This window comes from Bufo bufo, chromosome 1 (genome assembly GCF_905171765.1).
Source record: "Bufo bufo chromosome 1, aBufBuf1.1, whole genome shotgun sequence".
NCBI lineage: Eukaryota > Metazoa > Chordata > Amphibia > Anura > Bufonidae > Bufo > Bufo bufo.
The window spans coordinates 325,592,801-325,881,158 of record NC_053389.1 but is presented as its reverse complement, the minus strand read 5'-3'; the positions used below and the strand labels follow the sequence as shown (position 1 = coordinate 325,881,158).

General features: G+C 41.6%; 1 protein-coding gene across 1 annotated transcript; it reads right to left on the bottom strand.

Moving 5' to 3' along the window:
• Nucleotides 1-97,130: 97,130 nt before the first annotated feature.
• Nucleotides 97,131-287,287, bottom strand: GABRA1 (gamma-aminobutyric acid type A receptor subunit alpha1). Its single transcript, XM_040404912.1, has 9 exons — nt 287,238-287,287; nt 287,043-287,152; nt 250,307-250,374; nt 249,181-249,401; nt 232,257-232,339; nt 228,167-228,310; nt 114,336-114,488; nt 104,322-104,524; nt 97,131-97,436 (listed from the first exon to the last, which is right to left on the bottom strand). The coding sequence occupies exons 1-9, from the start codon at nt 287,285-287,287 to the stop codon at nt 97,131-97,133; spliced, it is 1,338 nt and encodes a 445-aa protein (XP_040260846.1).
• Between the last annotated feature and the right edge of the window lie 1,071 nt (nt 287,288-288,358).

Sequence of the window (288,358 nt, the reverse complement as noted above, 5' to 3'; positions counted from 1 at the left end):
CAGAACCCACAAACCCACAATCCTGGCACTCCACGTCCTGCCTCTTCTACTCCTCTCTACTCCCATTTGTCCTCCACTCCACCTTTAACCGTGCCGTTGTCGCGTTCATCTGGCAGAAGGCAGTCTTCCGTGGCCCAAATGCTCGAGCGTAAAAAGTTGATGACGCCGGATAACCCTCTTGCCCAACGGTTGACTGCTTGCTTGTCGGTACTGCTAGCCCACCAACTACTGCCATATAAACTGGTGGACTCAAAGTCCTTTAGAAAATTTGTGGCCATTTGCACACCGCAATGGAAGGTCCCCAGAAGGAAATATTTCTCACCAGAAGGGCATCCCAGAGCTATATGGCCACGTTCAGCGGCAAGTAAATATATCTCTGGCACACATTGTCGATGCCAAGATACATCTGACCACAGACACGTGGTCTAGCAAACAAGGGCAGGGAAGGTACATAACTTTTACTGCCCACTGGGTAAACCTTCTGACGGCCATCAAGCATGTAACCCGTGGCATCCGTGTGGATTTGGTGTTACCGCCACGGATTGCATGCAGGCCGGCCTCTTATTCTCCTCCTCCTACTCCATCCTCCGTCTCCTCCTCGGCTGACTCCTCCTTTTCCACTGCTACCACTTCTTCCGCTGCACCCCCCAAGCTCCCCAGAACCTAATTTACGTGCCAGGTGAGACCTTGCCATGTTCTGCTGCAGCTGTTGTGCCTGGAAGCCAAGAGCCACACCCGTCCTGCACTGCTTTTAGCTCTGCGGTTACAGGCCGGTTAGTGGCTAACCCCGCTCAATTTGACAGTTGGTAAAGTGGTGGGCGACAACGGTGCCAATCTGCTGAGGTCGCTGAAACAGGGAAAAATGACACACGTGCCGAGGATGGCACACATCCTGAACTTAGTCGTGCAGCGATTCGTTGCCAAATACCCCGGGGTCCAGGACGTCTTGCGGCAGGCCAGGAAAATCTCTGACCATTTCAGATCTTACACGGCCATGGTTTGCCTTGCTGACGTTCACCAGCCACACCACCTGCCCGTCAGATGTCTGATTTGTGACAGCCCAACGTGCTGGAACTCCACCTTCTATATCAGGCATCCTCAAACTGCGGCCCTCCAGGTGTTGCAAAACTACAACTCCCAGCATGCCCGAATAGCCTACAGCTATCAGCTTACAGCTGGGCATTGTGGGAGTTGTAGTTTTACAACAGCTGGAGGGCCGTAGTTTGAGGATGCCTGTTCTATATGCTTGATAGGCTGCTCCAGCAGCAATGTGTCAATAACAACTACCTGTACGAACTCTGCAGCAGAACAGGTTCTGGGGAGTTTGGTTTCTTTTTTTTACCGCGCCAGTGGCTGCTCGATGCATGCAGACTTATGTGGCCATTTGATGAGATCACCAAACTGGTTAGTCGCAGCCAGGGCACCATCAGTGACATCGTACCCGACGCCTTTTTTCTGTAGCGTGCATTGCGTCGTGTCATTAATCAAGCCGTCAAGAAGCAGCAGCTGGAAGATGACGAAGTCGCAATGCTGAATGAATTCCATGGGGGGGATGCTCCTTCTGAGACAAGTTAGCAGGAGTCTGAAGAGGAGTCAGAGGAGGATGGTGGCTGGGGGGAGGAGGAGGAGGAGCAGCAAGAAAAGCAGGCTTTGAGGGGGACTTTAAACTTTTTGGGGATCCCTGGTGTTGTCCCTGGCTGGGGAGAGGAGACCGAGGATGACATTCTCGTGGGCGATGAGAAGGAGCCAGGGTGCTCCACCGCTTCCAATTTAGTGCAAATGGGGGCCTTCAGGCTCCAGTGTTTGAAGAGGGACCCCCTTATAAAAAGCATAAAAGGTAAGGACCAGTACTGGGTGGAAACGTACTTAGACCCCCTGTACAAACACAAAATAGCGCACATGTTACCAGCATCACTGGCAGGGCTGGCAGAATGCATCATTTCCAGGCCTTGCTGTGAGAGATGATGCATTCTGCTGTTCCGGGCGCTGGCAGATGAATTTCCACCCACAGCGAAACAGGTGCGGGTACCAATCCTACGGCGCCTGCAAGAAGAGGGTAATTTAAAGATGTATTGGTCACTTCTGATATGAGATCATTCTTGAACCCAACCCATCGACAGCCAACCTCCGGATCCAGCCTCAGGGAACACCTAGACTAACAAGTGTCTGACTACATCGGGTTAACTGCTGATGTGGACACTCTGTGAAGTGAGGAACCCCTGGACTACTGGGTGTGCAGGCTTGACCTGTGGGAAGAGCTGGCACAATTTTCCATGGAACACTTGACTTGCCCCTCGTCGAGTGTCCTGTTTAGCGCAGCAGGGGGGATCGCGACCGATAAGCGCACTCGCCAAGCTCATGACAGTGTGGGCTACCTCACATTTCTAAAAATAAATGAGGCATGGATCTCGGAGGAATTCAACACCTTTGACAAACACTTGTAATTGAATTTCCTCATGTCAGCCATAAATATCTGCCACCAGCCAGAACAAAGTATGGTCCTTGTCTCATGTATATAAAGCGGCATAAAAGGCCTTTTCTGTCAGATGAATGCCTAATTTTTGGGGCCAAAAATTAGGCATTCACCTGACAGAAAAGAACTAGTGATTATGTGTCTGGAGGTACAGCCAGGTCCATAAATATTGGGACATTAACACAATTCTAACATTTTTGGCTCTGTACACCACAGCATGGGATTTGAAATGAAACAAGCAAAATGTGCTTTAACTACAGACTGTAAGCTTTAAATCAGGTGAACGGTGTAGGAATTACAACAGTTTGCATATATGCCTCCCACTTGTTAAGGGACCAAAAGTAATGGGACATTTGGCTTCTCAGCTGTTCCATGGCCAGGTGTGTGTTATTCACTCATTATCCCAATTACAATGAGCACATACAAGGTCCAGAGTTCATTTGAAGTGTGCTATTTGCATTTGGAATCTGTTGCTGTCAACTCTCAAGTTGAGATCCAAAGAGCTGTCACTATCAGTGAAGCAAGCCATTATTATAAACAAAACAAACCCATCAGAGTGATAGCAAAAACATTAGGCGTGGCCAAAACAACTGTTTTGAACATTCTTAAAAAGAAGGAACACACCCGTGAGCTCAGCAACACCAAAAGACCCGGAAGACCATGGAAAACAACTGTGGTGGATGACCAAAGAATTCTTTCCCCCGTGAAGAAAACACCCTTCACAACAGTTGGCCAGATCAAGAACACTCTCCAGGAGGTATGTGTATGTGTGTCAATATCAACAATAAAGAGAAGACTTCACCAGAATGAATACAGAGGGTTCACCACAAGATGTAAACCATTGGTGAGCCTCAAAAACAGGAAGGCCAGATTAGAGTTTGCCAAACGACATCTAAAAAAGCCTTCACAGTTCTGGAACAACATCCTATGGACAGATGACTGATGGGAAGAGAAGAGTATGGAGAAGGAAAGGAATTGCTCATGATCCTAAGCATACCACCTCATTAGTGAAGCATGGTGGTGTAGTGTCATGGCAGGGGCATGTATGGCTGCCAATGGAACTGGTGACTGCTGACAAAAGCAGCAGGATGGGGGGCGGAGCTTTACCGCGGACTGGATGGCAGCGTGAGAAAGAGCTCTCCTGCCAAGTACTCTCACAGAGCATTGAAATACACCCAAAATTGCCTAAAATATGGGCAAAATAGGCCGTTATAAACCCAGAGACTTGAGGGTCCGACTAGGACAAAGATTAATTTATTTTCCAAGAGACATACGCACTCTCCTGCTTCTCAGGCCAAGATGGCGCCGGAGCTTACCCCTCACCGGGAATCAGAAGATGAACACCGCTCCAGCAGCGACGAGGAACAAGCTCCAGACGAAACGCTTACGGCGGCTGTGTTGAAGAAAGGTCTCACACAAGCCCTGAAACAGGTAAGAACCGACTTAGCTGATATAAAAACGGACTTACATGCTCTCGGGTTCTGGACGGAGGCCTTGGAGACGACATGTACAGAACTAACCTCCCATGCCTCAGCATTAGCAGCCAGAACAGAGCAGCTAAAGGCGCACGTGAATACAGCATTCACATTAATAGAAGACCAGGAAAATAGAAGCAGACCTAAAAACATTAATTTCAAGGGGATCCCTGAATCCTGGGCGGGAGACTCTCTTCCTAAGGTGGCACAGGAGATATTTACCGATCTATTGGGCTCGGAACGTGCCATGGCAGTTGTGATTGAGCGCATACATAGGGCTCTGCGCCCGAAACCCAAGCCGAATGAGCCACCCCGAGATGTTATATGCGGACTGCTCTCATACGTGGACACAGCAGCGATCCTCCGCTCAGCCAGGGAAAAGAGCCCCGTTTGCTATGCAGAAGAAATATCCTTATATCAGAACATTGCGCCTTCCATGATCCAGAAACAGTGCCTGTTGCGTCCATTACTGGACAAGTTGAGAGAAAAAAAAAAGGTCTTCAATATGCTTGGCTCTTTCCTTTTGGAATCTCTGTGCTGAAGAATGGCAAGCAAATTGTCATAAAAACCCCAGCAGACCTTGAAACTGCATGGTCTACCCTGGAAATAGAACCTGTAGAAATACCATCCTGGTCTCCAGCCGCGGATTTGGTACACCTAGCACCCCTGCCGCAATCAGAGGACTGGCACACCATTACTCGCCCGAAACCTCAGAGAACCAAAAGACCCACAGCTTTGGCCAACTCGCCACACCGCTGACTTTCAGGCCTTATACCTCACAACTAGGGATGAGCGAACCCGAACTGTATAGTTCGGGTTCGTACCGAATTTTGGGGTGTCCGTGACACGGACCCGAACCCGAACATTTTCGTAAAAGTCCGGGTTCGGTGTTCGGCGCTTTCTTGGCGCTTTTTGAAAGGCTGCAAAGCAGCCAATCAACAAGCGTCATACTACTTGGCCCAAGAGGCCATCACAGCCATGCCTACTATTGGCATGGCTGTGATTGGCCAGTGCACCATGTGACCCAGCCTCTATTTAAGCTGGAGTCACGTAGCGCCGCACGTCACTCTGCTATGATCAGTATAGGGAGAGGTTGCAGCTGCGACGTTAGGGCGAGATTAGGCAGATTAACTCCTCCAAAAGACTTCATTCTGTGATCGATCTGCAGCTGTGGATCATTGAAGTGCTATTATTGACTTGCTCACTTTTTTGAGGCTGCCCAGAGCGTTTTTAGATCACTTTTTTTCTGGGGTGATCGGCGGCCATTTTGTGACTTGTGGTGCGCCAGCACGAGCTATCACCAAGTGTATTTAACCATCGATAGTGTGGTTATTTTGTGCTATATCCTACATCAGCTGCAGGCTGAGCCTGTGTCACCGAAGTGCATTTAACCATCAACAGTCTGGTTATTTTTTGGCCATATACTACATCAGCTGCAGGCTGAGCCTGTTTCACCCAAGTGCATTTAACCATCAACAGTCTGATTATTTTTTGGCCATATACTACATCAGCTGCAGGCTGAGCCTGTGTCACCCAAGTGCATTTAACCATCAACAGTGTGGTTATTTTTTGGCCATATATTACATCAGGGGCAAGTTGAGCCTGTCACCCAGCACCTAAAAAATAGACCTGACATTTCTATTCAACCAAATCTGCACAGTTTTAGCTGGTCAAGTTATTTGTAGTGACCGTCAAAGCAGACTTTTTGTTCTGGGTTGAAAAAGCATTCCCAAATTTGCCATTCTGAAAATAACTAGTTTGTGGTATTTCAGGCCTACTTGAAATCTATTATACAAAAGTATATCTCTATGCACCAGGTGTATATATGCAGAGATAGGTCACACCTCCAATAATTGTATTTACCACATGTGGACTGAGTATATCTAAAATATAACTTTTACTTCTAATATCACTAAAAACATTGGTAATTGTAGTGGGACATAGACGTATTACATACACATAAATATACACATATTACCACCATCCCGAATTGTCTGTAAGATGCAAAGTAATGGGTGGATCTTACCCCGTCTTGTAGACATATGACTCACTCGGTGGTGGATGGCATAGTACTCCTGTGTGGTATGGGCACTGGTGGCCAAGGTGCTTCAGATGATATAGCAGTCTGGCCGAATTGCTAAATAAGAACCAGATGGGACTGCGCTTCACGTCGGAGTGTGATTTGAAACAGCTACCTTTTTTAGACATCCTCATCATTAAAAATCAAGACGGCTGTCTTGAGACTACAATATTCCGAAAGCCGACCTCGACGAATTCCCTCCTGAGGTGGGATAGTTGTCATCCTTTTCCCCTCAGGAGGGGAATTCCTCGGGGCCAGTACTTACGAGTAAGGAGAAATTGCTCCAAGGAGGCGGAATTTCAAAAACAGGCAGCAGATCTAAAAAAAACGCTTCATGGACCGGGGTTACTCCAGTGGCACACTAACACCGGCCTATAAGGCCGCAAAAGCCCGTACTCGCAGTTCCCTTCTCATCCCAAAGGAAAAAAGTACCGACAATGTGTCTGTAACAGAGACACATGAGACACGTTTAATCAGCACCTTTAATGAAGCCTCTGCAGGTGTAAGAGAAATCATCACCAAACACTGGCACGTACTCAGAATGGACCCTGACCTTTGTACCACTATAAAAGAATACCCCAATATCACATACAGAAGGGGGAAGAGTGTACGTGATTGGACGGTGAATAGTCATTTCTCTCCCGAATTAGCACAAAAAACGTGGCTGGACAGGGGGGTTCAGGGTAATTACCGATGTGGAGGGTGCATAGCCTGTAAATTTATGCAGTGTGGAAAAACCTTTAGGAGTAGTAATACAGGGAAAACCTATGTTGTCAGGGATCTGATAAACTGTAAAACCATAGGGGTTGTTTATAAAATCACGTGCACATGCATGAAGGAATATGTCGGCAAAACAAAAAGGGAGTTGAGAAGGAGAATTGGCGAGCATATAAATGACATTCACAACTGTCGAGACACTACAGTCTCGCGTCATGTACGGTCTGAGCATGATGGGGATCCAAGGTGCCTTTCGTTTATGGGCATTGAAAAAGTGAAGCGACCCTTAAGGGGTGGCGATTGGGATAAATGAATCCTTCAATGTGAGGCAAGATGGATATTCTACCTCAGGACGGTACATCCCAATGGCTTGAATGAGCAACAGAGCTACACATGTTTTATTTGATGATGAGGGTACTATGGCACCCAGAGTGTAACTGGGATGCCAATAGATTCACAACTCCTTTTTGTGTCCATTAATCTATGGCGGCTGTTCTATTGCACTCCGACGTGGAGCGTGGTCGCATTAGTGCCTGTACTATCATGGCTGAGCTGTGGGGTGTACTCCGATGTGGAGGTTGCGGGGGCACCAGTACCTATCATGTGTTGTGGGTGCGGTGTACCTTACATACTGTAAGATATAATAATGAGGGACAGATGTTATATCAGTGGCACAAGATTGTAGGTGCTTTTACTGTCCCATATATCTTTTCCACTTGGCATTACCTGCATAACTAACTAAGTGTTAATATCGGTGCGGTGGAGAATCTGCCAAAAAATCCATATTCAAATTATTATATTTTGTGAAGCTATCGTCCGGCATCCGAGACGTATCTCAGTGTGAAGTGCCTGCGCGTCGTCCGGTTACCTGGTGACGGAGGACGCTCTGACACAACTTCCGGCAGCCTGTGTGACTGTGTGACGCAGCTTCCGGTGGAGTGGAGCGCATGCTGACGGCGTGCGTTCCACATGCGTTCCACCGGGAGAGGGCGGAACTATAGGGCGGAAATAGCTGGAGGCGCTGAGTTTAAAAGGAGACACAGCAGTGTATGCTGTGTCCCCACACTACTGGCATCTTGTGGTGAGGCGAGGCGAGGGTACCATTGGGGACACTTCCCTATACCTCGGAGGACGTGTACCACTGACCGTCCATACCGCTTTGTATCTACAAAGGAAGAAACTCTCTGCTGAAGCAGTAAGTTATAAACATATACCTAAGAATGCTATATGGATACATAGGAAATTGAAGCATTTTTAGTGACTGCGATTTTTTGTACATATATTTTATTTTCTAGAAACCCTCTGACTTCAGCAAGCCCCTGATGAGTTTCATTGTTCATTGTTATTGGAACGAAACATGGCATGTAGGGCAATATACTGAGGGAAATTACAGGGAATAGGCCCCATTCAGGGACAGGTTCCGTATGGGGTCGCCCCTGTCGGGGCGGGTACTCCGTGTCGCTGAGGCAGGTCTATGAGAATAGCCCCTAACCATCCATATAGGGAGGGCTCTAGACCAGGGCATTATAGGAGAACATAGATTGCCATATCACCTGAAGCAATTCGGCCAGACTGCTATATCATCTGAAGCACCTTGGCCACCAGTGCCCATACCACACAGGAGTACTATGCCATCCACCACCGAGTGAGTCATATGTCTACAAGACGGGGTAAGATCCACCCATTACTTTGCATCTTACAGACAATTCGGGATGGTGGTAATATGTGTATATTTATGTGTATGTAATACGTCTATGTCCCACTACAATTACCAATGTTTTTAGTGATATTAGAAGTAAAAGTTATATTTTAGATATACTCAGTCCACATGTGGTAAATACAACTACTTGAAATCTATCCCAAAAAGAAAATCTTACATTGAAGTTATTGATAGTGTCATTCAGAAAAACCTAAGACACACGCTAGCGTGCTGATAGAAGTGTCATTCTGTGATTAAACCTATAACTGTCACACAGCGCAAAAAAAAACAGGTCTCACATCTCTATTCAACCAAATATGCACAGTTTTAGCTGGTCAAGTTATTTGTAGTGACCGTCAAAGCAGACTTTTTGTTCTGGGTTGAAAAAGCATTCCCAAATTTGCCATTCTGAAAATAACTAGTTTGTGGTATTTCAGGCCTACTTGAAATCTATCCCAAAAAGAAAATCTTACATTGAAGTTATTGATAGTATCATTCAGAAAAACCTAAGACACACGCTAGCGTGCTGATAGAAGTGTCATTCTGTGATTAAACCTATAACTGTCACACAGCGCAAAAAAAAACAGGTCTCACATCTCAATTCAACCAAATCTGCACAGTTTTAGCTGGTCAAGTTATTTGTAGTGACCGTCAAAGCAGACTTTTTGTTCTGGGTTGAAAAAGCATTCCCAAATTTGCCATTCTGAAAATAACTAGTTTGTGGTATTTCAGGCCTACTTGAAATCTATCCCAAAAAGAAAATCTTACATTGAAGTTATTGATAGTATCATTCAGAAAAACCTAAGACACACGCTAGCGTGCTGATAGAAGTGTCATTCTGTGATTAAACCTATAACTGTCACACAGCGCAAAAAAAAACAGGTCTCACATCTTTATTCAACCAAATCTGCACAGTTTTAGCTGGTCAAGTTATTTGTAGTGACCGTAAAAGCAGACTTTTTGTTCTGGGTTGAAAAAGCATTCCCAAATTTGCCATTCTCAAAATAACTAGTTTCTGGTATTTGAGGCCTACTTGAAATCTATCCCAAAAAGAAAATCTTACATTGAAGGTATTGATAGTGTCATTCAGAAAAACCTAAGACACACGCTAGCGTGCTGATAGAAGTGTCATTCTGTGATTAAACCTATAACTGTCACACAGCGCAAAAAAAAACAGGTCTCACATCTTTATTCAACCAAATCTGCACAGTTTTAGCTGGTCAAGTTATTTGTAGTGACCGTAAAAGCAGACTTTTTGTTCTGGGTTAAAAAAGCATTCCCAAATTTGCCATTCTCAAAATTGTGGTGAAAGGGAACAATGAGGAAAACATCTAATAAGGGACGCGGACGTGGACATGGTCGTGGTGGTGTTAGTGGACCCTCTGGTGCTGGGAGAGGACGTAACCGTTCTGCCACAGCCACACGTCCTAGTGAACCAACTACCTCAGGTCCCAGTAGCCAGCAGAATTTACAGCGATATTTGGTGGGGCCCAATGCCGTTCTAAGGATGGTAAGGCCTGAGCAGGTACAGGCATTAGTCAATTGGGTGGCCGACAGTGGATCCAGCACGTTCACATTATCTCCCACCCAGTCTTCTGCAGAAAGCGCACAGATGGCGCATGAAAACCAAGCCCATCGGTCTGTCACATCACCCCCATGCATATCATTGAAACTGTCTGAGCCTCAAGTTATGCAGCAGTCTCTTATGCTGTTTGAAGACTCTGCTGCCAGGGTTTCCCAAGGGCATCCACCTAGCCCTTTCCCAGGGGTGGAAGAGATAGAATGCACTAACGCACAACCACTTATTTTTCCTGATGATGAGGACATGGGAATACCACCTCAGCACGTCTCTGATGATGACGAAACACAGGTGCCAACTGCTGCGTCTTTCTGCAGTGTGCAGACTGAACAGGAGGTCAGGGATCAAGACTCGGTGGAAGACGATGCAGGGGACGATGAGGTCCTAGACCCCACATGGAATGAAGGTCGTGCCACTGACTTTCACAGTTCGGAGGAAGAGGCAGTGGTGAGACCGAGCCAACAGCGTAGCAAAAGAGGGAGCAGTGGGCAAAATCAGAACACCCGCAGCCAAGAGACTCCGCCTGCTACTGACCGCCGCCATCTGGGACCGAGCACCCCAAAGGCAGCTTCAAGGAGTTCCCTGGCATGGCACTTCTTCAAACAATGTGCTGACGACAAGACCCGAGTGGTTTGCACGCTGTGCCATCAGAGCCTGAAGCGAGGCATTAACGTTCTGAACCTTAGCACAACCTGCATGACCAGGCACCTGCATGCAAAGCATGAACTGCAGTGGAGTAAACACCTTAAAAACAAGGAAGTCACTCAGGCTCCCCCTGCTACATCTTCTGCTGCTGCCGCCTCGGCCTCTTCTGCTGCTGCTGCCGCCGCCTCGGCCTCTTCCTCCGCCTCTGGAGGAACGTTGGCACCTGCCGCCCAGCAAACATGGGATGTACCACCAACACCACCACCTGCGTCACCAAGCATCTCAACCATGTCACAAGGCAGCGTTCAGCTCTCCATCTCACAAACATTTGAGAGAAAGCGTAAATTCTCACCTAGCCACCCTCGATCCCTGGCCCTGAATGCCAGCATTTCTAAACTACTGGCCTATGAAATGCTGTCATTTAGGCTGGTGGACACACACAGCTTCAAACAGCTCAGGTCACTTGCTGTCCCACAGTATGTTGTTCCCAGCCGCCACTACTTCTCCAAGAGAGCCGTGCCTTCCCTGCACAAACAAGTGTCCGATAAAATCAAGTGTGCACTGCGCAACGCCATCTGTGGCAAGGTCCACCTAACCACAGATACGTGGACCAGTAAGCACGGCCAGGGACGCTATATCTCCCTAACTGCACACTGGGTAAATGTAGTGGCGGCTGGGCCCCAGGCGGAGAGCTATTTGGCGCACGTCCTTCCGCCGCCAAGGATCGCAGGGCAACATTCTTTGCCTCCTGTCTCCTCCTCCTCCTACTCAGCTTCCTCCTCCTCTTCTTCCACCTGCTCATCCAGTCAGCCACACACCTTCACCACCAACTTCAGCACAGCACGGGGTAAACGTCAGCAGGCCATTCTGAAACTCATATGTTTGGGGGACAGGCCCCACACCGCACAGGAGTTGTGGCGGGGTATAGAACAACAGACCGACGAGTGGTTGCTGCCGGTGAGCCTCAAGCCCGGCCTGGTGGTGTGCGATAATGGGCGAAATCTCGTTGCAGCTCTGGGACTAGCCGATTTGACGCACATCCCTTGCCTGGCGCATGTGCTGAATTTGGTGGTGCAGAAGTTCATTCGCAACTACCCCGACATGTCAGAGCTGCTGCATAAAGTGCGGGCCGTCTGTTCGCGCTTCCGGCGTTCACACCCTGCCGCTGCTCGCCTATCTGCGCTACAGCGTAACTTCTGCCTTGCCGCTCACCGCCTCATATGCGACGTGCCCACCAGGTGGAACTCCACCTTGCATATGCTGGACAGACTGTGCGAGCAGCAGCAGGCCATAGTGGAGTTTCAGCTGCAGCACGCACGGGTCAGTCGCACTGCGGATCAGACCCACTTCACCACCAATGACTGGGCCTCCATGCGAGACCTGTGTGCCCTGTTGCGCTGTTTCGAGTACTCCACCAACATGGCCAGTGGCGATGACGCCGTTATCAGCGTTACAATACCACTTCTATGTCTCCTTGAGAAAACACTTAGGGCGATGATGGAAGAGGAAGTGGCCCAGGAGGAAGAGGAGGAAGAGGGGTCATTTTTAGCACTTTCAGGCCAGTCTCTTCAAAGTGACTCAGAGGGAGGTTTTTTGCAACACCAGAGGCCAGGTACAAATGTGGCCAGACAGGGCCCACTACTGGAGGACGAGGAGGACGAGGATGAGGAGGAGGTGGAGGAGGATGAGGATGAAGCATGTTCACAGCGGGGTGGCACCCAAAGCAGCTCGGGCCCATCACTGGTGCGTGGCTGGGGGGAAACACAGGACGATGACGATACGCCTCCCACAGAGGACAGCTTGTCCTTACCTCTGGGCAGCCTGGCACACATGAGCGACTACATGCTGCAGTGCCTGCGCAACGACAGCAGAGTTGCCCACATTTTAACGTGTGCGGACTACTAGGTTGCCACCCTGCTGGATCCCCGGTACAAAGACAATGTGCCCACCTTACTTCCTACACTGGAGCGTGATAGGAAGATGCGCGAGTACAAGCGCACGTTGGTAGACGCGCTACTGAGAGCATTCCCAAATGTCACAGGGGAACCAGTGGAAGCCCAAGGCGAAGGCAGAGGAGGAGCAAGAGGTCGCCAACGCAGCTGTGTCACGCCCAGCTCCTCTGAGGGCAGGGTTAGCATGGCAGAGATGTGGAAAAGTTTTGTCAACACGCCACAGCTAAGTGCACCACCACCTGATACGGAACGTGTTAGCAGGAGGCAACATTTCACTAACATGGTGGAACAGTACCTGTGCACACCCATCCACGTACTGACTGATGGTTCGGCCCCATTCAACTTCTGGGTCTCCAAATTCTCCACGTGGCCAGAGCTAGCCTTTTATGCCTTGGAGGTGCTGGCCTGCCCGGCGGCCAGCGTTTTGTCTGAACGTGTATTCGGCAGGGGGCGTCATTACAGACAAACGCAGCCGCCTGTCTACAGCCAATGTGGACAAGCTGACGTTCATAAAAATGAACCAGGCATGGATCCCACAGGACCTGTCCATCCCTTGTGCAGATTAGATATTAACTACCTCCCCTTAACAATATATTATTCTACTCCAGGGCACTTCCTCATTCAATACTATTTTTAATTTCATTTTACCATTATATTGCGGGGCAACCCAAAGTTGAATGAACCTCTCCTCTGTCTGGGTGCCGGGGCCTAAATGTGTGACAGTGGCCTGTTCCAGTGGTGGGTGACGTGAAGCCTGATTCTCTGCTATGACATGAATACAGATTCTGCGCTGACATAAGGCCAGATTCTCTGTTACGGGACCTCTCTCCTCTGCCTGGGTGCCTGGGCCTAAATGTGTGACAGTGGCCTGTTCCAGTGGTGGCTGACGTGAAGCCTGATTCTCTGCTATGACATGAAGACAGATTCTGCGCTGACATAAGGCCAGATTCTCTGTTACGGGACCGCTCTCCTCTGTCTGGGTGCCGGGGCCTAAATGTGTGACAGTGGCCTGTTCCAGTGGTGGGTGACGTGAAGCCTGATTCTCTGCTATGACATGAATACAGATTCTGCGCTGACATAAGGCCAGATTCTCTGTTACGGGACCTCTCTCCTCTGCCTGGGTGCCTGGGCCTAAATGTGTGACAGTGGCCTGTTCCAGTGGTGGGTGACGTGAAGCCTGATTCTCTGCTATGACATGAATACAGATTCTGCGCTGACATAAGGCCAGATTCTCTGTTACGGGACCTCTCTCCTCTGCCTGGGTGCCTGGGCCTAAATGTGTGACAGTGGCGTGTTCCAGTGGTGGCTGACGTGAAGCCTGATTCTCTGCTATGACATGAAGACAGATTCTGCGCTGACATAAGGCCAGTGTAACGGTCGCGTACACACACACACAGGGGGAAGGGAAGTGACCACTGCGCTCCACCCTTACCCCTGGCCCTGCCTACTTGCCTCGCGAGTCCTAATGACAGGGGACAACTGGACGGCAATCCCTAACTTGGAGTAAGTGCAGGGATGACAGACAAACAACAGGACGTGAACGGACCGAGTCAATACCAGGAAAGCTGCAAAGTACAAATGGAGCAAGCAGAGAATTGTCAGGAGAAGCCGGGGTCATAAATACCAGGAGAGCAGAGAAGTACAAGAGGAGTCCTAAGAGAGTAGTCAGGTGGGAGCCGAGGTCACAATACCAGGACGGATGCGCAGTACAGGAGGATCAGGCAAAAGGATGGTCAAGGAACAGGATCAGGTAAGTATTCAGCAGTCCAACAAATACCAGGAACCTAGAAATTAACAGGCAACCTGTAGCCAGCAGGCTGCCTGTATTTATAGTGGGGAGTGAGGGTCATGTGACGTGGCCAGTGTCACATGACCGACAGACCAACCAGTCGAGCACCGAGTGATCAGCTCGGCGCTCAAGGCAGACTTAGGAGCAAGGAGACACCCAGCTAGTAAAGCCGCCCTGGGAATGAGGTCAAACACAGTACCTCATTCCAAAAGCTAAGCAACAGTTCTGTGGGCAATGGGGGACTGAATGCACCTTCGGAACCCCGTGACAGTACCCCCCCTTTTACGAGGGGCCACCGGACCCAAGACTTCAGGCGATGGCTTTTCAGGGTGTTCTAAATGAAATTTACGAACAAGTCTAGGAGCATGAACCTCCCTGGCAGGTACCCAAGATCTCTCTTCAGGTCCATACCCCTTCCAGTGAATCAGGTACTGCAAGGAATTACGCACCTTCCTGACATCCACTATTTTAGACACCACATACTCGACAGCATCATTAACAAGAACTGGCGGAGGCGAGGCTTTTGATGGTACTACTACTACCGGTTCAAAATATTTTTTAAGCAGAGATTTATGGAACACATTATGAATGTGGAATGACTCAGGCAGCTCCAACCTAAAAGATACCGGGTTAATCACTTCCGTGATCTTATATGGTCCAATAAAACGAGGAGCAAATTTTTTAGAAGTTACCTTGAGAGATAGATTCTTGGAGGACAACCATACTTTATCCCCAACCTGAAAGTTTACCCCCCTTGAACGTCTCCTATCGGCCTTGAGTTTTTGAGAACATTGAGCCTTTTCTAGGTTCGATTGAACCCGGGCCCAAACTGTGCACATTACGGAGGAGAGTTTATCAGCTTCAGGGTTAGAGGAGGAGACGGACGACCCAGAATGAAAACGGGGATGAAAACCATGGTTACAAAAGAAAGGGGAGACCCCAGCAGAAGAATTGACACGGTTATTCAGAGCAAATTCAGCCAATGGAAGGAATTTGACCCATAATTGCTGGTCATCAGCAACATACAACCTCAGGAATTGTTCCACAGACTGATTAAGGCGTTCAGTCTGCCCATTACTCTCAGGATGGTAGGCGGAAGAAAAAGACAACGAAATTTTACATGTTTGACAGAAGGCTCTCCAGAATTTGGACACAAACTGCACACCCCTGTCCGAAACAATATTTTCCGGGATACCATGCAATCGAACAATCTCTTTCACAAAAATAGACGCCAGGGTTTTGGCATTCGGGAGTTTAGACAGGGGAATGAAATGGACCATCTTGCTAAACCTATCCACCACTACCCACACTACAGTCTTACCCTCCGCCAGCGGTAGGTCAGTTATAAAGTCCATCGAGATATGGGACCAGGGTCTACTGGGAATGGGTAGGGGTCGTAGGTTACCAGCAGGGCGAGTCCTAGGTGTCTTGGACCTGGCACAAACCTCACAGGCTGACATATAGGACTTGACATCCCTAGTTAGAGTGGGCCACCAATAAGATCTAGAAACCAGATCCTTAGTGCCCTCAACACCAGGATGTCCACAAAAGGCAGAATCATGACACTCACCCAACAGCTGGAGACGAAATTGTACGGGAACAAACAACTTATCTGTTGGGGTGGATACCGGTGCCAGATGTTGTTCCGACCTAATGCAAGCCGAGATATCCTGGGTAAGAGCTGCTAAGAAGATTTTTGCTGGTAGGATGGATTCAGGTGGTACCTCAGTAGGTTGAAAAGCCTGGAAGCTCCGGGATAATGCGTCCGCCTTCACATTTTTACTTCCCGGCCTGAACGTGATGGAAAAATCAAAACGAGTAAAAAACAGAGCCCATCTGGCTTAACGGGGATTCAACCTCTTAGCAGACTCGAGAAACATAAGGTTTTTATGGTCAGTGACAACAGTTACACAATGCCTTGCCCCCTCCAGAAAATGCCTCCACTCCTCAAATGCCCATTTAATGGCCAGCAGCTCCCTATTCCCTATGTCGTAGTTTCTCTCCGTGGGAGAGAATTTCCTGGAGAAGAAGGCACATGGTCTCAGATTAGTGAGGCTGGCAGGACCTTGTGAAAGGACTGCTCCTGCGCCGTCCTCGGACGCATCCACCTCCACAATAAAAGGTTTCTCCTGATCAGGCTGGATCAGAATGGGAGCGCTACTGAATGCCTTTTTTAATTTTTCAAATGAAGAAATGGCCTCAGTAGACCAATTTTCCAAATCCGCCCCTTTCTTAGTAAGGTCGGTCAACGGTTTAGCAATTACGGAAAAATTCATAATAAATTTACGATAGTAATTGGCGAAACCTAAGAACCGTTGTAAGGCCTTTAAGGATGAAGATCTTACCCATTCCTTAATTGCTAGTACCTTACCAGGATCCATCTTGAAGGCGTGGGGAGTCAGAACATGCCCTAGAAACAGAATCTCCTGCACACCAAAGACACATTTCTCTTGTTTAGCGGATAGCTGATTCTCCCTCAACACCTCTAATACTTGTCTAACATGAGACACATGGGATTCGAAGTCAGGAGAGAATATCAAAATGTCGTCAAGATAGACAATAACAAATTTACCTAAGAATTCCCTAAGAATGTCATTCATGAAGTTTTGGAACACAGCTGGGGCATTGCTGAGTCCAAAAGGCATCACCTGATATTCAAAGTGTCCTACCGGAGTATTGAACGCCGTCTTCCATTCGTCTCCCTCCTTGATTCGGATTAGATTGTATGCCCCTTTCAGGTCAATTTTGGAAAACCAGGTTGCCCCCAGGACCTGGTTAAATAAATCCGGAATCAATGGGAGGGAGTATCTATTCTGGACAGTGATTTTATTTAATCTCCGGTAATCGATACATGGCCTAAGACCACCATCTTTTTTCTTAACGAAGAAAAACCCCGCCCCCCATAGGAGAGACAGAAGGTCTAATATGCCCTTTACCAAGGCTCTCCTTAATATAATCTTCCATGGCCTTGCGTTCGGGCATAGAAAGATTATAAATTCGTCCTTTAGGAAACTTGGCCCCCTCTACTAGCTCTATGGTACAATCATAAGGTCTATGGGGGGGTAGAACCTCTGGGGTTGGTGATGAGAATACATCAGAATATTCTCTAACAACAGAGGGTAAAGTATCAGACTTTACTGAGACCCCAGCCTGTACCACGGACAGGCACGAGTCACACTTAGGCCCCCATCTCACCAACTCCCCATTGGACCAATCTATAGTGGGGTTATGTAGTCGGAGCCAAGGCAACCCTAGTACCACCTCAGCAGGTAGGTTCTCCAGGACTAGAAGCGAACATCTCTCTGAGTGGCACACACCCACGGTTAGAGAAATCTCCGAGGTACATAAGCTCACCGTACCACCAATAAGAGGAGTAGCATCAATAGCCATGACATGGATAGGAGTTGGTAAGGCAAACATAGGAATACCCAATCTAACAGCATACTCAGAGTCAATAAAGCTAGCCGCTGAGCCAGAATCAATAAAGGCCTTACCCCGGGTAATTTTTTTGCGCATTTAATGTTAGCGAATTTTCGCATGTAATATAAGAAAGTTAAAATTATATGAGTAACTGAACGCTTTTGACATGATTGTCAAGTGAATTCTCAGCACGGTTGCTAGTCATGGAACATAACCTAGCCTTTGCGAGAAAAAAAAAACGTCTTTAGAACATGCGATCCGCACACAAGCTTTAAGCATTAGCATGCAATAAGTATAGTAATACTTGACTGATGAATTGACTCAAAATTTTTCGAAAATAGTGCTATATAAAAAAATCTAGAATATAGCACTATATTCGAAAAATACTGAATTCCGCATTTTTCAAATATAGTGGCATATTCTTGATTTTCGTAAATAGCACTATTTTCGAAAATTTACGAGTTATTTCATGAGTCAAGTATATGCTTATTGCTATGCTAATGCATTGATTGCATATATATTATATGCGAAAATATTATTTTCGTAAAAAAATTCTGTTCGTGTAATGGTTAGATGGCTTTTTCCAAGTTGTGAAGAGCCATCTAACCATTACACGAACAGAATTTTTTTACGAAAATAATATTTTCGCATATAATATATTTGCATTAGCATAGCAATAAGCAGCATATACTTGACTCATGAAATAACTCGAAATTATTCGAAAATAGTGCTATATACGATAATCAAGAATATACCACTATATTCGAAAAAAAGGGAATGCCATATTTTTCGAATATAGTGCTATATTCTTGATTTTATTATATAGCACTATTTTAGAAAAATTTCTAGTCATTTCATAAGTAAAGTGTTACTATACTTATTGCTAATGCTTAAAGCTTGTGTGCGGATCGCATGTTGTAAAGACGTTTTTTTTTTCGCAAAGGCTAGCAACCGTGCCGAGAATTCACTTGACATGTCAGAAGCGTTCAGTTACTCATATAGTTTTAACTTTCTTATATTTTATGCGAAAATTCGCTAACATTAAATGCGCAAAAAAAATTCTGTTCGTGTAATCGTTAGCTGGCTCATCCAAACTACTGTTAGCTGCTTTTGCTTACAGCTTGTGTGTGATTTATAAATATGTGAGTTGTTCTAAATGCAGTGGGACTAATAAATTATATTTCTATTGTTTTATTAGCTTAAAAGGAAACGAAATTTCGTTTTAACGAATATAGAGGCAAATATTCTTATTGTTCGCGAATTCTCGAAGTTAAGATATTCGCGATAAAAATTCGCAAAACGGATATTCGCGCTCAACACTACTTACCCGCCCATTTATCTACTCCCAGAGAAATCGTAATGGGTACCGAAAGCTTACATATAGAAAATTCAGGGTGTACCTGGTCTTTAGGTTGCCTTGCCTTAGGAGACTTGACAGAGAGGACCTTCTTAGGACACTGGTTGATCCAATGGTCAGAATCTCCACAGTAAAAGCATTCTCCACGTCTGCGGCGAAGATTCCCTCGGGTCATGCCAACCTGCATGGGTTCCTCGGTGGAGACCTCATCATTGTCTCTGGGATAGGCCTCTGGCTGGACCACCATCTGGGAAGAGAACTGTTGTTCCTGTCGTCTCTCTCTAACCCGTCGGTCAAGTCGGACAACAAGGGTCATCATCTCCTCTAAGGTCTCTGGAAGTTGATAACTGACCAGAAGATCCTTTAATTTATCAGACAGACCTGACCTGAACTGACTCTTCAGGGCTGGTTCGTTCCATCCTGAGGGGACACACCACCTTCTGAATTGGGTGCAATAATCCTCCGCTGGTAAATTGCCCTGAACCAGTGCCTTTAGAGCCGTCTCGGCTACTAGAGCCCTGTCTGGTTCATCATAGAGGGTACCTAGGGCCTGAAAGAACCCCTCCACAGAATATAAACAACTGACGCCAGCAGGTAAAGAGAACGCCCAGTCCTGGGGATCACCCTGTAATCGGGAAATGATAATGCCCACGCGTTGACTCTCGGGGCCAGAGTACACGGGGCACAAACGGAAGTAAAGTTTACAACTCTCCTTAAAAGAGAGAAACTTCTTCCGGTCTCCAGAAAAGGTTTCTGGGAGCTTAATCTGGGGCTCAAAATGCGGACTGGAGGCCTGAGGAGTGGAAGAGCCTTGCCCTAACTCAAAAGAGCTGAGTTTTTCCCCTAACTCCTGCACCATCTGCGTCAGATTAGAGACATAGTCAGTCAGGGTCACCAGAGGATTCATAATACAGTGGTTATTGGGCCTGTTAATCTGTAACGGTCGCGTACACACACACACAGGGGGAAGGGAAGTGACCACTGCGCTCCACCCTTACCCCTGGCCCTGCCTACTTGCCTCGCGAGTCCTAATGACAGGGGACAACTGGACGGCAATCCCTAACTTGGAGTAAGTGCAGGGATGACAGACAGACAAACAACAGGACGTGAACGGACCGAGTCAATACCAGGAAAGCTGCAAAGTACAAATGGAGCAAGCAGAGAATTGTCAGGAGAAGCCGGGGTCATAAATACCAGGAGAGCAGAGAAGTACAAGAGGAGTCCTAAGAGAGTAGTCAGGTGGGAGCCGAGGTCACAATACCAGGACGGATGCGCAGTACAGGAGGATCAGGCAAAAGGATGGTCAAGGAACAGGATCAGGTAAGTATTCAGCAGTCCAACAAATACCAGGAACCTAGAAATTAACAGGCAACCTGTAGCCAGCAGGCTGCCTGTATTTATAGTGGGGAGTGAGGGTCATGTGACGTGGCCAGCGTCACATGACCGACAGACCAACCAGTCGAGCACCGAGTGATCAGCTCGGCGCTCAAGGCAGACTTAGGAGCAAGGAGACACCCAGCTAGTAAAGCCGCCCTGGGAATGAGGTCAAACACAGAACCTCATTCCAAAAGCTAAGCAACAGTTCTGCGGGCAATGGGGGACCGAGTGCACCTTCGGAACCCCGTGACAGCCAGATTCTCTGTTACGGGACCGCTCTCCTCTGTCTGGGTGCCGGGGCCTAAATGTGTGACAGTGGCCTGTTCCAGTGGTGGGTGACGTGAAGCCTGATTCTCTGCTATGACATGAAGACTGATTCTGCGCTGACATGAAGCCAGATTCTCTGCTATGGCATGAAGAGACTGATTCTCTGCTGACATGAAGCCAGATTCTTTGCTATGGCATGAAGAGACTGATTCTCTGCTGACGTGAAGCCAGATTCCCTGCTATGGGACCTCTGTCCAATTGATATTGGTTCATTTTTATTTTTTTAATTTTAATTTTAATTCATTTCCCTATCCACATTTGTTTGCAGGGGATTTACCTACATGTTGCTGCCTTTTGCAGCCCTCTAGCTCTTTCCTGGGCTGTTTTACAGCCTTTTTAGTTCCCAAAAGTTCGGGTCCCCATTGACTTCAATGGGGTTCGGGTTCGGGACGAAGTTCGGTTCGGGTTCGGATCCCGAACCCGAACATTTACGGGAAGTTCGGCCGAACTTCTCGAACCCGAACATCCAGGTGTTCGCTCAACTCTACTCGACACCCATCACCAGAGCCTTCCTCAAGGAGTCCCTGGCCCTTGCTTTTGAGCCAGTTCTGAAAGAATTATCGGCTATCAAAACCGAGTTTAAGCAGACGGGGCAAAGAGTAGGAGCCCTAGAAGAATCCCAGCACGCCATAACTAAGCATAGCCGTGCTTTGCAAACGAAAGTGGAGGAAATGCACAAACATATGAACACAAACTACCTGTACCTAGAAGATCAGGAGAACAGGAGCCGAAGGAAGAATGTTCGTATCAGAGGAGTTCCTGAATACGTGCAAAGAGAAGACATCTTAGACACGGTCAGTCAAATCTTCGCCTCCTTACTGGGCCAAGAAAGGGCAGAAAAAATAGTTATTGAGAGAGCTCATAGAGCCCTTAGGCCTAAGCCTCCACCAGATGCACCGCCACGTGATATCATATGTGGCTTGCTAAGCTTTGTCGACACGGCGGCCATTTTAACTGCCGCTAGACACAAGGGCGAACTGTCTCATGAAAACGCCAAAATACAGCTATATCAAGATCTCGCTGCAAGCACCTTAGCGAAGAGGAAACAACTCAAGCCGCTTACCGAAATCCTTAGGGAGAGAAGACACCCACTACGCTGGCTTTTTCCATTCGGCCTCTGCGCCACCATTAACGGTAAACAGATCACCGTCCGTCATCCAGATGACCTAGTCAAAATGTGGGACGCTCTGCAGATAGACCCTTTAGATATCCCCTCCTGGTTACCTATGACAGGTGTCTTGAGGATGCCACCGCTACCTGCAATAGAAAAATGGAAGGTAGCTAAGAAATTCAAGTCGCCGGAAGCGAAGAAACGCCAGGCAGAACTGCAGGACACTTGAATACCTTCTAATATTTGTTACTAATGCCTTTCTTCCCTAGGGAGACGTCCCGAGGTTAACCTGATAACCACCTCAACCCCAAGAGTAATATATTGGGCTTAAAAAGGTTGTCTCTGTTCGCAAGCTACTGTATTGTGACCCTTCTCTTTCTATACCACTGCCTTCTTACCCATTACCTACCTCTTATGATAAGATGTTGCTTGAGATGCCAATACTATCAGAACCTTGAGAATAAATATACTCCAAGGGACATCTCTACATAAGTAAGAAGGCAGTGGTACACCACATACTTCTGATTAACTAATGGCCCTAGCATATTATACTAATATTCCACCATGCAATAGTATTTCATTTGATGAGATAGATTTGACACCAGGTTCGCACCCCATTGCATGGAGATGTCTGGGAGATCCATGCTTAGCATGGGTCGCACCAGACACTATCAACATGGGATCTCATTGTCTGATAATATGCTTGTGCTGTGAGTGGCCCACACAGGCTTTGTGTTTCTCACAGTCTCTCCCCCCCCTCTACCTACCTAATTATTCTCTTTTTTACCTGTTTCTTTATACCTTTTATTAACTTCCTCCTCTTCCCTGTTCACCTCCTCCTTTGAATAGCCTCCCTTGAAGGAGGTCACCAACTGATGGCTTCGAATATTAACCGCCTCACGTCCGCCCATAGACTATAAACGTCCTATGGGTGGACGTCTATTTCTGACAGCACGTTTTAGAACGTCCTGTCAGAAATAGCAGCTGCACGCTAATCGTGCAGCTGCTGATCGGGTTGCCCGCTGTCAGTGACAGCAGGGCAACCCTAAGACAAGGCAGGGACAGTTCCCAGGTGTCCCTGCCTTCACGATCGCTGCAGACACAGCGCTCACCGCTGTGCGCTTCCTGTTCCGGCCCGGCGGTCATGTGACCGCCGTGACCGGAGAGTGCAGGGGCTGTGTGAGGTCTCTCAGAGACCTCGATCAGCCCTGCTGTGAGGCTGTACAGCGCAGGATTGCTGCTGTACAGCCTCTATAGGGGTGCATTTGTTCTGTAACTGGGGCTACTATGTCAGCCCCAGTTACAGGAGAAATCAACAGTGAAAAAAAAAAAGAAAAAGTGAAGTAAATGTCCCCCAGAGGTCTTGTATGACCTTATGGGGGACGAAAAGTGTAAAAAAAAATAAAAAAAATAAAGGGTTGAAAAAATAAAATAAAATAAAGTTTCACATGTAAAAAAAAAAAAGTTCCCAAGTAAGGAATAAAAAAAAAAAATTAAAAATAGAAAAAATAAAATATAATAGACATATTAGGTATCGCCGCGTCCGTAAAAACCAGCTCTATAAAAGTATCACATGACCTAACCCCTCGGGTGAACACCGTAAAAAAAAAAAAAAAAACTGTCAAAACAAGCAATTTTTGTCACCTTGCATCACAAAAGGTGCAACACCAAGTGATCAAAAACGCGTATGTCCCACAAAATAGTACCAATAAAACCGTCACCTCATCCCGCAAAAAATGAGCCCCTACATAAGAAAATCTCTTAAAAAATAAAAAAACTATAGCTCTTAGAACATGGAGACACTAAAACATCATTTTTTTGGTTTCAAAAATGCTATTATTGTGTTAAAGTGAAACAAATAAAAAAAGTATACATATTAGGTATTGCCGCGTCCGTAAAAACCAGCTCTATAAAAATATCACATGACCTAACCCCTCGGGTGAACACCGTAAAAAAAAAAAAAAAAAACTGTGTCAAAACAAGCAATTTTTGTCACCTTGCATCACAAAAGGTGCAACACCAAGTGATCAAAAATGCGTATGTCCCACAAAATAGTACCAATAAAACCGTCACCTCATCCCGCAAAAAATGAGCCCCTACATAAGAAAATCTCTCAAAAAATAAAAAAACTATAGCTCTCAGAACATGGACACATTAAAATATAATTTTTTTGTTTCAAAAATGCTATTATTGTGTAAAACTTTAATAAATGAGAAAAAGTATACATATTAGGTATCGCCACGTCCGTAACAATCTGCTCTATAACAATGTCACTTGACTGAACCCCTCAGGTGAACACCGTAAAAATAAATAAATAGAAACTGTGCTAAAACAACCAATTTTTTGGTCACCTTGCCCCATAAAGTGTTATAATGAATGATCAAAAAATCATATGTACCCAAAAATAGTACTAATGAAACTGGCACCTTATCCCCTAGTTTCCAAAATGGGGTCACTTCTTGGGAGTTTCTACTGTAAGGGTGCATCAGGGGGCTTCAAATGGGACATGGCATCTAAAAACCATGTGGAGTTCCTTTTCTTCTGCGCCCTGCCGTGTGCCCATACAGCAGTTTATGACCACATGTGGGGTGTTTCTGTAAACCGCAGAATCTGGGTAATAAATATTGAGTTTTGTTTGGCTGTTAACCATCGATGTGTTAAAGAAAAAAATCTATTAAAATGGAAAATCTGCCAAAAAAGTGAAATTTTAAAATTTGATCTCCATTTTCCTTTAATTCTTGTGGAACGCCTAAAGGGTTAACAAAGTTTGTAAAATCGGTTTTGAATACCTTGAGGGGTGTAGTTTCTACAATGGGGTCATTTATGGGGGTATCCACTATGTAGGCCCCACAAAGTGACTTCAGACCTGAACTGGTCCTTATAAAGTGGATTTTGTCAATTTTCTTAAAAATTTGAAGAATTCCTTCTAAACTTCTAAGCCTTCTAACGTCCTAAAAAAATAAAATGACATTTCCAAAATGATGCCAACATAAAGTAGACATATGGGGAATGTTAAATAATAAATATTTTATGAGGTATCACTTTCTGTTTTAAAAGCAGAGAAATTGAAATTTAGAAAATTGCGAATTTTTCAAATTTTTGGGTAAATTTGGGATTTTTTCATAAATAAAGGTGAAATATTTTGACTCAAATTTATGACTATCATGAAGTACAATGTGTCACGAGAAAACAATCTCTGAATGACTTGGATAAATAAAGGCGTTCCAAAGTTATTACCACATAAAGTGAGATATGTCAGTTTTGCAAAATTTGGCCTGGTCAGGAAGGGGGCAAAGGGCCCAGATGGGAAGTGGTTAACAAACTTAATTTTGTTTTTATGTGTTCTGTATATAGTTTCTCAAGATGGGTACTGATTTCAGGAATTTTTGATCCTCTGGGATGCAACTCCTCATGCGGTAACACAAACTTCTCCAACTCATGGATTCCTTGAAGGTAACTTCACTAAACGTAAATGGGCTTAATGTTCCTCAGAAGAGAAGCCAGGTCTTCCAGATGCTAAGGAGAGAGAGGGCAGACCTTCTGTTCCTGCAGGAGACGCATTTCAGGCACAATCATATTCCAACCCTTTTCTCTAAACAATATACAAAATGGATTCATAGCTCCCATTCTTCAGCTTCTAGAGGGGTGTCCATTGGCGTTGGAGCTAACATCCCTTTTCAGATCCAGGCGCAATATGTAGACCCAGAGAGCAGATTCTTATTCTTAAAGGGCACACTTTTTGGTAATAAACTGACTCTGGTAAACATTTATGCTCCCAACACTAAACAAATTCCCTGGCTGAATAGAGTATTATAAGGCGTTCATGAGAGGTGAATTGATTTCCTTGGGGTCATGGGTGCGCAAGCAGAGAACGCTTCAGGTCGACTCTATCTTGACCCAAATCTCTGTCCTAGAAAATATCACAAAAAAAGACCCCTCAGATTCCCATTATAAAGAACTTGATAAACTAAGAAATCAACTGAGGGATTTATTAAACATTAAGTCAGCCAAAGCCCTTAGGGCTGCTAAATACAAAATCTATATGCACGGTGATAGGGGCTCCAAGCTACTATCACAAATGATTAAAGGACAAAGAGTGAAAACTTTTATACAGGAAATTAAGTCGGAAAAGGGACATAAGATCACCAATACCCCTGCGATAGCGGAAGAATTTGCTAAATTTTACTCCTCTCTCTACAATTTAGAATCAAATAACCCAGAACACACATTGGCCAAAATTAAGACCTTTGTAGAGACAATTAAAGTCCCGACTTTAGATTCACTTGAAAGAGATAGGTTGCTATCCCCGATTACAGCAGAGGAGGTACTAGAAATTTTGGCAAATACCCCGTCAGGGAAATCCCCGCGTCCAGACGGACTACCTATAATATATTACAAAAAGTTTAAAAATATCCTGGTCCCACATATAGCAGACCTGTGCAATTCATTATTAAATGGCACTTCCCTCCCACCACAATCTCTAATCGCTCACATAACAGTTATCCCCAAAGAAAGGAAAGACCCTGCTAAATGTAGTAGCTACAGACCGATCTCTCTACTTAACGTAGATGTTAAATTATGGGCCAAACTTCTAAGCCATAGAATAGCGAAACTCCTTCCCAAGCTGATTGGTGAGGAACAAGTAGGTTTTGTGAAAGGACGAGAGGGGAAACATAATGTTAGCAGAGTTTTACACGCCATATACTACACAAAGAAACACAAGATCCCATTGACCCTGTTAGGAACCGATGCTGAAAAAGCGTTTGACAGGGTCAATTGGATTTTCATTGATAGTGCCTTACGTCATTTTGGTTTTCCACCCTTATTTATTTCTGCTATATTTTCGCTTTACTCAAAACCTTCAGCTAGGGTTCTCATCAATGGCACCTTATCCCCGTCCTTCAATATTTCCAACGGAACGAGACAGGGCTGTCCTCTCTCTCCAGCTCTGTTTATATTGACCCTAGAGCTACTCCTCTGCAAATTAAGAACATCCAAGGTCATTAAGGGACTCCAAGTGAAGGGGAAAACTCATTCTTTGGCAGCTTTCGCAGATGACCTGCTTCTTTTTATTACAAATCCAGCAGTTGCAATCCCAGAGGTGACTAAAATTTTCACGAATTTTGGAGAAATCTCCAATTTTAAGGTCAACTATGACAAATCTGAAATACTCAATATCTCAGCACCGAATAAACATATGATAGATGTTAAAAAACACACCACCTTTCAATGGCCGAAAGAGGCTATTAAACACTTGGGAATCATGATTCCGGCTAACCCCTTACACCTGTTCAAGCTTAACTATGTTCCTTTATTTGATAAAATCAAAAACTTTCTGGCCTCTATCAAACTACCTTTTCTTTCATGGTTGGGTAGGAAAAATCTGCTTGCGACCTACGTTCTCCCGCAGATTCTCTATATTCTAAGATGCTTACCTATACCACTGGCAAATAGGTTTTTGTCTAATTTCCGGACTCTCTTTAGTAACTTTCTCTGGTCTAACAAAAAACCACGACTAGCATACCCCCTACTTATCAGGAAAACAAATAGAGGAGGATTATCCTTACCTGATCTTAAAACATATCTCCATGCCATTCAATTGGAGAGATGGGTTGAATTGGCTAGACCCCTTAATGATTCAATACATGTGACACTGGAAAAAGCTCTACTGGGAGAGGACGCCACTCGCATGCTCTGGGTTCCATCTCCAACCAGAAATAAAAAGAAACCTCTTAGTGCTTTAACGAATAGCTTGCTTCAAATTTGTAACAGCTCAGAGGCTTTATCAATATCTACTAATAAATTATCCCCCTTAGCTCCTTTATCTGTCCTCCCGCATTACATTAATAAAGGTGGATGTGACTTTTATAAAGCCTGGTCATACCTCTCAGATCTTAAAATTTCAGACCTGGTTAAAACTAAAAACCTTCAGGAGTTCCTGGAAAAGATTTATACTAAAATACCTGAGTCTCAGCGTTCCAGACTAGTGGAATTAGATCTAGAACTTAGCTGCAAAAAATATAGAAAGATACATGCGAAACCTCATAATGACCCCACTTGGCTAGAAAACTATGTTCTGCTGCCTTCCCCCCCCCACAAAAACTCTCTCCAAGTTGTACTCTCAACTTATATTAGACTCCTCAAAGGAGAAACCCACATACTTAAGAGCTTGGGAACAAGAGCTGCAGATATCTCTGACAGATGACAAAGCCAATGTAATTTTAAAGCACTCTCATGGATTTTCGAGATGTATCCGTTTCCAGGAGAACTCCTTTAAAATTATAGCTAGATGGTACAGAACACCAGACTTCTTGTATAGAATCCACTTGATACCATCAGATAGATGTTGGCGCTGTCAAGAAGAAGGTGGAACCATATCGCACATCTGGTGGTCCTGTAAAGCCATCACCAACTTCTGGACAGAAGTCGAACAAATCATTAACAAAGTATGTAAATCCCATATCTCTTTAACACCAGCCCTTATACTTCTGTGGATGCCACAGGATGATTTTAAACCATCCCCCAATAACCTGATCACACACATGATAGGGGCAACAAAATTTGTTATTCCCACTAAGTGGAGAAATACAGACCCACCCACCATTAAAGAATGGTTAAATAAAATACATCAGATCTGTCTTATGGAGGAGATGGTGGGGTGGGAGAGAGGAAGCAGAATTTTTTTTCTAAAAACATGGCAACCTTGGCTAGATTTCCACAAAAACTATTATTAACTATACCATCCCCATTTATTAATGGAGAACATCAACTTTTAACCCCTAGCTGATTTGGCAATTAGACCTACAAGATTTCGTAGGTGATGGAACCCTCCCCCACCCTTTTTTGTAGCTTTAAATATTACATTTAGTGACACACTCTCATATATATAAGCTTTAACAAGTGCACTTTGTAGTGACCTAGGTTGCTAGTATCTGTAATCTAATTTATAGTAATAGTGTAGGATTGCTCCCATGACTCTTTTCTTTGATCTGAAACAACCCACAGGTTATGTTTTTTATGTTTTATGTGTTATTACTTTTATGTGTTATGTTCTGGAATTGACTAGTCTGCTATTTACTGAAACCAGGCTGTAAGACTTGCTCATTATAGGAAGGTCATAGACAGATATATGTATTAACACCTCTACCCAATAGATGTAGGGGTCTGAGAAAATGGTCCAATAGCACTATTTCATGTATCATGATGTCTTGTATCGTTAATACCTGTTTTAATTACATTTTGCACTCTTCATTTAGAAATATGCATATGTTATCAGAGGTGATTGCGAACACACCTCAGAGATCTTAAATTTTCATATGTTTCATATGTCTTTATGCCATATTCTACTGTAACAGTCTTTCCATGTTTGATACCTATTGAAAAAATTTTCAAAAATAAAGAATTTACAAAATGTTAGATGCAGATAAAGTGGTTCGGAGACAAAAGTCAGTTAAGTTCAGAGTTTTGGCCAGGTACAGCCATAAGTTCTCCTTTGTCTTCCACAGATTGTCTTCCCCTCTGCATTCTGGGACAGTTAGTAGGAGACACAAAATAGCAATTATTAAGGCACTGCATCTCAGCCATCTCGAGGAATTCCCCGACTGCGTCATCTCGTTGGGGGTCAAGTCTGTCTGCCTCCGTTAGTACCCCTTCTGTATCTTCTTCGAGGTCAAGGCTGTCTGCCTCCGTTAGTACCTCTCTTTTCTTCACCAACTTAATCCTTGTGGCGTGGATCCACGTGGGCGACTGTTCAGTGAGGACTGCTGTTCTGGTGATCGCAACTACCTCGGTGGGTGGTCCGAGGGTGACAGGTGAGTTGTTTGTGAGTCGGCCTTATGCTCCTGTAATTTGCCCACTGGCTCCTGGTATCGCCCAATACGGCTCAGGTAGGAGAGTGTAGGGTCCTGGGCTACTTGAGAAACCTTGTCGTGGTGTCCGGGCTTAGACATGTTCTACACTGTAGGACATGTTGACTAATCTCTCAATTTTAAAATCAGTTTGAGGATTTAGTGATACTGCAGAGTGCACCTGTGTTTGTTATTGTTTTGTTATATTGTTATATTAATTATTACATCCGCACTTGTTACCTTGTGTAGGATGTCTATTGTGGTACTTGTGGTTCGCCGCGGGCATCCTCCATTGTATGCATTTTGCTGGGGATTGCCATTAGCAACGGGCCACAAGTGCAGGATTTGCTCCCCTATATATATGCACAACTGCATGTGGGTTTGAGCACCTCCTGCTTATGCCAACCTGTCTTCTTAGTTTGTATATATAGATTCCTGGAGGTGTATAAACTCCTATTTAAATGTGCCTGTTTTCCATCTACAGGCCACATTTAGGTGCACCTGTGAGGCCTGGGACATATCAGCAAGTCTTGAGTGGGACTCACAGACTCCTCCCTCCTCCCATTGCAAGCATGGCCACATGCTGGAGGTAACTGGTGAGTTGTTTGTGAGTCGGCCTTATGCTCCTGTAATTTGCCCACTGGCTCCTGGTATCGCCCATACGGCTCAGGTAGGAGAGTGTAGGGTCCTGGGCTACTTGAGAAACCTTGTCGTGGTGTCCGGGCTTAGACATGTTCTACACTGTAGGACATGTTGACTAATCTCTCAATTTTAAAATCAGTTTGAGGATTTAGTGATACTGCAGAGCGCACCTGTGTTTGTTATTGTTTTGTTATATTGTTATATTAATTATTACATCCGCACTTGTTACCTTGTGTAGGATGTCCATTGTGGTACTTGTGGTTCGCCGCGGGCATCCTCCATTGTATGCATTTTGCTGGGGATTGCCCTTAGCAACGGGCCACAAGTGCAGGATTTGCTCCCCTATATATATGCACAACTGCATGTGGGTTTGAGCACCTCCTGCTATGCCAACCTGTCTTCTTAGTTTGAATGCATAACTTCCCCTCTTCGCAGACTAATCCTATCTCAGGATTTTTCTGCAATACTGGATAACACCAGTCTTGCTGTTCCTGTTCAGTGGCATACCACTGAAGATCAGTAAGCATTTGCAACATCTCAGGGTTTGGAGATTCCAAACATGGCATCTCCCAATGGTTATACAAACCTGTGAGGTTGCATTTGGCCACTCATTTTGCCACCTTAACTGCCAGTGCATTGCCCTGTGAGACATGATCCTTACCATCTGCTGCCGTGAATCCTCTCCTCTGCCAGATCATACCATGGTCCCACACTATCCCATGTGTGTACCTACTCTCAGTATAAATAGTGACAGGTCTATCAGTATGTAGAATACATGTCCTAGTGAGTGCAATGAGCTCAGCTGCCTACTGTGTTTGAGTGTGGATGCCCTTGTGTAGGCCTACAACATCATGAGTGGTGTGCAAAATGGTGTAATGTCACATTGTGAAAGAAGTTGCCGACTCTACCACCATAGCACAGGCTGCAAGAGAACACAGACATGCCGGCATCCCTTGAACAGGGGTGGGCATCACCTTTGAGAAAAACACACAAGGACGCAACTTGCCTCCGTTTTCTTGTGTCAGTACACCCGCCATGGTTTTACAATTTTGGCGTGCAAACATGTGGAAGGGCATATTATAGTCAGGGAGGCCCAGCCCTGGACTCGACATGAGTGAACATTTCAGATAATCAAATGCATTGTACATTTTCAGAAGACCATTTAATCAAATCTGGATTTTCTTCCAGCGTGGCTTGCCTCAAAACATTGCCATAATAGGAGCAATCAGGAATCCATTGTCTACAGTAGTTTATCATACCAAGGAAAGATAACATTTCTTTCTTGGTGTGCCGGGTGACCAAACCCGCAATAGACTGGACTCTTTCTGCGCTGATTCTCCGTTCACCTTTTGTGAGGACAAAGCCCAAGTATTCAACCTGCATTTTACACCATTGCATTTTCTTAAGTGTCACTTAGTGACCACATCCTGACAACCATTGTAAACCATCCTGAATGCTGGCCTCCGCTGACATGCTGCACAGTAACAAATCATCAACATATTGCAGCAGCACAGAACCTTGGGGGGGGGGGGGTACCATGGTTCTAACATCGCTTGGAGGACTATGCTGTACACTACAGGTGAATCAGCATATCCCTGGGGCATATCTGCACCAGGTCAGTTGACGTCTGTCAAAGGAAAAAGAAAAAAGTAGTCTGGTTATCTTATCAACTGGGATAGAAAAGAATGAATTTTTCAGATCTATCACACTGAACCAAACAGCGTCTGCTGGAATGGCAGATAATAATTAAGTGACATCAGGTACAACAGGGGCTATAGGCACAATGATGTTGTTGATGGCCCCTAAATCCTGTACAAAGCGGGTAGCACCATCTCCCTTTGTCACTGGATTCACGGGCGTGCTGTAGGGTGAAATCACCTCTTCCAGGATTCCCTTTTGTAGGAATTCTTTTATCATTGGCCTAAGTCCATCAAGTTTCTCTTTTGACAGCGGGTATTGTTTCTGGAACACTGAGATGACACCTGGTTTCGCAGTAGCTGTGTAAAGTGTGCAATCTATGAATCCTGTGTCATATTCATTTGAAGACCATAATGCAGGGTTAATGTTATTGAGTTCTGGGTGGTCCTGTATGTTTGCAAGAATCAGTGGCACTGGTGTAGAGACTGGAATGAGACCTGAGTGTACTCTTATGTCCTGATTCTTTGCTGATACCTGCAAGTCAAGCTTAATGAACAAATCTCTCCCTAATAGGCTGACTGGGCAATCTAGTATAATGCTAAATACATGATCTGTGATGTATTCCCTGTCCATGGTCTCGAGTAGTAGTGAGTCAGTTTTGAAAGTTTTTTTTGTTTTTTTTTTAAAAACCCATTAATTCACATAGAAGGCTCACACTTCCTTCCTCCCACTCTGAGTCATCTAAGTCCACCCCTTTTAGTCAGACGCTGTGGTCCTTCTTCTGTCTGCCATTAGTATCCCAGCTGTCCATAAGAACAGAGCTCTGATGTTAAGCACAACACTTAACATGTAACATGTAACTGCAAACATTGAAACAAACAGATTTGACAATACAGACATGAACACACAAAGGGCCCATAAAAACTTTTCATTGACTTCAATAAATAAAAATGTACAGCTTGATCAATGCTGTTGGTACCAATAAAAACAAAAAACTTCCAAGAAAAATAAAATAAAATTCTCAATGCGCATATTATTAACATTTTCATGTACCCATTATCACAAACAACTCATAACCACGCCCTTACACATAAAAACTGAATTGCACACACAGCTCTGCTACGTACATCTCAGTCTTCGTACATTTTCAATTCCACTTACAACTCAGAGCCACACCCATTTACATTCCACTGAATCATGTATCTTTCACCCAATCACACAATCTCTTTGTTACATTCCAAAATTTGCAGCACAGACAAACACAGCTTTCCTGGAAACAGATAGCCACACCACACCCAGAATTGCTGATGGTCTGTCACTGTAAAACTATATACATGTTATAATCATACAGTCATTTTGTTAAAATTCAAATCATCTTATATACCATGTGGTTTTTTGGTTTAGTGTTACACACATCGCCACTTATTCTATATAATTCCCCTTCCCCCATTTCCTTTGCCTTGCGTCTCTTATTTCAGGAATGTGTAAGCAGGGGAAATAAAGCAATCCATCACAGGACGTTCAACAGTCCCACATGTTCCTCAAATTTTTACTCATATCTGAATAAGGACTTAGAATGGGTGCAACCTTAGATTGATAGGATTGGACACTTCCAATTAGCATCATGGGAATAATCACTGCAGGCACATTTTAAACCATCGGAACATACAATTTGTAAAGGTTATTTTTGCAAACATTATTGGATCTAATCCAATACTGGAGTCCTGTCTGGAAGATCTTATAGATAACACAGGTTAGTATCTTCACAGTCTGCTGATGCATTACCAATTACCAGCCCCCCTCCCCCCCCAACCCCCATATGGAATTCCTGAGCACAGGAGCAGGGGGTGTGAGATGGGAGGGAGTTCTCTCTGAGAGCACGTTTCAGAGGGAACAGGAAAAGTTCCTGTGGAACTACAAGTCACATTTTGGAATTTACAGCAGATGTGGTGGGGGAAGGGATGCCACATGGCAAACTTCTTTGTTCTCTCTATAGGATTCAAAATCCTCCATCTTGTAATAAGAAATGCTACTCATTTCTCCAACTTCCAATGTCTCTGAATCACTTCCATGGACACTTTAAACCATAACTCAGTAAGCACCAGCCTATTATTATCCTTCAACAACTTCTCTTTTCAATTATCAATACACTTATGCATTAACTGACCATCTTTTAGTGCTGTAATCTCTAATTCTAGGGCTATGAATCGTCCCTATTTAAACACACACATATCATTAGGGCAACAAAACTTAACCAGTTCATTTCTGAACGTTTAACACAAGCCTTTTCTGATTGCAGACACTGGGGCACTTTTTCCTTGCCATCAAATAACTTCCTGACACTGCTGTGTTTTCTCACTCACCATAGTTCCCCCTCACCATCACAGGAGTTCTGATGTAACCAGTCTGTAAGCTTCTAACTTCACAGATTATTACAGCTTTTCATCCCTGTTGCCAGCCGGGCATAACATTCTGTTTCACATTTTCATTCTACTTGTACTGCGTGTAATATAACCAGCATGCGGTGTGCCAGTATTTAGACTGCGCTCTATTATGTTTTCAAATGTTGGCGTGGGGCGTCTGTATTTTTCTTCTAGTTTTAATGGTATAACCGCTGTTACAGCATCTTCCTCAATCTGAGTCAGAACTGGGTACAGAGGTGCCGTGGGAGTGGATTTATTATAAGGTGGAGGGATTTCTGACTTCTCTTCTTTGTGCCTACATCCTGTTCTATTTCATGTAGAGACCTATCATTTTTGGGACTTTTTAGATTCTTATTCTTCTTGCTATTACCTGCATCATACCAGTGGGGGGCTATTTCCAGCCACTGTTCTCCTCCCCTGGACATGTACTCCATGTCCCAGGAAGGATCCGCATCGAAATGCGGCCAGGCTGTTTTATCACCTAGACATAGTCCTTTGACCATATCCATATGATAAATGCTAGTATCACCGTCCCTGGGGAATGGATCTGCAGCATCCATTACCTCAGTCCAGCCTGCTAGATTATCTACCCACGGGTTGATCAGGTAATAGTTTGTTGGACTAACACGGGCTACATAGATTTTGCAAGTTTCTCCTGGTTCTGGTTTAGGGAATTTAGTTTTAGACCCTTGTCCTCCCATGTTAGTATTTATAGTTCAAAGAATAAGTGAGACAATCACTGTCAGGACTGGCTGTACTGCACTGAAATAGCGCCGACAAGACCTGTCAACTGATCAGCTGATTCATATCTTAATGTCTCTCTATACTCTTTGGACCCCTATTGACTATTGTTGTTTCGGACCGCCACTTGCGTACAAATTTTCCGGTTCAACAGATTACTCTTAGCCGAAAAAATGGGGCGTCTTGCGGTCCTCCACAACAAAAACAATTTTACACATTAACAGTAGTTAACCCAAAATACATCAATTTGACAATAACAGTGGGATGTGACCGTACACTTACCACCCGGTCAGTATCTCACACAAACAGATAATCTTATTACTTCTAAAATACTTATACTATATATATATAAGAGTTAATCCAAGCTTGTAACCTTCTGTTCCCTGAACAGATATATTTATATAGTGCACTATATCCAATGATACAGACTCCCTGAGCCTCTTATAATCAACTTTTTAAGCTCCCAGAGCTTTTGAGTATGTCCCGGACACCGCAATCCACCGAAATCATAAATAGATGGTTCGACTTACTTGATTCGAGATTTTGGTCAGTGCCTCCGGGTCCGAAGAAGACAAAAATTGATGTCTCTTTCAACAGACCCAAAGATGACCCCCTCGATCACGGACCGAGTTCCCAAAACTGTTGGGCAATATCGACTCTTCTGCCTAACGTGTCCCTGACACATGATTTCGATGATCAGCTTGAATTAAACCTTATCCGGTACCGGGAGAATGAATCAGATGAACACTGAACACATGTCTAGTTCCAATCCATTCTGGTTTATTTCACAGTTGGCAAACAGTTATAATAGAGGGGGTTGAGCTTCCTTGACATCCAATCATATGTTAGCATTTGTTTGACCTATGGTATGATCACACATGAGCTCTGCATTAACATAATAGATGACTCATAGTAACAGCATTTGACCAATCAGGTATATACACATAGGCCAGCAGACACTTGAGCCAAGATGACCCTATATGGTAACTAAGGAATGTATGGGTATCTTGAAACCGCACAGGAAGTTTCTCACATTCCAAAAGGGGGAAGGGGGTAGGGAGATTTTGTAAGTGCACTGGCCAAATGTAATACACGTTGCTGAAAGGACAAAATGGAGTTACTTATAGCCCATCACTCACCTTATAGGCGAGGAACAACCTGGGTTTGTCCCTGGTAGGGAGGGAAGGACCTACACAATCAAATTGTTAACTGCAATCCACAAAGCCCAAGCCGAAAGTAGACCACTAGCCCTTCTCGGAGTAGGTGCCGAGAAGGCCTTTGATAGAGTCAGTTGGCTTTTTATGCACTCTATACTACTGAAGTTCGGATTCCCAGTTGCTTTTATAAAAGCTATTTTCTCGCTCTCTTCCCAACCATCAGCCTCCCTCCTAAAAAATGACTACTTGTCGCCCCCTTTTGGGATAATTAACAGGACCAGGCAGGGATGCCCACTCTCCCCCACTCTGTTCGTACTTGTTATGGAGGCCTTGCTACAGCAAGTAAGACAGCATCCAGATATAAACGGCTTTCCCACACCAGGTGGCGAGCTGAAAGCGCTAGCTTTTGCTGACAACCTCCTTTTCTTGTTGCCTGATCCAGAGATTGGGCATCCCTGCCTGGCTAACTTGTTTGAACAATTTGGGGAAATCTCAAACTTCAAAGTAAATGTCACTAAATCAGACATCCTGAATACAGGGAGTGCAGAATTATTAGGCAAGTTGTATTTTTGAGGATTAATTTTATTATTGAACAACAACCATGTTCTTAATGAACCCAAAAAACTCATTAATATCAAAGCTGAATATTTTTGGAAGTAGTTTTTAGTTTGTTTTTAGTTTTAGCTATTTTAGGGGGATATCTGTGTGTGCAGGTGACTATTACTGTGCATAATTATTAGGCAACTTAACAAAAAACAAATATATACCCATTTCAATTATTTATTTTTACCAGTGAAACCAATATAACATCTCAACATTCACAAATATACATTTCTGACATTCAAAAACAAAACAAAAACAAATCAGTGACCAATATAGCCACCTTTCTTTGCAAGGACACTCAAAAGCCTGCCATCCATGGATTCTGTCAGTGTTTTGATCTGTTCACCATCAACATTGCGTGCAGCAGCAACCAGAGCCTCCCAGACACTGTTCAGAGAGGTGTACTGTTTTCCCTCCTTGTAAATCTCACATTTGATGATGGACCACAGGTTCTCAATGGGGTTCAGATCAGGTAAACAAGGAGGCCATGTCATTAGATTTTCTTCTTTTATACCCTTTCTTGCCAGCCACGCTGTGGAGTACTTGGACGCGTGTGATGGAGCATTGTCCTGCATGAAAATCATGTTTTTCTTGAAGGATGCAGACTTCTTCCTGTACCACTGCTTGAAGAAGATGTCTTCCAGAAACTGGCAGTAGGACTGGGAGTTGAGCTTGACTCCATCCTCAACTCGAAAAGGCCCCACAAGCTCATCTTTGATGATACCAGCCCAAACCAGTACTCCACCTCCACCTTGCTGGCGTCTGAGTCGGACTGGAGCTCTCTGCCCTTTACCAATCCAGCCACGGGCCCATCCATCTGGCCCATCAAGACTCACTCTCATTTCATCAGTCCATAAAAGTCTTGAGATATTTCTTGGCCCAGTCTTGACGTTTCAGCTTGTGTGTCTTGTTCAGTGGTGGTCGTCTTTCAGCCTTTCTTACCTTGGCCATGTCTCTGAGTATTGCACACCTTGTGCTTTTGGGCACTTTAGTGATGTTGCAGCTCTGAAATATGGCCAAACAGGTGGCAAGTGGCATCTTGGCAGCTGCACGCTTGACTTTTCTCAGTTCATGGGCAGTTATTTTGCGCCTTGGTTTTTCCACACGCTTCTTGCGACCCTGTTGACTATTTTGAATGAAACGCTTGATTGTTCGATGATCACGCTTCAGAAGCTTTGCAATTTTAAGAGTGCTGCATCCCTCTGCAAGATATCTCACTATTTTTGACTTTTCTGAGCCTGTCAAGTCCTTCTTTTGACCCATTTTGCCAAAGGAAAGGAAGTTGCCTAATAATTATGCACACCTAATATAGGGTGTTGATGTCATTAGACCACACCCCTTCTCATTACAGAGATGCACATCACCTAATATGCTTAATTGGTAGTAGGCTTTCGAGCCTATACAGCTTGGAGTAAGACAACATGCATAAAGAGGATGATGTGGTCAAAATACTCATTTGCCTAATAATTCTGCACGCAGTGTATATTCCTCACCAAACAGTGCTACTTGAGACTCAAAGAAACCTCTCCTTTTGCATGGGCCTCCTCCTCCCTCAAATATTTAGTTCATATCCCTACCTCCATATCTAAAGTATATGACATAAACTTTTGCCCCCCTCCATAATGAGATTCAAAAATCTCTGGCGGACTATGAAATCCCTTTGATATCTTGGATTGGTAGGAAAAATGTCATACAAACATATTCTTCCTAAAGTTCTATACAAACTACAGATGCTACCGATAGCTCTACTGCAAACCTTCTTCTCTACACTGCGCTCTCTTTTCTCACGCTAACTATGGAAGCAGAAACGCCCACGTATGGCGCACAAACTCCTGACAGACCAGCCAAGAGGTGGGGTATTGGCCTGACAGATGTCCAAACAATATATAGGGCGATCCAGCTGGATAAACCTTACTACTTTTTCTGACTCAAAAATCGCCAATCACTGGGCTGCAAAGGCCTACAAGGGTGACTTAATGCAAGACATGTGGCTACCCCCCAAAACACACAACATATATAAGCAACTTACTCTTAAAGGGAGCTTCTAGCAGTTGGGCTCTGCTTTCATCTTCTCTATCTCCTACTCTTTTTCTATTACTTCCTTCTAGCTTAATACCTGCAGTCGTGGGCAGAGACTCCCTGACCTTCAAACCTATGTGGGATCAACTCGCGCACATCTCATTCTTGAATATGTTTCCGAGCGGGGGGGATTTCCAGTCAGGATAATCTAAAATTGTTGCTTCCAAACTTTTGACTCACATTTCTACACATATCCCACTTTACTAGTTGCTGTAAAGATTTCCTCCAGGCTCACTATCCCTTCAGAGACTTAACAGACTTTGAGTCTGACTTGTCATCTCCAGTTTTCAAATTCAAAAAGCTATCTAAGGTACTAAATGTATGCAGAAGCGAAGGCCACCTGAATAACCGAGGGTACATTACCTCTTGGGAGAAAGAGTTGGGTCTCTCTCTCAATGAGACTGAGATAACCCATATTCTTCAAAACTCCCATGGATATTCAAGATGCGTTCGCCTATAAAAGTCTCATTACAAAGTAGTCTCAAGGTGGTACAAAACCCCTGAATTCCTCCATACACATGGACTATCCTCCACCAATCTATGTTGGAGATTTAACTCACAAGTTGGCACCCACACTCACATTTGGTGGGAATGTCCAGATTACGTCCCTTTTGGTCTGAAGTAGAACGCATAACAGAAGAAATTACAGGTTCAAAGTTAACACTAACTCCCTCATTAGTACTATTGGGCTGCCCTACACCGGAATACCGGCCATCCGCATCATCCTTAGTCACTCATTTTTTAGCCGCAGCTAAATCTTTGATCCCTTTAAAGTGGTTAAATACCACACCTCCCACTATAGCAGAATGGATTGGAAAACTGCATCAAATATGCAGATTTGAGTAGATGTCTAGCAGATCTAATCGCACATACCACAGGTTTCTCACAATCCTCACCAATTAATTGTGCACGACAAACATGGTAGTATGAAAATAAGTAACTCCTTTATTAATACAAATATTGATAAGACTGCTATCCTCCTACAAACATGTTCAAGCAATAATTATACCACCCCATAAGCGAAAGCTTCACAGTGATAGGGTATGACAAACATCAGTAGCATGCTATATAAAGTGCCAAGTGCATATCCTACATGTGGAGGCAAGAGGATAAAAGCAGGTTTTGGTATACTAACCAGAGAAGGTCCCAGACACCCCGACACACGTTTTGCGTTAACTTCCTCAAGGGGATATGACATTTTTGTCCTGTGTATTTAATATTGGGTTCCTATTTTTGTCCTGTGTATTTTATCGTCTATGTCTATGTTATTATATGTATTAATAAAGGAGTTACTTATTTTCATACTACCATGTTTGTCGTGCACAATTAATTGGTGAGGCTTATAGTACAGCATTGTGCATGGCACTTTAGCTTTATAAACTATATCTTATAGGTGTAGGTTTCTCACAATGTGGGATAAGTGGTTGAACCCATCATACTGTACATCAACGTTGACCATTTCCAACTGATAGAACGACATCCGTATCATACCAGTTTTCGAGGGCACACACCTGACTCTCCACCCCCCCTTCTCTTTTTTTTCTTCTTTTCTTCTTCATCTTTTTCCCCTCTTTCCCCTTACATCCTGCTTTTGCTGAACTTTGGTAGCCATATCTTATGGGTGTCAATTTACCATAAACATCCATATCTGAAAAGTGTTATGTTCTCTTTTGAAAATGTGTAATTGTCCCGGTCTGAAGGAATGCCGGTTGTTCTTTGACTATAGTCATGTAATTTGTCAACCAATGTCTCATCATTTATCCCATGTTGGGATAACTGTGAAATTCTTGTTTCCTACTTCTGGATATTTATCTTAAGTATCCCATGCGTCAATTTAAAGTGACCTATTGCTTATGTAAGCAGTGTTTCACACAACGGTAGTGTGATGGTTTTGGTCCCATTCATTTGTATGTACCAATGGCTCTCCGATTTTCTTAACTGTGGTTGGCCCTGGAGTTATATATAATGAGTTATATATAATGATTCTTGGTCCTATAATCATATAATTCCACGGCCACACTTATTTGAATGTTCCAATGGTTTCCTCTACTATGGTTGGCCCTGGAGTTATACAGTATATTGCTGATACACATTATAATGTTTTACTTGGTGGGATAGTGCGACTCCAAGACAGACGCTTCACTGACTGTACTCGTATTCTCATCCCCACTCATCAGTGGTTCCGCCCATCTGATTTGAATAGGCCGGACGGCGCGGTCACGTGACGGGTTAGTCACATGACGCGTACGTCATTTCCTTTCGGCTCTGATCCCGTGATGTACGGGTCACATGACGCGCACGTCATATCCCCTTTGTGCCAGCCACCCTGCATTCCAAGCCTCGTTTGGGTATAGTACCGCCCACTGAGGTTGTCACATGCCGCTGAACCACCAATGAACATCCCCTAGTTGCTATTTAACATGGCGCTCCACATTATACGGTAGAGCCAGCCATATACTAGCTGTGGTTTCAATAGTGGTGAGTTTCTGAGCCTGCGGCTCCTACATCTTGGCATCATTGGTGACTGATCTATGTTCTATTTAACTAGAGTATTGCCTCCACTGTTTTCTTGTTTTCTTGTTCTCTACTTTGTTTTCTCCTATGCTTCTTAGCATATGCTCTATAAGCATGAGCTCTCACTCACAGGAGTTTCGTTCTCTGTTATCTATATATATATATTTTTTCAGCCTGCCTTCAGTGATGTGGCTTGGTGCTTAGAGCAGGTCTGCGGTAGTTTTTGCCGCACGCCTGGTCTGACCTCCTTGCCACCTCTTTCTATCCATTTGTTACATGGATCATTCCATTGCCTGATCCTATGGTCTGTTTATATACTTTACAGCATATCATTATGTTTAGGGCTCATTTACCCTCCCATTTTTTTGGACCTTGTCTCATCAATCATGTCCGAATTTTTGAACAGACGTCTGCAACCTTGTACAATCATGTCTTAAAGAATATACTATGAATTACCATTCTATTATCTGTTTATATACTCTATGGCATATCATTATGTTTAGGGCTCAGTCTCCCCCCCTTTTTTTGAACCTTGACTCATCAATCATGCCCTATCTTTGAACAGATTTTTTGTAACACTGTATAATCATGTCTCATAAATTTATTATGAACTACCATTCTATGAACTATTTTTTGTATATTATGTCTTGTCAGCCTGATGAAGGGCGTATGTTAGCCCGAAACTTTGCATACAACTGATATACCACTGTCTCCAGCTGAAATAATATGAAAAAAAATAACTATTTATCATCATCACGGAGTGCTGTCTAAATATTTGTGTGCACTATTTATTTTCTGTCAGATGAATGCCTAATTTTTGGGGCCTGTACTCCACTGGCCTACAGTGAAATTGTTATTCAGTAACCGCCTAATGTACCTCCTGCCACATAATCACTTGTTCTTTTCTGTCAGGTGAATGCCTAATTTTTGGGGCCTGTACTGTCCTACAGTAAAATTGTTATCCACTGACCGTCTAATATACCTACAGCCACATAATCACTTGTTCTTTTCTGTCAGGTGAATGCCTAATTTTTGGGGCATTAACTCCCGTGGCCTAAAATAAAAATTTTCTAGGCACCAGTAGGGCACATTTTTGAGAGTTTCCCTTTAAGGCGCATAAAAATGGCCCCTGATTAAAATACATATTTTTGTGGGAATTTTTGCTATTGATCCCCCTCTGGTATGCCACTGTCCATGTTGTGGGACTATTTGTGCACTTCTAGTAAGTATTTGGTGGCTGCAAATATGACTTGAAGGTTTTTCAGGTTTGCCTGCCACTAAAGTGATTAGGGCCCGCTGCGAACGCGCGGTTTGTGAACATTTGATTGCGAACGCTCGTTTGTGTTTGCAAAATGTCCCGGCCGATGTTCGTCCTTCACTAATGTTTACCATTTACCGATTTGACACCATGCGTTATAAATAAATAACTGGGTGAATGAATAACTGGATGGATGCAGTTTTTGAATGCAAAATTAGCAGTGAATCATTAAAGGAGAGAAACTATTAAGGACAGATACTACTTTTCTGGGCTGTGTGTCCGGCAGCCGAGGTGAGAGGACGGCCATCTGCATAGATCTGACAAAGTTCATCTAATCCACTGCCATCTACCCTCCTCAAGAGCTTTTATGGGCATTAACCTGCCCCAAAACAGTTGGTGACACCTTCGACTACAGTTGGAGCCGAATCCCAAGTGATTTTACCTGTCGGAACCGAAGTATCAGCTCCAGCCTACTGACTGTGGAAAGCCTCGGACTATAGTTGCGGCGATCATTTGTTCGGAGATCGCACATATTTCCTCCAGAACCTTTCTGCACAGTTTAATATCTTTTGGGCCACATCAGAGGGTCTCTGGAAAGTCTGATTCAAGGTAGAAGCAGCCCCTGGATACTCACTACCTCCAGGACGAGGCAGCCATCCTGACTGACACCGCGAGGTCCCCACCGACAGCGAGGCTTCAGCTAATTAAGGAACTCCTGGCCCCCAACATTGAGTCCCTCGACTAAGAGATATACCTAAAACATCCTTTGAGGCCCCTTAGGCCAGATTTTTGCCTGCGCCTCACGCCAACTTTCCCCTCCCCCCCATAGTTTATATCATCACCCTCCGGACTAATTAATAAGCCCTACCTACAAAATCATATAGGTTCTGCCTAAATTTTCTAGACCTCACTGCCCATAATCGGAGGACTGCTTTGTTCTTATATTTTAAAGGACCACTGACCCAATTTTTACAAGCTGCATGGTCGACCGTTTGTTTGCTCGCTTTGTTTTTTTTTCCTTTCATCTTAATTGATTTTACTAAGTTCCATCATAAACCAGATGAAGTGATAACTGCCCCCTCCTCAGTTTTCATCGTCTCTTCAGACAAAAACATGCTTTAAAACCCCCTATTTTCGGAAGGGGTGGATATAAGCTACAGCAGAGGTTCAGGTCCTTTAGTACTACAGCAGAGGTTCAGGTCCTTTAGCACTTATGGTAAAAGTTGGCAGATATAAGGGCTTAAGCCAAGAAACACAGAAGCCCCCAAGGAACTCTTCTTTATCGCTATCTGATCTAGACAAGTACGTGATGAAGAAGACACAAGTACAAATGCGGGCTCCGTCCTCAACCCCCAAAGGTTCTACACTATGTACAACATGAGAGAGATAATGATAAAGAGGACAATGCAGGCATCTCCTCTGACCTACCCATATCTAGGTCTTTTATCTCCCAGGCTCTGTCAAAAGCTCTTAATCCAGTTCTAGAGCAGCATATAATGTCAGAGGCTTCAAGGCCCCTGCAAAGAGGAGTCAAATCCTCCAGCATTTTCACAAAGTAAAAGTCCAAGTTATATTTATCCAGGAAACTCACTTCAAACATAATAAGATTACTAATTTCTCGCGCTCCTGCTATAATATTTGGTACCATAGTTCTTCAGCTCACTCAAACAGGTTGGGTGTGAGTGTTGGAATTCATAAACACACCAATTTCTCCCTGATCGATGTGAAATCAGATAGAGAAGGACGATTCATAATTGTGAAAGGGAAAATAAATACACAATTATACACCTTTGTCAATATATATGTCCCTAATGTTGCACATAGACAGTGGTTTGAAAAAATCTGGCAACAAATAAAAGAGTTTAGAGAAGGACTAGTTGTTTTAGCTGGGGATTTTAATGTATCCCTTAACCCCCGAGTAGATGCTTCAACTGGTAGGTCTGCTGTCCCTAAGAAGACACTGAATTGTATAAAAAAAAACTGATAATTGTACGAAAAAACTGAGTGCCCTTATTGATGTTTGACGAACACTTAAACCAAATATGAAAGATTACTCACGTTTTTCCTCCTCATACAACACAGGTTCAGATTGGCTCAATGATTCACTCAGACCACTCCCCAGTATACGTTACCTTTAAACCTCCGGATTCTTACCCCAAAACTTTCAATTGGTGTTTAAATGAGACAATACTAGATAGATAGACCTGGTATAAAAGAGAAGGTAGAGAGCAAATTGAAAAAATTCTTCTCCATCAATGCGTCAGGGGACATAACTCCCCACATGCTATGGGAAGCACACAAATCAGTTATATGAGGAGAGTTCATTACTATAGCCTCTTACCTAAACAATGAAAGACGTGCAACAATAGCATCGTTATATGATAAGATTTCCAAACTAGAGTATGCTCACAAATGCACACAGAATAGAAAGCTGCTGGAGGAATTATCTGAGACCAGAGATGAACTTAAAAAGATCTTAAATGTTTAGTCTGTTAAATTATATTTATCTGTAAAACAGAAGTATTTTGCACACAGGAACAAACCTACAAAGTTCATGTTAGGAATCTTGAGGCAGCGTAAACGTAAATCAAGAATTTCTGCTATTCAATTAAACGGTAATTCACTGCTAAAAGACGTTGCTCGCATTGGCAGCGGCCTTTCAAAGCTTCTACTCTGAACTGTATAATATAAATGCAGCAGACTCAGAGGACATTAAGACAAAAAACTAGAGCTCACAAAAGATTTTTTAGAGAAAGTCCACCTCCCCTCTATAACCAATGACCAGGCATTAAGTTTATGTGAACCCATCACAAGTTTGAAACAAATAGCCAAAGGGAAGTCCCCAGGCCCAGACGGTTTTCCAGTTCTATACTATACTACCTTTAAGGGCAGTCCACCTATAGGGCAGTCCACCTCAGCAGAGTGGTTGACTGGGTTAAAAGATCAATCCATGAGCACTGGATATTATTAGATGAGAGTTTTACCAAATTCCCGTTACAAGTTCTGGTTTTCTCTGATCCTTCAGACATCCCTCAGATTTCGAAAGACAATACCGTTCTTGTAGCAACATTATCGATCTGGAAACGTCCAGAGATAAGAGAGTTGTGCACTGGATTCCCCTCTCCTCTATTGACTATAGGAGATTGCATATGTATTATATCGTTTTTTTTTACACAATAAAAGCACACAGAGTTATGGGGACTGGGTATTGACAGATATGCTAGGGACCATCTAGCAACCCATGTCCTCAGCTCTATACACAAAATTCAGGTGACAGGTTCCCTTTAAATAGACCTATGGCCTGCACAAAAAAAACAATAAAATAGCTATAAAAAATCCATAGCAAGCGCGAACAGCTGTCCCCCTATATCGAGGTATAGATTAATTGGTGGTGCACAGAAAGTTTGCTCCTCTATAGATTGATACTCAAATTATCAGTATTGTATTCTTCCAAATCCGTATAGGTATTAGGATTATTCCGCTGCACTGTCCCACTTTATATGATGTAGACTGATTAAAATCCCAACTTCATTAACCAACCATTACCATCCTCATTTGGATCCTCCTCATTTGATCCCAAACTGTGGAAAAATGGCACGTAATCAATTTGGTACTGTATTAAGTGGTATACACTTATATCGGGCTATGCACCCGCTACAGGAATAAGAATACAGTCACCCAGCTGGATGGAACAATTATATAATTTTGCGTATTTGTACTTTACCCTTCCACTCATATACTGATTGTGGTCATTCATGATTATCCTGTGCCGTCTTAGAGTTGTTCCTCCTCTTTGAGCTGCTTGGACCTGCACAGCGTCCCACGTGGTCCAGCCGTCTCCTCGTGGCGTTCCACGTTACGGAGGCAGAGAGCATCTTCTGGGTCCTAGAATCCAGACGCTCTGCTGTAATGGCAATAACTGTTGGTATTCACCAATCTAGATCCTGCAGACTTCCGCAAGACGCAACTGTCATAGAGACTTGCGGAAGTCTGCAGGATCTAGATTGGTAAATACCAACAGTTATTGCCATCACAGCTGAGCGTCTGGATTCTAGGACCCAGAAGACGCTCTCTGCCTCCGCGCAAATGGGACGCCACGAGGAGACGGCTGGACCACGTGGGAAGCCGCTCAGGTCCTGGCAGCTCAAAGAGGAGGAACAACTCCAAGGCGGCACAGGATAATCATGAATGACCACAATCAGTATATGAGTGGAGTGGTAAAGTAAAAATAAGCAAAATTATATAATTGTTCCATCCAGCTGGGTGACTGTATTCTTATTCATGTGGCAGGCGCATAGCCCAATATAAGTGTATACCACTTAATACAGTACCAAATTGATTACGTGCCATTTTGCCACAGTTAGGGATCAAATGAGGAGGATCCAAATGAGGATGGTAATGGTTTATTAATGAAGTTGGAACTGTAATACTACCACTTTACAAAGCATTGGTGCGGCCTCATCTGGAATATGTAGTTCAGTTCTGGGCACCAGTCCATAGAAAGGACGCACTACAGCTGGAAAAAGTACAGAGGAGAGCGACTAAAATGATAAGGGGCATGGAGGGTCTTAGTTATGAAGAAAAATTAAAATAATTTTTTATTTAGTCTTGAGAAGAGACGTCTAAAGGGGGACCTATACAAATATATAAATGGGCCATACAAAAAATATGGTGAAAAACTGTTCCATGTAAAATGCGCTCAAAAGACAAGGGGACATTGCCTCCGATTGGAGAGGAAAAAGTTCAGTCTCTGGAAGTGTTAAAGCTTCTTTACTGTAAGAACTGTGTGAAGCTGTGGAATAGACTTCCTCAGGACGTGGTCACAGCAGGGACAGTGGACAGTTTTAAAAAGGGTTTAGATTAATTCTTAAAAGTAAACAAAATTAATGCTTATGAAAACGTGTAGAAATCGGAGTCTTAATTTCTTCTGGGATTCTCATCCCACCTATCCCTTGGTTGAACTTGATGGACTTATGTCTTTTTTCAACCATATTAACTATATGGGTGTTGCGATGTGCGAAAACGCCCATAGTATAAAAATATATACCGTATTTTTCGCCCTATAAGACTACACCGGCCCATAAGACGCACCTAGGTTTTTGGGGAGGAAAATAAGAAAAAATATATTTTTAACCAAAAGGTGTGCTTTCGGTGGGTTTGGAACTAGATGGTGGTCTGTGGATGGCACTATTACTGGGGATCTGTGGATGACGGACACTGTTATGGTGGGATCTGTGGATGACGGACACTGTTATGGGGGGATCTGTGGATGACGGACACTGTTATGGGGGGATCTGTGGATGACGGACACTGTTATGGGGGGATCTGTGGATGACGGACACTGTTATGGGGGGATCTGTGGATGACAAACACTGTTATGGGGGATCTGTGGATGACGGACACTGTTATTGGGGGATCTGTGGATGACGGACACTGTTATGGGGGGATCTGTGGATGACGGACACTGTTATGGGGGGGATCTGTAGATGACGGACACTGTTACAGGGCGGATCTGTGGATGGCACTGTTACAGGGGGGATCTGTGGCTGGCACTGATACAGGGGGGATCTGTGGATGGCACTGTTATATATTTGCCATCCACAGACCCCCCCAGCCCATAACAGTGCCATCCACAGACCCCCACCCCTTAACTGTGCCATCCACGGATGTTATCCACAGATTCCCCCCCCCGCCGCCCCAGTATACAAATATAAAATGTCTTATTCAATTAAAAGTGATTACACATGCCCCCCCCCACTCCTAATAGTACCGTACATCCTAACAGCTTCTGGACAACCCAGGCAGGCCGGGCGGCCAGCGCGTCACTCACTGACGTCACTTGCCTGCGCCGCCTGCTTCATTCATAAAGTAAGGGCTAAGATTGCATTGTGCCCGAAACATGTAGACTCTGCTTTCTGTACCTGGATTTTATACTGAATATTCAATAAAGAAGCCTTTGGATTACCACAACTACAAGCTGGACAAAACCTCTCTTTTTTCTCTACAAATATAAAATGTCTTATTCAATAAAAAATGATTACACATACCCCCTCACTCCTAACAGTACCGTACATCCTAATAGCTTCTGTACAATGCTGACAGGCAGGCTGGGTGGCCGGCGCGTCACTCACTGACGTCACTTGCCTTCGCCGCCTGCTTCATTCATAAAGTAGGCGGCGCAGGCACGTGACCTCAGGGAGTTACGCTGCCGCCCTCCCGGCCTGCCTGCCAGCATTGTACAGAAGCTATTAGGATGTACGGTACTATTAGGAGTTGGGGGGCATGTTTAATAACTTTTAATTGAATAAGACATTTTATATTTGTGCAGCACTGGAGCGGCGGGGCTATAGTACAGTGACTGCACCGCCCCGCAATTGCCGGCCCCCAGCTCCTCCTTCTTAGTCCCTCCCCGCTCTCACATACATCGCAAACTGCGATGTTAAACTGTCAGCATTTTCCCCATAAGACGCAGGGGCATTTTCCCCCCATTTTTGGGGGGGGGAAAGTGCGTCTTATGGGGCGAAAAATACGGTACCCCATATGGCAAACAATAAAATTTAATAAAAAGTGATCAAAAAGTCATACACACCCCAGAATGGTATCAATGAAAAGTTCAGACTGCCTCACAAAAAATTTGCCGCTATACAGCTCTGTACACATAATTACAAAAAAGTTATAGGGGTCAAAATATGGCGACAAAAAAATAAAACAGATTTTTTTTTCCCACTTATACATTTTTTTATCACTATCAAAACGCAAGAAAAACTATACACATAAGTTATTGCCAGGTTCGTACTGACCTGTAGAATAAAAGTAACCGGTTAGTTTTATCGAGCGTTGCAAATAAAAAACCTGTAAAACTGTGGTGGAATTGCTTTATTTTTGGATTTTTTTCCCCGCTTCCCACTACATCATATGGAATATTAAATGGTGGCATTGGAAAGTACAACTTGCCCTGCAAAAAAAAGCCCTCATATGGCCTTCATATGTGAAAAGACAAATAAAAAAGTTATGGCTCAGGGAAGGTAGGGAGCGCAAAACAAAAATGAAAAAAAAAAAGAATCTCCGGGCCTGAAAGGGTTAAGACGGGTATTTTAGAAGCCAGTTATAACAAACCCCCAAGCTGGCAGTGGATCTGCCAGAGTTATGAAGAGGCAAAGGCCTCTTCATAACTTCGGTAGATGCTCCGCCACTTCTAAATGTAAGACAGCTTCTAAATTTTAAACAGGCACAGAAAATTGTAAATGATACTGGCCTGCCGTCCTGTCCCCTTTCCCGCCCATGCCACGCCCACTTTATTAGACCTAGAGTGAGCGGGAAAAATTAGCAGATTGCGGCTAAACTAGATGTTGCTCCGCAATCTGCTCCAGAAATATGCCTAATATAGGTGTATTTCAGCTTAACCCCTTCCCGACCTTTGACGTACTGTTACGTCATGGGAACCACTGAGTTCCCGCAATTTGACGTAATAGTACGTCATAGTGATCGAGCGGGCACCGGAGCGGTACGCGCGCGATCACTGCAGGGGCCTGGCAGTCCGTGGTAGCCAGGCCCCTGCTGTATCCGCCGGCATCTCTGTAATAGCCGTGGCGGCGGATTAACCCCTTCTATGCCGCGGTAGCGCTGACCGCAACATAGAAGAGGATTGTGTCAGGTGAACGATCGTATCGAGTCCCCGTGCTGCTGTGGCGGGGACCCGATGCGACACAAGGCAGCCCGATGCCATGCAGAGGCTGCCCAATGCCTTGAACGGCATCGGGAACTGCCTTCTACGGGAGCCGAGTAGATCAGCCTCAGGCTGGGTCTCCTAGGCAACCTGTTAGTGTATGACTCAGTGTCATACACTAACAGTCAATGCATTACAATACAGATGTATTGTAATGCATTGCAGAGGGGATCAGACCCACAAAAGTGAATGTCATAAATAAAGTAAAGTAAAAAAAAGTTTAAAAAAGTGTTTTTAATAAAATTAATAAAGTAATAAAGTTAATAAAGTAAAAAAGAAAAAAAACGCCCCTTTCACCTTATTTTATAATAAAAAACTGAAAAAACCCCCACACATATTAGGTATCGCCGCGTCTGTAATGATCGGCTCTATAAATATATCACATGATCCACCCTGTCCGATAAACACCATAAAAAAAAATGTGTAAAAAAACCCAAATTTTGTCACCTTACATCACAAAAAGTGCAACACCAAGCGATCAAAAAGGCGTATACCCCCAAAATTGTATCAATAAAACCGTCACCTCATCCCTCAAAAAATAAGCCCCTACCTAAGACAATCACCCAAAAAATTAAAAATAAACTATAGCTCTCAGAAAATGGAGACACTAAAACATAATTTTTTTGTTTCAAAACTTTCTATTATTGTGCTAAAATGAAATACATAAAAAAATAATACATATTAGGTATCGCCACGTCTGTAACAACTAGCTCTATAAAAATATTACATGACCTAACCACTCAGGTGGATACCGTAAAAAAAAAAAAAAAACGGTGTAAAAAAAATGCAATTTTTATCACATTACATCACAAAAATTGCAACAGCAAGTGATCAAAAAGCAGTATGCCCGCCAAAATAGTACTAATCAGACCATCACCTCATCCTGCAAAAAATGAGACCCTACCTGAGAGAATCGGTCAAAAATTAAAAAAGCTATGGCTCTCAGACTATGAGACACTAAAATATCTTCAGTTTCAAAAATGCTATTATTGTGTAAAACTTAAATAAATAAGAAAAAGTAGACATATTAGGTATTGCCACGTGCGTAACGATCTGCTCTATAAAAAAGTCACATGACCTATTCCCTCAGGTAAACGCTATATAAATAAAAAATTAAAACTGTGCCTAAACATCAATTTTTTTGTTACCTTGCCTCACAAAAAACGTAATATAGAGCAATAAAAAATCATATATACCCCAAAATAGTACCAATTAAACTGGCACCTTATCCTGTAGTTTCCAAAATGTGCTAAATTTTTTGAGTTTCTACTGTAGGGGTGCATCAGGGGGTCTTCAAATGGGATATGAAAAACCAGTTCAGCTAAATTTGCCTTCCAAAAACCATATGGCGTTCCATTCCTTCTGCGTCCTGCCGTGTGCCCGTACAGCAGTTTACGATCACATGTGGGGTGTTTCTGTAAACCGCAGAATCAGGGTAGTAAATATTGAGTTTTATTTGGCTGTTAACCCTTGCTTTGCTACTGGAAAAAATTGATTAAAATGTAAAATCTGCCAAAAAAGTGAAATTCAGAAATTTCATCTCCATTTTCCATCAATTCTTGTGGAACACCTAAAGGGTTAACAAAGTTTGTAAAATCAGTTTTGAAAACCTTGAGGGATGTAGTTTCTAAAATAGGGTCATTTTTTGGTGGTTTCTATTATGTAAGCCTCACAAAGTGACTTCAGACCTGAACTGGTCCTTAAAAAGTGGGTTTTGGAAATTTTCCAAAAAATTTCAAGATTTGCTTCCATACTTCTAAAAATGTAATTTTCAAAATGATCCAAACATGAAGTAGACATATTGGGAATGTAAAGTAATTACTATTTTTGAAGGTATTACTATCTATTATAAAAGTAGAGAAATAGAAATTTGGAAATTTAGAAATTTTTCAAAATTTTTGGTAAATTTGGTATTTTTCTATGAATACAATTGATTTATTTTTACTTATTTTTACCACTGTCATGAAGTACAATATGTGACGAGAACAAATTCTCAGAATGGCCTGTATAAGTAAAAGCGTTTTAAAGTTATCACCACATAAAGTGACACATGTCAGATTTGCAAAACATGGCCTGGGCAGGGGAAATATACTTATATTGTGGTCACTATTACCAAGTGTTCCATGAACAGTAACATTTCCAACAATTTCTGCATCATTAGAAATTATGAGATCCAACAGAGCATCATCCTTTGTATGATCTTCTACAAACTGTCCCACAAAGTTGTCCTGTAGCAAGTTAAGGAATTATCTCACCTTTGCAGTTGAGGCAGAACCATGAACCCAGTCAATATCAAGGAAGTTAAAGTCACCTATTATGACTAGGGATGAGCGAACCCGAACTGTATAGTTCGGGTTCGTACCGAATTTTGGGGTGTCCGTGACACGGACCCGAACCCGAACATTTTCGTAAAAGTCTGGGTTCGGGTTCGGTGTTCGGCGCTTTCTTGGCGCTTTTTGAAAACTGCAAAGCAGCCAATCAACAAGCGTCATACTACTTGGCCCAAGAGGCCATCACAGCCATGCCTACTATTGGCATGGCTGTGATTGGCCAGTGCACCATGTGACCCAGCCTCTATTTAAGCTGGAGTCACGTAGCGCCGCACGTCACTCTGCTATGATCAGTATAGGGAGAGTTTGCAGCTGCGACGTTAGGGCGAGATTAGGCAGATTAACTCCTCCAAAAGACTTCATTCTGTGATCGATCTGCAGCTGTGGATCATTGAAGTGCTATTATTGACTTGCTCACTTTTTTGAGGCTGCCCAGAGCGTTTTTAGATCACTTTTTTTCTGGGGTGATCGGCGGCCATTTTGTGACTTGTGGTGCGCCAGCACGAGCTATCACCAAGTGTATTTAACCATCGATAGTGTGGTTATTTTGTGCTATATCCTACATCAGCTGCAGGCTGAGCCTGTGTCACCGAAGTGCATTTAACCATCAACAGTCTGGCTATTTTTTGGCCATATACTACATCAGCTGCAGGCTGAGCCTGTTTCACCCAAGTGCATTTAACCATCAACAGTCTGATTATTTTTTGGCCATATACTACATCAGCTGCAGGCTGAGCCTGTGTCACCCAAGTGCATTTAACCATCAACAGTGTGGTTATTTTTTGGCCATATATTACATCAGGGGCAAGTTGAGCCTGTCACCCAGCGCCTAAAAAATAGACCTGACATTTCTATTCAACCAAATCTGCACAGTTTTAGCTGGTCAAGTTATTTGTAGTGACCGTCAAAGCAGACTTTTTGTTCTGGGTTGAAAAAGCATTCCCAAATTTGCCATTCTGAAAATAACTAGTTTGTGGTATTTCAGGCCTACTTGAAATCTATCCCAAAAAGAAAATCTTACATTGAAGTTATTGATAGTATCATTCAGAAAAACCTAAGACACACGCTAGCGTGCTGATAGAAGTGTCATTCTGTGATTAAACCTATAACTGTCACACAGCGCAAAAAAAAACAGGTCTCACATCTCTATTCAACCAAATCTGCACAGTTTTAGCTGGTCAAGTTATTTGTAGTGACCGTCAAAGCAGACTTTTTGTTCTGGGTTGAAAAAGCATTCCCAAATTTGCCATTCTGAAAATAACTAGTTTGTGGTATTTCAGGCCTACTTGAAATCTATCCCAAAAAGAAAATCTTACATTGAAGTTATTGATAGTATCATTCAGAAAAACCTAAGACACACGCTAGCGTGCTGATAGAAGTGTCATTCTGTGATTAAACCTATAACTGTCACACAGCGCAAAAAAAAACAGGTCTCACATCTCTATTCAACCAAATCTGCACAGTTTTAGCTGGTCAAGTTATTTGTAGTGACCGTTAAAGCAGACTTTTTGTTCTGGGTTGAAAAAGCATTCCCAAATTTGCCATTCTGAAAATAACTAGTTTGTGGTATTTCAGGCCTACTTGAAATCTATCCCAAAAAGAAAATCTTACATTGAAGTTATTGATAGTATCATTCAGAAAAACCTAAGACACACGCTAGCGTGCTGATAGAAGTGTCATTCTGTGATTAAACCTATAACTGTCACACAGCGCAAAAAAAAACAGGTCTCACATCTCTATTCAACCAAATCTGCACAGTTTTAGCTGGTCAAGTTATTTGTAGTGACCGTCAAAGCAGACTTTTTGTTCTGGGTTGAAAAAGCATTCCCAAATTTGCCATTCTGAAAATAACTAGTTTGTGGTATTTCAGGCCTACTTGAAATCTATCCCAAAAAGAAAATCTTACATTGAAGTTATTGATAGTATCATTCAGAAAAACCTAAGACACACGCTAGCGTGCTGATAGAAGTGTCATTCTGTGATTAAAACTATAACTGTCACACAGCGCAAAAAAAAACAGGTCTCACATCTTTATATAACCGAATCTGCACAGTTTTAGCTGGTCAAGTTATTTGTAGTGACCGTCAAAGCAGACTTTTTGTTCTGGGTTGAAAAAGCATTCCCAAATTTGCCATTCTGAAAATAACTAGTTTGTGGTATTTCAGGCCTACTTGAAATCTATCCCAAAAAGAAAATCTTACATTGAAGTTATTGATAGTATCATTCAGAAAAACCTAAGACACACGCTAGCGTGCTGATAGAAGTGTCATTCTGTGATTAAACCTATAACTGTCACACAGCGCAAAAAAAAACAGTTCTCACATCTCTATTCAACCAAATCTGCACAGTTTTAGCTGGTCAAGTTATTTGTAGTGACCGTCAAAGCAGACTTTTTGTTCTGGGTTGAAAAAGCATTCCCAAATTTGCCATTCTGAAAATAACTAGTTTGTGGTATTTCAGGCCTACTTGAAATCTATCCCAAAAAGAAAATCTTACATTGAAGTTATTGATAGTATCATTCAGAAAAACCTATGACACACGCTAGCGTGCTGATAGAAGTGTCATTCTGTGATTAAACCTATAACTGTCACACAGCGCAAAAAAAAACAGGTCTCACATCTCTATTCAACCAAATCTGCACAGTTTTAGCTGGTCAAGTTATTTGTAGTGACCGTCAAAGCAGACTTTTTGTTCTGGGTTGAAAAAGCATTCCCAAATTTGCCATTCTGAAAATAACTAGTTTGTGGTATTTCAGGCCTACTTGAAATCTATCCCAAAAAGAAAATCTTACATTGAAGTTATTGATAGTATCATTCAGAAAAACCTAAGACACACGCTAGCGTGCTGATAGAAGTGTCATTCTGTGATTAAACCTATAACTGTCACACAGCTCAAAAAAAAACAGGTCTCACATCTCTATTCAACCAAATCTGCACAGTTTTAGCTGGTCAAGTTATTTGTAGTGACCGTCAAAGCAGACTTTTTGTTCTGGGTTGAAAAAGCATTCCCAAATTTGCCATTCTGAAAATAACTAGTTTGTGGTATTTCAGGCCTACTTGAAATCTATCCCAAAAAGAAAATCTTACATTGAAGTTATTGATAGTATCATTCAGAAAAACCTAAGACACACGCTAGCGTGCTGATAAAAGTGTCATTCTGTGATTAAACCTATAACTGTCACACAGCGCAAAAAAAAACAGGTCTCACATCTTTATTCAACCAAATCTGCACAGTTTTAGCTGGTCAAGTTATTTGTAGTGACCGTCAAAGCAGACTTTTTGTTCTGGGTTGAAAAAGCATTCCCAAATTTGCCATTCTGAAAATAACTAGTTTGTGGTATTTCAGGCCTACTTGAAATCTATCCCAAAAAGAAAATCTTACTTTGAAGTTATTGATAGTATCATTCAGAAAAACCTAAGACACACGCTAGCGTGCTGATAAAAGTGTCATTCTGTGATTAAACCTATAACTGTCACACAGCGCAAAAAAAAAACAGGTCTCACATCTCTATTCAACCAAATCTGCACAGTTTTAGCTGGTCAAGTTATTTGTAGTGACCGTAAAAGCAGACTTTTTGTTCTGGGTTGAAAAAGCATTCCCAAATTTGCCATTCTCAAAATTGTGGTGAACGGGAACAATGAGGAAAACATCAAATAAGGGACGCGGACGTGGACATGGTCGTGGTGGTGTTAGTGGACCCTCTGGTGCTGGGAGAGGACGTGGCCGTTCTGCCACAGCCACACGTCCTAGTGAACCAACTACCCCAGGTCCCAGTAGCCAGCAGAATTTACAACGATATTTGGTGGGGCCCAATGCCGTTCTAAGGATGGTAAGGCCTGAGCAGGTACAGGCATTAGTCAATTGGGTGGCCGACAGTGGATCCAGCACGTTCACATTATCTCCCACCCAGTCTTCTGCAGAAAGCGCACAGATGGCGCATGAAAACCAAGCCCATCGGTCTGTCACATCACCCCCATGCATATCAGGGAAACTGTCTGAGCCTCAAGTTATGCAGCAGTCTCTTATGCTGTTTGAAGACTCTGCTGCCAGGGTTTCCCAAGGGCATCCACCTAGCCCTTCCCCAGGGGTGGAAGAGATAGAATGCACTAACGCACAACCACTTATTTTTCCTGATGATGAGGACATGGGAATACCACCTCAGCACGTCTCTGATGATGACGAAACACAGGTGCCAACTGCTGCGTCTTTCTGCAGTGTGCAGACTGAACAGGAGGTCAGGGGTCAAGACTGGGTGGAAGACGATGCAGGGGACGATGAGGTCCTAGACCCCACATGGAATGAAGGTCGTGCCACTGACTTTCACAGTTCGGAGGAAGAGGCAGTGGTGAGACCGAGCCAACAGCGTAGCAAAAGAGGGAGCAGTGGGCAAAATCAGAACACCCGCCGCCAAGAGACTCCGCCTGCTACTGACCGCCGCCATCTGGGACCGAGCACCCCAAAGGCAGCTTCAAGGAGTTCCCTGGCATGGCACTTCTTCAAACAATGTGCTGACGACAAGACCCGAGTGGTTTGCACGCTGTGCCATCAGAGCCTGAAGCGAGGCATTAACGTTCTGAACCTTAGCACAACCTGCATGACCAGGCACCTGCATGCAAAGCATGAACTGCAGTGGAGTAAACACCTTAAAAACAAGGAAGTCACTCAGGCTCCCCCTGCTACATCTTCTGCTGCTGCCGCCTCGGCCTCTTCTGCTGCTGCTGCCGCCGCCTCGGCCTCTTCCTCCGCCTCTGGAGGAACGTTGGCACCTGCCGCCCAGCAAACATGGGATGTACGACCAACACCACCACCTGCGTCACCAAGCATCTCAACCATGTCACAAGGCAGCGTTCAGCTCTCCATCTCACAAACATTTGAGAGAAAGCGTAAATTCTCACCTAGCCACCCTCGATCCCTGGCCCTGAATGCCAGCATTTCTAAACTACTGGACTATGAAATGCTGTCATTTAGGCTGGTGGACACACACAGCTTCAAACAGCTCATGTCACTTGCTGTCCCACAGTATGTTGTTCCCAGCCGCCACTACTTCTCCAAGAGAGCCGTGCCTTCCCTGCACAAACAAGTGTCCGATAAAATCAAGTGTGCACTGCGCAACGCCATCTGTGGCAAGGTCCACCTAACCACAGATACGTGGACCAGTAAGCACGGCCAGGGACGCTATATCTCCCTAACTGCACACTGGGTAAATGTAGTGGCGGCTGGGCCCCAGGCGGAGAGCTATTTTGCACACGTCCTTCCGCCGCCAAGGATCGCAGGGCAACATTCTTTGCCTCCTGTCTCCTCCTCCTCCTACTCAGCTTCCTCCTCCTCTTCTTCCACCTGCTCATCCAGTCAGCCACACACCTTCACCACCAACTTCAGCACAGCACGGGGTAAACGTCAGCAGGCCATTCTGAAACTCATATGTTTGGGGGACAGGCCCCACACCGCACAGGAGTTGTGGCGGGGTATAGAACAACAGACCGACGAGTGGTTGCTGCCGGTGAGCCTCAAGCCCGGCCTGGTGGTGTGCGATAATGGGCGAAATCTCGTTGCAGCTCTGGGACTAGTCGGTTTGACGCACATCCCTTGCCTGGCGCATGTGCTGAATTTGGTGGTGCAGAAGTTCATTCGCAACTACACCGACATGTCAGAGCTGCTGCATAAAGTGCGGGCCGTCTGTTCGCGCTTCCGGCGTTCACACCCTGCCGCTGCTCGCCTGTCTGCGCTACAGCGTAACTTCGGCCTTCCCGCTCACCGCCTCATATGTGACGTGCCCACCAGGTGGAACTCCACCTTGCATATGCTGGACAGACTGTGCGAGCAGCAGCAGGCCATAGTGGAGTTTCAGCTGCAGCACGCACGGGTCAGTCGCACTGCGGATCAGACCCACTTCACCACCAATGACTGGGCCTCCATGCGAGACCTGTGTGCCCTGTTGCGCTGTTTCGAGTACTCCACCAACATGGCCAGTGGCGATGACGCCGTTATCAGCGTTACAATACCACTTCTATGTCTCCTTGAGAAAACACTTAGGGCGATGATGGAAGAGGAGGTGGCCCAGGAGGAAGAGGAGGAAGAGGGGTCATTTTTAGAACTTTCAGGCCAGTCTCTTCAAAGTGACTCAGAGGGAGGTTTTTTGCAACACCAGAGGCCAGGTACAAATGTGGCCAGACAGGGCCCACTACTGGAGGACGAGGAGGACGAGGATGAGGAGGAGGTGGAGGAGGATGAGGATGAAGCATGTTCACAGCGGGGTGGCACCCAAAGCAGCTCGGGCCCATCACTGGTGCGTGGCTGGGGGGAAACACAGGACGATGACGATACGCCTCCCACAGAGGACAGCTTGTCCTTACCTCTGGGCAGCCTGGCACACATGAGCGACTACATGCTGCAGTGCCTGCGCAACGACAGCAGAGTTGCCCACATTTTAACGTGTGCGGACTACTGGGTTGCCACCCTGCTGGATCCCCGGTACAAAGACAATGTGCCCACCTTACTTCCTACACTGGAGCATGATAGGAATATGCGCGAGTACAAGCGCACGTTGGTAGACGTTGGCGCTACTGAGAGCATTCCCAAATGTCACAGGGGAACCAGTGGAAGCCCAAGGCGAAGGCAGAGGAGGAGCAAGAGGTCGCCAACGCAGCTGTATCACGGCCAGCTCCTCTGAGGGCAGGGTTAGCATGGCAGAGATGTGGAAAAGTTTTGTCACCACGCCACAGCTAACTGCACCACCTCCTGATACGGAATGTGTTAGCAGGAGGCAACATTTCACAAATATGGTGGAACAGTACCTGTGCACACCCCTCCACGTACTGACTGGTGGTTCGGCCCCATTCAACTTCTGGGTCTCCAAATTGTCCACGTGGCCAGAGCTAGCCTTTTATGCCTTGGAGGTGCTGGCCTGCCCGGCGGCCAGCGTTTTGTCTGAACGTGTATTCAGCACGGCAGGGGGCGTCATTACAGACAAACGCAGCCGCCTGTCTACAGCCAATGTGGATAAGCTGACGTTCATAAAAATGAACCAGGCATGGATCCCACAGGACCTGTCCATCCCTTGTGCAGATTAGATATTAACTACCTCCCCTTAACAATATATTATTCTACTCCAGGGCACTTCCTCATTCAATACTATTTTTAATTTCATTTTACTATTATATTGTGGGGCAACCCAAAGTTGAATGAACCTCTCCTCTGTCTGGGTGCCGGGGCCTAAATGTGTGACAGTGGCCTGTTCCAGTGGTGGGTGACGTGAAGCCTGATTCTCTGCTATGACATGAAGACTGATTCTGCGTTGACATAAGGCCAGATTCTCTGTTACGGGACCTCTCTCCTCTGCCTGGGTGCCTGGGCCTAAATGTGTGACAGTGGCCTGTTCCAGTGGTGGGTGACGTGAAGCCTGATTCTCTGCTATGACATGAAGACAGATTCTGCGCTGACATAAGGCCAGATTCTCTGTTACGGGACCGCTCTTCTCTGTCTGGGTGCCGGGGCCTAAATGTGTAACAGTGGCCTGTTCCAGTGGTGGGTGACGTGAAGCCTGATTCTCTGCTATGACATGAAGACAGATTCTGCGCTGACATAAGGCCAGATTCTCTGTTACGGGACCGCTCTCCTCTGTCTGGGTGCCGGGGCCTAAATGTGTGACAGTGGCCTGTTCCAGTGGTGGGTGACGTGAAGCCTGATTCTCTGCTATGACATGAAGACAGATTCTGCGCTGACATAAGGCCAGATTCTCTGTTACGGGACCGCTCTCCTCTGTCTGGGTGCCGGGGCCTAAATGTGTGACAGTGGCCTGTTCCAGTGGTGGGTGACGTGAAGCCTGATTCTCTGCTATGACATGAATACAGATTCTGCGCTGACATAAGGCCAGATTCTCTGTTACGGGACCTCTCTCCTCTGCCTGGGTGCCTGGGCCTAAATGTGTGACAGTGGCCTGTTCCAGTGGTGGGTGACGTGAAGCCTGATTCTCTGCTATGACATGAAGACTGATTCTGCGTTGACATAAGGCCAGATTCTCTGTTACGGGACCTCTCTCCTCTGCCTGGGTGCCTGGGCCTAAATGTGTGACAGTGGCCTGTTCCAGTGGTGGCTGACGTGAAGCCTGATTCTCTGCTATGACATGAAGACTGATTCTGCGCTGACATAAGGCCAGATTCTCTGTTACGGGACCGCTCTCCTCTGTCTGGGTGCCGGGGCCTAAATGTGTGACAGTGGCCTGTTCCAGTGGTGGGTGACGTGAAGCCTGATTCTCTGCTATGACATGAATACAGATTCTGCGCTGACATAAGGCCAGATTCTCTGTTACGGGACCTCTCTCCTCTGCCTGGGTGCCTGGGCCTAAATGTGTGACAGTGGCCTGTTCCAGTGGTGGGTGACGTGAAGCCTGATTCTCTGCTATGACATGAAGACTGATTCTGCGTTGACATAAGGCCAGATTCTCTGTTACGGGACCTCTCTCCTCTGCCTGGGTGCCTGGGCCTAAATGTGTGACAGTGGCCTGTTCCAGTGGTGGGTGACGTGAAGCCTGATTCTCTGCTATGACATGAATACAGATTCTGCGCTGACATAAGGCCAGATTCTCTGTTACGGGACCGCTCTCCTCTGTCTGGGTGCCGGGGCCTAAATGTGTGACAGTGGCCTGTTCCAGTGGTGGGTGACGTGAAGCCTGATTCTCTGCTATGACATGAAGACTGATTCTGCGCTGACATGAAGCCAGATTCTCTGCTATGTCATGAAGAGACTGATTCTCTGCTGACATGAAGCCAGATTCTTTGCTATGGCATGAAGAGACTCATTCTCTGCTGACGTGAAGCCAGATTCTCTGCTATGGGACCTCTGTCCAATTGATATTTTTTCATTTTTATTTTTTTAATTTTAATTCATTTCCCTATCCACATTTGTTTGCAGGGGATTTACCTACATGTTGCTGCCTTTTGCAGCCCTCTAGCTCTTTCCTGGGCTGTTTTACAGCCTTTTTAGTGCCCAAAAGTTCGGGTCCCCATTGACTTCAATGGGGTTCGGGTTCGGGACGAAGTTCGGATCGGGTTCGGATCCCGAACCCGAACATTTACGGGAAGTTCGGCCGAACTTCTCGAACCCGAACATCCAGGTGTTCGCTCAACTCTAATTATGACCACTGTACTCACCTGCGCAGCCCGCTCTATTTGATTCTGCACATCCTCTGTGATGTTAGGGTGTCTATAGATTACAAGAAGTATTATTTTTGCTTTAGTTTTGTTTCCATTTGTAATTCCACACATAAGGTTTTAGCATCCTTACCGTTCTCACCCACAATTGCCTCTTTCACACTTGCTTTCATATCACTCGTAACATACAGGCACATCCTAACACTTTTCTATTAGCCCTTTCCTTTCTGGCCAATAGAAAGTCTTGAATATTATGTGAAGAGGAAAAGAAAAGAAATCTAAGCCTATAAGATGTAAGCAGATATGTTATGCTAATATGCATTTTTTTTTTCAGAAGCCCAGAGGGGCGTTGTCTGGCCTACAATACTCCTCACACATATTAGGCACTCTCCATAATGAAAAAAGTATCCACTGGACAATGTATGCAAAGTTGTGCTCATAAGTTTACATACCCTTGCAGAATTTATGATTTCTTAACCATTGTTCAGAGATTATAAATGATAACACAACAACTTTTCTTTCACTCATGGTTAGTGAGCCATTTATTGTCAAACAACTGTGTTTACTCTTTTTAAATCATAATCACAACACAAACTACCCAAATGACCCTGATGAAAAGTTTGTTCAATTTCCAATGTTGACTGGGTATATTATTGCATTAAAACCTTTTTATACACCCATTAATTACAAGAAAACAGATCAGATGTGAAGATGGTCACCTTTAATAGACATTTGCTTTAATTGAAAAACAGAGCTAGGCACTTTCTATCACAATCTTAGATCTAACATTGTTTTCATTATGTCTGCCGACTGTTCAAAATCTATTTATTCTGAAAAATAAAAAAAGAATGTATTACTTTGACTGTGAGCTTGTTGTTGGGTGAGGCTTATACACAGATACAGCTTCCAAGTTTAAATGCCAGTCACATTTTTTTTTAGCAAAAATGTTTTCCTACAATTCTTTTACTGATGGAAACGTGGGTAAAGTCCTTGTTGAAATTTCCAGCATAATTGTTTGCATTAACCCCTTAACACCCAGCACCATACATGTACTGCGCAAATGGACGTTACTTAACGCCCTGTGACGTACATGTACGGCGTGCTGATCGGACGGATGCAAGAGCTGCGCCTGTCTGATCTGTGGCAGGGTCCGGCAGTCACTAATAGCCGGACCCCTGCTGTATGCGCCGGCCGGCATTAACCCCTGCATGGCTGCGGTCAGCGCTGATCACGGCACGTGCGGGCTTCAGAAGTGTGCAGGGTGTCCATCGGGTCCCAGCGCTGCTGTGACGGGAACCCGATGGCAGAAAAAAGGAAACCCGATGCCTTCCTTAGGCATCGTGGCTGCCTTCAGGAAGAGCCTGTGAGATCCAGCCCCCTTTTTAAAAAAATAGGGAAAAAAAGATAAAAGTAGACATGTTGCCGCGTCTGTATTGACCAGCTCTATAAAAATATCACATGACCTAACCCGTCAGCTGAACAATGTCAAAAAAATTAAATAAAAACTTTTCTAAAAAACATTTTTTGTCACCTTACATCACTAATAGGGCAACACCAAGTGATCAAAAAGGCGTATGCACCCCAAAATAGTACCAATCTAACCGTCACCTCATCCAGAAAAAAATGAGCCCCTACCTAAGACTATCTCCCAAAAAATAAAAATAAACTATAGCTCTCAGACTATGGAGACACTAAAATATGATTTTTTTGGTTTCAAAAATGCTTTTATTGTGTCAAATGTAAAAAATTAATAAAACAAGGACATATTAGGTATTGCCACGTTCATAACAACCTGCTCTATAAAAATACCACATGACCTAACCCCTCGGATGAACACCATAAAAAAAAGAAAAGAAAAACTGTAACAAAATAGCCATTTTTTGTCACCTTACATCACAAAAAGTGTAATAGCAAGCAATCAAAAAGTCATACACATCCCAATATAATGCCAATCAAACCATCATCTCATCCTGCAAAAATTATACCCTACCTAAGACAATCACTTAAAAACTGAAAAAACTATGGCTCTCAGACTATGGAGACACTAAAACCTGATTTATTTTTTTTGATTAAAAAATGATATCATTGTGTAAAATTACATAAATATAAAAAGTATACATATTAGATATTTCCACGTCCGTAACGAACTGCTCTATAAAATTATCACATGATCTAAACCCTCAGGTCAACACCGTAAAAAAAAAAAAAAACTGTGTCAAAAAAGCTATTTTTTGTCACCTTACATCACAAAAAGTGCAATACCAAGCGATCAAAAAGTCATACGCACCCGAAAATACCAATACCATATCAAACCATCATCTGATCCCGCAAAAATTAGACCCTAACTAAGACAATAGCCCAAAAATTTTGAAAAACTAGGGCTCTCAGAATATGGAGACACTGAAACAGGATTTTTATTTATTTTAAAATGCTGTTATTGTTTAAAACATAAATAAATAAAAAAAAGTTAGCTATCGCCGCATCCGTAACAACCTGCTTTATAAAAATACCACATGATCTAACCTGTCAGAAGAACATTGTAAATAGCAAAAAATAAAAACGGTGCCAAAACAGCTATTTTTTATCTTGCCTCACAAAATGTGTAATATAGAGCAACCAAAAATCACATACTAAATCATGTACTAAAATAGTACCAACAAAACTGCCACCTTATCCCGTAGTTCGAAAAATGCAGTAATATTTTTTGAGTTTCTACTCTAGGGGTGCATCAGGGGGTCTTCAAATGTGACATGGCAGCTTAAAATTATCCCAGTGAAATCTGCTTTCCAAAAAACCTACTGGAGTTTCTTTCCTTCTGCACAATGCCGTGTGTCCGTACAGCAGTTTACGACCACATATGGGGTGTTTCCATAAACTACAGATTTAGGGCCATAAATATTGAGTTTTGTTTGGCTGTTAACCCTTGCTTTGTAACTGGAAAAAATTTATTAAAATGTAAAATCTGCCAAAAAAGTGAAATTCTAAAGTTTCATTTCCATATTCCATTAATTCTTGTGGAACACCTAAAGGATTAACAAAGTTTGTAAAATCAGTTTTGAATACCTTGAGGGGTGTAGTTTCTAAAATGGGGTCATTTTTTGGTGGTTTCTATTATGTAAGCATCACAAAGTGACTTCAGACCTCAACTGGTCCTTAAAAAGTGGGTTTTGGAAATTTTCTGAAAAATTTCAAGATTTGCTTTTAAACTTTTAAGCCTTGTAACATCCCCAAAAAATAAAATGGCATTCACAAATTATCCAAACCTTAGTATTTTTAGAGTTATCACTATCTATTATAAAAGTAGATAAATTGAAATGTGAAAATTTGCAAATTTTTCCATATTTTTGGTAAATTTGGTCTTTTTTATAAATAAAAATGTCATTTTTTGACTCCATTTTACCACTGTCATGAAGTGCAATATGCGATGAGAATTCAATCTCAGAATGGCCCAAACCCACTTCTCCACCATTACAGAAGAAAAACTCTCCACTCTACTCTCCGGATCACATCTCACCACCTGTGCACTTGACCCAATCCCATCCCACCTCATCCCTAACCTCACTACAGTGTTTATCCCAGCCCTAACTCATCTCTTCAACCTATCACTAACCTCTGGTGTCTTCCCCTCTGCTTTTAAACATGCTACCATTACACCCATCCTCAAAAAGCCTTCACTTGACCCATCTTCTTTGTCCAGTTATCGCCCAATATCACTTCTTCCATATGCCTTAAAGCTACTTGAACATGTCCATTCTGAACTGTCCTCTCAACTCTCCTCCTGCTCCCTCTTTGACAGGCTACAATCTGGCTTCTGACCCCACCAATGGATGAGACTGCCCTTACCAAAGTCACCAATGACCTACTAACAGCCAACTCAAAAAACATTAATCTGTCCTCCTTCTCCTTGACCTGTCCTCTGCCATTGATACTGTCAACCACTAACCTCTGTTGCAAACTCTCTCATCTCTTGGCATCACTGACCTGGCCCTCTCCTGGATCACATCATACCTCACAGACCGGACACTTAGCATCTCCCACCTCCTCATCTAATTTCCTTTCTGTTGGTGACCTGCAAGACTCGGTCCTAGGACCCCTGCTCTTCTCTATTTACACTTTTGGCCTGGGACATCTCATAGAGGCCCATGGCTTTCAGTATCACTCTTATGCTGATGACACACAAATATACCTGGTCCAGACATCATCACCTTATTATCCAGAATCCCACAATGTCTATCTTCTATATCATCCTTCTTCTCCTCTCGCTTTCTAAAAAGACCTATCTATCACGATCAATGGCTGCTCACTCTCCCCGGTCAACCAAGTCCACTGCCTTGGAGTGACCTTGGTTTCTGCCCTCTCCTTCTGACCGCACATCAAAGCCCTTTCACCACCTGCCGCCTCTAACTCAAAAACATCTTCCATATCCGCGCTTTACTTAACTTTGAATCTGTGAAAATTATTGTACATGCCCTCATCATCTCCCGCCTAGACTAATGCAAGATTCTCCTCTGTGGCCTTCCATCTAGCACACTCGCAGCCCTCCAATCTATCCTCATTTCTGCTGCCCGACTAATCCACCTCTCACCCTGTTACTCCGCTGCCTTTCCCCACTGCCAATCCCTTTACTGGCTCCCCATTGCCCAGCAAATTCAGTTCAAAATACTAACAAATACATACAAGGCTGTCCACAACCTGTCCCCTCCCTACATCTCTGAGCTACTTTCCCGATACATCCCCACACGCAATCTCCGATCCTCACAAGACCTCCTTATCACCTCTTCCCACAATTGCATCCAAGATTTCTCCCGTGCATCCCCCACACTCTGGAACTCGCTACCCCAACATATCATACTCTCACCTACAGTGGAATCCTTCAAAAGAAACCTAAAAACCCACCTCTTCAGACAAGCCTACAACCAGTGACCCTGCAGCCTCTATACCGCCATGACCAGCTTCACCCTCACCTACTGTGTCCTTCTCCCATACCATGTAGATTGTAAGCCCTCACGGGCAGTGCCCTCTCTCCTTCTGTACCAGTTTTTAACTCGTCTTGTTTATGCTTAGTGCAATTGTCTGTATTATGTATGTATACCCCTTTTCATATGTACAGCGCTATTGAATGAATGGCGCTTTAATAATAGATAATAATAATAATAATAAGTAAAAGTGTTTTAAAGTTATTACCACATAAAGTGACACATGTCAGATTTGCTAAAAATGGCCCAAGCAGAAAGGTGAAAAATGGCTTGGTCATGAAAGGGTTAATAGCCAAAAACAGCCATAATTTTATTTTTACCTTTACACAGCTGCATGAGGTTGAGTTTTTTGCAGGATGATTTTTTGCATTTTTTACTTCCATTTTATCATGCACCCAAGAAGCATTTAATTATTAACTTTTATTATGTGTTAAATGCCATTAAAAAAACACACAATCTCATAATTTACCAATCCCATATATATATATATATATATATATATATATATATATATATATATATATATATAATGGAAAGATAGAGCAGCACTACAAAGTTGCGGTAAAAAAGTGATATATTTATTCACCCATTGGTGACGTCACGTTTCGGCTCCAACATGAAGCCTTTCTCAAGGCTTGAGAAAGGTTTCATGTTGGAGCCGAAACATCGCATCACCAATGGGTGAATAAAAATATAACTTTTTTACCGCAACTTTGGAGTGCTGCTCTATCTTTCCATTATATATTTTGGGTAAGCTTTTCCCTTTTGAGCTAGCACCCACTTCTCCTTTTTTTTTGGTTGGTGCTGCCATATTTTTTTTATATATATATATATATTCACTGTATTGTATCCGTTGTTGTGGTTATGATAATATCATATATGTCATGTTATTTACTATTATTTAAGGTTTACAATTTGGTGACTTTAATTTTAAAAAGTGTAAGAAAATTTGCTTATTGTAAATGTATTTGCACTGTCATGTTACTGTGTTGCCAAAGCTTACTTTTTAATACTGAATGGATATCTACATAGTCGGGTCACATTATTTTGACCATCAGCTAATCTCCAGTGTAAAAGCTGTGTGCAGCATATACAGCAGATAGATGGGCTGGGAGTGACTCAATAATATCTTTGAAGTTTGTCACAGATATCTGGAGCCATGCTGACTGCAGTGCATCTTACAGCTGCTGGAGGGTGTGTGTGGGAGGATCCATAGAGAAAACTTGATTATCGAGGTGGTTTCAATTAGGTTAAAGTTGGGGGAATTAGGGGACCAGGGGATTACTTGGAAGTCTTGGTCATGTCCCTACAACCATTGTCTGACATTTCTAGCCGTGTGACTTGTCACATTATCTTGATGGAAAATCCCATCCTTCCCAGGGAAGACAATTAGCATGTATGAGTGTGCGTGATTTGCAAGATGGAGTCATAAGCAAATAGATTCGAGAGTGCTTTCCACATGGATGAATGGGCCCAGATAATGCCATGAAAACATTCCCCAGACCATAACACTGCCACCACCTGCTTGTGTTCTTCCATCAATAGTGACTTGGTGTTTGTTCTCTGTTGTTTCTCTCCAATGTCCATCTGCTCGATGAAGCAGAAAATATCACTCATTGGAGAAGGCAACCCTTTGCTAATCAGCGGAGGTCCAATTCTGACAAAGTTCACAAAACTAGGCAGTTTCAGAAATACTGCCACCCTTCTCCCAAAAGCCAATAATAATTCATTTTTGCAACTGTGATACATCGCCACTTTTACTCATGACATCAACAAGCAATATGTGTGCAGACAGGCTACAGCACACCTTGTAACAGATGACTTCCTTCAAGAGCTACACACTGCTGACATGGAAAGTCGGAAATGGTCACAATAATGCCTCATTCACACGTCAGTGTTTGCTCAGTGATTTGCATCAGTGATTTTGAGCCAAGGTGCGGCTTTATACACAGAACAGGTGCAGATCTTTACCTTATATCTTATGTCTGTGGAGGCTCCAATCCTGGTTTTGGCTCACAATCACTGATGGAAATCACTGACCAAACACTGACATGTGAATGAGGCTTAATGTGAATCATCTGTGTAAATGCAGGGTGATTCAAAAAGAATGGTACAAAATTATAGTCTCTGTACTCAAAACGGTGAAAACATAAATTTATTAACATAAAAAAGACACACTATTTTTATCTATACACTACAAAGGTGCAATGTAAGCTACTCATGCTGACATGGCAGATGTCTGGGTGGTAGTCCAGTTCGGTCTGCATGCTTGACAGCATATCCTTGGATATGGACTTTTCCAGTGCTGCAATGTCTCAGGTCATTCAGATCCTATGGCTTTGGGGGCAGATACTCAGAATTTTTATGTAGCCCTACAGAAAGAAGTTTCAGGGTGTTAGATCTGGTGATCATGGAGCCCAGCGCAACATTGATGCATTGTGTATTCTGATGTGGACCATCCAAAGTTTTGCACCGTTGCCTTCTTAAACAGTTGATCGGCAGGGGTCCCGGCTGTCAGACTCCACCAATCATATACTTATGACTTATCCAGAGGATAGGTCATCAGTAGAAAAATGTTAGAAAAGCCCTTTAAGTTTAAAATTCAGCACCATTTCCATGCTACCAGTCACCAAGGTTTCTTGCCAATTCCTGTTAAAGAAAGAAATGACTAAACATACATCAGAGTGCAGCTGTCTTTTTTGTAAGTATACACAATTTGTGTTTTAAATGTTAAAGAGAAACTGTCACCAGGAAATACAGGGCAATCTCCATGCATCATATTTTAAAGTAACAGGAGATGAGTAGGTTAATATATAGTAGGTTCATGAGGTAGGTATTATCAGTGATTGAAAAAGTGAATGATATAGACGGCTCTACTGTTCAAGCAAATAGTAGAGGTGCAGAACTGCTAGGTCTGACTCACCCGGTCAGGACAGTGAAGAATAGAAGGTACAGAGGTAAGCAGGCACACTCATATAAGGGTAGTATTATAGCTAATTTATTTATGGGAATAATATAGGTAGTATGTATAAGTAGAATTTCCTGGTGATGAAATTGATTCAATAAATAGTCCAAAATATGAGTCAATAAAAATATGCCTTGGAATAAAAAATAAAAATGAGGAATAAAAATGAAGTACAATATAATAAAATAGCCACATATGGTGAATGGATATATATTAGATGCAAATAATCCTCCGTGGAATAGTCCTTCACAAGTGAAGATGTGCAGTAATTAATACAGGAACGATCTTCCTTGACCTAGGTCTGTATGTATGGAATCAATACAATATAGTCAATTGCTGTGATGCAGCACGGTGCTGTGGGAAAAAGAGGTGCTCTGTGCCTGAGCGTGGTGTCCCACGCTGTCTACGGCTACAGAGATCACTTACCCACCGGCGCTGCTGGAACAGGTCCTCCGATGGCGGTCAGCTGTTCCTGGGAGAATTTGCGAGATCCGACGCGATCTGATGGTAAGGTCTTCAGCATTCCTCGTGGTGCCCGGGGCGTGGCAATCTTTACAATTGTTTCAGAGCGCTCCTTATGATGTAGAAAAAATTATGCACCTAGGTTAGTACTTGACAATCCTTTACAGGCTTCTACTTAGATGCGTTTCGGGAGTCTCTCCCTTCATCAGTAAGTAGAGGATTGTACTGACCCATGTATTATTTATAGGGTGATAGTCATTATCTGATTTGTGGTCCCATTAACCTATTCAATGAGGTTAATTATTCAAATGAGGTAGGACGTAGAAATCATATGTGGCATGAAAAAATCAGGAATACTTCCAGTCATTAAGTCCATATATGGCAAAAATCAAAATCATTCCAATGATTAATTCATATGTGGCTTAAAAAATTATGAAAAAATAAAAAATAGAAATAAAATAATAATAATAAAATATCATGTGTGACAAATGGAAATAATTGGCTTTTCCAATAAGGTCAATTTTTAAACTTGAGTAGGACTCGGCATACTGGGTTACTAGATATACACTCACCTAAAGAATTATTAGGAACACCATACTAATACGGTGTTGGACCCCCTTTTGCCTTCAGAACTGCCTTAATTCTACGTGGCATTGATTCAACAAGGTGCTGATAGCATTCTTTAGAAATGTTGGCCCATATTGATAGGATAGCATCTTGCAGTTGATGGAGATTTGAGGGATGCACATCCAGGGCACAAAGCTCCCGTTCCACCACATCCCAAAGATGCTCTATTGGGTTGAGATCTGGTGACTGTGGGGGCCATTTTAGTACAGTGAACTTATTGTCATGTTCAAGAAACCAATTTGAAATGATTCGAGCTTTGTGACAGGGTGCATTATCCTGCTGGAAGTAGCCATCAGAGGATGGATACATGTTCTCATTCTGTTTACGCCAAATTCGGACTCTACCATTTGAATGTCTCAACAGAAATCGAGACTCATCGGACCAGGCAACATTTTTCCAGTCTTCAACAATCCAATTTTGGTGAGCTCGTGCAAATTGTAGCCTCTTTTTCCTATTTGTAGTGGAGATGAGTGGTACCCGGTGGGGTCTTCTGCTGTTGTAGCCCATCCGCCTCAAGGTTGTGCGTGTTGTGGCTTCACAAATGCTTTGCTGCATACCTCGGTTGTAACGAGTGGTTATTTCAGTCAACGTTGCTCTTCTATCAGCTTGAATCAGTCGGCACATTCTCCTATGACCTCTAGCATCCACAAGGCATTTTTGCCCACAGGACTGCCGCATACTGGATGTTTTTCCCTTTTCACACCATTCTTTGTAAACCCTAGAAATGGTTGTGCGTGAAAATCCCAGTAACTGAGCAGATTGAGAAATACTCAGGCCGGCCCGTCTGGCATCAACAACCATGCCACGCTCAAAATTGCTTAAATCACCTTTCTTTCCCATTCTGACATTCAGTTTGGAGTTCAGGAGATTGTCTTGACCAGGACCACACCCCTAAATGCATTGAAGCAACTGCCATGTGATTGGTTGACTAGATAATTGCATTAATGAGAAATAGAACAGGTGGTCCTAATAATTCTTTAGGTGAGTGTATATGTAACATAGGGAAATGGTTGCAATTATATCTGCAGACTAGTTAATTGATCACCCTACTCTGAAAGATAGATAGTGAATAAGAGATAATAATGAATACATAAAATATGATTGAACACACATGGCTATGATGGTTTGTGTCTCCTATAATTGTATAGGTCTTCATGTATTTGCAATATTTTGCTACTGATAGGTTATATTATTTTGTAATCCCATAATGTATAATAAGAAGATATCCTCTTAGTATCACTGGCTTTGAATGTGTTATGGTTTTAGATCTTATTGTCACGGATGTAGTATGGGAGAACACCAAAAGACAACAATACGGAAGGGAAAAGACACTAGGCCTCACTGCTATGGAAGGAAAAGTGTCACCACCTATGAAACCCTGCTCCTGGCCCTAACTCCTATCCGTATGGGCACCTCTCGATGGTAGAGATGCCCATACACAGGAACCTAGAAAACCCTGGTGGCCCTCAGATGCCCTAGACTTATGACAGGGCAGAGACAACCCGCTCCTTCCCTGGTGAAGGAACCAGCGTCTCACTGAGGCCTAGTAAACAACAGATGGGGGGAAGAAATACAAAACACAACAAGCGGAACACTTAATTTCTAAGGATGATGGATGATGGATGATCAGGACTTCAACTAGAACCACACTCCAGCTCTTCCAACACCAAATGAAGCTATCCAGAGCAAGGAGTGATGGGTGGAGTCAAACTAAATAGGGGAAGGTAAAGGTCACATGATCCACACCTGAACAGGAGGTGTGGACATACAAGCAACACACAGACAAAGTGCAACCAAAAGATTCTGTCAGATCACTAATGAGCAGATAATCTTTCAGATCTTCTCAAACCTGTCACCGGTTTGACACTTATTCCTAGCAATAAGGGAATTGTAGAAATGTGATAAGGGAGTTATGAAATGACGCACTGGTCCGTAGAACAAAATACCCAGTAGGTATCATAACTCTTAGTTCACGTTCTGTACAGGTACCCTATTCTTAGATACTGTTTCTTGTATCTGTGGTCGATTGCAAATAGATGGAGCGGTTTAGGGGGCGACCACTCGCCAAGAAGAGACCAGGGCGAGTAGGAAAAACCGCACTGGTCTCCCGGCGGAGAGAGGCAGCCCCCCAGTCAAAGAAAACCGAAGATCTCCATTTCTGCATTTCTATAATTTCCTTATTGCTAGGAATAAGATCTAAAACCATAACACATTCAAAGCCAGTGATACTGAGAGGATATCTTCCCATTATACATTATGGGATTACACAATAATATAACCTATCAGTAGCAAAATATTGTAAATACATAAAGACCTATACAATTATAGGAGACACAAACCATCATAGCCATGTGTGTTCAATCATATTTTATATATGCATTAATATTTCTTATTCACTATCTATCTTTCAGAGTAGGGTGATCAATTAACTAGTCTGCAGATCTAATTGCAATCATTTCCCTATGTTACATATATATCTAGTAACTCAGTATGCCGAGTCCCACTCAAGTTTAAAAATTGACCTCATTGGAAAGGCCAATTATTTCCATTTGTCAGCCATGATTTTTTATTATTATTTTATTTTTTATTTTTTTACTTTTTCATAATTTTTTAAGCCACACAGTGTCGGACTGGGGTACCTAGGGCCCACCAGTAAATTTTATTTTAGAGGCCCACCATACGGATACAATCTAACAAGTTTATTTTTTTTATGAACATAGGCTGGTTGAGGTGCTGTACATTGAATATATGTATATAGTACACTAAATCTAATGTGTTATGTGCCACTTGTGCAGGGGGTGGGAGACTAGGGGCCCACCTTGCTCAGGGGCCCACCAGGGGATTCCCCTGTACCCCTGTGGGCCAGTCCGAGCCTGAAGCCACATATGAATTAATCATTGGAATGATTTAGATTTTTGCCATATATGGACTTATTGACTGGAACTATTCCTGATTTTTTCATGCCACATATGATTTCAATAAGAGGACCACTGCGTCCTACCTCATTTGAATAATTAACCTCATTGAATAGGTTAATGGGACCACAAATCAGATAATGACTATCACCCTATAAATAATACATGGGTCAGTACAATCCTCTACTTACTGATGAAGGGAGAGTCTCCTGAAACGCGTCTAAGTAGAAGCCTGTAGAGGATTGTCAAGTACTAACCTAGGTGCATCATTTTTTCTACATCATAAGGAGCACTCCGAAACAATTGTAAAGATTGTCATCACGTGACCATCCGCGTCATACTACAGACGCGCAAACCACGCTCCGGGCACCACGAGGAACGCCGAAGACCTTACCATCAGATCGCGTCAGACCTCGCAAATTCTCCCAGGAACAGCTGACCGCCATCGGAGGACCTGTTCCAGCAGTGCCGGTGGGTGGGTAAGTGATCTCTGTAGTCATAGACAGCGTGGGACGCCACGCTCAGGCAGAGAGCACCTCTTTTTCCCACAGCACTGTGCAGCATCACAGCAATTGACTATATTGTATTGATTCCATACATACAGACCTAGGTCAAGGAAGATCGTTCCTGTATTAATTACTGCTCATCTTCACTTGTGAAGGACTATTCCACAGAGGATTATTTTATCTAATATATATCCATTCACCATATGTGGCTATTTTATTATATTGTACTTCATTTTTATTCCTCATTTAGATTTTTTATTCCAAGGCATATTTTTATTGACTCATATTTTGGACTATTTATTGAATCAATTTCATCACCAGGAAATTCCACTTATACATACTACCTATATTATTACCATAAACAAATTAGCTATAATACTACCCTTATATGAGTGTGCCTGCTTACCTCCTTACCTTCTATTATCAGTGATTGATAACATTCCTTGTGTAAGTGAGTATACAGAAATAGCTGTCAGTCACAGATAGATCTTCACGGGGGTGGTCTTAGTTTCAGAATAAAAGCAGATCTATAAATGTATAAATGACAAGTTTTACTGTATCTTTTTCCACAAAACTATATATTAATCTGCCCACCCCTTCTGATCTATGACAGGTTTTCTGTAGTGACAGGTTTTCTTTAAGACTTGATAAACTTTTTGTAAGTATGTTTTGATATTGAGTGCTGTATATATTTTGTGGCTGATTGTTGCTCATCTAGATGGGGCCTTGTACCCTGCACTTGAAGACTATACTCTGGATGTTATAGGAATGTAACTTCTGACCACTTTCTCTTTCTTGTGAGTGTGTTTCTCTCCTGCTCAATGTTTAATTTGCTTTCATATATTTTTTGATATTTAACAAAGACTTTGTTTTAGGATTTTGTGTTGTTATATGTAATTTATTTTTAGGAGTTGTGTTTCTAATTAGTTTACACAACTAACATATATTTATTGTTTGTAGGCTTAAACTTCCTGTTAATATTGCAGTGTGATTTATTTTCTTTTTTCTGTATTTTGAGCTAATGGAAATTGATTGTTAAGGGTTAGAAACCTCCAAAGCAGATAAACTTGAGTTACTAATCATTGTAAAGCTAAAAAAACACACAACATACACTAAAGTAAGTATACATGTAAGCATTACCTATAGGCTGACTTACATAACCGTATATTCATTTAAAAATGAAAATTGCCTTGAATATTTGGTAAATAAAATAAGCATTAACATTAAATAAACATTAAATAAAACACTTGAACATATACCGGTACATAATTTAATTTTTTGAACTTTATTATTTTAAGAGAATTACAATCTGACATAAAATAAAGAGCTTTAGCTAAACTCTATAAAGCAATACATGCACCTGCCATAAACAACCTCTATTAGATTTGTTAGGACTTATTGCCACATCACTGCACTGAGGTGCAATAAACATTCAATGTCATCTTTAAAATTACCCAAGAGTAAACAGAAACTGTCCTCTATAAGAGTGGATCATTATTCCCAAGGAAGACTTTCTATTGTTACATGATTTAGCAAAGCACTGTATAAAAGCTACATAGAATACCATTCCTTTGATAAACTATGCATTTAGATTTATACAGTATTGTACTAGTCACACATACTAATAAACTAAGATAAGATGAAATGCTGTCATTGCATAGCAAAAGCAGACTGATTAAATAATATACACATCTAGTGTGCAAAATGCAAGCCCAGAAAGGTAGCTATGAGTTTTAACTAGGAAATAAAGATCAAAAAGTGAACATTAGCTAAACGCTCAAAGTAACAATATAAATAGTCACTAAATTTATAGAACTGAAGTTTATAGTTTTTATTCTATACAAATATCTACACAAGGTACTAAAAAGTAGAACACCCCCCTTAAGAGTCCAACTTAGTGTTACTTAGCTGGTTTACAGTACAGTTTGTGTCCTCTGTTATGTTTTCTTAATTTTTTTTTACATTCTTTCCTTTAGTTCTTTTCCTTAATCTTATCACTTTTTTTATTTTTTTTATTATTTGTTTCCTTGAATGCTATTAGCTTCAGCCATTTAACTGAATATTCTCATCCTAGTTCAAATAATACATCTTTTTTTTTTTTTTTCAATTGGGAATACATTCTAAATATTATCTCACATTCTCATTATACTCAAACCCTATAATAAGGGGTTTACTAGAACTAGAGTAGCCTATTACATTGCTGATTTTGATCTAAGAAGCAATATAGACTTTATTGTCCGAGGTAGTTATGGCCATCCTTTAGGGACAGCTTCTAGAATTACTTAAAAACATTTATAGCTTCTGTATATAATTTATTTTTAGTACTTTATCACCGCTTCATGTTATTGGCATGTGCTTTAGGCCTTTTATGAAGTAAAAATGACTACATTCTGTATTTTCTTCTAAACAAACATTATTATTGTATAAATGTATGTTCTTAAACTGTATTACTCAATGCAAGCATTACTGATAAGTTTTCAAAAAGTTAAGGAAATGCACTACTATATTTCAGTAATATCCAAAATATGCAAATATAGCAGAATACAAAACTAAACATTGTTCTTCAGAGAAAGGACAGATCACACATAAAACCTAACATGACAACATGGGTATATTAATTTTTTTGTGTGACATATTCCTATTGTTTATTGAGTGCATAATATGTGTCCACTTCATTTATTCAGTATAGGGCCTTGCAAATATTTTGAATATATAGTTGTATAGCAAAAAGTCACCCAGAAGCAGTTTCAAAGTATATATTAAAGGGAACCTGTCATGATAAAATCCCTTGTTAAACCAAAGCCTATATGGCTAGATCAACTGAATGTAATGATACCTGTCACTTAGTGATCCATTGCTTCATTATGGTGAGAAATTACTGTTATAATTAGGTGCAATGACTTATAGAGCTAGCTTAGCTAAATGCAATGATACCTTTCACTTAGCGATCGCTAACTACTCTGTGCATCTTTATGCTGCTTGCTTCCTTTGCCATCCCCTGCTCTTTATTCTTAACAGGCCAGCTTGCTACATAGTCATCTTTCCAGGCCCTATCAATTAAGAAGGTGAGGGAGGGTCTGACAGAGGAAGCCAATGGGAGCAAGGGTGCACAGAGTGGTCAGACCAACCCTCAGTGCATTTAACTTCTCATTGTCATATGGATTAATAGTACAAATCACTAAATGAAAGAGATCATTAGGTTCAACTGAGCTAGCCCTACAAGGTATTATGCGTGGTATAATAATGAATTTCCTGGTGACCGATTCCTTTTAATTATACTATATTATCCTAGAGAACTTGTCTTGTGTGGATTGGTGGAATTTATATTTTCTGTCAACTTTCTCAGGTTATACTTTATGCATAAGTAAAGACAGTAGAAATAGTGAAAATAAACATTTAGGTCGTAATTCTTGAGTAAAAAAAAAATACTGACTCTACAGAATCCAATACATTTTGTAAGGTTCTAGGGACTTTATAGGCTGAATTTCATAGACAGGAAAAAACCTTGGGTATGGCACAATCCCAATATCTAAAGCTACCTAAGAGGGTAGTCTGAGAGTTGGGAGTGTTAAAGACAGGCAAACAGATAGAAATCAGCCAATCTGTCAGATTTTCTCAGGATTGGCCAATAATCTAATGTGAATGACCACCTACAGCTGATGTTGGGGCAAAGAAAGATTGTACATGTTGTATTTCTTTTATTTCTGTGCAAAGTACATCATGTCAGAGACATCTAGTATTGGTTTATTCCCCTCTTACTATTGAAATAAACATGCACGCTCAGTTGAAAAATGCATGCATGTTTATGGTGGAAAGGCATACCAATAGGGATCTTAGATCCTGAGCAACATTGGAGGCAGCAAACAATGATAATAAAGCTTTTATTAATAATAATACATTTAGTTGTATGCAGAGATGTCTTACGTGTTGTTTAGCTGGTTGTATGCGAGACACACTAAAAAACAAACAAATCAAAATCTGAGAACTTAACAAATAATCATGACTCAAGTGAGCTTTTTGTATCCTTGGATAATCTCTGTATTCCCACCTGAAAATATTTTGGTTTGCATTGTATATTTTATAATCACTCCAGTTTTTGAATCACTCTAAAGCTAGGTTGACATCTGTGGTTAAATTCTGACATATGACAAATGCAGGATATGTGCCGGATCCCATTGATTATGATAGAGTCCATCGGTTTTCTGGCATGGGGTATAATGGTGCATACAGTGGTATTTTGTTCTTTTTTTAATTGGAAACTGAGACAAACATGGCCAAATCACAGTAATAAGCTATTGAATTGTTACAATTTCTGGTGGAATTTATGGCATGATCATATTAAAGATAGCACAGTTTTTTTTAACCCTTGACAATCTGAACAATCCTTGGGGCAACCCTATCTACCTACACTTCAGTGTCTGAAATTTTCTGATACAAATATAGAGATATAGCCAAGCTACAACTGATTATGATAACCCATCACAGTGTTATCTCATGACAAAAGCCATTGAAATCCATTGAAAAAGTAAATTAACATTTTCTTGCCATTGTTTACTTAACACGTTAACCGTCAAGTTTAGCTTAGCTACATCTGTACATTCAAGAAGTTGGTATTTCTACAACATCATACTAAGAACATTTTACACAAAAGACTTAAATTGGTAACCTGGATTCATCCTATAAAACTCATGATCATTCCCTAAATTCTTGTGATAGCTTTAACCCATGTACTGTAGTTGTTATATCATTTTTTTTTTTTATATAGGGTCACATCAAATATTATGAACTTGTTTTTTTCCAGGATCATTTTAAATTGTTTGCACTTAAATTACATTTTTCAACCCCATGTTCTCTATTCAGAGCTTGCCCTTTTGTAACTACCTCCCCTCCTATTGCCTATTTTTCATGGCCATAACACAACTGTATATTATATGTATACTGTAATGGAAACACTGGTAGGGTTTGATGATGATCTACAAGATATTTACTAACGTACAGTGCCTTGCAAAAGTATTCACCCCCTTGACTTTTTTTTTGTGTTTTGGTACCTCAGAACCTGGAATTAACATGGATTGTTTGAGGATTTGCATCATTTAATTTACAGAACATGCCCACAACTTTGAAGATCATTTGTCCTGCTGGAAGGTGAACCTCCCTCCTAGCCTCAAATCATGTACAGAGTGGTACAGGTTTTGCTGAAGAATATCCCTGTATTTAGCACCATCCATGTTTCCCTCAACTCTGACCAGTTTCCCAGTCCCGGATGGTGTTCTTTGGGTGATGTGATGGGTTGGGTTTGCGCCAGGCATAGTGTTTTCTTTGATAGACAAAAAGTTTAATTTTTGTCTCATCAGACCAGACCACTTTCCACCATAAATTTTGGGAGTCTCCCACATGCCTTTTCGCAAACTCACAACGAGACATTTTGTTTTTAACTTAAAGTAATGGCTTTCTTCTGGCCACTCTGCCATAAAGCCCAACACTATGGAGCGTACAGCTTATTGTCGTCCTATGTACAGATACTCCACTCTCTGCTGTGGAACTCAGCAGCTCCTCCAGGGTTACCTTAGGTCTTTGTGCTGCCTCTCTGATTAATGCCCTCCTTACCCAGTCCGTCAGTTTTGGTGGGCGGCCGTCTCTTGGCAGGTTTGCTTTTGTGCCATGTTCTTTCCATTTGATTATGATAGATTTGATAGTGCTCCTGGGGATCATCAAATATTTGGATTTTTTTTATAACCTAACCCTGACTTGTACTTCTTAACAACATTGTCCCTTGGTCTTCATGGCAGTGTTTGGTTAGTGATGCCTCTTGCTTAGGTGTTGCATCTTCTGGGGCCTTTCAAAAAAGGTGTGTATATGTAATGACAGATCATGTGACACTTAGATGAGGTGGACATCATTTTACTAAGGCCTCATGCACACGACCGTTCAGTTTTTTGCGGTCTGCAAACCACGGATCTGCAAAAAACGGAAGCTGCCCCTGTGCCTTCCGCAACTTGCGGAACGAAATGGGCGGCCCATTGTAGAAATGCCTATTCTTGTCCGCAAAACTGATTTTTGCGGGGCTACGGAACAGAGCAACGGATGTGGACAGCACACGGAGTGCTGTCCGCATCTTTTGCGGCCCCATTGAAGTGAATGGGTCCGTATCCGAGCCACAAAAACGGCTGCTCGGATGCGGACCAAAACAACAGTCGTGTGCATGAGGCCTAATTATGTGACTTCTGAAGGTAATTAGTTTCACCAGAGCTTTTTATGGGCTTCCTAACAAAGGGGGTGAATACCTACACACATGCCAATTTTCTGTTTTCTATTTCTAAAGTTTTATTTATATATTTTTCTCAATTCGCTTCACCAACTTAGACTATTGTGTTCTGATCGATCACATAAAATTCAGATTAACAAAACATTGAACTTAAGGCTGTAATGTAACAAAACATGAAAAAAGTCAAGGGGGTGAATACTTTTGCAAGGCATTGTATGCACTCATGAAATTGGAGAATAAAATTGTTTTGTGTATATCTCATCATTATGTCTAGTTCTATGTTCCTCATGTTGTTCAGAATATAGTATCCTCATGGTATGGAATAGTATTGTGAAATAAGTACATTTAAACCTATGAGACCAGTTTCACACTTCCATTCATAGCTTCTGCAAATTGTTCCGGCAAAGAACAATCTGCCAGAAGTCTCTGGATAAGGCATTGCTAAATGTTATTGAATTGCCCGCTGGCCCCAATAATTATAATGAGGTCTAGAGGAGATCCGTTCACTACCCAGCAAATATTCTGGGATTCGTCCTGACAAAATACGCTGCAATGGAAGTGTGAAAGAAGTTCAACACAAATATTTGACATGGAGCCCACGAACAAGAGCATATTATACAGATTCTAAATATGATGGCAATGCATTCCCATGGAGATATTTTTTTATAAGGGGTCTACATTTGTTGTGTTTATTATCTAGTTACATATAATTCATTGTATTGTAGTCCTTAATGCGCAATGGGACTATTGTAATGCACAATATGGAACCTTATAATTGTAAAGGTAATTTATATTTTTTTTAAAGTAAGTATTGCTCAATTAAAAGCAATCAATACTTGATCAAACAGTGATAGGACAGTATTTAAAACATTTTAGCTAGAGGGACCTATCATTCTTCAATATCCCATGACATTATATACAAAACAAAAATAAATGTGCATACAGACTACATAGACATTTACATATAGAGGACATACAGTGTTGCAAATTACGGTATTTGAACAAGATGAAATACAAATGGGATGAGTTACTTGTTAAACAACCTTTTAATGGGACCTTAGGGCTGAGGTTGATTGTAGATACTGGGGATCTCTGCCTTAGATCATTAAATTGTTTATAGTCTATAGCACTTTCAGAGTGATATTACCCTACTGAATTTATCATACTTTTAAAAGTAACCATATAGAATGAATATACATTGAATTAGAGAAAGACCAAAATAGGATCTACAGCCTTTTCAGAGCAATTGAAGTACTTTTCATTCAGATTAAATTTACAGTAATTTACTTATCTCTACTTTCAGTCTGTATTAGCTATAAACAGAATCTTACCCTGTTGAATGATAAATCTGTACTAAATCACATAAAGTAGCTTATGAAAATAACTTTTTTTCCAGCCCAGTGTGCTATACTAAACTGAAAAAGAACCTGAATGCTACAGTGGTGTTTATATTTTCTCAATTTCATTTTCTGAGAGTATTCATTTGAATCATTGGAATTTACGAATTAATGACATACCTACCATTGAGACAGGACACCACTCCTATGGGACTAAGCACTGCTTGCAATGATATGTTACTTACAGCTGCTAGTATGGTGAGCTCATTGCATAAAGGCAGACAGACTCTATTGATCTTATGAATTATGTACAAATCTATCCCCCCAGAGGTCGCTGCATACAGAACAAAAATTGATCAAGTCACTGTATCTAAACAGATATATCATGCAATTATTCAGCAAAAAATGTTTGACCTAAAGGGTTTGATTAGTGGTTAACTTTTTCATATATATGGATTATGGGGGGTTAAAATAAAAAAATAAGTCATACTGACCCTTATCAATCTCCTACCACTGCTTTTTCAAAGGTTCTTAGGTCCCCATTGCTCTGCACTTCCTGGATCCAGCAAACACACCAAAAATACCAATAATTGACCATAGTGCTGTCCGATCCCCTGTCAATTTCATGGCATTTTCAGTGTGTCAGTTAGGAAGTGGCAAACAACAGGGACCAGAGCAGTGATGGAAAGGTAGACATTTGGGATTGATGAGGGTGATTATAGCTTCTTTATTATTTTTAACCCACGATAGCTTGCATTATTTTGTAGTTCTTTTGGAAGAGCTTTGCTAGAAGGTCCTATGATGTCAGTGCGCACAACTGTACACTGATGATAACCTGCTGTTTATCAAGTAACTGACAAATTATAACAGACAATCTCCATGACAAGAACATATAATGAGTCAAAGTTAAATCCATTAATATAAGGTTAGGTAATATACTGTATAATCGATGGAAGAGGCTGTAGTTTAGGCCATAGTAATAACTTTTACTACTAATACTTTGTAATTAGTTTGCTATGTTTTAACAATAATACTTAACTATAGTTAACTGTCATCTAGCATATACTGACTTTGAATTATCATTTGTGCAGGTAGATCAAGAGGCACCCAAACTGTCTTTAATATCTTAAAGGGAATGTCCAACCTATCCAAAAGACATCCAGTATTGAAAGCCCTTACATAGTGTTCCTACAAATATATTGCTACTGTAAAAACATTACTTAATAAAATCTATTATATTTTGTACATTCTTTTGTTTATGAGAGTTCTGCATTTAATGCTACATTTTTACATTACTGAAATTGCAATAAAATTGTTTAAATAATGATAATGAACTTCTTCTGTCTTAAGGTGTATCAGGTTTGCTAGATTAATCAAGTATGGATCAAAAACACAATGCAGAAATAGTAGTGGTACAGTAATTTATCTATAAAGTCTACAAACCATTTACAATTAAACAAAAAAGTCTTAAACCTTAAGGCAAGCTAATCTATGCACAATTTCAATAATGGACAAGGATTGTTAATAGTTGTATGTACTACAATGATCAAACTGAATAAAATATTAACCCAACATTTTCAATTTTTCTGTTTTTGTTTTTTAGTCTCTGCGTCCCTGCCAGTCATAACATTTTAATTTCCCATACATGTAGACATATAAGGGCTTGTTTTTTGTAAGCCAAGTTTTACTTTCTAATGGCACCATTTAATATTGCATACAATGTAGTGGGAAGCTGGAAAAATTCTATGGAGTGAAATTGAAAAAAATGCAATTCTGCTATAATTTTATAGATTTTTTTATTGTTCTCTATGCGGTAAAACTGACCTGTTGTCTTCATTTTCCAGTTCAGTATGATTACATTGATACCACATTTGTATAGTTTTTATTCTCTTATATAAAAACATTTTGCATTGCCATATTCTGCCTCCCATAACTTGTTTATAGTTATGTCTATGGAGCTCTCTGAGAGTTATAGTATTTTACATTATGTATGATTTTTTGACCACTTTTTTTTTCTTTTTTTTAGGTGATGAAGCAACAAAAATGCTAATCTGATTTTTTTTTTCTATAACAGCATTCACTGTATGGGATAAATATGCTTATGTTTTAATAGTTCAAGTGTTTGGAGATATGGTGGTGCAAATTATCAATTTTTTATTGTTTATTTTCCCAGGAGCACAGCTCTTCCAAGGAAAGCCTCCTCAGATACCATGGTCATGGCATCTGGAGGGTTGAACATCTGAATATGGCATTATTGCTCTGTTTAGGACCTGGGCTATGTTTAAAGATCAGACCTCTCCTGTACATGTATGGCAGAGGTCAAGAAGGAGTTAAAGCAAAATGTTTAAATTTGGATTTATGTATTGTGATATATTATTGTCAACCAATATGATAATATGATGTCATGTCTAGCTTGATGTTCTTGAATTTTAATGCATGAGCCATATTGTGAAGACTGTAGTTTTTTTGATTGTAACTGTAATAAATAATATACAATATTCCCATATCAAAAACATTTGAAGTATCATTGAAGTTTTATCCAAATCTGTACAAATATCAGTCTAAGATTTTGTTCCATTTTAGTACATCACCCTAAAATTGCAGGAAACTATGTTTATAGTATCAGAACATTATTGGAAAAAAAATATTGTAAATGTAAAAACTGTTTTACTTACATGGGAAACAAAAACATTGCAATGCTAACCACATAAGCTGATAGAATAAATATTGTATAATTATATACAGAAAAAAAATCTGGTGTTACAAGGTGAAATATAAACAAAAGAGAGTGAAAATATTTGTATTGATAAATTTTCAGTCAAAAAAATCTAAGTAAGGACTCTTGCACACGATTGTATGCCCTCCTAGATTTACAGTCCGTGAGCTGGCCATATGTCCCGAAGCAGCACTGATTGTGCGCATGGGAGCACACAGCATCGTATATTACAATGATGCTGTGGACTTCGGGTCGCCTGCTGGGCTATTGTCCCACACTCATAAGATCATATGAGTGCGGGACAATAGTCCCAAGGGTGGCCTGACGTCCACAGCATCCTTGTAATCTATGATTCTGTGTGTTCCCGTGCACACGATCAATGCCGCTCCGGGACATATGGCACACTCACGGACCGTATATCTCGGAGGGAATATGGTTGTGTGCAGTAGGTCTAAAACAAACATTTCAGTGATTATTTATGGTTTAATATGCCTATAGTTTGTAACTTTGCATGCAAGTAAGCCAACAGTAAAAACAGGAAAAATGATACCACTATGAATTCTATAATATAATAAAAAATAACACATGCCTTCTGAATCAGTATATCATAAATAAAACATAATGATCAACATGCAGTCAGAACAGAAAGACTAGCTTTACCACTAATAATAGATTCTTAAATTTGTACTTAAAAAATAAAAGCATTGTAAATATCAATCAAAAAAGAAAAATTATATCCAACCTAAACAGTAAGCTAATAAAATAAATGGTCATGTGTTGTTTTTTGGTTATGCTCATGTTATCTTTCACTTGTGCAATGGAGTCTATAGCATTCCCACTAAAGTAATGGGCTTAATGTATGACAGTGCCATGACAGCTATACTTGAATCTGTTTTCATCCACATGGTCTATCAGCTTTCTGCTATTTTGAATAGCTGGGTTATAATTGGCCATAAAACATACCAGAATTCCTGACAGAACGGCAAAACCCAAAATGTCAACAAGGCTGAATAGATTCAACTAGCATAAAAGTCTAATGATTAAATTAACTTTAACATTGTTGGAAGAGTATTTATCTTCCATTTCTTATGGATATAACTAGAGAGTTAACAAGAATTGTTGGTATGTTGTCTATGCATTGAATAGCAGATACATTCCTTTCCAACTAAAATGTATGCTTAAAAAGCAAATTTAATACGTACCTACCAATACTATTGGTACAATATATCTTTTTGTCTATGTATCATATGATACAGTTTTTTCTGTATCCTTGGCACTCCTCTTTTTTATTTTATTACTTATTAAAAAAAATAATAACAGCAAATTTTAACTAAATAACAAATTAACTTTAATATTTTAATGTAACTATATACAAATATAACACAGATTTTTATAATACATTAGTTATAGATAAAAGTTGCAAATGTATTATTTATTTTAAGATAATAGATCTATGGCAAATAATGTTTACTTCTAAAGTAAAACCTATAAAATATTTACCATTAATTACCATAATTTAAGAACTTAACCTACATGAAGATTTTAAAATATTTTAAGGATAGGTTCACATTAGAGAATCACATTTAGAGTGAATTATTTCTAATCGAATTGAATTCCACTTGAACTTCCAAATATTCAGGTCACTTCTGAACCTGAATTTTTGTCGATTTGATTTGGGCAAATTTCTCAAAATGGCATCAATTATTTTTCACATGAAAAGAAGGATGAACATGAAAGATCATGAAAAAGGCAAACATTTTTCATATCACTTTTAAATAATAAATCTTGCAATATGTTTTATTTTTAGACAAACTGTTACCAACAGCAGCCATGCATTTACCCATAGCTATATATGTCTTTGTCCTTTTATTCAGTTTGTTTATTAATTTATTCAGAGTTGGACCCAAACAGAATCACCCAACCAATTTGGATAAATCATATACAAATCAAATTTTATGAAATTCATTCATCACTAGTTGAAATTAATGAGGATTAGATTACTTCATGTTTTGGTCATATAGTTAGGATCTGGTTCTTCTTTGCGGATCCACAGAAGTAACATACTCTTCATGTTTTTTTTATATTTTACTAAACCATAACAGGGTCTTTTAGTATTGTCATATAACATGTTGCATCATTAAGGGCTGCTTTTTATGCACTACTTTTGGTATATGAATTCCAATAGCAATTCTACTATTAAAAAAATAATAATAATACATTCCAGGAGTAATGAGTAACAACTATTATTTTGGAATTAAGCAAAATGGATTCAATGTATATCATGATTCATACTTTACTGTATATTATACACTGTTCTTCTGTTAACATTCATGTAAGGCTTTATGCACATGTTCATGTCAGTATTTTATTCTGCCAACAACTGGTCCACCAAATAGGCTCCTATCAATAGAAAGGATTATTCTTGTCTGCAATATGGACAAGATATGCTCTATAATCTAAGGAAAGTCCACATGGATCCACAAAAAATATGGATGTGTAGATGGTCCCTTAGAAATTTCTGTGTCACTGTGCTATAAAAAAAAAAAATGCAGGATAGCATATAGATTAAAAAAAAACATGGTCATGTGCATGAGACCTAAGCATATAAACAAACACACATCGGTCTATACAGTTCATAGTAGATGGACAGCATGTGCATTTTTTTTACTCAGTCCTTGTCCACACTGTGTAGAATTATAATTTTTTTTTTTTTACCCTCTAATAAGCATGGCATTTAAAGGCTCGATTGGTTCAATTGATGGAGGCCTGACAATTATGAACTTCACTAACTGCTAGAATGCAGTTGCAGAACTGTGTATCCTTCATGTTGGTTCCATGTTATGTCCTCTTGATGGTATGATGTTGGTTTCATGTTGAGTCCTCATGGACAACAGTTGGCCATAATTAGTGTTGAGCAAAGTTATGGAAATTCAATTTGGCCGCTTCACCAAATTTTACAAAAAAATCGCTTTGTGATAAATTACTTTGTCATGAAGCACATTTCTTTGTAAAAAGTGGGTGCAATGACAGGTAACGGCAATAGCGTGGTTCCCCGTCATAGTACCCCTTAGATGCCGCGTTCATCGCTGATCGCAGCATCTGACTTTAATATTTACGTAAATTTTTAAAAAAAAATCTTACTTACCTCATCCATTTGATCACGAAGAGCCCACCGCTGCAATCTTGATTGAAGATCCACAGTGAACTCTCACACAACCTCGCATGGGATTTTGTGCAAGATCTTCAATCAAGATGGCGGTGGCATGCTCTATCTGCTAAAATGGATGAGGTAAGATAATAGTTTTATTTCTTTTTTTGCCTCATTTCAATGAAAATTGATTTGGCTTTGTGGCAAATCAAATTTTTCCTGAAATTCGGATTTAAGTCCACTTCGTGAACTGTTGAGGTGGCAGGAATTTAAATGTCACAATGCTTCTTTACAGTAATTGCAGAAGTGACCTCTTGAAATGCATTCATTGTCTGTACTGAAACAGCCCTTTCAAGTATTCCTTCTTTCTTCAGATATTATTCCAGGTTTCGAAGTGGCTGTACTAATGATGATTTGTGTGCTCAAAGACACCTCATTTGTGGTGGCGGGATAAAAATATCAGGCATTTTTACTTCCTTTTTGATGCATTTCTTGTGGAACTGTATTATAAAATTTTATTTAGCTATTTCTGAATGTTATGATTTTAACATAAATATGAAATAGACACAGTACATAATATTATTAGCATTCATTTCTAGCTTTGTACTGAATTTTTTTTCTAAGAGTGAATATTATGTAATATAGCATTACAATTGAGCAGTCATTATAGGGTATCTTTTGTTTAGTTGCTATACATGAATATGAATAAATCTTAACATGTGAAAACACTGTGGGATTGTAAAAGCAAGTGGATTGAGATTATATAGCATAAGTAGAATATAACTGAGAGAATACAAAAAACTAATAATGAAAATTTGTGAAAAATATAATTGAAGTATACAAGCCATCCATGTTCCCATACATGCAGCCATGCACCTGTTATGGGGACTCTGTAAAAAGGAGGCCAAGTAAGGTTGGCTGCATCCATTATACTGTATGAATGCTGGTATTAACTAGAGATGAGCGAATCAAAGCTGACGAAGTGGAATTCGATCCAAATTTCAGGAAAAATTAGATTCACAACAAAACCGAATTTCTTCTTGCTTCATGGTAACGAATCACATTTATTCCTAAAATGGCTGCTGAACGTGTGAGGACATGGAGAAGGGAACTCTGGGAAGGCAGGAAGAACCAATAATGCCGTGCAGGCAGCCAATCAGCAGCCAGCCAGCCCCGTGATGTCACAGCCGTAAAAATAGTTGCAGACATCTTAGATTCTGCCATTTACCATTGTTCTTAGTGCAGGGAGAGATGTCTGCAGGCTCTAGGGACAGTGTTAGAAAAAACGCCATTGTCCTAAAAAAATGATTTACACGTGCAGGGAAAAATTATTCCAGGTGTAGGGAAAGGATAGGGAGGAATCATTCCGCAGCATTTATGTTGTATAGGGTTCAGTAGGGGAGGTTACAGCCTGGGTAATAGAAAAAATATGATTACACTTTGCTGCACTGACTGGGGATCCAAAATGCAATTATAATTCCAGCAAACCATTGTTCTTATTAGGGTGCAAGTGCTGTTTGATACAGGCATTAACAGTGTTTATTACAAGGAAATATTTCTATGTCTTATTTGCCCTTGTGCTGTGCAGTTATATATTCTAAAGCATTTTTTGGCTAGTATTAGTGGGAAAAAAGGGCTTATCAGCTGTTGTGTGGTGAAGTGCTAAAATTACAGCCCTTTTTGGTGTGTATTAGCAGCAAAAGTAAAATATATTTGCTGCTCAGTGGTGCAGTTATCTGTTCTAAAGCCGTTTGTGGCTTGTATTAGCGGAAAAAGAAAAATATATTTGCCGCTCAGCGGTGCAGTTATCTGTTCTAAAGCCTTTTGTGGCGTGTATTAGTGGAAAAAATATATATATATCTTCCGGTCAGCGGTACATTTATCTGTTTTAAAGCCTTTTGTGGCGTGTATTAGTGAAAAACAAAAAATATATTTGCAGGTCAGCGGTGCAGTTATATGTTTTAAAGGGTTTCTACCACTTCGTTTTCACATAATTAGCTTTCACACACTAGCGATCCACTAGTGTCTGCTCTGCCAAACAATCCTAATATAATAGCTTTTGGGGCAGCCGTTTCGCTAAAAAAAGAACTTATATTGATATGCTAATGAGCCTCTAGGTGCTATGGGGCGTCATTAGCACCTAGAGGCTCGGTCTACCTTCACAAAGTGCCACTGCTAGCGCGTCCCTCCAGCCCGCCCATCTCCTCCGGAATGCGATCCTCCCTGTGAGCCAGCGGACGAATTCTCGCGCATGCGCCGTGCGCGTATGTATTCGGCGCATGCGCAGTGAATGTCTGACCGCTTTCTGCACAGACATCTCCACTGCGCCTGTTCCTCGGAGCACTATGACGTCATCGGCGCAGGCGCAGTGGAGATGTCTGAGCAGGGAAGCGGTCAGACATTCACTGCGCATGCGCCAAATACAGACGCGCACGAGGAGGATCGCATTCCGGAGGTGATGGGCGGGCTGGAGGGACGCGCTGGGCGGCGGCAGTTTGTGAAGGTGGACCGAGCCTCTAGGTGCTAATGACGCCCCCATAGCACCTAGAGGCTCATTAGCATATCAATATAAGTTCTTTTTTTAGCAAAACGGCTGCCCCAAAAGCAATTATATTAGGATTGTTTGGCAGAGCAGACACTAGTGGATCGCTAGTGTCTGAAAGCTAATTATGTGAAAATGAAGTGGTAGAAACCCTTTAAACAACCTGCGATTTTGCAAGTTCTCCCACTTAGAAATCATGGAGGGGTCTGAAATTCATATTGTAGGTGTATTCCCACTGAGAGAGACAGAATAAAAATAAAAAAAAATCTGGAAATCACATTGTATAATTTTTGAACAATGTATTTGTTTTGCACTGCTGAACATAAGGATTTGAACACCTGAGAAAATCAGTGTTAATATTTGTTACTGAAGCCTTTGTTTGCAATTACAGAGGTCAAACATTTTCTGTAGTTCTTGACCAGGTTTGCACACACTGCAACAGTGATTTTGGCCCACTCCTCCACACAGATCTCCTCTAGATGTGTCAGGTTTCAGGGCTGTCGCTGAGCAACACAGAGTTTCAGCTCCCTTCCAAGATGTTCTATTGGATTTTGGTCTGGAGACTGGCTAGACCACTCCAGAACCTTGATATGCTTCTTACGGAACAACTCCTTTGTTATCCTGGCTGTGTGCTTTGGGTTGTTGTCATGTTGGAAGACTCAGCCATGACCCATCTTCAATGCTCTGACTGAGGGAATGAGGTTGTTGCTCAAAATCTCACAATAGATTGCCCCATTCATCCTCTCCTTAATACAGTGCAGTCGTCCTGTCCCCTTTGCAGAAAAGCACCACCAAAGCATGATGTTACCAACCCCATGCTTCACAGTAGGGATGGTGTTCTTGGGATGCAACTTATCCTTCTTTTTCCTCCAAACATGACGAGTGCAGTTTAGACCAAAAAGTTCAACTTTGGTCTTATGTGACCACTTGACTTTCTCCCGTGCCTCCTCTAAATCATCCAGATGGTCATTGGCATACTTTAGACGGGCCTGGACATGTGATGACTTGAGCAGGGGAACCTTCCGTGCAATGCATGATTTGAAACCATGACGGCGTAGTGTTCTACTTACAGTGACCTTTGAAACTGTGGTCCCAGCTCTCTTCATGTCATTGACCAACTCCTCCCTTGCAGTTCTGGGCTGATTCCTCACCTTTCTTATCAGTGATACCTCTCGAGGTGAGATCTTCCATGGAGCCCCAGTCCGAGGGAGACTGAAAGTCGTCTTTAGCCTCTTCCATTTTCAAATAATTGCTTTAACAGTTGCTTTAACAGTTGATCTGTTTTCACCAAGCTGCTTGGCAATTGCCCCATAGCCCTTTCAAGCCTTGTGGAGGTCCACAATTTTGTCTCTGGTGTCTTTTGACAGCTTTTTGGTCTTGCCCATGGTAGAAGTTGGCCTCTGACTGACTGTGGGGTGGACAGGTGTTTTTATAGAGATTAATGAGTGGAGTAGAGGTGGACTTTTTAAAGGCACAGTAACAGATCTTTGAGAGCCAGAATTCTTGCTGTTTCTCAGGTGTTCAAATACTTATGTTCAGCAGTGCAAAACAAATACATTAAATATAAAGGCCATGAACGATTCCTTGATGAGACGTGGTGCCTAGATCTCACGGCCACATGAGCCTAGTGGGGGTGAACTGGAAGAGGAGGAGTAGGGGGAGGAGGACATTGGAGCACAGGCCATGTGTAGTGAAACACAGCCAGAGGAGCTACAGGGCGATGCGGAAAATGAGACAGAGGACCCGGACACACCGTGGCAGTATGCAGTAGAGATGGAGACAGGGAGTCCCTCCGAGTCATTTGCACAAATGGCCCGCTGCATGCTCACTTGCTTGCGAAGTGACAGCCAAATTGTCACCATTCGGCAGAGGGATGACTTCTGGGTCTCCACCTTGTTGGACCCTCGCTACTGGTCCAGAATGGTGGCCTTTTGTACACCCACCAAGGGGGAGGACAAACTAAACTACTACAGAGACATCCTATGTAGTCAGTTGGCCGCTGCCTATCGACCCCATCATCCATTCTCTCGCAGGTCTGACGGGAGGCCCTCTGTGCTCATGTTCTACTGCCATGGCTGCTGGGGAGGGGTGGGTGGCAGGAGAAGTACCAGCTCCATCAGCAGCCTGAGTCTAGAGTCGCTGATGAGTAACTTTATTCACCCGCATAGTGAAGAAACTACTCACCAGCAGCAGCAGCAGCAGCAGCTAGACCTGGTGCAGGACCTGAACCAGCAGGTGGTGGCATACTTGGACAGCACCCTGCCAACCCACATTTAAGATCCACTTGGCTACTGGGCGGCTCAACTGGATTTGTGGCCGCAACTCGATTAGCTGTCCTGCCTGGCCAGTAGTGCGGCATCAGAGCAGGTGTTAAGTGCAGCGGGGGCTATAGTTACCTCAAGACAAACTCGCCTGACGACAGACTCGCCTGTCAAAATGTGGAGAGACTGACCTTTGTCAAGATGAATCAGGCATGGATCGGCCAGGATTTCCACCGACCAGTACCTCATGCATCAGACTAGATCATTCATGGTGCCACACCAACACTTTGACAAAAGAGACTGGTTTCTTCTGACTACCTGTCTCAGCTACTATTCTAATGCTGCCACCTCCACGCTAAGTCACCTTGCCACTCTGTGGTCTCCTCATGCTGCTGCCACCTCTACACTATGTCAACTTGCTACTCTGTGGTCTCATCATGTTGCTGCCACCTCCACACTATGTCACCTTGCCACTCTGTGGCCTCCTGATGCTGCTGCCACCTCCACACTATGTCACCCTGCTACTCTGTGGACTTCTCATGCTGTTCCCACCCTCCCCACAGTATGACTGGGCCACTATTTTGCCTTTTTGTCTGGCTTACTTCATCATTTTTTTACTCTTCTTCTGATCTGTCAGAAGGAAGGAAAAATGAGACGCAGAACGGATCCTGTCTGTGTAGCAGCTGTAAGGCCTGCATGGTCCCATCAGAATTGGCTTATGATTGGGTAGCCAAAAGCAGGAGTTGGTACAAAACACAGAAGACATGCAAATATTCCTTTCACATGTCATCTCTGTTTTGGATCCACTCCAGTTTTTTTTGGTATTAGCAATACTGATGGATTACTGACCAAATGCTGACCGAGTGAAGGCGGATGCTCCACAAACAGGATCCGTATTTTGGGGGTTATTGTACTGACAGATCAGAGGAAGGGCAAAATAATAATTGACGTAAACACAAACTTACTGCTGACACCCTCTCCACTCTGTCGGGGGACTCTACTTGTATAAGCATTTAATAGAACAGGTTCTGTAGACATCTATGTGGAATCAGTTGACGACTGTGTAAAAGGAATGCACTTATTCTTTGTGCTAACATTGACCTGTAAGGCTGAGTTCATACTTGAGTTATTTGGTCAGTTTTGGCCACGTGACTGCCCAAATAAGTGAAGTGTGCAGTGATTCTAAGTGCAATGCCTGTCATCTGCATGTCATATGGACTCACAATATTATTTCACTACTAAATCAGACTCTGCATGTTACTGCAAGGCACAGTGTTCTACACCACATTAAATGCTCTCTGCAGCCAGAAAATAGCCTTTTTTTTAAACAAAATTTGCCGCAATTGTATTCGGATCAAACCAAAATGTATTTATTTTTTTTTAAATTGGCGAACCGGTGAATCAAATTTTTGAAAAATTAGCTCATCTCTAGTTTTAACCTATGTAGGGATATCCCCTCAACAGACCTTAAAATAAAAGCATGCACATGTTTGAGAAATCAACTCAATGATAGAGAAGAAAGGGATAAAAGCCTTAAGTTATCCAGTTTAGGTGGGTTGGAGTGCAGGAGAACAGGGACCGATTTTTTTTATTTTCTAAGAGCCTTCTTTCCCCCGTGTACTCATAGCCACAAATATATCTTAGATTATATTGATTAAATTGAGCTACATATTACAATTTTTCCTTAAATGTGTTTTTCCAGAAGTACCGTACAATATTGATGACCTATCCTCAGGGCATCAATATCTGATCGCTGGGGGTCTAACTTCTGTGGTCACTTCCAATCAGCTGTTTGAAGAGATCAGGATGAGCATGCTGCACCCTCTTCCTAAGCCAGTGATCTCACATTCATTGATCACATAGCTATTTAAGTGACTGGACCTGGCCTGCAATACCAAGCACAGCCGCTATACAGTATAAAGCACTATGGTATTCTAGGAGGAGGCCACAGTGCTCATTGGAGTACTGCTGCTTCTCCAAACAGCTGAACAGTATTGGTGTCGGGTGTCAGGCTCCCACAATCAGATATTGATAACCTCTCCTCAGAAAAGGTTATCAATATTGTACCCCAGGAGTATTTTTTAAGACTACTTTCACACTTTCGCTTTCCTTTTCCACTATTGAGATCCGTCATAGGATCTCAATAGTGGGGGGGGGGGGGGACATTTCTGCTTTGTCCCCATTCATTGTCAAGGGGACAAAACTGAACTGAACTGAACGAAATGGAATGCACAAGAATGTATTCCGTTCTGTTTGGTAGCGTCCCCATTGCGGACAGAATAATGCTGCAAGCAATGTTTTTCTGTCCACGATGTGGTGCGGCGCAAGATAGATCCATAATACAACCAAATTCGTTCATAACGGATGCAGAGGGTTGTATTATCAGAACAGAAGCATTGATGCTGATCCATGATGGATCCAGAAAAAACTCTGGTGTGAAAGTAGCCTAATACAGAAAAATTAACAGGAATGTCACTATACAGGATTGAATGACATAACCATGTTATGGCACCTGTTGTACAGAGCTATAGGGTTGGCATAGAGATATTTTTTCTTCAAATGCCTCAAATTATACAGAAGCATTTAGATGTTTTCTTTTTGGAATATGTACGCATAGGAAAGAAAAAAATTATTATTAAGATGAACAAAACAAGCAATCATATTTACAAATCTTTTTCCACCACCTATGGAATTAATCATTTGCACATTTCTATCCTAATGTTAATCATTTTTCAACTGATCAAATGACATAGCTGTGAGATATAATTAAGTCAATATATAAATGCATTCACTTTTTTAAATATTGCTAACATTAAAAAATGGAAAGGTTAACACTAACACCCACTAAGCATTATTGGTGCTTTCTCATTTGAGAAAATGTGTGGGAGATGTACAGTATTACCTTCCTACATTTAGCTTAAATGTAAAGTTTGATAATATTTGTATTTTTAGTCATGGATTTATCAGTACCATCATAGAGGCAGACCATGCAACTAATATGGGGCCCATGGTAAAAGGAGGCTGAACTACGGTACTTCCAACCAATAGTCACAAACAAGGGTAATTCATTCCATATACATTTTATATCTTCATTCATGTTCAATACTAGCTATATAAATTCATATGTTAGCTTCCTCTCATAGTGACTACAAGCATCCAACATCTTCTATTTATAATATATGTTTTTTATTACTATGTTTTGTTTATCAATACAAAATTTTTTACTTTTAACAAAGTTTCTTTTTGGGGATTTCTTAGCAAGCCCCTGGCCAGAATATGTATTTTATGTAACATTTCATGGCACCACACATATAACTTTTGAGGTTTATATTCAAAGGTAATCAAGGCAAATAAAAATCTACAAAAGAGACTCTAGAAGAACTCTTCATTGGTAATGCTCTGCGCAAATATGAATCATTTATGGTGAAATAGCTTCCTACATAAAGTACTATTCACATACAACAGAAACCTAATATTTAAGGGTGCAAGTTTTAATAACTTAGACTACTTAAATCTAATAATCTAACATGTTAAAAATATTTATATTACCAGTCCTAAAATAATCTGATTTTGGGTGATTTATTTTGCAAAGGGAATGCTTGGACATCATTTTTTTAAAAATATTTTTGTTTTAATATGTCTGTGTATTTCATAATTTTCTGTATGGTTATCATCTGAGAAGCATTTCAAAGCATAAAAAAATTGTTTAATATCTATAGCAAGGGTTGAGTAAATTCCACACTATTGTATTGCAAATTCACAGTCATCCTATTTCTATAGTTTTTAAAAATTTTAGGTGAAAATCACTTACAATGCAATTCAGAAACCTTGCTAACCCTTAACTAGTCTATAGTAAAATTTGCTTTGCGTCTAAATCTATTTGTGGTCATACAATAATGGTTATCACATGATATACCATTATTTACAGTATCGCAATGTAATTAACCATCTAATTAATGCCTATCCCTGCAAACTATAAGTGGTATATATGAAGAACAGGATACATCTGTAAACTGCTATATATTTTACCACCAAGCAATCTGACAAACTTGAGGTCAAGTTTCATATTTTCAGTTTAAGAAACAAGATTAGTAGATACCTCTTATACTGTACAACCAAAACATTGGAACCGTGGCATCAAGCATAGGCCTCCTCTAGTTTTCGTATTTTAGCTATGTTTCATAAGCAAACCTTCAATTTCCTTAAGACAGAGGCAATATGGCAAATAGGAATTATCCCATGTTAGATACTGGAAGCAATTCCCAGTGCAAAAGACAGAACATGGATATATGAGTTGATGGGTTATTGAGGTGGTGCTGATGGTTTGATTGCAGGCTCCCGATTGAGATATGTTGCCCAGTAGACCAAGTTAAAGATCCCAAAAAGTAGTGGAAATGCTATTCTTGATAGTCGGTCAATTTTGCTCACACTGTTGAATGTTTTCTTGGGTTCTGCAGGCTTTGGCTTTGGTTCAATATCTTTTGGTTCCATGGTTGCACTTTTAGCAATGGTTGCCAGACCAGGGTCTCGAGCAATAGGTGGGTAGTTTGCTGTTGCAGAAGCATATGTGTTGTTTTTCTTTATTAGAGGATCCTTCACTTTTTTAGGCTAAATAAACAGAAGATGTGTCATCAGTAAACATTTTACATTTATTTTTTACGCCATGTGCTTCTAGCCATGGCATAGAGAGCATTACCTTCTGTTTTAATTAGCAAAATAATTTCAAGACTAAACATTATTATACTGATTGAAAGGGAAACAAACCTACTCATATTGATCAATTAGAGATTCTTTTTCATCTGTTAAATTTAACCTCTCATGTACATGCATTCAAATATGTGGTCATCATATTATATAGCATGAGAGGTTTTGTGTATAGTTTTGGTAGAAAAAAATAAGCATAATTCATGATTGATTTGAATCTTTGATAATTATGGACTTAGGTGTCCAGTGGATGGTCCTACTCAGTGACTGATATAGTGCCCTGGAGCAGAGGTACTTTGAAGTCTGGACATTTGCTTATTTCCCTTATGCAAAGTTGTAAACTTTTTCATTTTAATTGAAAGGGTTAACTTGAATTGACTTATACAGTTTAATACTGTGTAACTGCATTGTGATATATATCCTCTTTATTTGCACTGTATTCTGAGGCTCTGTGGAAAGGGTTATTAAATACTAAGAGACTTTTGGGACTTTGAATAAGAATCTGGTAACTTTCCATAGCTGCCATAGAGTTTAAAGAACATGCTTTGGAGGGAAAAAGCCTGACTTGTTTACCACCAAAATCAGACAGACTGACCTTTTGAATGTCTGGTTTTACTATGTTTTTATACCTGGAAACTTGTTTTTGTCTTTGAAAAACTGCTGTTTCATCGCCATTGAATATCATTGAAGCTCTAATGGAAGTCTATGATAGACAGAAGTGGTAGCTTTGTAATTGTTTATGCTAAGTTTCTCCACTCCACTTCTCCCACTAGAAGGTTTTAGTTTACCTAGAAATGGTATATAAGAAGCGCAGTCAGAGCCCCTAGTGTGCTACAATTAGGGGCCAGGGCTTGGAGGGGAATACTCTGCCAGTTTGCATGAGTGACTAGGAAAAGATGCTGAGATGATGATGCTGAGCCACAGACCAAGGGTCACGAGCCCTGTATCCAAGGAGCCACCTGGACTACTAAAGTATAGACCATGATTCTCCAGCCTTTGACCAGGGTACCATCCTTCTGAGAGAGAAAGAGGGACACATAGCTCAGGCCTTTCCTCAGCATCAAACCTTTCTTCTGCCAGGGAGGAGACTGGAGAAGCCAGCCCTTTGCCTCACCTATAATGTTTTGCACCTGAATTCCTCCAATAAAGAAGCACATTGGATTACTGCAGACCCTGTACTTATTTCTCATTGGGTTGCACCACGCCTTACCATTAGCAACCCTTCTGGGGTGACACCTTGACAGTGTCCGGGGGACCCAATGTACCATTGGGGCCACCCCAAACCTGGCTACTGTACTGACAGATACTTCTGTCTGCATACTCGCACAGGGCAGGTTGTGGATCACTGAGTCTAACCAACCACTGGACTCCTAAGCAAAGACAGAGCAAGGATTTAGACCATTAATATAATAATATATTTAATCTTTTCCAACAAAACTATATATTGATCTACTCTGCTCCTTCTGCTCTATAACTAGCTGCAAATGCATTTTCAATGCAATATATATGTAGGATATGTAACAATTGCAATGCATTCAAATATTTGCTTTCAATAATTTTTTTTTCACGTTTTTCAGCAATAAAATCTTTGCATCTTTGATTTTTTTGTAGACTTTCTTGGTCTGAACAATTGTTTTTACTGAACATTAATGCAAACTATAACATTAAATGATCATTATGTAACTAAGTAAAAATTTGGTATGACTGTAACTCAATATATCATTAAAATATTTTTATCAGAGATTTCTGTCTTGTATCAAATATTTTGGGGTAGAGATGAATGAATCGATTAAAAACTAATTGAGTTTGACCTGAGTTTTGTAAAAATTCGAGTTGCATCTGAATACAAATTTGTGGTGATTCGATTTGGGCATTTTGGAAGAGAGAGGGAGAATAAATTGAAAAAGTAAAAGATTAAAGAAAAACATATGACTCCTAAGAGGCTTGAGAGTGTCATCCACTACTTGCTAGGCCAATTAGAGCACTTTCAAATCTGGTAGAATCGATTCTGGCCCAAAATAAATCGGTCAACTGATTTAGCAAATTTGAACCAGAATCAAATTTTTTGCGATTTGCTCATCTATACATTGGAGCCTTGACAGGACACTTAGACAGGAGTAGTTCAGTTAAAACTATCTATTTAAATTTGATAGTAATATTAAAATTAAGTGGAAGAAGAAGGATCTGCGCCTGGAGTCTTATATTTACTGTGTGAAAGCTTAATGAAACCTTAAAGAGGGCATGTTCTATTTCACAGATTTGTTACATAAATTTCTATAACAGTCTCATTCTTCTGAATGGGGCTTGCCACCAAAACCCGCCAATTTGGGTAAATGGAACTTCAGTTACAAAATTTCATGAGTATATATCTGCCAAAAAGATTTCAAGATATAGAGAAAATGTTTTTTTATTTCTCAGAACTATGGGGGGAGATTTATTAAGCTCTTCATTTTCTGAACTGGCCTTGATACCCCTGTGCTGCTGAAGGATGAACCGAATGATGATGATGCGCACACTGGTCATATATTAGGCACATTCTCTGATAGTCTGTGTGTCTAGAAATCTACGGCAACTCCAAACTGCTGTACAAAACTGCTATGAATGAAGATAAATTTGTTGCGGCGGCTGGTCACATCCCCGGCCCTTACCATGCCTCCTTTTGAAAAAATGGCGATGGCAGTGTAAAAATTACTTTTGGGACAATTGAAAAAAAATGCATCTAAAAAGTCACAAACACACAGTTTATGACTTTCTAATGTCGCTTTTCTGAAGCAAACTAAATGATAAATCTTGCTCTATGGGTTTATAGTAGTGATGAGCAGCACAGGCAATATTCGTTTTCACAATATTTTGCACATTTTCACATAATATTCGCAATAAATTAGCAAATTCTAGAATTCGTGATCTCCAAACATTATTTATGCAATTGCGCTAATCGGTACTAATGATATACATATTTTTTGAGCAATACATGCAACTTCACATTTTATCAGGTCTGAGTAGATATTACTGATTGGGGCATTAAGTATTGTTGTGACATCACAGCACTATGTCTGTAGCACACTACCTAAAACTCTGCACTGGAACCTATCAGATACACTATATCACTATCTAACCTACACTGACTATCTTACACTAACTATCTGTATTATATATATGAGCTAACTAACTATCTAATGTAATTGAATAAGGAATAGGATCCAGATGAAAGCACAGAGCACAGCAATGTCACTGCTCTCTCTCTCTCTCTCTCTCTCACAGAACTGCAAAAAAACCTGCAGAAAATGGCTGTTGGGGAGTTTCCTATATAGTAGAGGGGTAGGCAACTTTCCTATTGGTTGCTAGTGATGTTGCTAAGCTCTGACAAAGATATTGCAGCCTTCTCATTGGCACACAAGCAAGAATGAAGGTTACTAATGAAAAAAAATCTAGAATATTCGCGATTCGAAAATTTGCGATCAACACTAGTTTATAGTTTAGTTTATAATTACTCCTTCTTCAGAAAAGTATTGAGTTTGAACCTACCATGTAATCTGATTCCAATTCAGTCAGAATTATTTAAAATTGATATTTTGCACACACGCAAAACTTATACTCTACTCCAAATCTCAGAAAGTGACTTTTAGTTAATAAACTATATATATTTAGTAGTGTATGTAAGTTTGTAGGAACATAAATCTGATGGGCCCGACTCTGTCTATAAGGTCCATCAGGATTTATGTTTGAAAAACTGATCTATTAACTGTAAAAACCCCAAGACACTAGTGTGGACAGAAACACAATCTTCAGAGTTTGTATACTTCAAATATTAATGGTCTATAAAAATAATTAATGGAATATTAATGGTATGTCAAATAGTATGTCTAAAGGAATACATAGACTGGATTGACTAGTATTTTATTAATACATCTCTTACACAATCACTCATTTATTAAATGGGTTTTACACTTCCCTTGACTATGATTTTTAGAATTCTCTATAGTTACTTCCTGCTAATCATAATGTACTTAAAACAAATGTTTTAAATTAACTAAACGGTGGTGTGTTGTAATGCACATTTATTTTCTGAGAAAACCACTAGGTGGCAATGTTCCATTAATGTTGATAGAAAATGCTGTGCTTCACCTCTACAGAGCTGGCATTTAGAATGGCAATCCTTTCCAAAATTGTCACTGCTTATAATCATCATCATCATCATTATCATCATTAGGATAAATTTATTTCATTACATAAGTTAAAACATCCTTGCTCGATAATAGAAAGCATTCTTACATTTTGCATACTACAGTAGGTAGCAAGCTGCATACTACAGTAGGTAGCAAGCTGCATACTACAGTAGGTAGCAAGCTGAATGATATTGTGTAAATGCTCTATATTTAGTTCTCTAATATATGATTTGTATTCACCAGGGCTCTCTCCTCTATCGCATATGCTCTTTTATGCGCCTGCAACGTTGTTGAATTTTTGTGCAATTGCTGATACATTATATGAAACAATGTACATATGAAATTGCACAAGTTCCCTCATACGTTTATAGGTTTATATGTATCGCGTAACAGTTTGTGATGTGTGCCTCATAGAAAAAACTATAGGTCATGAAGGTGCAACTGCAGATATTTCAAGTAAAAATACAATTAGACTAGGAAGTTCAAATAGCTTAAGAACGTCATGTAGAAAGGAGCCAGGGTTTAGATTGTTCATTCCAAAAATGCCTATGTAATATAGAGAAACCAATTCACTTATTGAGTGTCTATTTCCAATTTTCTCAAAATTAAATGATATTATCATGTATTAAATGATATAATTAGAACCAACTGCACAAAATCAGTGACATTTTTCTACAAGAGCAAAATCATGGGTCCAGCATGCACTTTAATAAATCTCAAAAATATTTAAATGAAATGTCTAATTTTATTAGTATGGTCACACTATCACAAAATTGCCCATGTAGTTTAGGCTTTATTATATGTCATTGGAATGTTATCTATATTTAATTCATTCTGTGTTTGAAATATATTTTACTGCATAGTTTGATGCATCAGCCATTCCATATTAAAATGCAATCCCAGAATTGAGCTTTTTCTCTATTTATCACAGGAATTTTTTTTAATTATTATTATTTTTATTTATTTTTGTGGCATTAACTAAAATGAACACTAGCAGTGGCCGTGCTTGCACACTATAGGAAAAGCTTCGGCTCTCTGGCAGACAAGGACCATGGGAGTCTGCATAGACTAGCGCTATAGTGTGCAAGCACGACCACTGTTGCTGGATTGCAGCGTGGTCGTAACTAGTGTTGAGCATTGACTTTGATCTGAATTTCAGGGAAAATTTGATTCACCTCAAAGCTGAATTTCCTCATGCTTCATGGTACCAAATCGATTTTCACTGAAATGGGTTATAAATAAATTTAAAAAAATAACATACTTTCCATCGCATTAGACACTGCTTATTTCTATAATTAAGACTAGTGATGAGCAAATTTTTGTAAAATCCCGTGCGTATGATGTCACCTTGCCAGCAGACATGGTGACATCACCATAGGCAACACAAGATTTTGCACTGGATCTTCAATCAAGATAATGACGGCAGGATCTTTACGATCAAATAAATTAAGTATGATTTAATGTAATTTTTTTTATTATACACTTTAATATTAAACTCAGATGCCATGGTAAGTGATGAATGTGGCATCTGAGGGGTATAATGACGGGGAACGGCGCAATCTAAGTAATTCATCATTTTGTAAAATTTGGCGAAGCAGCCAAATTGAATTTTACAAAAATTTGCTCATCACTAGTCGTCACCATAGAAACAAGCAATGTCTAATGTGATGGAAAAATGAATCAAGCCAGCAAAGGAAGCAATATAGACAATCACAGTACATTAGTAAGTGTCTTGTAGTAATTTTCTCTACATGATAAATGCGAGTTGCTGAAGTGACACAACCCCTTTAAAGTACAGTAAATACATTATTTTTACTTCAAGCTAAACAGCCACAATAAAAATGAAAAAATAAAATAAAATCCTGCTGAGGATAGGCCATCAATAAAAAAAACTCCCACAGCATCCTTTCAAAGGGTTAACAAACTTACATATCAATTTATTGCTTAACTTTTGACAGTTAGATCTGTTTCTCTAGTCATCCCTATGAGACTGACATTAAAGCTCCCATATAAAGAACTTGACTTTCTGTTCGCACATCAGATGATCTGGGATTCAACAAGTCTCATCGGATAGTACATGATGAAACTGGCAAAAGTAACAGAGGCTGAAAATGCATCCTTAAAACAATATGTAAGTGTGCTAAACAAACAATTATGTATACCAGAACATTTAAATACAGGGAGTGCCTCTTTAACATAGGTGAATAAAATCATTTGAATTCATTAGAGTTGGGAGTGCTGTGGGTTATTGAATTGTGTATATTTAATTAGGTATCTGAAAGTTATAATATCTAAAATGATAATTTTTATTATTTATAAATTACATTTTTAGTACTGTGTCATACTGTAGGCATGGCTGTGATGGCTTCTAAGGGCACACAGCTTAAAAGCTTGTTGATTGGCTGCCCTGCAGCCTTTCAGCAAGCTTTATTAAATGACTGAACACTGAACTTGAACCCGAACTTTTCTGGCAAAGTTTGGGTTCAGGTCCGGGTAATAAAAATCGCAAAGTTTGGCACGGACCCGAACTTTACAGTTCGGGTTCACTCAACACTATATATGATACATTATGAACATGCTATATACAGCAAAATATAATAAATTTATATAAAAATATAATTACCTTTTCTGGAACTACACTTTTTCCATCCCATGCATAACCTCGCTTTGTAAAATAGTTTACTGTTGCAAATTCAATCAAAGCAGAAAATACAAATGCATAACACACTGCTATAAACCAGTCCATGGCTGTGGCATATGCAACTTTTGGAAGAGAATTCCTGGCACTGATGCTCAGTGTAGTCATGGTAAGTACTGTTGTTACACCTGCAAACAAAACAGTTACAGTGGTCAAGTTATTATATTGTATTATGCATAAGTATTTGATAGTACTTAAAATATTCCAAAGCATATTAAAGCACTCTTGAAAACCAATATGTTATCAAAAGACGAATTAGCAACCTTAGCAAATTTACTATAGTGTGAGACTTATATGTTTGATATATGAAACTGTGTAAAATAGGAGTTTTATATAGAGTAGTAATTCAGTAATTTACAGTACTATTCTCTTATAGTAGAAAATATTACTGACCTAGAAACCTATAACATATTTGGTCGCAAAAGCTCTTAAAGCTAGTATATGCTCAACTTTTTATGATTTACAGTAGGTATATATTATTTGGTGCACAGATGGCCGTAGTTGGTGTTTACTGATTATATGGTAATATATAATAAACTATTCTAGCAATGGGGATTTTTTTTTACAGTGTTTAATCTACAGATTAAAGGGAACCTGTCACGTTAAAGATGGCATTTGAGCTGCAAGCAACATGTAATAGAGAAGGAGGAGCTGAGCAGATTGCTATATATATATATATATATATATATATATACAGTACAGACCAAAAGTTTGGACACACCTTCTCATTCAAAGAGTTTTCTTTATTTTCATGACTATGAAAATTGTAGATTCACACTGAAGGCATCAAAACTATGAATTAACACATGTGGAATTATATACATAGCAAACAAGTGTGAAACAACTGAAAATATGTCATATTCTAGGTTCTTCAAAGTAGCCACCTTTTGCTTTGATTACTGCTTTGCACACTCTTGGTTTTCTCTCGATGAGCTTCAAGAGGTAGTCCCCTGAAATGGTCTTCCAACAGTCTTGAAGGAGTTCCCAGAGATGCTTAGCACTTGTTGGCCCTTTTGCCTTCACTCTGCGGTCCAGCTCACCCCAAAACATCTCGATTGGGTTCAGGTCCGTTGACTGTGGAGGCCAGGTCATCTGGCGCAGCACCCCATCACTCTCCTTCATGGTCAAATAGCCCTTACTTTCAAAGTTTTCCCAATTTTTCGGCTGACTGACTGACCTTCATTTCTTAAAGTAATGATGGCCACTCGTTTTTCTTTACTTAGCTGCTTTTTTCTTGCCATAATACAAATTCTAACAGTCTATTCAGTAGGACTATCAGCTGTGTATCCACCTGACTTCTCCTCAACGCCACTGATGGTCCCAACCCCATTTATAAGGCAAGAAATCCCACTTATTAAACCTGACAGGGCACACCTGTGAAGTGAAAACCATTTCAGGGGACTACCTCTTGAAGCTCATCAAGAGAATGCCAAGAGTGTGCAAAGCAGTAATCAAAGCAAAAGGTGGTTACTTTGAAGAACCTAGAATATGACATATTTTCAGTTGTTTCACACTTGTTTGCTATGTATATAATTCCACATGTGTTAATTCATAGTTTTGATGCCTTCAGTGTGAATCTACAATTTTCATAGTCATGAAAATAAAGAAAACTCTTTGAATGAGAAGGTGTGTCCAAACTTTTGGTCTGTACTGTATATAGGGAAGGCTGAATACTCAGCCTGCAATTGTGGGAGGGGCAGAAGGTCTTTATATTCACCTGTGCATGTGCAGTTCCGGTGCATTGAGCTGAACCTGCGCGCTGCCTCAAACCTCCAGGAGCTCGCTTGGGTAAAATAAATTTATATAAGAATTAACTAAAAGTCATTATTTATTATATGTTTGAACCCTCCTCTACACTCACCTAAAGAATTATTAGGAACACCATACTAATATGGTGTTGGACCCCCTTTTGCCTTCAGAACTGCCTTAATTCTACGTGGCATTGATTCAACAAGGTGCTGATAGCATTCTTTAGAAATGTTTGCCCATATTGATAGGATAGCATCTTGCAGTTGATGGAGATTTGAGGGATGCACATCCAGGACACAAAGCTCCTGTTCCACCACATCCCAAAGATGCTCTATTGGGTTGAGATCTGGTGACTGTGGGGGCCATTTTAGTACAGTGAACTCATTGTCATGTTCAAGAAACCAATTTGAAATGATTCAAGCTTTGTGACATGGTGCATTATCCTGCTGGAAGTAGCCATCAGAGGATGGATACATGTTCTCATTCTGTTTACGCCAAATTCAGACTCTACCATTTGAATGTCTCAACAGAAATCGAGACTCATCAAACCAGGCAACATTTTTCCAGTCTTCTCACAGTCCAATTTTGGTGAGCTCATGCAAATTGTAGCCTCTTTTTCCTATTTGTAGTGGAGATGAGTGGTACCCGGTGGGGTCTTCTGCTGTTGTAGCCCATCCGCCTCAAGGTTGTGCGTGTTGTGGCTTCACAAATGCTTTGCTGCATACCTCGGTTGTAACAAGTGGTTATTTCAGTCAACATTGCTCTTCTATCAGCTTGAATCAGTCGGCCCATTCTCCTCTGACCTCTAGCATCCACTAGGCATTTTTCCCCACAGGACTGCCGCATACTTGATGTTTTTCCCTTTTCACACCATTCTTTGTAAACCCTAGAAATGGTTGTGCGTGAAAATCCCAGTAACTGAGCAGATTGTGAAATACTCAGACCGGCCCGTCTGGCACCAACAACCATGCCACGCTCAAAATTGCTTAAATCAACTTTTTTTCCCATACTGACATTCAGTTTGGAGTTCAGGAGATTGTCTTGACCAGGACCACCCCCCTAAATGCATTGAAGCAACTGCCATGTGATTGGTTGACTAGATAATTGCATTAATGAGAAATAGAACAGATGTTCCTAATAATTCTTTAGGTGAGTGTATATGTGCACAGTTTGTGGATCGACCGGGACCTGGGGATCATGTGTGCGCTCCTCTTGCGCTTCATTCAAAGAAGAAAGTGAGAGGTCATGTGTGCGTCTCACATGCGTTCCTTTTGGAACGGAAGTGAGGACGCGCATTGCGTGTGCGCAGTAAAGTGTATGCCATGCCGAGAACCTCTTGGCGCAATGGGATCCCAGCCAGTCCAAACAATCTGTGTGAGCACTTTTTTATCATGATTTTAATCACACCTGAACACTATTTTACACACTATGGTCACCTGATAATTTATTAAGCACTTGTATGAATTTAATATAGTTTTTTAACAAAAATTAAACATGATGAATTGTTTTGTTCACTGATAATACTGCATTATATACTGTATATTAATGAATTTTTATGTATGTACTTTATAATCATGTTGTTTGGGATTGATTTGCACATCATTGTATGGATCATTGTTGTAAATTGGCTACCCTATTTATATGCACCATGCACTTTAGTTATGTATCACTGCTTGAGAAAGGTTCCAGAAAGAGGACCAAAATGTTGCTGTTTGGTGAACAAACACAGAATTCCTTTTACTTGTTGGAGTGCTGTAGAATTTTTGTTATATATATATATATATATATATATTTATGGGAAAAGATTCAACATAACTTTATTTATTTATATGTTTAAAGGGAATCTGTCACCTGGTTTTATCATTTTAAGCTGTGACCATTGCCATGTTCAATAAACTACCTTATTTCCTGCAGTGGTCTTCTTTCTTTATTTCGTGCTGTCATTTTGAAAAAAAAAGCTCTTTTTCTGTTATGCAAATGAACCTCCAAGGTGCCCAAAGGGGCATTTTTTTTCATCTCTGGAGCCCAGTAACGCCCCCCTGCAGTGCCTAGCCCGCCTTAATTTGAAGCCCAAGCACACCTCCTAATCCAGAAATATCCTTCCACAGCCAAGGCAAACGGTGCCGTCCCCTCCGCTACGTCATCTTAAACCTTCCAGATTCTCCCCGTTATTCTTCATGTCTGCCGCCGGAAATCTGGCCGCCGACTGCCTGTTTCTGCGCGATCATAAAGCTCCTGAGGCAACAGCGCTCAGATTACGTTACTGGGCTCGGCGCATGCCCAGTGACACTTTTTAGGCTGTTGCCCTCAGGAGCTTTATGATGGCGCAGGTGTTGGCAGTCGGCGGCACTGCGCCTGCGCCAGATTTCCAGCGGCAGACATGAAGAATAAGGGGGCGTATCTGGAAGGCTGAAGATGACGTAGCTGAGGGGGCGGCACCGTTTGCCTCGGCTGTGGGAGGATATTTCTGGATCAGGAGTGCTTGGGCTTCAAATTAAGACAGGCTGGGCATTGCAGGGGGGTGTTACTGGGCTCCAGAGATGAAAATAAACGCCCTTGGAGCTTCATTTGCATAACAGAAAAAGAGCTTTTTTTAATCAAAATGACAACACGAAATGAAGAAAGAAGACCACTGCAGGAAATAAGGTAGTTATTGAACATGGCAATGGTGACAGCTTAAAATGATAAAACCAGGTGACAGATTCCCTTTAAATTTCTGCACACTCAGGGCTTTGAAGTCCAGGAGGTGGCCTTATAAGTGATTGACAGCTTTCCTCTATGACAATGTACACAGAGATAGCTGTCAATCACTGATATGACTTTTAATATTTAAATAGATTGGGTTGTGGTAGATGTGGCAACACCAATTATGGCTGCCATGCCAAGAACTTCATCCCAGTGTCTAACTTCTCAGATGCCACAGTCACTAATCACCACAGCATTTTAGTAGTTAAACTGCTGGAATTATCTCTGAACAATGAAAGCCAGGTGCTTACTATATAATACAGTCTGCACCTGCAAGCAATAAGGTGGGCCAAGCTCCTGAAACAATGCCATCACCATTTGTGTTATAGCATAAAGATTTAACTTATAGCGCTTTCTGATACAATAGCATGTCAGAGAGCTGTTGGATTTCCTTTCTCAGAAACAATAAAAATTTCCCCATAACTCTACTGATAATAACTCTGTATAACCCTACATGGAGTACCTCAATATATGTAGCATTACTTTTAAAATACCTCCATAAACCCCCCCCCAGAGTGATTAGTGTATGTAAGTTGTGGCAAAACCAACCTCGCCACTGGGCTTTGGAGAGGACTGACTGCTGGCCTCTTGCCCCAGGATTATGGGCCCTATCATCAGCCCATGCAAAACTTAAGCTCCATGGCAATTGAACTGTAGGTGTGTGGTCTGAGCGCCATTCAATAATATGCGCTCAGACCTAAGCTATCTGGGGAGATGTTGCATGTCTTTATTTTATGTAGTAAATGTAACCTTGTGTATTTTATTGTATTTTATGTCTTTTTGCAACCATGTGCTCAATGGAGTCTGCCTCTATCCCTGGATATAATTTGATTATTTCCCATTGTCTCCAGGAAAGAGGGCTCTGTAAAACTGGTTTGAGCCAGATAGCCATGTGCCAGCCAGGGCCCAAAAGATATTTTACTAACTTTTGAACCCCTGGTCTGATTCATGCCATTTTTTAATATGTTGTTCCCCTGAATGGATTGATTGTGAATATGTAATTTTTATGTGAATGTGATGTATGGTTTTAGAGTTATGAAAGTTGGGTAGAAAGTATGTTTAACTGTATGTATAATTGAGTCTCCTCTCAGGATAAGGGGAGGGAATATGCGGGTGTGTTTCCATTGTGCCATTGTCCCATTGTGTGTTTAAAGGGTGATGTCTGTCCTGTTGTCTGCGCATGTGTATTGGTGACTTCTCTTTGTCTTGAGAGATAATTGGATTGCTCTTCAGGTTGTCTGGACAGAGAGGAGGAAACCATGATGCATTGTGGGGATATGTTGTCCTATGTTACAGTCTTCATTCTGGTCCTCTGGGGGCGTGAACGATTGGTTGCTGTAGTTACATTGTATGTCTTGTAATATACTGATTGGTTGTATTTCAAACCCCTGTGGGCAGTACTATGTTTGTTTTTTGTGAATAAAAGAGGCTGTACTTCAAGTACAGTCAGACCACTGTTTGACCCTCAACACGGAGCCTTGTCTCGTTATTGGGGGGATTCACTGTATGCTGTTAGAAGACCGATTGCCAGGATTGTATGCTTTTCCTGTTCGTCTGCTAGCAGCTATTCGTGAGGTTCCAGTTTGGAGTGCTACTTTGTATCCAGTTCGGGAGTTTGGTGTATTCTGCAAGTAGCTGTGCCTGTCTCTCAGAAAGGGGCTTATCGCCTAAACGGATTTTAACCCCTTGTCTGCTGAAACGGTCCGTTACAAAGTACATTTAGACGTTTCTTCCACAATCTTTCTCCTTCTTTAAGTAATGTGTGCAGAACTTTGTGCAGTCCCCATATTTTCTCATAGTTAGGCTACATGTACATGACCGTATTTGTTTTGCGGTCCGCAAAAAAAAAAACAATGACATCCGTATGCCATCCGTTTTTTTTTTTGCGGATCCATTGTAACAATGCCTAAAACGGACAAGAATAGGGCATGTTCTATTTTTTTTGTGGGGCTACAGAACATACATACTGATGCGGACAGCACACGGTGAAGTAGAATTGGCTTAGTTGCCCATAGCAACCAATCAGATTCCACCTTTTAATTTTCAAAGCTCCTTTGGAAAATGAAAGATGGAATCTGATTGGTTGCTATGGGCCACTAAGCCAGTTCCTGTCATGCCCCACTCTGACGATGTGCGGAGGTCGGCCAGGATTGCAGCACTAGTTTAGTGTTTGTTTTGGAGTCGTGCTGGATCCGCCCCTCATCAGGTGCACTGGGTGGAGTCATTAGTTTAAATAGCTCCTCTGCCCAGTGCCCTGAGCGGATTATATTCATTATTGTGATCTTGGAAGCTAGGAAGGAAGGTTGGCTGTCTGCTCCAGCTCAGGAAGATAAGTGTTGTTTCTAGTTGGTTGTTTTGTGTCATCTTTCCCATCCAGGTTCTGTGCGAGCAGGCTGCTCCTATTTCCCACTTCACCATCTCAGGGAATTCAGGGTTTTGTCAGCCCAGGCACGGGGACATCTCAGATCTACCTTCAAGGTCTGTAGATGGGCTGAGCAGTGCAGAGAAAGAGGTCAGGGATTAGCTAGGAGGTGACCCTTCCCTGTCTCTCGCCCAGAGCCTGGTTGGTTCGTTATCTGTCATACTGAGTGCACGCCCGCCGTGACAGTTCCATTTTGCATCACTTTGAAAAATCTCCCCCAGTGTTCTTATAGTTAGCTAAAGAATAATATCATTTTGTAACCAGTGTCAAAGGAACATATCACTAAACAAGGCCATACTTACATGTAAAAAGTTAAAACCAGTTCACTGTGGGGATCGGTAATTATGGCTCTCTTTCAGTTAAGTGTTCTAAATTTGAATTCCTTCCAATTGATTTTACAGTAGGGACTCAGAGGACAATGAGGACATTAAGATACTAATATGTCATGTTTGTAGCTTTTGCAAGATGTAGCCTGGTTTTGGGATATTGGGGGAGAATACGGCATTTATAATTTCTGTGGTGTAATTAGGGCTGTGACCAGTATAGGTAATGTGAAGATCTACATATAACCATACGACTGGCACCATATAGAAGACTGATCTGTGAGCATTCAGATTACTAAGCAACCTTGGATTGCAGTGACGATTGTCATTTGTCACATTGGGGGGATTAAATTATTATATGTACTGTATCATTTAATTACTTAAGGTTTTACCTTTTAATGAACATGGATTGTGTAAATGCTGTACCACATTCTTTAAAGCAGAACATCCACCTTTTTTGGAACATGTTCTACACTTCACATATCTCCTGGTTACCTTGACAACTGTAGATATTAATATATTACATCTACTGCAGTGTTTTCATGACGCCGTTCTTTATAAAAATTGCATGAACATACTGATGACCGCAAGTCTCACTTAACAAGCAATGTGTTTTGGCATTTAATAGGATTTTTAGTAACCTGTTATTTTATTCCCTAGGGAAATGTCAAATGCACAAATAACATTATAATAAGTATACAGTATATTCTGCTGAATAGCAAAACTGCTTGTACAGCTTTTTTTTTTCGCCCTCTACATCAATACAAGGAAATACTAATGAATAGAGAACAACAATAGTGGTGGAATTTACTAATTAGGGGATAGTAAATATCTGCCTGGTCCAGTTAGGAAATGTTTATATGAAGTTGGTCTTCATATAATAGGAAAATTATTATGTATCCCTCCTAATAAAAGATTAGCCTTTAATTAACATATATAAATATACCATACAATAAAGAGGTGTAGCTATAGTGGGTTTAGAGTTAGCTATCACATGCATGCCCTGCTGCCTGAGTGCTTTCTGTCACATACTGGTAGGAAGACACCGGTGTTATAAATGACACGTGGAAGGTGGCAGCCCTGTTACAGATTTTGAAGCTTTAAGTTATGCATCTGATGCAAACGTAAAATTTTATGTACTGTATTTTTTTGTATCATATAATATAATAATGCGTACATAAAGCTTAGTTACCAATATTCCCGAATTTGCCTATATATTAAGGGCAATCCTGACAAATATTAGTTCCGGGTACTGTTTCACAAATTTGGGGAGGTATTTTTTATTTTAATCATCCATTACTTTATTGGATCAATCCAAATACATCCAATATCTATTATTATTTATCCCTCCGCACTTCTTCAAGTGCTACATTTAAAAAAGATCTGTCACCATATAGTTTTGTGGAAAAAGATTTACTAAAATGTGTAATGTATACATTTATGTCTCTGCTTTTTGTAACTTAAGAACACCCCCATAAACAGCTGTCAGTACACGGGCAGGTGTTATCAGTGATTAATAGCATTTTCTGTATATGTGTACATACAGATAGCTGCTTGGCTAATTAGCTAATCAGCTCTCCTATATGCTGGTCTCTTCGTATAACCTTGTCTAAACAGTAGGTCCTTCTAGCTTGCTAGATTCTGTGAATGAGCTATAACCTGTTTGCCCATGCACAGATTTCTGCCTTATTCTTGGATTCTAACACTTGTTGTTTGACCTGACCCATGCCTGTTCCTCGAACGGACTCTCAGCTGCCTTGCTCTGACCTCCGCACTGATTTACTAACTCTCCCTATTCTGAACTCTACCTGTTTCCTGACTATGAGTATTGCCTGATCTCCTGCTGCTTCATTCCAGCGTCTTTGAGCTAGCATATCAGCAGCCAACCACCTTTGTTGGTTGGCACAGTGGGTCCACAAGTATTATCCATAGCAACCTAATATATTTGGCTTGTCAGTCATCCAGCATGGTGAAGTTATCTATTCATTTAAATGCTGCTGGGATACCAGTATAATGGTAACTTGCAAAAATAACACCCTGAAGCATTGTGCATCAGAGATAGTTCCAAACATGGATAGGTTAAGAATAACAACAAATCAGGCTGCTGCTGTCATTTTCTAAATATGCTAGAAATGAGGGCTGTTAATTGAAAGGTTGCTATGTGCAATCCTTTCACTTTCCTTGTATAAGTTCTTACAAATATTATGTATCATATTCTAAGTCCTAGTTTACACTACAGGGTTTTACTGCAAGGTCTTAAAATTATAGACAATAGTCAAAGAACATTCGAGAAAAAAATCTATATTTTGGAAAATGCCACCTATGGAAAGCAACTCCCCAACATAACACAGCACATAATGCACCACACTGTGATAAACCACGCTGGAGTGTCCCTAGAAAGAAGTTTCAAATTGTGGTAACTGTGCATAAAGCCTAACACATGCATATATAACAGTGCACATAGACCCTATTATACATATAATAGAGTACACTTACATATTCTATAGAGTATTCCATTCTCTTTTCCATAGAGACTGATTATGTATGCTCAGCCACTGATACTGCAGATTGGGAGAAGCAAGTCCCCATGATTAAAATCTGTTGCAATAGAACCATTAGGTGGCAAAAAAATCTTTTGTAATGAGCTCAGAAAATATTTCTATACGGCTTGGATTTAAATTCTTACAATAAAACACTTACCAAATACAGTTCTTGCAGGAACCGACTCTCTGTTCAGCCAAAATGATACTTGAGACAGTATGACTGTCATAATGCAGGGTAAATAAGTTTGAATGACAAAGTAGCCAATTTTTCTTTTTAAGTGGAAATGAGTTGTCATCACAACATATTCACCTGGAAGAGAAAATACAATTAGAATTTTTGACTCAAAGATTGGAACTGAAGCATGTGGTATATAAAAATTGTCTACCCTTCATTGCATTGATCATTACACAGTTCCAATTGACACCAACACAAAAACTGTGTTGTGGGAGATATATCCGAAATAGAGTTACTATTTCTCTATGTGGAGAGCATCCAGTAGGTGTAAGGAGTAATAGGCCATGTAAAACTCCCCTGGGGAAAGGGTATGTCCTTTAGACATTAGGTTTATAGCTAATTCAGTACCCCTGCAGATGGCTGTTTTGTGGTAATTTTAGGGTCAGTGCAGAGGAGAGAGAAATAGCTTAACTGGGTGAAAGGCTTTTGTTGGGATTTAGGGGGTACTAGTTATTCAGTGATCCAGGGGTTACTATTTTTCCAGTGCTTCCTTGGGATAAAGATATGCAAATTAGCTCTCTTTCTAAAAAGAAAAGAAAGCTGTGCCTCTAGTGTCACCAATTGGAAGATATAAGTCAATGTTTGATCTTTCAAACAGGCTTTATGACATAACTTTGGATCAAAGCTAAGCCAGTACCTCATCAGCAGACAGCTGTTTCAGAGTGATTGTCCCTCATCAATGCAGAGGATAGAAAACTGACTTAACTGAGTGAAAAGCCTTTGTTGAAATGCAGAGACATTATTTCTCAATTTATGGGTAACTGAAAACCACCTAAAAAAAAATACCTTTCAAGTAAAATGGATCATGATGTGAATTCTCCAGTGCTGTTTGTAAAAAAAAAAAAAGCTGAAATCCAATATTTCAAATTCAGTATTTGTCATCTGGAATTTTGTACATAAAAGAAAATTTTTGCTCTAGAAAAAGAAATTATGAAAATACGTTTTTGAGCTAAGATGACAGATAAAAGAGTACTCATTTCTCTCTTGAGAATATGAATTTGTCTAAAAAAGCATGTCTAGTCATTGCTGGTAGATTATGCACAGAGCATTTCAAATACATTATTTTACTTCCAGCCTAGAACGATAATGACATTTATGCTTGAATGGCAAGCTAAAAAGATATATGTGACAAAACTCCTAATGCACCTGCAAATATTCTAGAAATGAGTCCCACATTTTAATTACATGGAGAAGACGACTATATTGTTAAATGGTTTTTAGAAATTGTCTTGCTGTGCTGAGTCATGGGTTGGATGAAAGCACCACAAAAATTGAAAAATATTTGATTTCTAAAAATTAGTGAATCAGAATGTAGAATGATGGCCAGAGTTTGTTAGTTATTATTATTGTTATTATTATTATTTTTATTATTATTTTTTTTTTAAATTTAGGTTACGATCACAAGTAGAGATGTCCCGAACTATTCGCCGGCGAACAGTTCCCGGCAAACATAGCTTGTTCGCCGCGGCGGGCTAACATATGCAATGTTCGGTCCGCCCCCTATACATCATCATTGAGCAAACTTTGACCCTGTACCTCACAGTCAGCAGACACATTCCAGCCAATCAGCATCATACCCTCCCACCTCCTATCAAAAAGCAAGGACAGCATCCAACTAAGATTCATTCTGAAGCTGCAGTGTCACAAATTTGACTAAGTTGTAGTCGCAATGCGAATAATACAGGTTATATTAATCGCATTGCGAATTCAACTTAGAGCTGGGTTCCTAATGGTTGTATTGCTAGAATATAACGAAGATTGAGAATATAGTGCTATATTTGTTATATTCGTCAATTCTAGCAATACAACCATTAGGAACTCAGATCTAAGTTGTAATCACACTGCGATTAATATAACCTGTATTAATCGCATTGCAATTACAAGTTAGATCTGAGTTTCTAATGGTTGTATTGCTAGAATATAACGAAGATTGAGAATATAGTGCTATATTTGTTATATTCGTCAATTCTAGCAATACAACCATTAGGAACTCAGATCTAAGTTGTAATCGCAATGCGATTAATACAGGTTATATTAATCGCATTGCGAATTCAACTTAGAGCTGGGTTCCTAATGGTTGTATTGCTAGAATATAACGAAGATTGAGAATATAGTGCTATATTCGTTATATTCGTCAATTATAGCAATACAACCATTAGGAACTCAGATCTAAGTTGTAATCGCAATGCGATTAATACAGGTTATATTAATCGCATTGCGAATTCAACTTAGAGCTGGGTTCCTAATGGTTGTATTGCTAGAATATAACGAAGATTGAGAATATAGTGCTATATTCGTTATATTCGTCAATTATAGCAATACAACCATTAGGAACTCAGATCTAAGTTGTAATCACAATGCGATTAATATAACCTGTATTAATCACATTGCGAATTCAACTTAGAGCTGGGTTCCTAATGGTTGTATTGCTAGAATATAACGAAGATTGAGAATATAGTGCTATATTCGTTATATTCGTCAATTCTAGCAATACAACCATTAGGAACTCAGATCTAAGTTGTAATCGCAATGCGATTAATACAGGTTATATTAATCGCATTGCGAATTCAACTTATCACACTCTGCGTCAACTACGTAATTTTCCATGGGAGTTTTGCCATGTATCCCCCTCCGGCATGCCACAGTCCAGGTGTTAGTCCCATTGAAACAACTTTTCCATCACTATTGTGGCCAGAAAGAGTCCCTGTGGGTTTTAAAATTCGCCTGTCTACTGAAGTCTATGGCGGTTCGCCCGTTCGCGAACATTTGCGTAAATCCACATTCGCCGTTTGCGAACGGAAAATTTTATGTTCGCGACATCTTTAATCACAAGTAGATGTTGAGGTACTGTTAAAACTGCATGAGGAAAAAACAAATAAATTTTAGCAGCGATTTTTGATGCAGTTGTGTTTTTTTTTAGGTAAAATGTGCTAAATAATTGTTTCACCTATAAAAGATTCAAACATATTAAAACCTCTGCAAAACTGCATGTGTTTTCTGCAATTTTGATGCAGAATTAAAGGTGTTTTATATTACTTAGATACTGATGATCTATCATTAGAACAGGTCTTCAATATCAGATTGTGGGAGTCTGACACCCAGTAGCCTCACCAATCACCTGTTTCACACAGCCGCCGGCAGCACCAGAATCTATACAGTGGATGTAAGGCTCCGTACACAATATACTTTTCAGTGCTAGCGTACTGCTGCTCACCTCCCTTTCATTTGAATGTCAGCTTACTTGTAGTACCCTGTCAAGGCCACTGCACAGACGATGTGACCTTATGTTTCCTGCTAAGTCGACAGTATAGTTTTCTCTGTTGCCGACTGCCTAAATTAGCTGATCAGGGGTGCAGATTTTTTGACCTCCTCACCCCATATATCTGATGTTAATGATAGACCATCAATATCTAAGTGCAAAAAACACTTTTTACCCCTTTAACCGCAACTCAACTGCTACATGTGAACCTTTATGATATTTTTCACATGGGATATCAGAAAAACAGTTCCATTATAGTCAATAAGGCTGGAGCGGACCTCCGGCAGCACGCATGCACTAGCGGTTGCACAATTCCGGCAGGCTATTCCCCCGTTGCAACAGCAGGCTGGAGAAGGCTGCCACTAGTGTGAAAGTAGCCTAAAATCACATTTTGTATAACCTGAAGGGGTAATTTAATAGGATTAAGGTTTCATATACACCAACTTAAGAGGCACAGACTAAGGGTCCATTCACACGTCCGCAAAATGGGTCCGCATCCGTTCTGCAATTTTGCGGAACAGGTGCGGACCCATTAATTTTCAATAGGGCCGGAATGTGCTGTCCGCATTTGCGGATCCGCACTTCCGTTCCGAAAAAAAATAGAACATGTCCTATTCTTGTCCGCAATTGCCGGTGTCCGTGTTTTGCGGATCCGCAAAACACATACGGACGTGTAAATGGACCCGTAATGACAGGGGAACCTGTCACCATGAAAATGCTAAGTAATCTGCTGGCATTATATTATAGAGCAAAAGGGGCTGAGCAGATTGATACACACAGTGGCATTCAAAAGTTTAGGCACCCCTGGTCAAAATTACTGTAGATTTAATGATCTCCAAAAGGCATAAAGTTAAAGATATCACATTCCCTTTATATTTTAAACAAAAACTATTTTTTATTTTCATTTTTTACATTTTCAAAATGACAAAAAAGGAAAAGGACCTAGTAGCAACCCCTTTGGCAAATATCATAGCTTGTAAACCCGTTTTGTAGCCAGCCAAGAGTCTTTCAATTGTTGTTTGAGGGATTTTCATCCATTCTGCCTAGCAAAAGATTTTCGGATCAGGGGACTGTGAGGGCCAATGTAAAACCTTCAGCTTGTACCTTTTGATGTAGTCTATTTGTCACGGCCACGGTTTTGGCCGTGACTCCTTGGGAGCCGCATACTGTTGCCCGCGGTTTTGGGTTGTAGTGTCAACCGCAGCTTGAGGCATAAGGTTGTTAGCCTCAAGTGCGGTTGCCGCGGACAACAGCTATGTGTGCGGTTCCCTCGGAGTTGTGTGCGCGTTTGTTATCACTTTTGTATGTCTGTGTGCACTTTGTTTATGTTTGGTGTGCACTGACATTTTCCCTGCACTGTGGCTGTCCGTGGCAACGTTTGGTGGTATGAAGTACATGTGGTGGCAGTGTCCCGGCCTTCGGGCTGACTCCCAGGACACGCTTGCCACCCATGTCGTTGCCTGCGGCAACAGCCACAGTGTGTTTGTTGTTTGGACACTTCCCCTTTAAGTTATGTTTTCCCTTCTGTGGTTTTGGAAGGGTTAACTCCCTTTCAGTGTGTGTGAGTCACGGGGTGTGTCTGATTGTTGGGTGTGGCCTCTTGGCCCTATATAGCCTCAGTTGTGGGCAGTAGCCAGAGAGGGTGTTTCAGCCATGCTGGCTGTAGACATCCTCCTGGTTACTTACCAACTGCCAGTGGGGGCCAACCTTCTGGTCATAAGCTAAATATATGTCCATTGGTGTCTGGAAGATGTGTTTGGTTTTATGTTTCTTTATTGCACCTGTGGTCCTGGGTTCCCGTGTGTTTGTGTGCTGAGTCCTGCTGTCTGTGGGCAGTACATCCACATGGGTTCCAGGCTTGGTTGTCTGTGGTAGGTCTCTGCTATGTTTGTGACAAGTACCTGCCATTGCCATAGGTTGCATTTGTTTCCCCTTGCTTGCAGCTTGGCCAGTGAGACTCCTGTTCCTCCGGATCCAGAAGGAACAGGATGTCTTACTCTGACCCTAGCCTAGGGACCGGCGGAGGGCGAGTAGGGATCCGAGGTTCCTGCGCATGGGTCCTCCTACCTTCAAGGTCGGCCCATGCAGGTAGGAGTTAGGGTCAGGTTAGGGACGCTGTAGGAGGTGACCTGCTCCCTAATCCTGTTTGTCCTGGTCAAGCAGCGACCAACATCCTTCGGCACACGGCTGAGGGTTTCCCCCATCCTCAGTCGTGACACTATTGTGGAATTTGAGGTGTGTTTAAGATCATTATCCATTTGTAGAAGCCATCCTCTTTTCAACTTCAGCTGTTTTCACAGTTGATCTTATCTTTGCTTCCAGAATTAGATGGAATTTCATTGAATCCATTCTTCCCTCTACCCGTGAAATGTTCAATGTGCCATTAGCTGCAACACAGCATGCTTAATGGCTGGAGAGGTGTTCTTTCATGAAATTGGGTGCCCTTATTTCTCCAAACATAGCTTTGCTCATTGTGGCCAAATAGTTCTATGGACTTATTTCCAAAATGTATCAGGCTTGTTAATTAGTTTTTTTGCAAACTTCTGACACTCTGGTAAAGATGCAGGAGGAGTTTCCTTCTGATGACTCTTCCATGACGACCATATTTGTGCAGGTTTCGCTGACTAGTAGAACACTGTATCCAGAGTCTACTAAATATCCCTGAAGGTCTATTGCAGTAAAGTGGGAATTCTAATTTGTCTTTCTAGCAATCGTACGAGAAGCTTTTTTTTTTTGTCTTCTAGACCTTCTCTTGACCTCTGCTGTTCCTGTTAACTATCAATTCTTAATAACTTCGAACTGAGGAAATGGCCACCTGAAAACACTTTGCTATCTTCTTATAGCCTTCTGCTTTGTCGGCATCAACCATTTAAGGCAGCTGCTTAGAAGAACCCATGGCTGCTTTTTTATAGAAGGTTACAGGAGTCTGAGTTAATGATTGTGAGCAAGCCTTAACGCTAACAGGCTATTTACTGTCTCAGACCCTGGTCAAAGTTATCTCAGTGCTCAAATCTCCTTGGATTCCCAAACTTTTGCATGGTAGTCCTTTCCTTTTTTCACTCAAAAATTGTAAAAAAAAACTAAATAATACACTGATATTGCTTATAATGTTGGAAAGTGTGTTATATCTTTAAAATTATGTCTTTTGGAGATCCTTTCATCTTCAGCTTGTTTAGTTGTTCACTGTAACAGTAGTTTTGACCAGGGGTGCTCAAATGGTTGCACTGTAGATTTGTGGGAAAATATTCAGTGAAATCTGTATTCTATAAAGTACATTTCAATTCCTGTTCATTCTGGGCTTTGAAGTCAAGGAGACAGCGTTATCAATGATTCTATGACTGTGCATACAGGTAGTTGTCTGTCACTCATAGAACCACCTCCTTGACTTCAAAGCTTAAAATGAGCTGGCATTTAAATTAATAAATTACAAATAATACATATTTTCCTACAAAATTATTTATCAATATAATATAGTCACTCATTTAAAAAAAATATATAGTTGGGAATAATGGTAGGAAAAATGTGTACAAAATTTTCTAACATTTATATCATATACAGTACCAAGGAGACTGGTATATAACCTTTCATACAGTAAATTCCCCCCAAAGTTCTTGAAGTCAGAAACCCCATGTCAATTTACAAAATTCTTCAAATTCTAATTAATCCTTTTCAGAAACTACAATTTTTCACCATCCTAACCAAGCTTAATTGTGCAAGTCTGGCATATGTAAATTTATGTGGTAATACTTATCTTTTACTTATCTAATCAATTCTGAGAATGTTTTTATGACACATCGTACTTCAAGTTAGTGGTAAATTTGGCTAGATATATTTTAACTTTATTTCAAAATAAAAATAAAAATGTGGAAAAATTAAGACCGATAGTGATACCTCATAAAATAGTTATTAGCATTCACCATACAGTATGTCTATTTTATTTTAGAATTACTTTGTAAATGTAATTTTATTTTTTAATGATGCTAGAAGGCTTAGAATTTAACAAGCAATAAAAAAAATTATAAAACGGACATTTTTAAGAACCATTTCATTTCTGAAATGACTTTGAGGGCTTACATAATAGAAACTATACGTGAATGACCACATTTTAGAAACTACATCCCTCAAATTATATAAAACTAAATTTAGAAACTTTGTTAACAGTAGGTATTACACAGGAATTAAAGCAAAAAGGAGTTTTTTTTTTATAGTTTTTTTTATATTTTGTGCCCAGTGTGTGTGAGTGTGAAAAGTAAATATTATTATTATTATTATTATTATTATTATTATTATTATTATGTGTTTCCTGGTTTTACAAATATCCTATATATGACCCTAATATTTTTCCTGGACATACAGCAGAGCATAGGAGTGATAGCACCATGTACATTTGAGGCTCAATGTGTTAATTTACTCAGCTTGTTCTGTAAACTGTAGAGGCTTTGGGGTGAAATAATAAATGGAACCCATGGAATCCCATATTGCAAGATACAACATATCAAGGTATTTATTAAGGGCTGGAATAACTACATAGTGTCCTCACCTGAAGTCTTCTGTGAGGGCTCATTTTGTACTGTATTGAAACGGTCTATTTCACACCGACAGTTCACCTACAGTATGAGATCCAGCCTGTGGTAGGCTTCCATAGCTAGAAGGGCTGGAGGCCTGTGTAAAGCTTATGACTGACATTGTAACCATCAGCACCCTGTGATCACATTGAGGGAAGCCATCATCCCTTTGTATACCCATTAAATATAGCAGTCAGAATTGATTACAGCATCTAAGAGGTTAAACCGCCAACATCAGAGTTTTCACTGATGTCGGTGGTTACAGCAGGGATCTGACTAGAAGTAACAGCTAGCAATGTTCCCTCTAAGCCTTTGCAGTTGTTAAGCGGAGCAGTTGAGCAGCTGGGCGATACATTGTGAAAGGTGGGCAATCTGTTATTAAAGGTGCATTCTCATGTAGCAACTACAGGGTACACTTACAATACTGTGTGACCTACAGAGGCATAGCTCAGAGGGAATACTGTCAGCCAGGCCCTTTTCCTTGATCAGGCAAGTACAGCTCTTGTCTTTTCCCATTCAGTTCTCTGTAATCGTACTACACTCATCATCAAATCCCTTACCGCTGTGATTTACATGTATGGAGCATGATGGGAATGGATTAACCTCTTAAGGACACAGGGCGTACAGGTACGCCCTGATGTCCTAGTACTTAAGGACACAGGGTGTACCTGTACGCCCTGTGTATTTCTGATCACCGCCGCGTGGCGGGCGGTGATCGGAACAAGGTGCCTGCTCAAATCATTGAGCAGGCACCTTGGGTCAATGTCGAGGGGGGTCCTGTGACCCCCTTCCCCGTATCGGCTATCGCAGCAGATTAACTCCTTCTATGCCGCTACCGCAGCATAGAAAGGGTTTGTGTTTGAGGGAGCGTATCAAGTCCCCACACTGCTGTGGCGGGGACTCGATGTCTCAGAAGGCAGCCTGATGCCGTGCAAAGGCTGCCCAATGCCTTGCATGGCATCAGGACCTGCATTCTACGGGAGCCGAGGAGATCCAGCCTCACGCTGGGTCTCCTAGGCAACCTGTTTGTGTACTACTCACTGTAGTACACAAACAGGCAATGCATTACAATACAAATGTACACTGCTCAAAAAAATAAAGGTAACACTTAAACAACACAATGTAACTCCAAGTCAATCACACTTCTGTGAAATCAAACTCTTCCACTTAGGAAGCAACACTGAGTGACAATCAATTTCACATGCTGTTGTGCAAATGGGATAGACAACAGGTGGAAATTATAGGCAATTAGCAAGACACCCCCAATAAAGGAGTGGTTCTGCAGGTGGTAACCACAGACCACTTCTCAGTTCCTATGCTTCCTGGCTTATGTTTTGGTCACTTTTGAATGCTGGCGGTGCTTTCACTCTAGTGGTAGCATGAGACGGAGTCTACAACCCACACAAGTGGCTCAGGTAGTGCAGCTTATCCAGGATGGCACATCAATGCGAGCTGTGGCAAGAAGGTTTGCTGTGTCTGTCAGCGTAGTGTCCAGAGCATGGAGGCGCTACCAGGAGACAGGCCAGTACATCAGGAGACGTTGAGGAGGCCGTAGGAGGGCAACAACCCAGCAGCAGGATCGCTACCTCCGCCTTTGTGCAAGACATGGGACATCATGTCTCGCTCTATCCACCAACGTCACGTTGCACCACAGACTGTCCAGGAGTTGGCAGATGCTTTAGTCCAGGTCTGTGAGGAGATCCCTCAGGAGACCGTCCGCCACCTCATCAGGAGCATGCACAGGCGTTGTAGGGAGGTCATACAGGCACGTGGAGGCCACACACACTACTGAGCCTCATTTTGACTTGTTTTAAGGACATTACATCAAAGTTGGATCAGCCTGTAGTGTGTTTTTCCACTTTAATTTTGAGTGTGACTCCAAATCCAGACCTCCATGGGTTAAAAAATTTGATTTCCATTTTTTAATTTTTGTGTGATTTTGTTGTCAGCACATTCAACTATGTAAAGAACAAAGTATTTCAGAGGAATATTTAATTAATTCAGATCTAGGATGTGTTATTTTTGTGTTCCCTTTATTTTTTGGAGCAGTGTATTATAATGCATTTCAGAGGGCATCAGACTCCCAAAAGTGAACATCAGAAATAAAGTAAAGAAAAAAAAGTAATAAAAAAATGTTTTTAATAAAGTAATAAAATTAGTAAAGTAAAAATAGAAAAAAAAATGCCCCTTTCTCTTTATTTTATAATAAAAAACTGAAAAAACACATATATTAGGTATCGCTGCATCCATAATGACCAGCTCTATAAATATATCACATGATCCACCCTGTCCGATAAATACCATAAAAAAATAAAAAAATAAACGGTGTAAAAAAAGCAATTTTTGTCACCGTACATCACAAAAAGTGCAACACCAAGTGATCAAAAAGGCGTATGCTGCCCAAAATAGTACCAATCTGTCACCTCATCCCACAAATAATTAGCCCCTAACCAAGCCAATCGCCCAAAAAATAAAAAAACTATGGCTCAGAATATGGAGACACAAACATGATTTTTTTTTGTTTCAAAATGAAATCATTGTGTAAAACTTACATAAATAAAAAAGTATACATATTAGGTATTGCCTCGTCTGTAATAACCTGCTCTATAAAAATATCACATGAACTAAAAAAAACTGTGTCAAAAAAATGCCATTTTTTGTCACCTTACATCACAAAAATTGTAATAGCAAGCGATAAAAAAGTCAATATAGTGCCAATCAAGCCATCATCTAATCCCGAAAAAAATTAGCCCGTACACAAGACATTCGCCCAAAAAATAAATAAAACTATGGCTTTCAGAATGTGGCGACACTAAAGAAATATATATTTTTTTAAATGCTTCGTTATGTAAAACTTAAACAAATAACCCAAAAAAGTAGTCATATTTGGTATTGTCGTGTCCGTGACAACCTGCTCTATAAAAATACCACATGATCTAACCTGTCAGATGAATGTTGTAAATAACAAAAAAATATAAAAACGGTGCCAAAATAGCCTTTTCTTGTTACCTTGCCTCAAAATAAGTGTAAAATAGAGCAACCAAAAATCATATGTACCCTAAAATAGTACCAACAAAACTGCCACCCTATTCCGTAGTTTCCAAAATGGGGTCACTTTTTGGGATTTTCTACTCTAGGGGTGTATCAGGGGGGCTTCAAATGGGACATGGTGTCAAAAAACCAGTCCAGAAAAATCTGCCTTCCAAAAACCGTATGGCATTCCTTTCCTTCTGCGCCCTGCCATGTGCCCGTACAGCAGTTTACGACCACATATGGGGTGTTTCTGTAAACTACAGAACGAGGGCCATAAATATTGAGGTTTTTTTTGGCTGTTAACCCTTGCTTTGTAACTGGAAAAAATGGATTCAATCTGCCCAAAAAAGTTAAATGTTGAAATGTTATCTCTATTTTCCATTAATTCTTGTGGAACACCTAAAGGGTTAACAAACTTTGTAAAATCAGTTTTGAATATCTTGAGGGGTGTAGTTTGTAAAATGGGGTCATTTTTGGGTGGTTTCTGTCACAGGAGCGGACAGCACTGTTACACGTGCTGCCACTGCTATCACACGCCCCCTAGTGGCCTGACCGCTCAATGCCTTCCAATACGTTTCAGACCGCAGATCGTCCACTGTGGGGATGCGATCGGTGAACTGAAACCGTCGGAATTTGGGCAGCAGACAGGCTAGGAGGGAGCATGCGAACTACAGAAAACATACACTACGCAATATGTAGGTAGACTGCCACCATCCCTTGTAACAGGGCAAGGGAAACCCTTGACTAAACACGACAACTATTCGGGTAGCGACTCTTCAGAAACGGCTAGGATTCGTTCTGCGGTGCTCAGAGCAGGTATGAGGCTGAAGAAAATGACTTTAACGTCATTTATTATACATACAATACAAATGATTAACATATACAAAAATTATTAAAAATAACAGTTATAAGGAAGGATAGTCCAGTGTAAAATAAAAAGGGAAAACAGATGAAAGAGAATACTTCGTTTTTGAAGAAGGATGTCCTTTGTGGAAAGTCCAAGAAAGTCAGTTTGTTCCGGAATAAAAAGTCCGCTAAATATGGCTGCCAGCCCACCTTGGTCCTCGTGGCTGGCTTCTTCAGGTGATATTACACAAGGGAGGACTCCCATTAGATTTCGCTCATGGCCTTATGAAGGGTCCAGCTGTTAGGGCGGGATCTCAGGCTCAGCCCCTGAGCTGGGTGCTGTTATTCGGAGGGAAGTTCAAGTCCCAAAAATATGACATTTTCATATCTCAGCACACGGCCCTCGCACACAACTAATAATGACAAATTTACGATCCTCCGAAAATATCGATCTCATTGACACTATACATGAGAATTATATCATATTATGTGGAATATCAATAATCATAATCCCCTATTATAGTTCCCAAAGGTGTTAATTAAAGACTCAATGGGGGATCATGGTTGTCTGGATCATATGCCATTTATACATAAAAGGTAAAATAGAAAAAGGGGGAGAAAGGTGATAGGAGGAGAAGAAAGATGAGGAAGAGGAGGGGGGTGAAGAGGGGGGGGATAATGAGTTAGGTTAAGCTATTTCAATGCTCAGTAGAATTGTATATGAGTTAACATAGGGAACTATGTTCAAGATCTAGGTCAGTATGTCGGTTAGGTCTGCTATTTTCATTGCCCATCATTCCATAGCCTCCAAGGGTGCCAGGTTTTCAGAAATTTATCGTGGTTTCTGTTGATCCAACTTGTCATTTCTTTGATTTGATTTACCTTGGTAATCCATTCTTTTATTGAGGGGGCGTTTGCGTCTCTCCAGTGGAGAGGTATGATAGATTTGGCCGTCGCAATAAGATGGGTTACTAAATTGCGTCTGAATGGTTTGTAAAGGTCAGTTGGAAGTGAGAAGAACACCATTTCAAGTGTGATCTTTAGTTTTATAACCGAGACTGTATTTATTATTTTATTAACGCCTTCCCAGAATGGGATGATTAAGGGGCATGACCACCATATATGGGATAAAGATCCTTCTCTAGTACATGGATCTAAAGTAGTTAATATATGTAATGTAATGTATATGACCTGTAATATCAAACTCTGTATACTATTAAATATGGCCAAAAGGTCATTGTATGTTTTGAAAAATTCTAAAAATAAAGAATTCATAAAAAAAAAAGAAAAAAAAAAGAATTATATCATATTCAGTTACTGAGATGTTTAATAACCTGGATGTTGCTTATCCCAGTGGCATATGTTTTATATCAGAATACTCAGCGGATCCTGACCAACAAAATGATATAATTTACATATCTATCCTTCGTATGATATTCGTACAAGGGGTAAAAATTATATGACATATTCATTTTCCATTGGTGCCAGAAAGTCTGGCTCAGGCTGGATTACAAGCCCTCTATCAGTGACAGACCAAATGTTCTTGTCAGGTGTCGGTTCGCACCTAGCTGTGAGATTTCTGCAGCAAGGAAGTTTGTGTAGGATTAATTAGGGAGACTAGCTGTAATTACGTTATGAGAACGTTAGCCTCCTAGGACAACAGCTTGTAATTACAGGAATTGAATTTATCTTTATTGCGTTATCTGCTGGGTATCAGGAATTGAATCTGTAATTCCTGGATGCGACAATAAAAAATCAATTGACTGCGTTTTATTTCCGGATATCTTGCGGTTTCTCACGGTTCATCCGTGACAGTTTCTATTATGTACGCCACACAAAGTGACTTCAGACCTGAACTGGTCCTGAAAAAGTGGTTTTAGAAATTTTCTAAGCCTTGTAATGTCCCCAAAAAATAAAATGTCATTCCCAAAATGATCCAAACATTAAGTAGACATATAGGGAATTTAAAATAATAACTATTTTTGGAGGTATTACTATCTATTATAAAAGTAGAGAAATTTGGAAATTTGCTAATTTTTCCCAATTTTTTGTAAATTTTGTATTTTTTATAAATAAAATGGATTTTTTTTTTTTACTCCATTTTACCACTGTCATGAAGTACAATATGTGACGAAAAAACAATCTCAGAATGGCCTGGATAAGTAAAAGCGTTTTAAAGTTATTCACACATAAAGTGACACTGGTCAGATTTGCAAATAATGGCCTGGTGATTTTCTTTTGTTTATTTTTACTTGAAACTTTTAATTTTTGGGGGGGAAAACTTTATTTTTTCAACTTTTTTTTCACTTTATTTTTTGTCCCACTTTGGGACTTGAACTTTTGGGGGTCTAATCCTTTACAATGCATTCTAATACTTCTGTATTGGAATGCATTGGCTGTATGAGTAATACAGTGTGTATTACTCATACAGCTTCCGGCCTGTGAGATCCAGGGGGCTGGATCTCACAGGCTTTTCACTGGAAGGCAGCGCAATGCCTTCCTTAGGCATCGCACTGCCTTCCATGCCATCGGGTCCCCCCCCCCACAGCCCCATGGGGACCTAATGGCACTGCCGATCACCGCCGCCGCACCATCTAAAAGCCGCAAACCGCAGGTCTGAATTGACCTGAGGTTTGCGGCGATCGCTGACACAGAGGGGGTCACGGGACCCCCCCCCCGCGCATTTAGCCGTGATGCCTGCTCCATGATTTGAGCAGGCACTGTGTTCCGATCACCGCCCGCCGGAACTATAGATGATCGGAACTATAGATGACGTACCGGTACGTCATGGGTCCTTAAGGACTTGGGAACCATGCCGTAACGGTACGTCATGGGTCCCTAAGGGGTTAAGATGGCTGGTGATGGAAGGTTATGTGATCAGACAAATCTCTCAGTCTCCTGTATACAAATACAATGTTTCTGATATTTGCACTTACACTGTTGGGACTTTAGTTCAAGCACAGTGTATTTGACTGGAGAAAGCTGAGTGACATGACCCTCAATCAGTAACCATCATATGGGCAGGATCTCTATGCGGGTAGCACAGAAGATTTCCCCACCAAGAGGAGATGGCTTATGAAATATAAAACCGGTGCATAATATCAACAAGGTTAAAATTTGTGAGTACCATATAATCATCTTATATACACATTGTTTCATCAATAGCTAGAAAAGCCAAGCCCTTTAATCTCTTAATGCCTAATTCCGTAGATGTACAGCATAAGCATAGTTGAAATGTATAGTGCAAGCTCAGAAGCTGCTCAATACATGCAGCATAGTGCCAGCTATATAATGCAGAAGGTACCCACTGGCAGTGTCATGGTTCAGCGATTATGTGGCTACCAGTCATTTAAACCTTCAGATGCCTCTGTCAATAGTGACCCTAGCATCTGTGTGGTTAGACAGAGGGAGAGCTTCTGATTGGAGCCCCTAAGGCTTTGACAATCTGTGAAGGTTCCAAGGCATATCAGGGCTAGCTGCCTATAAGCTGTGTCTGAGGCACAGCTTAGCAGGCAGCCTGTCACAATCTAGAACAAGCAGTTATGAAGACTGGGGGCTTAAAGTCACAATAAAATATTTTTAATGGAAAAAAAACTCAAACATTTCAAAACTTCAAATCACCCCGTTCCCAATTTGCCATAAAAAAAAATTAATAATTTTTAAAAATGTCAAAACGATTTAAAATATCTAAATAATTTCCCGTGCGGTGAAACACCACAATGAAAAATGTAAAAACGTTGTGGCTTTTGGAAGGTAATAAGGGAAAAAAGATGCAAAAACTAAAATTGGCCTGTCCTTTAAGGGTTGAGTAACCTGATTATTTAAGGTTTTTTTTTCTGAGAAAGTAATACTGATTATTCTTCGGACAAACCATCACTGTTTGATTTTTAAGGATTCAACTTCCTGCAGTCCGCAAGGGGCATTATTCTATCAATAAGCTGAAGGAAGGAAGTATTAGGCTACATTCACATGACAGTGAAAAATGGCTGTGTGATGGCCATTTAATTTTTTTTAGAGCTATCACACAGCCATTTTCCGAACCCTTGCAGTCTATGGGGCTATTTACATGGCCATTTTTTTAAAAGACCAGTAAATAGCGGCTGTCCAAGCCAAAAATAAGACATGTCCTCCTTTTGGATGTTTTCACAGCCAGATGTACCCCACCGAAAACAACGGGACCATTTTTAACTGCCGCTTAGACAGGACTACACTCGTCTAATGTCTATTAAAAATGGGTACACTATGGCAATATAGCCTTTTAATGTCAGCCTTAGTGTCCCCAATGTCTCCCATAGGGGTGGTCAGCTGCCGAAGGACCAGCACTCAAACATGATGAAGTCACCACCCGATCATGCTGGGAGGTGAAGTCAACATGCTTGAGCACAGGTCTTTTAGCAGGTCCTTCAGAATCAAGAGAGGAGCGACTGCCTCTGCACGTGCAAGTGGCTGATGTATTTTATTTTTCTGCTAAAAACAAACATTACAGCTGACAACCCCTATGGGAGACATTGGGGGCCACTAAGTCTGATATCGATGCCCACTATAGGGGACATTACTGCTGGGGGCCATTATGGGGGGCATTATTACTGTTGGGGCCAGTATAGGGGACATTATTACAGCTGGGGAACATTATTACTACTGGGGGGCCACTAAGGGGGACATTATTACTGCTGGGGGCCACTATGGGGGATATTATTAGGGTTGTCCCGATACCACTTTTTTAGGACCGAGTACAAGTACCGATACTTTTTTTCAAGTAGTCACCGATACCGAATACCGATACTTTTTTTAAATGTCATGTGACCGTTTTGGGGGATCTGTGGATGACGCACTGTCATGTGGGGGATCTGTGGATGGCACTGTTATGGGGGACCTGTGGATGGCACTGTTATGGGGGATCTGTGGATGGCACTGTTATGGGGGATCTGTGGATGGCACTGTTATGGGGGATCTGTGGATGGCACTGTTATGGGGGATCTGTGGATGGCACTGTTATGGGGATCTGTGGATGGCACTGTTATGGGGATCTGTGGATGGCACTGTTATGGGGATCTGTGGATGGCACTGTTATGGGGGATCTGTGGATGGCACTGTTATGGGGGATCTGTGGATGGCACTGTTATGGGGGATCTGTGGATGGCGCTGTTATGGGGATCTGTGGATGGTGCTGTTATGGGGGATCTGTGGATGGCACTGTTATGGGGATCTGTGGATGGCACTGTTATGGGGATCTGTGGATGGCACTGTTATGGGGGATCTGTGGATGGCACTGTTATGGGGATCTGTGGATGGTACTGCTATGGGGTGGGATATCTGTGGATGGCATTGTTATGGGGTGGGGGGATCTGAGGATGGCATTGTTATTTGGTGGGGGATCTGTGGATGGTGCTGTTATAGGGGATCTGTGGATGGAACTGTTATGGGGAGGATCTGTGGATGACACTGCTATATGTCATCCACAGATCCCCCTCATAACAGTGTCCCCCAATACACCGGGCCCCGCCGCTCACCAAAGTATTTATAAACGTGAATCCTTATCCTGTTTACTAACGCTGCCCTCTCCCATGTTCCCATGTCCCCCCTGTATCCCCACAGCACTTACTTAAGCTTCCATAGCAGGCAGAGCGGACGGCACCAGTAACGTCACTCACTGACGTCGCGCGTCTGCTCCGCCTGCTTCACTCATAAAGTGGGCGGAGCAGGCGCTCTACGTCAGTGAGTGACGTTACTGCTGCCGTCTGCTCTGCCTGCTATGGAAGCTTAAGTAAGTGCTATGGGGATACAGGGGGGACATGGGAACATGGGAGAGGGCAGCGTTAGTAAACAGGATAAGGATTCACGTTTATAAATACTTTGGTGAGCGGCGGGGCCCGGTGTAAGAGTACAGTGACTGCACCGGGCCCCGCCCATAGTTACGCCCATAGTATTCTATTTATGTATCGGGGCGGGGTATCGGCGGCTGAGTACCGCCGAGAAAACTCGGAATCGGTCCCGATACCGATACTAGTATCGGTATCGGGACAACCCTAGATATTATTACCACTGCGAACCTCTATGGGAAATATTATTACTGCTGGGGGCCACTATAGGGAACATTACTACTGTGGAGGGCCAGTAGGGGGGACATTATGTATACTGGGGGTGTTGGGATTTTAAAAAAATAAAAATCATAAATTTTTTACGGTAATTTTTAATGGCCATGAAAACGGATGCAAAACGACCATTAAAAACAGACAGATGGCCAGAAAATGGATGCACAAATGGTGAAAAATAGGCATCAATATGACTAAAACAGACATATCAGGGGAGGTAACAGGACCTCCTTAATTAGTCACATTCTCTCATCCAGCAGATTGACTGCTCAATATTGTTTTATAATTGTCCACTCCACACATGGTAGTATATGCTGTAATCATTGGTAGTGATGGACGAACATCAGCCGGGACTATTCGCAAACGCGTTTGCGCAAATGCGTTCAAATGTTCGTGAACCACAAGTTCGCGGCGGGCCCCATTCACTTTAATAGCAAGCGAACCTGAAAAACCTTCAAGTCATTATTGCAGGCACCAAATACTTACAAGTGCACAAATTGTCCCACAACATGGACAATGACATACCAGAGTGGGATCAATGGCAAATATCGGGGCCATTTTTATGTGTCTTAAGGGAAACTGTCAAAAATGTGGCCTGCTGGAGCCTAGAAAAGTTTTATTTTAGGCCACGGTAGTACAGGCCCCAAAAATTAAGCATTCACCTGACAGAAAACATCAAGTGATTATGTGGCTGGAGGTATATTAGATGGTCATTGGATATCAATTTTACTGCAGGCCAGTATGATAATAGTTGAAATTCGATAACACGTGGTCGTCACCAACAGTTTTTGAATTCCTCAGAGGTCCCAAACATTAGGCATTTACCGGACAAAAAAGAACAAGTAATTATGTGGGGGAGGTATATTAGAATCTCATTCAATATCAATTTTACTGCAGGGCAGTGTAGTACAGGCACCAAACATTAGGCATTCACTAGACAGAAAAGAAAAATTGATAATGTTGCTGGAGGAACATTAGGCGGTCACCGTATAACAATTTTACTGTTGGCCAGTGTAGTATAGGCCCCAAACATTAGGCATACACCGTACAGAAAATAACAATTCATAATGTGGCTGGAGGTACATTAGGCGGTCCCCGTATAACAATTTCACTGTTGGCCAGTTAGACATCAAAGTTGTTGAATTCCTTCTAGGTCCTAAACATTAGGCATTCACCAGACAGAAAAGAACAAGTAATTATGTGGCTGGAGGTATATTAGAAGGTCATTCAATACAATGTACATAATTGATCAAGTAATTATGTGGCTGGAGGTATATTAGACGGTTAATGTATATAAATTTTATTGCAGGCCAGTGGACTATAAGCCCCAAAAATTATTAATTCAACGTACAGAAAATAACAATTGATAATGTGGCTGGAGGTACATTAGGCGGTCACCGTATAACAATTTTACTGTTGGCCAGTTAGATTACAGGCCCCAAAAATTATGCATTCACCGTACATAAATGATCAAGTGATTATGTGCCTGGAGTTATATTAGACGGCCATTCAATATAAATTTTACTGCAGGCCAGTGTAGTACAGGCCCCAGACATTAGGCATTCATCGGACAGAAAAGAACAAGTAATTATGTGGCTGGAGGTATATTAGATGGTCATTAGATATCAATTTTACTGCAGGGCAGTACAAATAGGTGTCAAATACATATGTTTAAAAGAACAAAAAATATTAAATTGGATTAAAAACATGGCTAACAAAATCCCACTTCTTGTAAAAACCCCAAATGATAATAGTTGAAATTGGATAACACGCGGTCGTCACTGGTGTTAAATTCCGCCGAGGTCCCAAACAGGCATTCAACGAACAGAAAAGAACAAGTAATTATGTGGTTGGAGGTATATTAGAAGGTCATTCAATATCAATTTTACTGCAGGCCAGTGTAGTACAAGCCGCAAACGTTAGGCATTCACCGGACAGAAAAGATTAATTCATAATGTGGCTGGAGATACATTAGAAGGTCATCGTATAACAATTTTACTGTTGGCCAGTTAGATTACAGGCCCCCAAAAACATGCATTCAACGTACACCATATAGATAGTGTAGCTGGTTCAGCTATTTCAGGGCGGGCTTTTACTGGGAAGAGGCAATGTGTTGGGTGGGTGCCTGTTCCCCATGCTCCAGTCCGGGACTTAGGGCATGCTCATGTCCAGGGATCCTATTTAATCCTTCTACTGGAACTTGGGTGAGGCTCACTCTGGAGTGTTTGGTGAAGCAGAGTCCTGGTGAGGCTCTGTGTCAGTGGTCTCAGCCGTGTGGGGTGAGGGGCCACGAGGCTAGGCGCTAGCCTGAATTTTGGGGAAGTGTGTTGCCTTTGGACAGAGGCCTGTAGGCTCTATGTGGTCCAAGCCAGGAGGGCTGAGAGACCACTATTCCCCAAGAGACACTGGACTGGAGACATTGGGCGTACTGTGCTCTGTACAGCCAGAAGGCTGTGGGACATTGGCTGAGAAAGCCGTATGTGTTCACAGGGTGTGAACAGGGACTTAGGTGAGTCAGGAATATTATGTTTAGTTAGAGCCTGGACGGGCGAGTGTTTATTATTTTTTCATTTTGCTTGTGCTGGTGTATCACAATAAATGCACTGTTTGGACCTAAAACCTGGTGTCCTGAAGCCGTATCAGTGTGAATGATCCCCCTACAAGAAAGCTACCCCTCACAATGTTCAATAGATATCAAGTGTGGACTGCAGGCCCCAAAAATTTTTTATTTAGCGTACAGAAAAGCACAATTAATAATGTGGCTGGAAGTAAATTAGACGGTCACCGTATAACAATTTTACTGTTTTACAATTAGATTATAGGCCCCAAAAATTATGCATGCACCGTACATAAAAGATCAAGTGATTATGTGGCTGGAGGTATATTAGACGGTCAATGGATATCAATTTTACTGCAGGCCAGTATAAAAAGATGTCAAATACATATGTTTAAAAGAACAAAAAATATCAAATTGGATTAAAAACATGGCTAACATAATCCCACTTCTTGGAGAAAAAAAAATATGACAATAGTTGAAACACGCGGTCGTCACAGGTGTTAAATTCCTCCGAGGTCCCAAACATTAGACATTCACCAGACAGAAAAGAACAAGTAATTATTAGGCTGGAGGTATATTAGAAGGTCATTCAATATAAATTTTACTGCAGGCCAGTGTAGTACAGGCCCCAAACATTAGGCATTCATCGGACAGAAAAGAACAATTCATAATGTGGCTGGAGGTACATTAGGCAGTCACCGTATATCAATTTTACTGTTGGCCAATTAGATTACAGGCCCCAAAAATTATGCATTCAACGTACATAAATGATCAAGTGATTATATGGCTGGAGGTATATTAGACATTCAATGGTTATCAAGTTTACAGCAGGCCTGTGAACTGCAGGTCCCAAAAATTATTTATTTAACGTACAGAAAAGCACAATTGATAATGTGGCTGGAAGTAAAATAGGCGGTCACCGTATAACAATTTTACTGTTTCCCAGTTAGATTACAGGCCCAAAAAATTATGCATTCACCGTACTTAAATGATCAAGTGATTATGTGGCTGGAGGTATATTAGACGGCCAATCAATATAAATTTTACTGCAGGCCAGTGTAGTAAAGGCCGCAAACATTAGGCATTCACCGGACAGAAAAGAACAAGTAATTATGTGGCTGGAGGTATATTAGACGGTCATTAGATATCAATTTTACTGAAGGCCAGTACAAATAGATGTCATATGTTTAAATGAACAAAAAATATAAAATTAAAAACATGGCTAACGAAATCCCACTTCTTGAAAAAAAAAAAAAAATAATAGTTGAAATTGGATAACACGCGGTCGTCACATGTGTTTATTCCTCTTAGGTCCCGAACATTAGGTATTCACCGGACAGATAAGAACAAGTAATTAAGTGGCTGAAGGTTTATTAGACAGTCATTAGATATCAATTTTACTGCAGGCCAGTAATAATAGATGTCAAATACATATGTTTAAAAGAATAATATATATATAAAATTGGATTAAAAACATGGCTAACGTAATCCCACTTCTTGAAAAAAAAAAAAAATAAGATAATAGTTGAAATTGGTTAACAAGCTGTCGTCACAGGTGTTGAATTCCTTCTGGGTCCTAAACATTAAGCATTCACCAGACAGAAAAGAACAAGTAATTATGTGGCTGGAGGTATATTAGAAGGTCATTTAATATCAATTTTACTGCAGGCCAGTGTAGTACAGGCCCCAAACATTAGGAAATCACCGGACAGAAAAGAACAATTGATAATGTGTCTGTAGGTACATTAGACGGTCCCCGTATAACAATTTTACTGTTGGCCAGTTATATTACAGGCCACAAAAATTATGCATTCAACGTACATAAATGATCAAGTGATTATGTGGCTGGAGGTATATTAAACGGTCAAAGGATATCAATTTTACTGCAGGCCAGTGTAATACAGGCCCCAAACATTAGGCATTCACCGGACAGAAAAGAACAAGTAATTTTGTGGCTGAAGGTATATTAGACGGTCATTAGATATCAATTTTAGTGCAGGCCAGTACAAATAGATGTCAAATACATATGTTTAAAAGAACAAAAAATATAAAATTTGCTAAAAAATATGGCTAACGTTTTACTACATCTTGAAAAATTTTTTTTTATAATAGTTGAAATTGGATAACACGTGGTCATCACAGGTGTTAAATTCCTCCGAGGTCCCAAACATTAGGCATTCACCGGACAGAAAAGAACAAGTAATTATGTGGCTGGAGGTATATTAAAAGGTCATTCAATACAAATTTTACTGCAGGCCGAAATCCCACATCTTGAAAAAAAAAAATGACAAGAGCTGAAATTGGATAACACGCGGTCATCAAAGTTGTTGAATTCCTTCTAGGTCCTAAACATTAGGCATTCACCAGACAGAAAAGAACAAGTAATTATGTGGCTGGAGGTATATTAGAAGGTCATTCAATACAATGTACATAATTGATCAAGTAATTATGTGGCTGGAGGTATATTAGACGGTTAATGTATATAAATTTTATTGCAGGCCAGTGGACTACAAGCCCCAAAAATTATTAATTCAACGTACAGAAAATAACAATTGATAATGTGGCTGGAGGTTCATTAGGCGGTCACCGTATAACAATTTTACTGTTTGCCAGTTAGATTACAGGCTCCAAAAATGATGCATTTATATACTGGAGTTATATTACACGGCCAATCAATATAAATTTTATTGCAGGCCAGTGTAGTACAGGCCCCAAACATTAGGCATTCACCAGACAGAAAATAACAAGTAATTATGTGGCTGGAGGTATATTAGACGGTCATTAGATATCAATTTTACTCTAGGCCAGTACTAATAGATTTCAAATACATATGTTTAAAAGAACACAAAATATAAAATTTAGATTAAAAACATGAATCCCACTTCTTGAAAAAAATAAAAAATGATAAGAGCTGAAATTGGATAACACGCGGTAATCAAAGTTGTTGAATTCCTTCTAGGTCCTAAACATTAGGCATTCACCAGACAGAAAACAACAAGTAATAATGTGGCTGGAGGTATATTAGAAGGTCATTCAATATCAATTTTACTACAGGCCAGTGTAGTACAGGCCCCAAACATTAGGCATTCATCAGACAGAAAAGAACAATTCATAATGTGGCTGGAGGTACATTAGGCGGTCCCCGTATAACATTTTTACTGTTGGCCAGTTACATTACAGGACACCAAAATTAAGCATTCAATGTACATAAATGATCAAGTGATTATGTGGCTGGAGGTATATTAGACGACCATTCAATATCAATTTTACTGCAGGCCAGTGTAGTACAGGCCGCAACCATTAGGCATTTACCGTAAAGAAAAGAACAAGCAATTATGTGGCTGGAGGTATATTAGACGATCATTAGATATACATTTTACTGCAGGCCAGTACAAATAGGTGTCAAATACATATGTTTAAAAGAACAAAAAATATAAAATTTGATTAAAAACATGGCTAACGAAATCCCACTTCTTGAAAAAGCCCCAAATGATAATAGTTGAAATTTAATAACACACGGTTGTCACAGGGGTTGAATTCCTCCGAGGTCCCAAACATTAGGCATTCACCGGACAGAAAAGAACAGGTAATTATGTGGCTCTAGGTATATTAGAAGGTCATTCAATATCAATTTTACTGCAGGCCAGTGTAGTACAGGCCCCAAACATTAGGAAATCACCAGACAGAAAAGAACAATTCATAATGTGGCTTTAGGTACTTTAGACGGTCACCGTATAACAATTTTACTGTTGGCCATGCCAGTTATATTACAGGCCCCAAAAATTATGCATTCAACGTACATAAATGATCAAGTGATTATGTGGCTGGAGGTATATTAGATGGTCAAAGGATATCAATTTTACTGCAGGCCAGTGTAGTACAGGCCCCAAATATTAGGCATTCACCGGACAGAAAAGAACAAGTAATTATGTGACTGGAAGTATTTTGGAAGGTCATTAGATATAAATTTTAATGCAGGCCATTACAAATAGATGTCAAATACATTTAAAAAAACAAAAAAAAATATATAATTGGATTAAAAACATGGCTAACAAAATCCCACTTCTTGTAAAAACCCCAAAAGATAATTGTTCAAATCGGATAACAAGCAGTTGTCACAGGTGTTGAATTCCTCCGAGGTCCCAAATATTAGGCATTCATTGGACAGAAAAGGCCTTTCATACCGCTGTATTTACACAAGACAGGGACCATTATTTGTTATTGGTGATGGCGGATATGTGTGGGCTGGCATGAGGAAATTCCATTAAACGTGGTCGACACAGGTGTTGAATTCCTCCAAGATCCATTCCTCATTTATTTTTAGAAATGTGAGGTAGTCCACACTGTTGTGGACAATATCTGGCTCACCTGCTGCCTCTATCCCTTGAGTCGACTTCCCTGATGCACAGAGACCTTAGTAAGACCGTGAAATTATGGAAATAAAACGATGAATCCAGCATCGAAGTTGAAAATATTGTGGGTTCCTTTATTCGGTGTAGTACAGATCCATACAGTGACAGCATCACCTCAGTGTTCCAAGTGAACGTCTACGCGTTTCGAACAAACATGTTCTTAGTCGTGACTGATCAGAAATCCAAATGGCAATGGCTATATAGGCTAGTCACAACCTCTCCTCCCATCTCCAGGTGGTGATTAGAAGGAGCAGATTGCGGCACACCCAAGCCAGAGCCAGTAGGAAAATCTGAAATTAACATTGGTGTAAATTAAATATCTATAAAACCAAATACGTGCACTTAAAATGTGTACTATTCAGGCTCCTGGGTCTAAGTCAGGAATAACAAAATAAATATGCCAATCTCATACAAAAAAATAAACGAGATAATAGTAAAAAATAAATTCCTGAAAAAAACGCATGGTCTGAACAGTGGTTTCCAATGTTAAAAACAGAACAAGTTGAGTGTATATTCGAACAGGGGATACCCGTGAGAGTTTAATCGAGAAAATTAATCGTAGACCTGTCCTGTGAGTGAGTGAATCTCAAGTTGTAAGGATTATCATTAAGATAGTGCATAAAATCAGGTATGGCAGGCACACCGCCGCTCCAAATAATGAGCAAGTAATCGATGTACCTGCCATACCAATCCAATGCCGCTGCAAAAGGGTTGTCAGTGGTATATATATACACCTTTCCTCCCAGTACGACATAGTTAAATTCGTTAGGGAAGGGGAAAATTTAGCCCCCATCGAAACTCCCCGTATTTGCAAAAAGAACAGACCGTCAAAAGAAAAATAATTATGAGCCAGTAAAAATTCTGTGACTTCTATAACATAATGTATGAAATACAACTTATGACGGCTGTACTTATGCAAATGAAATTCCAGTGCGAATAAAGCCACGTCGTGGGGGATGGAAGGGTAAAGCGAAGAAACATCACTAGTGAGCCAGGTGAAACTGTGAGACCACTCTTTCTGATAGAAACTTCTTAAAATCTCTCCAGAGTCTTTAATATAACCTGGTGCTCGTTTGACAAGGGGCTGTAAAATCGCGTCCAACCACTCTCCTAATTTTTCAGTCAGAGAGCCTATGCCAGAGACAATGGGGCGCAATGGGGGTGGATTTAACCCTTTGTGAATTTTGGGTAAAGCATGTATGATGGGTGTAATGGGTGACTCCACTTGTAGGTACAAAAATTGTTTATGGCTAAAGTAGCCTAAATCTTTGCCCTTATCCAAAAGAGCAAGATATTGTGTCTGAAAATCAGCAATTGGATCATTTTTCAATTGTTTGTAAGTGGAGGTATCCAGAACAATAATATTCTCTTTATCTCTTAGTTCAAGAAGGGCATTTCTTTGGGATTTAGACAGATTATTTCATTGGGAGCTAACTTTTCTTTGTACAGAGAGAAGCCGTTTCTCAACAACCTCTTGGAAAAGGTCCATTCCTGGTGTGCGTGAATTCAGAGGGTAGAATCGCGAGTTCCCGGTTCGAAAATCTGGAGCCTCGGAAGTCGCAGTGCTACCATCCAAATCTGACTGAAGCTCGATCAAATTGACCAAGGACAATTGTTCAGTAAAAGACATACTGGTGAACTTATTACAATGTTGTGGATGTGAGAGCTGGTTAGACATATTCTCAGACCCATGAAAATGTCTCTTGACCGTAAGGTCTCTAATAAATGTATTTATATCCATGAGAGTTGAAAACAGATCAAAATCATGGGTCGGAGCAAAATTCAAACCAAGTCTCAATATGTCAATTTGATTATCAGTGAACAACTCATCTGATAAATTAATAACTTCAAAATCATTAACAGTACCCACAATGGGGTTCATTTCTTGTGATGCCGCGTGGCCATGATATGCGGCTTTCTTGTGTTTGCGGCCCCCTCTTCTGGATCGTTTTTTGAAATTTTTTCACCTTTGCCTTTATTTTTTGATTTTTTGTAATACAAAATCTTATTAGACAAAGTATCGGCTTCATGTTCAGTCGAGGGATCATCATATTCAGAATTAGATTGCAGACATTCAGATTCTGAGGAAAAACTGACAGTCCGAGTTCTAGATGGAGACTTGTGTTTATTTTTCGATTTCTTAAGGATGGATCTTGGTGTGTTGCGCATTTGTTCTCTCCTCCCCCACTCATACACCTGTTTGTTATGATAATCATATAAGTATCTCTGAAACTTTCTATGCTTAATTTCGGTGATACTTTCTTCAAGTTGGTGAACAGATGTAGCAATTTTTTGTTGAAGGGCTTCATACTCAGGGAGAGATTCATATTGTTTGAAATTCAATTTACACTCATCAATTTCCATTTGCAAGCCTGCTAGCATGAGACCCTCCTGTTCAACAATCAAAGACATCAATTTAAGCGAACAGTCAGTAAGAGTGTTATTCCATTCTTCCACGAAAGAATCAGAGAAAACAACAGTAGGAATCTTCTTGAGTCTTAGACCCCTGGGTATCATCGATTTTTCTAGATATTTAGTGAGAGTAGTATGGTCCCACCACAATCTAATTTCATGTAATAGAAGTTTTTCCAATTCAAACCCAAGGTTGTTCATGCTTAGTTGACTTTGTATAGGCATGTCATCCGTGGAAAAAACCTGGTCCGCTTTGGTTTTGAGGTCAAGTGCAGATACAAAAGCCTTGCTTAGATTTGTAAAAGAACAGTCTAGAGGTAAAGACGCTGTAATGTGCACTGCTTTCGGATCCGACGGAACCAACTTTGGAAGGGGATAGGCAGGGAGACTCGGAAAAAACTTCATGTATAATTCATGTTGTGGATAATATCCAGCTCACCTGCTGCCTCTATCCCTTGAGTCGACTTCCCTGATGCACGGAGACCTTAGTAAGACCGTGAAATTATGGAAATAAAACGATGAATCCAGCATCGAAGTTGAAAATATTGTGGGTTCCTTTATTCGGTGTAGTACAGATCCATACAGTGACAGCATCACCTCAGTGTTCCAAGTGAACGTCTACGCGTTTCCAACAAATATGTTCTTAGTCATGACTGATCAGAAATCCAAATCGCCATGGCTATGTAGGCTAGTCACAACCTCTCCTCCCATCTCCAGGTGGTGATTAGAAGGAGCAGATTGCGGCACACCCAAGCCAGAGCCAGTAGGAAAATCTGAAATTAACATTGGTGTAAATTAAATATCTATAAAACCAAATATGTGCACTTAAAATGTGTACTATTCAGGCACCTGGGTCTAAGTCAGGAATAACAAAATAAATATGCCAATCTCATACAAAAAAATAAACGAGATAATAGTAAAAAATAAATTCCTGAAAAAACCGCATGGTCTGAACAGTGGTTTCCAATGTTAAAAACAGAACAAAAAAAATGCAAATCAAACATGGCAAATATATCTTCATAACTGCTCTTCTGAGTGAAATAACATAATAAATATGTAGGCACACCAGGAATGGACTAAATCCTAATACAGATACATGAGTTCTTTTTTCAGGTTCAAGCCATTCGGATGCCTCGTTTTTAATCGAAGAATCCAAAAGGCTTCCCTTTGTATTAATCGCCTTTGGAAATTGCCCCCTCGAATAGAAGGAAAAACTCGCTCAATTCCAAAGGCAGAAAAAGTTTGTAAGCTCCTATCATGCATCAAAATAAAATGCCTAGCTGCATTCAAAATATTGACATACGAAGAGTTAGTAACATAATTCAGATGTTCCAAGATTCTGTTTTTCAACTTTCTTATAGTACTTCCCACATAAATGAGGTCGCATTGTGTACATCTGATAACATAAATCACCCCAGTGGTGTTACAATTTATATAAGACTTAATGGAGAAGGTTGAAATATGTTCTGAGTTCTGGAACATTTTGGTGGGCAGAACATAGCCGCAAGTTTTGCAGGGATGACTGCTCCACCGTGTGAACCCGGTATATTTGAGCCAGGTACTTGCCTGGGTTCTCTTTGGAGCAGATGTGAAAAGTGAAGAGGACAATGATGAAGCCAGCGTGGGAGACATTTTTTTGTTCTGTTTTTAACATTGGAAGCCACTGTTCAGACCATGCGGTTTTTCAGGAATTTATTTTTTACTATTATCTCGTTTATTTTTTTGTATGAGATTGGCATATTTATTTTGTTATTCCTGACTTAGACCCAGGAGCCTGAATAGTACACATTTTAAGTGCACATATTTGGTTTTATAGATATTTAATTTACACCAATGTTAATTTCAGATTTTCCTACTGGCTCTGGCTTGGGTGTGCCGCAATCTGCTCCTTCTAATCACCACCTGGAGATGGGAGGAGAGGTTGTGACTAGACTATATAGCCATGGCCATTTGGATTTCTGATCAGTTGCGACTAAGAACATGTTTGCTCGAAACGCGTAGACGTTCACTTGGAACACTGAGGTGATGCTGTCACTGTATGGATCAGTACTACACCGAATAAAAAAACCCACAATATTTTCAACTTCGATGCTGGATTCATCGTTTTATTTCCAGGTAATCCACACTGTCATGAGCTAGGCAAATGCGCTTATTGTTCACGATCCCCCCTGCTGCGCAGGACATCCTTTCGGACAGGACACTCGACAAGGGGTAAGCCAAGAGTTCCATGGAAAATTGTTCCAGCTCTGGCCACAGGTCAAGCCTGCACACCCAGTAGTCCAGGGGTTCCTCTCTTCTCAGAGCGTCCACATCGGCCGTTAACCCGATGTTGTCGGACACCTGTCAGTCTAGGCGTTCCCTGAGGCTGGATTCAGAGGGCGGCTGTCGATGGGTTGCTTGCAAGAATGATCTAATATCTGAAGTGACCAACACATCTTCAAACCGCCCTCTTCTTGCATGCACTGTAGAATTGGTACTCGCAACTGTTCCTCTGTGGGTGGAAATTCCGCTGCCAGCGCCCGCAACAGCAGAATGCAGCATCTCTCATAGCAAGGCCTAGAAATGCTGCATTCTGACAGCCCTCTGTGATGCTGACACCACTGACATTAGAGATCTCGCAGTAGGCAGCAACAGGGGGGACCACCCTCCTTGGGATGATCTGGGTACTGTCGTCAGACCGCTGTGTGGTGGCCGTTGCTACCTTCTCTTCCTCATCCGATGCCAAGAATGGCTGCGCATTGGTAAGGTCTGGGAATTAAATGGGAAAATACTTTCTCTGACTCGAGTGGAGGGGCTATGGTGGTGGTGGTGTCTTTGGGGGTGCACACAGCAGAGAGTGAGGAGGGTGCAGATACAGAGGATGAAGAGGGTGCAGAAGCGGAAGGCTGAGTGAGCCACTCAACCAACTCTTGTGCGTCATTTGACATAATCGCACGCACATTCTCAAACTTCCCACTTAGGCTCCGGCCTGTTGCACCTGCACGACCCCTACCTCCCCTGCAAAATGGCTGGCCTCTTCCTCTGCCTTTCATTTTCAAAATGACCCAGTGACAAAGTCCCTATACAAGAGCAGTATTTGTGGAAGCAGGTATATAGAACTGGTTAATGATTATTTGCTGAAAGCCAGTATATCAAACCACTTAATCAGTTTTTTTGGGGGGGCAACTGGTATATCGTACCAGTTGAAATTATTTGTTCCAATAGCGTTTGTCCCTCTGTATAGGTGGGGTATTTCAGCAGTACCGCACAGAACTCCTGCAAATTACAATTACACTATACGGAAAGTATATTATAAGTATATCACACCCCTGCCTCAATCAGTTTTTTTGGGGGGCAAATGTTATATCACACCAGTTGAAATTATTTGTTCAAATAGCGTTTGTCACTTTGTATAGCTGGAGTAACTCAGCAGATCGCATGCAACTCCTGCATATTACAAATGCACTATATGGAAATTATATTATATGTATATCACACCACTGCCTCAATCAGTTTTTTGGGGGGTAACTGGTATATCACACCAGTTGAAATTATTTGTTCAAATAGCGTTTGTTCCTCTGTATAGCTGCAGTATCTCAGCAGAACCACACACAACTCCTGCAAATTACAAATGCACTATATGGAAATTATATTGCAGGTATATCACACCCCTGTCTCAATCAGTTTTTTGGGAGGGCAACTGGTATATCACACCAGTTGAAATTATTTGTTCCAATAGCTTTTGTCCCTCTGTATAGCTGCGGTATCTCAGCAGAACCGCACACAACTGCTGCACAATACAAATGCACTATATGGAAAGTATATTATAGGTATATCACACCCCTCAATCAGTTTTTTTGGGAGGCAACTGGTATATCACACCAGTTGCAATTAGTTATTTCGATAGCGTTTGTCCCTCTGTATAACTGTAGTATCGCAGCAGAACTGCACACAACTGCTGGACAATTTAAATGCACTATAATCTAGCGTTTGGTATCTCTATACTCTCTAACAGTCTGTCCCTGGTCCACACAGCAACCTCTCCCTACACTGGTAAAAGACTTAATGTAAAATGGCACCCAGATCGGGTTTATTTAAAGGGTAGGGGGTGTGTCCATGTGCAGATCTGTCTCAATTGGCTGTCCTGTCCCACCTGATGGATGTGTCATGGGTCAAAGTTCGACGCTATGCAAAAAAATATGGCGCATGCGAATATCACCATATGTTCGCATGTTTGGCGAATCGCGAACGAGCAAAGTTTGCTGCGAAACGACCGCCGGGCGAACCGCAAGGACAACTCTAATCATTGGCTTCTGATTGACTTTTGGTGTGTGTGTTAACGCTATATCCTACTCTACACTACAGAATCAATGTTTAATTCAGAATCTGTACTGAATCCTGCTTACTAAACAGACGTTTTTCAATCTGTTTTAGATTTTAGAATATAGATTCACAAGTCACTGACTTATTCTTAATAATTTATACTGTAGCAGGGTGCTACGTAATATCTACTGAATCTGCTGCAGAACCTATTTTATAGAGAGAGCTTCATGTTCACAATTCGTTAAATATGGTAATATAAATTGACTTCATCCTTTTGAAAAAGGACTGCAGTAGCCAGAGATTTTGCAGAAGAATGGACACAATACTGTATAGTTGACACTGCAGCTGCTGAGGAACCTCAGTTTTAAATCAAAAAGTGGTTGGCATAAGAAATTGATTTCCTAAAATGCAATCTGTAACTGCTTCGGCATGAGAAGATAAGTAGTGCCTATGCAGTGCTACTCCTCTCAGTATAATTAGCATTGAGTGAATCAAAGTATTCAAAGCGTAATTCAGTCCAAAGTTTAGGAAAACTTTGATTCGCAACAAATCCAAATTTCCTTGTGCTTCGTGGTAATGAATCAGTTTTTATGCTAAAACGGTGGCTTCACGTGTTGCAAAGCGAAATTAAGTGTAGAGGAGACAAGCCCATGAAAGCAAGATCACTCATAATTAGTGTTCATTGAATCAAAGTGTCCAAAGTGGATTTAGATCTGAATTTCATGGAAAATTTGATTTGCCGCAAAGCTAAATTTCCTCATGCTCTGTGGCAACAAATCGATTTTCCCTGAAATGGGGTAAAAAAAATCTTACTCACCTCATCTGTTTAAACAGGAGGAGCTTACCCCCTCCATCTTGATTGAAGATCCCGCGTGATGTCGTCATGCGCAGTGCAAGATTTTGCACTGGATCTTCAATCAAGATGCCAGTGGCAGGCTCTTCACGATCAAATGGATAAGTTAAGTATAATTTTATTTTATTTATTTTATTATAGCCCTTAATATGAATGTCCAATGCAGCCATCAGCGTTGAATGCAGCATCTGAAGGGGTACAATGCCGGAGAGCTGTGCAATTGCTATTTTTTGTCATTGCACCTACTAATTACAAAGAAATGTGCTTTGCGATGAAGTAATTCTTCACAAAGCAACTTTTTTTGTAAAATTTGGTGAAGCAGCCAAATTGAATTTTCAAGAACTTCACTCATTTCTACCCATAATGCAATGTAGCCAGCCAATCTGCAGATAGCCATTCCCTGTGATGTTAAAGCCCAATAAAAGCCTCTTCCTGCACATTCAACCCATTGTCCTGTGAACTGAACATAGGGAGACATGCAGTAAGCACTCATGCACTAGGGACAGAGTTGCTGAAAAGGAGTAATAGAAAAATATTGGAATGGGAGAGTTCAGGGAGAGTATAGGGAAAGTACAGGGGGACTTATTCTGCATCAGTTTTATTTATTTATTAATATATTTACTTATTCCTATATCAACTGTAAATGTAATTCAATACCAATAAGATTGAAGTCTTTATTATTCCAGTGCTAGCATGCCAACCAATACCAGCCAGTCTGCAGCCCTTAGGGGGGCCAGGTCTTAATAATGACCATCATCATCTTTTGCTGGCTTTACTTCTTCCAAATCATCCTTCAAAGTCTCCATGTCCTAGAAAAGCCAGCAAGATTCAGAGAGAGGAGGAACTGGATATTCCTGGTGACATATTCTCATCATTATTAGATGATGTGAAAAAGGAGGAAAAGCAGATGACAGAAGAAGAGCTTCCACCTGTAGGCCAGGAGAGTGCTGGGGTTGTAAGTGGGTATGCCAGAGCTGATTAATATTCAGAGCATTCTGTCAAATAACCTGTAGGAGATTGCAGACAAGAACAGCAAGAATATGCATATTGTCCCCCCATCAAACCAGCCAAATAGAGCACCCAGTATCAGGGAATGGAAAGGCCTTCTGGCAAAGATTGAGAGATACAAGGCATAGACGGCGGGCGCTATATGAGCGTCGTTGCCGCCCGGGGAGGAGGCGGAGCGAGGGAGGGGGGAGGGACTGAGGCGATCATTGGCAATGTCCACCGAGATGACCTTATGTGGTGGGGTGGTGGGGGGGAAGTGGAACGGTTGATAAGTCCGGACAGACAGTGGGAGATCTGAGTCCAATGCAATATGGAAATGAACAGGGAGTGAGATCACCTTTTTATAATAGCACAGACTATGTATTATGTATTGGATTTGTCTTTCTCTTTCTGTTCAAAGTGATATATAACTTATTATATCTGCTATGTCAGCAGAATATGTATGGATGGTTGCATTCGGATCTGGCATTGTATTTGATATCAACTTGGTGTTGTAAAGGATAAAATTGAATAAATAAACTTAATAAAAAAATAAAAAAACAGCCAAACCCCATACCAGCAACTGCCCCTATTTAAAGGTGCATTAAAGGTGCAGTACAGCCATTAATAATGAAGACTGACTGACAGCGTGGTTTTCATTATTAAATGAAAGGCAGCTGTCGCCTAATTGGCTGCACGGTTCTTCACTGCAGCATGGCCGCAACCAGCTCACAGCACAGTTGCTCCATGTGACTGTACCCTAGGGCAAAGTGGCCTGGATATACCTGATTTATAGTGATTCGTGACACATTAATTTTGAACAAATCAAGTTTCTTGGCAAACTTCGCATTGAATTTAAGTGAACATAAGTATAATCATGCACCTCTAACATAAGATTTTCTTTAACTGATGTTTATTATATGAAAATGTACTACCGTAACATGCATGCTGTAGTGTTACACACTAGAAAACCAAATATAATGCAAGCAATGTATTATGGACCATAAAGTAGCATAATCTTTCATTCCATAGAATTGCCTCATAAAAGCAGAACTTCAAAGACAAACACACTGTAGCCTCTCTTTACTTTCTTTTCATCTCTTGTCATTTGGTGCCAATATTGTACAAGCTGCATTCCATTAGTACAGAAGATGTGAACATCCTCTTACAAAAGATCTTCTGGTAGAAATAATGAATCCATTACTGGCTAAAAATTAGGCTTTTACAATGTTATATCACTTTTCTTTCTACCTTCACAAAGCTACTCTCTAAAAAAAGGTTTTTCCAGACAAATATCTTTGAGATGAGCAAATTGATTCTAAATGCATCTAATTCGACCCAAATTTTCCAGGGGTTTGGGTCAAATACAAATTAGAATTTTTGGTGAATCAATTCAGGTGAATATCTCAAAATAGCATCAGTCATGTATTAAATCAGAAAACAGGAAATATGAAAAAGGAGATTGCCTTGACGCTGGCAGACAGGCACAAAAAATGTTGTACAAATTGTATTTGCCAAGAATCTTGCTCTTTATAAAGTAGCATTAGCATTAGTACATCTTTTATAGCGAGTATGGCATGATTGTATTTACTTTATTACTTGTGTTTGCAGAGTGCTGTTGCATTGTTAGTTTTTTGCTTCTGAAAGAAAAAAAAGTTGCCCAATGCAGAAACCTTTCTCTCTCTCTCTCTCTCTCTCTCTCTCTCTATATATATATATATATATATATATATGTGTGTGTAATGATCAAACCAGTTGTGATTCGTTTTGGGTCCAGTTTACTGAATTTAAAAAAAAAGTTTGGTTTGGACCGAACTAAAGTTGTTCCAATTGCCGTGAAAGTTGGTATAGCCTCCTAGGACTCATAATTTTTATGAAAACTTGTCATCTGTTTTCATTTATTTGTTATGATTTTTTTTCCCTCCCCAAGCTTTGACATGCAATGACAGGAATAGTAAATGATGTCTGATAACATACAAAGCTATGTGTGAATGCACATTTTACGGCATTAACATAAAGTGTGTTTAAAAAGACACTATGATGGTACAAGTCTCATGGTTTTTCATATTCCAAAGCTTCCAAAAATTGTCCCTGTTCAGGGGAAAATGATGTTTAAACACACATGGTGTTACAAGATAAAAGTGGCTTGAGGGAACTAGATGGTTGGCAAGTAGCATAAGTGGTATGATGCAAGCCGCAGCATGCAGCAGCTGTACACAACGTGGTGATAGGTAGGCAATCAGACAACAAAAGTGGCAAGATGGGGCACCATCAGCAAGGAGAGGTCTATTGATCTCATTCAGCCTGACTGGACTGTGAGAAAATTTCTGTAGTAATGCAGTAATCACATACATTTATGCTGCACCTTAAACAAATTTACCCACACAAGAAAAGTTTTAAATTTTAATTGCATGGAAAGTGAGTACACTGAAAGTGGTGATTAAGGCATTAGTGGCATGATGCAGGCCAAGCTGTGCCTGGACATTGAAAAACTGCTAGTATTTATGCAGCGATCACATACATTTGTGCTGCGCCTTTAACTAATTTACCCCCCCCCCCAAACAAAATGTAAAGATTTCAACCATGTGTAAAGTGAGTACATGGAAACTGACCTTCAGGCAATAGTGGCAGTGGCATGATGCATTGCAGACTCCATGCGCTGCATTAGAAAGATTTAACAACTGCGTTAACCCCCCCACCCCCAAAAAAATTTAAAATTTCAATTGTGTGGAAAGTAAGTAAACAGAACTGACCCTAGTGACAGTGGTATGATGCATTGCAGGCACCAGCTTTTCCTGGACTGTGAGAAAATGAAGGTATTGATGCAATAATCCACTAAAATTATGCGGCGCCAGTGCACCTTCAAAACATTTTTAAAATTTCAAACATGTTAACCCCCTGCCCCCAAATAATTTTAAATTTTAACTGTGTGTAAAGTGAGTACAGAGAACTGACCCTCAGGCATTGGTGCCAGTAGCATGATGCACTGCAGGCTCCAGCTTTGACTGGACTGTGAGAAAATGTCACTGTTGATACAGTGATCATATACATCTATGCTGTGCCTTAAAGAAATTTACCCCAACACACACACAAAAATGTTGAAATTTCCACTGTGTTAACAAAAAAATTGTAAATTTCAACCGTATGGAAAGTCAATACACGTAAACTGATGATTGAGAAGCATTAGTAGCATGATGCAGGCAGCAGCCATACAAAATATGATAATAGGCAGACAGACAGCAACAGTGGTAAGATGGGGGATCGCCAGCAAGGCGAAGTGGGTGAGGTCTATACATCGAAATCAGCTGGAGGAGTGTGAAAATTAGAGATAAGCAAATTTTTCAAAAATCCAGGCCATTATCCAGGCCATTCTGAGATTGTTTTTTCGTCACATATTGTACTTCATGACACTGGTAAAATGAAGTAAAAAAAAATATTTTTTTTGCATAAAAAAAATACCTAATTTACAAAAATTTGGAAAAATTTGCAAATTTAAAAGTTTCAGTTTCTCTACTTCTGTAATACATAGTAATACCCCAAAAATTGTGATGACTTTACATTCCCCATATGTCTACTTCATGCTTGAATTATTTTGGGAATGATATTTTATTTTTTGGGGATGTTATAAGGCTTAGAAGTTTAGAAGCAAATCTTGAAATTTTTCAGAAATTTACAAAAACTCAATTTTTAGGGACCAGTTCAGGTCTGAAGTCACTTTGCGAGGCTTACATAATAGAAACCACCCAAAAATGACCCCATCTAAGAAACTACACCCCTCAAGGTATTCAAAACTGATTTTGCATACATTGTTAACCCTTTAGGTGTTGCACAAGAGTTATTGGCAAATGGGGAGGAAATTTGAGAATTTCATTTTTTTTGTCTAATTTTTCCTTTTAACCCATTTTTTCCAATAACAAAGCAAGGGTTAACAGCCAAACAAGACTGTATCTTTATTGCCCTGACTCTGCCGTTTACAGAAACACCCAATATGTGGCCGTAAACTACTGTACGGCCACACAGCGGGGCGTAGAGTGAAAGGTGCGCCGTTTGGTTTTTGGAAGGCTGATTTTTATGGACTGGTTTATTTACACCATGTCCCATTTGAAGCCCCCTGATGCACCCCTAGAGTAGAAACTCCATAAAAGTGACCCCATCTAAGAAACTACACCCCTCAAGGTATTCAAAACTGATTTTACATACGTCATTAACCCTTTAGGTGTTGCACAAGAGTTATTGGCAAATGGAGATGAAATTTGAGAATTTCATTTTTTTGCCTAATTTTCAATTTTAACCCATTTTTTCCACTAACAAAACAAGGGTTAACAGCCAAACAAGACTGTATCTTTATTGCCCTGACTCTGCTGTTCACAGAAACACCCCATATGTGGCCGTAAACTACTGTATGGCCACACAGCGGGGCGTAGAGTGAAAGGTGCGCCGTTTGGTTTTTGGAGGGCTAATTTTGCTGGACTGTTTTTTTTTACACCATGTCCCATTTGAAGCCCCCCTGATGCACCCCTAGAGTAGAAACTCCATAAAAGTGACCCCATCTAAGAAACTACACCCCTCAAGGTATTCAAAACTGATTTTACAAACTTTGTTAACCCTTTAGGTGTTGCACAAGATTTAATGGAAAATAGAGACACAATTTCAAAATTTCACATTTTTGGCAGATTTTCCATTTTAATATTTTTTTTCCAGTTACAAAGCAAGGGTTAACAGCCAAACAAAACTCTTTATTTATGGCCCTGATTCTGTAGTTTACAGAAACACCCCATATGTGGTCGTAAACTGCTGTACGGGCACACAGCAGGGCGCAGAAGGAAAGGAACACCATATGGTTTCTGGAAGGCAGATTTTGCTGGATTGTTTTTAGACACCATGTCCCATTTGAAGCCCCCCTGATGCACCCCTAGGTTAGAAACTCCAAAAAAGTGGCCCCATTTTGGAAACTACGGGATAAGGTGGCAGTTTTGTTGGTACTATTTTAGGGTACATATGATTTTTGGTTGCTTTATATTACACTTTTTGTGAGGCAAAATAACAAAAAATAGAAATTCAGAAATTTCATCTCCATTTGCCATTAACTCTTTTGGAACACTTAAAGGGTTAACAAAGTTTGTAAAATCTGTTTTGAATACCTTGATGGGTGTAGTTTCCAAAATGGGGTCATTTTTTGTAGTTTATACTCTAGGGGTGCATCGGGGGGGCTTCAAATGGGACATGGTGTCAAAAAACCAGTCCAGCAAAAACTGCCTTCCAAAAACCATATGGCGCTCCTTTCCTTCTGCGCCCTGCCGTGTGGCCATACAGCAGTTTATGACCACATATGGGGCATTTCTATAAACTAAAGAATCAGGGCAATAAATATTGAGTTTTGTTTGGCTGTTAACCCTTGCTTTGTTATGGGAAAAAATGAATTAAAATGGAAAATTTGCCAAAAAATTGCTGTTTTGGCACTGTTTTTATTTTTTATTATTTACAACGTTCATCTGACAGGTTAGATCATGTGCTATTTTTATAGAGCAGGTTCTTACGGACGTGACGATACCTAATATGTATACTTTTTTATTTATTTAGGTTTTACACAATAATATCATTTTTGACACAAAAAAAAACATGTTTTAGTGTCTCCATTGTCTGAGAGCCATAGTTTTTTCAGTTTTTTGTCGATTGTCTCAGGTTGGGTATCATTTTTGCGGGATGAGATGACGGTTTGATTAGCACTATTTTGGGGTGCATATGACTTTTTGATCGCTTGCTATTACACTTTTTGTGATGTAAGGTAACAAAAAAATAGCTTTTTTGACACCGTTTTTATTAAAAATTTTTTACAGTGTTCACCTGAGGGGTTAGGTCATGTGGTATTTTTATAGATCAGGTTCTTACGGACATGGCAATACCTAATATGTCTACCTTTTTATAATTTATCAGGGTTTTACACAATAATATCATTTTTGAAACAAAAAAAAATCATGTTTTAGTATCTCCATAGTCTGAGACCCATAGTTTTTTTATTTTTTGGGACATTGTCTCATGTAAGGGCTCATTTTTTGCGGGATGAGGTGACGGTTTGATTGGTACTTTTTTGGCGTACATGCGACTTTTTTGATCACTTTTATTACCTTTTTTGGGAAGTAAGGTGGGCAAAATTTCAATTTCCTCATAGTTTTTATTTTTTTATTTTTATGGCGTTCACCGTGCAGGGAAAGTAACATGACCGTTTTATAGATCAGGTCGTTACGGACGCGGCGATACCTAATATGTGTAGTGTATTTTTTTTTTTTATTTTTTATTCAGTGATAAATGTGTTTTTTTTAAACTTTACTTTTTTAACTTTTTTAAACTTTTTTTTTGACCCAGACCCACTTGGTTCTTGAAGATCCAGTGGGTCTGATGTCTGTATAATACAGTACAGAACAATATATATTGTACTGTACTGTATTTTACTTACACTGAACAGATCTATGCTTTTAGCATAGATCTGTTCAGCACCATGGACAGCAGGACGCCTGAGAGGCGTCCTGTTGCCATGGGAACCTTCCCCGTCTGCTCAGTACTGGTCAGAACTGCGCAGACGGGGAAGGGTAAGCACAGGGCTGAGGGGGGCTCTCTGGGGGCTCTCTCCCTCTCCCATCGGGGGGCTGCAAAGGCACAGCAGCCCCCCGATGGGAGAGGGAGGGAGCTCCCTGCGCTGTTAACCTTTTCCATACAGCGGTCCGTACGGACCGCTGTATGGAAAGGGTTAAACGGCTGACATCGCATCGCAGATGTCAGCCGTTTATACCAGGGTGCCAGCAATGTGCTGGCACCCTGGTATACCCACTAGACACCAACGATCATTGAAAGGGAGGCGGGCGGGGGATCGCGATCCCGCCTGCCGCACCGCCCGCCTCCCGCACCTTACCGCACCTCCGCACCGCCTGCGACACCCCCCCTGCACCACCCGCCCACATAATATCATTCAGGGGTGCAAGGGGGGTGAAACATCTTTATTTTGGACATACTAAAGTTTCTGATCCCCGCGGTCAATGACCGCGGGGATCAGAAACCGCAGAAAGCGCTACAAACCGCAGGTCTGAATTGACCTGCGGTTTGCAGCGATCGCCGATAGTGGGGGGTCACAGGACCCCCTTCGGCATTGACCCAAGGTGCCCGGCTGTGTGTGACAGCCGGGATCTCAGCGCTGTCACCATGTCTGCAGACATGGTGACAGTTTATGCCATGACGTGTTTACTCATCATGGCGCGCTAAGTAGCAGTGCTCCATGACGAGTATACTCGTCATGGGTCGGGAAGATTTTCACACTTTCTCCTTCTCTGATCGCTTCCATGACAGGAATTGGGGCGATCAGAGAAGGAGAAGCACATAGTCCCTCCCTAACCCCCCTTACCTGCCCCGATGCGCTGCGATTGGTCCCTCTGCAGTAATGGACCAATCACAGCGATCGTGGGCGGGTCAGAGCTCCAATACAGCTCCTGCCGGCTTCTCTGGTTGCCTAGCAACCCCAGCACGCCGGCTTCACTGGAGCTTCAGCGCTTCGCTCCCTGCGCTGACAGTGAAAGCCGATCACATACATGCACGTGGGGATGCGGTGAGGCACCACATTCCCCCACGTACATGTACGTGATGTTGCGTGAAGGGGTTAAGCAGCAAAAGTAATGTCTGCAGACAAGTTTAATAAAAGTAAAAAATGATAAAAATAAAATGAAATAATAATCAAGATCCAAATAAAAGAAAATACATATAAAAGTATGTAAAAACACACTCTGGGCTCATGCCCACGAATGTAAGGGTGCCGTGCTTGTGTTGCGGACCGCAAATAGCGGTCCGCAATGCACGGACACAGACCATGGGGCAGCTGCATGAGGATCGCAGACCCATTCACTTGACCCATTCCCTTCAGCATGCGCTTCCTTCCTATACAGTTGCAAGAAAAAGTATGTGAACCTTTGGAATGTTATGGATTTCTGCACAAATTGGTCATAAAATGTGATCTGATCTTCATCTAACTCACAACAATAGACAATCACAGTCTGCTTAAACTAATAACACACAAAGAATTAAATGTTACCATGTTTTTATTGAACACACCATGTAAACATTCACAGTGCAGGTGGAAAAAGTATGTGAACCCTTGGATTCAATAACTGGTTGAACCTCCTTTGGCAGCAATAACTTTAACCAAACGTTTCCTGTAGTTGCAGATCAGACGTGCACAACGGTCAGGAGTAATTCTTGACCATTCCTCTTTACAGAACAGTTTCAGTTCAGCAATATTCTTGGGATGTCTGGTGTGAATCGCTTTCTTGAGGTCATGCCACAGCATCTCAATCGGGTTGAGGTCAGGACTCTGACTGGGCCACTCCAGAAAGCGTATTTTCTTCTGTTCTAGCGATTCTGTTGTTGATTTACTTCTATGCTTTGGGTCGTTGTACTGTTGCAACATCCATCTTCTGTTGAGCTTCAGCTGGTGGACAGATGGCCTTAAGTTTTCCTGCAAAATGTCTTGATAAACTTGGGAATTTGATGATAGCAATCCGTCCAGGCCCTGACGCAGCAAAGCAGCCCCAAATCATAATGCCCCCACCACCATACTTCACAGTTGGGATGAGGTTTTGATGTTGGTGTGCTGTGCCTCTTTTTCTCCACACATAGTGTTGTGTGTTTCTTCCAGACATCTCAACTTTGGTTTCATCTGTCCACAGAATATTTTGCCAGTACTTCTGTGGAACATCCAGGTGCTCTTGTGCAAACTGTAAACGTGCAGCAATGGTTTTTTGGACAGCAGTGGCTTCCTCTGTGGTATCCTCCCATAAAATCCATTGTTTTTTAGTGTTTTACGTATCATAGATTTGCTAACAGGGATGTTAGCATATGCCAGAGACTTTTGTAAGTCTTTAGCTGACACTCTAGGACTCTTCTTCACCTCATTGAGAAGTCTGCGCTGTGCTCTTGCAGTCATCTTTACAGGACGGCCACTCCTAGGGAGAGTAGCAGCAGTGCTGAACTTTCTCCCTTTATAGACAATTTGTCTTACCGTGGACTGATGAACAGCAAGGCTTTTGGAGATACTTTTATAACCCTTTCCAGCTTTATGCAAGTCAACAATTCTTAATCGTAGGTCTTCTGAGAGCTCTTTTGTGCGAGGCATCATTCATATCAGGCAATGCTTCTTGTGAAAAGCAAACCCAGAACTGGTGTGTGTTTTTTATAGGGCAGGGCAACTGTAACCAACACCTCCAATCTCATCTGATTGATTGGACTACAGTTGGCTGACACCTCACTCCAATTAGCTCTTGGAGATGTCATTAGTCTAGTGGTTCACATACTTTTTCCACCTGCACTGTGAATGTTTACATGGTGTGTTCAATAAAAATATGGTAACATTTAATTCTTTGTGTGTTATTAGTTTAAGCAGACTCTGATTGTCTATTGTTGTCACTTAGATGAAGATCAGATCACATTTTATGACCAATTTGTGAAGAAATCCATATCATTCCAAAAGGTTCATATACTTTTTCTTGCAACTGTATATTTTAGGTTTTAAAAATGTGGCTCTCAAAAGAAATTTCAATCGTGGTTTTGGCGATATTTGGCTCAGTTGACTAAAAAGTTTGCCCACCACTGATCTAGTCTGATGCATCAGGCATTGGTCTGTGGAAATCCTTGCTGATCTACACCTGATTCATCTTGATGCAATGTCCCACTATGTGCTATATGTGGGCACTGTAAACTGTTGCTAAATGTCATATCAAATGTATTGTGGTATCATGCTGTAATTTCCTTGAACAGGCTGGATATATATAGCTGGGGGGGGGGTGTCAAGTCAGTGTGTGTGTTGAGGATGAGAATGAAAAGAAGAGGAAGTTAATGAAGGAGGTGGAAATTAGTTTTTCCAACAAAATAATTCACAAAATATTTTACAACATATAACTGCAGCGCTGAACGCTGATTGAAATTTGTTTTTCCACCGAAATAAGTCACAAAAGGTTTTACCACATATAAGTGCAGCCCTTAACGCTGAATACCATTTTTTTTTGCACCGAACTAAGTCGCAAAAGATTTTACCACATATAACTGCAGCTCTGAACGCTGCATGAAATTTGTTTTTCCACCGAAATAATTCGCAAAAGATTTTACCGCATATAAGTGCAGCGCTTAATGCTGAATACAATTTTTTTCCCTCCAAAATGTCACAAAAGATTTTACCGCATATAAGTGCAGCGCTTAACGTTGAATACAAAATATATTTTTATTATTTTACTGAAATACGGCCATATACGCTTTCACCAGAATTAACTGCAGAAAAGCACTGAGTATATATTTTTCTTATTTTACTGAACTACTGTCACGATACTGCAATACTGCTGGAATCCAATGGCAGGGTCAAGGCCTGAACACAGGAAGCACCGGAGTCTTGAACTGGAGGTAGCAGGGTAAATGATGAAGCAGGGACAGGCAGGCAAAACCATTACCAGTATCAACAATGCAGGATTGAAGGATGAAGCAGAGCCGAGGTCAGATGAGCAATGGGTCAGGGCAGGCGGCACAGGAACGTAGTCAGGCAATCCGGGTCGGCAACAGAAGGGTAAACTGCAAGGAGGAGGAACAAACCAGAGAGCAAGTTCCAAGCGACAGCACTGCACAAGCAGGAGCTCAAACACAATACTCAAGCAATTAGTAACAGGCTTGAGAGGTTTAAATGTGAAACAGGAAGTAAGATGGCACCCAGGTGAAACACAATCCACCATCTTAACTGAGGGAAAACTTGAGGGCAAGACAATCTGAACTAAACAGACATAGCAGGATAATTTCTGACATTACTCCCACCTCAACAGCGGCCTCTGGACAAGACCTGACTCGGTCTCCCAGGATGTCTTTGTTTAAACAGTTTGATCAGTTGGGGAGCATTAATGTTACTCACAGGTTCCCAAGAATTCTCTTCAGACCCATAACCCTACCACTTAATGAGGTATTGTAGGTGGCTCCTGAAAATTCTAGAGTCCAAGATTTTCTCTACAACAAAAACTGTTCTTGCCCATCTATCTCCACCACATCGGGAGAAGGAGGGACACGTTCTGGAAAAGGGTTGGGCACAGCAGGCTTTAATAGAGACACATGAAAAACAGGATGAATCTTCATAGATCGTCAGAGTTTGTGCCGAACAGCTACTGTACTAATTATCCCGATAATCTTATAAGGCCCAACAAACTTATGTCCTAGTTTTGGTGAAGGAACCTTAAGTTTCAAATTTCTGGTGGAAAGCCATACTTTATCCCCACTTTAAAGATTGGTGCTGGTCTACAAAATGTATCTGCTGCATTCTTGTAATTTTCTTGAGTCCTCTCTAATGTTCCTTTCAGTAGTTCTAGATTTTGCTGTAATGCAGAGATCCTTTCCGAGACTGCTGGAATAGGTGAAACAGCGGGGAATTTGGGAAAAATATTTGCATGATACCCGATATTTGCAAAGAAAAGAGTTTGCTTAGTTGCGGCATTTTGTGAGTTATTGTAAGAGAAATCAGCCACAGGAAGCAGATCGACCCAATCATCTTGTAAATGGCAGAAATAGCATCGAAGATACTGTTCCAGAGTATTATTTGTGCGTTCAGTTTGTCTATTAGTTTGTGGGTGAAAGGTGGTTGATAGATTAATATCAATCTCAAGTGCTGTGCAAAAACGACGCCAAAATTCTGAAGTTAACTGCACCCCACGATCTGAGATAACTTCATCAGGAACTCCATGAAAACGAAACACATTCTGAACTACAATGTCAGCAGTATCTTTAGCAGAGGGTAGGCCGGTACATGGAATGAAATGTGCAGCCTTGGTGAGCCGGTCAACTACTACCAAAATTAGATTTATGATAAAGTCCATGGAAATAGAACCCCAGGGATGAGAGGGGACAGACATAGGCTGTAATAAACCATGGGTGAAGAACGTGGGGTCTTGCATCTAGCACAAACGTCACATGACATGACATATTTATTTACATCCTGTTGATAATTGGGTCACCAAAAGAAACGGGATAAAAATTCCTATGTCTTCTGTACTCCTTTGTGACTCGCGATCTTGGAATCATGGACTAATTTTAGAATTTTCAGTCTTATTGCTTCAGGTATATATAGCTGCTGCCCATGGGTCCACACCTTGTTCTTAAGCACCAATTGCACATCATCAGGTGGTCGAGACAGCAAGGAGTCGGTGTCATAGGCCTCTTTTATGTCTTCAAGCAAGTTCTTATTATGGATTACTCCCACAAAATTAGACTCAGGAACAATAGTCTTGGGCGGAATCGTAGAAGTGGAATCATTGGAAAAGATTCTAGATAGAGCATCTGCCTTGTCATTACGGGAACAGAGCCTGTACAAGATTACGAAGTTGAATTGATTGAGGAAGATACTCCAACGAGCTTGGCGAGGGTATAGACATTTGGCAGATCTAACAAATTCCAAATTACGGTGATCAGTCAGAACTATTATTTGCTGTGAGGTTCCTTGAAGATGATTTCTCCATTTCTTAAAAGCTGCAATGATAGCTAACAGTTCTTTATTCCCCACATCATAATTATTCCCAGTAGGGGATAAACGTTGGGAGAAAAAAGTGCATGAATGCAATAAACCCTTGTCTCCCATTCTCTGAGACAGAATAGCCCCTATAGCACAGTCTGAAGAATCTATTTCCACAATGAAGGTGAGTTCTGGGTCGGGATAAACAAATACAGAGGTTGTAGTGAACTTGGACTTTAGGAGACAAATGGATTCCTGTGCTTGGGGAGACTAGACAAAAGGATTTTTCTTTTCTTAGTCAACTGTGTAATAGGAGTAATTATTTCTGAGAAATTCTTAATGAAGCGTCTATCAAAATTGGCAAAACCTATGAAACGTTGAACATCTTTTATGCTCCTGGGGGTAGGCCAGTCTACTATTGCTTTAATCTTGCTAGAGTCCATGTGTAGACCATGAGGTGAAATTATATAGCCAAGGAATTGGATCTCAGTCTGGTGAAATTCAAATTTTTTAATCTTAATGTAAAGTTGATTCTTTCTTAAACGTTCCAAAATGAGTCTCACATGTCTCTGATGTTCTTCCATAGAGTTAGAGAAGATCAAGATATCGTCCAAATAGATGACTATGAACTGCTCCAGAAGATCTCTGAAGATATCATTGACGAGATGTTGAAAAGTGGCCGGGCATTGCAAAGACCAAAAGGCATAACAAGATATTTGAAATGTCCGTAACATGACCTAAAAGCTGTTTTTCATTCATCTCCAGATCTGATACGGACCAAGTTATAGGCGCCTCGCAGGTCTTACTTGGCAAAAAATTTTGCATGTCGCACTCTCTCCAAAAGATTGGGATCAATGGTAGAGGATACTGGTTTTTGATTGCAATTTTGTTAAGTTCTCGGTTATCAATGCAAGGTCTTAGAGAACCGTCCTTCTTCTTAACAAAGAATATGGGAGCCCCTACTGGTGAGGAAGATGGGTGGATAAACTCCTTAGCCCGATTTTCTTATATGTAGTCCTTGAGGGCTTTTAGTTCAGGGCCTGCCAAAGGGTAGATGTTTCTAAAAGGTATAGATGCACCAGGAAGCAATTATATAGGAGAATTGTAGGGTCGGTGTGGGGGGAGCTTGTCCACATTTTGTTTATCGCAAACGTCTACAAATTCCTTGTATACAGAGGGTTACTCTATTATCTTATTATCTTGAGCTGGATTTTCTGAACCTTGTTCAGACTGAGCTGTCGAGAGAACATCCTCCGCTGGGAAGCCTATTTCTTTGGTTTCTCAGTTTATAACAGAGTTCTGTGCTTGCAACCAAGGTATGCCTAGAATAATAGGGAAATGTGGAGAAGAGATCAATAGAAACAATAGGACTTCACAGTGATGGGGTATTATAATGATTTCAAGTGGTTCTGTCTCTTGATCCACTGGCCCTGAGCTCACTGGAGATCCATCTATGGTCTCCATTACCACAGGTGAGAGTTTTTTCTGAAATTTAACCCCAAGCCTTTGAGCAAAAGGAAGGTCCATGTAATTCCTACTAGCCCCAGAGTCCACCATAGCAGAGGTGGATTTCCACTGAGAGTTAATCAGGAACTTAATGGGAAGGAAGCAATGGGAGTCTTTATTCTCTTTCTTAATATGAGGAGCCACCGATGAAATGGAATGGATAACTGCTTTCTCAGATAATTCTGTTTCGGAAGCAATTGATTCTCCATCTTAAAAGTCAGGATCTGTAATAGCTGCCACCAACCTCCGTGGACGGCTAGGTCAGTTGATAAGGAAGTGGTCAGACTTTCCACAGTAAAAGCATAGACTTTTCCGGAGCCTGTGCTCCCTTCGATCAACGCTTTCACGTCGTTGTATGGAATCTACTTGCATAGGCTCACTTCCTGATTCTTTGAAAATTTTAACTTGGGTTCCTTGAAAATAGAGACAGGGAAAAAGGGGGACTGCTTAGTATCATAATTAAAGGTAGCCCATCTCTCTTGTCGTCGTTCAGACAGCGGGGTATCGATACAAATTCAATGGTTAATAAAGGCATCCAAACCTAAAAGGGCTACCGCACGGGCAAGTTAATCTTTTAATGTGTTGAATAGTCCTTTCCTAAAAAAAGAAATTTTTGCTGCGTCGTTCCAATCGGTGTCGACAGCCCACCTTTTGAACTCCATTCCATACTCTGTGACAGGGTGTCTGCCCTGGCGCAATGCTAGTAATGCTGCTTCAGCTGTAGCACCTCGATTGGGATCATCAAACATTTGACTCATGGCATCGATAAAGTCCTCTAAGTGATTTAACTGGGCGTCTTGAGTCTCAATCAATGGACTAGCCCAGGCAATGGCTTTATGTGTCAGCAGCATAATAATATATAGTAGGAAACTAAGTTGAATTTGCATCAAAGTATAGCCTACATTGCTTAAGGAACCCCCCGGAATTTGTCGTGATCTCTGCCAAATCTCTGCACTGTAGCGGGTGGAACAGAAACTTGATTCTCAAAGTGGACTATCCGGTCGGATAATGTATGCACGGTACCACGTAGCTTGTGAATTGTTTGTCCATAAATTTGGATGTTGTGGGAAGTCTGTCCTTCAAAGGCGTCATATTTATTTTTTAAAGTCTGCATCCCGATGCGCATATTGGCCATAGCAGTCTGCAGTTGCTAAATGCGATCCTCTGAACTCCCAGTCCCGGCGGACTCCATTTTAGACTTGAGTATTCTGTCACAATACTAGTGGAATACTGCTGGAATCCAATGGCAGGGACAAGGCCTGAACACAGTAAGCACCAGTCTTGAACAGGGGGTAAAGGAAGAAGCAGAGCCAGGCAGGCGGAGCCGTTACCAGTAGCAACGATGCAGGATTGAAGGATGAAGCAGAGCCGAGGTCAGATGAGCAATGGGTCAGGGCAGGCGGCACAGGAACGTAGTCAGACAATCCGGGTCGGCAACAGGAGGTAGCAGGGTAAACCGCAAGGAGGAGGAACAAACCAGAGAGTATCTTCCAAACACAATACTCAAGCAATTAGTAACAGGCTTGAGAGGTTTAAATGTGAAACAGGAAGTAAGATGGCACCCAGCTGAGACACAATTCACCATCTCAACTGAGGGAAAACTTAAAGGCAAGACAATCAGAACTAAACAGACAAAGCAGGATGATTCCTGACAAATACTCCCCTATACGCTTTCAACAGAGAATTTATATATTTTTTTTACTGTAATACGCCCCTATGCGCTTTCACCAGAAATAACTGCAACAGTGCAGTGCGTATATATTTTTTCTTATTTTACTGAAATACGCCCCTATACGCTTTCACCTGAAATAACTACAATAGTGCAGTGCGCATATATTTGTCTTAGGCCTCATGCACACGACCGTGCCATTTTTTGCGGTCCACAAACCGCAATTTGCGGAACGGAACGGGTGGCCCATTGTAGAAATGCCTATTCTTGTCCGCAAAACGGACAAGAATAGGACATGCCATATTTTTTTTGAGGGCCATGGAACGGTGCAACGGATGCGGACAGCACACGGAGTGCTGTCTGCATCTTTTGCGGCCCCATTGAAGTGAATGGGTCCGCACCCGAGCCGCAAAAAATGCGTCTCAGATGTGGACCACAAAAACGGTTGTGTGCATGAGGCCTTATTCTTCTGAAATACGCCCCTATACACTTTCAACATAAATGACTGCAACAGTGCAGTGCATATATATTTTTCTTTTTTTACTGAAATACGCTCTTATACGCTTTCACCAGAATTAACTGCAGAAATGCACTGAGAATATATTTTTCATTTTTTACTGTAATACGCCCCTATACACTTTCACCAGAAATAACTGCAGAAGTGAACTGAGTATATATTTTTCTTGTTGGACTGAAATAGGCCACTATACGCTTAGTGATGAGCGGCAGGGGTCATATTCGAATTCGCAAAATTTCGCTAATATTTTGTAGAATATTCGGCGAATATTCGCGAATTCGAATATTCGTTATATTCTATGATTTTTTACTCAAAAAAATCGACAAGGTAATGATTGCGTAATATGCAAATTTTTGTAATGCGAATTTTCGTAATGCGAATTTTTATCGCTAATTTTTCAATTGCTGAGCAAAAACATGATTCCTCCCTGCTTCTTGCTTGTGGGTCAATGAGTCATACCACTATATTGAATATATTTGTTTTTTCAAATATTTGTAATATTCTAAAACAAGAATATATAGCAATACAGCGATTATTCGAAAAAAAAACTAATGTAGAGCAATTTAGCAAATATAGTGCTATAATCTTTTTTTTTAATAGTTGTAATTTTTTTCCAATCTGAACTTCAGATGAGAAAAAAATTACAACTCTTAGACAAAGAAGATTATATCACTATATTAGCTAAATTGCTCTATATTAGTTTTTTTCCGAATATTCGCTATATTGTTATATATTCTTGTCTTAGAATATTACGAATATTCGAAAGACGAATATATTTGTTTTTTCGAATATTCATAATATTCTAAAACAAGAATATATAGCAATATAGCGAATATTCGAAAAAAAATACGAATATATAGAGCAATTTAGCTAATATAGTGCTATAATCTTTTTTTTCAATAGTTAAAATATTTTTCTAATATACACTTCAGATGAGAAAAAAATTACAACTATTAGACAAAGAAGATTATAGCACTATATTAGCTAAATTGCTCTATATTCGTTTTTTTCGAATATTCGCTAGATTGCTATATATTCTTATTTTAGAATATTACGAATATTCAAAAAACGAATATATTAGTTTTTTCAAATATTCATAATATTCTAAAACAAGAATATATAGCAATATAGAGAATATTAAAAAAAAAATATATATATATATATATATATATATACGAATATAGAGCAATTTAGCTAATATAGTGCTATGATCTTTTTTTTTCAATAGTTTAATTATTTTCCAATCTGAACTTCAGATGAGAAAAAAATTACAACTATTAGACAAATAAGATTATAGCACTATATTAGCTAAATTGCTCTATATTAGTTATTTTTTTCAAATATTCGCTATATATTCTTGTTTTAGAATATTACGAATAATCGAAAAAACTAATATATTCAATATAGTGCTATATATTAGTTTTTTAGAATATTTATAATTTTTCCCATTTAAAGTCATGATTCCTCCCTGTTTCTTGCTTGTGGGCCAATGAGTCATTGGCCCACAAGCAAGAAGCAGGGAGGAATCATGTTTTTACTTGGCAATTGAAAAATTCACGATAAAATTTAGCATTACGAAAATTTGCAAAAAAAATCCTGAATATTCAAAATTAAGAATATATATCACTATATTCTAAATATTTCCGAATTTTCTTAGTACCTATATTCGCGATAAAAATTTGCAATTCAAATATTCATGATCAACACTATAAACGCTTTCACCAGAATTAACTGCAGAAATGCACTGAGAATATATTTTTCTTTTTGTACTGTAATATGACCCTATATGCTTTCACCAGAAATAACAGCAACAGTGCAATGCGTATATATTTTAATTTTTTTACTGTAATACGCCCCTATGCGCTTTTAACAGAAAAAACTGCAACAGTGCAATGCGTATATAATTTTCTTTTTTTAATGAAATTTGCCCCTATACGCTTTCAACAGAAATAACAGCAACAGTGTATTGCATATATATTTTTCTTTTTTTACTGTAATACCCCCCTATATGCTTTTAACACAAATAACTGCAACAGTGCAGTGCATATATATTTTTATTTTTTCAATGAAATACGCCCCTATACGTTTTTACCAGAAATAACTGCAACAGTGCAGAGCGTATATATTTTTATTGTTGGACTGAAATATGCCCCTATACGCTTTCACCAGAAATAACTGCAACAGTGCAGTACATATATATATTTCTTGTTGTACTGAAATACGCCCCTATACACTTTCAACAGAAATAACAGCAACAGTGTAGTGCGTATATATTTTTCTTTTTTACTGTAATACGCCCCTATACGCTTTTAACATAAATAACTGCAACAATGCAATGTGTATATATATATTTATTTTTTATGAAATTCGCCCCTATACGCTTTCACCAGAAATAAACTGCAACAGTGCAGTGCGTATATATTTGTCTTTTTTTACTGAAATGCACCCCTATACGCTTTCAACAGAAATAACAGCAACAGTGTAGTGCATATAGATTTTTCTTTTTTTACTGTAATACGCCCCTTTACTCTTTCAACAGAAATAACAGCAACAGTGTAGTGCATATATATTTTTCTTTTTTTGACTGTAATACTCCCCTATAAGCTTTCAACAGAAATAACGGAAGAAGTGAAATGCATATATATTTTTCTTGTAGTACTGAATAAGATACTAAGACTAAACCTCTAATGGCTTTTCAACATAAGACTTGCAGCCCAATAACAAAAAGCTTGAATGACAGAGCTGTCTAATGACTATTTGGATCCCCAAATAATCGTTCCCTGCACTTGGAAATCACTTTCCTATCAATGTCCCTAGGGCCTTCTGATGTCTCTCCCTGCACTAAGATGCTGTGAAATGATTCCGCCCTATCCTTTCCCTGCACTTATAAATCGTTTTTGTCTGTCTTTTTTCCCCCACAATAATTTTTCCAATAGCTGTCCCCTGCGCTTTCACTTGTCTGTCCCTGCACTCTGAATGCAGACTCTAAAATGGCTGCCGTATTTATATGGTTGTGACATCACAGGGCTGGCTGGCTGCTGATTGGCAATCAGGGTGATCCCGCCTTCCCAGAGTTCCTTGCCCCATGTCCTCAGTTCTCACACATGTAGTCGCCATTTTAGGAAAAAATGTGATTCGTTACCACGAAGCGCCAGGAAATTCACTTCGTCAGCTTTGATTCGATCATCTCTAGTGAAAATCCTCCTGAATCCAGGCTTGGTTCATTTTGGCAAAAGTGGTGTTTTGGACACTGGACGAGGACACCTTTGTCTGTTTCTTTATCACCCAACCCCCTGAGCTGAAATCTCTCTCTGAGATGGCACTGGAGGACTAGCAAGAAAGAAGATGGAGAGCGTGCTGTGTCAGTTCGGGCTACTGTTCCAGTTTGCCTGGTGAGAGATCCATGGGGTAAGGGATCTTGGTATGTGACAGAGACTGACCATAGTTAGGCCTGAACCTGTGTGTTGAGGTGGGAGCTGTCAGCTTGCTAATTGGCCTCAGCCTGGCATGGAACGTGGAAAAACTTCTCCATCGTGTTGAGAAGACTGAAATGGCTGCTGCTGCGGCTTCTACTGCTTGTGGCAGTGGTAGGCAGAATGGGGCCTCCCTTTCAGACATGCTGGTGGCAGGTGTCTGCTCGCCACAAGCTGCATACACAGTGTTTCCTGGTAGTAACGTAATTGTCCTCCCTTTCTGTCTCCCTTTCTCCCAAAGGAAAAAATTCCCCCAGTTTTTCCTTGGTAGCGAGGGTCTAAAAGCATGGCTATCCAGTAATCATCAGACTGCTATACCTGTCACAGCGTAAACAAGCCAGCATGCAGGTGGCCATTCTAGCCAACGTGCCCAAGGAGCAACTTGTTTCCAGCTCCCCCCCCACTGAGACAATTGGGTGTGTTTGCTGGTCCCATCCTCATTATCATTCTCTTGCTCCTCCACCTCTGACTCCTCTTGCAGTGGAAGCTCTTCTTCTTCATCTTCATCATCCTTCTCCATGGCAGATCGCCTTTGTGTGTCCCCAACAGCTACAGGGCGGACAGCAAGATGAGTCAGCTGCTCTTCTTCCGCAGTGGTCCCCTGCTGTATGAGCTTCAGCGTCTGTTCTAAGATAAATATGAAAGGGATGACATTGGTTATGCTGCAGTTGTCCTTGCTGACAAACTTTGTGGTCTCTTCGAAGGGCTTCAGCACCCGATAGGAGTCTCGGATGAGCTGCCACTGCTTGACCTCAAAGCAACATCTGCTCCCTGTTGCTGTGGCTGTCTTGTGCATGACAAAATTGTTCACAAACTGCTTGTACAGACGCTTGAGTATGTGCAATGTCGAATTCCAGAGAGTTGGCACGTCGTGGATTAATTGGTGTAGTGGCAGGCCATTTTGTCGCTTCAGATAGTGTTGAGCAAATCAAAGTCAAACAAATTGACTCAGGAAAAATGTGATTCACCGCAAAGTTGAACTTGCTCCCGCTTGTGGTAAAGAATCAATTTTCCTTGAAATGGCCATAAAAACAAATACATGCTCACCATTTGCGCGTGACGAGGCCGTTGTGGCAATCTTAATTGAATATACTGCACAAAATCTGTGCAAAACACATGATGTCATGGTGGCCACGATATTGTGCTCATTGTTGCTGACCACCTTGCCCAGTTGATGTCCACAGGGTGACAGCCACTGGTATGTTTGCTGCTTAATGTACTTAAGCAACTGTTCGCAGTGTGGTTACTCTCTCCCAGGCTGATCTGCTCCAGCACGGTGTGGCAATGCTTGACCTGACACTTGATAGTTAGGAGGGGTAATGCAAGTCATTCTGTATCCTGCTGCTGTTGGGGACAGGAACATGTTCAGGGAGGAGGAGGCGGATAAGTGCCTTGTGTGGGAGCCAGGTCAACACAATCGTGGGGGAGTTGAAAAGACCTGGCCTCATTGTTGGGTGTTGCCTCGTCGCTGCTGGAAAAAACATTGACCCAGTGGGCCGTGAAAGACATGTACTGTCCCTACCTGTAAGAGCTGCTCCAGGTGTCCGCCGTGGTGTGAAACTTGTCACACAGTGAGAATCTCAGTGAGTATTCCAGATTGTCAGCCATGGGAGAAATAATGCGGGCTAAGAATCAACCAGCAAGGTTGAGCACACATTATTAGCTCCCTAAAGGCAGCAGACTTGACTAAATGGTACAGCAGCAACTGCACAGCCAGCAACATGGCCAGGTGCGAATTAAGCTTGTGCACCATTGGATTACTGGACACGTAGAGTTGTTTCCTGGCCAGGCATTCCGTTAGTGATAGCTGACGATGGAGCAGAGGAGGAAAAGTCTGAGTGGGAGAAGCAGAAAGGGATGATGACAATGTGAAAGACACTGTACTGCTCATGGATGCGGCCTAGCTGCCGCAAACTGGACCAATAGAAGGAGGGAACTCCTTGCACGGTGGCTGGCTGCCACTTCTGTTAGCCCACAGGATGGGGTGATGCCACTTCATGTGGTTTAATAGAGCTGTGGTGCCTATTTTTGTGTTTGCCTGCCCACGTTTTATTTTGCTCTTGCACAGTTTGCACAAGGCAATGCTTTTGTCTTCCAGCAGCATGGACAAAACCTGCCAGATGGGATACTGATGCATGGTTAGTGGCAGCCGAGTTTGGCTTAGCTCTGGCACGTTTTGGGCCTAACCCACCCACTGCATCAGCGGTATCACCCAATACCAAAACAGACGTGGCCCTGGCGTTTCTTTGGGAGGTACGTGGCTGCTCTTTATTGCTGCTGCTATTACTCTCCTACTCTAATGTTGCCTCGTTTAATGTTGCCTCACTCGTTTAGGCTTTTTTCAGTGAGTTTTTGTCTGTATATGGAATGTGCCACTTTATATTGTTGGTAACATTCTTTTGCACCTGGTAGCTTCTGTGTCAAATGGTCTGTTGTGGGTGCGGCTCACAGCTTTATTCTACCTCACAGTGCATTGGTGATACCACTATGGAGGCATGTGAAAGCCTGGCTGTGAGTTGGTTTCTAGCATTGTTCAGACCCTGTTCACACACCATGGGCAGTTGAGTGGTAGGACCCCATGCATGCTGAGACACAGTGACATGGTGCATGAGGGGCTCCGATATGTTCCTGACTGGAAGATATTAGCAAAGTTCTCAGCTTTTAACATTGGCCTGAGGAATTGGCTAGTATTGTCACTTGCGTATCATTTTGGTGCATTTTTTGCAGTGAATTGTGTATGTATATTTTTTCATCTGCACAATGTATCATTTTGTGTAAGATGTTCTTGTGGTGCATGCGGTCCGCACCGGCATCCTCCATTGTACACATTTTTTTGCTGGGGATTGCCGTTGTCTGCGGACCGCATGCGGAGGAATTGCTCCCCCGGTAATAGACACGCCACAGTGTCTGGGTTTGGAGCATTTTACTAGTGATGAGTGGCAGGTGCCATATTCGATTTTGACGAAATTCGCGAATATTCGATAGAATATTCGTTTTATATTCGTCGAAATCGAATATTCGTCATTATTCTTGTTATCGCGATTAATATGCGATTTAAATAATCGCGTATTGCGATTTTAACTTAAAGGCTACTCTCCTATTGAAATAGCAATGAGATTAATTCAAGTTATAATAATCGAATTTCGATTTTAACTTAGCACTGCTATATTCCATATTCGTTAATTCTAGCTTAATATGGAATATAGCAGCGCTAAGTTAAAATCGAAATTCGATTATTATAACTTGAATTTTTTTTTTTTATTGTTATATTTTTTTCTTTCCCACTTCCCTAAAGTTGTTCCTACCTGTCCTTTGGATTCCTGGCTTCCTGGCTGCTCCAGTCAGTGCCCGTTGCCGCTTCTGCCGACTTCCGTGCTCATGGAGCGTCCCCATCACCATGGGAACGTCTCCATATACTAGAATGTACTGTCGGATTTGAGAATTACGTGAAAAATTGCAATTTGATTATTTCAAGTTATAATAATCGAATTTCGATTTTAACTTAGCACTGCTATATTTAATTCTAGCCTAATATGGAATATAGCAGTGCTAAGTTAAAATCGAAATTCGATTATTATAACTTGAATTAATCGAATTGCGATTTCAACTTGGACCTGGTTTACTATGGTTGGCTTGGTAGAATTAGCGAATATGACGAATGTATTCGTCATATTCCACAAAACGAATATAACAAAGTATTCTGCATCTTCGTTTTAGCTACCTATTCATCAACTTCGCTAATTCTAGCAATCATATAGGAAAGTTTACTATAGAGACAGCTAAGTTTAATTCGCTATGCGATTATATTACTTTGCTTTTTTTTATAAATAGAATAATTATAATAATTATCAGGTATTATAATTATTATATTTTTTTTTTTTTAAAAAGCAGTCATATAATCGCATAGCGAATTAAACTTAGCTGTCTCTATAGTAAACTTTCCTATATGATTGCTAGAATTAGCGAAGTTGATGAATAGGTAGCTAAAACGAAGATGCAGAATACTTCGTTATCTTCGTTTTGTGGAATATGACGAATACATTTGTTATATTCGTTTTGTGGAATATGACGAATACATTAGTCATATTCGCTAATTCTACCAAGCCAACCATAGTAAACCAGGTCCAAGTTGAAATCGCAATTCGATTAATTCAAGTTATAATAATCGAATTTCGATTTTAACTTAGCACTGCTATATTCCATATTAGGCTAGAATTAAATATAGCAGTGCTAAGTTAAAATCGAAATTCGATTATTATAACTTGAAATAATCGAATTGCAATTTTTCACGTAATTCTCAAATCCGACAGTACATTCTAGTATATGGAGACGTTCCCATGGTGATGGGGACGCTCCATGAGCACGGAAGTCGGCAGAAGCGGCAACGGGCACTGACTGGAGCAGCCAGGAAGCCAGGAATCCAAAGGACAGGTAAGAACAACTTTAGGGAAGTGGGAAAGAAAAAAATATAACAATAAAAAAAAAAAAAAAGATTCGAAATATCGAATTTATATCACTATATTCGAAATATTCGCGAATTAGCGAAGTGCCGATATTCGGAAAAAAATTCGATATTCGAATATTCGCGCTCAACACTACATTTTACCCATTTAGGCCACTTTTTTCAGTGAGTTTATTTATTTTTATTTTTTTCTAACCCACCCACTGCATCAGTGGTATCACCCAATACCAAAGCAGACGTGGCCCTTGCGTTTCTTTGGGAGGTATGTGGCCTCTGCTCTTTATTGCTGCCGCTATCACTCTCCTACTCTAATGTTTCCTCCTCCTCAGTACCCTGATCCAGCCCCAAGCTCCTGTCCAGCATACAATTGTCATCGTTTCCTCACCCTCCTTTTTGCTTCTATCAGACTGTGGGATATTGTGATGGGTTCTTTGGCCCTCCTCCCCTACTCTTCCCTGACTGCTGCTGTCGTTGCCTCCAACGCCAATAGCGTAATGGCTACTGGGGCCACTACTACTACCAAAACCAACACAGCTATGTCTTGGGTCTGCAGCCTCCTCCTCCACCTCCTCCTCAGGGCAGTACAAATGCTGACTTCACTCACACGTCAATAGGGAGACCGTCATAAGGCATGGTGGGGTTTTCTAGACACTTCTTAGGAAGCCTTCTTTTGGGCAGCAAGGAGGAACATGAGGAATGCTGTGACTAAAGATGAGCAAAGTTTTAATTTGGACGATTCAACAGAGTTTTTCAAGAAATTTTGATTTGTTCTGAATTAATTTGTCACTAGAGATGGCCTTGCGGTTCGCCCGGCGGTCAGTTTGCGGCAAACTTTGTATGTTCGCGATTCGCCGAACATGCGAACATATGGAGAAATTTGCGCCCGCCATATTCTTTGAAATTATGAAGAACTTTGACCCATCCATCAGGTGGTACAGGACAGCCAATTGAGACATTTCAGCACATGGACAGACCCCCTACCTTATAAATAAACCTGATCTGGCCACCATTTTACATTCAGTGTTTTGCCAGTGTAGGGAGAGGTTGCTGTGTGGAGCAGGGACAGGACACCAAAAGCTAGCTAATAGGGCCACAAAAGTCATTTTAAGGACTAGTATAGGCGTGCTATCGATATGTGTGATACACAGAGGGGTGAAAAATACTTATAATATACTTTTATAATGAGTCAAAAACACATAGATCTATATAGTGATCACCTGGAAGTCAGGGGCCTAGGGGCTAGGGGCTTACTAGGGCCATTTTTATATAGGGTATGGTTCCGGACGAGGTCGCTCTTATCAGGGCGGGTGGTCTGTGGTTAGGCTATCAGGGCTAGAATAGCACCCCCTGTAGAGCAATATCAGGGACAGTTCTTTGCCCACCCTGTCCTTCAATACCACATCATCATCTAGCCCGGAATTCATGGATGTGCACTGGAACCCCCCGGATTGTGATAGGACATATGGTTTCTGATTTGGTGCTGCCGAGCACCTGATTTAGTGCCGCCGATCACTTGTTATTGCCTACCACATCTATGCTTTTTGCTTAACTTTAATAATTAAATTTATTTTCATTTTGAGGGATATCTTTTCCATTCACACGTCCGCATGCGTTCCGCAAATTTGCGGAACGGGTGCAGACCCATTCATTTTCAACGGGGCCAGAATGTGCTGTCCGCATCCACATTTGCGGATCCACATCCGCATTTGCGGATCCGCACTTCCGCATCTGTACTTCCGTTTCCGCAAAAAAATAGAACATGTCCTATTCTTGTCCGCAATTACAGACAAGATTAGGCATTTTCTAATATAGTGCCAGAGATGTGTTTATGTATATTCTAATGGATTGCCTTCCTTGTACAATGTTATAATATACTTTCTATGTTAGTGCATTTGTATTGTGCTGCAGTTCTGCTGCGATACTGCAGATATATCCCTCTATACAAGCGTTATTGGAATAAATAATTTCTAGTGGTGTGATATGCCAGTCGTCCCCCAAAAAAACTGATTGAAGCGGGGTGTTATATACCAATATACTTTCTTTATAGTGCATTTGGGTACTGTATAGTGCATTTGTGCATTTGTGTACGCGAAAATTATATTGCCGATATTTCGCATTGAAAAAAATTATGAATGGAGATCGCAAATTCGAATAATGCATCTTTTATGTCACTGTCCATGTTGTGGGACTATTGGTGCACTTCTAGTAATTATTTCTTGGCGTCAAATATGAGCTGAAGGTTTTTCAGGTTCGCCTGCCATTAAAATGAATGGGACCTGCAGCAAACTTGCGGTTCAGGAACATTTGATCACGTTTGCGAACCGTCCCGGCAGATGTTCATCCATCACTTTTTGTCACAAATATAGATAAATTTGGTATACCCAGGCCACTCTGCCTAATCATATGCATCCCACCTGGTGGCTCAATCTTAGTGTGAAGTATAGGAACTTAAACTGCAAGGACAGTGCAGGGAAAGGGCATCGCCGCGTGAGATATGTTCTAGTGAACCCACATTCATAGTTAATCCTTACTGTAGGTACAGTGCCATTAGTATTGCAGGCAGTTGTAATTTATCACCGTATGCATCACTGTGCAGGGCACCAAGATTCATAGCTAATCCCTTCTGTTAGCTTTGGAATTACTGTGCATCAGTATTACAGGTCAATAAAAAGCATCAGGTCTAATTTAGCACCATGGACTTGAAGTAGTGGACCGATGACGAAGTGGGGACAGTGGCAGTATCAGCAGTAGTGACCCCATGACAATGTGGGGGCAGTGGCAGCAGTGGCAGTAATGGCCCCATGACAAAATGGGAACGGTGGTAGCAGCAGCAGCAATTGTGGCCCTATGATAGAGCGGGGGTGGTGGCAGCAGCGGCAATAGTGGCCCCATGACATGGCAGGGACGATGGCGGCAGCAGCATTGGCAGTAACAGTGACAATAATGGTCCCATGACAGAGTGGGAATGGTGGCGGCAGCAGCAATGGCAGTAAGTCTGTGTCATATCGCGTTCCTGGGCTTCTTACTTTTACTTTGTAACGCATGCAGTCTCTATTTTAGGAAAAAAAAGATTTGTTACCACAAAGCGCGAGGAAATTCGGATTTGTTGCAACTTGAGTTTTTCCTAAACTTCGAATCAAATTCCTCTTTGGATGCTTCAATTCGCCCATCTCTAGTTGTGACCTCTGGCTCCATCGTACATGTCGGACTCTAAAGTCACGACAATGTCATCTTGCTGTGACTGAGAGGAGGAATGAGCCATCTAATACACCAGGGATGGCCAACCTGCGGCTCTCCAGCTGTTGCAAAACTACAACTCCAAGCATGCCCAGGCTGCCTACAGTTATCAGCCTACAGCAGGGCATGGTGGGAATTGTAGTTTTACAACAGCTGGAGAGCCACAGGTTGGCCATCCCTGTAATAGACAATCTCATCCTCTTTTTCCTCAAATATAATGTTGCACCTCTCTGAAGCCAGCAGGGACAACTGCGGCTTACTAATACTACTTCTGGCCAGATAGATGGCACTGTTGCTACCCAAAATCTGGGTCTTTCTTTTGGAATCCTTCTGTAGCCTGGACATTTTTGAGCCTCTCAGATAATGTTGTGCACTGCCCTGTATGTTGGTGTAGTAACCACATATATATGCTGCTAGTTTGAATATAATTAGAGATAAGCGAATCAAAGCTGACGAAGTGTAATTCGATTCAAATTTCAAGTAAAATTTGATTTGCAACAAATGCAAATTTCACCACGCTTCGTGGTAACAAATCGCAATTTTTCCTAAAATGGCGGCTACACGTGTGAGGACATGGGGCACGAAACTGTGGGAAGGCGGGATGACCCATAATGCCATGCATCGAGCCAATCAGCAGCCAGCCAGGCCTGTGATGTCACAGCCATATAAATACGGTGGCCATCTTCGATTCAGATATTTTTCAGCGTTCTGAGTGCAGGGACAGACATGAGAAGGTGCTAGGGACAGCAATCGGAAAAACCTCATTGTGAAAAAAAAAAAACTATTTATGAGTGCAGGGAAAGGATAGGGAGGAATCAGTTCACAGCATCTTAGTGCAGGGAGAGACATCAGAAGGCCGCTAGGGACAGTGCCAGAATAGTGATTTACAAGTGCAGGGAAAGGATAGGGAGGAAACATTTCACAGCATCTTAGTGCAGGGAGAGACGTCAGAAGGCGCTAGGGACAGTGCTAGAAAAGTGATTTATAAGTGCAGGGAAAGATTATTTGGGGATAAAAATAGCCATTATACAGCTCTGTCATTCCAGCATTTTGTTCTTGTTATTGGGGTGCTAGTGCTATGTTGAAAAGCCTTTAGTGGCCAAATTTAGTACAAAAATAAAAATATATACGCACTTAACTGTTACAGTTATTTGTAATGAAAGCGTTTAGTGCCTATTTCAGTACAAAAATAAAAAAATATATAAGCATTTCACATCTGCAGTTATTTGTGGTGAAAGCGTTTAGTGGTCTATTTAAGTATAGATAGAAAAATATATACGCACTTCACTGTTACAGTTATTTGTGGCTAAATCGTTTAGTGGCCAATTTCCGTACAAATAGAAAAATATATACAAACTTCACTGTTGCAGTTATTTGCGGTCAAAGCAATTAATGGCCTATTTAAGTACAAAAAGAAAAATATATTCTCAGTTCACTTCTGCAGTTATATGTGTTGAAATCATTTAGTGGCCTATTTCAGTACAAAAATATAAATATATTCTCAGTTCACTTCTGCTGTTATGTATGTTGAAAGCATTTAGTGGTCTATTTCAGTCCAAAAAGAAAAATATATACACATTTCACTGTTGCAGTTATTTGGGGTGAAAGCGTTTAGTGGCCTATTTCTGTGCAGAAAGAAAAATATATACGCACTTCACTGTTGTAGTTATTCATGGTGAAAGCGTTTAGTGGCCTATTTCAGTACATAAAGAAAAATATATACACAATTAACTGTTGCTGTTATTTGTGGTGAATGTGTTTAGTGGCCTATTTCAGTACAAAAAGAAAAATATATACGCACTTCACTGTTGCTGTTATTTGTGGTGAAAAATATATACGCACTTCATTGTTGCAGTTATTTGTGGCAAAATTGTTTAGTGGCCTATTTCATTACAAAAAGAAAAATATATATGCACTTCACTGTTGCAGTTATTTGTGGTCAAAGCGTTTAGTGGCCTTTTTCAGTACAAAAATAAAACTATATTCTCAGTTAACTTCTGCTGTTATATGTGTTAAAAGCGTTTAGTGGCTTATTTCAGTACAGAAAGAAAAATATATACGCATTTCAATGTTGCAGTTATTTGTGGTGAATGCATTTAGTGGTCTAACTCAGTACAAAAAGAAAAATGTATATGCACTTCACTGTTGCAGTTATTTGTGGTCATAGCGTTTAGTGGCCTATTTCAGTACAAAAAATATATATTCTCAGTTCACTTCTGCAGTTTTATGTGTTGAACGGATTTAGTGGCCTATTTCAGTGCAAAAATTTTAATATTTTCTCAGTTCACTTCTGCTATTATATGTGTTGAAAACGTTTAGTGGCCTATCTCAGTACAGAATGAAAAATATATATGCACTTCACTGTTGCAGTTATTTGTGTTGAAAGCGTTTATTGGCCTATTTTTGTACAGAAAGAAAAATATATACGCACTTCACTGTTGCAGATATTTGTGGTCATAGCGTTTAGTGGCCTATTTCAGAACAAAAAGAAAAAATATACGCACTTTACTGTTGCAGTTATTTGTAATGAAAGCGTTTAGTGGCCTATTTCAGTATATAAAGAAAAAATATATAAGCATTTCGCTTCTGCAGTTATTTGTGATAAAAGCATTTAGTGGCCAATTTAAGTACAGATAGAAAAATATATAAGCATTTCGCTTCTGCAGTTATTTGTGATAAAAGCATTTAGTGGCCAATTTCAGTACAAAAAGAAAAATATATACAAACTTCACTGTTGCAGTTATTTGTGATGAAAGCATTTAGTGGCCTATTTCAGTACAAAAAGAAAAATATATACAAACTTCACTGTTGCAGTTATTTGTGGCGAAATCATTGTACAGCATTGTACAAAGAATACAGCGATTTGTACCACATATATATTGTCACATACCTTGAAGTCTTGATTTAAAGATTTCCAATGTATATCGCTATTGACTTATGAAAGACTATTCCATAAATAGAGGCATCGCTATAGAAGGCTCATCATTTATCCTCTATCCAGTGGCTATTGATTTATGAAAGACTATTCCACAAATAGAGGCATCACTATAAAAGGCGCACTATAAAAGGCGCATCATTCATCCTCTATCCAGTGGCGATTAATTATCCTCTATCCAGTGTCGATCACCCATTTATTACTATTGTTTTACATTTTTACATTTTTTCTACATTTTTATCATTCATTTTAGGACATATTTTTCTTAGACTCATAACCTTGAACCATTGAACCTATGACTTTTACTACTAGCACTCATCTTATATTTTAATATTTTAATACATAATTTTCTATTAAAAAAGACTCTACAACTACAATTTTTTAATATTATAAATAAATAAAAATAGATTGACCCAAATAAGAGTGTGCCTGCTTATCCTTTCATTTAAAAATCATTTAGTGGCCTATTTCTGAAAAAATATATATATATACGCAATTCACTGTTGCTGTTATTTGTGGTGAATGCGTTAAGTGGTCTATTTCAGTACAAAAATAAAAATATATACGCACTTCACTGTTGCAGTTATTTGTGGTGAAAGCATTTAGTGGTCTATTTCAGTCCAAATAGAAAAATATATTCTCTGTTCATTTCTGCAGTTATATGTGTTGAAATCGTTTAGTGGCATATTTCAGTACAGAAAGAAAAATATATACACACTTCACTGTTGCAGTTATTTGTAGCAAAATCGTTTAGTGGCCTATTTCTGGAAAAAAATATATATATATACGCAATTCACTGTTGTTGTTATTTGTGGTGAATGCATTTAGTGGCCTACTTCAGTACAAAAAAAATATATTCTCAGTTCATTTTTGCAGTTATATGTGTTGAAAGAGTATAGTTGCCTTTTTCAGTACAAAAATATAAATATATTCTTAGTTCACTTCCTTCTGCTGTTATATCTGTTGAAAGCGTTTAGTGGCCTATTTCATTACAAAAAGCAAAGTATATTCTCAGTTCACTTCTGCAGTTATATGTGTTGAAAGCGTTTAGTGGCCTATTTCACTACAAAAAGAAAAATATATATGCAATTCCCTGTTGCAGTTATTTGTGGTCAAAGCATTTAGTGGCCTATTTCAGTACAAAAAAATATATATTCTCAGTTCACTTCTGCAGTTATATGTGTTGAAAGAGTATAGTTGCCTTTTTCAGTACAAAAATATAAATATATTCTTAGTTCACTTCTGCTGTTATATGTGTTGAAAGCGTTTAGTGGCCTATTTCAGTACAAAAAGCAAAGTATATTCTCAGTTCACTTCTGCAGTTATATGTGTTGAAAGCGTTTAGTGGCCTATTTCACTACAAAAAGAAAAATATATATGCACTTCACTGTTGCAGTTATTTGTGGTCAAAGCGTTTAGTGGCCTATTTCAGTAGAAAAAAATATATATATTCTCAGTTCACTTCTGCAGTTATATGTGTTGAACGCATTTAGTGGCCTATTTCAGTACAAAAAATTTTATATTTTCTCAGTTCACTTCTGCTATTATATGTGTTGAAAGCGTTTAGTGGCTTATTTCAGTACAGAATGAAAAATATATGCACTTCACTGTTGTAGTTATTTGTAGTGAAAGAGTTTAGTGGCCTATTTCAGTACAAAAGTAAAAATATATTCTCAGTGCACTTCTGCAGTTATATGTATTGAAAGCATTTAGTGGCCAATTTCAGTACAAAAAGAAAAATATATACACACTTCACTGTTTCTGTTATTTGTGGAGAATGCTTTTAGTGCCTATTTCAGTATAAATAGAAAAATATATACGCACTTCACTGTTGCAGTTATTTGTGGTGAAAGCATTTAGTGGCCTTTTTAATTTGCTTTTAATTTATTTAGTTCAGCTAAAAGTATGTCAGACAGAGAAGTGCCAGGCCATGCACAGAAGAGTGTCAGAGGCATAAATGCTTCTGGCGCAGGCAGAGGTCGCAGCAGAGTAAGTTGGCGTGGCAGCAGGAGTCGCTGCGAGAGGCCTGAGATCCCGGTGTCATCTAATGTGTCTTGACCAGCAACCCAGCGGTTCTTGATTTTTTACCTTGGTCATCCACTTCATCCCAAGTTACATCCGACACCCCCAGCCAACAGTAGGTGGGTTCGTCAGACACAACCCTTAGTTTGCATTGCCTGGGAGCAGACCCTGTTCCCTCACCTTTCCTAAACCTTCTGCTGTTCTTTCCTCTACTAGGCGGCAAGTAGTGATGAGGAGAGTGGCGTGGGAGCTGGTGTTGCGAGCGGTCAGGTTCCCGACCAAGAGACGGTTGAGGAGGACATCAGTAACGTGCAGACAGTACTCGATAATGATGATGTAGCTGATCGAACTAGGGAGCTGGGTGACGAAGGGGCTTCATTTAGTTTTTTCTTTATATAAAAATGTAATATTATTAAATCTGGTGTATCCCTAATAAATAAGCAACGTGGCGAATGCTGAATCCTTCACCGGGGCGAATAGATGCTGGATGACCGCGATGCTCCATGACCTTCCCAGGAGCTTCTGTCGGGAGCAGCGGTTCATTTCTAAGATGTCCGTATAGTGCGGGGGGAATCCAAAGACCCTCTCCATCTCCGTGCACCACAGGATATCCTCCTTCCCATCCATGATGACTGGGAACTCGTGATATTTTCCCTGATGAAGAGACCAGGTGCTGGTAGTTATGGTTTGAATCTTGATGAGCTTCACTACTCTTCCGTGCTCCAAGCAATCTTGAAGCTTTGTCTTTTCATTGTCTGTAGCTACTAGAGGCCTGTTCATGCCAGGCAGGTTCACCCAGAAGTATCTGGCTCAATGAGCAGCCGATACCGCACTTGCATCAATCTTGACAGGATTCGTCTCCAGGTGGAGAGAAATTGTTTTTTGGAATGCTTTCTCCATCACAACAACGTTCTTGAATAATCAGAAGACAGGCCGATTCTCTCCTGTCCTCCATTCTTCAATCTGTTTCCTGGTTATATTCTGTATGTCGGTCCCATATACAATCTGCCCTGGATGGCGTACCCTTCCTATTGTGATGACTCCCTCACACACCTCTGATGCCATATAATTTTTCAATGTTGATTCTAAGCTTTTCCATGATGACTGGGAACTCGTGATGTTATCACTGATGAAGAGAAGTAGTTATGGTTTGAATCTTGATAAACTTTGCGACTCTTCCGAGCTCCAAGCAATCTTGAAGCTTTGTCTTCTCATTGTCTGTAGCTTCTAGAGGCCTGTTCATGCCAGGCAGGATCCCCCAGAAGTATCTGGCTCAATAAGCAGCCGATACCGCACTTGCATCATTCATGACAGGATTCGTCTCCAGGTGGAGAGATATTGTTTTTTGGAATGCTTTCTCCATCGCAACCACGTCATCGAATAACCAGAAGACTGGACGATTCTCTCCTGTTTTAGGCAACACTTAATTTTTTTTATTGAAATTTATTACATATTTCAAATTTAATGGAACCAAAACTTCATTATAATTATATGAAACTAAACTTAGTTCGCCAATATATTATCCCAATCTTCGATGGAAATTCCCGGACAATCAATTTGCTATGCCTTTTGTGTAGGAGATTGTGTATTATTAAATAGTGCAGAGCTGAAGTGGCCTCCTGATGCTGCTGCCACCTCCACAATCTCTTGTTGTTGTGCTACTCTGTGGCCCCCTCATGCTGATGCCACCTCCACAATCTCTTGTCGTCGTGCCACTCTGTGGCCTCCTAATGCTGCTGCCACCTCCATACTCTGTCATTTTGCCACTCTGTGGCGTTCTCCTGATGCTGCTGCTGCTGCCGCCACCTCCAGACTCTGTTAATGTGCCACTCGGTGGCCTCCTTATACTGCTGCCACCTCCAGACTCTGCCATTGTGCCACTCGGTGACCTTCACCTGATGCTGCTGCTGACGCCAACTCCAGACTCTGTCATTGTGCCACTCGGTGGCCTCCTTATACTGCTGTCATCTCCAGACTCTGCCATTGTGCCACTCGGTGGCCTCCTTATACTGCTGCCAACTCCAGACTCTGTCATTGTGCCACTTGGTGGCCTTCTCCTGATCTGATTCTGCCAACTCCTGATTCTGTCATTGTGCCACTTGGTGGCCTCCTCATACTGCTTCCAACTTCAGACCCTGTCATTGGGCCACTCTGTGGTCTTGTCATGCTGCTTGCACCTCACCACTATGTCATAGGTTTCATGCTGTTCCCACCCTCCCCACTTCATGACGGGTCCACTATTTTGGCTTTCGGCCTGGCAGAGATCATCATTTATTTAACCTTTCTTTTTATCTGTCAGAAGGAAGGAAAAATGAGATGGACTACAAATCCTGTCTGTGTAGCAGCTGTAATGCCTGTATGGTCCCATCAGAATTGGCCTATGATTTGGTAGCCAAAAGCAGGAGTGGGTAGAAAACACAGAAGACATGCAAATATTCCATTAAAATGTCATCTCTGTTTTAGATCCTGTTTTTTTTTGCATTAGCAATACTGATGGATTATTGAGCAAATGCTGACCGAGTCAAGGCGTATGCTCCACAGGATCAGTTTTTTGTGGGTTATTGTTTTGACGGATCAGAGGAAGGGCAAATTAATCAGTGACTTCAACACAAACTTACTGCTGACACCCTCTCCACTCTGTCAGGGGTGTATAAGCGTTTAATAGAACAGGTTCTGTAGACATCTATGTGGAATCAACTGACAAGGGTATAAAAGGAGTGCGCTTCTTCTTGGTGCTAACATCGACCTATAAGACTGAGTTCATACTTGAGTTAATTGGTCAGTTTTGACCCCGTGACTGCCCAAATAAGTGAAGTGTGCAGTGATTCTAAGAGCGACGCCTGTCATCTGCATATCATACGGACTGACAGTATTATTTCACTATTAAAGCAGACTCCCTTTGCATGTTACTGCAAGGCACAGTGTTCTACACCACCATAAAGGCTCTCAGAAGCCAGGAAATAGCAATTTTTTAACATAATTTGCCACAAATTTAATCGGATCAAACCAAATTTTTCCCCAAAAAATTGTCGACCCGGCGAATTGAATTTTTTAAAAATACTCTCATCTCTAAATATAATCAACAACCCCCTCCCCTTAAAAAAATTGCTTAGAAACGAGTGAAATAGGGAAACAGATTTGGATCTAAATTCGTTATCACTAAACCCACAGAAAGATTCGGGTTTGTCTGCCATCCAAATAATAGCAAAGTTCGGACTGAACTTGATTTGGTCCGAAATGGTTTGCTCATCCTTTTAAATATACAGCATTAGAGATGAGCAAAACCTTGTTAGTATTTTAAAAAATGTAGGTGCAGTCCTGTTTTTGGCTCATAGACTGCATCATATGTCAGATACCCTGAAAGAAGCATTCTAGTTTGCTGAGGTTAGTTGGTATTTGTCACTAGTGATGAGCGGCAGGGGTCATATTTGAATTTGCGATATTTCGCGAATATTTTGTAGAATATTCATCGAATATTCGAAAATTCTAAAATTCACGATTTTTTTTTTACTCGAAAAATCGGAAAGGTAATGATTGTGTAATATGCAAATTTTCGTATTCAAATTTTTTATTGCAAATTTTTCAACTTACAACTATTAGACGAAGATTATAGCACTATATTAGCTAAATTGCTCTATATTCGATTTTTTTCGAATATTCTCTATATTGCTATAACTTAGTTTTTTCGAATATTCGTAATATTCTAAAACAAGAATATATAGCAATATAGCAAATATTCAAAAAAAAAAGAATATAGAGCAAAATTCGCAAACACTACTACTCCTAAAGTCAAGTATATTGCAGCCTTCTTATTGGCCCACAAGCTAGAAGCAGTGAGGGATCATGTGTACTGATTTAAAAAAAAAAAAAAATCGAAAAAATAAATTAGAATATTCTAAATTACGAATATATATAACTATATTCAAAATATTAGCGAATTTTCGAAGTACCTATATTCGCGATAAAAATTCGAAATTAGAATATTCGTGATCAACACTATTTGTCACCAGCAAAACTAAAAAGCTATTAGTTATAACAGATTTCACTGAAAATCTCAACAGTATGAAAATAGTTGGTTCATCTCTATGCAACATGTAAGAATCGACAAAAATGTAATACTATTTAAACAATGTAAGAATAGGTTCACTGCTGCTAAACCCACATTTGTTTATTAGGCAATTGCATGTACTGTAAAGGGTCTATTACACTGCCCGATGTTCAGGCAGTGTGAGTGCAGATAGATAAACACATCCATCGGCACTCGCTTGTTCTGGCCTGATAACATAAGCAGATGCAAACATTGAATGTGGGAAAATAATTACTCCCTCATTCTGTTCTATTCCTTATCAACAGCATATCCCTGATTACACAATGAGATCTGCTGCCGATAATCGGTATCTTTCATCCTGATCGGCTGCTCAATTATATGGGCCAATTTCGGGAACAAATATTTGGTTTTCCAAGACTTAAATACTGATGACCTATCCTCTGGATAAGCAATCAGTATGTGATCGTGGGGGCTGACAGATGGGTCCCCCGCTGATAAGCTATTTGAGAAGGCAGCATCTGAACTTGCAGTAGCTCTACGACCTTCTCTCAGCTTTCCCTATGCCAAGTGACGACATGTTCATTGGTCACATGGACTAGGTGCAGCTCAGCCCCATAAAAGTGAATGGGGCTGAGCTGTGATGCCAAACACAGCCGCTGTACTATAGGTCATCAGTATTTAAATAGCGGAAAACCCATTTAACTCTATTGCACTTCTATATTTAGAATTGTTTCCTTTGCCAGCAGGAGCAGTAAAATAATGGAGCAAAGATGTCTTGAGGAAAGCAATTTTGCCATGTTTGACAGCTGCCATCACATGTTTCTTTTTCTTTATAGTTCAGATGCTAATGGTAGCACCAGCTTGTAATCTGACAGGCTCATGGGGCAACAATGAGAGTTTTCAGTTGTTTTCAAAATTGCTGTGTTCTGTTATTTCAACTCCCACTTATAAAATCATTTTATATTATTCCATATAGTATTTTCATTACGGAAAGCTATTTATATGCTGCTAGAAAGCGTTTCCTGTATACTAAATCAAAGGTTATCAATTATATATTCCCAATCTCAGCACCTTCTGTAATATGCTTCCTTGCAAAAACCAACACTGATTATCTATAAGATTTCAGAAATGGATTTGACCCCTGGCAGTAACCTTTCCTAGGTACCAAAGATGTTTTACCGGTACTCAAATACCCCTAAGACTTACAGTAGCACCAAATTGCACAATTCAGCGCTACTGCAAGTCCGGCAACTGGATGGATATTACGAATATTATTAAGCACTTATCAACACTAGCAGGTAACACAAATGCAAGATACTTGGAAATCACCAATAGTTGAAACAAAACATAAGGTAATAGTAATGGATGATGAGCCAAACAGGTGACGATAATGACGGTCAGCTAATGGACCAGGCAAATAACAATGAGCATAGATAGACAAGCAACAGCTTACCCTTTTAATTTGTCAAATTTCATGACCAATTTTGCAAAAAATAAAATAAAAATGTAATCATGTTCAAATGTATACTACATGAATCAAATATGCTCCAGTAAAATTGGTACTGTGACAGTTTGTTTCACTGTGATGTCACATTGCCATGTACAGTGCTACCCATAATTATTCATACCCCTGGCAAATTTTGACTTAAAGTTACTTTTATTCAACCAGCAAGTAATTTTTTGACGGGAAATGACATAGGTGTCTCCCAAAAGATAATAAGGCAATGTACAAGAGGCATTATTGTGGAAAGAAAACATTTCTCAGCTTTTATTTACATTTGAGCAAAAAATACAAGATGTTCCACACTGTGGAAAATCTCAGAGGACGTGGTCAGAAGCCAAAAGTGACACCTGTGCTGGCCAGGAGGATAGTTAGACAGGTTAAAAAGAATCCAAGGATCACCACCAAGGCCATCCTGGTGAATCTGGGCTCTGCCGGTGGCAATGTTTCAAGGCAGACAATTCAACGGACACTGCACAATGCAGACCAAGGAGGACGCCACTTCTCCAGATAAGGCACACAAAAGCTCACTTGGCCTTTGCAAAAGCTCATCTGGACAAAGAAGTAGACTTCTGGTCTTCTGTGTTATGGTCAGATGAAACACAAATTGAATTCTTTGGTCACAATGATGTTTTCTTCATTTGCCGTAAAAAAGGAGAAGCCTTAAACCCAAAGAACACCATCCCCACTGTCAAACATTGTGGTGGGAACCTAATGCTTTGGGGGGGTTTTTCAGCCAATGGACCAGGGAACCTAATCACAGTAAACGGCACCATGAAAAAAGAGCAATACATGAGGATTATCAACGACAACATCAAGCAGTCTGCAGAGAAACTTGGCCTTGGGCACCAGTGGACATTTCAGCATGACAATGACCCAAAACACACAGCAAAAGTGGTGAAGATATGGTTAGCAGACAACAACATTAACGTTTTGGAGTGGCCCAGCCAGAGTCCAGACAAAAAAATAGCAAATTTGATGTTTTAATTTTTTTTCCCATTACTCCATTTGCCGTATGCCATTAATATTGTTATATTTTAATAGTATGGGCATTTTCACATGCGACAATGCCCATTATGTTTATTTTTTTATTGGTTACGGTTTTTTTTTTTTTTTTTTTAACTTTTTTAAGTTACCTTAGGTGACAATAACTGGCAATCATTTGATTGCCCATAGTGTTCATTGATGGCTAAATAGCCATCATTGAAGACTTCATTTGAACTATACCAATACAAGGCTGCCACCTAGTGGCCTGTATTCAGGTTCTGGGCTGATCAGATGCCGTGGTCACATTTGACCATGAAATCTGAAGGGTAAGGGTACATGTGCTGCGGGTCTCTGCTATTTAAAATAGCAGAAAACCCTGTGGCTAAGGCGCCCGCTGCACGTGCAAGTGGGCGCCATGTTTGGGGACCAGACCTCCGCGGAGGTCCTTAAGGGGTTAAAGGGGTATTCCCATCTCAGACAATGGGGGTATATCGCTAGGATATGCCCCCATTGTCTGATAGGTGCGGATCCCACATCTGGAACCCGCATCTACATCGAGAATGGATCCCTGAAAGTTGTGAAGGATGCAACCGCAGCCACCCTCCATTCATTTCTATGGGCATGCTGAAAATAGCCGAGCTGAGTATTTTCATCGGCCTCATAGAAATGAATAGGAGCAGTGGCTGTGCAAGCGCGGTGCGTTCCCATTAACTTTTATGGGAAGAGCACTTGGCGGTCCTCTGGCCACTAGCTTGCCAGAAACATTCTCAGGGTAGGTGAGGGTCCAAGAGGTGAAACCCGCACCTATCATACAATGGAGGCATATCCTAGAGAAATGCCCTCATTGTCTGAGGTGGAAATACCCCATTAAGTAAGCAAGTAAGCATATAGCTTGCCATTCTCAGCAGGATGCCCATGGACCCAGTTCTTTCTGGCTCCACACACCATTATGATGACTTTCATCATGGCCGGTGTTATTGTCATCATCAGCCTCGTCCTCCTGCACCTCCTCCAGTGGTGGCTCTCCATCTTCCACTTCCTACTCCATGGGCCTTTCTCAGTTTGCTTCCCCAACAGCTACGGATGATTTTTTTTCCTACATCCCTTGTTGCATCAATGTGAGCATCTGCTCTGAGATAAATATCAGAGGGATGACATTGTTGATGCAACAGTTGTCCCTATTGACAAATTTTGTGGCTTCTTCGAAGTGCATGCTTTTCTGAGGAGCTTCTACTTCCTGATCTCAAACTAACACATGTTCCCAGCTAGTATGGCCTAATGCATGATAAAATCATTTGCCACTTTAAGCTACTCGTACAGAAGCTCTAGCATATGTAATGTGGATTTCCAGCAAGTTGGAAGGTCATGGATTAGGTGGTGAAAAGGCAGACCATTCTGTCGCTGCAAAAAATTGCTAAAATGCGAGGACAGTCTCCTGATCATGGCCAGCACCCTGTGCAAATCGGTGTACTTTTTCCAAAAGCTTTGCACCACTAAATTTATCACAAATGCAATGCAGATGGCATGTGTTATGTTCGCCAAATACAGTGTAACAATAATAATCCAGAGATTGTCACTGTCCACATTTAGAGTTGGCACTGAGACAGTCAGCGAGATATTCACTTTTTGATGCACTTTAGCAACTGATTGACTATGTGGCAACTCTCACCTAGGTATATCAGCTCTAGCACAGCATGGCAATGCTTCACTTTACACATATGATAAAAGGGAGAGGGAGTGAAGTTTTGCCCTACTTTTGTTAGAGATGGGCGGATTTCCAGTGGCCCATGAAAGACATGTATTGTCCCTGCCCCTAAGGCTACTTTCACACTTGCGGCAGAGTGATCCGGCAAGCAGTTTCTGTCGCTGGAACTGCCTGCTGGATCAGGCAATCTGCATGCAAACGGACTGCATTTGTAGATGGATACGGATGCAGATCCGTCTTACAAATGCATTGCAAGAACGGATCAGTCTCTCCGGATGTCATCTGAGAAACTGATCCGTTGTATATATATTTTTTCACATCCAGCGGATCCGGCATTGCGGCACTAATACATTTCAATGTAATCCGGAATTCCGGCAACTGATCCGGAATTTTGGACGGAGAAAATAACGCAGCATGCGTCCAAAACGCTGTTCAGTGACTGAACTGACGAAATCCTGATGCATCTTGAACAGATTTTTCTCCATTCAGAATGCATGGGGATAAAACTGATCAGTTATTTTCTGGTATTGAGCCCCTATGAAGAAACTCAGTGCCGGAAAATGAAAACGCTAGTGTGAAAGTACCCTAACAGCTGTTTCAGGTGTCCAGATGTGTGTCATCCAGTCCATAATCTCATCCTGTTTGTCCTCAGTAATAATGGCTTTTATTTTCCGCCCTTCACTTTCCAGACATTTTGTTATGAGGCCTATAAATGAAAAGTCATAAGTCCTGTGCAACAGATTATTAAATAATGCTAGTAAAATTGCAAGTGTTTTTTTTCCCCTGTAATTTAAAGACAGAGGCATAGCTAAATGTCCCTCCCCTTTTACAAACACACTGTGTACAGGTATTCACAATTTACTTTGGGAATGATGCAGTATTTGAAGTAAAATGTGTTTGAACTACTTTGTATATTGCAGTAATAGAATGATTGGGTATAGCAATGCAATTTGCATTGTAAAATAACACAAATATAAAAATAGCATTATTATGTATTGCTTTTTCTATAACTATCTGTTATCTTGTAGTAATATCCCCCTTGATGAGAAAGTGAAAACATAATTTTTGAAATGTTTGCAAATTTATTAAAAGGGAAAATCTAAAACTTTGCATGGACATATAGTAAGTATTCAGACTCTTTGCTATGACATTTGAAATTTAGCTCAGAAGGATTCACATTTCTTATTCCTTGATTGGAGTCCTCCTATGGTAAATTCAGTTGATTGGACATGATTTGGAAAGACATATTTGTCTATATACGGTCTTACTATGCATATCAGAGCAAAAAAATAAATAAATAAAAAAAGACATGAGTTGGAAAGAACTGCCTATATTGCCCAGAAACAAGATGGTGTAAAAATATTCAGTTTCACTAAAAGTTCCCAAGAGCATAGTGGCAATATTTCTTAAATGGAAGAAGTTGGGAACAATCAGGATTCTTCCTAGAACTGCCCCCCACCCCCACCAAAACTAGGTAAGTAATTGGGAAGAAGGGCCTTGGTAAGGAAAGCTGAATGGGCAAAGTACAGATATATTCTTAATGAAAACCTGATCCAGAGTGGTTTGGACTCAGAATGGGCCAAAGGTTTCCCTTCCAACAAGACAATGAGCCTAAGCACTAAGCCAAGATAACACAGAAGTGGCTTAGGGACAACTCTGTGAATATCCTAGAGTGGCCCAGCCAGATCGCTGACTTCAATCCAAATGAACTTCTCTGAGGAGAGTTAAAATGGCTGTCTATCGATGATCCCCATAATGATGGACGAACATCGGCCGGGAAAATTCACGAACGCTCGAACGCAATCAAATGTTCGCACACCACAGCCACCAAATACTTACAAGAAGTGCACAAATCATCCCACAACATGGACAGTGATATACTAGAGGGAGATCAATGGCAAAAATTCCCACAAAAATTATGTATTTTAATAAGGGGCCATTTTTATGTGTCTCAAAGGCAAACTCTCAAAAGTGTGGCGAGCTGGAGCTAAGAAAATTTTTATTTTAGGCCACGGGAGTACAGGCCCCAATCATTAGGCATTCACCGGACAGAAAGCATCAAGTGATTATGTGGCTGGAGGTATATTAGACGGTCAATGGATATCAAGTTTACTGCAGGCTAGTGGACTACAGGGCCCAAAAATTATTCATTCACCGGACAGAAAAGTGATCATGTGGCCGGAGGTATATTAGACGGTCAATAAATATATTTTTTTTCTGCAGGCCAGTACAAATACATGTCAAATACATATGTTTAAATAAACAAAAAATATAAAATTGGATTAAAAACATGGCTAATGAAATCCCCCCTCTTGAAAAAACCCAAATGATAATAGTTGAAATTCAATAACACGTGGTCGTAATAGGTGTTGAATTCCTCCAAGGTCCCAAACATTAGGCATTCACCGGACAGAAAAGGCATTTTCTGCCGCTGTATTTACATAAGACAGGGACCATTATTTGTTCTGTGTGGTGTCGGATATGTGTGGGATGGCATGAGGAAAATCAAGTAAACGTGGTCCATGCCTCATTTATTTTTAGAAATGTGAGGTAGTTCACACTGTTGTGAGCTAGGCGAGTGCACTTATCGTTCACGATCCCCCCCTGCTGCACTGAAAGTCCTTTCAGACAGGACACTTGACGAGGGGCAAGCAAAGAGTTCCATGGCAAATTGTGCCAGCTTTGGCCACAGGTTAAGCCTGCACAGTCAGTAGTCAAGGGGTTCCTCGCTTCTCAGGGCATTCACATCGGGTGTTAACCCGATGTAGTCGGACACCTGTCAGTCTAAGCAATCCGTGAGGCTAGATACGGAGGGCAGCTGTCGATGGGTTGGCTGCAAGAATGACCTCATATCTGAAGTGACCAACACTTCTTCAAACCGCCCTCTTCTTGCATGAGCTGTAGGATTAGTACTCGCAATTGTTTCTCTGTGGGTGGAAATTCCTCTGCCAGTGCCCGCAACAGCAGAATGAAGCATCTCTCGAAGCAAGGCCTGGAAATGCTGCATTCTGACAGCCCTATGTGATGCTGGTAACATGTCCGCCATTTTGTGTTTGTACCGAGGGTCTAAGTACGTTGCAACCCAGTACTGGTCCTTGCCCTTTATGCTTTTTATACAGGGGTCCCTCTTCAAACACTGGAGCATGAAGGCCCCCATTTGCACTAAATTGGAAGTGGTGGAGCGGCCTGGCTCCTTCTCATCGCCCAGGAGTATGTCATCCTCGGTCTCCTCCCTCATCCACGGACAACACCAGGGATACCAGAAAATTTTAAAGCATGCTCTTCTTGCTCCTCCTCCTCCCAGGCACCATCCTTCTCTGACTCCTCTTCAGACTCCTGCTGACTTGTCTCAGATGGAGTAGCCCCCCCTGTGAATTCATTCAGCATTGCAACTTCCTCATCTTCCTGCTCCTGCTCCTCGACGGCTTGATCAATGACCCAAAGCAATGCATGCTCCATAAAGAAGGCATAAGGTATGATGTCACTGATGGCTCCCTGGCTGCGACTGACCAGTTTGGTGATCTCATCAAATTGCTAACGAAGTCTGCATGCGTCGCGCATGAGCAGCCACTGCCGACGTGAAAAAAAAAACAAGATCCCCAGAACCTGTCCTGCCGCAGAGTTCGTATAGGTAGTCATTAACGGCACATTTTTTTCCTGGCCTGCCGCAAGATGTCCTGGACCCCAGGGTATTTGGCAACGAATTGCTGCACGACTAAGTTCAGGACATGTGCCATGCACGGCAAGTGTGTCATTTTGTATTGTTTCAGCGCGCTCAGCAGATTGGCACCGTTGTTGCACACCACTTTACCAACTGTCAAATTGAGCAGAGTTAGCCACTGATGGGCCTGTGACCGCAGAGCTGAAAGGAGTGCAGGACCGGAGTGGCTCTTGGCTTCCAGGCACAACAGCCGCAGCACAGCATGGCAATGTCTCACCTGGCACGTGAAATAGGTTTTGGGGAGCTGGAGGGATGCAGCGGAAGAGGCGGTAGCAGTGGAAAAGGAGCAGTCAGCCAAGGGGGAGAAGGAGGATGGAGTAGGAGAAGCAGAAAAAGAGGCAGGCCTGCATGCAATCCGTGGCGGTAACATCAAATCCACATGGGTCCCATGGGTTGCATGCTTGACAGCCGTCAGAAGGTTTAACCAGTGGGCAGTAAAAGTTATGTACCTTCCCTGCTCGTGTTTGCTAGACCACATGTCTGTGGTCAGATGTACCTTGGCACCGACACTGTGTGCCAGAGATACATTCACTTGCCGCTGAAGGTGGCCATATAGCTCTGGCATGCCATTCTGGGAGAAATATTTCCTTCCGGGGATCTTCCATTGCGGGGTTGGCTGGCTAGCAGTTCCGACAAGCCAGTGGTCAGCCGTTGGGCAAGAGGATTATCCGACGTCATCATTTTTTTATGCTTGAACATTTAGGCCACAAAAGCCTGCCTTGTGCCAGATGAACGCAACGACGGCAAGGTGGAAGGTGGAAGGTGGAGTGGAGGACAAATGGGAGGAGAGAGGAGGAGAAGGAGAAGAGGAAGGACGTGGAGCTTTGTGGGTTGTGTGTTGTGACGGCGTTGCTCGCACTGGGCTCGGAGATGCCTTTTTAAGGTGGTCGTCCCTAGGTGAGTGTTGGGCTTACCGCGATTTATGCGTTGACAGCACAGGCTGCAGATGGCAATACCATTGTCAGCAGCTGACACGTTAAAAAAAGGCCACACTGCGGAGCCATGTGCCGGCATCCTGGGAGCGCCAGATGTGACCTTGCATGGTGGATGGCTCACTCCAGATACATTTTCAGTCCTGTGCACTGCGAGTTCTGCCTGCTTCTCCTCCTTTTCCTCCCTATCTGCTGCTCCGTCTTTCCCTCTGAACTCCCCTCCTCTTCCTCTCTTGTGGGCACCCACGTGATGTCAATCGACACGTCATCATCATCACGTTCACCAACACTGATATTAGAAATCTTGGAGTCGGCAGCAACAGCGGGGACTACCCTCCTTGGACTTATCTGGGTACTGTCGTCAGACCGCTGGGTGGCGGCCTTTCCTCTGACTTGAGGGGAGGGGCTATGGTGGTGGTGGTGTCTTTGCGGGTGCACACAGCTGAGAGTGAGGAGAGTGCAGAAGCGGAAGGCTGAGTGAGCCACTCAACCAACTCTGGTGCGTCCTTTGACATAATCGCATGTACTGTACCTTCTCCAACTTCCCACTTAGGCTCCGGCCTGGTGTCCCTGCCAGACCCCTACCACCCCTGCGGAACGGCCTGCCTCTTCCTCTGCCTGTCATTTTCAAAATGACCCTGTGCTAATGTCCCTAGAGAAGAGAAGTATTTGTGGAAGCAGGTATATAGAACTTCTTAATGAGTATTTGCTGGAAGCAGGTATATCAAACCCTTTAATCAATTTATTCTGGGGCAACAACAGGTATATCACAACAGTTGCAATTAGTTGTTCCAATAGCGTTTGCCCTCTGTATAGCTACGGTATCTAAGCAGAAACGCACACAAATGTTGCACAATACAAATGCACTATATAGAAATTATATTATAGGTATATCACACAAGTATATTATAGGTATATCACACAAGTTTAAATTTTTTGTTCCAGTAGCATTTGTGCCTCTGTATAGCTGCGGTATCTGAGCAGAACAGCACAAAAATGCTGTGCATGCACTATATATAAATTATATTATAGGTATATCACACCCCTGCCTCAACCAGTTTTCTTGGGGGGCAACTGGTATATCACAACAATTTCAATTAGCTCTTCCAATAGCGTTTGGCACTCTGTATAGCTATAGTATCTCAGCAGAACTGCACACAACTGCTGCACAATACAAATGCACTATAATATCCTTTCTATGTTAAAAAGTATATTAAAAGTATATCACACCCCTCGGTATGTCACACCTATCGATAGCATACCTATACCTGTCCTTAAAAGGACTTTTGGGGCACTTTTAGCTAGCGTTTGGTGTCTCTTACAGTTTGTCCCTGCTCCACACAGCAACCTATCCCTACACTGTCAAAAGACTGAATGTAAAATGGCGGCCAGATCGGGTTTATTTATAGGGTAGGGGTGTGTCCATGTGCTGAAACGTCTCAATTGGCTGTCCTGTCCCACCTGATGAATGTGTCATGGGTCAAAGTTCGGCACAATGCAAAAGAATATGGCGCCGGCGTACATCGCTATATGTTCGCCTGTTCGGCGAACCGCGAACAAGCAAAGTTCGCTTTAAAACGACCAACGAGCGAACCGCAAGTCCATCTCTAATCCCCATCTAACCTGACAAATATTGAAAGGATCACCATGAAAAGGCTGTAATTGCAGCCAAAGTAGTTTCAACTAAGTACAAGGTCTGAAATTCCTTTTCAATAAATTGACAAAGATTTCTAATATTCTGTTTTCACCTTATCATTATGGGGTATTGAGTGCAGAATGGCTGCAACATAAGAAAATGTGAAATAAAGGGAAAGGGTATGAAGAGTTTCAGAATGCACTGTAATTTACAATGGAACACAAAATAGTTCTCTCAGTACCCATTATCTTTCATATTAGTCAATGAGTTCCTGCACTAATGTCTACACTCAGTGTGTTGTGAGGCTACATGTTTTAAGCTTCATAAAGCCATAAAATCTAAATACAGCTAATTACTTTCCAACTTTATGATTTAATTTCTCATTTTTTAATACAAATGCAAATTACTGCTTTTTTATCTTTCCAATAATATTGAATAGGTGAACTAGCTATATATTTACAGAATGGTGGAAGGAACACATGATTCTTTCCATCTCTTTTCACAATGTCTGCAGCTCTTTCATATTTAATTAAAGTAGTCACATCATTCCCTTGTAAAACTAAACTACTATCTTACAACACGGACAAGGCATTGATCATACTGCTTCTTTGTAAAATATAGAAATGATCTCCTGAAATTTTCATATGTATTATACTATAAAGGATAATTTTTTTTTATTTGTATGACTGAGTTTCTTAGCGTTTTTATTTGTATACCAGGATTGCTCCTATCTGGCTGCTCAAAGAAAGAGATATAGATTAGATACAAGAAGAAAAACGTTTATAAAAAATTACTATCTCACATGCTTTGTAGATAGATCAGAACTGCAGCTGTTCTTTGAGTACTTTTTGCTGTGTTTTTTTTTTTCTAAATGGGGCACAAAAAGTATGGTTCCTAGCAGCTGCGGAAATAGCTTCACAAGATATGGGGAGACGTAAAAATGGGCATCTGATCATGGAGGTAATAATCCTAGGATAGATTATGAGCTATTGAAATTTAGGATTTAGGAAATTAGGAGAGCATGTATACCAAAAACAGTCTCATAATAGTCCATAGGCTTTTTTGGGGGGCATTGCAGCTTAGCTCTTTCTTCGTGAACTGAATAAGGATTAACTTAAAACAATTAGAGATGAACTAATTTCATATTTTGAAGTTTGTGTGTGGGTTTGTGTTGTGGTATTTACTGAATTGCATTATGGATTCCGTTACCACAGATCATAACGCAATTCCATGACAAAATGCATAACGGAATGCCTTTAGAGGCATTCTGTTATTCATTGTGTCTTAATATAAGTCTATGGCCTGCATAACGGATCCGTCCAATTTACGTTATGCAGGAGAGGACTCCAGCATAACGGAAACCGGACTTATCCGTTATGCAGTGTAAAACAAAACATGCAATGCAACAGCTCTCTGCAAACCAAATAAACTACAAAAATGCATAATAATTGCTAGTGCTAATATATATATATATATATATATATAGAGAGAGAGAGAGACAGAGAGAGAGATGCTTGGCAAATCATTTTGTGCAAAATTATTTGAGCCCGTCTGCCGCACGTCAAGGCGATCTCTGTACGACGGGTTCATAACAATAAATTTTACCTGTTATGTGCCATGATGGCTACCATACAATTCAGGGAGTGTAGGTTCCACATCCGTTATGCAGGCCATAGAATTCTATTATGATGGAATGAATAACAGAATGCCTGGTAACGGAATCCATAACACAATTCAGAAAATACCACTAGAACCCGCACACGAACTTTAAAATATGAAAATCGCTCATCCCTAGAAACAATGAAATATATGTAAGCCATGGACCGGGGTGGGCTCCCCAGGATACAGCGAAGTCACAAATGAGAAAAGCAACTCTGACACCAGCTTTTGTAAAACAGACTTTTTACGGTCACGGGTTACGAAACACAACCCCAAATGCAGTGAACATAAGGTTAGATTACATACACTCAGCCTGTAGGCTGAGACCCCTGTGTCGCATAGCACGGTGCCCTCCGATGGTAGCCAGAAAACACTTGTGCAATTTACCTACTGCAAGCAGAGCTAACTCTGCCCCGCCATTCCTGTTATTACCCTAAAGAAAATGCAAATAACTGTTTGGATGCGTAGAACGGGTTAGCTTGCGGTGCAACACAAGAGCTTAAAATCTTGCAACATTACACAGAATTCCCGCCTTTCCCTTAACTGATAATGTAGCAAGTGCCTAAGAATCACTCCTGGGCAAACACGTTAAACTGTCTGGAGTTCCTGGGATGAACGATAACAACACTTTCGGCCTGGCACAAGATAGAAGCCCTAAGTAGCTAACTACAGTGCTTTGCAAAAGAATTCACCCCCCTTGACTTTTTTCGTACTTTGGTGCCTCACAACCTGCAATTAACATGGAATGTTTGAGGATTTGCATCATTTAATTTACAGAGCATGCCCAAAACTTTGAAGATTTTTATATATATATATTTTTTATTGTGAAGCAAACAACAAATAGGACAAAATATCAGAAAAAGTCAATGTGCATAACTATTCACCCCCCTAAAGTCAATACATTGTAGAGCCATCTTTTGCGGCAATCCAGCTCCAAGTCGCTTTGGATAAGTCTCTATGAGCTTGCCACATCTTACCACTGGGATTTTTGCCCATTCCTCCTTGCAAAACTGCTCCAGCTCCTTCAAGATGGATGGGTTGAGATTGTGAACAGCTATCTTTAAGTCTGACCACAGATTTTCCATTGGATTGAGATATGGGCTTTGACTAGAACATTCCAACACATTTAGATGTTTCCCCTTAACCTTTTAAGGACACAGGGCATACGCCATCCGGCGGGCGGTGATCGAAACAAGGTGCCTGCTAAAATGCGCGAGGGGGGTCCCGTGACCCGCCGTGTCAGCGATCGCCGCAAACCGCAGGTCAATTCAGACCTGCGGTTTGCAGCTTTTACCTGGTGCGGCATCGGCGGTGCCATCGGGTCCCCATGCGGCTGTAGGGGGGACTCGATGGCATGGAAAGCAGCGCGATGCCTTCCTGAAGCATCGGCGCTCCCTTCCTGTGACGAGCCTGTGAGATCCACCCCCCTGGATCTCACAGGCCGGAAGCTGTATGAGTAATACTCACTGTATTACTCATATAGCCAATGCATTCCAATACAGAAGTATTGGAATGCATTGTAAAGGATTAGACCCCCAAAAGTTGAAGTCCCCAAGTGGGACAAAAAATAAAGTGAATAAAAAGTTGAAAAAATAAAGACCCCCCATAAAAAGTAAAAGTTTCAAATAAAAATAAACAAAAACGTAATTTTCCCCAAATAAAGTAAAAAAATAATTGGTAGAAAATAGTAAAAAAAAAAAAAAAGTAGACATATTAGGTATTGCTGCGTCCGTATCGACTGGCTCTATAAACATATCAAATGACCTAACCTCTCAGATGAACACCGTAGAAAAATAAAAAATAAAAACTGTGCTAAATAAACCATTTTTTGTCACCTTACATCACAAAAAGTACAACAGTAAGCGATCAAAAAGGCGTTTGCCCACAAAAATAGTACCAATCTAACCGTCACCTCATCCCGCAAAAAATGAACCCCTACCTGGGACAATCTCCCAAAAATAAAAAAACTATGGCTCAGATTATGGAGACACTAAAACATCATTTTTTTTGTTTTAAAAAAGCTGTTATTGTGTAAAACTTACATAAATAAAAAAAAGTATACATATTAGGTATCACCGCATCTGTATCGACTGGCTCTATAAAAATATCACATGACCTAACCCCTCAGGTGAACACCGTAAAAAATAAAAAATAAAAACTGTGCTAAATAAGATAATCGCCCAAAAACTGCAAAAACTATGGCTCTCAGAATATGGAGAGACTAAAACATGATTTTTTTTTTGTTTCAAAAATGATATTATTGTGTAAAACGTACATAAATAAAATAAAAGTATACATATTAGGTATTGCCGCATCCGTATCGACCGGCTCTATAAAAATATCACATGACCTAACGCCTCAGGTGAACACCGTAAAAAATAAAAACTGTGCTAAATAAACCATTTTTTGTCACCTTACATCACAAAAAGTGTAATAGCAAGCGATCAAAAAGTCATATGCACCCCAAAATAGTGCCAATCAAACCATCATCTCATCCCGCAAAAAATGAGACCCTACCTAAGATAATCGCCCAAAAACTGAAAAAAACTATGGCTCTCAGAATATGAAATCATTGTGTAAAAGTTACAGAAATAAAAAAAAATACATACATATTAGGTATCGCTGCGTCCGTGAAAATCTGGTCTATAAAAATACCACATGATCTAACCTGTCAGAATGATGTAAATAACAAAAAATAAAAACGGTGCCAAAACAGCTATTTCTTGTTACCTTGCCTCACAAAAAGTGTAATATAGAGCAACCAAAAATCATATGTACCCTAAAATAGTACCAACAAAACTGCCACCCTATCCCGTAGTTTCTAAAATGGGGTCAGTTTTTTGGAGTTTCTACTCTAGGTGTGCATCAGGGGGGCTTGAATGGGACATGGTGTCAAAAAACCAGTCCAGCAAAATCTGCCTTCCTAAAAACCGTATGGCATTCCTTTCCTTCTGTGCCCCGCCGTATGCCCGTACAGCGGTTTACAACCACATATGGGGTGTTTCTGTAAACTACACAATCAGAGCCATAAATATTGAGTTTGGTTTGGCTGTTAACCCTTGCTTTGCAACTGGAAAAAAATTATTCAAATGGAAAATCTGTCCAAAAGTGAAATTTTGAAATTGTATCTCTATTTTCCTTTAATTCTTGTGGAACACCTAAAGGGTTAACAACCCTTGTAAAATCAGTTTTTAATACCTTGAGGGGTGTAGTTTCTAGAATGGGGTCATTTTTGGGTGGTTTCTACTATGTAAGCCTCACAAAGTGACTTCAGATCTGAACTGGTCCTTGAAAAGTGGGTTTTTGCCTCTAAACTTCTAAGCCTTGTAACATCCCCAAAAAATAAAATATCTTTCCCAAAATAATCCAAACATGAATTAGACATATGGGGAATGTAAATTAATAACTATTTTGTAGATATTACTATGCATTATAGAAGTAGAGAAATTGAAACTTGGAAATTTGCAAATTTTTTAAAATATTAGGCAAATTTGGTATTTTTTTATAAATAAAAATGATTTTTTTTTACTCCATTTTACCAGTGTCATGAAGTACAATATGCGACGAAAAAACTGTCTCAGAATGGCCTGAATAAGTCAAAGCTTTTTAAAGTTATCACCACATAAAGTGACACTGGTCAGATTTGCAAAAAATGGCCTGTTCCTGAAGGTGAAAATGAGCCTGGTCCTTAAGGAGTTAAACCACTCAAGTGTTGCATTAGCAGTGTGTTTGGGGTCATTGTCCTGCTGGAAGGTGAATCTCCGTCCTAGCCTCAAATCACGCACAGAGTGGTACAGGTTTTGCTCAAGAATATCCTTGTATTTAGAACCATCCATCTTTCCCTCAACTCTGACCAGTTTCCCAGTCCCGGCTGCTGAAAAACATCCTCACAGCATGAAGCTGACACCACCATGTTTCACTGTGGGGATGGTGTTCTTTGGTTGATGTGATGTGTTCGGTTTACTCCAGACATAGCGTTTTCTATGATGGCTGAAAAGTTAAATTTTAGTCTCATCAGACCAGAGCACCTTCCTCCATATATTTTGGGAGTCTCCCACATGCCTTTTCGCAAACTCACAATGTGCCTTTTTTTTTTTTTAGCTGAATATAATGGCTTTCTTCTGGCCACTCTGCCATAAAGCCCAACTCTATGGAGCGTACGGCTTATTGTTGTCCTATGTACAGATACTCCAGTCTCTGCTGTGGAATTCTGCAGCTCCTCCAGGGTTAACTTAGGTCTTTGTGCTGCCTCTCTGAATAATGCCCTCCTTTCCCGGTCCATGAGTTTTGGTGGGCAGCCGTCTCTTGGCAGGTTTGCTGTTGTGCTATGTTCTTTCCATTTGGTTATGATAGATTTGATGGTGCTCCTGGGCATCATCAAATATTTTGGATTTTTTTTTATAACCTAACCCTGACTTATACTTCTCAACAACATTGTCCCTTACTTGTTTGGAGAGTTCCTTGGTCTTCATTGCAGTGTTTTGTTAGTGATGCTTAGGTGTTGCAGCCTTTGCGGCCTTTCAAAAAAGGTGTTTATATGTAATGACAGATCATGTGACACTTAGATTGCACATAGGTGGACATCATTTCACTAATTATGTGAATTCTGAAGGTAATTGGTAGCTTTTTAAGGTAAAAAAAGGTGGTGAATACATACGCACATGCCAATTTTCTGTTTTCTATTTCAAAACAATTGTTTTATTTATATATTTTTCTTTTTTCAGTTCACCAACTTAGACTATTGTGTTCTAATCCATCACATAAAATTCAGATTAACAAAACCTTGAACTTAAGGCTGTAATGTAACAAAATACGAAAAAAGTCAAGGGGGTGAATACTTTTGCAAGGCACTGTATAGGCCATAACTCAGTCTCTAGGCGCAAAAACTTCTATGAGGTGCATGCATGAATTTACTGACCCGGGTCTGTACTGTATCCTTTGGCGGCTCCAGACCGAACAACAAGTCCCTGCCACAACATGCGATCCTGCAGGGTTTGTAACTTTGCTCCTCCGTTCTCATCAGCTTTATGAAATCGATACTCTTTCCACGGAACAGAATCTGGTTCTAGAACAAACGGTGAGGTCACTCAACTGCAGCTCCGATCGCTGAAGAACCCTCCAGACCTGGATACAGACAGATCCTCTTTCTCCAGACAGACGCTGAGACTTGGAATGCGATCAGCCTCCTTCAGCTGCAACTCCGGCCACTCCAGGACTCCCTGACGCCTGGATGCGACCGGATTCTGTTCTCCAGCCCCTCTGCCTCTCTCCTAAGATGCATGGTCCTCTGCTTCCTGCTTCTTCTCCAGACCGAGAGAGTCTCCACCTACAACTAAATATTCAAATACTTGCACAATGTTAGCTATATTAAGAAAGAGCAGCATCTAGTGGCCAAAACACAGAATGACAGTGCTAATGAATCAGTATTCATATACACAATATTCAGACAATGGTGACTGTTTCTCCATCTCACATGCCACCCCACTAGAAGTTGTCATCCTCAGCAACCCTCCCCATACTAACTCGTTCTGCGCATAGTGCGGTGGGGACACACCAGCATTGACCCTGGTTGACCTTTGAAAAGTGAGAGGCTCAGTAGCACTGGGGACATCAGGCATATCTGACAGGGAAGGATTTGCTAACTGCTCAGCACTCTCTCTGGGTGGCAAACTTGCCATGGCTTGGGCCTCTGTGGGTACTAGGGCAGAAGCAACCCCCCTATTTACCATGTATGGGACAACCTCCCACCGCCCATCCAATCTCCCTGACGGCCGTTTGGCTTTGACCATCACTCTATCACCCGGGGCATACCCATCTCGTCCTACTGGTTTTGGGTTAGGGTGTACCACTTGTCCCAGGTGCTCTCCCACAACCTTGTGAATAGCTCTCAGCCGGCGGCAGTGCTCCTGCACCCATGGGGTGGCATTTCTGGGTGGTGGTCCCATCAGATCGGGCATGTGTAGGTCTTCAACCTCTTGTCCGGTGATACTGTGTACCATGTTGTTGTAGGCCCACATCGGCTCTAGTGGCACTGAAGTCCGGATGGGCTGGACAGGAGCCCGCTGTTCAGTTGTCACAATGGGAAGTGGGGAAAACCTCAACCATACAATGTGGGGAAAATAAGGTAGTAACTAAGCCTGGAAACAGGGAAAAAAGAGCTGGAAACCAATTAAGCATCCCTAAATCCTATCCCTTACCTCCTGACTGTATGAGCCGCCCTCGATGGTAGGGGGGCTCATACTCTTGAATCTGCGCCCTACTGACCCTAATGGTCCCTGCAATATGGCATCAGAAGGTGGAGACAACTGATTTCTCCAAGACACAGAGGAACCGGAGTCTATAACAGACATAGCAACAAAGGGGAAGAAAGCAGCCAGCAGTGGACGACACAATAGGTAAGTGTCCAGTGGCAGAAAACACCACTGCCAACAGGACCAACATGGACACCTACCTGACACACTTGCAACAGGAACTCAAGCGATCCAGACCGCTACCACAGGATCCTGGTAATGCGCATAGGCCCAAACACACACCAGGCAGGACCCAGCACGAACACCAAACACAGAATCTAGTAGAAACAACCTGGACCACCATGCGGCATGAACAATGGTGGCACCAGACTGTGCTGCTTGTATTTCCCCCTCCAGGGAACTCCAGGGACCCCCTCCTATACCCGGAGGTATAGGACATACAAAGGATATGTCTAGCATCCATGCTGACCTTAAACAACAAACAGGCCAGACATGAAACACCAAACCAGACATAAAAACAAACCCCAAACATAAACCCACACCAAACATGCAACAAGTGAGGTAGGGTAACAGCAACAGACACAAAGCGGTGACATCAGAAGACATCAGGTGAGATTAATGTCCCATAAGGTGGCCCTGAAGGCAGATGGAATAGCACCAGCTCCTCAAGACACTGAAGACAATCTGACCTCAGGCTCACAACTCAGAACAATAAGAGCCAAGAGGCCACACCCAGCTCCACCTTGCACACACTTTAACCCCATACACACCAGAAATGGGAAGGTAAACAGGGAAAGTTCACACGCATGCAAAACAAACAAAACGTTGCCATCGGCAACCATCATGCGTGGCGAAAGTGTCACGGGAAACTACTACCAAGCCGTGACATCAGAACTCTTACTCAGCCCACAGGTTGACACTTAAGACAGGTCTCAGCAACCATCCTGCCAGACCTGGACATTAAACCAGCCGTTGGAGCCATTTGAATGCCTTGTTGCTCCTGAAATGGGCACCCCTCTCATGGGCTTCCCGGGCATCCTCTGGTCCCAATGACATAGGGATGACAATCTGTTGCCGGTACTGCAGCTCTGACTATAAGTATATGGTCCGGCACAGGAGGCCCTGGGTAATGGTCAGCTTATCCCACTGCCTCAACAACTTTTTGCCCTCTGTAGTCAAACGGGCCTGCTCTTCTGGCCGAGGCCAGATCTTGATATGGACTCATTGTTTCACTTTCCACAGGTCCAGGCAGCCATTCTGGACTCTCTCCCAATCATCCAGCATCCTTCCCATCACCACAGACATCCCAGGCGCCACCCCACTTGAATGTGCCACGTCCTGGAACAGGGGTAATCAACCAAGATCAGGAGTTTCAGTGTTTTCTAGCTCCTCATTGGCTCTTCTTTGTTCTTGTCTGGGTGGGATCTTCACCGTGGTCCTTCGCGGCACCTTCACGTCTCCAATGGGCCAACGGGACATGTTGCTCTTTTGCAGACTACAACCCCTGACCATCAAGTTTAACGTCAGCTCGAACTCCGCCTGCTCTAGGCACTTTCTGGACACATGACCGTACTGCCGACAATCCCAACAGCCATGCCCTCTTACGACGGGCCCCCTCTTCTGGGTGATCCTGGGTAGAGTGACGTAGAGTGCTGGAGTCATTTCAGGAGACCGGGGTGATCCTGGCTTCATCTGGGACACTTCCAATCGAAGTTCACTCAATTCTGTCAGCAGGAACTGGACCAGATCCTTTAAAGACTCGGTTTCTTTTGACCCCGATCGGTCCACTGTAGCATGGGTGCTACTCACTACTCTCACAGCCAGAGGTACATGCTCTTCCTCTCTCTCCACGGCAGCTTGGTAGACACTGGAAAATGTTATGTCGGCTGCAGTCCGGGTCATCTCTTGCAGCTTGTCCTGTAGGGGCTTTTTGGAGAGCTCCACTATGAACTGGTCTCTTAGCAGCCGGTCCACCTCCCAGAAGGCTCCGATGGCCTCTGGGTCCCGCCGCTGTATTTAATTAAATGTCTCCTGTAGGGCATTGGAGTACTGCATCAGGGTCTCGGCCGCACGCTGTGGTCGGTTGAAGAAGTGAGCCCGCTACTGCACTACTTTGGCACGCCGCCCCTGGGATCTCTCCAGCAGGGAGAATATTTTCTCTAGAGTGTCTCTCTAGGATTCGGGCTTCACCATCACTGTCCATCTGACGTCACCCTCTAGAGTCCCCAATGCAACCTCTGCCTGCAGCTCGGGGGTCAGGTTACACAATTTTTACTGCACTTCGCACCCTCTCAGTCCAGTACTGCAACATCATGTTTTTACCATCAAATTTTGGCAGATGACACAACAGCGCCCCCACGGGGATGTATTCTACTGGAGCAGGCATGACGTTGGGGGAAAACTGGCCTTCCACTGGCGCACCCTGAGCTGGGTTCTGGTCCGGTGCCTTCGGCGCCAGAGGACGCCGGTGCCATTTCCCGCTAGGTCCCCATCCATAACGGTCGCTGTATCCTGCCCACTACGCTAAGTTGTAAGCCGTGTACTGGGGTGGGCTCCTCAGGATACAGCAAAGTCACAAATGAGAAAAGCAACTCTGACACCACCTTTTGTAAAACAGACTTTTTACTGTAACAGGTTATCAAACACAACTCCAAATGCAGTGAACATAAATTTAGATTACATACACTCAGCCCGGAGGCTGAGACCCCTGTGTCGCACAGCACAGCGCCCTCCGATCATAGCTGGAAAACACTTGACAAATTTACCTACTGCGAGCAGAGCTAACTCTGCCTCGCCATTCCTATTATTACCCTAAATAAAATGTAAATAACTGAGCTTACAATCTTGCAACATTACACAGAATTCCCCCCTTTCCCTTAACTTATAACGTAGCACGTGCCATGGAATCACTCCAGGGCAAACACGTTAAACTGGCTGGAGTTCATGGGATGAATGATAACAACACTTTTGGCCTAGCACAAGGTAGAAACCCTAACTAGCTAACTATAGGCCGTAACTCAGTCTATAGGCGCTAAAACCTCTATGAGTTGTGTGCACAAATTTACTGACCCGGGTCTGTACTGTATCCTCAGGCGGCTCTGGAGCAAATAACAAGTCCCTGCCACAACATGAAATCCTGCAGGGATGGTAACTTTGCTCCTCCGCTCTCATCAGCTTCCTGAAATCGATACTCTTTCCTCGGAACAGAATCTGGTTCTGCAGCAAACGGTAAGGTCACTCAATTGCAGCTCCCATCGCTGAAGAACGCTCCAGACCTGGATGCAGACAGATCCTCTTTCTCTGGATGGATTCTGGGACTTAGACTGCGATCAGCCTCCTTCAGCTGCTACTCCGGCCACTCCAGGACTCCCTGATGCCTGGATGCGACCGGATTCTGTTCTCCAGCCCCTCTGCCTCTCTCGTAAGATGTATACTCCTCTGCTTCCTGCTTCTTCTCCAGACTGAGAGAGTCTCCACCTACAATTGAATATTCAAATACTTGCACAAGTAGCTGTGTTAAGAAACAGCGGCATCTAGTGGCCAAAACGCAGAATGACAATGCTAATGAATCAGAATTCATATACACAATATTAAGACAATAGTGACTGTTTCTTTATCTCACATAACACTGAAATACTTTATAAGGACTTTCATGAAGCCTGAACAGGGTGAACATAGTTCCTTAAGCTTTGTACTAGAGAATAGCACTCGCAAAATAACCGCCAAAATCTATTTCAGAATATAGGTGCCTCCATATAATACTGTATTGTAATATAATGCTCTAGGGAGAAAATGTTTGTAATATGGCATCAGCTAAAGCATGCCAGTTTTTTTTTTTTTAGTTTTTTTTCTGAACAGAAGGGTCACATAGACTACTATATGTATTTTACGTGATATACACAAACCTTTAATTTAACTCTTAAAGAGCCCAATAAACTACAAATGACAATAAGTACTTAGTGACTAGAGATGTCGCAAACATAAAATTTTCCGTTCGCGAACGGCGAAAGCAAGTTTCCGCAAATGTTCGCAAACGGGCGAACCGGGCGAACCGCCATAGACTTCAATAGACAGGCGACTTTTAAAACCCACAGGGACTCTTTCTGGCCACAATAGTGATGGAAAAGTTGTTTCAAGGGGACTAACACCTGGACTGTGGCATACCGGAGGGGGATCCATGGCAAAACTCCCTTGGAAAATTACGTAGTTGACGCAGAGTGTGGTAAGTTAAATTTGCAATGCGATTAATATAACCTGTATTAATCGCATTGCGATTACAACTTAGATCTGAGTACCTAATGGTTGTATTGCTAGAATTGACAAATATAGCACTATATCTTCAATCTTTGTTATATTCTAGCAATACAACCATTAGGAACTCAGATCTAAGTTGTAATCGCAATGCGATTAATATAACCTGTATTAATCGCATTGCGATTACAACTTAGATCCAGTGGCGTTGCGAGGGGGCTGCGGTGGGTACGGGCGCAGGAGTTCTCACTCACAAGTTCAACTTTTAAACTTCGCAAGCAAGCAAGCACGTCGCGCCGTCACGTGGTAAAGGGGGACGGGGGTGTGACTCACTGCAGCCTGGTGAGTGGTGGGGCGCCGCGGCAGCTGCCCTGCAGGAGTCTCTGGTGCCGGGAGGAGGAGGTAGGTAGAGCGGCTCTGACTTTATAGACCAAATTATTTTAATAATACCCCAATAATAATAAGTTAATAACCTAACCCCATTCATAAATTACTGGTGGATTATTATAGAGACGGCCCCAGGCCAGGAGACATAAGGGGTTGGGTTGAACTGTGGGCTGGGGTTACCCGGCCACATTTACTAATCTTTGCTCAGGGGGTGCCTCATGAATATAGACCCACATGGTGTGGACTGGTCATTTTTACTAAGGGATATAGTTTATACGTTTATGTGCAAAAGAGAAAATAAGAAGTCAGCTCCAATCAGATATCTGCACATAGACCAAGACTCTGGGTCTATGCAGATATCTGATTGGAGCTGACTTCTTTTTTTTTTCTCTTTATCTCTTTATTATGGCTTCGGGGGGGGGGGGGGCAGTGTTTTACGTATCGTAGATTCGCTAACAGGGATGTTAGCATATGCCAGATACTTTTGTAAGTCTTTAGCTGGCACTCTAGGATTCTTCTTCACCTCATTGAGCAGTCTGCGCTGTGCTCTTGCAGTCATCTTTACAGGATGGCCACTCCCAGGGAGAGTAGCAGCAGTGCTGAACTTTCTCCATTTATAGACAATTTGTCTTACCGTGGACTGATGGACAGCAAGGCTTTTGGAGATACGTTTACAACCCTTTCCAGCTTTATGCAAGTCAACAATTCTTAATCGTAGGTCTTCTGAGAGCTCTTTTGTGCAAGGCATCATTCACATCAGGCAATGCTTCTTGTGAAAAACAAACCCAGAACTGGTGTGTGTTTTTTATAGGGCAGGGCAGCTGTAACCAACACCTCCAATCTCATCTCATTGATTGGACTCCAGTTGGCTGACACCTCACTCCAATTAGCTCTTGGAGATGTCATTAGTCTAGGGGTTCACATACTTTTTCCACCTGCACTGTGAATGTTTACATGGTGTGTTCAATAAAAACATGGTAACATTTAATTCTTTGTGTGTTATTAGTTTAAGCAGACTGTGATTGTCTATTGTTGTGACTTAGATGAAGATCAAATCACATTTTATGACCAATTTGTGCAGAAATCCATATAATTCCAAAGGGTTCACATACTTTTTCTTGCAACTGTACTATTACACAGTACTCTAGAGCAGAGATTCATAATGGCAGTCCTCAAGCACCTACATGTCATGATTTGAGGATACCTTATAGAGAGAACATGTGACAAGGCTTGATGTTCTGACAATAATTATGCCTCTTGTGTTAAATCAAGATGCGTATATTTAGGACAAAACCTGGGTAAGGTATTATAATAACTAAATTAACTAATGCCAACCAAGGCAATGAGACCTATCTTGACCCAGGTGTTACTTAAAACTTCACTTTTATTTCTGAGTATACTAAAACCTAAATCGCAATAGGTGAATGAAAAAAATGCTTATCTTTATTAATTTTCTACAAATCAAAAGCCTAATGTTAAAATTACAGTCTCAACTTCACAGGAATGGACTTGATGATTGAGGAGGACTGGGAGAGTGCACTATCTCCTACCTTCTCACTGATAGATCACAGTGTCGCCGTCTGCAGGGCTGATATTAGCTCTGTACTGCTGTCCGTGGCAGTGTAAAGCAGAGGGGACTTAAGCGACGTCAAACCTCTATAAAGGAAGAACGATGACTCCCATACACACAGCTGATCAGCTAAAAATTAAACAGCCAAAAGCACCACAGTTCCGGCAACCACTCTTAGATGTGTATCAAAATTGATTGATTGATAACTGTGCTAGTATGCTAGTCCTTTCGGACAGCCACAGTTTAAACACTATGAGGAAGGAGACCGCACATTAAAACAGGAAACTGCCCCCCGACATGTTTCGCCAGAGGAAATGGGCAGCAATGGGTGTGGCCAAAAAACGGCAGGTTAAATACTTTAGGGGCTGATTGACAGGGCGCTCGTCCACTCATAATCGTGGTAAGCGTAGTTGTTGACCTGTCACCTTATGCAGGAAGCAGGCTTCAAAGCAGGTCATCCACCGATGTCAGACGCCTCCTGATTGCGTCATCAAACCGCACGGTACACTTGAAGGATGCGCCGGCACTTCTGCTTTTCACTGCCACGGACAGCGGTATAGAGCTAATATCAGCCCTGCAGACGGCGACACTGTGATCTATCAGTGAGAAGGTGGGAGATAGTGCACTCTCCCGGTCCTCCTCAATCATCAAGTCCATTCCTGTGAAGTTGAGACTGTAATTTTAACATTAGGCTTTTGATTTGTAAAAAGTGAAGTTTTAAGTAACACCTGGGGCAAGATAGGTCTCATTGCCTTGGTTGGCATTAGTTAAATTAGGTGTTATATCAAGGAAACCCTTAGTATGAGGAATTAGTACAGGAGTTGAGAATTGGCAAAATTAATAATATAGGCAAAACAAAATGACAGTTTGCAGTGTTGGTGTATGTTCACACCATGGAAAGTTTACAGAACACAAACGTTCACCTTGTTAGCAGTTTTTTTCATCAGCCATCAACAGGCTTAAGGGGGCCTGTTTTCCAGCAATGCAGCTCTCAGCCCTTTAGCATGGCACACCTCATGCAGATCCCGAAACCACAGAGTCTCCACAGCTTCACTGTGAAATGGAGGATAATCCACACAGCTGAGACTGCTGGCTGGGTTTTTATATCCCTAACCAAAACTCGGCCTGGAACGTGGGGAGTAGCCACCCACCCTGCACTTTGGCTGCTCCCAATAAGAGTCGGCCTGGATCGGCTTTACAGCCACACTAAATAACCAATAGTATAAGTCAGCACTAGCTGCCGCTGAAACTTAAAATTACCGGCTCTTACCTCACTGAGGCCAGGAATCTCGGTGACACATACCTCCCATCAATGACAGACCCTTGCGCATTCCCACAGGCCCTGGTGGCATTTTGAAGGGGCCAGTGAACAAAAGGCTCATTTTCTAACATTAGGAAATCAAGTGTCTTATTACATATAATGTGAATACTGTTTGTTCTACTATTGTGCTATTTGCTTTAGTTCATAAAAAAAAGTATGCAATATATTAAATGCAATAAAAGGGCAGTAATGGTTTCTAATAAATGTTATACTTTGTATGTATATACCCCTACAAACAATCAAACACAAAAGCTACTTCGGCTGTTGATGACACACTTTCATATTCTCATCCAGTGTGCCAATTACAGGTTAAAGCCAAGGATCTGAAATCTGTAAGATGTAAATGTGGCTGCCACTGACTTAGTCACTTTCATGTGAATACTGCTCACATTGCAAAATGTTGCATGGTCCACTGAGCATATGTACTGTCAGAGGAATTGTAAATTAGCAGCAGAGAACATGTTATTCATAGCATTCAACTGGTGGTTAATGTTCATGTTACATAAAAGTTATGGTACAGCAGGATCAACGTCAAAGGTGGAAGTCATGCAAAATATAACAGATCAAAACTTTCAATCAAATTTTCTTGTACATTTGTTTTCTAACATTCATGTTTAAATCTTATTGATTCGTTAGCATCAGGATATGAGAGCTGCATAGAACTCTATAGCAGATTCATTATGGCTGAAAGGCGAAACTATGAAAAGCTTTGCAATTTTCCATAGCTCTTTACAGTTACAGTACAACTTTCGAAGCTGATGTGTACCTGTGTGTCCTTCACATGACTAGGACAATTGTCTAAGGATACATCACTAGCATCTGATCGGTGGGGGTACAACTCCCAGGCATCCCCACTGATTGAATAGGCTGCAGATCTCCAGTCAGTGTGTGGCTTCTTACAGGTGCTGGTGATGATAGCTTTCCCACAATCTTCAGACACGTAGTATAGTTCCTCCACACTTGCCTTGGAAAGAGCTTAGAAAGCTGAATCTCCTTAAAGAGACCAGTGCTGTATGGAGAATTACTGGAAGTACTACATAGTATGAAGACTTATTCCATGGGAAACAAATATGCGCCAGTGCCATTTTACTGTGAAAATTGGCAGTGAAAACAGGAGGGAGGGTGAAGATGAAGGATCACATGACACTAGGAAGGAAGGGAATAGAGCTTGGCTCAGAAGCTCAAAGGCAGCCTGGCAGCCAATGAAGGGACAAGATTCTGGCAGGTTATTTTACTCAGAATGCCATAAAGGCCCAGCTTGTGATCGGAGTGCATGTGTTTTGGCTTTGTCTGCCAAAAAGCAATAGCAGACACAATCTAGTAATCTAGGTGTGTTAGGGAAAGCATTAGAATAGTATCGGGATATATTTTAGGTAGATCAGTGTCTTATCAGGGAAAGCATAGGAAGGTTGTTCTGGTTGTGTTTCATACCTAGAGATGAGTGAAGCGAGCTTTGGACCCTAGATTCAAAGTATCTTCGATCAAAACTTCGTTTTAATGCTGATGGCGTTCCAGCTTTGTACAGCATTAAAATGTATGGGCTCTGGCGAGGCGAAGTGAGTTATCACGAGACTTTGGTGAATAACTTTGGAATTTGATTATTAAACTTGAAAACCATGAATATAATAATGTCATAGTAGGTTGAAAGCTTTTTCAGAATTTGAATACACGTAAGACATTAGGCCCAAATCTGTTAGTGGTGCAGATACTGCATTATTTCTAAATTAAATTGTTAGCAGCTGTGTCTACAGTGTGTTTTTAGAAAAATAAGGACTTTTTATTACATCTTTCTGTCTTTTAAATCTTTCCATACTTTGTGTGACTGTGTAGATTAGACCACAACATCCTAGGAATACGGAAGGGTTCCAATCAAAAGGTCCAGGGCCAGGGCCATGCCTTGTCCTCCCAGAGCCAAATGTTGGTAGGAGCAGTACCAGCTATGCAACCAGAAGTAGTAGTAGTAGTAATAGTAGTAGGCTGCAGTAATCTCTTCCTTTGGAAAGGCGCAACATCTTTGAAGAGAAAGAGGATGAGATTGTGAATCGGATGGCTCACTCCTTCTCTCAGTTACAGCAGGATGACCTGGAGGTGACTTCTGAGTCTGACATCATGCCTAGGAGTCAGGGTTCATAGCATTCCTCCTGCACTTTATCCTTGTAGCCCCAGAGAAGCCTTTTAGTGGCGTCCTCTGTCTTCACTGCCTAGTAGAATGCCTGCCTTTTTCCTAAAAAGAAGCAACAAAACCCCACCGCACTCTATAGCAGATAGTCAAGAGAGTGTCTATGTTGATGACTTATGTGAAAGCAGTCACCATTTGGACTACCCTGAGGAGGAGTTCAGGAGATGTTGGGGGATTCCTTGCATAGCTGTATTGGTAATAACGGTACCTATAGCCATGGTATTGCCAGATTGGGCAGAGACAGTGGCCATTGACGCAAATACAGAGCAGAGAATAGGGAAGAGGACCAAGGAGCCCGCCATGAAATATCACAGTCTGATAAAAGTAGCAGAGAGGGAGAGGACTCAGATTATGATTGTGTGTTGGACAGGACCTGGGAGCCAGATAAGGGTGCCAAAGAGGTGGAGGAAAAGGGTAGTGGCCGTAGTGGCAATATAGAGTGAAGGCAATGTGCGGCCAAAACCTCTAAAATAACTGGCACGGTCAGATCTGCATATAATGTGGTCAGCTTGGGAACTGGTGATGCTGCTAATACTGTGGGCACAGGTATAAAATATGCCAGACCTACACCAAGCTCGGCTTTCTCTAGTGTGAGCAACTCCCATATGAAGTTTTTTCCCCCAGGATCTGCAGGATTAAAATACGCTGTGGGTGTTCAAAGACAAACATAGGTACCAGAGCTCCATTGGAGCACATGAAGTGGCATCGCCGGATCCTTTGGGAAAATACAACTGGCCAGCATTCCCAATCAGAACGAGTCTTTTCTCCTTCTCTTGGTCTTCTTTGTGGCAACCATCCTGCATCCCCAAGTAATACAGAGTCCTTGTCATCATCATCAGCTTCTTCTTCTCCTCTTCCTTGTAATCCACTCCATAATAGAGCATCCAGAGTGAAATGTGTGGCGATTAAAAATCTTATCAACCAGCAATTAGCTGGTCTACAAGCTGAACTACCACCTGGCCAAGTTGCTTGCAGTACTATTTAGTAGAGTCTGCTATCATGTTGCAAATAATGCAAGCTGCTCCTTGCGATTGTCTCTGTGTGGCAAAGTGTCTCAGTGGACATTTGGAGCAGCTGTTACGGGCAGGGACAGTATATTTATTTCATTGCCCACAGGGTCAATGTTTTTTGTGGCAGTGGCTAGGCAGCATTCCAGCAACAAGGCCAGGTCCTGTTGACCCCCCCCCCCACCAACCCACAATTGTATCAACCTAGCTCTCACAGTAAGCACTTATCTGATTCTTCCAACACCTCCACCTCTATGGACACACTTCTGTCCCCAACAGCAGCAGGGCACAGAGTCACTCCCACTCCCTCTCCTTCCTATCACATATATCAAATCAAGTGTTGCCATGCTGCGTTGAAGCTGATCAACCTGGGCAAGAGTAGCCACACAGGCAAGCAATTGCTAAAGTATGTACATCAAGTAGCTAACACTCCACTGATTATTTCACTGGCCAGCTCCAACTGGGCAAGATGGTCAATGACAATGCTCCCTGCATGGTGTACGTGATTAACCTTGCCATGCAATGCTTTTTAAAACAATGTACACTGGCTTGTGCAAGGTGCTGGCAATATCCATGAGAACTGTCCTCATATTTCAGTCATACTTAGATAGCAATGAATGCTCTCCTGGATTTACAGCTACAGAACGGTCTGTTGTTACCCTGCTTAATCTGCAATGTTCCAACTTTCTGGAATTTAACATTGCACGTGCTAGAGTGACTGTATGAGCAGCAGAAAGCCATGAGTGATTTTGTCATGCATCAAAGTGCCTCAGCAGGGAGCAGTGGCAGTTCATCCGAGACACCTGTTTGGTCCAGAAGCCCTTTGAAGAGGTCAAAAATGTTTTCAGTTGGGCCAACTGCTGCATCACAGTCTCATCCCCCTCATATTTATCTTAGAAGAAATGCTGACACACATGCAGTAGGAGACAGTGGAGGAAGAAAAACAGCCAACACATCTTGCTGTCCGCCTTGTAATTGTTGGGGAGCCACAACAAGAAACTCTCCATGGAGGAGGAACATGAGGATGAGGATCTGCCACTGGAGGAGTCAGAAGAGGAGGAGAAGAGGTGGTGGAGGGGCAGGAGAATGATGATCACAGTGACACCAGCCACGACACCCAATCATCTTATTGGGGGGTGGAGCTGTAAAGAACTGTATTCTCATGTACGCTGGCCAGAATGGTGAGCTGTATGCTGACCTAATGATTACTGGATAGCCATGTTGCTAGACTATTGCTATCAAAGGATAATGGGGCAATATTTTCCTCCCTTCGAAAGGGAGCCCAAATTACGTTATTACTAGGAAACAATGTGTATGCAACTGGCAGAAGTTTTTGTCCAGCATCCAGTTCCGACTCCTCAACATGTTGTAACAGTTTTTTTTCCCATGCCACACCAGGCTGAGGCAAATTTGCAAGCCTAGATCTCCTGCATCAATGCTCAGATTCAGGCCTACCTACACTCTGGCCTAACTTTTATCAAAATGTCCCAAGCCTAGATTCAAGAGGATTTTCACACTCCTGCAGCTGAGGCGGATGAATAGTTTTGGCCTTGCTGAAGGTGCCCACTCTAGCCACTGTTGCTGTCAGCCTGCTTTCCTGCCTATCATCATGTAGCCTGACAAACATCATGTTCCTTATGGCTGATGCTGCTGCAGCCATCATGCCAGTGCTGCCATCATGCCACTACTGCTGGCTAACTGCTTGCCAGCAGGCACTATGTTACTGCTACTGCCACATCTGCTGGTCCTTGCTGCTAATACCCTATTGGCACCACTACTACTACTACCACTACTACTATTACTAATTCTCAAAGACAGTCAATCTACTGCCTTGTATGTGCCATTCTATGTTGCTTCTGTTGCCGCTCTTATTGCGGCCACATGCCTCTTATTACCTTAACCTTTTCACAAACACACTATACTGCTGCTGATTCCAATTTAAAGGGAGATATTTTTTTTTATTTTGACAATAAACACTTGTGCATGTCATAGGGAAAGATATTCTTACCCTGTCAAGGCATACATTTTGAAGAGGCCACTAATTTTTCAGTTGAGACAACTGCAGCATGACAATGTCACCCCCCTCATATTTATCTTAGAACAGATGCTAACACTCATGCAGAAGGAGGCAATGGAGGAATAAAACAGCCAACACATCTTGCTGTTAGCTCTGTAGCTGTTGGGGGTCCACAACAAGAAACTCTCCATGGAGGATGAGCATGAGGATGAGGATCTGCCACTGGAGGAGTCAGAAGAGGAGAAGAAAAGGTGGTGGAGGGGCAGGAGAATGATGATCACAGTGATACCAGCCACGACACCCAATCATCTTAGTGGGGGGGTGGAGCTATAAAGAACTGTCTTCTCATGTACGCTGGCAAGAATGGCGAGCTGTATGCTGCCCTGCTTACTCACTGACAGGTGTATCATTGACATCAAGCAGTCTAATGATTACTGGTAGAGATGGCCTTGCAGTTTGCCCAGCAGTCGTTTTGCGTCGAACTTTGCTTGTTCTCGGTTCGCCGAATGAGCGAACATATGGCGATGTCCGCAGGCTCCATATTCTTTTACATTGTGAAGAACTTGACACATCCATCAGGTGGTACAGGACAGCCAATTGAGACATGACACATCCATCAGGTGGTACAGGACAGCCAATTGAGACATTTCAGCACATGGACATACCCCCAACCTTATAAATAAACCCGATCTGGCCGCCATTTTATATTCAGTCTTTTGCCAGTGTAGGGAGAGGTTGCTGTGTGGAGCAGGGACAGACTGTTAGGGACACCAAACGCTAAAGTCCTTTTAAGGACTGGTATAGGTGTGCTATCGATAGGTGTAACTTACTAAGGGGTGTAATATACTTATAATATGCTTTCTAACATAGAAAGTATATTATAGTGCATTTGTATTGTGCAGCAGTTGTGTGCGGTTCTGCTGCGATACTGCAGCTACACAGAGTGACAAACGCTATTGGAACAAATAATTTCTACTGGTGTGATATACCAGTTGCCCCCCCCCCCCAAAAAAAAACTGACTGAAGCAGGGGTGTGATATACTAATAATATACTTTCTATATAGTGCATTTGGGTAGTGCAGCATTTGTTTGCAGCTTTGCTGCATTACCACAGCTACACAGAGTGACAAACGCTATTGGAACAAATAATTTCTACTGGTGTGATATACCAGTTGCCCCCCAAAAAAAACTGATTGAAGCAGGAGTGTTATATACCAATAATATACTTTCTATATAGTGCATTTAGGTAGTGCAGCATTTGTTAGCGGTTTTGCTGTGTTATCGCAGTTACACAGAGTGACAACCGCTAGTAAAACAAATAATCTCTACTGCTGTGATCTACCCATTGCCCTCCAAAAAAACTGATTGAGGCAGGGGTGTGATATACCTTCTTCCACAAATACTGCTCTTCTATAGGGACTTTTGTCACAGGGTCATTTTGAAAATGACAGGCAGAGGAAGAAGCAGGCCATTCCGCAGGGGTGGTAGGGGTCGGGCAGGTGCACCAGGCTTTAGCCTAAGTGGGAAGTTGCAGAAGGTGTGTGCGATTAGCCTTCTGCTTCTGCACCCTCCTCATCCCCTCTATCAGCACCCTCTTCACTCTCTGCTGTGTGCACCCCCAAAGATACCACCACCACCACCATATCCCCTCCGCTCGAGTCAGAATTATTTTCCCATCCATTCCAAGACTTTACCGATGCGCAGCAATTCGTGGCATCGTATCAGGAAGCAGAGGAATCAACGGTCGCCACCCAGCAGTCTGACGACAGTACCCAGATTAGCCCAAGGAGGGTGGTGTCCGCTGTTGCTGCCTACTCCGAGATCTCTAATGTCAGTGTTGGTGAAAGTGACCATGATGACGTGTTGATGAACGTCATGTGGGTGAACACAAGAGAGTAAGAGGAGGGGAGTTCAGTGGGTGTGTGGGCTTTTTTTAACGTGTCCGCTGCTGACAATAGTGTTGCCATCTGCAGCCTGTGCTGTCAACGCATAAGTTGCGGTGAGCCCAACACTCACCAAGGGACGAGCGCCTTAAGAAGGCACCTGGCCTCCCATCACTGAGCCCAATGGGAGCAAAACCGTCAGAACCCACAAAGCCACACTCCCGGCACTCCACGTCCTGCCTGTTCTCCTCCTCCTTCTCCTCTCTCCTCTCATTTGTCCTCTACTCCACCTTCCACTGTGTTGGCTTGTCGGAATTGCTAGCCCACCAACTAATGCCATATAAACTGGCGGACTCGGAGGCCATTAAAAAATTTGTGGCCATTGGCACACCGCAATGGAAGGTCCCCAGAAGGAAATATTTCTCCAAGAAGGGCATCCCGGAGCTATATGGCCACACTCAGTGGCAAGTGAATGTATCTCTGGCACACAGTGTCAGTGCCAAGATACATCTGACCACAAACATGTGGTCTAGCAAACACGGGTAGGAAGGTACATAACGTTTACTGCACACTGGGTGAACCTTCTGACGGCCTTAAAGCATGCAATCCGTGTGGATTTGGAGTTACCGCCACGGATTGCATGCAGGCCTGCCTCTTTTTCTCCTCCTCATACTCCATCTTCCATATCCTCCTCGGCTGACTCCTCCTTTTCCACTGCTACCCCTCTTCCGCTGCACCCCCAAGTTCCCAGAACCTATTCAACTTGCCAGGTGAGACGTTGCCATGCTGTGCTGCGGCTGTTGTGCCTGGAAGCCAAGAACCACATCGATCTTGCACTCCTTTCAGCTTTACAGTCACAGGCCGATCTGTGGCTAACCTCGCTCAATTTGACAGTTGGTAAAGTGGTGTGCGACAACGGTGCCAATCTGCTGAGCAAGCTGAAACAAGGCAAAATTACATTTCAAGCCTTTATTTGTTATAATTTGGATGATCTCCAAAGTCACAATTTTCAGGTACCCTTTGCTCAGGGGATATGGATTAATTAGCTGACTAGCTGACTGAGTGTGACACTTTGAGCCTAGAATATTGAACCTTTTCACAAAAATTATTATTATTTTTTTTGTAAATTCTTTATTTTCAGAATTTTTCAAAACAAACAATTACCATTTGGCCATATATAGTAGTATACAAAGTTGATATCACAGGTCATATACATTACATTTATTAACTATTTGACGTTTCTTTATAGATCCATAAGTAATATCATGCGGTATAGCAATGATCTCAGTCCCCTATATGACTCCTAGAGGTGTTAAGTAAAGACCTAATAATTGCATAGCAAAGTATATCAAAGTATCAAGGGGGACCATGGTTGTCTGGACCATATGCCATTTATACATAAAAAAGATAAGATAGAAAAAGATATTGAAAAAGAAAGAAAGGGGGAGAAAGGAGATAGAAGGAGAAGAAAGATGAAGAAGAGGAGGGGGGATAGATAGTAATCGAGGTTTAAGCTATTTCAGTGCTCAGTAGAACTGTGTATGAGTTGAGGAACTAAGGAACTATGCTCAAGATCTAGATCAGGGTGTCGGTTAGATGACTCTAGCTCATCAGTGGTTTGTTATGATATGGGGTTACCAGCTAATTTCACATCACTGCCCATCATTCCATGACCTCCAAGGGTGCCAGGTTTTCAGAAATTTCTCGTGGTTTCTGTTGATCCAACTTGTCATTTCTTCGAAACTACAGATTTGATTTACCTTGGTAATCCATTCCTTTATTGAGGGGGCGTTTGCATCTCTCCAGCTGCATTAATGCAATTCCTTTTAATTTGCATTACTGAAATAAATGGACCTTTGCACGATATTCAAATTTTTTGAGTTTCACCTGTATGTACAGTACAGACCAAAAGTTTGGACACACCTTCTCATTCAAAGAGTTTTCTTTATTTTCATGACGAAAATTGTAAATTCACACTGAAGGCATCAAAACTATGAATTAACACATGTGGAATTATATACATAACAAACAAGTGTGAAACAACTGAAAATATGTCATATTCTGGGTTCTTCAAAGTAGCCACCTTTTGCTTTGATTACTGCTTTGCACACTCTTGGCATTCTCTTGATGAGCTTCAAGAGGTAGACCCCTGAAATGGTTTTCACTTCACAGGTGTGCCCTGTCAGGTTTAATAAGTGGGATTTCTTGCCTTATAAATGGGGTTGGGACCATCAGTTGCGTTGAGGAGAAGTCAGGTGGATACACAGCTGATAGTCCTACTGAATAGACTGTTAGAATTTGTATTATGGCAAGAAAAAAGCAGCTAAGTAAAGAAAAACGAGTGGCCATCATTACTTTAAGAAATGAAGGTCAGTCAGTCAGCCGAAAAATTGGGAAAACTTTGAAAGTAAGGGCTATTTGACCATGAAGGAGAGTGATGGGGTGTTGCGCCAGATGACCTAGCCTCCACAGTCACCGGACCTGAACCCAATCGAGATGGTTTGGGGTGAGCTGGACCGAAGAGTGAAGGCAAAAGGGCCAACAAGTGCTAAGCATCTCTGGGAACTCCTTCAAGACTGTTGGAAGACCATTTCAGGGGACTACCTCTTGAAGCTCATCAAGAGAATGCCAAGAGTGTGCAAAGCAGTAATCAAAGCAAAAGGTGCTACTTTGAAGAACCTAGAATATGACATATTTTCAGTTGTTTCACACTTGTTTGTTATGTATATAAGTCCACATGTGTTAATTCATAGTTTTGATGCCTTCATAGTCATGAAAATAAAGAAAACTCTTTGAATGAGAAGGTGTGTCCAAACTTTTGGTCTGTACTGTATGTCAGTGTCACTCTGACATGACTTTTTCTGTCAATATGTTTAAGAGATTAGAGAGGGGTACGTGGGAGAGAAAAAGCAAAAGTTCTTTAAAATTTATGAAAACCGGGGTGGAGCTAGCGCCTGCAGCAGATGCCTGTGTGAGTGTCCAGCTCCGTGTGGGAAATCGCCCTACTAGCCTGCAATTTCAGCCTAGAGAAGTCATTATGGTGAAGATCAGGGGACCTAAGTCCAGTGAAGGACCCGACCAACAAAAGCCCTCGGTGAGCAAAGGGGAAATGGACAAATTTATTAAAAAGGCTGCCCCCGGCTATGTAGCGCGTGAGGGCAAGATGGCGCCGGTCTCCCCGCGCTCAAACAGCCGCACACAGAAAGAACAGCCCAAAGCCGCTCCAGAAGGAGATGAGGAGCCAAACACACTCCCGCTATCCAGGGCTTGCTTTAAAGATACCTTGATGTCCATCCCTTGAACCCATAAGCTCTGACCTGTCGGCCATCAAACAGGACATCAAACACATAGGGCGGAGGGTGGAGGCTCTAGAGCAGGCATCCTCAAACTGCAGCCCTCCAGCTGTTGCAAAACTACAACTCCCAGCATGCCCGAACAGCTTAAAGGTATCAGCAGGGCATTGTGGGAGTTGTAGTTTTACAACAGCTGGAGGGCCGCAGTTTGAGGATGCCTGCTCTAGGGGACTCTCAGTCTGCCATTCTGAAACACCAGCAAGCGGTCTCCCAGCATATTGGCACTATCCAAACAAATTTGAACTCCATTTACTGTGCACTGGAAGACCAGGAAAACCGCGGTAGATGCAATAATCTGCGCTTCCGCGGCATACCGGAATTGTTTGCTACGGGTGATATTCCCCATACAGTGACTCAAATTTGCCTATCCCTTTTAGGCCCTGATTCCGCCCATGATGTGATCTTAGAAAGGGCCCACAGGGCGCTGAGACCTAAACCGGCTACAAACGCCCCTCCAAGGGATATAGTATGCAAATTTCTTGCCTTCCCAGTAAAGGAAGCTATCCTTGCTAAAGCCCGCCAGACGGGAGAGATCACTTGGGACATATATACTGTCTCTATTTTTCAAGACCTAGCTCAGATCACTCTACAAAAAAGGAGAGCCCTGAAGCCCCTAACGGACTGGCTCAGCTCGCATGCCATCTTATACAGATGGACCTTCCCATTCGGCATATCTTTTTTCTACGAAGGTCGCTGTCTCCTCTTATGCGGACCTCAATCAAGTATATGATCACCTGAACATCAACCCGCTGAATATCCAGAAATGGGACATAATACAAGACCTCTCCTCTCTTCCGAGTCTACCTACAGCCGAACATTGGGAGAAGCAACACACTCCCAGATCCCTCAAGCAAAGGAGAGAAGTATCCCTCTCCACACCAAGACGTCTACCAATGGGAGATTGTGAAGTCCCGAGCTTTGTGTCTGATTCCTGTCTCTAGTCTACCTCTTCTCCATACCCACTTCCTTTCCCAGCTTTCTCCATCCTTTAAACTACTCTTTTTTTGTTACAATTCTGATCCTTCACTCAGCTGATCTTCTTCCTTTTTCCATACCTCCCAACCCGAATAATTGCTCCACTTGTATTATGCGTGACTACTAATATATATTAGGGTGATAACTCTTCTGATTACAATACCCCCTTGGATATTATCATATTATCCTTTGCTTCCGTGCATTTGTTAATGTTTTTATTGTTTTCATGGTTTTTCTTTATTACCTTGCCTGTTACTACTTTTAATTGGTGGGTCTGCATTACAGTATTCTGCTTAAACAAATCATCACAGAGATATTCATGGTGTCCCTACTGGTCTGAGGTGGTCCCGCTATGGTTGGTTCAGCTAGATCCGGATATCTTTAAACCTAAATGATGACTAATCTCAAGATTGCTTCATTTAACGTCAAAGGCTTTAACTCGCCTTCCAAAAGATGCCAAATTTTGTCTTTTATGAAGAAGAAACAGACCTCAGTTCTGTTTTTACAGGAAACACATTTTAAATTCAACAGATATCCGGATCTCTCTCGCTCCAGTTTCCCAGTGTGGTTCCACTGCGGGTCAAACTCATCTGCATGCAGAGGGATCAGCTTTTGATTTAGTAGTAATATACCTTTCCAATACTGTTCCCACCAACAGGACGCTAAAGGCAGATACCTACTACTTAAGGGCACTATTGGTAACTGTATGTACACCTTTATAAATGTATACGCCCGAAACGTCGACCAGGCGGCCTGGTTCAAAAATCTTATCCCTATTATCACCCCCTTTCAGGAAGGCAACGTGGTTCTAGGCGGTTACCTCAACGTCACTCTGGACCCGTTTTTAGATTCATCCACCAGCAAATCTGCATTGTCTAAACGCGCACTCCGAACAATTAGCAATTCATTAGCTGATTTACACCTGGTCAACGTTTGGAGATTGCAATACCCTTCTGTAAGGGATTATATTTTTTACTCGAATGTACATGGTTCATATCAGAAACTTGATTATTTATTAGTTTCTAAAGAACATATTCAATCTTGTCTTAACCCTTGTATTGATTCAATTCACCTCTCCGACCATGCCCCTATATTTATTTCCATCCCCCCCCCACATGCCACTCCCAGGGCATTTAGGTGGAGACTTAATGAGCAGCTCCTCTCTAACCCAAACCATGTTTCCAAACAAAAAAATGTCCTGGAAGACTTTTTCACTTTGAACGCCCTTCCAGAAACCTCTCCCCACACTCTGTGGGATACCCATAAAGCCTATATGCGAGGGCAACTTATTAGCTTAGGTTCCCATGTTAAAAAGTTAAGAATGGCCCAAATTGATAATCTTCTCTTGAATATTAAAAAACTGGAGACTCAACATAAACAAACTCTCTCTGACCCACAACTTGCTGATCTCACCAGACTCTGATCCGAACTAAAAAAAATTATTAAACACTGCCTCAGCTAAACACTTTCTCAACTCCCAATTCAAATTTTTCACCCACGGCGATAAGGCATCAAGATTCATGATAAACAGGATAAAACAAAGACGATCCCATAACCATACATGTAAACTCCACACCAAAAATGGGGGAACTCTTATCAAAACCAAGGATATAGCCTCTCAATTCCGAGACTTCTACCACGCTCTATACAACATTCCTAAGCTACCCCTCCAGCTGAGGCTCCTTCCGATCCCGAAGCAATTCAGAGGTTTGTTCAGTCCCTATCCCTCCCAGACTTAAATCAATCTCAAAAGATTTCCTTAGAATCCCCTTTTACGACCAAAGAATTGAAAGACGCTATAAAACAACTCCCAAGAAATAAAGCTCCCGGGCCAGATGGTCTCTCAGCCATATATTATTGCATCTTTAGTGACTCCCTCGCTCCTCACTTACTTTTACTTTTTAACCAGTCTCTTAAAGGAATACCCTTAACCCCAGATATGACCAGAGCACATATAACAATTATACCCAAAACTGATAAAGATCCTGCTTATTGTGAAAATTATCACCCTATATCCTTACTGAACCTGGACCTAAAACTTCTGGCTAAAATACTTGCTAACCGCCTATCCCCGCTACTACCCTCCTTAATCCACAAAGACCAAACAGGTTTTGTCTCCGGCAGGGAGGGTAAAGATAACTCAACGATGATCCTGAACGCTATCTTTTATGCTAAAAGGAAACCCTGCCCATTAGTCCTTGTCAGCACCGACGCCGAAAAAGCATTTGATAGAGTCAATTGGGACTTTATGCTCCTTGCCCTAATGAAATTTGGGCTCCCCGACCCCTTCATACAGGCGGTCTTCTCAATGTACCTCAATGCCTCGGCGTCGGTGCTGATAAATAACACCTTCTCTCCTCCTTTCCCCATTAAGAACGGAACCCGCCAAGGTTGCCCGTTATCCCCTCTGGTCTTTGTTCTGGTCATGGAACCCCTGCTTCAATCCTTACGCCAAGACTCCCTGATCAAAGGCATCAAGCTAGGCGGCCAGGAACATAAAGCTGCTGCCTTCGCAGACGACTTATTACTCTTAACCACCAACCCCTCCATTTCTCTACCCCGTATCTATGATCAATTAGAAAGGTTTAGCCCTCTGTCTAACTTTAAAATTAATATGAAGAAATCCCATGTCCTAGATATAGGTTTAAACCCTCGCACCAAATCTAAACTTGCTTCTCGCTCACCTTTCAAATGGGATTCACCTACCTTAACTTACCTAGGAGTCAAAATTGGTTCCGATCTCTCCAACCTATTCAATCTTAACTATGTCCCTCTCCTACAATCCATGCAATCTTAAATTAATAACCTATATTTCCCAATGCTGTCATGGTTTGGCCGAAAAAACATATTTACTTCCCTTCCTGCCAAGACTAAATTATCTGCAACAGGTCCTACCTCTTCCTATCCCCAACACTTACTTCGAATCCCTTAATAGAGATATTCGTAAATTCATTTGGAACAAGAAAAAAGCTCGCATTAGCCTTCATATCCTGCAGAGACCTAAATCTTCAGGTGGCATCAATCTTCCCGACCCTGCAGCATATAATATGGCCAGCTTACTATCTAGAACCATAGACTGGTTTAGAGAAACTTCATTTAAATCCTGGGTGGGAATGGAATCTTCGTTCTTCCTATCATCATTTAGAGTTCTTCTAATACGCCCCAAAAACTCCCACCCGAAACTTATTCATCATAATCTGAATATTAGGGCCACATTGAAAGCTTGGGATAAATTTCAAAAATCGGCTTTAGCTGTCCCCTTACCCTCTCCCCTTATCCAGGTGAGGGATCTTTTGAATCTAGCCCCGATAGAACTAATATAAAGCCTCCCTCCCTCAATCAGATATTCTACACTTACAGTGATTTCCCTATTTGGAGACGATGGCAAACTGGTTGATAGAACTACCATTCAGAGTCTTTTCCCCATGGTCACTCCCTCCATATTCTTTATATCCTTCCTCCACTCCTTTATCTCCAAACATATACAATACAATGACCTGCTTAGGCCCCTGACATGGTTTGAAAGCTTGATCTGTGCAAACCCCCCCCCCCCCCCCCCCCCTGGAAACTCATCTCCCTTATGTACAGGAGACATACCTCCCCTGTCTCTATGCCTAAACCGTCCTTCATTGGTTCTTGGGAGAAGGACCTGGGCACACCATTTACCATAGAAGAACAACAACGCCTCTTTATTGAACCACATTCTTCCTCCAGATGCGTCAGGATCCAGGAAAACGGATACAAATTTCTTACCAGATGGTATAAAACTCCAGATGTAACTTGCCGTTTCTCCTCTTCGGGTTCAGACACATGCTGGAGGTGTGGGTCCGAAAGGGGGACATTTTATCATGTCTGGTGGTCATGTCCATCAATTTTATCATGGTGGTCTGAAATATTCAAGCAATGCAATTTAATTTGCAAAACTCAAATTTCCCCCTCTCCCAAACTAGCTCTCCTTGGACTCTATTCTCCCATGTTTAGCTCCTTACCCCTTAAACCCCGGCATTGGTTGTCCCCTGACCTTCCCCCGCTCGATCACTGGTTTAACAAGATTGATTCCATCTACAGGTTAGAAGAACTGTCCGCTTGGGAGAACCACTCTCATAGAAACTTCTGCGCTCTTTGGAAACTATAGATGGACTTCAGGAAATATTCTCTGTGATTCTAACCCTTTATTGAGATATAATCCATTCGATGCAGACTGCGTCTTCGATTCAATGTGCAGACTCCCGCCTGTTCGTATTATTGTTACTTGTAATAATATCATCTAATGTAAGGTGATGCTGTATGACACAAACTTGTGTCCATCACCATTTGCCTGTATCTCTGCTCCTTGGTTAAAACAAAATAAAAATATATATAAAAAAAAAAAAATAATGAAAACCAATAACTTGTTTTCCTAGAAGTAAGGGCTCATTCATAATTTTGAGGAACCTGGTCCCTCAAAAAAAGATAGAGCATGTCCTATTTTTGTCTGCAGTTGCAAAACACGGCACCCTTACTCGTAGGAGACTAGAGGGTGCTATTTGCCAATTTTCAGGGTAATTGGAGCCACTTTGGTTTGGGCTGAATCGATTCAGGTCTGAACTGAACATTTGTAAAAATTCGGTGAATAAGAACTGAACCAATCTCAACAGGTCCACTCATCTCTTCTATATATGTCAGTGTCAGTCTGACATTATTTACTATTGCTGTCATTGCATTAAAAGGCTTAAAATGGGAAGGGGAGAGAAAGTACAAAAATTTGAAAAAAATGAGAAAAAGACAAGAGAGAAAAAATAAATTAATCCTAGAAAACCTGAGTGTTATGTACCAATTTTCAGGACAATTGAAGTACTTTTGGACACAAATTAATTTGTTTTCACAATTTTGACGAATCAGGCATAAAACTAATTTCAAGAAATTCACTCATCTCTACTCTGCTGTTACTCTCATGTTATATTGGACTGATGACTGATGTTGCTGCATCATAAATTTTACCATAATTTCCAGGCAGATTTATTTTCACACAGAGACTTATCATACGGTAAGGGGAATTTAGAAATCAGTTTTGCTTGAGTCTTCAATATTGTAATTTGTATAGACATTGTCAACTATTGCACATTGTTTGATAAATTTTGCAAATCTTTAAATCTATCTAATTAATCTATCTAATTATCTAATTAAATCTTTAAGTATACTGTAGCTAGAGATGTTACTCTTGTTTTTATGCTTCTTCCTACTGCACTTTGACAGGCAGTGTAAACATGATTTCGTCTGACCCTGACCTCTCCTAAAGTCTCAAGCGGTGCCATGCCCTTCAGTATCTGGCACAGATGGAGTACAGGAAAGAGGCAACAGTAGTGTGCATTCTGCGTAACAGAATGGCGAGCCCCTAATAGAACTTGTCCGTAATGCAGACAATAATAGGACCTGCTCTATTTTTTTGCAGAAACAGCCATGCAGAGATACGGACACGGAATGCACATAGTCCTTTTCGCTTTTTATTTTTATTTTACAGCCTCATTGAAGTGAATGGTTCTGTATAAGGGCCACAAAAAAATGATTCCGCATACGAGACACAGAAAAAAAAAAATTGTGTGCATGAGCCCTAAGGAAAATGCCCCCATTGCTCATAGAGGCTCATTTGCATACATTAATGCATCATTTTTCTCAGCAATGCGGCCCATATGAACATGGGACCAACACAGATGCCTTCAGCTGCCAAGCAAAAAGGCAACAGGTCAGCCAGTTTCATAGCTACAAAAACAGATGCCCTTTAATGGAAATGTGAAAGAAGCCTTAGCTGAACTGTTTGATGATAAGGCAATTAATTACCTGTAGATTTCTTCCTCAGTTTGTTGGGTATTGTGAATGAATAATTATATAACACTTTCAACATACAATGGTGCTTGAAAGTTTGTGAACTTTAAGAATTATATTATATTTCTGCATACATTTGAGCCAAAACTGTATATATTCGATCAATTTAACTGAATCAGAGTATGAGTAAATTTTCTCAATGTTTTTTTTTCTGCCCAGAAAATTGCCATACTGGGCTTTATAATTCCCCCAACAATTCACCTATAATAATCAGATATACAAGAACCACATACTGTATTTACACATTACTAATGACAGTAGCTTAGTTTGCACTGTTATGTCCATTATCTCATATTTTTCTTCTGAGAATCACTCTACATTTTCCTTGCTCCATAGAACCTATACACAATTTCCCATGTCTTCAAGGTCATCAGATGATGTCACAGTGATATACACTAGGCTTCTAGTTTGTTTTGATTTATATGGTACATTAAATTGTGCCTCCTTGAAATACACTTTTCTTATTATAATGATGAGTAGCAGTCACATGCTAATTTAACTTCCCAATGAAAATTGCAATGCCAAAAACAGAACAGCATGTACATTTTTCAAAACAATGGCAATTTAGCTTAAATTACAATTATTTCCTGCAATGTAAACAGCCCCAAAATCTACTTCTCCACTTACTATTTATAATCTGCCCTTTTTGTCAAGTTTCAGATGTTGAAAAGGGCATCATTACCAGGATTAACTAAGCCTGAAAATGATAGTATTGGACAATAATTGATCATTAGATTTTCTCTGGTTGCCGTAGCAACTCATCTGCAGCCAGAGTGCGACTCTATTGCTTTAGACAAGAGAAGTCAATAGGATGTAAAGCATACAATATGTGAAAGCAAAGTAGAAATATTCACAAACCTGTACTAGATTGAACAATTCCAGACGCCACCGTTTGACCTAGCAGATCATATTGATTTAACCTGGAGCCATCTTCAGCAACTACAACAGACTGTGATGGCTCTCGTGTCCAGGAGTATACAACTTCAGCTCTTGTATAAGCGTCTGTATTAAAAAGACATAAAAAAAAATAATATGAAGTCAGTTGAAGAAATGTCTTTCTAATAGTTTGCCTAATTAGTGATTTTTATACTGTAGATGCAGATTCAGACTAATGCAAATATCAGCGGCAAAAACTTTGCCCAGTTGGCCAAAGAAAGAAACCTCAGCATAGCTTTTATTTTTCAGAAAAGTTTGAGAAAGGTGGAATTTTTATTTTATTTTGTTTTTTAAGTGAAATCCCCCATTAGAAACTCTCCTTTATCAATTTAACAGAACTCCCAGTCTATGCAGATTACAATATTTTTTCTATATATCTGGTTCATGTACAAGCACAAGACCCAACTAAGTGCTCTTTCACACGGGCGAGAATTCCGTGTGAGGTGAACGCATTGCACCCACACTGAATCCGGACCAATTAACTTCAATGGGGCTGTGTACATGAGCTGTGATTTTCACGCATCACTTGTGCGTTGCGTGAAAATCGCAGCAAGCTCTATATTGTACGTTTTTCACGCAACGCAGGTCCCATAGAAGTGAATGGGGCTGAGTGAAAATTGCACCACATCCGCACTTGCTTGCTAGGAGACGATTGGGATGGGGACCTGATCTTTATTATTTTCCCTTATAACATGGTTATAAGGGAAAATAATAGCATTCTTAATACAGAATGCTTAGTAAAATGTCCATTGAGGGGTTAAAAATAATAAACAAATTTAACTCACCTCATCCACTTGATCGCGTAGCAGATCTCCTCTTCTTTCTACTTTCTTCAGGACCTGGCTAAAGGACCTTTGATGATGTCACTGCGCTCATCACATGGTCCATCACCAGGTCCATTAGCCAGGTCCTGAAGAAAGTAGAAAGATGAGGATATCTGCTAAGTGATCAAGTGGATGGGGAGAGAAAAATGTGAGTATTATTTTTAACCCCTCAATGGACATTTTACTAAGCATTCTGTATTAAGAATGATATTATTTTCCCTTATAACCATGTTATAAGGGAAAATAATAAAATCTACACAACACCGATCCCAAACCCGAACTTCTGTGAAGAAGTTCGGGTACCAAACATGCCGATTTTTCATCACACGCGTGCAAAGTACATTAGGCTATTTTCACACTTGCGTTCGGGGTTCCGCTTGTGAGTTCCGTTTGAAGGCTCTCACAAGCGGCCCCGAACGGATCCGTAGAGCCCCAATGCATTCTCTGAGTGGATGCGGATCCGCTCAGAATGCATCAGTATGGCACCGGTTTGCCTCCGTTCCGCTCAGCAGGCGGACACCCAAACGCAGCTTCAGCGTTCGGGTGTCCGCCTGGCCATGCGGAGCCAAACGGATCCGTCCTGACTTACAATGCAAGTCAATGGGGACGGATCTGTTTGACCTTGACACAATATGGTGCAATTGCAAACGGATCCGTCCCCTATTGACTTTCAATGTAAAGTCAGGAGTTACAATTTTATATATTTATCTATCCTTATCTATATATTTGTCTATCCAAACCAAAAAAAGTATTTTATTTTATAACCATGCATTCATATTCTTCAACGGGCATTCCTCCACAAATGTAGAAGACAATCCGATTTTTTAAATCTTAAAGATTATAGTGAAAACATTTTTGCTGTATGACAATCAAGCAGTGAAGAATCAAGAATTCTCATCAATTAGTAGAAGAAAGAAGGTGACATATTTGCACATGCAATAAGGTGTAGACAGATTTGAATGGAAGTTTCAGACATTATTTTGACAGGCAAATATGAAGGGTTTACGAAATCATACAAGGATGTCCTCTACTATGGCGATGACCTTCAAATGTATGAAATAAAACAAGTCTTCTGTAAGTCAATTGCTTGGAACAGCAAGAACAATTCCACTATGGCTGCAGAGTTTCAGGTAATAATAATGTCTACTTGTACTAAAGCTTTGTATACTATCATGGGGTTACTGTGAAGACATAAAGGCCATGCCCCAGCTATATGTGTTGCACACAATATTTTCCAGCAAGGACATACAGTGGATATAAAAAGTCTTCACACCCCTGTTAAAATGTCAGGTTTCTGTGCTGTAAAAAATGAGACAAAGATAAATCATTTCAGAACTTTTTCCACCTTTAATGTGACCTATAAACTATACAACTCAATTGAAAAACAAACTGAAATCTTTTAGGTAGAGGGAAGAAAAAATATACAAATAAAATAATATGGTTGCATAAATGTGCAGACCCTTAAACTAATACTTTGTTGAAGCAGCTTTTGATTTATTACAGCACTCAGTCTTTTTGGGTATGAGTCTACCAGCATGGCACTTCTCCCTGTCCCTGAGCTTGGCAGACGCTCCCTCACTCAGCAGAGCTGGATAATACAGAGTTGGAGCAGCGCAGACCAGGGAAGGGAGATCTGCCATCTGCTCAGTGTATAAATGAAAGCAACATGTGGTAAGAGGACCCCTTTGTGCTGCAGGAGATTAACCCTTTAGGGGGAGGGCTCTGGTTACTGACACTTTTGGGGGGCTATTGTTACTGGCTAGTGAGGGCAGGCGGGATTAGCCTCAGGGTGAGGGCAGTGGCGGCCATCTTAACTGAATAGTGAAATTGCAGTTTTATGCAGACTGGTTGCTAAGGGCTGAATCTTATTAAATATGGGGTAAGTCAGTCTAATAGTAACTGATTCTGGAATATCATGTTATTAGTAACTACATATATGAAAATTGAAATTAGGGTCTAAATGTGACAGTTATCCTTTAAGGGGGTGTCATGCTGTGGAGATCACTGTTACGGGAGCGTGGTACTGTGAATGTTACTGTTAATGGGGTGGGAAATTGTGAAGATCACAGTTAAAAAGGGAAGGGTGCTGTGGAGGTCACTGTTAAGGGGGCGGGGTGCTGTGGAGGTCACTGTGAAGGGGGCGGGGTGCTGTGGAGGTCACTGTTAAGGGGAGGTAACTGTTAAAGGAATGGGGTGCTGTGGATGATGTCACTATTTAGAGGGGTGTGGAGCTGTGGAGTTAACTATTAAAGAGGTGGGGTGGAGTGTACTGTTAAGGAGGGTGGGTCACTGTCAAGATTATAGTTAAAGGGGTGGGGCGCTGTAGAGGTTACTGTTATGGGGGACAGTAAATAAATTCAACAATTTGTAACTGTCGCGGTAGATAGGGCTACTAGCAATTTCCCTGTAAAAAACAAGGGCATTAATTGACCTCCTGGGCACCCTTGTAACAAATCAAATAAACACACAAACAGAACAAGACTTCATACTCAGGCAGCGCCGGATACTTAAAAAAAAATAAAAAATTCTTTATATTTATATAAAAATGTATATTTTCTACCCTATTTACTTAGAACCTTCTCCCTCATATGGATGATATTCTGATTTCTCAAACCTAAGTGTATGATTCATTAGTCTTATTTATTACTACAGGTGGGAGGTCAGTTAATCACCTAGACAAGGCAGACTTTCAAGCAAAAAATTATGATCCATCTACTTCCTAATTTTCTCTGAGCAACCCACAATGCTGTCATACGAGCCTCAAAATTTCATTTATTATTTCCTTGTAATTATAGCCAGTGGATATGATATTTAAACATGTCCTAGGGACTCAATCGAACTAATTATAAAAGTCTATAATAAATTGGATTCTATAGAACTGTGTGACTTTTATGTTAATACACACAACCCATGGACAAGTGTAGTGATGTTTCTGAAAACAACAAATGATTCTTTTTTAAAACTCAACAGTTCCTTCTGGGTTGCTGATGTATATAGTCATGATTTGACACAAATGTAGGAACAAATTATAAAACAGGAAGAAAACCAGAAAAAAAACCAGGAAAAAAATATTATTTGCATAAAATGAAAAAAAAAAAAAAAACATTGAGCATTTACTGTAATCCTCAAATTCTTTCACTTAAAAAAAAAAAAAATCATATTATTGTAGTACTTTTTGGAATACTCACAGCTTCCAAATTTCAATGGGCAGGCATGAGCATCCATTGGGAAATCCTCTAAATGCATAGGACATTCAGCTCGCACAGTCAACCTTTAAAAAGAAAAACATAATATCTCTCTTGAAGTATTTTTATTCATATGCATTTCTGCTGAACTATGCCAGAATCTCTATATTTATTTTGTAATAAAAATACAATAAATATAAGTTTTAACAAAAGAACACAATTATTTAACAGTATAAGGGCTTGTTCACATCACCATTATGTATTCCATTATGGCTTTCCGTTATAACATGGTTATAACGGAAAATAACAGAATCCATAAGACAGAAATCAAAACGGAAACCTTTGGAGGCATTCCATTTTGATCCGTCATAATAGAAGTATATGGGCAAGCATAAGGATCCGTCTGGTTTGCTTTATGCTGGACGGAAAACAAAGGTCTGTCGACAGAACTTGTTATAACGGAAAACCATAAAGGAATACATAATGTTGATGTGAACAAGCCCTAACACTGTGCCACCTAAGAGATATGTTATACAAATATAATTATGTAATGCATACCTTAAAATGAGTAGTAAAATGAAATGTCAACTGAATTGACACATTTTCAAAAGTCAGAAACATTGACATAAAGTACATTCCACCAGAAAGACACACATGAGGATTAATCAAGACTGGTGCAAAGGAAAACTGTCTTTGTTGCTCATAGCAATGTCATGTAAGGGTAGGGAAAAGTGCAGTCCTGTGCTCCACCCACACCACTGTCCCTACCTACTTTCATGATCTGTCCTAAGTGACCGCCCACAACTGGATGACAGTCCTTTCCTAACCTAGTGCAGGGGCCTAAACCAAAATGGTAAAAAAAAAAGAAAGCAAGATAGAAAGAGGTGAAACCCAGGTCGGTGCCAGAGTAGCAAACACACAAATAGCTAGTGATGCTTATTAAATCAATCACAGGCACCTGTGGTCAGTAGCTGCCTGTTTAAAAAAGCCAGGAAGCATGTGACATTGGCACAGAGCCTGATTGGTCTATTAGCATCCTGGCCTTCTGATAGGTCGAGTAGCCTCACTGCCAGTGGGGCTTGTTGCCGTAGGAACAGAACACCGCCATTATATTGGGGCTGGACTCGCTGCAGGAAGGCAGACAAGTAAGTGCATGGCAAGCAACCAATAAGATTCCACCTTTCATTTTTTAGAGCTCTTTTAGAAAACGAAAGGAGCAAGCTAATTGTTTGCTAAGGACAACAGTTTTCCTTTGCACCCATTTTCATAAAATTCTTTTCTCCAATTTCTAAATTATTTAAGCAATCAAAATGACTTTAAATACATCCAATTTCATGTACAGACTAAGGGTACTTTCACCCTAGCGTTTTTATTTTCCGGGACTGAGTTCCATCCAAGGGGCTCTATACTGGAAAAGAACTGATCAGTTTTATCCTCATGCATTCTGAATGTAGAGAAATCCGTTCAGGATGCATCAGAATGTCATCAGTTCAGTCACTGAACAGCGTTTTGGATGGAGGAAATACCTCAGCATGCTGCGGTATTATTTCTGTCCAAAATTCCGGATCAGTTGCCGGAATGCCGGATCCGGCATTAATTTACATAGACATGTATTAATGCCGGATCCGGCATTATAAATACCGCAATGCCGGATCCGTCCTTCCAGTCTGGCAATGCACAGACCGGTAAAAATGTGGACAAAAATAGAAACAGATCCGTTTGTCCATATGACAAACGGAGAGACGGATCCGTTCTGGCAATGCATTTGTGAGACAGATCCACATCTGGATCTGTCTACAAATGCTGTCCGTTTGCATGCAGATTGCCTGATCCGGCAGTCAGTTCCGGCGATGGAACTGCTTGCCGGATCACTCTGCCGCAAGTGTGAAAGTAACCTAAGTCCACTTTCAAACATTTGTGTCGATGCTGACATCCATGACAAGGTCAGTGATTCATATGTAAAAATGTCCACGAAGAATGAATGTTTGGTCCATACAGTATATCTATTTTTTGCCCTCCATGTGCAGGTCTAGACTGACCCACAGGGGAAATGGTGAATCCCCCAGTTGGACCCTGTGAGAAGGTGGGTCTCCTGTCCCCACCCCGTTCACAAGTGGTACATGGCATGGTAGATTGACTGCACTAAATACAAATAAGCAGCTTTTATAATCTCAACCAGCCTATACATCCTAAAACACTGGGTCTTCTTGACCAAGACGACTGCTAGGCACAATGGCACCCAGCCAGTATCCTCTTTCCTCAGGGACTTGCCTTCTCAAAGTTGCTGCAGGGACCCAATAATCAACCATCTTGAGTGCCTTGATGCTGACTAGCACAAGGTGAGCAGGTAGTATTTGCATCTAGTTGCAAATTGGGATCCCAGAATGAACTTTACTGGTGGGCCTTAGGCACCTCAGTCCAACACTGCCCGTCCATATTTCACAGAAACTGCTTGGCTGAAAATTAGTTTCCAAAGCATCTTCTACCAATGATCTATGAAAACCAAGGACTAAACATGGATGGCATCTGTATTGTGTCTGTTGCTTTCATGGAACCATAAACTACACTGTGTGATGGATCCGTAATCACGGACCACAATAGGGCATGCTTCTGCTGTATCACCATGGACACATGGTCCATCAAAAATCACTAATGTGTGAAAGGATAGGTCATCAGTAGTCAAATTCTAGAAAACCCTTTTAAAGATAGTGGGTACATATGGTGTCTGCGAATCACTGACATGTAAAAAAAAATCCTAAAGGAATTCACACATAACTCTGATAAGTCCTTCAAGGATGCCAGTTATTAACTGCTGAAATAAAAGTGATGTTGCCATTGCCATTTCTAAAATATCATATCACAGCTTTCAATATAATGTAAAAATCCCAGTGTCAGGCAATTATAAAAATTATGACAAATAGAGCTGTTCATGTCATATTTCCACCAGAAATGACTCCCACTCTTCACTTAAGTATTACTCATGCTTTTCTATCTTGATTTTTATGTTGCTAAATTTTTTATTATATTTAGTTTTTTATCCACAGTAAGTGAGCGTAACAGTTATGTAACAGCGGCTGCTGTACGCCACTGTTCCCCCGCCTGCATATCGCCGCGGCTCCAAGCGATGCGCCCAGCGGTGACCTGTGGACGGTGCTTCCCATTTCACCGCTGCGGTCCTGGGCTCTGTTTCTGCTATTGCTTCTGAGGATTTCGCTCCACAGCTTCCACTCAGCCCTGATCACAGCCTGAGTTCGGCTGGTTTCATGTTACACTGCTCTAAGGGCGGAGCGCATCATTCTCTGGGCTGTGTAGCTTAGGTCATTTGACCTCACTGACCAACCCTGGCTCTCCTGTAGGTACTAAAGTGGCTCATCCCTCTTCCCAGATGCCTCAGTGTCAAGGTCCTTACATTTATTAGTTTCTGATACTCATGTGTGCTCCTGACCTACTGTATACTTTGTTCTTGTATTCTGCTTATCGTCTGATCCCTGCCTACTAGTTTGACTCTCCTGTTGCCGACCCGGATTGCCTGACCTGTACCTGTGCCGCCTACCCTGACCTATTGCCCGTCTGACCACGTCTCTGCCGCATCCTTCGGTCCTGCTCCATTGCCCCTGGTAACGTCTCTGCTCGACTGACTACGCTTATACTTCAGATAACTACTTAAGTACCTCCTGGTCTGCCCGGACAAACTGCCACTGACTCATGGATTGCTGTGGAGTAGCCCCTGGCAACTTCCCTAACGACTCAAGTCTATCCTCACCATCAGAGACTCTAGTGAAAACCAGGTAGTTGCTTAGACACGCCCCTGCAGAGTATAGCCAGTCAGTGGCACAGTGGGTTACTTTTACAAGCATGCAATGAATCAAAGTATGGAAAGTTGATGCAGTTCAGTTCAAATATAACTAGACAAGTGTGTCATTCTCCTATTTGATGGTGAATGTATAGCATTAAGGCAGTGCGATATCTTTCTTTCATAAATATAATTTTCAATAATTTTGAGTATGATTTCTTCAATTGTGGCCGCAGTGTGTTTGACACAAGTATTATGTTTGTAACCTTGGTTGTTATATATGAGTTCTCTACTTTGACCAGATCACTGTGTGAATGTCTGTGTATGTTTCTTATTGCTTTCTTTTCTCATTCGGTTGGGCAGCTAATGCTCTATTTTTCCACTCTGTATGGTTCTGCCATCTGGACCTGTGTATCACAACCAAGGAAACTATGTGAAAACCATGTGTTTAAAAATATGTTTCAAATGTGTTTTAATTAGGGTCCATTCACACGTCCGTTTGTGTTTTGCGGATCCACGGATCCGCAAAACACGGACAGCGGCAATGTGCGTTCCGCATTTTGCAGACCGCAAATTGCCAGCACTAAGAGAATAAGCCTATTCTTCTCCGCTATTGCGGAGAAGAATAGGACATGTTCTATTTTTTTCAGGATCGGAATTGCGGACCCAGAAGTGCGGGTACGCAATTCCGGATCTGGGCCGCACGTCGTGCGGCCCCATAGAAATGTATGGGTCCGCAATTCCGTTCCACAAAATGCAGAATGGAATTGCAGATGTGTGAATGGAGCCTTAAGCTCAGTTCACATCACTGTTTAGCTTTCTGTTCTTCTGATCCATCAGAGAGAGAGAGAAAGAGAGAGAGAGGAAACAGGATCCTGTAAAAAACAGATCCTGTTGTATCAGTTGTCATCCGTTTGAGACATTTCCAACTGAGATCCATTTTTTTTAGATGTGAAAAAGTCCTGCATGTAGTACTTTTCTTTTCCGTCTAAAAAAATGGATCTCAGGTGGAAATGGCTCAAACGGATAACAGCTGATGCAACAGGATGTGTTTTTTTACAGGATCCTGTAAAAAATTGATCCTATGCAATACTATGCACAACTAAATCAACAGAATCCGTTTTTTTCTTTTTTTATAGTATTCAGCAGGGTGTGTCTGCTCTGACTTTATAAGAGGAAGGCCAGCAGAAACTCTGGACTTTTATAGAGAAAACATGCATAAGGGCTCATGCACGCGACTGTATGTATTTTGCAGTGTTCAAAAAAACAGATCTGTAAAAAGATGACGTCCATGTGCATTCTGTATTTGGCGGAATGGAACAGCTGTCCCCTAATACTTCTAGTCCATAATGCAGACAATAATAGGACAAGTTCTGTTTGGACACACGGAAACGGAATGCATAGGGAGTAACTTATGTTTTTTGTTTGCGGACCCATTGAAATGAATGATTCCACATACGGTCCACAAAAAAAACAACAACAGAACAGACATGGAAAGAAAATGCGTTCATATACATGAGCCCTAAGATTGTGGGAGAAGCTCTTGTATAAAAGGGCATAGCTGAGAGCAATCAGTGTGGTAGAGGATTGGGGAGAGTCATGATGCTACACTCTACCAATAGGGGAAGGTCATATTAGTCACATGGCAGCTGATTGGAGTAAGATCGGTCCTGTCCTACGTCATCTCCTGACGAAGCAAATGCGAAATAGCGTTGAGGGAGTCGGGTATCCAGCAAGAGTGCAGATTTACGGTAGGCACCCTGTATCACTGTTATTAATTGTTATTTGGAGTTACTGTGTTTTTTTAGCAGTGAAAGGCTAGTTACAGAGTACTATAGGAGAATTGCGTGGGTAATTATAAGATATACCTTATTACCACAGTTACAGGTATATTTTCTTGATTTACTGCATCTTGCTTGTGATATCCGACTGTAGGAAATATTGGCTGACTCAATATCGTATTCATTGACGTTGTAATATTAACTAATAAAAGTGTTATTTTATGGGAAGATTAAGGCTACAAAATATTTTTCTTGGTTTAACATCACCTCTCTTTGTATTATACAGTATGGGTGACGATTGAGTGCCATGTTGGGCGCTGGTCAATAGGAGCCGGCTCATTGGTTTGCACGAATCTTAGTGTCAGTTACTTAGATTATCTTTGTATATATCTTTTATCACAGTTTGGTAAACTCTCTTTTTGCACTTACCGTACATTGTGTTAAGTCTATTTTTTCCCGATCCTCAGATCCCATGACAATACAGTTTTTATATGATTTATTAATGGCAACAATTTAAACATTTGCCTTCAAAATTGTGAGTTATAATAGCTATGTTCCTGTACTCCGCATTGTCATGTCCTTTGGCAAAAGAGGGAATTGTAGAAAACCCTGATTAATTGATGTTAGCCAATAGGTTAATTGCTGCTGAATAATAATTTATCACATTATGAACTGGTATCTCTTTTAAATATCCATTAAAATGCAGTCTAGAAAAATAGAAGAACCTATTTATCAGGTCTGTGTCCAAGGATATTTCAAGATGATGTATGTACAGTATAACATAAAACTGATAATGCAACAGTTGGTATTTTCCATATATTTCCTGGTCTCTGGTCATTTTAATATTTAATTGTTGGCAATTATTCTCTTGCAAAACTTGTCATTGGAATTATTTCACTGAAAATAAATATCATTCAAATATCTACTTTGAGGTGCTGATTAGGTGATCATCTAAAACAAATCTTATTTAATGGGCAAAAGTATAAAAACTACTCCTGTGGTCATTACTACTATTGATCAAATCCAAGTATTGACTTGATCTAAATCTCAGGGAAAATTTGATTCCCCGCAAAGCCGAATTTCCTTGTGCTTTGCGGTAACTAATACATTTTCCATGAAAAGGCAGTAAAAAAAAAAAAAAAAACATGCTCACCTCATCCATTTGAGCGCATCTTGCTTGAAGATCCAGCCTTAAAAGGCCTTAATATTAAGCTCAGTGATGAACGCAGCATCTGAGGGATTCAATGACGGCCCACTACTTACAAAAAAATGCGCTTTGTGACAAAGTAATTCCTCATGAAGCAATTATTTTTTTTTATTCGATGAAGCAGTCAAATCGAATTTTAAAGAACTTTGCAAATCTGTAGTCCCAATTCTCTTGTTGTCTTGTTGTAGAGGCAGGTGGATGGCAAAACCAGTGTTAGTAGTACCTGAAAAGTATGTGTAATCAAAAAATGACTACAGATATTGCCAAAAAAGTTGAAATAAAAGTTATGAATGAGGAGAAGGGTTTAATTCTTGCTTTACTTGCAGAGAGATAGAGTGAGCGTAAGGTTGCTTCCATTCTTAAAATTTCTAAGACAGCAGTTTATAAGAACAATGTCAAGCGGCAAACATTAGGGACAACAAAGCTACAGACTGGCAGATGGCTGAAATTGCTATCTACTGACTGGGATGACCGCCACCTCATTCGAATATCGCTTAACCATAAGATGACATCAAGTGACCTATAAGAAGAATGCCAAGCAGGAGCTGGGGTAAAATGCATGGCGAGGATGATTCAAAACAGCCTTCTAGATGCAGGGAGGAGGTCGGACAAAGCTAGAAAAATGCTCTTCATCAATGAGAAGAAAAGAAGTTCCAGGCTGAAGTTTGCAAAGACCATAAGGATCACACCATAGAGGACTGAGTTCCTCTTCTCTGACTCCAATTTTAATTTTTGCCCAGCACCAGGTCATGTAATGCTATATAACTAAGATAAATAAATGATGTGGAGGCGGGGGGTTCAGCAAAGTTAGAATCGGGCAGATTTGTCTTTGTGAAGGACACACAAATCAAGCCACGTACAAAGTTATTCTGGAAGAAACATTGCTTCCTTTTGTTCTGACAATGTTCCCCATCTCAATGAGCAGGACAATGCTCCATGTCACACAACCAGGTTTAGGGGGGTACTATCTCTCCTTAGAGATAGAGTGCCTTAATCAGCTTGTTACAAGCTCATTTGCATCCCTTTCCTCATACAACCAGGTGTGACAGAGGTGGCAGATGCAAGAGAGGTGTAGAGAAAGACTTGTAGAGATAACCAGTCTTAAAAAAGAACAGATAAGCCCAGTTTGGAAAACCTCCATATCCTAAAGTCAAAGAGTGAATAAGCAGCCTGTTCAAAGAATGTTGCAGAATGGTTTGCCTGCTGTTGAGGGGATCTTGGTTTCAAGATTTTACCTAAAGTGAAGTAGTGCATTCGACATCTGAATGCACTAGTTAGCAAAGTGCCGAGTAAAAAAGATTGCTTCAGCTTTAAGCAGACACCTTTTGGCCTATGAATACCTGTGCAGCCGTGAGAACTGCAACATTTGTGGAGACTGCGTTCTGTGTAATATCAGCTGGTCCATTGCATGTAAGAACTGTGCTGAACTGTTTCCATTTGAATTCTTCAGTAAAGAACCGTCACCATCACAACAGCGACCCTGCCTTGCACCATAAAACCATCAACACCAAGGGAACCTTAACTGCTGTCAACCAGGAGGAGTGTGCCTTGAATGGAAAAACCTGTGCACCCTTCCCTTCACTACATGAGCCCGGGGAGCTTCAGAACTGTGCATATAACTACTACTACCCCAATCTGGCCACCCTCACACATGCACACCCCTGCGGCACACTTCATTGTCAAGAATGATTGGTGTTATTTTAGCACAGATTAGGTTTTTATTCTGAGAAAGTACTGTGAACCTATAGAAGTAATTGTCATTAGTAATCATAAGGTGTAGTGCATAAATGTGATTGCTTCTTTATTATGGTTTATTGCCTAATATGGTGTACAGTATGTTAACATATAATAATAAATACTTTGATGTGAATTTTTTATTTTTTTTTTGCTGCCAAAACCGCTTGTCAGCTATGCAATGGAGCTGTAATGACTGAGATCAGAAACAACTTCAATCCAGATAATTTCATTCCTTAGATACTACAGATAATAACAGCCATGACATCTAAGCAATTAGTATTTCCTATGTCACCCCATCTTCGCAGTCAATATATTTCTATTGCATCTGGGGCCTCAGCCCTAATTCACATTTCCCTGTCTGGCGTCCATGAAAAAAACCAAAAAAAAAATCTCTGTTTCTGTTTTTTGTCCCATTCCACAGACACTGCTCAGCTGAAAATGATTTTCCAAAGCATCTGCTATCAGTGATCAGTGAAAAATGGACCAAATACGGATGCCACCTGTGTTGTGTAAGTGATTTTTCACTGACACATAGACTTTAATGGGCGTGTTTGGGCCATATTACAGGCCAAATAGGTGCATAGCTCCATGATTTTTTCACTGACCCAGGATCAGTAAAAAACTACTGATATGTGAACAGACAGATTCAAATCATTGAGTACATGTGGTGTTCGAAGAAAATGCGGAGAGCAGACATCAGTGAAAAACTGAAATGTGAATGAGGCCTAAGGCTGTAAAAAAGATTAAAAAACTATTTAAAATATTTTGAAAAAATTAAAGAAGCACAAAACATTTCATCCCTTTATAAAAGGCTTTATTACGCAAAAATGTATACGTATTTTAACCACCTCAGGACCGCCGTACGCAGGATTGCGTCTTTGCGGCGGCCCTGCTCTTCTGGGTGGACGCGCCGGTGCGTCCTCTCGCGAGACGCGAGATTTCCTGTGAACGCGCGCACACAGGCGCGCGCGCTCACAGGAACGGAAGGTAAGAGAGTTGATCTCCAGCCTGCCAGCGGCGATCGTTCGCTGGCAGGCTGGAGATGTGTTTTTTTTAACCCCTAACAGGTATATTAGACGCTGTTTTGATAACAGCGTCTAATATACCTGCTACCTGGTCCTCTGGTGGTCCCCTTTGTTTGGATCGACCACCAGAGGACACAGGTAGCTCAGTAAAGTCCCACCAAGCACCACTACACTACACTACACCCCCCCCCGTCACTTATTAACCCCTTATTAGCCCCTGATCACCCCATATAGACTCCCTGATCACCCCCCTGTCATTGATTACACCCCTGTCATTGATCAACCCCCTGTAAAGCTCCATTCAGATGTCCGCATGATTTTTACGGATGCACTGATAGATGGATCGGATCCGCAAAACGCATCCGGACGTCTGAATGAAGCCTTACAGGGACGTGATCAATGACTGTGGTGATCACCCCATATAGACTCCCTGATCACCCCCCTGTCATTGATTACACCCCTGTCATTGATCACCCCCCTGTAAAGCTCCATTCAGATGTCCGCATGATTTTTACGGATGCACTGATAGATGGATCGGATCCGCAAAACGCATCCGGACGTCTGAATGAAGCCTTACAGGGGCATGATCAATGACTGTGGTGATCACCCCATATAGACTCCCTGATCACCCCCCTGTCATTGATTACACCCCTGTCATTGATCACCCTCTGTAAAGCTCCATTCAGATGTCCGCATGATTTTTACGGATGCACTGATAGATGGATCGGATCCGCAAAACGCATCCGGACGTCTGAATGAAGCCTTACAGGGGCGTGATCAATGACTGTGGTGATCACCCCATATAGACTCCCTGATCACCCCCCTGTCATTGATCACCCCCCTGTAAAGCTCCATTCAGATGTCCGCATGATTTTTACGGATGCACTGATAGATGGATCGGATCCGCAAAACGCATCCGGACGTCTGAATGAAGCCTTACAGGGGCGTGATCAATGACTGTGGTGATCACCCCATATAGACTCCCTGATCACCCCCCTGTCATTGATCACCCCCCTGTAAAGCTCCATTCAGATGTCCGCATGATTTTTACGGATGCACTGAAAGATGGATCGGATCCGCAAAACGCATCCGGACGTCTGAATGAAGCCTTACAGGGGCATGATCAATGACTGTGGTGATCACCCCATATAGACTCCCTGATCACCCCCCTGTCATTGATTACACCCCTGTCATTGATCACCCTCTGTAAAGCTCCATTCAGATGTCCGCATGATTTTTACGGATGCACTGATAGATGGATCGGATCCGCAAAACGCATCCGGACGTCTGAATGAAGCCTTACAGGGGCGTGATCAATGACTGTGGTGATCACCCCATATAGACTCCCTGATCACCCCCCTGTCATTGATTACACCCCTGTCATTGATCACCCCCCTGTAAAGCTCCATTCAGATGTCCGCATGATTTTTACGGATGCACTGATAGATGGATCGGATCCGCAAAACGCATCCGGACGTCTGAATGAAGCCTTACAGGGGCGTGATCAATGACTGTGGTGATCACCCCATATAGACTCCCTGATCACCCCCCTGTCATTGATTACACCCCTGTCATTGATCACCCCCCTGTAAAGCTCCATTCAGATGTCCGCATGATTTTTACGGATGCACTGATAGATGGATCGGATCCGCAAAACGCATCCGGACGTCTGAATGAAGCCTTACAGGGGCATGATCAATGACAGTGGTGATCACCCCATATAGACTCCCTGATCACCCCCCTGTCATTGATTACCCCCCTGTAAAGCTCCATTCAGATGTCCGCATGATTTTTACGGATCCACTGATAGATGGATCGGATCCGCAAAACGCATACGGACGTCTGAATGAAGCCTTACACGGGCGTGATCAATGACTGTGGTTATCACCCCATATAGACTCCCTGATCACCCCCCTGTCATTGATCAACCCCCTGTCATTGATCACCCCCCCCTGTCATTGATCACCACCCCTGTCATTGATCACCCCCCTGTCATTGATCACCCTCTGTAAGGCTCCATTCAGACATTTTTTTGGCCCAAGTTAGCGGAATTTTTATTTATTTTTCTTACAAAGTCTCATATTCCACTAACTTGTGTCAAAAAATAAAATCTCACATGAACTCACCATACCCCTCACGGAATCCAAATGCGTCAAATTTTTTAGACATGTATATTCCAGACTTCTTCTCACGCTTTAGGGCCCCTAGAATGCCAGGGCAGTATAAATACGCCACATGTGACCCCATTTCGGAAAGAAGACACCCCCAGGTATTCCGTGAGGGGCATATTGAGTCCATGAAAGATTGAAATTTTTGTCCCAAGTTAGCGGAACGGGAGACTTTGTGAGAAAAAAATAAAAAATATCAATTTCCGCTAACTTGTGCCAAAAAAAATAAATTTCTATGAACTCGCCATGCCCCTCATTGAATACCTTGGGGTGTCTTCTTTCCAAAATGGGGTCACATGTGGGGTATTTATACTGCCCTGGCATTCTAGGGGCCCCAAAGCGTGAGAAGAAGTCTGGTATCCAAATGTCTAAAAATGCCCTCATAAAATGAATGTGGGCCCCTTTGCCCATCTAGGCTGCAAAAAAGTGTCACACATGTGGTATCGCCGTACTCAGGAGAAGTTGGGGAATGTGTTTTGGGGTGTCATTTTACATATACCCATGCTGGGTGAGAGAAATATCTTGGTCAAATGCCAACTTTGTATAAAAAAATGGGAAAAGTTGTCTTTTGCCAAGATATTTCTCTCACCCAGCAAGGGTATATGTAAAATGACACCCCAAAACACATTCCCCAACTTCTCCTGAATACGGCGATACCACATGTGTGACACTTTTTTGCAGCCTAGGTGGGCAAAGGGGCCCATATTCCAAAGAGCACCTTTAGGATTTCACAGGTCATTTACCTACCTAACACACATTAGGGCCCCTGGAAAATGCCAGGGCAGTATAACTACCACACAAGTGACCCCATTTTGGAAAGAAGACACCCCAAGGTATTCCGTGAGGGGCATGGCGAGTTCCTAGAATTTTTTATTTTTTGTCACAAGTTAGTGGAAAATGCTGATTTTTTTTTTTTTTTTTTTTTATACAAAGTCTCATATTCCACTAACTTGTGACAAAAAATAAAAACTTCCATGAACTCACTATGCCCATCAGCGAATACCTTGGGGTCTCTTCTTTCCAAAATGGGGTCACTTGTGGGGTAGTTATACTGCCCTGGCATTCTAGGGGCCCAAATGTGTGGTAAGGAGTTTGAAATCAAATTCTGTAAAAAATGACAAGTGAAATCCGAAAGGTGCTCTTTGGAATATGGGCCCCTTTGCCCACCTAGGCTGCAAAAAAGTGTCACACATCTGGTATCTCCGTACTCAGGAGAAGGTGGGGAATGTGTTTTGGGGTGTCATTTTATATATACCCATGCTGGGTGAGAGAAATATCTTGGCAAACGACAACTTTTCCCATTTTTTTATACAAAGTTGGCATTTGACCAAGATATTTATCTCACCCAGCATGGGTATATGTAAAAAGACACCCCAAAACACATTCCTCAACTTCTCCTGAATACAGAGATACCAGATGTGTGACACTTTTTTGCAGCCTAGGTGGGCAAAGGGGCCCATATTCCAAAGAGCACCTTTCGGATTTCACAGGTCAATTTTTACAGAATTTGATTTCAAACTCCTTACCACACATTTGGGCCCCTAGAATGCCAGGGCAGTATAACTACCCCACAAGTGACCCCATTTTGGAAAGAAGAGACCCCAAGGTATTCGCTGATGGGCATAGTGAGTTCATGGAAGTTTTTATTTTTTGTCACAAGTTAGTGGAATATGAGACTTTGTATGAAAAAAAAAATAAAAAAAAAAATCATCATTTTCCACTAACTTGTGACAAAAAATAAAAAATTCTAGGAACTCGCCATGCCCCTCACGGAATACCTTGGGGTGTCTTCTTTCCAAAATGGGGTCACTTGTGGGGTAGTTATACTGCCCTGGCATTCTAGGGGCCCAAATGTGTGGTAAGGAGTTTGAAATCAAATTCAGTAAAAAATGACAAGTGAAATCCGAAAGGTGCTCTTTGGAATATGGGCCCCTTTGCCCACCTAGGCTGCAAAAAAGTGTCACACATCTGGTATCTCCGTACTCAGGAGAAGGTGGGGAATGTGTTTTGGGGTGTCATTTTATATATACCCATGCTGGGTGAGAGAAATATCTTGGCAAAAGACAACTTTTCCCATTTTTTTTATACAAAGTTGTCATTTGACCAAGATATTTATCTCACCCAGCATGGGTATATGTAAAAAGACACCCCAAAACACATTCCTCAACTTCTCCTGAGTACGGGGATACCAGATGTGTGACACTTTTTTGCAGCCTAGGTGGGCAAAGGGGCCCATATTCCAAAGAGCACCTTTCGGATTTCACAGGTCATTTTTTACTGAATTTGATTTCAAACTCCTTACCACACATTTGGGCCCCTAGAATGCCAGGGCAGTATAACTACCCCACAAGTGACCCCATTTTGGAAAGAAGAGACCCCAAGGTATTCGCTGATGGGCATAGTGAGTTCATAGAACTTTTTATTTTTTGTCACAAGTTGTGGAATATGAGACTTTGTAAGAAAAAAAAAAAAAAAAAAAAAATCATCATTTTCCGCTAACTTGTGACAAAAAATAAAAAGTTCTATGAACTCACTATGCCCATCAGCGAATACCTTAGGGTGTGTACTTTCAGAAATGGGGTCATTTGTGGGGTGTTTGTACTGTCTGGGCATTGTAGAACCTCAGGAAACATGACAGGTGCTCAGAAAGTCAGAGCTGCTGCAAAAAGCGGAAATTCACATTTTTGTACCATAGTTTGTAAACGCTATAACTTTTACCCAAACCATTTTTTTTCTACCCAAACATTTTTTTTTTATCAAAGACATGTAGAACTATAAATTTAGAGCAAAATTTCTATATGGATGTCGTTTTTTTTGCAAAATTTTACAACTGAAAGTGAAAAATGTCATTTTTTTGCAAAAAAATCGTTAAATTTCGATTAATAACAAAAAAAGTAAAAATGTCAGCAGCAATGAAATACCACCAAATGAAAGCTCTATTAGTGAGAAGAAAAGGAGGTAAAATTCATTTGGGTGGTAAGTTGCATGACCGAGCAATAAACGGTGAAAGTAGTGTAGGTCAGAAGTGTAAAAAGTGGCCTGGTCTTTCAGGGTGTTTAAGCACTGGGGGCTGAGGTGGTTAAAAAGCACACTAATTGGTATTATATCAATCTGAAGTATAAAGTAAGAATGTCATTTATACAGCATGGTGACCACTAAAAACGGAACAATTGAATAATAACAATAATAATAATAATAATACAATAGAAAAACAGAACTAATCAACTTTTTTAACACATTATATAGACCCCACATTGGTGTCATTAAAAATTAAATTACTACTCGGCCCACAAAAAAACAAGCCTCGGTATGGCTACAGTATGAATAAAAAATAGATATCACTGACTGCACTCAGTAATTAAAAAAAGGTTCAAGGTTTAAAATAAGTGCTTAAATAGACCATCAATACCTGATTGACAGGGATTCAATACCCCCCCCCCCCCCCCCGATTAGCTGAGTAGCTTTAGCTAGTGGATGGTGTTGGTATCTATACTGCTGCTCCAGTTAAAGTGAATGGGAGCAATGTGAGGGAGGCAAAAGCATGTGAGGCAGAAGGAAGGGCTCATAGCTGTGTCCTATGTGCTTCTGCTGAGTTGGAGAACATAGAAAATGCGGAAGAATATTCTTCCAGAGCTATGAGAAGCAGATCACATATTTCTCCTATATCTGTGAGTCTTACTCTAATGGTGGTCAGGTGAACTGGTATGCAGTGAAGGAATTCTACAGTTCTATTACCTAAGCCTTGCTCTTGGCCACTGAATTAGTTAGGGCTTGTTCACACGACCGTGCCGTATTTTGTGGTCCGCAAATTGCGGATCCGCAAAACACAGATGCCGCCCGTGTGCCATCCATAATTTGCGGAATGGACTGCCCTTTATAGAAATGCCTATTCTTGTTTGCAAAAATTACAAGAATAGGACATGACTCACAGCAACGGGTGCGGACAGCACACGGAGTGCTATCCGCATCTTTTGCGAACCCATTGAAGTGAATTGGTCCGCACCCGAGCCACAAAAAATGTGGCTCGGATGCGAGACCAAACCACAGTCGTGTGAATGAGCCCTTAACCTTTGGACCCGTTGATCATTGCTGTTATTTTTCTTTCAAATTTTTTACATATTGCTGCATCTGCCAGTGAACTGTTTAAACCTGGATAATAAGACTGCCATTGATAGGTTTGAGCTTGTGAAACATTGCTGCAATTGGTAAAGAACAGGTTGAACCTGTATAACATTACTACTAAAACCACTTAATGGTTTGAGGTTGTAAAATATTGCTGTTGTTACTGCATTTTTTAAAATATATTATTGTCATTGGATTGTTGGATCCTGTGTATTATTGCTGGCTCAGCCGCTGAACTTGCATAACAAGAAACGCCTAGTAATAATTTATATTAATTCTCTTTCATTCTTTTTTAAATACCTTTTTACATAATTAGGCATTTTATAAAGGGGAGAAATGCTTTTTTGTGCTTCTTTAATTTTTAAAAAATATTTATAATTTTTTTTTAAATCTTTTTTTATAGCCTTAGGCCTTATTCACATTTCCGTTTTTCACTGATGCTTGCTGTCCTCTTTTTATTCAGACACCACATGTACTCGCTGATTTTAATCTTTTAAACTGTTCACATACTGAATCAGTATTTTTTTAGTAGAGTAGAGTTTTTGTTTTGAATCTCCAACTAGATATCTCCAATACTAGACAGCACTTGGTTATTTCTTTAGATGCCTCAGAACCTTTTGACTCCATTGTGTGGGAGTTTTTGTTGGAGATCCTGAAGCATTTAAATGCTAGAAAGGATCTTCAGATAAACTTCCAAAATGTTTTCAGGGGTAGGCTGACCTGGTTCATCTTCTTTGTAGAGTTAGTTAATAAAATAGTCAGCGAGACTTATCAGAGAACAGTTGTGTTTTGTCCTGTTATTTGTATATTAACAGATACTACATCTCTTAAAGTTTCAAAGTGCATATTTGGTGCCATAGTAAGAGTTTTGATGTGCACCAAGAATTTGTTGAACAGTATGATCTGGTATAAACAACAGTTATGCATGTATAAAGGATATTATGATGAATACAGTACATAGTGTTATGGGCAGTAGGTTTGGAACCACTGCATCAACCAGCCATTCCCCTGGTTTTTACCCAGAGATTACCCAGCCATTCCCAGAGAAGGAAAAACTGACAAAATAGAATACACATAGCTTAATATAAAAATACCTCATTGTATAAAGTAGTGTCCCATCTTCTGTTATTCGCAACAGTTTGTTTGGCATGGTCATGTTGTGAGCCACTGATTTCTTTCCATTGTGGAAAAATGTATCTGGAGTCCATATTTTACTAGCCATTAAATTATTTAGACGGAGAACAGTCATAGGTCCTTTGAATTTTAGTCTTTCATCCCTCCAACCTTGTCGGAAAAATACATCTATTGTATATTCCTATAAATGGACAAAGAGAGAACAGATATTACATATACAATGAATCCTTCTCAGTCCAATGCCTTGCAATGTTTTTTTTATTGCTATTTACAATGTACGGTAGCTCATTCTCTATGTAACTTACCATTCAATAAATGAGAAAATCATGTCTCTATAATGTATGCAAAAAATAAAAATGGCCCAGAGGAAAATGTAATATCAATATTAAGATCAATGACCAACAAACACATGTGGCCAAATGACACTGATCTCATTGTTCTTGAACCATGCTGCATGACTTCAGTCTGTAAGTATACAGTATTCATGCTCCCGCCTGAATTTATGGCTTACACAAAACTATCAAACATCTGTTTCTTGCATAATGTAAAACAATTCAATAGGTTTTATTTTTTATTTTTTTATCCATTTATTGGCCCATACACACTGAATGCAAAAAGGGAATAAAGATGAATGAGTCGTCTTACCGGATTCGCCAGGCCATAGAATTTTATGGACTTGCCTATTATTCTCTTACATTTAACTGAAGCTTAACTTAAATTGGGCAGACTGATTTATCTAGTGCATCCTGGTGGGCAGAATCACCAGCCGAATCATTGAATGGTGAAACTTGAATGAGACACATCAATCTATTATGTAATGTAAATCAAATTATTTGATTATGTTTATATAACATATATTTTTAGTAGTGGAAATAATATAAAATGTATAGCAATGACCCAATATAGGTCATCCATGGCCCATTATATTATATATATAAAAATAAAAAAAAAGCCCTGGTAGGAAAATTGGTCTTTATACATTACCATATATTAATAAAATTCATCTTTTTATTCCCTTTGTTCACAGACTTTAAAGTCAAACTCCATGAATATAGAATGTAGCATAAGAATATGCATGCATCTTACCATATCATGATCAGAAACTGGTCCAAAGCTAGTAACGAAGATGTCGGTGTTCACTTCAGTTACACGCTCTGTTGAAGTAGGAAATGAAGATGTTCAATGTCTACTAACAATCTTCATTACATCTAAAATAGTTATTCTATCTTTACCTCCAAACCGGGAACAAGAAATTAATGTGATATTTATATAGAAAAAAGTGCTTTCCGTGTGTTATTCTAATCTTAACCTCTCAAGGACACACTCATGCACACATGCATACTGTATATATCATTTTCAGGTTTAATTGTGTAAAAACATGAAACCACACACAATATTTCATTAAAGTTCACATACAGGAAAGCTGCTGTGTGCAAGAGTCATTTGCACTGGCTCATACAGAGGAGTCCTAAGGAGAAGACACCTCTTTGTACTCATAGTGCATAGGATAGGGGTTTTCCAAATGGAAAACATTAAAATAAAATGGAAAAAGTGAATTTTCATAGATTGATGTATATATGTGATAAGGGTATAGTCCAGTGGTGGCGAACCTATGGCACGGGTGCCAGAGGCGGCAGTCAGAGCCCTCTCTGTGGGCACCTGCACCCTGGAAAAAGTCTATGGTGTACCAATATGTCTTAGACTTTTCAGCGCAAGGCGCACTATGAACGGCATAGGCAGCGCACTGAATGTAGGCAGGCTATTATAGCTAAATTATAGATATTCTAGTGGACTGTAGTGTTCTAGTGTGTAGTGCTTCTGAGCTGTCTTAAATTAAGACCATTTTCTACCCCTGAAACAGGCGTAAAAAATAGTGAATGAGATGGGCCTGACGGCCCACCCCCGTCCCCGCCCACAATTTTAGATCTGGCGTGAACTGGGAGAAGTTGTCTGAAATACACCTAATTTAGGCAGATTATTTCAGTATAATAAATTACCCCCAATATGTTTAAAGTCATTGTAGTAAACATAACGTATATACCTATATTTATATGGTTTTTCTTTTGTTTTCAATCTCTTTTGATTAAACATTGCAATTATGAAGGAGAACATTGGTACTTTCAGAAAGGAGAGACTTTGATCAGTACATATATCATGTGTGGTACAAGTATACAGTCTTCCTGAATGTCACATCATATCCAACCATATTATACAGCCAACAGCTTCTCATATTACGAATTTTCGCCAATCTCTTAATTTACCAAAAATTAGAACTGATTATTAACACACCATTTAATAAAGTAAAAATCCTACATGCTATAAAACAACAAAAAATGGGCAAATTGCCAGGCCCAGACAGCCTCACCAATAGATATTACAAAGTATTTGCAGAAGAATTAACTCCAAATTTAGAAATTATATTTATTTAGCAGCAAAACTAAAATCCTTCCTAAAAGAAAAGTTAACAGCTACAATAATAACTCTACCTAAAACAGGATAAAAGAACAAATCACACCATCTAATTTTTACCCAATTTCACTACTAAACAATGACATCAAAATATATGCAAAAATAATAGCAAATAGATGAATTAACAGTTTTCCTTCAATAATCAACCAAGACCAAGTTGGCTTCATTAAAGGTAGACAAACTTTTGACGCTACACACAGAATAATCAACCTTGTCCTGTCACTTAATTAAAAAAGCATTGGATAGAATACACTGGGAATATCTAGAATCTGTTTCACATAAATTTGGACTACATGACTATATGAATTCCACCATTATGGCACTATATTCCAATACTACAGGAAGAGTTTATTCCTCTGGTTTCCTCTCAGAACTCTTTATTGATAGTAATGGCACAAGACAGGGATGCCCCCTTTCCCCTTTAATTCTCGCATTGGAACCCCTAGCAGAAACAATTCGTACAAATTCACAAATTCTAAGTATTAAAGTAGGTTCATAAAATCACATTATATGCTGACGATATAATACTAACATTGACAAACCCCAAAACATCACTAAATACTCTACAAATTACCTTATGTAAATTCAGTATGATTTCATATTACAAAATAAATGAAAATGAATCACAAATTCAAAACTTAGGACTTCCTAGTAAAATACAAACTGAATTAACAACGTCATTCCCATTCCAATGGAAGAACAACAACAAAAAAAATTTGAAATACATATCACATCCAACAGTCAAGACTTATTTAAAGAAATTATAAACCCTTACAGACTTCAATACCCCAAAAAATACTTTCATATACAAAAATACAATTATCCTGGGCAGGCAAAATAGCCTTTGTCAAAATGTTCATCCTTCGTTCTATATTATATATTCCGTACAATTGCCATTCCAATTCCTTTTTTTCACAACTTCAAAATGAAATCTCCAAAATTATATGAACAAACAAAAAAAACAGAATACACTCAACTATCATGACACAACATTGGAAATTGGGAAGCATGTGACTACCAAATATAAAAACGACCGAAGTTGATTCGCATAAAACTTTGTTCTAATACTATACAGAGCAGGAGCTCCATACAGTATTATTATGTATTGGCTTCGATGAGCCGAAGTTATTGCGTGAAGTCTCGCAAACTTCGTGCAATAACTTCATAAATTAATTTGTACTGTAAAAAAACATTTCCCGAACTCAGGTTTGGTTCCAAGTTGTACCTTGGAACCGGACCTGAGTTCAGGAAATGTTTTTTTACAATGCAAATTAATTTATGAAGTTATTGCGCGAAGTCTCGCAAGACTTTGCAAAGCAATAACTTCGGCTCATCGAAGCCAATACATTCTAATACTGTACAGAGCTACTGCTCCATACAATATTAGAACAAAGTTTTATGTGAATCGACCTCGGATGTTTCATCCGAAGTCGATTCGCTTATCTCTAATTACTAGACCAAACCAAACTCTGGTGGCCAAATTCAGATACGAACAAAAGGCAATGGGTCCAAATAGAAGAAAATAATCTGAAATCAGACTCCATTACTATATTCAAACCAATTATACCACAATAAAAGGAACATCACAAATCCATATCAAGTATTAAAGCCACACAACCCATGTGGGAAAACGATATCAATAAATATCCAATTACATATATTAAAACTACACTGCGCGCAGAATTATTAGGCAAATGAGTATTTTGACCACATCATCCTCTTTATGCATGTTGTCTTACTCCAAGCTGTATAGGCTCGAAAGCCTACTACCAATTAAGCATATTAGGTGATGTGCATCTCTGTAATGAGAAGGGGTGTGGTCTAATGACATCAACACCCTATATTAGGTGTGCATAATTATTAGGCAAAATGGGTCAAAAGAAGGACTTGACAGGCTCAGAAAAGTCAAAAATAGTGAGATATCTTGCAGAGGGAAGCAGCACTCTTAAAATTGCAAAGCTTCTGAAGCGTGATCATCGAACAATCAAGCGTTTCATTCAAAATAGTCAACAGGGTCGCAAGAAGCGTGTGGAAAAACCAAGGCGCAAAATAACTGCCCATGAACTGAGAAAAGTCAAGCGTGCAGCTGCCAAGATGCCACTTGCCACCAGTTTGGCCATATTTCAGAGCTGCAACATTACTGGAGTGCCCAAAAGCACAAGGTGTGCAATACTCAGAGACATGGCCAAGGTAAGAAAGGCTGAAAGACGACCACCACTGAACAAGACACACAAGCTGAAACGTCAAGACTGGGCCAAGAAATATCTCAAGACTGATTTTTCTAAGGTTTTATGGACTGATGAAATCAGAGTGAGTCTTGATGGGCCAGATGGATGGGCCCGTGGCTGGATTGGTAAAGGGCAGAGAGCTCCGGTCCGACTCAGACGCCAGCAAGGTGGAGGTGGAGTACTGGTTTGGGCTGGTATCATCAAAGATGAGCTTGTGGGGCCTTTTCGGGTTGAGGATGGAGTCAAGCTCAACTCCCAGTCCTACTGCCAGTTTCTGGAAGACACCTTCTTCAAGCAGTGGTACAGGAAGAAGTCTGCATCCTTCAAGAAAAACATGATTTTCATGCAGGACAATGCTCCATCACACGCGTCCAAGTACTCCACAGCGTGGCTGGCAAGAAAGGGTATAAAAGAAGAAAATCTAATGACATGGCCTCCTTGTTCAACTGATCTGAACCCCATTGAGAACCTGTGGTCCATCATCAAATGTGAGATTTACAAGGAGGGAAAACAGTACACCTCTCTGAACAGTGTCTGGGAGGCTGTGGTTGCTGCTGCACGCAATGTTGATGGTGAACAGATCAAAACACTGACAGAATCCATGGATGGCAGGCTTTTGAGTGTCCTTGCAAAGAAAGGTGGCTATATTGGTCACTGATTTGTTTTTGTTTTTGAATGTCAGAAATGTATATTTGTGAATGTTGAGATGTTATATTGGTTTCACTGGTAAAAATAAATAATTGAAATGGGTATATATTTGTTTTTTGTTAAGTTGCCTAATAATTATGCACAGTAATAGTCACCTGCACACACAGATATACCCCTAAAATAGCTAAAACTAAAAACAAACTAAAAACTACTTCCAAAAATTTTCAGCTTTGATATTAATGAGTTTTTTGTGTTCATTGAGAACATGGTTGTTGTTCAATAATAAAATTAATCCTCAAAAATACAACTTGCCTAATAATTCTGCACTCCCTGTATTTGTCCAGATATTAATCTCTCCTATTGGAAAACAAAAAACAAAGATCTAATCGACCCAAATAACTAAGACTACTTTCACTCGTGTGTTTTGGGCAGATCCATTATGGATCTGCAAAAACGGATCCGTTACAATAATAACAATTATCTGTAACATAGCCAAGACGGATCCGTCATGAACTCCATTGAAAGTCAATGGGAGACAAATCCGTTTTCTACTGTGCCAGATTGTGCCAGAAAAATGATCCGTCCCATTAACTTACATTGTGTGTCAGGATGGATCCGTTTGGCTCAGTTTTGTCAAGCGGACAGCAAAAGGCTGCAGGCAGCGTTTTGGTGTCCGCCTCTAGAGCGGAATGGAGACTGAATAGAGGCAAACTGATGCATTCTGAGAGGATCCTTTTCCATTCAGAATGCATTAGGGCAAAACTGATCTGTTTTGGACCGCTTCTGAGAGCCCATGACGGATCTCACAAACGGAAAGCCAAAACGCCAGTGTGAAAGTAGTCTAACACAAACTATACTCATTTACACATTTAGTTTCCCAATACCATTTACCTAAAACAGACTTCTATAAATATCTGAGAATTAGACCTTCTTTTTCCCAAATCTCTGTTAATGATCCAATATTTTTCAAATCTGCATTTATATTTGAAAAATTAAAGGTATTTCTAGTTTCTATGCTAATATTAATAACAACGAAAATAACCTAAAAAATAAATATATACAAAATGGGAATAAGACCTAGGAACAACCTACTCTTCTGAAGATTGTCGATCTGCGATTAATTGGACTAATCAAATTTCTAAAGGAATGCATCACGGCCCTCACGAGGAATACTTCTGAGATGGCATCTAACACTCGTGAAGCTAAACCAGCCCTTCGAAAGACTGTGGGGCCCAATGAACTTATCTACATCTATGGTGGTCATGCCCAGAAATTCAAAAAACACTTTAGAATGAAAAGTAGTTTATAGTACAACCCCTTTAAGTACCAAACTAGCCAATCTTACAGAGTTAGGCCTCATGCACACGACCGTTGTGTGCATCCTTGGCCGTTGTGACGTTTTCCGTTTTTTTTCACGGACCCATTGACTTTCAATGGGTCAGTGGAAAAATCGGAAAATGCACCGTTTTGCAGCCACATCCATGATCCGTGTTTCCTGTCCGTCCAAAAAATAAGACCTGTCCTATTTTTTTGACGGACAACGGTTCATGGACCCATTCAAGTCAATGGGTCCGTGAAAAAACATGGATGCACACAAAATTGGCATCCGAGTCCGTGATCCGTGTCCGTAGGCTACTTTCATACAGACGGATCCGAAGATATTCTAACACAGAGGCGTTCCCATAGTGATGGGGACGCTTTTAGTTAGAATATACTACGAACTGTGTACATGACTGCCCCCTGCTGCCTGGCAGCACCCGATCTCTTACAGGGGCCTCTGATCCGCACAATTAACACCTCAGGTGCTGCACCTGAAGGGGTTAATTGTGTGTATCATAGCCCCCTGTAAGAGATCAGGTGCTGCCAGGCAGCAGGGGGCAGACCTCCCTCCCCAGTTTTAATTTCATTGGTGGCCAGTGCAGCCCCCCCCCCGCCCCCCTCCCTCTATTGTATTAATATCATTGGTGGCCAGTGTGCGCCCCCCCGGCCCCCCTCTATTGTTTTAATATCATTGGTGGCCAGTGTGCACCCCCCCGGCCCCCCTTCCCTCCATTTATTGTATTATCATTGGTAGCCAGTGTGCGGCCCCCCCCGGGCCCCCCTCCCTCCCTCTATTGTATTATCATTGGTGGCCAGTGTGCGCCCGCCCGTCCCCCCCTCTATTGTTTTAATATCATTAATGGCCAGTGTGCGGCCTCCCCTCCCCCCCCGATCATTGGTGGCAGCGGAGAGTTACGATCGGAGTCCCAGTTTAATCGCTGGGGCTCCGATCGGTAACCATGGCAACCAGGACGCTACTGCAGTCCTGGTTGCCATGGTTACTTAGCAATTATAGAAGCATCATACTTACCTGCTGCGCTGTCTGTGACCGGCCGGGAGCGCCTCCTACTGGTAAGTGACAGGTCTGTGCGGTGCATTGCTTAATGATCTGTCACTTACCAGTAGGAGGAGCTCCCGGCCGGTCACAGACAGCGCAGCAGGTAAGTATGATACTTCTAATATTGCTAAGTAACCATGGCAACCAGGACTTCAGTAGCGTCCTGGTTAACATAGTAACATAGTACATAAGGCCGAAAAAAGACATTTGTCCATCCAGTTCGGCCTGTTATCCTGCAAGTTGATCCAGAGGAAGGCAAAAAACCCTGTGAGGTAGAAGCCAATTTTCTCCACTTTAGGGGAATAAAAAATTCCTTCCCGACTCCAATCATGCAATCAGAATAACTCCCTGGATCAACGACCCCTCTCTAGTAGCTATAGCCTGTAATATTATTACGCTCTAGAAACACATCATGGTTGCCATGGTTACCGATCGGAGCCCCAGCGATTAAACTGGGACTCCGATCGGAACTCTCCGCTGCCACCAATGATCGGGGGGGGATCGAGGGCAGGCCGCACACTGGCCACCAATGATACTAATACAATAGAGGGGGGGCCGGGGTGGAGCACACTGGCCACCAATGATAATACAATAGAGGGAGGGAGGGGGGGCGGGGCGCACACTGGCCACCAATGATAACACAATAGAGGGAGGGAGGGGGGGCCGGGAGGGGCCGCACACTGGCCACCAATGATAATACAATAAAGGGAGGGAGGGGGGGCCGGGGGGGCCACACACTGGCCACCAATGATATTCAAACTGGGGAGGGAGGGGGGTCTGCCCCCTGCTGCCTGGCAGCCCCTGATCTCTTACAGGGGGCTATGATACGCACAATTAACCCCTTCAGGTGCGGCACCTGATGGGTTAATTGTGCTGATCACAGCCCCCTGTAAGAGATCGGGTGCTGCCAGGCAGCAGGGGGCAGTCATGTACACAGTTCGTAGTATATTCTAACTAGAAGCGTCCCCATCACTATGGGAACGCCTCTGTGTTAGAATATACTGTCGGATATGAGTTTCACGATCTAACTCAAATCTGATGGTATATTCTAACATAGAGGTGTTCCCATGGTGATGGGGACGCTTCAAGTTAAAATATACCATCGGATTGGAGAAAACTCCGATCCTATGGTATATTATCTCCTGACTTTACATTGAAAGTCAATGGGGGACCTATCCATTTGCAATTGCACCATATTGTGTCAACGTCAAACGGCCAGGCGGACACCAAAATGACTTTTTTTTCATGTCCGTGGATCCTCCAAAAATCAAGGAAGGCCCACGGACGAAAAAACGGTCACGGACCAACGGAACCCCATTTTGCGGACCGTGAAAAAATACTGTCGTGTGCATGAGGCCTTACACTACTTTGCAACTAGTGTGTACCTCTACTCTTGGTGCTACTGATCACTAGCAGTCCAGTGGCTCTAGTATTGGTGCCACCACATTTCTTCTTTATGAAGTTTATGCACTTTTAACAAGCTTATATGCAACTTTTTTTTACAATGTTTTACTTGTGTTATTTTATTCTGCGGGAAAATGATAAAAAGGCACACCAAAAACATGCTTTGATTTGTAAAAGCACCAGGGAACAAAAAAAAAATGCCAAGAAGAAACTTAAAGGGTTTGTGCAGGGGTTTTATATTGATGACCTATCCTCAGGATAGATGAACAATATCTGATCAGTGGAGTTCAACTCCTGTCACCCTTGCTGATCAGCTGTTTGAATAGGAGACAGCGCTCCACACGAGCGCTACTTCCTTTTCATTACGCTGGCTCAGAAGTGCAGTGTAATTAGAAGTAATTACAAGTGAATGGAGTGAGTACCGATAGCAAAGGAGACAATGCGTAGAGCAATGAAGAGGAAGCAGCGAAGCCAAATTTCCTCAGGCTTCGTGGTAAAGAATAAATTTTTCCTGACATGGCAATAAAAATTAAAAAAAACAGTAAAAAAATACATACTCATCTCATTCATTTGCATGTGAAGAGGCCATTGCGGCCATCCTGATTGCAGAAACCCAGTGATGACATCACCATGCCCTGCAGACGTGATGACATGATCACTTCACCGCTCTACATTTTTCATCAAGTTTGCACGACGGCCTCTACGCAAGTAAATGGATGAGTATTTCACCCCTGGAAAACCAAAATTGTAGCCTTAGGTACCGCAATCAGTGATGAACATGGCATCTGAGGGGTTCAATGACGGGGGGCGATCGCCGTTGCCCATCATTGTTCCCACTACACATAAAGGTATGTGCTTTGTGACAAAGTATTTCGTCACAAATCTAATTTTTCATAGTGACATAAAGCTGTCTGTATGATTCTGTAGAAATAAGGTCATGCAGAGGCACATAGCATTATAAATCATGATAATGCCGTGCGCTCCTGCAAGTCCAGAGCAGAGGATCACACTCCCACACGGAGTGTGATTCCCGTAATAGATTCGTGTGAAACAGCCCTAACTGCTTGGACATGATGAGCGGTTGTTTGAATAGAGCCGTTAGATAACAGGACTGATGAACACCGTTTAATACAGTATGTACCATATGGTACCTAAACAATTGCATAACCTGTATTTTTCCACTTTTATTTTATATACGGTATAAACCAGGCAATCCTATACCAAAAAGACCTCTTTATAGTACTTACCAGGTCTTGAGTCACATTTGACATACAGGTCTGGAGATTTCCCCAGGGTATACAGAAAATGTTTATAGAATCTCCTACTATTTACAAATGGGTTTTATCACTAAAATAAACCTTTTTATTTTATTATTTGTGTTATTCCAGGGATAATCTATTATCATGTAATACTGATACATACTTACCAGACTTACTATGATATTATGATTTTTTTCTCTATGGTACAGTGGTAATATGGCTTTTTGAATACACTAATTAGATAGTAACCGAGAAGAACATGAAACTAATAGAGCATCTGCCGTTCTAATTGCACAGTCATCAATATGCTAATCAATGTACTGGGCAGACCTAGTGTCTCTACCACTGTCATCCCACAATGTAAATCAGTTTTCAGTTTTTCATTGAGTTATTGCATGTAGCTCATAATCAGCAGATGTACGCCACCATCCCACTAATATGAGTTCCAGCTCAAATTGATTATATTTAACAGAATAGAAAATGCAAAAATATGGGAAAAAATCTGTGTATTTAAGTATCTAAAAATCATAAATTTGGCAGAAATCTCACATGGGTTGGGGGGGGGGGGGGTGCATTCTATCTGGCTAATTGGATGTTCTATCCCATGAGATCAGCCTTTACCCAGTGGAGAATTTGAAATATTCCCTACTGGGAAAAATCCTGGTGGGCACTGACCATCAGAAGGACAGCTTCTATGGAGGTATTTTGTTCTACTAAGGCAGTATATTGTGTTACACTGTGATATTTGGTTTTGCTTGGGCAGTATATTGTACTGCACTGTGGTATTTGGTTTTGATGCAAAAAAATTGAGTTCTATGGGGAAAAAAAGCCTGGCAATCAGGCAATGAAGGGGAAAAAACACTATACTGAAAACATGCTGCAACTGACCCAAAAATCACACATGAAGAGGGAAAAAAATGCCTTTACAAAAATATCTGTGTCCTGTGTTGAATATCTACAATAGATTTCCATGCAACACCTGGAACTGGCATTTTTTGGCCACACAAATGCCAAAGAACTCCAATAAAAACTCAAAACTCATGTGTGACACCAGTGGAAGGTTTTCTAGCCACTGGCTTCTGGAGAATACCTGACCAGGTTCTGAGAAACCCTGAGGTTCCAGGGAACTGTTGGGAAACATTAGTATAATCTAGATCATCATTCATATTCATATTTCATTCCAGAGAATTAGTCCAAAATTTAAAAGGCCCTGAATATCTTTTTTTGTATTTGTATTTCAGCTTGACAGTATGGGTAGTTTGATTAATAAAGTCAATGAAACCTCTTAGGGTTATCTGTGTTTTCAACAGTTTTTATGAATAGTACTATGCAAAATACCCACCACTGCCAGTGCTAAATATAAAGTGTTGGTCTGTCTGTTTGTGTGTTTATTGGATTTATGGTCAGGGCTAGGAGTGAAACCGGCGTACGCAGAGATCCCTGCCCTGAACATAGTGGCTGAATTGTGCCGGGAGCCACGGGCGTGGGTACACCAAAAAAGGGGGCATACCCAATGAAGAAGCTGGAAAAGAAGGGGCGGGAGGGAGGGGCGCGATGATCGGGCGTCTGGCTGACCGCTGGCGTGAGGTAAAAGTAGCCAGACGCCCCTCCCACAAATACAGGCTGAAATCAGCCTTGCCTATTTATGGTCAGGGCTAGGAGTGAAGTCGGCGTACGCAGAGCCCTGCCCTGAACATAGTGGCTGAATTGTGCCGGGAGCCACAGGCGCGGGTACACCAAAAAAGAGGGCAAAAACAACAGTTAGGTGCAAAACTTTATTGAGAATATTTACAAAGCCAAAGCACAAAAGGCTTTAGATATTTCTGATTGAGGATTCTGTATATATCTGGCGAAACAGTTGGACTGCCATCGCCCCATGGACCGAATGACATGAGCTGGCACCTGATGCCGGGATGCTGCTGAAGCCGCCCCTATGCGGAACGAATGTCCCGAAATAACCTTGGGGTCATAACCTAAACCCTGGGTGAGAGCACGGATGTAGGAAATGGAATGCGAGGTAGTGAGAGGTTTGCCTGCGAATGGCAGAAGCGGGCTGTCTGGCGGCGAAGCCTGAATGTGTGAAAGCAATTGATGAAGTACCCGAACCGTGCACCAATTGTCGGGTAGAATTAGTCCTCTGTAGGCGGACCGGACTGATTAGTTTTGGTGGAAGGTAGTAGCAGGGTAAAATGGTCATTGTCCCATGACAAATGTTGCTTTAGAGCAGGCATGCTCAACCTGCGGCCCTCCAGCTGTTGCAAAACTACAACTCCCATAATTCCCGGACATTCTACAGGTATCAGCCTACAGAAGGGCATGGTGGGAGTTGTAGTTTTACAACAGCTGGAGGGCCGCAGGTTGAGCATCCCTGCTTTAGAGGATAGCCTTGATGATTTGGGCCGGCTGAAACTTCCCCGGGCCTAAGTAACCCATAAAAACTTAGGTACATGGCAGCTTTCAGGATCAGGCTAGTGGAGGGCCCAAAAGGATTACCATCTAAAGACGAGGAGAGTTCTCTAAACAATTCTCTGGACACTAGTTGCCTACGGCTCACGGACCCCTTACCTTCCTTTTGAATACCCTGGAGGGTAGCTTTAATAACCTTTAATAACCTGAATGGAGAAAAAGGACCTACTGTGTGGATTAGACAGCATGAAATGATGTTGCAACCGGCTAAATAAAGTTTGATGGTATTATGCAACAGAGATAGTTGTGAGTGACAATAAGCTAAGAAAGCCATGATATAGGAGGTTTTGTTATGATGCCCCGTCGGATAGATCTTAGTGAACTTATCAAAGGCTCTCAACCCGGCTTGATAATTCCCGGCCGTATTGCGCGACAGTGATTTCTTAACCAGATTCTTGGCCTCGTCTATGAGGGAATCTACTCCAGAGTGAGTGCGCTGAATAGAGGAACGGGCGTGCCTGACTGATCCGCGTCGGGCATTTCCTGAAAAAAAACCTGAAAATTAAAACGGGAAAGAGCATCTGCGGCCCTATTCTGCTCGCCTGAAATGTGAACACATCGCATATGAAAATTGTGGAAGAGGGATGGCCAATTTGCGCAACAAAGCCATGATTTTGAAGGATTTGGCCCTGCCTTTGTTGACAATGTCCACCAGGGTCTGAATATCTGTAACGAACGTCACAGAGGAGTTGGCCCAATGGTGACCCCAAACCTGAGCTGCCGCCACAATGAAATACAGTTTCAGAAGGGGAGAAGATTTGAGCATCGCTGAATCTGAAGCTAATTCCGGTGGCCATCTGGCAGCCAGCCAGTGAGACCTAAAAATGGCGGCAAACCCGGAGATACCCGCGGCGTCAGAAAATACAATGGGGGAAGAAGAATCCCATTGTGGAACGAACAAAGATATGCCGTTCCAGGCGGAGAGAAAAGTGTTCCACATGACGAGGTCAGCAATGGCCTGACTGTCCAGATGGACGACGGAATCCTGCTCTGGGGCAGAGGGCAGAAGTCGTAACAACCTAGAAAGAAAGGCCCTGCCCTGAGGCATAATTCTGGTAGCGAAGTTTAGCATCCCCAGCAAGGATTGCAGTTCCACCTTGGTCAGGGAGTGGGACCGAACCGCCTGGAAGATGGCAGAGCGGATCCTGAGCAATTTCTCGCTGGGAAGGCTAGCCTCCATCTTAATGGTATCCAAGATGATGCCCAGGAAGGTGACCCTGGTAGCCGGCCCCTCGGTCTTAGCAGCAGCAACTGGAACCTAAAGACAGCAAAAAATGTCCAGGAGCGTGTGAGGAATGGATGGAACCTGCCTGGGCCTTTCAATGAGAAGAAAGTCGTCTCAGTAGTGGATGACCATGGATAAACCACCATGATGGATGAGAATCCAATGCAGGGCTTTGGCAAATTGTTCAAAAAGCCAAGGGCTACTCTTAGACCCAAAGGTGAGCCGTTTGGCAAAATAGAATTTATTCGCCCACTTGATGCCATAATACATCCATAGCTGCGGATGGATTGGAAGCAACTTGAAAGCATCGGCGATATCTACCTTGGCCAACCAAGCCCCGGTACCTGCTTGCAAAATGTACTGAATGGCCTCGTCGACTGAAGAGTATTGCATTGCATATTCCTCTGAGGGAATAAGCAAGTTCAGACTGGGAATGGGAGACATATGCGGCGCGGAGAGATCGTAGATGAGACGCTTTTTATTAGAGGACTGCTTAGTGACAAAGCCAATGGGATTAATGTGCCAAGACTGAAAGGGAATCTCTAGGAATGGACCAATGATGAACCCTTTGTCGACCTCGGATTGGATGAGAGTAGCCACCGCCTCGGGGTCACTGGAAGCGGAAAGCAAATTGGGGCCTTCCCAGCAGCCCCGAGGAAGCGTGATGAGACCGGTATGGAAACCTTCTCTGAACCCATCCAACAAGAAGGCGATGAAAGGTCGGTCGGGGTGGTCCCGCAGGAATGCAGACAACAACTCCAAGTTGATGTCGGTTAGTCAATCTTTGTCTGCCTTCCTGGGACAGGAGGAGCGGGGGTGGGCCCGAAAACACAGGGAACAGACATGAAGTGCTTGGCAAGCATTGAAGGTGCAGCCCTTTGCGTTGAAATTATTGCATACCTGGCTACTACCGAGGTACACAATTGGCCTACCCAGCTTATCTAGGGAAGATGAGGACCTGGAGGACCCGGAGGGACCTGGCGTGGACACTGACTGAGGGGATTGCACCGGGTTAGGGCACCATTCGGATGAATGGAAAATAGATTGGCATATGGAACAAAGAGGGGCCTTGAGACCCGCAAAGTGACGACAAAACAGTTCCATATCCAAATCTGCCCAGTTTGACACAAACTGAAATTGGCTTAGGGCAGCAGCGGCTTTGGCAAAAAATGACCGGTGATAATCATAAAATGCTGTACTTGTGCCCCAAATCCGTAACCCGGTATAAATAAGTGTCCACCTCTTCCCTACGACTAGGCTGGACTGAGCACACAACATCTCTGTAAAGGCTGAAGGCCAGTACGAATTCGGAAATAGATAATTTCCTGTTGAGACGAGCATCCTTAGCCTTCAAGACCACGGAGACTTCTCCGCAGTTGATGACCCAGTTCTCAGAAATATCCTGGGAGGCAATAAGAATAGACGAGAGATTCGCGTCCTTGCCTGCCAGGATATCCTTTTTGATATGATCCGGGACAAAATGAGAAGGCGCAATTTGGGGAGTGGCTGAGGGCCTACCTGCAACGTCCTGGGGAATGGCAGGGGTGGCTGCCGAGCCCGGAGATTGCGGTGAGGCCGCTGGCCTGGTTTCCAATACTGCCACCCTAGACTGAATGTCCGCAACCGAGCTAGTAAGACCACTGATGGAGGCCTGGATCTGAGCTAATGCATGCTGAATTGAGCGGAGATTGGACTGCTCAGCTGTCGGACCCGGGGCCGTCATCAGTAGATTCAGTGCAATTCAGCCTTGCGGGTGGACGCGGGATGCTGAATCCCCCGGCGATTAAGCTCGGCAATCAGCCTTGGAACAGTCCAACTTTTCAAAGATGAGCTGCTGTTGTGGCCTGAGACGGAAGTTCCTGGCATGGAGAGGTTGTCATCCATATCGGAAACGTGGGACATGCTTGACCTGAGAACGAAAAGGCGAATTATTGCAACCAGAGCAACGACAAAGGGAACAGACTAATGCAGAGAAGGCGACCGGGAAGAAGGTGAGAGGCTGGATAGTGCGAAAGTGACCATCGGATGAACAGCCTACCTGGCATGACACAAAATGGAGTTGGAAGCACGGCTTCGAAATGCCAAAGAGCTACGTCGAAACTAATGAAAAAGACGACCCTGAGTATCGAATCCGACGGCTAACCCCACCCCAGCAACCATCTCTAACCAGACTTACCTGAAAGCGCCTCGGGATTTTGCCTAAGCGATTTATGAAAGAAGAAAACCATTTCTGTCCAATCTAAGGAAGGAACAAAACAACATCAGAACTGGAGATGCAAAGTGTCAGACTCAGAGCTGACGACGACTGGGTACCAGAAACGAGAAACAAAGAAACAGATGAGGTTTGACTGATTTTTCCCCTGTGTTTTTTTTTTTTTTTGAGTGAAACAGGGGACTCAACAGAAGGAAAACCAGGACGTGTGGAGAGCGAGGAGAGCGGAAGCCAGAAGAGGAAACCAGCAGGACAGAGTAAACTGAACAGAGGAAGACAAGGGGCCTGAGAAGCCCAGGTAACAGACGCCTAACCTGGAAGTCAGGCAGAGAAGGACCCAGTAGTGACGGAACAAACAGATCAGGTGCCTGAACAGGTGAACCAGAAACGAGCGTGGAACCGGGGAAAAACGGAAAGGTGGAAGTAGGCGAAGGAGATAACGCCTGGGCAGCCAGGAGACGGGGCACCCTGGGCGACCCGGCGGCAAGGAACCCTGGGTAACAGGAGGCACAGAACCCCGAGTGACCCAGAACACGTAGACACCCTGGGAGGACCAGGAGACACATAACCCTGGACGAACCAGGAGACACAGACACCCTGGGCGGACCAGGAGACACAGACACCCTGGGCGAACCAGAAGACGTATAATCCTGGGCGAACCAGGAGACACGGACACCCTGGGCGATCCAGGAGACACATAACCCTGGGCGATCCAGGAGACACATAACCCTGGGCGATCCAGAAGATGTATAATCCTGGGCGATCCAGGAGACACAGACACCCTGGGCGATCCAGGAGACACATAATCCTGGGCGATCCAGGAGACACAGACACCCTGGGCGATCCAGGAGACACATAATCCTGGGCGATCCAGGAGACACAGAAACCTAGTGCGAACCAGGAGACAGAGCCCGGGTAAGACAGAAAACCAAAACGGAGCCGGAGTGCGCTGCGGAAAAACACACGTGCTGACAGAGGAAGAAGCGAAATAGCTGAAAACCCATAGTGAGCAAGAACATGGAGTCAGGTGAATCACAGGATGGAGATCCTGAATGAACCAGGAGGCAGGTGGACCTGGCAAGCTGGCAGAGGGTACAACTATAAGTGTCACGGCCTATGGTGTGCGCTGTGACACTGTTGCTACACTTGCAGTTGCCCGCGGCAACGTGATGCTGTGTGTATATGCGGTGGCAGTGTCTCGGCATTCTGGGTGATTGCTGTGACATGGTTGCCACGCATGTTGTTGCCTACGGCAACGTGTAGCTTTCCATGCTTGTGTGTGCACTTCCCCTTTAATTGGTTTCCTCCCCTTGTCTGGTGTTGGAAGATTTAACTCCCTTCCTAGTGTTTTAACACTGGGTTTATGTGTGTGTGGGTGTGGCTGCTTGGGCTATTTAGCCTCTGCTGGATGCCTGAAGCTGGGGAGTACTTCAGCCATGGTGTATGCTGGAGCTATCTTCCTGGCATATTCCATCTGTCCAGTGAGGGCCACCCTTGTGGTCATAGAAGATGTTTTTATGGTGTCTTATGTTTATTGCAGCTATGGGTGTCCTGGGTCCCTGTGTGGTTTGTGGTGTGTGCTGTGTCCTTAATGTTTGTGTGGACACCAGCACTTGTGCACGGGTTCCAGTCAGTGTGTCTGTGGCAGGTAAGTGTGTTACTGGTCTCGCTTACCTGCCATCTCTATAGCTGTATGTGTTCCCCACTCCTTGCAGCCTGGCCTCAGATAGAGACTCCTGTTCCTCCATTACTGGGATGAACAGGTTGTCTCTCCCCTGCTCCTATGTGAGGGATTACCAGGGCGACTTAGGGTTTCTAGTTATCCTGAGTATGAGGAGTCCTAGCATCGGGGTCCACTCATACAGTGAGGAGTCAGGGAGAGGATTAGGGACGCAGTAGGAGATAACCTGCTCCCTTATTACTCCTTTTGACCAGGCTGATCCGCTTTTTCCCTTTGACACCTCACGGTGGGGGGTTTCCCCCACTCCCCGCCGTGACAATAAGTAAAAGCCAAGCCACCATAAATAACACAACCCCGAGTACATGTCCCTGATTGGGACTGTGCCGACAGTACCCTGTGAAGACCCAGCAGAGTAGAAGACTAAGTTAAGCCCCTGTCTGCAGCCTAGCCACAGGGCAGAGCGCTATATCATACTGCTTGCACCCTTACCAGCGTTCTGTATGAAATAGTGTTGACCATGGTGGCCTGCCACCACGTCACATCTCAAAACAGGGAACAAAGTCCCTTCAAAACCGAAATCGGACACATTATTACATACATTTCAGTGGTAGGCAACTTTGACGAGGTGCCGCTCCCCAGACCCCCAGATAAGTCCTTGATCATTCAGAGTATTTCATCACTGGTGACCACATGGAATCTGCCTCTATTGTTTTAAATTAGAGGTGGTGTTGCAGTTTATGCAGCCACAGTTTTAGCCCCAACATGTCATTTCTTGATATGGTGTCAAAACGGACACAACTAGAAACTGCAGGGTTTAGCTTCATTCAGTGGAGCTAAACCACAAGCAGGTCTGCAGCATTTACATTGAAAAACTGCAGTAGAAACCAGAAATTCAGAGAGAAAATCGTATGAAAACAGAACACATTAGAAAGAATATCATTAAAGGGTTTCTGTCACCCCACTAAAGTGATTATTTTTTTTTGGGCTAGTTAAATTAGTTATATAGCGATATCTGAAAATATAATAGTGTTCCTTACTTTGATCCAGCAGTTTAGTCAAAAAACGAAGTTTTATCATATGCAAATTTGGTCTCTACCAGCAAGTAGGGCGTCTACTTGCTGGTAGCTGCTGCAGAAATCCGCCCCCTCCTCTTGTTGATTGACAGGGCCAGCCGGGATCTCCTCCTCCGGCCAGCCCTGTCGGCATTTCAAAAATCGCGCGCCCGTGTTGAATCTGCGCAGGCGCTCTGAGATGAGGAGGCTCGTCTCCTCAGAGCTCCCTCAGTGCGCCTGCGCTGATGACGTCTTCTATTTCGATGATGTCATCGGCGCAGGCGCACTGAGGGAGCTCTGAGGAGACGAGCCTCCTCATCTCAGAGCGCCTGCGCAGATTCAACACGGGCGCGCGATTTTTGAAATGCCGACAGGGCTGGCCGGAGGAGGAGATCCCGGCTGGCCCTGTCAATCAACAAGAGGAGGGGGCGGATTTCTGCAGCAGCTACCAGCAAGTAGACGCCCTACTTGCTGGTAGAGACCGAATTTGCATATGATAAAACTTCGTTTTTTGACTAAACTGCTGGATCAAAGAAAGGAACACTATTATATTTTCAGATATCGCTATATAACTAATTTAACTAGCCCAAAAAAAAAAAATCACTTTAGTGGGGTGACAGAAACCCTTTAAGGACTTATTATGGATAACATAAAAAAAAAATATATGTCATTATCTCCATATTTCAAAATATTTTAATATGCTGAATGAGGGAAATGTTTAATAATACAAATGCATTTATTACAAAATTAGCTTTTAAAAACACAAGTGATACAAGAGAAATAATATTCTTAAAACGTGGAATTTAAATTACTACAGTAAGGGTACTTTCACACTAGCATTTCTATTTTCCGGCACTTAGTTCCGTCAAAAGGGCTCAATGCCGGAAAAGAACTGATCAGGTATATCCCCATGCATTCTGAATGGAGAGCAATTCATTCAGGATGCATCAGGATGTCTTCCGTTCAGTCATTTTGACTGATCAGGCAAAAGATAAAACCGCAGCATGCTACGGTTTTATCTCCAGCCAAAAATACTGAACACTTGCCTGATCCAGCATTTTTTTCCATAAGAATGTATTAGTGTCGGATCCGGCCTTCAAAATACTGAAAAAAGTAAATGCCAGATCCGTTTTGCTGGATGATACCGTAAAGACGTATCAGGCATTTCAATGCATTTTTCTGACTGATCAGGCATTTTTAAAACTTATCAGGATCCTGATCAGTCTTACAAATGCCATCAGTTGTCATAAGTTTTGACGGATCCGGCAGGCAGTTCCGGCGATCACTCTGCCGCAAGTGTGAAAGTAGCCTAAAATGAAAATGTGTGCCTTTTGATGATACTAAATCAAGAGGAAGGATGTAAGACCTGTTTCCCACTTGCATTTTGGTTTCCGGTTTTGAGATCTGGCAGAGGATCTCAAAACCGAACCAAAACAGTTCAGTTTGATGTTAGTATAATAACATTTGCAAAGACAGGTGCACTCTGTCTTTGCAAATGTATTATATTGTTATATATTGTTCTTTCCCAAATAACTACTTTAACCCCTTCCCAACATATGATGTAATAGTACATCATGGCGGCAAGTGACTTGCTGCATTTTGACGTACTATTATGTCATGGTGATGAGATGAGAACCAGAGCGGTGAGCGCCCGATCACTGTAGGGGCCCAGCAGTCCCTGATAGCCGGGCCCCTGCTGTAACCGCCCAGCAGATACCGGTGGATTAACTGTGGCATAGCAGGTGCATGCTGCTGGTGAGGGAGCCCATCGGGTTCCCGCACTGCTGTGGTGGGGACCCGATGGGTGACAAGGCAGCCCGATGACATGCACAGGCTGCCCAATGCCTTGCATGACATCGGAACCTGCCTTTTACAGGGGCCGAGGACAGGTATACAGATGTATTGTAATGCATTTTAGAGTTAAGTTAAAAAAAAGCCAAAAAAGTGTTTTTAATCAAAAATAAAGTTTCAAGTAAAAAAAGAGAAAAACGCCCCTTTCTTGTGATTTTATAATAAAAAAATAGGAAAAAAAGGAAAAAATACACATATTAGGTATTACGACCGGCTCTATAAATATTTCACATGATCCACCCCATCCGATAAACACCATAAAAATGGTGGGTCTTAAAATGGGACATGGCATCTAAAAACCAGTCCAGCAAAATCTGCCTTCCAAAAACCTTCTGTGCCCTGCTGTGTGCCCTTATATCAGTTTAGGAACACATGTGTCGTGTTTCTGTAAACCGCAGAATCAGGGCAATAAATATTGAGATTTGTTTGGCTGTTAACCCTCGATGTGTTAAAGGAAAAAATGAATTAATATGGAAAATATGCCAAAGCAGCAGTAGCAGCATTAGGAGAAGGCCACCGAGTGGCACAATAACAGAGTGTGTCGGTGGCAGCAGTATGAGGAGGCCACCGAGTGGCACAATAACAGAGTGTGTCGGTGGCAGCAGTATGAGGAGGCCACCGAGTGGCACAATGACTGAGTGTGTAGGTGGCAGCAGTATGAGGAAGCCACCGAGTGTCACAATGACAGAGTCTGGAGGTGGCAGTGGCAGCAGCAGCATCAGGAGAAAGCCACCAAGTGGCACAATGACAGAGTGTGGAGGTGGTGGCAGGAGCATCAGTAGGAGGCCACAGAGTGGCACAATGAAGAAGTCTGTAGGTGGCAGCAGTATGAGCAGGCCACAGAGTGTCACAATGACAGAGTCTGGAGGTGGTGGCAGCATCAGGAGACCACAGAGTGGCAAGGTGACATAGTGTGGAAGTGGCAGCAGCATGAGAAGGTCACAGCATGAGAAGGCCACAGATTGGCATCACGACAATCAGAGATTGCGGAGGTGGCAGCAGCATGAGGGGGCCAGAGAGGGGCACAACGACGAGAGATTGTGGAGGTGGCAGCAGCATGAGGAGGCCACGGAGTGACCGCTTCGTCTATTAATTTATAGGGAATATGGAACAAAACAGAAAGTTAAAATTTCTCAACTTTATAAAGTGTTGCTTAAAAGACGATTTAATAATGCACGTTCTCTGGCACAAAAGGCAATTTATTGTCCGTGAATTTTCCTCGAAGATTGTAATAATATATTGGCGAATTTAAGTTTACCTTCTTATAATTTTAATCAAGTTTTGGTTCAATTTAATGTTCAATATTTAATAAATTAAATTATAAAAATTAAGTGCTGCCTAAGACAGGAGATAATCCACAAGTCTTATGTTCAACAACTAGTGATGAGCAGCAGAGGTCATATTTGAAATCGCAATATTTTTCGTTATATTTTACAAAATTTTTCTCTCGAAAAATCGGCAAGGTAATTATTGCGTAATATGACAATATGCAAATTTTCATAATGCTAATTTATATCGTACATTTTTCAATTGCCGGGTAAAAACATGATTCCTCCCTGCTTCTTGCTTGTGGGACCTTGAGTCATTGGCCCACAAGCAACTTAAGCAGGGAGGAATCATGACTTTAGATGGGAAAAATGACGAATATTCTAAAAAACGAATATATAGCACTATATGGAATATATTCTTTTTTTTATATTCGTAATATTCTAAAACAAATGTATTCATAATATTCTAAAACAAGAATATATAGCGAATATTCGAAAAAAAAAAAAAACGAATGGAGAGCAATTTAGCTGGCCCACAATCAAGAAGCAGGGAGGAATCATGTTTTTAGTAGGTGTGGCGAAACCAACCTCGCCACGGTGTTTTGGAGGGGGCTGTTTGCCAGCCTCCTGCCCCAGGATTATGGCCCATACTAACTTTGAAGGAGAAGATAGATCGGCCGCACAGCTTAAATCTGTGGAACTGTTTTAGGCAGGAAAGCCCTGCTTGCGGCCAGCCAAATGTGACTTCCATGGAATTCGGGAACCCCTGCTCGGATCTGGGTGATTTTTGGATATGTTGTTCACCCAGATCAGAGCTATCCATGGATGTTTACATTATGGGGATGTGTGGGGTTTTGAGGTGTTTTCTGTGTGTTGGGAAAAATGTGTGTTTTCTGTCTGGTAGTGATTAAGTTAGCCCATTACGTTTGGTAATTGTATTTTGTGGATTGCGTCTCAGACAATGCCAGTGTGTTAGTTAATTGCGTCTCAGACAATGCTCATTGTATTTTGTTGATTGTGTTACAGACAGAGGGAAGGGGATTTTGTGTACAATTGCTGGGAAGGTTTCAATACTGTAAATGCATGTGATTGGCTAAAATATAAACTGTCACAGTCTTTTACAAGGGCCCCAGGGGGAGTGTCCCTTGCTAGGAGACCTGCATAAAAGGCTGAAAATAACCCATTAAAGAGTTCCTGTTTTTACCCTTTACCAAGTTGAGGCTGGTGTTTGGGTAACTGATCGACACTGGGGATTGCTATACGCTGAAGATTTGCTATACTCCCCTGGCTATAACTACTAGCTCTTGTAAGAGCTGTTCCTGCTCTCTGGATTTAGGAGAGGTTCACTCACTGGAGCCTGGAGCCTTGTCGTAGGTCCAGGGTGGGTAGGAGACGGTGAGGCCTCAACCAAGCTTCGGCGGTTCGTGGGGTCTGCAGCGCTTACGGTGTCAAGTGAAGTGCTTGGAGTCCTCGGGAAGCACTAGGAGCATCTATCAACGGAGGTACCCGGTTGGGGTGCTAGGAGATCCGTTACAGTCGGCAATTGAAAATTTTGCGATAAAAGTTCGCATTACGAAAATTTGCAATTAACACCACTCCTGAAGTCAAAAATACTGCAGCCTTCTCATTGGCCCACAAGCTAGAAGCAGGGAGAGATCATGTGTACTGATTAATAAACAATCTCGAATATTCAAAATTACGAATATATATCACTATATTCAAAATATTCGCAAATTCTCACAGTGCCTATATTCTCGATTGAAATTCGCAATTCTAATATTCGTGATCAACACTATCAACAGTGTGGTTACGATGGAGAAAGCATTCCAAACAACAATTTCTCTCCAACTGGAGACAAATGCTGTCAAGATTGATGCAAGTGCGGTATCGGCTGCTCATCGACCCAGATACTGCTGAGGGAACCTGCCTGGCATGAACAGGCCTCTAGTAGCTACACAAATGAGAAGACAAAGTTGTTTTTCGATCGAAATACGTCAATAAAGATTTTACCGCCTATAACTGCAGCACTAAACACTGAATAAAATTAGTTTTTCGACCAAAATACGTCCCAAAAGGTTTTACCACATATAACTTCGACCGAAAATGTCAATAAAGATTTTACCACATATAATGGAGCACGGAGATGAAAACATCACGAGTTCCCAGTCATCATGGATGGGAAGGAGGATATCCTGTGGTGCACGGAGATGGAGAGGGTCTTTGGATTCCCCTCGCACTATACGGACATCTCAGAAATGAACCGCTGCTCCCGACAGCAGCTCTTGGGAAGGTCATGGAGCATCCTGGTCATCTGGCATCTATTCGCCCAGCTGAATGATTATTTTGAAAGTGTGTAGAAGCCACAAAGGGCCCCCACGCTGCAGATTTATCATGGAGACATCATGGAGATTTTACCACATATAACAGCAGCGCTGACCGCTGAATAAATTTAGTTTTTCAACCGAAATACTTTAACCTCTTACGGACACAGGGTGTAGCTGTACGCCCTGATATCCGAGTCCTTAAAGGGGTTATCCGAGTTAACTTAACCTTATCTTTATGGCTTTATTTCTCCTATACCTTAGTTTTCCTAAATCACTTACTGTACCTATCTTGTGCCGTTTCTCTGCTACACTAAACAGTCATGTGACCGTCCACGTCATCAGCTGTGACGTTCCGTTGACATGGAGCTCTCTGCTTGTCGGAGTGACTAAGCCATGTCAACGGAACGTCATCAGCCTTGGCCACGCCCCCACCTCTCTGCATTACAGTCCGTGCGGCTGTGAGTTGATCGCGCATGCGCGATCCTCACTTGTGCCGCGGCTACCTCCAACTTTCTAACTGCGGCTAATAGCTCAACCCCTCCCACAAATATAACAGATCAACCCCTCCCACAAATATTCATGAGGGAGAGATGAGTCATTGTTGTTATTGCTGCATGTAAACACAGCAATAACAGAACCTGGAAAAGGTGTAAGGATCGTTCTTTTTTCAAAAAATCAAGCTTGACTAATGTATATGTATATTATGATTAATTTTGTTAGGTTTTATTTTTTTTCCCATAACTCGGATAACCCCTTTAACCACCTCCGGACCGCTGTACGCACAGACGCGTCCTGGAGGTGGTTGATTCATTCCTCCTGGACGCGCCGGCGCGTCATCTCGCGAGACGCGAGATTTCCTGTGAACGCGCGCACACAGGCGCGCGCGCTCACAGGAACGGAAGGTAAGAGAGTTGATCTCCAGCCTGCCAGCGGCGATCGTTCGCTGGCAGGCTGGAGATGTGTTTTTTTTTAACCCTAACAGGTATATTAGACGCTGTTTTGATAACAGCGTCTAATATACCTGCTACCTGGTCCTCTGGTGGTCCCCTTTGTTTGGATCGACCACCAGAGGACACAGGTAGCACAGTAAAGTCCCACCAAGCACCACTACACTACACTACACCCCCCCCGTCACTTATTAACCCCTTATTAGCCCCTGATCACCCCATATTAGACTCCCTGATCACCCCCCTGTCATTGATTACCCCCCTGTCATTGATCAACCCCCTGTAAAGCTCCATTCAGACGTCCGCATGATTTTTACGGATCCACTGATAGATGGATCGGATCCGCAAAACGCATCCGGACGTCTGAATGAAGCCTTACAGGGGCGTGATCAATGACTGTGGTGATCACCCCATATAGACTCCCTGATCACCCCCCTGTAAAGCTCCATTCAGATGTCCGCATGATTTTTACGGATGCACTGATAGATGGATCCGATCCGCAAAACGCATCCGGACGTCTGAATGAAGCTTTACAGGGGCATGATCAATGACTGTGGTGATCACCCCATATAGACTCCCTGATCACCCCCCTGTCATTGATTACACCCCTGTCATTGATTACCCCCCTGTAAAGCTCCATTCAGACGTCCGCATGATTTTTACGGATCCACTGATAGATGGATCGGATCCGCAAAACGCATCCGGACGTCTGAATGAAGCCTTACATGGGCGTGATCAATGACTGTGGTTATCACCCCATATAGACTCCCTGATCACCCCCCTGTCATTGATTACACCCCTGTCATTGATTACCCCCCTGTAAAGCTCCATTCAGACGTCCGCATGATTTTTACGGATCCACTGATAGATGGATCCGATCCGCAAAACGCATCCGGACGTCTGAATGAAGCTTTACAGGGGCATGATCAATGACTGTGGTGATCACCCCATATAGACTCCCTGATCACCCCCCTGTAAAGCTCCATTCAGATGTCCGCATGATTTTTACGGATGCACTGATAGATGGATCCGATCCGCAAAACGCATCCGGACGTCTGAATGAAGCTTTACAGGGGCATGATCAATGACTGTGGTGATCACCCCATATAGACTCCCTGATCACCCCCCTGTCATTGATTACACCCCTGTCATTGATTACCCCCCTGTAAAGCTCCATTCAGACGTCCGCATGATTTTTACGGATCCACTGATAGATGGATCCGATCCGCAAAACGCATACGGACGTCTGAATGAAGCTTTACAGGGGCATGATCAATGACTGTGGTGATCACCCCATATAGACTCCCTGATCACCCCCCTGTAAAGCTCCATTCAGATGTCCGCATGATTTTTACGGATGCACTGATAGATGGATCCGATCCGCAAAACGCATCCGGACGTCTGAATGAAGCTTTACAGGGGCATGATCAATGACTGTGGTGATCACCCCATATAGACTCCCTGATCACCCCCCTGTAAAGCTCCATTCAGATGTCCGCATGATTTTTACGGATGCACTGATAGATGGATCCGATCCGCAAAACGCATCCGGACGTCTGAATGAAGCCTTACAGGGGCATGATCAATGACTGTGGTGATCACCCCATATAGACTCCCTGATCACCCCCCTGTAAAGCTCCATTCAGATGTCCGCATGATTTTTACGGATGCACTGATAGATGGATCCGATCCGCAAAACGCATCCGGACGTCTGAATGAAGCCTTACAGGGGCATGATCAATGACTGTGGTGATCACCCCATATAGACTCCCTGATCACCCCCCTGTAAAGCTCCATTCAGATGTCCGCATGATTTTTACGGATGCACTGATAGATGGATCCGATCCGCAAAACGCATCCGGACGTCTGAATGAAGCCTTACAGGGGCGTGATCAATGACTGTGGTTATCACCCCATATAGACTCCCTGATCACCCCCCTGTCATTGATTACACCCCTGTCATTGATCACCCCCCTGTAAAGCTCCATTCAGATGTCCGCATGATTTTTACGGATGCACTGATAGATGGATCGGATCCGCAAAACGCATCCGGACGTCTGAATGAAGCCTTACAGGGGCATGATCAATGACTGTGGTGATCACCCCATATAGACTCCCTGATCACCCCCCTGTCATTGATTACCCCCCTGTAAAGCTCCATTCAGACGTCCGCATGATTTTTACGGATCCACTGATAGATGGATCGGATCCGCAAAACGCATACGGACGTCTGAATGAAGCCTTACACGGGCGTGATCAATGACTGTGGTTATCACCCCATATAGACTCCCTGATCACCCCCCTGTCATTGATCACCCCCCCTGTCATTGATCACCCCCCCTGTCATTGATCACCCCCCCTGTCATTGATCACCCCCCCTGTCATTGATCACCCCCCTGTCATTGATCACCCTCTGTAAGGCTCCATTCAGACATTTTTTTGGCCCAAGTTAGCGGAATTTTTATTTATTTTTCTTACAAAGTCTCATATTCCACTAACTTGTGTCAAAAAATAAAATCTCACATGAACTCACCATACCCCTCACGGAATCCAAATGCGTAAAATTTTTTAGACATGTATATTCCAGACTTCTTCTCACGCTTTAGGGCCCCTAGAATGCCAGGGCAGTATAAATACCCCACATGTGACCCCATTTCGGAAAGAAGACACCCCCAGGTATTCCGTGAGGGGCATATTGAGTCCATGAAAGATTGAAATTTTTGTCCCAAGTTAGCGGAACGGGAGACTTTGTGAGAAAAAAATAAAAAATATCAATTTCCGCTAACTTGTGCCAAAAAAAAAAAATTTCTATGAACTCGCCATGCCCCTCATTGAATACCTTGGGGTGTCTTCTTTCCAAAATGGGGTCACATGTGGGGAATTTATACTGCCCTGGCATTCTAGGGGCCCCAAAGCGTGAGAAGAAGTCTGGTATCCAAATGTCTAAAAATGCCCTCCTAAAAGGAATTTGGGCACCTTTGCGCATCTAGGCTGCAAAAAAGTGTCACACATCTGGTATCGCCGTACTCAGGAGAAGTTGGGGAATGTGTTTTGGGGTGTCATTTTACATATACCCATGCTGGGTGAGAGAAATATCTTGGTCAAATGCCAACTTTGTATAAAAAAATGGGAAAAGTTGTCTTTTGCCAAGATATTTCTCTCACCCAGCATGGGTATATGTAAAATGACACCCCAAAACACATTCCCCAACTTCTCCTGAATACGGCGATACCACATGTGTGACACTTTTTTGCAGCCTAGGTGGGCAAAGGGGCCCATATTCCAAAGAGCACCTTTAGGATTTCACAGGTCATTTACCTACTTAACACACATTAGGGCCCCTGGAAAATGCCAGGGCAGTATAACTACCCCACAAGTGACCCCATTTTGGAAAGAAGACACCCCAAGGTATTCCGTGAGGGGCATGGCGAGTTCCTAGAATTTTTTATTTTTTGTCACAAGTTAGTGGAAAATGCTGTTTTTTTTTTTTTTTTTATACAAAGTCTCATATTCCACTAACTTGTGACAAAAAATAAAAACTTCCATGAACTCACTATGCCCATCAGCGAATACCTTGGGGTCTCTTCTTTCCAAAATAGGGGCACTTGTGGGGTAGTTATACTGCCCTGGCATTCTAGGGGCCCAAATGTGTGGTAAGGAGTTTGAAATCAAATTCTGTAAAAAATGACCTGTGAAATCCGAAAGGTGCTCTTTGGAATATGGGCCCCTTTGCCCACCTAGGCTGCAAAAAAGTGTCACACATCTGGTATCTCCGTACTCAGGAGAAGGTGGAGAATGTGTTTTGGGGTGTCATTTTATATATACCCATGCTGGGTGAGAGAAATATCTTGGCAAACGACAACTTTTCCCATTTTTTTATACAAAGTTGGCATTTGACCAAGATATTTATCTCACCCAGCATGGGTATATGTAAAAAGACACCCCAAAACACATTCCTCAACTTCTCCTGAATACAGAGATACCAGATGTGTGACACTTTTTTGCAGCCTAGGTGGGCAAAGGGGCCCATATTCCAAAGAGCACCTTTCGGATTTCACAGGTCAATTTTTACAGAATTTGATTTCAAACTCCTTACCACACATTTGGGCCCCTAGAATGCCAGGGCAGTATAACTACCCCACAAGTGACCCCATTTTGGAAAGAAGAGACCCCAAGGTATTCGCTGATGGGCATAGTGAGTTCATGGAAGTTTTTATTTTTTGTCACAAGTTAGTGGAATATGAGACTTTGTATGAAAAAAAAAATAAATAAAAAAAATCATCATTTTCCACTAACTTGTGACAAAAAATAAAAAATTCTAGGAACTCGCCATGCCCCTCACGGAATACCTTGGGGTGTCTTCTTTCCAAAATGGGGTCACTTGTGGGGTAGTTATACTGCCCTGGCATTCTAGGGGCCCAAATGTGTGGTAAGGAGTTTGAAATCAAATTCAGTAAAAAATGACGAGTGAAATCCGAAAGGTGCTCTTTGGAATATGGGCCCCTTTGCCCACCTAGGCTGCAAAAAAGTGTCACACATCTGGTATCTCCGTATTCAGTAGAAGTTGGGGAATGTGTTTTGGGGTGTCTTTTTACATATACCCATGCTGGGTGAGAGAAATATCTTGGCAAAAGACAACTTTTCCCATTTTTTTATACAAAGTTGTCATTTGACCAAGATATTTATCTCACCCAGCATGGGTATATGTAAAAAGACACCCCAAAACACATTCCTCAACTTCTCCTGAGTACGGGGATACCAGATGTGTGACACTTTTTTGCAGCCTAGGTGGGCAAAGGGGCCCATATTCCAAAGAGCACCTTTCGGATTTCACAGGTCATTTTTTACTGAATTTGATTTCAAACTCCTTACCACACATTTGGGCCCCTAGAATGCCAGGGCAGTATAACTACCCCACAAGTGACCCCATTTTGGAAAGAAGAGACCCCAAGGTATTCGCTGATGGGCATAGTGAGTTCATGGAAGTTTTTATTTTTTGTCACAAGTTAGTGGAATATGAGACTTTGTAAGAAAAAAAAAAAAAAAAAAAAATAATCATTTTCCGCTAACTTGTGACAAAAAATAAAAAGTTCTATGAACTCACTATGCCCATCAGCGAATACCTTAGGGTGTGTACTTTCAGAAATGGGGTCATTTGTGGGGTGTTTGTACTGTCTGGGCATTGTAGAACCTCAGGAAACATGACAGGTGCTCAGAAAGTCAGAGCTGCTTCAAAAAGCGGAAATTCACATTTTTGTACCATAGTTTGTAAACGCTATAACTTTTACCCAAACCATTTTTTTTCTACCCAAACATTTTTTTTTATCAAAGACATGTAGAACAATAAATTTAGAGCAAAATTTCTATATGGATGTCGTTTTTTTTTGCAAAATTTTACAACTGAAAGTGAAAAATGTCATTTTTTTGCAAAAAAATCGTTAAATTTCGATTAATAACAAAAAAAGTAAAAATGTCAGCAGCAATGAAATACCACCAAATGAAAGCTCTATTAGTGAGAAGAAAAGGAGGTAAAATTCATTTGGGTGGTAAGTTGCATGACCGAGCAATAAACGGTGAAAGTAGTGTAGGTCAGAAGTGTAAAAAGTGGCCTGGTCTTTCAGGGTGTTTAAGCACTGGGGGCTGAGGTGGTTAAGGACACAGGGCGTACAGGTACGCCCTGTGTATTTCCGATCACCGGCGGGTGGTGATCGGAACGGGGTGGCTGCTGAAATCATTCAGCAGGCATCATGTGACAATGCCGAGGGGGGTCATGTAACCCCCCCATATCGGCAATAGCTGCGGATTAACCCCTTCTATGATGCGGTCCGCGCTGACAGTGACATAGAAGTTGAGGGAGCGCATCGAGTCCTCACGCTGCTGTGGCGGGGACTCTATGCTTGACAAGGCAGCCCGATGCCATGCAGAGGCTGCCCAATGCCTTTCACGGCATCGGGTACTGCCTTCTACGGGTGCTGAGGAGATCCAGCCTCAGACTGGGTCTCCTAGGCAACCTGTTAGTGTATGACTCAGTGTCATACACTAACAGGCAATGCATTACAATACAGATGTATTGTAATGCATTGCAGAGGGGATCACACCCCCAAAAGTTGAAGTCCTAGAGTGGGACAGAAATAAAGTTTTAAAAAAAAGTAAAAAAAAAAGAAAAAGAAAAAAAATTCAAGTTCAAAAAAGAAAAAAATGCCCCTTTCCCCTAATTTTATAATAAAAAAATAGAAAAAAAAGAAAAAACACACATATTCGATATTTCCACGTCCGTAACGACCAGCTCTATAAATATATCCCATTATCCACCCCGTCCGATAGACACCATAAAGAAATTTAATAAAAACTGTCAAAAACAGCCATTTTTGTCACCTTACATCATTAAAAGTGCAAGACTAAGTGATCAAAAGGGTGTATGACCCCCAAAATATTATCAATCTAACAGTCACCTCATCTCGCAAAAAATTAGCCCCTACATAGGACAATCGCCCCAAAATTTTTAAAACTATAGCTCTCAGACTGAGACACTAAAACATGATTTTTCTTAGTTTCAAAAATTATATTAGTGTAAATAAAAATAAGTTGACATATTAGGTATCGCCGCGTCCGTAAAAGCCTTCTCTATAAAAATATCACATGACCTAACCCCTCTAGGTGAACACCGTAAAAAATAAAATAAAACGGTGTCAAAAAAGCGTCCGTAACAACCTGCTCTATAAAAATAGCTCATGATCTAACCTGTCAGATGAACGTTGTAAATAACAAAAAAATTAAGTGCCAAAACTGCTATTTTTTTTTACCTTGCCTCACAAAAAGTGTAATATAGAGCAACTAAAAATCATCTGTATCCTAAAATAGTACCAACAAAACTGCCAACTTATCCTGTAGTTTCCAAGATGGGGTTACTTTTTTGGAGTTTCTACTCTAGGGGTGCATCAGGGGGTCTTCAAATGTGACATGGAATTGGCAAGTTAAAATTATCCCAGTGAAATCTGCTCTCCAAAAACCGTATGGCATTCCTTTCCTTCTCCACCCTGCCGTGTGCCCGTACAGCTGTTTACGACCACATATGGGGTGTTTCTGTAAACTACACAATCAGGGCCATAAATATTGAGTTTTCTTTGGTTGTTAACCCTTGCTTTGTTATTGGGAAAAATGGATTAAAATGGAAAATTTGCCAAAAAATTGAAATTCTGAAATTTCATCTCCATTTGCCAATAACTCTTGTGGAACACCTAAAGGGTTAACGCTGTTTGTAAAATCTGTTTTGAATACTTTGAGGGGTGTAGTTTCTTAGATGGGGTCACTTTAATGGAGTTTCTACTCTAGGAGTGCATCAGGGGGGCTTCAAATGGGACATGGTGTAAAAAAAAACAGTCCAGCAAAATCTGCCTTCCAAAAACCGTATGGCATTCCTTTCGTTCTGCGCAATGTCGTGTGCACGTACAGCTGTTTACGACCACATATGGGGTGTTTCTGTAAACTACAGAATCAGGGCCATAAATATGTGACGAAAAAACTTTCTCAGAATGGCCTGGATAAGTCAAAGCGTTTCAAAGTTATCAGCACTTAAAGTGACACTGGTCAGATTTGCAAAAAAATGGCCAAGTCCTTAAGGTGAAATTGGGCCGAGTCCTTAAGGGGTTAATAGGATTCAATTTGATAATCAGGTGGAAAATAGCGAATTCTGTACCCTAGAAGACCCTATCCTAGTCCTCAGCCGAGGGATGGCTCCTGATGGTGGGGACTCCCTGTCCTCATACCTGGGCTATCAGACCCTGAATTTCCCTAACAGATGATACACCCTAAATTTACCCAAAATATCCCATAGGAGGATCTTAGTGCCCAGGGCGGGTAATCCTACCCCTACATGGGTCCCAGTATCCAACCCGGGTATTACTATCCCAACGCGTTTCCCCCATAAACAGGTTCCTCAGTGGGTCAATACAGTGGGTTGGTGTGTTTAAACAAAAGTGAAACTGGTAGATAGAGTCCAGTTTTATGGATGGCTATTGCATTCAATGGGTGACCAAGGTAACCATCCCATCAAAAACGTCCAGTCGATAAGCAGGGCGTAGAGTCTGAAAGTAAAGAGACAGAAAGATTCCTGAAAGTCATCTAACACACTGATATGTAAGTACAAAACCAAGTAGTGTGACTTAAAGATATGTTGCTGGAACCCAAAGTAGTCTTTTAGTCCCTAAAAGGGGTAATGTTGAACAAGCCCCTATTCGTCTGATATCAACATTTGATGTTGCCAATACTCAAGTGAGGGATGTCCTGAACAGATTCTAGTCTATTCTATCGATAGACCCTGATCTTTCAGATGTGGTATCAGACTGGTGCCGAGTCCCCACCATTAGGGGCCATCCCTGGGCTGAGGACTAGGATGGGGTCTTCTAGGGTACAGAATTTCCTATTTTCCACCTGATTATTTTTTCTTATCAAATTGAAGCGTATCAAGTGTATGTGATATCATTGACCGTCACCTTTGTTATTTTGGAATATATATTTTTAAAGAATAATAATAAAGTATAATTTATATTAATGGGTTGTTTTTTGCTGGACTTTGCTTTTGCCACAAATAACTGCACCAGTGAAATTCATATATTTTTTCTTTCTATAATGAAATAGGCTACTAAAAGCTTTAGCCACAAATAAGAGCACCAGTGAAGTGCTTATATTTTTTATTTCTGTACGCTTTCAACACATATAACTGCCAACGTGAGCTGAGACTATATTTTTCTTTTTGTACTGAAATAGGCCAGTAAACGCTTTCAGCAGAAATAAATGCACCAGTAGTGTGTATATATTTTTCTTTCTGTACTGAAATAGGCCAGTAAATGCTTTCAAGACATATAATTTCAGAAGTGAACTGAGAATATATTTTTCTTTTTGTACTGAAATAGGCCAGTAAACACTTTTAGCAGAAATAAATGTGCCAGTGAATTGCGTATATATTTTTCTTTCTGTACTGAAATAGGCCACTAAACCCTTTTGCCACAAATAACTGCACCAGTGAAGTGTGCATATTTTTTTTCTTTTTATAATGAAATAGGCCACTGTGCAGGAGGTTCCTGGTACAGGATCGTCCCTATTGGGGCGGCTATTCCATCCTGTAAGCAGGGTTTACAGTTTAGGGTGAGAATTAGGGATATTTTCTAATTTTACTAATTACTGGATTTACTAATCCACCCATATCCATAACTACAAAACTGCCCTATGTACCATTATTGATTTTCTTTATAGTTTTTTCACCATACTGATTTATTATTTTGGGTTATTTTTAATTGATAGATATTAAAGGCTACATTTTAAAGGGTGGCAGTCAGTGAATTACACTGAACGCTTTTGCCACAAATAAGTGCACCAATGAAGTGCGCATATTTTTTTTCTTTCTGTACGCTTTCAATACATATAACTGCACAAGTGAACTGCGTATATATTTTTCTTGTTTAAAAAGATATAAGCCACTAAAGGCTTTTCAACATAGCACTTGCACCCCAAGAACAAATTGCTGCAATGACAGAGCTGTATAATGGCTCCCCAAATGGCTCCCCAAATAATATTTCCCTGCACTTGTAAATCGCTTTTCAATCAGTGTCCCTAGCGCCTTCTGACGTCTCTCCCTGCACTAAATGCTGTGAAATGATTCCTCCCTATCCTTTCCCTGCACTTGTAAATCGCTTTTATGCCACTGTTCCTAGCGCTTTCTGACGTCTCTGCCTGAACTAAAATGCTGTGACATGATACCTTCCTATCCTTTTTTCAGTTTTTTTTTCACAATCAGGTTTTTCCAATTGCTGTCCCTAGCGCCTTCTCACATCTGTCTCTGCACTGAGAATGCTTGAAAATGTTTGACTCTAAGATGGCCGCCGTATTTATAGGGCTGTGACATCACAGGGCTGGATGGCTACTGATTGGCTGCATGCATGGCATTATGGGTATCATGACGAGGTGTGGGATGGAACACCACACAAAACACAAGAGAGGGGGAAAAGGTATATGGCCTAGAAGCTAGAAAGAGGAAAAGGGTCAACACCTAATGAATCTTAACCCTAGCCCTGACTGCTAACCGAATTAACTGACCTCAATGGTAGGACCACTCATTCACTGGAACCTAAAGCCTGACTACCCTGTAATGCTGTAATGCCCTGAGGTAGTGATAGGGCCCAAAGACGACCCGTTCCTTAAGCTAAAGGAACAGGGGTCTTGACTCAGACCAGATACCAGAAGGCAGGGGAAAGAACACAAAACAAATACAAAGGAATAAGACCATTAACTCCTGAAGTATAAGAAAGAGCAGGAACACCAGAGGAGACAACACACACCAGCTCTTCCACTTGCAAATTAAGCTATACACCGCAAGGAGTGAAGGGAGTAGCCAGACTTAAATAGTAATGACCTCTATGCTCCACCTGACTAGAGGTGTGGTCATTACCATCAACAACAAAGTGAAATTAAAAGAGGCTGTCAGATGACATCACATGCAGACAGCCTCTCCGACCTTCTAACACCTAGCCTGGGAGTGACCGTGACAATGGGTCAGCCCGCCTTCCCAGAGTTCCTTGCCCCATGTCCTCCCACGTGTAGCTGCCATTTTATGAAAACTTGCGATTCGTTACCACGAAGCGCGAGGAAATTCACATTTGTTGCAAATCAAATTTGTCACAAAATTTGGATCGAATTACACTTCATCTGATTCGATTTGCTCATCTCTAAAAAAAAAAAAAAAAAAACACACATTTTCATTAGTTGTTTTTTTTAGAAAGATTTTTTTTGGCATTTTTTATAATTTTTTTTCCTAAAAAAAACTACTGAAAATGTGATTTTCAAAATCATAGAAGAAAAAAGTATCTGCTAAGGATTCTTAAAAAAAATATGGGATATTTATTTGTGCCAGATTTGTTGCAGAAATTTCTGTGAAATAATTAATTAATATTCAATATGCTGTTTTGGTGATAAACTCATGGATTTCAGCAAATCCTATTCAGATAAACGGAACAGTTCTAGAAATGTCGTGTGAATTCTACCTGAATTTCTGACAGAGGTTAAGTCCACCAGGCTTTTAGGTAGTGCATGGTGATATCTGATGGAGCAGAAGGGGATTTACCAGGTAAGTAATGGTTCTTTAATTATTCTATCACATTCCTTTCCTTTATCCAAGTTTTCTTTATGATGTAAAACTCCATTAAAAGGGTTGTACAGGATTTTATTATTGATGGCCCATCCTTAGGATAGACTATCAGTATCTAATAGGTAAGGGCCCAACACGATCAGCAGTATTACTGTAACTCTGGTGCTGGTAGCAGGCTCCAGATCTACACAGTTCTATTAATACAAAAAAATCTAGACAACCCCTTTAAGAAAGAATATAGATAATATGCCACAATAATTTATGAACAATGAGACTCCCTTTTGTTTTTGACAAAACAGTTGCAAAGCTATGTCATGAAAACTGGAACACATTTCTCAGTATTCTCAGTATGATTTAGACCATTTTCTATGCCTAAGGCTACTTTCACACTAGCGTTTACATTTTCCGGTATTGATATACTGCAGAGCCTCTCAATACCAGAGAAAAACACTTCCGTTTTGTCCCCATTCATTGTCAATGGGGAGAAAACTGAACAGAACAGAAGGAAATGTTCCAAAATGGATTCCGTTCCGTTTGGTTGCGTTCCCATACTGGCATGACCCACAATGAAAGTCAATGGGGACGGATCCCTTTTCTCAGACACAATAGAAAACAGATCCGCCCCCCATCTTTCAATGGAGTTCATGACGGATCCATCTTGGGTATGTTAAAGATAATACAACTGGATCCGTTCATAACAGATGCAGGTGGTTGTATTATTAGTAACCGAAGCGTTTTTGCTGAGCCCTGCCGGCTCAGGCAAAAACGCAAGTGTGAAAGTAGCCTAAAACAGATGTAGAAAATGATAAATGAGATGCCCCTGCCGGCCCACCCCCTTCCTCAACCACCCTCATTTTTTAGATCTGGTGTAAGTTGGAAGAAGTCGCAGATTGGGGAGCAAATATCCTTTGTGCCGCAATCTATATAGCCCAAAAAAATAGCATATATCTGTTTGTAAATGACCTCCGGTGTTCGAATAGCAATGTATGTAGTGATTTTACAAAAATTGTAGCAAAAACTGAAACACAGTATGATATGTGTTGCTTTATTATTCTTCATTTTTTCCTAACATGTCTGTGCAGGCCAGAACTACAGTGGAAGGTTACCTACTGTAATGACATACAGGTACAGAGGATTTTTGCAGGCAGCTGAAAATAAATAGTTTGTTTGTCAGGATGAAAATGAAATATCACTTATAAATTGAGTATAAGTAACAGGTAAATGCCTGTAATTGCATCTGTTTACTCAATACAAGAATCATAATTACCCACCTCCCAGTCCTGGTCTTAAGCGGTTATCATAGCCATCTAGCAGACGATCAAGGATCCTTGTGAACACTGTGGTATTGTCTTTAATCTCATCTTCTAAGCTTTGTCCACAGCTGAAATTACAGGACATTGAAAAAAATATATTATTAAGCATTGAGCTGAATACAATCCTGCCATCAGTAATCTACTTATCCTTACTTATGCTGATTCAGAGCCACAAAATCTCTTCTATTCAGCCAGATTGTCATCCCAAAGCAATTATGGCTAAACATGGACCTCTAACTTACTCAGCTTTTTAATCAATGTATCACTCAATCCTTAAGGCCTATTGCACACAAACGTAAGTGTTCTGTGCCAGTGCTGTGGACCGCATAAGCAGATCCGCAAAACACGGGTGCCGTTCTGTGGGCATTCCGCATCACGGATGCGGACCCATTCACTTCAATGGGTCTGCAAATCCGAAGATGCAGAATGGTGCAGAACGGAAGCACGGAACGGAACCCTACGGAAGCACTACAGTGTGCTTCTGTGGGGTTTCGTCCCGTACTTCCGTTCTGCAAAAAGATAGAACATGTCCTATCTTTTTGCGGAACGGCAGATCGTGGACCCATTAAAGTGAATGGGTCCACGATCCGCTGCGGCTGCCCCACGATCGGTGTTCGTGCATTGCGGCCCGCAGCACAGCCACGGGGCACACACGTTCGTGTGCAGGAGGCCTAATACTGTGAATCACAATGAAAGGAAACGACTGCCGATCCAAATAAGGAGCATGGTGGGATCATATGTTCAAGCTTTCTGGACAGTTCTATGTGATACATGCAGAAGGTGAGGTTACATGTTCTTAGAACGGCTTTAGCTTAATTATCTCAATAAGTACAAGTTGGAAAGAATATTTTTTACATAGACGGACATCCTCAGTTGTAAAATACTGTAACATTTTCACTTTATTATACACATTGTATTCAGTCTATAAGGAAATAGCCCTAGAGCTAACCCATAGCAAAAACTATGGCCTCTTTCACACGAGCGTGACGGATTAGGTCACGGATGCGTTTAGGGAAACTCACACCATTTTCAAACAAGTTCAGTCAGTTTTGTCTGCGATTACGTTCAGTTGTTCAGTTTTTTCCGCGCGGGTGCAATGTGTTTTGATGTGTTTTTTACCCGCAAGTGATAAAAAAACGGAAGGTTTACAAACAACATCTCCTAGCAACCATCAGTGAAAACCATAAATTTTTTTGGCCTGTAGTCCACTGGCCTGCAGTAAAGTTGATATCCATTGACCGTCTAATATACCTTTAGCCACTTAATGACTTGAT

Coding starts and splice junctions, on each gene's coding strand:
- GABRA1 (XM_040404912.1), bottom strand. CDS start 287,287: ATGACAATCTGGCTGAATAGAAGAGATTTTGTGGCTCTGAATCAGCAT. Junction 232,340..249,180: donor ACACTACTTTATACAATGAG/GTATTTTTATAT, acceptor TTCTTTTTAAAG/GTTGACTGTGCGAGCTGAAT. Junction 104,525..114,335: donor TCCTGCAAGAACTGTATTTG/GTAAGTGTTTTA, acceptor TTTTGTTTGCAG/GTGTAACAACAGTACTTACC.